This window comes from Mobula birostris, chromosome 5, assembly GCF_030028105.1.
Source record: "Mobula birostris isolate sMobBir1 chromosome 5, sMobBir1.hap1, whole genome shotgun sequence".
Taxonomy (NCBI): Eukaryota; Metazoa; Chordata; class Chondrichthyes; order Myliobatiformes; family Myliobatidae; genus Mobula; species Mobula birostris.
In genome coordinates this window covers 112,395,777-112,684,134 of record NC_092374.1, presented here as the reverse complement: position 1 = coordinate 112,684,134, position 288,358 = coordinate 112,395,777, and the positions used below count along the sequence as shown (strand labels likewise).

The following is a 288,358-nucleotide window of genomic DNA, read 5'->3' as shown; positions in this document are numbered from 1 at the left end:
ATTTTTTCTTTGTTGTGGAGACCAAAACTGTTCACAATACTAAAGATGAGGCCTCACCAGTGCCTTATAAATCCTCAACATCCCATCCCTGCTCTTGTATTCTAGACCTCTTGAAATGAATTCTAACATTACATTTGCGTTCCTCAACACTGACTCAAACTGTAAGGTATCTTTTAGGGTGTTCTGCACAAGGACTCCCAAGTACCTTTGCATCTCAGATTTTTGGATTTTCTCCCTGTTTAGAAAATAGTCTACACATTTATTTCTACTACCAAAGTGCATTGTCATGCATTTTCCAAAATTATATTTCATTTCCCACTATCTTGTCCATTCTCCTAATCCATCTAAGTCCTTCTGCATCCTACCTGTTTCCTAAACATTACCTGCCCCACCGCCAAGTTTTATATCATCTGCAAACTTGGTAACAAAGCCATCTATTCCATCATCTGAATCATTGATATACAGCATATAAAGAATTGGTCCCAACACTGACCCCTGTGGAACACCACTAGTTACTGGCAGCCAAACAGAAGAGGATCCTTTTATTCCCACTGCTGCCTCCTACCAATTAGCCAATGCTCTAACCATGCCAGTAACCTCACTTGGTAAGACGCCTCATGTGTGGCATCTTGTCAAAGGCCTTCTGAAAGTCCAAATGTACAACATCCACTGCATCCCCTTCATCTATCCTACTTATAATCTTCTTAAAGAATTCCAATAGGTTCATCAGGCAAGATTTTCCCTGAAGGAAACCATGCTGACTTTGTCCTATCTTGTCCTGTGTCACCAAGTACTCCATTACCTCATCCTTAACAATTGACTCCAACATCTTCACAACAACTGAGGTCAGGCTAACTGGTCTAGAATTTCCTTTGTGCTGCTTTCCTCCTTTCTTAAAGAGTGGAGTGACATTTACAGTTTTCCAGTGCTCTGGCACCATGCCAGAGTCCAATGATTTTTGGAAGATCATTACTAATGCCTCCACGATCTCCACCTCTACATTGTGCAGTTCATCTGGTCTGGGTTACGTATGTACCCCTAGGTCTTTCAGCTTTTTGAGCACCATCTCCCAAGTAATAGTAACTGCACTCACTTCTCTTCCCTCACACCCTTCAACACCTGGCACATTACTAGTGTCTTCCACTGTGAAGACTGATGCAAAATACTAATTTACTTCATCTGCCATCTACTTGTCCCCCGTTATTATTTCTCTGACCTCATTTTCTAGCAGTCGTATATCCACTTCATTTCTCTTTTATTTTTTATATACTTTTACTATCCACTTTGATATTATTTGCTAGCTTGCTTTCATATTTCATCTTTTCCCTCTTCGTGATTAACGTAGGATTTTGTGAATAAAACATGGGAGAATTATTTTTGTGCTTAACAAAAGCCATGACACTTTGCTTCTATTACCAACAAACGAAAAGGAGTAGCCCTACACTTACCAGAGGAGACTGCCAACTCACTGAAAGACCCCCACCTCAGCCCTACATCTGCTGGTCAAGAAAGGTAACAGGGATAGCCTTGGGAATTTAGACCAGTGATTCTTACGTTGGTGGTGGGCAAGCTAATGGTGAGGATTCTTAGGGATGGGATTTGGAGAAGCAGTCTGGTTAGCAATAGTCAGCATGGTCTTGTGAGGGGCAGGTCATGCTTCATCAGCCTGGCCACGTTTTCTGAGGAGGTGATAAATCAAATTGAAGGTGGAGTGGCTGATATGGTATACATAGATTTGGTAAGATGTTTGGTAAGTTTTCCCATGGTAAAGCCATCCAGAAAGCCATGAGCCATTGGAACTAGTGAAATTTGGTAGTGTAGATTCAGAACAGGTTTTCCCACAGAAGGAAGAGGCTATAGTAGTATAGTCATAGTCATAGTCATAGTCATACTTTATTGATCCCGGGGGAAATTGGTTTTCATTCCAGTTGCACCATAAATAATTAAATAGTAATAAAAACATAACTAGTTAAATAGTATTATGTAAATTACACCAGGAAATAAGTCCAGCACCAGCCTATTGGCTCAGGGTGTCTGACCCTCCAAGGGAGGAGTTGTGAAGTTTGATGGCCACAGGCAGGAATGACTTCCTATGACACTCAGTGCTGCATCTCGGTGGAATGAGTCTCTGGCTGAATGTACTCCTGTGCCCACCCAGTACATTATGTAGTGGATGGGAGACATTGTCCAAGATGGCATGCAACTTGGACAGCATCCTCTTTTCAGACACCACCATCAGAGAGTCCAGTTCCATCCCCACAACATCACTGGCCTTACAAATGAGTTTGTTGATTCTGTTGGTGCCTGCCACCCTCAGCCTGCTGCCCCAGCACACAACAGCAACCATGATCACACTGGCCACCACAGACTCGTAGAACATCCTCAGCATTGTCCAGCAGACGGTAAAGGACTTCAGTCTCCTCAGGAAATAGAGACGGCTCTGACCCTTCTTGTAGACAGCCTCAGTGTTCTTTGACCAGTCCAGTTTATTGTCAATTCGTAGCCCCAGGTATTTGTAATCCTCCACCATGTCCACACCGACCCCCTGGATGGAAACAGGGGTCACTGGTACCTTAGCTCTCTTCAGGTCTATCACCAGCTTCTTAGTCTTTTTCACATTAAGCTGCAGATAATTCTGCTCACACCATGTGACAAAGTTTCATGGTTTTATTGAGGACATTTTACCCGGAGGTTGGTGACTAGTAGTGTTCAGCAGAGATTTGTCCTATTAATCTACTCCTTGTGATTTTTATAACTGACTTGGATGAAGAATGGGATGGGAAAGGATAGTTAGTAAGTTTACACATGACATAAAGGTTGGTGGTGTTGTGGATCAATTAGAACAGCGGTCCCCAACCACCAGGCCGCAGACCGGTACTGGGTCACAAAGCATGTGCTACCGGCCCGCGAGGAAACGATATGAGTCAGCTGTACCTTTCCTCATTCCCTGTCACGCACTGTTGAACTTGAACATAGCGTTGCCAACTGTCCCGTATTTGCCGGGACATCCCATTTATTGAGCTAAATTGGTTTGTCCCATATTTCCCCCACTAAGGTAGAGTGTTCCTATGAAACCGTTCGTGCCGAAATGACGTAAAGCGAAGAAGCAATTACCATTAATTTATATGGGAAAAATTTTTGAGCGTTCCCAGACCCAAAAAATAACCTAACAAATCATACCAAGTAACGCATAAAACTGAAAATAAATAACACTAACATATAATAAAAGCAGGAATGATATGATAAATACACAGCCTATATAAAGTAGAAATAATATATAGTTGGGAAGATGAAAGCAAAAACCGATTTGTGGGGAAAAAAATTGGCATGTGCGCGTATGCGCACTTCACATGTGCAGGTCACGCATGTGCACACAGGTGCATGGTCATGGTAGTCTTTCCTGGGGTAAAGTGTCCTGGGATTTGACTGCTACTTATTTGGGAGTGAGAAAGTTGGCAACCCTAACTGTAAAAGACATGTTGAGGTGAGTTCAACCCTACTTGAACATTACTGCCACCACCCCCCCCCCACCCACCCACCAGTCAACCTGGTCCACAAGAATATTGTCAATATTAAACCGGTCCGCGGTGCAAAAACGGTTGGGGACCTCTGAATTAGAATATGGTCATAGGTTACAATGGGATGCAGAGCTGGGCTGAGAATTGCCAAATGGAGTTCAATCCAGAAACATGTGAAGTGAAACAGTTTGGAAGGCCAACTTGAAGCCAGAGTACAAGGTAAATGGCAGGATGGTCAGCAGGGGGTAGGAACAGAGGATTTTGGGGTCCAAGTCCATAGACCTCTCAAAGGTTCCATGTTTTGGGATTTAAGAATGGTGTGTATAGTGTGTTGGCCTTTATTAGTCAGACGATGGGGTTCACCAGCCACAAGGTAATATTGCATTTCTATAAAACCCTGGTTAGATATAACACTTGGAATATTGTGTTCAGCTCTGGTTGCCTCAATATAGAAGGATATGGAAGCTTTAGAGATGGTGCAGAGGAAATTTACCAGGATGCTGCCTGGATTAGAGAGCATTTCGTATGTGGAACAGCAAGGCAACCAAGGCCTATTCTCTTTGGAATGAAGAAGGATAAAAGGTCACTTGACTCAGGTGTAAAAGATGATAAGAAGCGTAGTTTGAGTCAACAACCATTGCCTTTTTCCCAGGTCGGAAATGAGGAGGCAACATTTGTCACTTAGAGCATTGTGCTCAGTTTTCTCTTCTGTTCTCCCCCTCATATCGGGCAGGAGTCACAAAAGCCTGAAAGCATGTTCCGCCAGGATCAAAGACAGCTTCTGTCCCTCTGTTATTATCTCACAGATGTTACAAAAGCCAGTGATTAGCGGTGTTCCGCAGGGGTCAGTGTTGGGACAGCTTCTTTTTACACTGTATATCAATGATTTAGATGATGGAGTAGATGGCTTTGTTACCAGTTTGAAAATGATATGAAGATTGGCGGAGGGGCAGGTAGTGTTCAGGTAGGATGCAGAAGGACTTAGAGAGATTAGAAGAACGGGCAAGATAGTGGGAAATGAAATATAATTTTGGAAAGTGCCTGGCCATGCACTTTGGTGGTAGAAATAAATGTGTGGACTATTTTCTAAACAGGGAGAGAATCCAAAAATCTGAGATGCAAAGGGACTTGGGAGTCCTTGTGCAAAACCTCCTAAAAGTTAACTTTCAGTTTGAGTCAGTGTTGAGGGAAGCAAACGTAATGTCAGCATTCATTTCAAGAGATCCAGAATACAAGAGCAGGGATGTGATGCTGAGGCTTTATAAGGCACTGGTGAGGCCTCACCTTGAGTATTGTGAACAGTCTTGGTCTCCTTATCTTAGAAAAGATGTGCTGGCATTGGAGAGGGTCCAGCTGAGGTTCACAAGGGTGATTCCGGGAATGAAAGGGTTATCATATGAGGAACATTTGTCTGTATTCACTGGAATTCAGAAGGATGAAGGGAATCCCACTGAAACCTTCCAAATGTTGAAAGGCCTAGACTGAGTAGATGTGGAAAGAATGTTTCCCATGGTGGAAGAGTCTAGGACAAGAGGGTACAGCCTCAAGATAGAGGGACGCCCTTTCAAAACAGAGATGTGGAGAAATTTGTTTAGCCAAAGGGTGGTGAATTTGTGGAATTTGTTGCCACACGCAGCTGTGGAGGCCAGGTCATTGAGTGTATTTAAGGCAGAGATTGATAGGTTCTTGATTGGACATGGCATCAAAGGTTACGTGGAGACGGCCGGAAAATAGGGTTGAGGAGGAGAAAAAGAAAAGATCAGCCATGATTGAATGGTAGAGCAGACTCGATGGGCCAGGTGGCCTAATTCTGCTCCTATGTCTTACGGTCTTATGGTCTGATGGCTATCAGACACTTGAATGAACCTCTCGTACAATAAGATGGTCTCTAGGCATCACAATCTACCTGGTTATAATCATAGCATTTACCTGCGCTACACTTTTTTAGTAAGTTTTAAACATTCTAATGCATTGTTATTGTTTTACCTTTTTCTAGCCCAATACATTGTGTACAAACATGCAAGGCAAGCTTTTCACTGTACCTTGGTATAGAAATATACCAAAGGGAGGAGGAGGAGAAGATGGTGGCATGACGCAACGCGCGTGGCCTCTCCGGTGAATGATATCTGTAATCTGTCAAGTAGAGGACCGTGCACAATTCTGATTTGATGGAGACAGACGTGAGAGTATGGAGGAACGTCTGGAGAAACTTCTGAAATGCCCGCTTCGCTGCCGCTGCTACTGTGTGGTCCAGAATCACCGGAGGAGAAGGCCCTGAATCCTCGGCTTTGCTTGTTTTGGCAGCCGGGGTGATGTCGAAGGTGCTTGGCAGAGGATGGCACTCGGGAGGCTGTATCGGAGGGGCTGGTGGGAGGCTCGAAGTTTTTGGATGGACGGACTCAGTGTCAGCTGTGATCGGGTGCTTCCAATGCATCGGCAGTTGTCGGTGCCTGGAGGTTTATGGCAGGGAGTTTCTCCCTTTTGCCGCCTGCTATCGGGGACTCGGGAGTCGATCGGGACTTGAGACTATTTTTACAGTGCCCATGGTCTGTTCTTTATCAAATTATTGTATTGCTTTGCACTGCTGTAACTATACGTTATAATTATGTGGTTCTGTCAGTGTTAGTCTTTGGTTTGTCCTGTTTTTCTGTGATATCACTCTGGCGGAACATTGTATCAGTTCTTAATGCATGTATGCATTTCTAAATGACAATAAACAAGGCCTGAGTGTTCTCATTATCTAAATATAGAAACATAGAAAACCTACAGCAGAATACAGGCCCTTTGGCCCACAAACCTGTGCCGAACATGTCCTTAGCTTAGAACTACCTAAGCTTACCCATAGCCCTCTATTTTTCTAAGTTCCATGTACCTATCCAGGAATCTCTTAAAAGACCCTATCGTTTCCGCCACCACCGCCACTGCCAGCAGCCCATTCCACGCACTCACCACTCTCTGCGTGAAAAACTTACCCCTGACATCTCCCCTGTACCTACTTCCAAGCACCTTAAAACTATGCCCTCTCATGCTAGCCATTTCAGCCCTGGAAAAAAGCCTATGACTATCCACAGGATCAATGTCTCTCATTATCTTGTACACCCCTATCAGGTCACCTCTCATTCTCAGTCGCTCCAAGGAGAAAAGGCTGAGTTCACTCAACCTATTCTCAGAAGGCATGCTCCCCAATCCAGGCAACATTCTTGTAAATCTCATCTGCACCCTTTCTATGGTTTCCACCCCCTTCCTGTAGTGAGGCAACTAGAACTGAACACAGTACTCCAAGTGGGGTCTGACCAGGGTCCTGTATAGCTGTATCATTACCTCTCAACTCCTAAACTCAATTCCACGATTGATGAAGGCCAATGCACCGTATGCACTCTTAACCACAGAGTAAACCTGCGCAGCAACTTTGAGTGTCCTATGGACTCGAACTCCAAGATCCCTCTGATCCTCCACACTGCCAAGAGTCTTACCATTAAAGCTATATTCTGCCATCATATTTGACCTTCCAAAATGAATCACCTCACACTTATCTGGGTTGAACTCCATCTGCCACTTCTCAGCCCAGTTTTGCATTCTATCAATGTCCCGCTGTAACCTCTGACGGCCCTCAACACTATCCACAACACCTCCAACCTTTGTGTCATCAGCAAATTTACTAACCCATCCCTCCACTTCCTCATCCAGGTCATTTATAAAAATCACGAAGAGCAGGGGTCCCAGAACAGATCCCTGAGGCACACCGCTGGTCACTGACCTCCATGCAGAATATGACCCATCTACAACCACTCTTTGCCTTCTGTGGGCAAGCCAGTTCTGGATCCACAAAGTAATGTCCCCTTGGATCCCATGCCTCCTTACTTTCTCAATAAGCCTTGCATGGGGTACCTTATCAAATGCCTAGCTGACATCCATATACACTACATCTGCTGCTCTTCCTTCATCAATGTGTTTAGTCACATCCTCAAAAAATTCAGTCAGGCTTCTAAGGCACATCCTGCCCTTGACAAAGCCATGCTGACTATTCCTAATTATATCATGCCTCTCCAAATGTTCATAAATCCTGCCTCTCAGGATCTTCTCCATCAACTTACCAACCACTGAAGTAAGACTCACCGGTCTGTAATTCCCTCCTCCCTTTCTTGAATAATGGAACAACATCTGCAACCCTCCAATCCTCCAGAACCTCTCCCGTCCCCATTGATGATGCAAAGATCATCGCCAGAGGCTCAGCAACCTCCTCTCTTGCCTCCCACAGTAGCCTGGGGTATAACTCATCCGGTCCCGGTGACTTATCCAACTTGATGCTTTCCAGAAGCTCCAGCACATCCTCTTCCTTAATATCTACATGCTCAAGCTTTTCAGTCCGCTGTAAGACATCCCTACAATTGCCAAGATCCTTTTCCGTAGTGAATACTGAAGCAAAGTATTCAATAAGTATCTCTGCTATCTCCTCTGGTTCCATACACACTTTTCCACTGTCACACTTGATTGGTCCTATTCTCTCGCGCCTTATCCTCTTCCTCTTCACGTAGTTGTAGAATGCCTTGGGGTTTTCCTTAAACTTGTCCACCAAGGCCTTCTCATGGCCCCTTCTGGCTCTCCTAATTTCATTCTTAAGCTCCTTCCTGTTAGCCTTATCATCTTCTAGATCTCTATCATTAACTAGTTTTTTGAACCTTTCCTACGCTCTTCTTTTCTTCTTGACTTGATTTCCAACAGTGTTTGTACACCATAGTTCCTGTACCCTACCATCCTTTCCCTGTCTCATTGGAATGTATCTGCGCAGAACCCCATGCAAATATCCCCTGAACAATTGCCACATTTCTGCAGTATGTTTCCCTGAGAACATCTGTTTCCAATTTATGCTTCCAAGTTTCTGCCTGATAGCCTCATATTTCCCCTTACTCCAATTAAACGTTTCCCTAACTTGTCTGTTCCTATCCCTCTCCAACGTTATGGTAAAGGAGATAGAATTGTGATCATTATCTCCAAAATGCTCTCCTGCCGAGAGACCTGACACCTGACCAGGTTCATTTCCCAATACCAGATCAAGTACAGCCTCTCCTCTTGCAGGCTTATCTACATATTGTGTCAAGAAACCTTTCTGAACACACCTAACAAACTCCACCCCATCTAAACCCCTAAGCTCTAGGGAGATACCAATCAATATTTGGGAAATTAAGATCTCTCACCACAACAACCTCGTTATTATTACACCTTTGCGGAATCTGTCCCCCTATCTGCTCCTCGATGTCCCTGTTACTATTGGGTAGTTGATTTTTTTAAAAAAAACACCCAGTAGAGTTATTGACCCCTTCCTGTTCCTAATTTCCACCCACAGAGACTCCATAGACAACCCCTCCCTGACTTCTTCCTTTTCTGCAGCCGTGACACTATCTCTGATCAATAGTGCCATGCCCTCACCTCTTTTGCCTCCCTCCCTGTCCTTTCTGAAACATCTAAAGACTGGCACTCGAAGTAACCATTCCTGCAGCTGAGCCATCCAAGTCTCTGTAATGGCCACCACATCATAGCTCCAAGTGCGGATCCACGTTCTCAGCTCATCCACTTTGTTCACAATACTCGTTGCATTAATATAGATGCATCTCAAACCATCAGTCTGAGCGTGTCCCTTCTCTATCACCTGCCTATCCTCCCTCTCGCACTGTCTCCAAGCTTTCTCTATTTGTGAGCCAACCACCTCTTCCTCCATCTCTTCAGTTTGGTTCCCACCCCCCCAGCAATTCTAGTTTAAATTCTCCTCAAAAACCTTAGCAAACCTCCTCACCAGGATATTGGTCCCCCTGAGATTCAAGTGCAACCCATCCTTTTTTGTACAGGTCATGCCTGCCCCAAAAGAGGTCCCAATGATCCAGAAATCTGAATCCCTGCCCCCTGCTCCAATCCCTCAGCCACGCATTTATCCTCCACCTCATTCTATTCCTATGCTCACCATCACATGGCACAGGCAGTAATCCTGTGATTACTACCTTTGTGGTCCTGCTTCTCAACTTCCTTCCTAACTCCCTGTATTCTGTTTTCAGGACTTCCTCCCTTTTCCTACCTATGTCATTGGTACCAATATGTACCACGACCTCTGGCTGTTCTCCTTCCCACTTCAGGGTATCGTGGATGCGATCAGAAACATCTCGGACCCTGGCACCTGGGAGGCAAACTACCATCCGTGCTTCTTTCCTGCATCCACCTGTCTGACCCCCTAACTATAGAGTCCCCTATCACTGCTGCCATCCTCTTCCTTTCCCTACCCTTCTGAGCCACAGGGCCAGACTCTGTGACAGAGACAAAGCCACTGTTGCTTCCCCCAGGTAGGCCATCCCCCCCCAACAGTACTCAAACAGGAGTACTTATTGTTAAGGGGGACAGTCACAGGGGTACTCTCTAGTATCTAACTCCTGACCTTCCCTCTCTTGATTGTGACCCACTTATCTGTCTCCCTAGGCCCCGGTGTGACTACCTGCCTATAACTCCTCTCTATGTAACAATAATTAACCAATACCAAAGTACCAATGTAAGTTATACATAAATTGTACAAGATGGTGCAGAAAAAGATAGATATTAGTTGCAAAGCGTAATTAGAAACAAGAGGCTGGATGTGCATGAAGTGGTCTGCTGCGTTTCACTGCTGAGATACTGTTCAGGTTGGTCCAGCTGAAGAAGCTGTTGACTGTAGGGAAGTACCTGTTCCTGACCTGGTCGTGTGGTGTGGGATTCCTATACATTCTGCCTGATGGTAGCAGTGAGAAGATGGCATTTGCAGAACCGTGGGGATCCTTGTTGATCGATGCCTTCAACCATTCCTCAGTGCAGCACTCTTCTGCGAAGGGAATAGTAATGCCATTGGCCTCTGTATTTATATAGTCAGAGATACAGGGCCTTTTGGCCCATCGAGCCCGTACTGCTCAACTACACCATGTGACCAATTAACCTACTAAACCGAATGTCTTTGATACATGGGTGGAAACCAGAGCACCTGAAGGAAACCCACACAGTCTTGGGGTGAATAAATAAGCAGTGGCGGGAATCGAACCCTGGCTGGTGGTCGCTAGCGCTGTAATGCCATTCTGCTAACTGCTTCATTACAATGCTGAGGACACCTCGAGGCTATAAGCTCGATTAAATGTGAATACCCTAGCTGCACTGAGAGGCATTGAAGAGGGACAAATGTGCTCACTGAGTGTTGATATCTCCGTATAAATCACCCCAGGCATATGGATGTTCTGCACAGAGAGGGGAGCACAATGGTGTAGTTACATGAGTTCGTAGAGGACTCTGCTGCTGAGGTTTATTTTTGGGAGGTCTCCATTACACTGTGAGTAGTAGGGCCTTAAGAAGTACTGAGGAAGAGAGAGTCCTTGGTGTACGAGTGCACAGACCCCTAAAGGCGGCAGCTGACGTTGAAACGTGATGATTAACTGAAATGGAGAATGTAAGATCATAGAATTCATGGTACCACTTTACAACTTTATTAGAACATAGAGTTCACAGTACTACTTTATAACACTTTGGTTATCGCAATGAACTTGTGTGTACACATCCCCTCTTCTTGTTAATACCAAGAGGAGGTACAGAAGCCTGAAGAGCCACACTCAACAGTTTCTTTCCCTCTGCCATCAGATTTCTAATCCCTCCAGGAACACTACCTCACTTTTTTCTCTATATACTTATCTTACAATTTATAGTAATTTTATGTACTGCTGCTGGAAAACCACCAATTTCACATCATACAACTGCCAAGAAGTGCGGCCTTTTTTTTATCTTCAATCGCAGACCTTTGTGAAGTTGCTGTTGCTTCTCGTGTTTCTGTTCACTATTTGGGTGCAGTTCAAACTCCCAAGCAAAGTCAGGCTGATGATGGGATGAGTTGCAATGTAAAAGGGGGACAAAATTGAAAAGGGTGAAGGTGTTGTATTTGAATGCATGCACTATATGGAATAAGGTAGATGAGCTTATAGCATAGTAACAGATTGGCATAATTGACGTTGTGGACATCACTGAATTGTGGCTGAAAGAAGATTATAGCTGGGAACGTAACACCCAAGAATAAATACTGTATTGAAAGGACAGGTAGGTCGACAGAGCAAGTGGCATGACTCTGCCGGTAAAAATTGAAATTAAATCATTAGAAAGAGGTGGCATAGGATTGGAAGGTGTTGAATCATTGTGGGTAGAGCTAAGAAACTTCAAGGATAAAAAGACCCTGATGGGAGTTATATAAAGGCCTCCCTCCAAAGAGTAACAAAGATGTGGGCTACATATTACAATAGGAGATTGAAAATGCATGCCAAAAGAGCAATGTTACAATAGTCATGGAGGATTTCAATATGTGGGTAGATTGGGAAAAGCAGGTTGGTGTTCCACGTCGAGAGGGGAATTTGTAGAATGCCTTCAAGATGGCTTTTTGGAGCAGCTCATGGTTGAGTCCACAAGGGGATCAGTTAGATTGGGTGCTGTGCAATGAACTGGAATTGATTAGAGAGCTTAAGGTAAAGGAGCCTTTAGGAGGCAGTGATCATAATATGATAGAATTCACCCTGAAATTTGAGAAGGAGAGCTAAAGTCAGATGTAAGTCAGATGGAGTTACAGAGACATGACAGAGGAGCTGGCAAAAATTTATTGGAAAGGACACTGGCAGGAATGATAGCAGAATAGCAATGATTGGAGTTTCTGGAAGCAATTCAGAAGGCGCATGATGGATACATTCAAAAGAAGAAGTATACTAGAGGCGGGATAATGCAAACATGGCTGATAGGGGAAGCAAAAACCAACATAAAAGCCAAAAAGACGACATATGATAGGACAAAAATTAATGGAAAGTTAGAGGATTGTGAAGCTTTTAAAAACCAACAGAAGGCAAATAAAAAGTCACAAAGAAGGAAAAATGGAATATGAAAGTAAGCTAGCCAATAATATGGAAGAGGATATCAGAAGTTTCTTCAGATATAGAAAGTGTAAAAGAGAGGGGAGTGTAGATATCAGACCGCTGGAAAATGATGTTGGAGAGGTAGTAATAGGGAACAAGGATATGGAGGATGAACCGAATAAGTATTTTGTACCAGTCTTCACTGTGGAAAACACTAGTAGTTTGCCTCAAGCCTGAGAGTGTCAGGGAGCAGAAGTGAGTGAGGTTACCATTGTTAGGAAGAAGTGGCTTGGGAAATTGAAAGGTCTGAAGGTAGATAAAGCAGCTGGACCAGATGGTCTATAACTCAGAGTTCTGAAAGTGGTGCCTGAAGAGATTGTGGAGGCACTAGCAATGATCTCTAAAGAATCAAAAGACATTGGCATGATTCTGGAGGAATGGAAAATTGCAAATGTCACTCCACTCTTCAAGAAGGGAGAGAGGCAAAAGCAAGAAAATTCTAGGCCTAGGCCATTTAGTTGGACCTCAGTGGTTGGGAAGATGTTGGAGTCAATTGTTAAAGATATGGCTTCGGGGTACTTGGAGGCACATGATAAAATAGGCCAAAGTCAGCATGGTTTCTTCAAGAGAAAATCTTGCCTGACAAGTCTGTTGGAATTCTTTGAAGAAATAACAAGCAGAAGAGACAAAGGAGAATTGGTGATGTCATGTACTTGGATCTTCAGAAGGCCTTTGACAGCGTGCTGCACATGAGGTTGCTTAGCAAGTCAAAAGCCCCAGGGTATTACAGAAAAGATACCAGCATGGCTAGAGCATTGGCTGATTGGCAAGAGTGGGAATAACTGGAGGCTTTTGTAGTTAGCTGCTGGTGGCTAGTGGTATTCCACAAGGGTCTGTGTTGGGGCCACTTCTTTTTTACATTCTATGTCAACGATTTGGATGACAGAATTGATGTCTTTGTGTGCAAATTTGTGGATTATATAGGTGGTGGGGCAGGAGGTGTTGAAGAAGCAGAGAGGCCACAGAAGGATTTAGACAGATTAGGAGAATAGGCAAAGAAGTGGCAGAGGAATACAGTTTTGGGAAGTGTATGGTCATGCACTTTGGTAGAAGAACTAAAAGTGTGGACTATTTTCTAAATGGAGAATAAATTAATAATTCTGAGGTGCAAATGGATTTGGGATTCCTTGTGCAGGATTCTGTAAATATTAATTTGCAGGTTGAGTCTGTGGTGAGGAAGGCAAATGTAATGTTAGCATTCATTTCAAGAGGACTAGAAAATAAAAACAAGGATGTCATGTTGAGGCTTTATAAGGCACAAGTGAGGCCTCACTTGGAGTATTGAGAGCAGGCTTGGCGCCATTCACTAAGAAAAGTTGTGCAGATATAGGAGAGTGTTCAGAGGACATTCAGGTTCTGGGATTGAAAGGCTTATCAAATGATGAGTTTTAGATGGTTCTGGGCCTGTATTCACTGGAATTCAGAAGAATAAGTGGGGGGGTGGGGGTTCTCATTGAAACCTATCAAATGTTAAAAAGACTTGACCGAGTGGATCTGGAGAAGTTGTTTCCTATGGTGAGAGTGTCTAAGACCAGAAAAACCAGTCTCAGGATAGAGTGGTGTCTATTCAGAACAGAGATGAGGAGGAATTTCTTTAGCCAGAGAGTGGTGAATCTTTGGAATTCATTGCCACAGGCAGCTGTGGAGGCCAAGTCATTGGGTATAATTAAGGCGGAGTGTGATAAATTCTTGATTAGTCAAGGCATGAAGGGTTACAGTGTAGACTTTCACAAATTAAAAAAGGCAGAGGTGTTTTACATTTAAGAAAACTGTAACAACTCATTTATTGCACTCCAAACACTGAACACAAGGCACAGTAAAAACTTTATGTGATTACATCATCACGTCAGACCTGCCCCTTAGAGTGAAACCTCAACTCAATGTCTGTGGTTGTGAATTATGTACATTTCCACCAATTATGTTACCCTACACAGGTCACTGCTCCCCCCTCAGATTTCACTAAAGCTGGCACTGTGATCCTGTCTGGAGCCTGGACGAACAGTCCAGCTCGGGTCCTACGTTCATTGGGGTGGAGGAACAGCAGGTGCCTGTGGCTTGTCAGATATGTCGTGACATGCTCATGGTCCTGTGTGATGCCAGGGGCATGGTGGTAAGAACCCAAATCCTGGTGGGCTGGTTTAAGGTGATCTACCGAAATACATTCACGTTTACCCCTCTTGTCTATGATAGAAGTCTTTTCTCTCTGTTCCAAAATGCAGAACGAGCCATCGTAAGGGGGCTCAAGGGGAAAGTTGGACGAAAACAAATGAGGTGGATTGTAGGAACCCAAGAGTGCTGTATGCCATGATGGGAGGTAGGAATAGGTGAAAAGGAATTGAATTTACTGAGGAGGATGGAACGCTGTTGAGAGGCCAACCAGGTAGTCATAACATCAGGAGTTAAATCACTGATCGTTATGGGACCTGGTAACAATCAGGGGTGGTGGCCTCATTAACTGTTGATAATCACCACATGGGTGGCAACTGAGGGACCATATGGAGAGGCAAAGTCCAGGGTCTATTTGATTGGCTTCCAATGCCAAGTCTTTCCATGTTGGCAAACTCAGCCTTCGCAGTTGCCAGCTTTTCTGAGTCTAGTCTATGTGCACAGGCATGGACTGGTGTGCCATTTCTGGGAATGTGGTGCTTGGCCCCATGTTTTGTGATCGTAGTGGAGAATGTGGACTTGGTGAGGTTTGGGAATTCGCCCAGCAGTCAAGTAAACTCACACATGGTGGTGCATGCGCTTGACAGGGTTGTTGCAGGGAAGCTTCAGGGAGAGTAGGGTAACAATCCAAAGTCTTGACATCCACAAACCTGCAGTTTATAAGGTCGACTAACAGTCCTTGAGTATACAGGAAACCTGCACCGAGCAGAGGTCTGGCCACTTTAGCCAGAACGAAGTTCCATGTGTAACATCACCTGCTGAAGCAGAGCATCACCCATCGTGTCCCATAGGTCTGGATCCTGTTGCAGTTGGCGGCCTCCAGCGAGGTTTGCATTCTCATCAGTAGGCAGCACACTCACTTGAGCACCCGGGTCACACAGGAAGTGTTGCCCTGAAAGGGTGTCCGTAATGAACAGTAGACAACCCTGGCGCTGGAACCCATGGTATTCACAGACCTCTGATGTCCCAATCTGTTGGCACTGTTGAAGCTGCAGTGCGGACAGAACTTCCCAACATTCGTACCAAAGTGAGCGTGGTGAAAACACAGAGCCAGCGTTGTCTGTTCAGAGACCTTGCTGACTGGGCTTATTGAGACAGGGAAAGGAGGGGGAATTACATACCTCTGACTGGCTGAGTGTAGACTAACAGCCATTTTAGTAAACTCCCTGTAGTCCTTCACGGTGCATTTCCAGGGGCTATGTGAACTTGATCAGGCATTTGCTGCATGAAGAGTTCTTTAAAAATAAAACCAGGATGGTGACTTTCCAGGAGAGATGGCACGTGGTCCACTAGCTCCAATAGTTTAGCGTCGCTGAGGCCAGGCAAGGAGAGCATCTGTTTGGTGTTCTCAGACTTTGATAGTCCAAAAGCCTATAAAAGGGGAGTTTTCAGCGATCGGTATTTATCGTGTTCAGCTGGGTGTTCTAGCAGCCTCACCTCTCACAGCCATGGAATTGCTGAGCGACACTACCACATATAAATATTCGATGTTGTCGGTGGTGATTTCTCGCAGCCTGAACTGGGCCTCAGCTTCTACAAAGCAAGCAATGGTATTTTGCTCCCAAAACTCTGGCAGTTTCAAAGTGACTGCGTTGGCTGACATGTTCAATAACTCTGGAATTGTCCCGGTACATCGGGATCACCAATGTAGGTTTTCACAAATAAATACAGTAGAGGCGTTTCTATTTAAGAAAAGCCATAACAACTCATTTATTGAACTCCAAACACTAAACACAAAGCACAGTAAAAACTGAACATAAGTACCTCATCATGTCAAACCTGCCTCTGAGCGTGAATCCCAACTCAATGTCAGTGTCTGAGAATTATGTACTTTTCTTCCAATTACATTACCCTACAACAGGGGGAAAAGTAGAGATTGAGGGTTGAAAGGGACATGGAACAGTCATGGTGAAGTGCTGGAGCAGACTCGATGGGCCAAATGGCCTAATTCTGCTCCTATATCTATGGCCTTTTATAAGACCGTGATTCTAATGCAGCAATGGTTACCTGACTGTGGGAGGGTGCAGTTCACCAGGATGGAATCTTTCTTTTGGAGGTTGGGCTTGTTTTCCCTTGGAGCACATGAAACTGAGGGTGTGAAGGGCTATGGATAGTTTGGATAGTGAGAAACCTTAGCCCATAGAGAAGACATCTGAAACCAGAGGACATTGATTTAACATAACAAATACAAGTTTCAGGGGGATTTGAGGAAAAACATTTTTTAGCCATTATACTGTGAAGGGTGGCTCACTGTATACACAAACAAATTCAGTGTTGATTAACAGAAAAGAGGATAATTGTCACTGTGTTCAATGGCAAAATAGTTCACCTGGACCCTCTCTTTATCATATTCCAAGGTTCAATACACAGAGCCAGCCTTATCTGTGTGAGAACGGTGCTGAATTTCTCAGCATTTCAAAATGTTATAGTAGCACCCTGACTGTTTAGAAAACATCATGTGTAGTCACAGTACCCAAGAAGGGCCAATGAAAACTCTTGATTGACTACTGTCCAGTGGTCCTGAGCTCACACATCATGAAGAGCCTAGAGAGGTTGGTCCTGGCTCACCTCTGACCCCTGGTCAGATCAACTGTCGATCCCCTGCAGTTTGCCTACCAGGAGCACATTGGAGTCGACGAAGCTGTCATCCCCCTGCTGAATGGAGCCTACTCCCATTTGGATAAGCAGGACAGCACTGTGAGGATCATGTTTTTTGATTTCTCAAGTGCCTTCAATACCATACAGCCCTGATTGCTGGGGGGAAAGCTCCATTCAATACGGGTTGACACTTCCATTGTATCCTGGATAATGGACTACCTGACTGGCAGACCACAGTTTGTGCAGCTTCAGAGCTGTGTATCAGACATGGCTATGAGCAGCACTGGGGCCCCACAGGGGACTGTATTGGCTCCCTTCCTGTTTACCCTGTATACCTCAGACATTCAGAAACACTGAATGATGTCATCTGCAGAAGTTCTCTGATGACTCATCAATAGTAAGTGTATAAAGGGAGGATGGGAGAATGAAAACTGGGCCCTGGTGGAGGACTGTGTCAAATGGTGCAAGCTGAATCATCTGCAGCTCAACATCAGTAAGACAAAGGAGATAGTGATGGACTTTAGGAAGACTAAGCCTCCACTGCTTCCTATACTATTAATAGTGCAGATGTGGATGTGGTGACGACTAAAAGTACTTGGGGGTGCACCTGGCTAACAGATTTGAGTGGAGCACCAACACAGAGGATGTGTATGTCATCTGCTGGGAGCAGACCCAAATGCAAGACACAGACACTGAAGTACTAGCAACCGGACTTGACCAGAGAGCTGGGATAAGAACACAGACTTGGGCTAGGACATTGGCTAGGCAAGGGGGACCAGGACCAGGAACTGGGAACTAGGATCCTGGGCTTGTACTCCGAGCCGAAGACTGGACAAGGACCCAGAACCTGGGTCTTGACTCAGGCTCGGATCTCGGAACTAGGCGAGGACATGACATGGCTACAGGACTGGACATGGCTTGGGTTCCTTGAGGCGAGGACATGACGAGGCTTGGTTTCTTCAAGGCGAGGACATGACGAGGCTTGGGTTCAAACTCCGAGCCAGCCAGAGACTGGACAAGGACCCAGAACCTAGGTCTTGACTCGGGCTCAGACCCCGGAACTAGGCGAAGACATAATGTGGTCTTGGGAGACAGGACAGGAACACAGAGCCTTGGTCTAGAGCACGGGAACACGGAGCCTTGGACTTGAAAGACAGGAACACAGGGTCACAGAACACAGAGCCGGGACCCCTCCTTGGGAGCAGGACGTGGGGCCGAGACTCGTTCACAGAACATAGAGCCAGGACCCCTCCTTGGGAACAAGATTTGGGGCCGGGGCTCTGCACAGAATGCTGAACACGACGGGACAGTTCCCAACACTAGGTAGCAGTAAACAGCCAGACCTACCTAGCGAAGGAGTGGACACAGAGTCAGTTCCCAACACTAGGTAGCGGCAAACGGCCAGACCTACCTAGTGAAGGCATGGACACAGAGACAGTTCCCAACACTAGGTAGCGGCAAATGGCCAGACCTACCTAGCAAAGGCGTGGATACAGAGACAGTTCAAAGCAACAATAGACAGTTCCTTATCTAGACGCAGCAATGCTCCAGTCTTGCTCCAGTGGTAGAACTTGACAAGGTTGCAGGCAAGGCTCCAGACACAGGTTGCAGGCAAGACTCTAGAAGGAGGGGGAAGGGAAGGGAACAGTCCAGCCTCAGGGTAACGGCAAAGACGGCCTGGTTTACCCAACAGAGGCAAGGACAGGAAGGGACAGATCCAACTGCAGGGTAACGACAAAGGCAGCCTGACTTACCCCACAGAGGCCAGGACAAAATACTGACAAGACAAACCAGCAACCACACTTGAACCCAGGGCCACTTATTTTCCCAGCCCCAAGACGAGCATCAGGTGCCTATGATTAAGCCCAACTGAAACAGGGGACAGCCAGAAGACCTGGAGTCCGGAGTACGGAGTCCGCGGACCGAACCGTGAACCGGAACGCGGACTTTACGGACCGAATCATGACAGTATACAAGAAGAGCCAGAGTTGCCTCTATTTCCTGAGGAGACTGAGGTCCTTTGGGGCATGCAGTCCTTCTCTTCACATGTTCTACCAGTCTGTTGTCACCAGTACAATCTTCTATGCAGTGGTGTGATGGGGTAATGGCATCAACACAGGTGATGCCAACAGGCTCAATAAACTGATTAGAAAGGCTGGCTCTGTTATAGGAGGCAAACTGGACACACTGGAGGCTGTGGTAGAACAAAGGACCCTGTGGAAAATCCTGGCAATTCTGGACAATATTTCTCACCCTTTACTTGCCATCCTGGCAGAGCAGAGGAGCACTTTTAATAATAGACTAAGACAACTGCGCTGCTCCAAAGAATAAGGTCATTCTTACCCTTGGCCATTGGGCTCTATAATGAGTCAACCTCTAGCCAAGGAAGTGACGACCTCCTCCTGTTAGACTGTTTGACGTAACACTTTTTACTCTTTCTTACTTCTAATATTTATATATCTGTGCGCTTTTGATTCTATTGTGGCACTGTAATTTCCTTTGGGATCAATAAAGTATCTATCCATCTATTTATCTACCAATGCCAAGTCTGAAATCAAATGCTCCTCAGTATTGATGGATCCCACACTTGCCTCTCACTATAGTCACGATGAGAGTTTTAAATTAGTCCAATCAACACTGCCCTGTTGTCTGTGTGCTTGACACCAGAAATGAAAGGATTAATGTGTGACCTGCTGAGTTCCTCCAGCATTTTGTACGTGTTGTCAAGAATTCCAGCACTTACTGTGTTCAGGGTTAATGTAGAGTATGAGGCGTGTTTGATGGCTCTGGGCCTGTACTTGCTGGAGATTAAAAGAATGGGGGCAGGGTGTCTCAATGAAACCTATCAAATATTGAAAGTGGATGTGGAGAGGATGTCTTCCGTAGTGGGTGAAGCTAGGACCAGAGGACACAGTCTCAGAATACAGGGACATCCCTTTAGAACAGAGATGAAGTGGTAAATCTGTGGAATTCATTGCAACAGATGGTTATTGAGGACAAGTCATTGTGTACATTTCAAACAGAGGTCGATTGGCTCTTGTGACAAAGGTTTTGAGGAGAAGGAAGAACAATGAAGTTGAGTGGGTAATGAATAAACACTATGACAACATCAGCGACCTGGGTTCTATTCTCACCGTTGTCAGTAAGGAGTTTGTATATTCTCTCCATAAACGGGGGCTCCTATTTCCTCCCACCTTCCAAAGACATTCAGGTTGGTCGGTTAACTGATCACATGGGGGAAATTGGGCTGCTTGTAAGCTACATTCAGAAGCAGTTTGAAGGCTGCTGGGTATTACTGAAATCAATAGTTACTATACCACACCCACTTTATTAGTTACACCAGTACACCAGCTCGTTAATGCAAATATCTAATCAGCCAATCATGTGACAGCAACTCAATGCATAAAGGCATGCAGACATGGTCAAGAGGTTCAGTTGTTCAGACCAAACATCAGAATGGAGAAGAAATATGATCTAAGTGACTTTGACCATGCAATGATTGTTGGTGCTAGACAGGGTGGTTTGAATATCTAAGCAACTGTTGATCTCCTGTGATTTTCACACACAACAGTCTCTAGAGTTTACAGAGAATGGTGTGAAAAACAAAAAACATCCAGAGAGTGACAGTTCTGAGGGCAAAAATGCCCTGTTAATGAGAGAGGTCAGAGGAGGATGGCCAGACTGGTTCAAGCTGACAGGAAGGCTACAGTAACTCAAAAGACCCATCTCTGAATGCATAACTTGAAGTGGATGGGCTACAGCAGCAGAAGACCGTGAACATGCACTCAGTGGCCACTTTATTAGGTGAGGGGTACTTGATAAAATAGGCATTGAGTATTCGGCCACACCACTGGTACTTGTGAGTAACAACGGCTGTAGCAACTGTTGGGAACTGCAACACTCCTTCTTGAGTGGGAGATTTTTCCTGGCTGCCTCTCATGTGAGGATGTCGACAGCACTGCCTGTGTATAAAGTGCAATGTTCCTGACTCATCCTGAGGCTTTCACACATTAGTGGACACAATTATTGCCAATTCATAGAAGCAGAAAGAGATGACTGAATCGCACTCAAGCAAGTGTCAGATTGAAGTATCGAGGCTAAATCCGATTCAGCACTTGAGCTGGGCAAAGAATGGGCAGAATTTGCCTCCAGTCTTTAAGCTCTTGTTAAAAGCTCACACAAGCAGCATGGGTCTTTTACAGTAATCTCTTGAATGGCCTCACCCAGGATGGAAATAGAAAGGATTTTCTTGCTTTGGGATGTTGGATGTGAGGTGCTGTAACAAAGGTGTTTACAATACAGCATGATGCATTTGCAAGGCCTACAGAGGATTTCTGTCTGCTCAGTTCTTTATAGGCAGCTGAGACATAAGAAAGAAGATTTGGATTTACTTTCTTCTATCCCTTAATTGCTTCCTTCTTTTTTGTCCCTTCCACATCACCTATCCCCTGCCAGCTTGCACCCCTTCCTCTCCGCCCCACCCTCTTCTTCTGGCTTCTGCCCCCTTCCTTTCCAGTCCTGATGAAGGGTCTTGGCCCAAAACGTTGACTGTTCATTAGATGCTGCCCGACCTGCACAGCACTTCGTGTGTGGTTTTCCTTAACAACTCTTTCTAATTTGTAACCCATTAATGAATTTTGTGTAGCAGTAATTGCTACTTTTCCATAGAATCTGGCAACAGCACAGAAGGAAGATAATTGGCCCATCATGTCTGTGCCAGCCTGTTCAAGCGTTTAACTTAGGTTCTTGGCATTTCTCCACAAGAATGCAACCAGTTCTTTTTGTGAAGCACAATTGATTGTGTTTGCTTGGAAACAATCTGCAGGAAGAACTCACATCAAAGTTGCTGGTGAATGCAGCAGGCCAGGCAGCATCTCTAGGAAGAGGTGCAGTCGACGTTTCGGACCGAGACCCTTCGTCAGGACTAACTGAAGGAAGAGTGAGTAAGGGATTTGAAAGTGGGAAGGGGAGGGGGAGATCCAAAATGATAGGAGAAGACAGGAGGGGGAGGGATGGAGCCAAGAGCTGGACAGGTCACCGATGACCTCTTCTCCCGTCTTCAATCCTCCTCCTCTTCATGGACACCCCGCTCTGGTCTTCTGCCTGCTCTGGATCTCTTTATTGCTAACTGCCGACAGGATATCAACCATCTCGACTTCACCGCACCTTGTTCCCATTCCAACCTTACTCCTTCCGAACACTCTGCTCTCCACTCCATCCGCACTAATCCTAACCTTACTATTAAACCCACCAATAAGGGGCGTGCTTTTGTAGTCTGGCATTCTGACTTCTACCTTGCCGAGGCAAAGTGACAACTCGCGGATACCTCCTTCTATTTACCCCGCAATCGTGACCCCACTAAGGAGCACCAGGCCATTGTCTCCCACACCATCACCGACTTTATCACCTCAGGGGATCTCCCATCCACTGCTACCAACCTTATAGTTCCCACACCTCGCACTTCCTGTTTCTACCTCCTACCCAAAATCTACAAACCTGCCTGTCCTGGCAGACTTATTGTCTCAACTTGCTCCTGCCCCACCGAACTCATTTCTGCATACCTTGACATGGTTTTATCCCTCCTTGTTCAATCCCTTCCTACCTATGTTCGTGACACTTCTCACGCTCTTAAACTTTTCGATGATTTTAAGGTCCCTGGCCCCCACTGCTTTATTTTCACCATGGATGTCCAGTCCCTATATACTTCCATCCCCCATCAAGAAGGTCTCAAAGCTCTCCGCTTCTTTTTGGATTCCAGACCTAATCAGTTCCCCTCTACCACCACTCTGCTCCGTCTAGCGGAATTAGTCCTTACTCTTAATAATTTCTCCTTTGGCTCCTCCCACTTCCTCCAAACTAAAGGTGTAGCTATGGGCACCCGTATGGGTCCTAGCTATGCCTGCCTTTTTGTTGGCTTTGTGAAACAATCTATGTTCCAAATCTATTCTGGTATCCACCCCCCACTTTTCCTTCGCTACATCGATGACTGCATTGGCGCTGCTTCCTGCACGCATGCTGAGCTCGTTGACTTCATTAACTTTGCCTCCAACTTTCACCCTGCCCTCAAGTATACCTGGTCCATTTCTGACACCTCCCTCCCCTTTCTAGATCTTTCTGTCTCTATCTCTGGAGACGGCTTATCCACTGATGTCTACTATAAGCCTACTGACTCTCACAGCTATCTGGACAATTCCTCTTCTCACCCTGTCTCTTGCAAAAATGCCATCCCCTTCTCGCAATTCCTCCGTCTCCGCTGCATCTGCTCTCAGGATGAGGCTTTTCATTCCAGGACGAGGGAGATGTCTTCATTTTTTAAAGGAAGGGGCTTCCCTTCCTCCACCATCAACTTTGCTGTCAAACACATCTCCCCCATTTCACGCATATCTGCTCTCACTCCATCCTCTTGTCACCCCACTAGGAATAGGATTCCCCTGGTCCTCACCTACCACCCCACCAGCCTCTGGGTCCAACATATTATTCTCCGTAACTTCCGCCACCTCCAACGGGATCCCACCGCTAAGCACATCTTTCCCTCCCCTGCTCTCTCTGCTTTCCGCAGGGATCGCTCCCTATGTGACTCCCTTGTCCATTCGTCCCCCCCATCCCTCCCCACTGATCTCCCTCCTGGCACTTATCCTTGTAAGCAGAACAAGTGCTACACATGCCCTTACACTTCCTCCCTTACCACCATTCAGGGCCCCAAACAGTCCTTCCAGGTGAGGCGACACTTCACCTGTGAGTCGGCTGGGATGATATACTGTGTCCGATGTGGCCTTCTATATGTTGGCGAGACCCGACACAGACTGGGAGATCGTTTTGCTGAACACCTACGCTCTGTCCGCTACAGAAAGCAGGATCTCCCAGTAGCCACACATTTTAATTCCACATCCCATTCCCATTCTGATATGTCTATCCACGGCCTCCTCTACTGTAAAGATGAAGCCACACTCAGGTTGGAGGAACAACACCTTATATTCCATCTGGGTAGCCTCCAACCTGATGGCATGAACATTAACTTCTCTAACTTCCGCTAATGCCCCACCTCCCCCTTGTACCCCATCCGTTATTTATTTATATACACACATTCTTTCTCTCTCTCTCTCTCTCCTTTTGCTCCTTCTGTCCCTCGGACTATACCCCTTGCCCGTCCTCTGGGTTTTTTCCCCCCCTCCCCCTTTTCCTTCTCCCTGGGCCTCCTGTCCCGTGATCCTCTCATATCCCTTTTGCCAATCACCTGTCCAGCTCTTGGCTCCATCCCTCCCCCTCCTGTCTTCTTCTATCATTTTGGATCTCCCCCTCCCCCTCCCACTTCCAAATCTCTTACTAGCTCTTCCTTCAGTTAGTCCTGAGCAAGGGTCTCGGCCCGAAATGTCGACTGTACCTCTTCCTAGAGATACTGTCTGGCCTGCTGCGTTCACCAGCAACTTTTATGTATCTGCAGATTTCTTTGTGTTTATGCAGGAATAACTCAGGGGGTTGAGGAACATCCGTGGGGAGAAACGTTAAAACCCTGATGCAGATTGTCTGTTACAAAGACGGGGGTGATGGTTCAATCATCTTTCCCCAGATTCATAAAGCATGAAGAAATTGTATTTATGTGGCGTCACAGGTAGACAGGAATAATATAGAGAGTTCTAGGGACATTAGCATTCATAAGTCAAAATATTTAGTACAGGGGCTGGGATGTTATGTTGAAGTTACTGAGGCAAAATTTGGAATACCATGTGCAGTTCTGGTTACCTATGTACAAGGTTGAAAGAGTGCAGGAAAAATTTACAAGGATGCTGTCAGGACTGGGGGACCTGAGGTATAGGGAAAAACTGACCAGGTTAGGACTATATCTCTTGGAGCGTAGGAGAATGAGGGGAGATTTGATAGATGTAGATACAAAATCATGAGTGGGATTGATAGGATAAGTGTCAGCAGGATTTTCCCACTAAGGTTGGGTGAGTTTACAGCTAGAGGTCATGGGTTAAGGGTGAAAGGTGAAAGTTTAAGGGGAACACAAGGGAGAACTTCTTCACTCAGAGTGTGTGAGTGTGTGGAACGAGCTGCCAGAGGAAATGGTGGATGTGAGTTCAGCTGAAAATATTTCAAAGAAGTTTGCACAGGTACATGGATGGGGGTGGGGTATGGAAGGCTGTGGTCCAGGTGTAGGTCCATGGGACCAGGCAGAATAATTGATTGTTTAAACTTACCCACTGTTACCATTGTTGAAAATCTTTTGCCACTCACTTGAAATCTCTATCCTTTTATATAATGTCAGGCACAGAAAGAAAAATCTATTTACTTACTCCATTTACCTCTTACTGATCATCAATACTTCTCTCAAAGTTTACTTGACCACTCACTTCAAACACGAATCCGAACATGTCTTATGAGAAAAAGGCTGAGCCAGTTTGGGAATTTCTCTTCAGAGCGAAGGAGGGTGAGAATTGACTTGATAGAGGTGTACAAGATGATAAGAGGCATGGATAGAATGGACAGCCCAAGCACTTTTCCCCATGGTTAGATATGATTAGTACCAGAGGGCATCCTTTTAAGGTGAATGGAGGAAGTTTTGGGTTGATGTTTCGGGTAGGATTTTTACACAGAGATGTGCTGCACAGGACTGAAGTAATAGAGGCATCTAGAGGCTGCTCTGCGGTTCAATAAGATCATGGTCGATCCTTTATGTTGGATTGGGTTGTGGAATTGTTATTTCAATTGTTGTTGAACTTTCTTATGTTTATTTGTATTTTATATAATTACCTATTTACAATAAATTGTTCAGTGAGTTTCCAATGGCTACAGTTGCCTCTGTCTTTTTCTGGAAATGTCTTAGTTTCAATGACGGATAACTACTTGACTCTGACTATTGGATTGGTTAACTGTTATTTATTGGAACTTCAATGAAATTTTCAGGTTCTGTAGTCTTGTATTAGAAGTCAATGAAGGAAATGGTGTTGGATAGACTGTTGGGGCTGAAGGCTGATAAGTCCCCGGGACCTGATGGTTTGCATCCCAGGGTACTTAAGGAGGTGGCTTTAGAAATCGTGGACGCATTGGTAATCATTTTCCAATGTTCTATAGATTCAGGATCAGTTCCTGTGGATTGGAGGGTGGCTAATGTTGTCCCTCTCTTCAAGAAGGGAGGAAGAGAGAAAACAGGGAATTATAGACCAGTTAGCCTGACGTCGGTGGTGGGAAAGATGCTGGAGTCAATTATAAAAGATGAAATTACGACGCATCTGGATAGCAGTAACAGGATTGGTCCGAGTCAGCATGGATTTACGAAGGGGAAATCGTGTTTGACTAATCTTCTGGAATTTTTTGAGGATGTAACTGTGAAAATGGACAAGGGAGAGCCAGTGGATGTAGTGTACCTGGACTTTCAGAAAACCTTTGATAAAGTCCCACATAGGAGATTAGTGGGCAAAGTTAGGGCACATGGTTATTGGAGGCAGAGTACTGACATGGACTGAAAATTGGCTGGCTGACAGAAAACAAAGAGTAGTGATTAATGGGTCCCTTTCAGAATGGCAGGCGGTGACCAGTGGGGTACCGCAGGGTTCAGCGCTGGGACCGCAGCTGTTTACAATATATATTAATGATTTAGATGACAGAATTAAAAGTAACATTAGCAAATTTGCCGATGACACAAAGCTGGGTGGCAGTGTGAAATGTGAGGAGGATGTTAGGAGAATGCAGGGTGACTTGGACAGGCTGGGTGAGTGGGCAGATGCATGGCAGATGCAGTTTAATGTGGATAAATATGAGGTTATCCACTTTGGTGGTAAGAACAGGAAGGCAGATTATTATCTAAATGGAGTCAAGTTAGGAAAAGGGGAAGTACAACGAGATCTAGGTGTTCTTGTACGTCAGTCACTGAAAGCAAGCAGGTTGTGAAGAAAGCTAATGGCATGCTGGCCTTCATAACAAGGGGAATTGAGTACAAGAGCAGAGAGGTCCTTCTTCAGCTGTACAGGGCCCTGGTGAGACCATACCTGGAGTACTGTGTGCAGTTTTGGTCTCCAAATTTGAGAAAGGACATTCTTGCTATTGAGGGAGTGCATCGTAGATTCACAAGGTTAATTCCCGGGATGGCGGGACTGTCATATGTCTAAAGATTGGAGTGACTGGGCTTGTATACTCTGGAATTTAGAAGGCTGAGAGGGGATCTTATTGAAACATATAAGATTATTAAGGGATTGGACACGCTGAAGGCAGGAAACATGTTCCCGCTGATGGGTGAGTCCAGAACCAGAGGCCACAGTTTAGGAATAAGGGGTAGGCCATTTAGAACGGAGTTGAGGAAAAATTTTTTCACCCAGAGAGTGGTGGATGTATGGAATGCTCTGCCCCAGAAGGCTGTGGAGGCCAAGTCTCTGGATGCTTTCAAGAAAGAGATGGATCGAGCTCTTAAATATAGCAGAATCAAAGGTTATGGGGATAAGACAGGAACTGGATACTGATTGTGGATGATCAGCCATGATCACAGTGAATGGCGGTGCTGGCTCGAAGGGAATGGCCTACTCCTGCACCTATTGTCTGTTGTCTATTGTCTAACCAGCTTTGTCTTTCTCTTTTACCCCAGGCTCTCTTCCCCATTGTTCTCTCTTTCTTTGTTCTCTCTCCTCTTGCTCCTTCTCCCTTTGTCTTCTTTGTTCTTGTAACATTCAATAAAAGGATCATAAGCAATGAGTTTTATGCCTCATTTTTGACTTCTGAGGAACTTTTGGCTTGTAGAAGCATCAGGATCCGTTATTTTCCTCAGCACATTTTCAAATTCAGCTTTAATTGTCATTCAACCATACACGTACACAGCTAAATGAAGCGGGGTTCCTCGGTTGCCAAGGTGGCAATCTCAGTGCATACACTCACACACAGCACATATAGTTACTATAGCACGTACTGTACATTCACCTGAGTGGCATACTCTGAATACTGATGGCATAGGGTTTTGTCCTGGAGCCATGTTTCTGCAAGAACAAGTACGCAGCAGTTCCTCATCAAGTTCTGGTTCAACAGACGAAGGTAAGTCAGCTTGTCTTGGTCTGGGTCAGTGTCAGGCTGTTACAAGATGCTCCCAACCTTGCCAACTTCTGGGGTTTAGACCCTCTAACTCCCTGGAGTACAGATACCTGGCATTGCCCCTTTAAGGGCTCAGGACCGTCCTGCTAATCGGCTAAGAATTGAGTATTTAAAGAAACACCTGAACTGAGGTTCGGTGCTCAGTTTTAAGTCCTACTAGTGTAATAGTCTAGCGTTTGTTTTATGCTCAGTTCTTGATCCAGTTAGATACTGTGTCTCGACCTTTGCTTCAGATACCCGGAATCTGGGACCAAACTATCATTGTCAAGCACTCTCGTCACAGTACCAGTATGGACCCGGTAGGGAATTGGAGTCTTTCACCAGCTGTGGCCAGCCTCAGCAGGAAAATTTCAGGGCCTGGAGATACACAACCTCCAGGTCGCTATGTGTCACCAAAGTCGCTTGGGTGAGAATGTAGGTCGCTCTCCGGAGCCAGTCCATCTTCCAACCTCGGAGAGACTTAACGGTAACCTAGGTTCTTGTTGTGACTTCCTCGCCCGATGCTCATCAATATTTGAACTCCAACTGTCCTGGTTCCCTTCAGAGCATGGAAAGATGGCCTTCATTATCTCTCTTCTGACTGGAAGAGCCTTGGCCTGGGCCACCGTGCATTGGGGACACAGGTCAGAGATCTGTGTGGATTCGGAGGAATTCATGGCTATCATAAACTAAATGAGTATTGTGTGTCAGTCTTCACTCTGGAAGACACTAGCATTATTCCTGATGTTGTAGTGCGTGAAGGAAGAGAAGTGTGTGCGATTCTTTGAGTAGATTACAAGTAGGATAGGTAAAGGGGATTTAGTGGATCTTGTATATTTGGACCTTCAGAGGACCTTTGACAAGATGCCACACATGAGGCTGCTTACCAAGTTAAGAGCCCATGATATTATAGGAAAGTTACTAAAATGGTTAGAGCATTGGCTGATTGGTAAGAGGCAGTGAGTGGGAATAAAAGGATGCTCTTCTGGTTGGCTGCCAGTGGCTAGTGGTGTTCTGCAGGGGTCTGTGTTGGGACCACTTCTTTTCATGCTGTATATAAATGATTTTGATGAGGGAATAAATGGCTTTTATTGCAAGTTTGCAGATGATATAAAGATTGGTGGAGGGGCATACAGTGTTGAGGAAACAGATAGGCTGCAGAAAGACTTAATCAGATAAGGAAATTGGGCAAGAACGTGGTAAATGAAATGCAATGTTGGAAAATGTATGGCCATCCACTTTAGTAGTAGAGATAAATGTGCAGACTATTTTCTAAATGGGGAGATAATCCAAAAACTTGAGATGCAGAGGGACTAGGGAGTCCTTGTGCAGAACACCTCGAAGGTTAACTTGTAGGTTGAGTCGATGGTAAGGAAGACAAATGCCATATCACCATTCATTTCAAGAGGTCTAGAATACAAGAGCAAGGATGTGATGCTGAGGCTTTATAAGGCACGGTGAGACCTCACCTTGAGTATTGTGAACAGTTTTGGGCCCTTCCTCTTAGAAAAAATGTGCCGGCATTGGAGAGGGTCTGGAGGAGGTTCACAAGGATGATTCCAGGAATGAAAGGGTTATCATAAGGAATGTTTGATGGCTCTGGGTCTGTACTTGCTGGAATTCAGAAGAATGAGGGGGAATCTCATTGAAACCTCTTGAATGTTGAAAGGCCTAGACAGAGTAGATGTGGAAAGGATGTTTCCCATCGGGGGAGAGTCTAGGACAAGAGGGCACAGCCACAGGATAGAGGGGCACCCTTTGAAAATAGAGATGCAGAGAAATTTCTTTAGCCAAAGGTGGTGAATCTATGGAATTTGTTGCCATATGCAGCTGTGGAGGCCAGGTTGTAGGATGTATTAAGTCAGAGATTGATAGGTTCTTGATTGGACATGGCATCAAAGGTTACGGGGAGAAGGCCTGGAACTGGGGTTGAGGAGGAGGTAAAAAAAGGATCAGCCATGATTGAATAGTGGAGCAGACTCAATGGGCCAGATGGCCTAATTCTGCTCCTATGTGTTATGGTCTTATGATGGAGGTGTTTCATCAACCCGCCAGAGCCAGTCGAACCTCAGACCACCTGAAGAAGATTCAAAGGGGACTGACTATGCAATTGAATTTTGGACCTTGGCCCAGGAGAGATTGAGAAGGCCCTGGCCACTCTATACCACCACGGACTCCGAGATGAACTGAAGGATGCCCTTATCTTGGGAGAGGCAGCAGGCGACTTATAGGTCCTGGTTGACCAGTCCACCTGCCTTGATAAAGAGTGAAAGTGGGACCACTTCAGGTTGACAAGGGCCGGTCCGAGCCCGGTACCTATGCATCAATGTTCCACTCCTCAACCTCAGGCCATGACGAGCCCATCGCCTGCTCATGATCCAGTTGAACTCATGCAGGTCGGTTGCACTCGAGACTAGACTCTCCACCGATGAGAGTCAAGGTTGCTGTTTTTACTGTGGGGAAGCAGGTCATCTGTGGGCCAAATGTCTGAAGCTGCAGCCACCTGGGGAACTGCTAAGACTGTCCAATATCGGGACGACTGTGCTAGTAGTGGCCACTACTCCCAATCCCATGGATTCTGGTTTCGTGCTGAAGGTGGAGTTCACCTGGGGTAAGAACTTGAGATAGGTGAAGGCTTTTGTGGCAGTGGGTAATTTTCTGGTATTAGGAACCACCTCTTGGTTCGACATACTGCTGTGAGAGTTAAGCCAGTCCTTGCCTGAAACTGTCCTGGATGGCTGCCTGTCAGGTTCCGGGCAGATCCAGAATCAGAATCAGGTTTATTATCACCAGCATGTGACGTGAAATTTGTTAACTTAGCAGCAGCAGTTCAATGCAATACATAATCTAGCAGAAAGAGAAAAATATAATAAATAAAATAAAAATAATAATATATAAACAAGTAAATCAATTACATATGTTGAATAGATTTAAAAAGCGTGCAAAAACAGAAATACTGTATATTAAAAAATAAGTGAGGTAGTGTCCAAAGATTCAATGTCCATTTAGGAATCAGATGGCAGAGGGGAAGAAGCTACTCCTGAATCATTGAGTGTGTGCCTTCAGGCTTCTGTACCTCCTGCCTGATGGTAACAGTGAGATAAGGACATGCCCTGGGTGCTGGGGGTCCTTAATAATGGATGCTGCCTTTCTGAGACATCGCTCCCTGAAGATGTCCTGGGTACTTTGTAGGCTAGTACCCAAGATAGAGCTGACTAGATTTACAACCTTCTGCAGCAAAATATGTTGCAATTGTTGATGAAGATAGGGTATCATGTGGAAGACATTAGTTTCTACATTATTGACTTTCCACTCGTACCCCTGATCCACAGGTACATAGAACATAGAACATAGAATAGTACAGCACAGTACAGGCCCTTCGGCCCACAATGTTGGGCCGACCCTCAAACCCTGCCTCCCATATAAGCCCCCACTTTAGATTCCTCCATATACCTGTCTAGTAGTCTCTTAAACTTCACTAGTGTATCTGCCTCCACAACCGACTCAGGCAGTGCATTCCACGCACCAACCACTCTCTGAGTAAAAAACTTTCCTCTAATATCTCCCGTGAACTTCCCACTCCTTAGCTTAAAGCCATATCCTCTTGTATTGAGCAGTGGTGCCCTGGGGAAGAGGCGCTGGCTATCCACTCTATCTATTCCTCTTATTATCTTGTACACCTCTATCATGTCTCCTCTCATCCTCCTTCTCTCCAAACAGTAAAGCCCTAGCTCCCTTAATCTCTGATCATAATCCATACTCTCTAAACCAGACAGCATCCTGGTAAATCTCCTCTGTACCCTTTCCAATGCTTCCACATCCTTCCTATAGTGAGGTGACCAGAACTGGACACAATACTCCAAGTGTGGCCTAACCAGAGTTTTATAGAGCTGCATCATTACATCGCGACTCTTAAACTCTATCCCTGGATTTATGAAAGCTAACACCCCATAAGCTTTCTTAACCACCCTATCCACCTGTGAGGCAACTTTCAGGGATCTGTGGACATGTACCCCGAGATCCCTCTGCTCCTCCACACTACCAAGTATCCTGCCATTTACTTTGTACTCTGCCTTGGAGTTTGTCCTTCCAAAGTGTACCACCTCACACTTCTCTGGGTTGAACTCCATCTGCCACTTCTCAGCCCACTTCTGCATCCTATCAATGTCTCTCTCCAATCTTTGACAATCCTCTACACTATCTACAACACCACCAACCTTTGTGTCGTCTGCAAACTTGCCAACCTACCCTTCTACCCCCACATCCAGGTTGTTAATAAAAATCACGAAAAGTAGAGGTCCCAGAACAGATCCTTGTGGGACACCACTAGTCACAATCTTCCAATCTGAATGTACTCCCTCCACCACCACCCTTTGCCTTCTGCAGGCAAGCCAATTCTGAATCCACCTGGCCAAACTCCCCTGGATCCCATGCCTTCTAACTTTCTGAATAAGCCTACCGTGTGGAACCTTGTCAAATGCCTTACTAAAATCCATATAGATCACATCCACTGCACTACCCTCATCTATATGCCTGGTCACCTCCTCAAAGAACTCTATCAGGCTTGTTAGACACGATCTGCCCTTCACAAAGCCATGCTGACTGTCCCTGATCAGACCATGATTCTCTAAATGCCTATAGATCCTATCTCTAAGAATCTTTTCCAACAGCTTTCCCACCACAGACGTAAGGCTCACTGGTCTATAATTATCCGGACTATCCCTACTACCTTTTTTGAACAAGGGAACAACATTCGCCTCCCTCCAATCCTCCGGTACCATTCCCGTGGACAACGAGGACATAAAAATCCTAGCCAGAGGCTCAACAATCTCTTCTCTCGCCTCGTGGAGCAGCCTGGGGAATATTCCGTCAGGCCCCTGGGACTTATCTGTCCTAATGTATTTTAACAACTCCAACACCTCCTCTCCCTTAATATCAGCATGCTCCAGAACATCAACCTCACTCATATTGTCTTCACCATCATCAAGTTCCCTCTCATTGGTGAATACTGAAGAGAAGTATTCATTGAGGACCTCGCTCACTTCCACAGCCTCCAGGCACATCTTCCCACCTTTATCTCCAATCGGTCCTACCTTCACTCCTGTCATCCTTTTTTTCTTCACATAATTGAAGAATGCCTTGGGGTTTTCCTTTACCCTACTCGCCAAGGCCTTCTTATGCCCCCTTCTTGCTCTTCTCAGCCCCTTCTTAAGCTCCTTTCTTGCTTCCCTATATTCCTCAATAGACCCATCTGATCCTTGCTTCCTAAACCTCATGTATGATGCCTTCTTCCACCTGATTAGATTTTCCACCTCACTTGTTACCCATGGTTCCTTCACACTACCATTCTTTATCTTCCTCACCGGGACAAATTTATCCCTTACATCCCGCAAGAGATCACTAAACATCGACCACATGTCTATAGTACATTTCCCTGCAAAAACATCATCCCAATTCACATCCACAAGTTCTAGCCTTTTAGCCTCATGATTTGCCTTTCCCCAATTAAAAATTTTCCTGTCCTCTTTGATTCTATCCTTTTCCATGATAATTATAAAGGCCAGGGAGCGGTGGTCACCTTCCCCCAGATGCTCACCCACTGAGAGATCTGTGACCTGACCCGGTTCATTACCTAGTACTAGATCTAGTATGGCATTCCCCCTGGTCGGCCTGTCCACATACTGTGACAGGAATCCATCCTGGACACACTTAACAAATTCTGCCCCATCTAAACCCTTGGCTGTCCCAGCATCACCATCCATGAATTAGAGGGAGGGGAAAATCATTGCTTGATCCAGTCATTGTAAGAGGGTTTGTTTGCAAAATGGTGTTCCAGCACCCAGACTCTCCTGTGACTAATGACCAAAATGGAGACAGCTGTCAGTGTGAGGGAATCTAGAACCTTCTGGAGACCTAGTCCTGCCTCTCAAGCAGACAAGCTGGTTCTGGCCAACGGGACAGTGTGAGCCCCAACCCAGTTTAGTCAGGATCCCACAGGAACTAGAGAGAGGGAAGCCATAGTTCAGGAGAGGTCCAAGAAGATGCCTGAGCTGTCTGGGAAACTTGCCTCTAAGCTTAAGGCTTGTAGCCACCAGATCTCAAGGAAGGGAAAAACTCCTGTATGTTGATCCTTGAAGCCTATTCCCGGGGAGGGGGGGGGGGCGCAAGAACCTCGGTGATGCCTCAGTACCATTGCCTAGGGTACAGACAGGGATAACCTTTGCTGTCTTCTCTAATCAAGAACCTAACAACCTCTGCTTTAAATATACCTAATGACATGTCCTTTACTGCCATCCGTGGCAATGAATTTCAGAGATTCATCACCCTTTTGAAAAAGAAATTACTCCTCATCTCTATTCTAAAAGGAGGTCCCTCTATTCTGAGGCTGTGCCCCTGATCGTAGACTCCCCCACTATTGGAAGCATCAGCTCCACATTGACTCTATCTGGTCTTTTCAATATTCAATAGGTTTCAATGAGATTCTCTCCCTCCATTCTTCTAAACTTCAGGTGAATATAGGTCTAGAGCCATCAAATGCTCCTCGTACATTACCCCTTTAATTTCTGGGATCATTCTCGTGAACCTCCTCTGGACCGTATATTATTTCCCAGTCCAGAAATATTGTGCCATCCAATCCCTCTGAATTTGTGCAACGTGATCTTCGGAGATCTCTTCCCTCGTCGGCTTCTGTTCCTGTACCCTGACTTTAAACTCGTCTCCAATGTTGGCCCAGTTTCCAGACACAGCTTTATTATCGCTGGCATATGTGTGAAATAGGTTGTTCTTTGGCTGAGGTAAAGTACAAGACAAAAAATACTGTCACTTTCAAAAATAAGCTCCAGCTGTAGATTCCTCCCCACTAACCTCCTTATTTCTCTACTCCTCTTTGAATCAATGATTAATGCTTGTCTCCGAAGTTTTTCCTAACACCCCCTGGTATGGGAAAGGCGTCTTCTCCTCTGCCAACGTTTTTAATGTGCCAGTCATTGAATTGTGCACAATTTAGTAAATGACCAAAGGGCAGAGTTTCCTATTCGTGGTGAAATTACTTCAGGCTGAGAGATTAGAGTGACCTTGGCATGACAGCTGGCAGACACAAGGATCCCCATTGCTACATAATCCTCACGAACTGAATCCTGTGAAAACTATCACTGTCGTGGGGTCATAGAACACTGCACAACAGAAATAGGTCCATCAGTCCATCTACTAAATGCTGAAGTATTATTCTGCCTCGTTTCATTGACCTGTACCATAGACCTCCATACCCGTCCCATCCCTCTACCTCTCCAAATTGTTCAAATTAAGTCTGCATCCACCACTTCCACTGTCAGCTCATTCCACACTCTGAGTGACAAGGTCCCCCTCATGTTCCCTTTAAACATTTCATCGTTCACTCTTAACCCATGATCTCTCTCAACCTCAGTAGAAAAAGCCTGCTCTCATGTACCCTGTCTTTACCTCTCAAAATTCTGTATGCCTCATCTCCCATGCTTCAGGAAATAAAGTTGTAAGCTATTCAACAACGCCTCAAACTAGGCCTCACCAATGTTTAATCAAATTCAACATAACATCCCAACCCCTGTACTTAAATTCTGATTTACAATATAAGTGCTGTCTGTGCACCTCTTAATGTGGGACATGGAACAGGAAACAAAGAGGAGGCACTGTAGTATAGTGGTTAGGGTAACATTATTCCTATACAACAATCCTAGTTCGATTCTGCTGCTCTCTGTAAGGAGTTTGTAGTCCTCCCAGTGAGCGTGTAGGTTTCCTCCAGTGACTTGGCTTCCTCCCACATTCGAAAGGCTTACGGGTTAGTAGGTTAATTGGTCACATGGGTGTAATTAGGCAGAGTGGGCTCTTTGAGCGGAAGGGCCTGCTATCGTGGTGCATCTTTAAATAGAATGTGGACCATCAACCAGTAAAGCGCAAGAGCCCACGATGTCTGCACAGACCATGATGCCAGTTGAGAGAAATGCCATCTGCTTGCACAAGACCTTGTGCCTGCATTCCCTGTCTGTTCCCGGTGCCTGTCTAAACGTTTCTTAAACATTGTTATTCTGTCTGCCTCTGTCATCTCCAATCATAGTGCATTCCAGGCAGCTACTGCTTCCTGTGTAAAAACAACTTGTCTGCGAAAGCTCCATCAAGCATTTGCTTTCCTGTCTTAAACCTGCGTCCTCTGCTATTTGACATTTTCATCCTGGGAAACAGACTTTGACCATCTATCCAAACATAATTTTATTTCATGTACTTCTATCAGATGTTCCCTCAGACCCTGGTAATCCAGAGGAAACAGTCCAATTTAAGTAGCATCCTGGTGAAACCTCTTCTGCATCATCGCCAAAGACTCCGCATCCTTTCTGTAATGTAGTGACCAGAATAAGGCACAATTCTGATCATGTGGCCAAAACAAAGTTTTATGCAACTGTATAAAACAGCACCTGGTCAGACCACACGTGGAGTATTGTGAATAGATGTGCTGACATTGGAGAGGGTTCAGAGGAGATTGGTCCTGGGAATGAAAAGGTTTATGTAAGGTGGTAACGTGAAGAGGGCATGTCCCAGGTGGTGACAGTACTTTGTGATGGATTCTGTCTTCTTGAGACACTCTCTGTTGAAGATGTCTTCAGTGGTGGGGAGGGTATTGCCACTGATGGAACTGCCTGGGTCTACAAGCCTCTGCAATTTCCTGCGATCCCATTTGTTTGAGGCTCCACACCAGGCATTGGTACAGTGTAACCTGTCAGAATACTCTCCTCTGTAAACATCACCAATAGCTTGCCCTAGTCCAACCCATGTAGCCTGCTAAGGCCAAGAAAGCACACCAGCACCCCACTTTCTCAGAAGGTGAACAAAATTTGGGATGTTAACATTGACCCTCACCAATTTTTATAGAAACATCACAAAGCATCCCGTCCAGACTCATCACAGCTTGGTGCGGAAACTGCTCTGCTCAAAACTGCAAGAGTTGTGGGCATAGTTCCCTCTAAGCTGTGTGTGTGTGTGCACGCACACAAGGTTTTCAACCAGCGCACAAAGGAAACTAATGTGCGCACAAAAGGTTAGTTACCTAAAATAATGTAGTAGTTAGTAATTATACTTATTGAAAATAATCTTTTAGCTAACTGCTTCTGTTAACTAGTTAGTCGGTTTTCCAAATACCACAATGCACGTCACTAATTTACGTCACCTCACCTTTCCTGTTCCAGTTTATACAGCTGCATCACGGCGGCAGCCATGTTTGGCGGACGGTGTTCATATTGTAAAGTTTACAAAGATCTGTTTCAAATCCTGTAGATAGCCTGCTAAGTTTTTATTAAAAAAGTATTTATTCACTATGTCAAATTCAAAAGAAGCGAAGGGCGTGAAGCGCAAAAGAACTGCAAATTTATTTAAAGTTGAATGGCTTATCAAGATAGTAGAAACTGTTACACCGAAAGCTCATGAGTTCATGAACGTTCAGCTATAAGAAATATTTATGTATGATTTGGAAACTGGAGTTATCTGCTTGTATTGTCGTGATGCGAAAGTTGCTGGAGAATTTGCTAGCTGAAAGAAGTGGGATGATAATTGGAAACTTGACTATTTGAAGTGTCATTTGGCAAGTAAATCACACTTGGATGGCGTACAAAAACTCAGGCAATAGAATCCGTCATTACCCGTTACAGGAGTGTGACGCATGTTACACTTGAGTGCAGATGAGCGAGAGCGAAAACGATCAAACCCAGAGGAGATCAAAGTTGAGGTCCAAGAATGGTCAGCTTTTGATTTCTCCGCAATTGCAGATTGTGACTTCACACTTGGCAATGAACAAGTTAATGCCTTATGTCTAAATATCATGATTTTCTAGCTGAAAATATTGTAATAGTTAGACAGTTCAATAATTTCAAATTTTCCGTGCAAGAAAAAATTAAATCCAAACCGATTTCAAACTTTGCTCAAATGGTGGCATTTGTACTTCAAAATGAACAGTTTTGCAACCTTGCACAGTTGATCGACATTGGGGGAACCTTTCTTGTGTCTAGTGTGGACTGTAAGCGAGGTTTTAGCCTAATGAATCAACTCAAAAACAAGCTGAGAAACCGTTTAGGTGAATGTTATTTGGATATGTTAATGAGAATCAAAAGCTATCAGTGGGATAGAAGTTCTATTAGTTGAGATAGAGTTTACAAAGAATGGGTAGAGAGAGAAAAAATAACTGAGTGACTTAAATATCATAAAAATTAAGTATCTCCAACCTGATGGCATGAGCATTGACTTCTCTAACTTCCGTTAATGCCCCTCCTCCCCTTCTTCTGTACCTCTTCCTATAGATGCTGCCTGGCCTGCTGTGTTCACCAGCATTTTTTGTGTGTGTGATTTAAATATGTATGTTATTTTGTTGTTATTCTGCGCAGTTTTATGTCAAGTATTTTGTAAACCTACATAGACTGTCCCATGTGTGCATTCAGTGCGCACATACTTTTGTCACAGGAAAAAAATTTGCACAACATAAGATTTTTGCACACACTGACTACTCAAAATTAGAGGGAACATTGGTTGTGGGCACAACTCAGTCCTTCACTAAAGCAGCCTTCTCTCCATGGGCTCTGTCTACACTTCTTGCTTCCTCAGTGTAGCAGCCAGCATAGTTAATGACCCCTCCCGCTCTGCACATCCGCTCTCCACCCTCTCCCATTGGGCAGAAGATAGAGAAGTCTGAAAACACATGCCACTAACGTCAAGAAGCAGCTTCTATCCTGTTTCTGTAGGACTATAGAACCATGCAATGGATTCTTGATCCACTATCTTTCCATGGACCTTGCTCCTTATTTTTCTACCTGCACTACACCTTCTCTGTTCCCGTAATTGTAATAGTGTATCTGTTGTTTCTTTCTCCTTTGTATAAGTTTTGAAATGATTTAGAACATAAACCACTACAGCACAGTAGGAACATCCAGCCCATGATGATTAACCTCCTCTAATCAATCTAACCCTTCTCTCAGACACAGCCCTCCATTTGTCTATTGTCCATGTGCCTATCTAAGAGTCTCTGAAATGCCCCTAATACCAACATGACCTGCGACCCGGTGTTGAGTATGGCTTTAGCAGAAATACCCTCTGCACACTGGAGTATGGACCCACTAAGCCTTCAGGAATAGGGTCTTTTGCTTTTGGGAGTTCCTTGGTACATTGCTGGGAACGTGTTCCCCCAGAGACACCAGCTGTTCCCTCACTGGGTCTCCTCTAACTTTTCCCAATGACTCTCCCTGCTGAGGTACCCAGGGGCTCACTCTCCTTCTGGCGTGACACCTGCTGCCTGCAGCCCTCCATATTGTTCGTGCCCTTGGGGAATCCACACCCCGCATCAACTCCATCACATGGGGGGGGGGGTCACACCCGCTGATAACAGCCAACATATCTCCATTCTCAACTCTGCCACAATCTCCTCTACCGCTCCCCGGGGTAGGCTATCTGTGGTCACTTCACCGCAGGGGACCACTACCGAGGACTGTACCCTGCTGACAGAGTCCTCATGTGCCTCCGACGCATTCTTCTCTTCCCGTACCGCTCTGATCAGCTCAACAAAAGATGGAGGGGGTACGTCTTATGAGACTGTCAGAGTCCCCAAGCAATCAGGTCATAGGACTGAGAGCCCCTGGCTATCTGGTCCATTCTTAACTGATCCACCTCAGCCACCTGAATGACCCCTCTGTGCTGCAAGCCATTTAGCTGCCTCTCTAGCTGAAAAAAAGAAACAGAAAGCTTTTCCCGCTTCTCCTGACACATGTTCTGAAACCCCACCATGAGCTCCATTGGGCTCACTGTCAGGCCAAAAGCACTGTCCAGTGCTTGTATGTAATTGACATCTGTCGATACAGGATACCGCACCCTGACAGCTCTCACAACGTCAGCAGCCCGCCTATTCAAACTTTCAACCAATTTCTGTCACCTTACGTCATCAGAGCACTGCCACTCATTTAACCACTGCTCCGCCCAAGTCTCATACACCTCCTCCCCTTTAAGGGTGGGCGTTATTCCAGAGAAAAAGCAGAGCCTGCCAGAGCTGGGACTTTGAATCTGATTTTTCCATTTATTCGCCAGAGAGGTAAAAGGGCGGATACTAACTCAGAATTCTCACTCTTCACCGCGGGACGTGGACTAATTGGACATTCCAAATCTGACCACTCCTTCTCCTGACTCCTCAGAAACCATAGAACCCTGTCTTTGAAAAGTCCACCCATATCTACCGTTACGTCAGTGCTGGTCTTCATTAGAGCTGCGCCCGCCGTTTTATCAAACCTCCATCCCGCAATTGCAACTTTAACAGTACTTAACAGTACTTAACAGGCGAATTAACAATTCATCCGGAGTACGAATATCTACCCCACTGGTTCAATGCTCAGGATAATCACACAGCATCCAACAATATCAATCCCAAATGATACCCACACAATTCTAACTGTCACTTTGGCTAGCGGCTTAATCTAGGGGATGATAGCCACCCCCCACTGGCCCTGGCCAAACTTAAGAAATTTCATTTGGGTGGATGCTGCGCGATGTGTCCCCTGCTACAAATCAATAACCTGAAACAATAAACAGTACACAATATGCGATTAAACAATTGAGCTTTATAATTTTTAATTTGGCTATATGGTTAGTAAAGAAATGAAAAAAGGGGCCATTCTCACGAAACAGCCTAATGCGCACGTTGGAGCTCACTGATAAGGCTGTTCGTCCACCATCGACCTCCTCTGATCATCACTGACCATGAAATCGCTGCTCCCAGACACAGAAGAAAGAACAACATCCCGATCATTGGCTAACATGCCCCGTTATCTTTAGTCATAACCCAAACATTGCTGTTACAGAGAAACCATTACCTTAGCAGTGGAACAGTACAGAGAGGCCATTACATTAGCAGTGAAACCTTACAGTGCATTACACTATTAAGCAAGGATCCGTGAACCCTTGATCTGAGACACTATCTTGGCATGGGTTGCTAAGTGTCAAATAACTGTGTCAGAACAGTCTTTGGAAAAGAGCATTTCCAACAAATGTAACTTTCTTTAGATGACATTCCCATCGATGAATCATATTTCATCAATGTCTTAGGAGCCGCTGGTGAAAATAAACTTCATCCAACCAATCATAGAAATATTGTAGCTACAATTGCACATAAGAGGCCTGGGGTTTTCTGCAGCAAGTGACTCACCTCTACTTGCCTTCCACAGCGACCAGGAGTAAGTCAGGAGAGTGAGTGAGCAACTCTCTACTTGCCTGGATAAGGGAGAACTCTCTACTGACCTCGATGAGTGCTAGAGCAACTCTGCTTGCCTCAATAAGTGAAAGAGCAAGTCCCTACTTGCCTCGATGACAGATTGAGCAGCCTCTGCTTGCCCTAATGAGTGATTATGCAACTCTCTGCTTGCCTTGATGAGAGATTGAGCAACTGTCTGATTGTCTCGTTGAGTGACCGATCAACTCTCCACATGCCTAGGTGAGTAATAGACCAACTGTCTACATGCCTCGATCAGTGATTGAGCTAAACTCAATCTGCTTCGATGAGTGTTTGAGCAACTGTCTACATACCTTGATGAGTGTTGGAGCAAATCTCTACTGAACTCCATGAGTGATTGAGCAACTGTCTATTTCTCTCGATGATTGATAGGAGTGATTGAGCTACTGTCTGCATGCCTCGATGTGTGTTGGAGCAAATGTCTACTTGACTTGAGGAGTGATTGAGCAACTCTCTGCTTGCTCTGTGACTACTTAGGTACTCTCTAGTTGCCTCGATAGTGAAAGAGCAACTCTCAACTTGCCTTGATGAGTGATTGTGGAACTCATTACTTGCCTCAATGTGTGATTGTGGAACTCACTACTTGCCTCGATGTGTGATTGTGGAACTCACTACTTGCCTCGATGAGTGATAGATCAAACCTTTACTTGCCTCGATGAGTGATAGATCAACTCTCTACTTGCCTCGATGAGTGATTGTAGAACTCACTACTTGCCTCGATGAGTGATAGATCAACTCATTACTTGCCTCGATGTGTGATATATCAACTCTCTACTTGCCTTGATGAGTGATAGATCAACTCTCTACCTGCCTCGATGAGTGATTGGGCAACTCCCTACATGCCTAGATGAGAAATAGATCAACTGTCCACATGCCTCGATCAGTGATTGAGCCAAACTCTACTTGTCCCGAGGAGTGATAGATCAACTCCCTACTTGCCTTGATGAGTGATTGTGGAACTCACTACTTGCTTCGATGAGTGATTGAGCAACTGTCTACTTGCCCTGATGAGTGACAGATCAACTCACTGTCAGGTGGGAGGAGAAGATGGCGGCGCGACACCACGCGCGCAGCCTCTCCGGTGAAATGATATTGTATTTGTTAAATAAGGTACCGTGCACAATTCTGATTTGATAGAGACAGACGTGAGAAGGCACAGAGGAACATTTGGAAATTTCTGAAATGCCAGGTTTGCTGCCGCTGCTACTTGTGATCGAGAATCTCCCGAGGGAAGGCCCCAAAATCTCCAGCTTTGCCTGCTGCTGGCGACCGAGGCTGAGGTCGAAGCGTTCGACAGAGATGGCACTTGGTAGTCAGTGTCAGAGGGCTGATTGGAGCTTGAAGTTTTTGGACGACACAGAGTCGGACTGTGGTCGGGCATGGTAGGGAAATTTTTCTTCCTTCTCCCGTCTGCGTGAGATGAGGGACCTTCAAGAGACTTTAAATTTTTTTACTGTGCCAAGGCCAGTTCTTCATCAAGTTATGGTATTGTGGCACTGCTGTAGCTAAATGTTATAATTATGTAGTTTTTGTTAGTTTTTCAGTCTTGGTCTGTCCTGTGTTTCTGTGGTATCACACCGGAGGAATATTGTATCATTTCTTAATGCATGCATTACTAAATGACAATAAAAGAGGACTGTGTGCCCTCATAATCTAATTTGCCTGGCTGAGTGATAAATCAACTCATTACTTGCATCAATGAGTGATAGATCAACTCATTAGTTGCCTTCATGTATGAAAGATGAACTCTCTACTTGCCTCCATGAGTGATAGGTTAACTCTCTACCTGCCTCGATGAGTGATTGGGCAACTCCCCAAATGCCAAGATGGGAAATAGATCAACTGTCCACATGCCTCGATCAGTGATTGTGCCAAACTCTACTTGTCCCGAGGAGTGATAGATCAACTCCCTAATTGCCGTGATGAATGATTGTGGAACTCACTCTTGCCTCGATGAGTGAATGAGCAACTATCTACTTGCCCTGATGAGTGACAGATCAACTCTCTACTTGCTTCAATGAGTGATTGAGCAACTCTCTACTTGCCTTGATGACTGGTCGAGCACTCTCTATTTGTCTTGATAGCGACAGAGTAACTTTCTGCTTGCCCCCATGATTGAAAGAGCACCCCCTACTTGCCTCGATGAGTGACTGAGCAACTGACTACATGCCTTGATGAGTGTTGGAGCAAATCTCTACTTAACTCCATGAGTGATCGAGCAACTGTCTATTTGTCTCGATGAGTGATAGGGCAACTCTCTACATGTCTTTACGAGGTAATAAACCAACTGTCCATATGCCAATCAGTGAATGAGCCAAACTCTACTTGTCCCGAGGAGTGAAAGAGCTACTCTCTACTTGCATTGATGAGGGAAATAGGAACACTCTACTGGCCTCAATGAGTGTTAGAGGAACTCGCTGCTGGCCTTGAGGAGTGATTGAGCAACTGTTTATCTGCCTCGGTGTGTGTTGGAGCAAATCTCTACTTGACTCGATGAGTGATTGAGCAACTCCCTGTTTGCCCCTGACTAGTTAAGTACTCCTTAGATGCCTCAATAGTGAAAGAGCAACTCTCATCTTACCTTGATGAGTAATTGTGGAACTCACTGCTTGTCTCGATGAGTGATAGATCAACTCTCTGCATGCCTCGATGAGTGATTGGCAACTCCCTACATGCCTAGATGAGAAATAGATCAACTGTCCACATGCCTCGATCAGTGATTGTGCCAAACTCTACTTGTTCCGAGGAGTGATAGATCAACTCTCTACTTGTCCTGATGAGTGATTGTAGAACTCACTCCTTGCCTCAATGAGTGATTGATCAACTGTCTACTTGCCCTGATAAGTGATAGATCAGCTCACTTTCTGTTTCGATGAGTGATAGATCAATTCATTATTTGCCTCGATGAGTAACAGATCAAATCTTTACTTGCCTCGGAGTGGTAGATGAACTCATTACTTGCCTCGATGACTGATAGATCAACTCATTACTTGCCTTGATGCACCATAGATGAAGTCATTACTTGCCTTGATGAGTGATAGATCAACTCATTACTTGCCTTGATGAGTGATAGATCAACTCTCTACATGCCTTGATGAGTGATTGGACAACTCCCTACATGCCTAGATGAGAAATCGATCAACTGTCCATATGCCTCTATCACTGTTTGTGCAAAGTCTACTTGTCCCAGGAGTGATAGATCAACTCCCTACTTGCCCCAATGACTGATTGTGCAACTTATTACTTGCATCGATAAGTGATTGAGGAACTGTCTACTTGCCCTGATAAGTGATATATCATCTCACTCTTTGCCTCCATGAGTGATAGATTAACTCTTTACTTGCTTCGATGAGTGATTGGGCAACTCCCTAAATGCCCAGATGTAAAATAGATCAACTGTCCACATGTCTCGATTTGTGATTGTGCCAAACTTTACTTGTCCCGAGGAGTGATAGATCAACTCCCTAATTGTCCTGATGCGTGATTATGGAACTCACTACTTGCTTCGATGAGTGATTGAGCAACTGTCGACTTGCCCTGATGTGTGATAGATCATCTCATTACTTGCATCGATGAGTGATTGAGCAACTCTCTACTTGCCTTGATGAGTGATTGCGGAACTCACTACTTGCCTCGATGAGTGATTGATCAATTCTCTACTTGCCTCGATGAGTGATAGATCAATTCTCTACTTGCCTCATGAGTGATAGATCAATTCTCTACTTGCCTCGATGAGTAATAGTGGAAGTCAATACTTGCCTCGATGAGTGATAGATCAAATCTTTACTTGCCTCGATGAGTGATTGAGCAACTGTGTATTTGCCCTGATGGGTGATAGGACAACTCACTATTTGCCTTGATGAGTGATAGATCAGCTCTCTACTTGCCTCGATCAGTGATTGTGGAACTCACTACTTGCCTCAATGAGTGGTAGATCAACTCATTACTTGCCTAGATGAATGATAGATCAATTCATTACTTGCCTCGATGAGTGATAGGTGCACTCATTACTTGTCTTGATGCGTGATAGATGAACTCATTACTTGCCTCGATGAGTGGTAGATCAACTCATTACTTGCCTCGATGGGTGATTGAGCAACTGTCTACTTGACCTGATGAGTGATAGAACAACTCACTATTTGCCTTGATCTGTGATAGATCAGCTCATTACTAGCCTCGATGAGTGATAGATCAGCTCTCTACTTGCCTCGATGAGTGATAGATCAACTCTCTGCTTGTCTCGATGAGTGATTGGGCAATTCCCAACATGCCTAGATGAGAAATAGATCAACTATCCACATGCCTCGATTAGTGATTGTGCAAAACTCTCTTGTACCGAGGAGTGATAGATCAACTCCCTACTTGCCCCGATGAGTGATTGTGGAACTCACTACTTGCCTTGATGAGTGATTGAGCAACGGTCTACTTGCCTTGATGTGTGATAGATCAACTCATTACTTGCCTCGATGAGTGATTGTGGAACTCACTACTTGCCTCGATGTGTGATAGCTCAACTGTCTACTTGCCTCGATGAGTGATTGTGGAATTCACTACTTGCCTTGAAACGTGATAGATCAAATCTTTACTTGCCTCAATGAATGATAGATCAACTCATTACTTGCCTCGATGAGTGATTGAGCAACTGTGTACTTGCCCTGATGAGTGATGGATAAACTCACTATTTGCCTCGATGAGTGATAGATAAACTCTCTACTTGCCTCGATAAGTGACAGATCAACTATCTACTTGCCTTGATGAGTGATTGGGCAACTCCCTACATGCCTAGATGAGAAGTAGATCAAATGTTCACATGCCTCGATCAGTGATTGTGCCAAACTCTACTTGTCCCGAGGAGTGATAGATCAACTCTCTACTTGCCTCGATGAGTGATTGTGGAACTGTTTACTTGCCCTGATGAGTGATAGATCAACTGAGTATTTGCCTCGATCAGTGATAGATCAACTCATTACTTGCTTCGATGAGTGATTGAGCAACTCTCTACTTGGCTTGATGAGTGACTGTCGAACTCACTACTTGCCTCAATGTGTGATTGTGGAACTACTTGCCTCGATGAGTGATAGATCAACTCTCTACTTGCCACGATGAGTGATTGTGGAACTCACTACTTGCCTCGATGAATGATAGATCAAATCTTTACTTGCCTTGATGAGTGACAGATCAACTCATTACTTGCGTCAATGAGTGATAGATCAACTTATTACTTGCCTCAATGAGTGATAGATCAACTCAGTACTTGCCTCGATGAGTGATAGATGAACTCTTTACTTGCCTTGATGATACATTTTGGAACTCACTACTTGTCACAATGTGAGACTGTGGAACTCACTAATTGCTTCGATGAATGATAGATCAATTGTCTACTTGCCTCGATGGGTGATTGTGGTACTTGCCTCGATGATTGATAGATCAAATCTTTACTTGCCTCGATGAGTGATAGATCAAATATTTACTTGGCTCAATGGGTGGTAGATCAACTCATTATATGCCTCGATGAGTGATCTATCAGCTCATTACTTGCCGTGATGTGTGATAGATCAACTCATTACTTGCCTTCAGTCATGATAGATCAACTCTCTGCTTGTCTTGATGAGTGATAGATCAACTCTCTGCTTGTCTCGATGAGTGATTGGGCAACTCCCTACATGCTAAGATGAGAAATAGATCAAATGTCCACATGCCTCGATCAGTGATTGTGCCAAACTCTACTTGTCCCGAGGAGTGATAGATCAACTCCCTACTTGCCCTGATGAGTGATTGTTGAACTCAATACATGCCTCGCTGAGTGATTGAGCAACTGTCTACTTGCCCTGATGAGTGATAGATCAGCTCTTTACTTGCTTCAATGAGTGATTGAGCAACTCTATACTTGCCTTGATGACTGGTTGAGCACTCTCTATTTGTTTTGAAAGTGACAGAGCAACTTTCTGCTTGCCTCCATGATTGAAAGAGCACCCCTACTTGCCTCGATGAGTGACTGAGCAACTGTCTACATGCGTTAATGAGTGTTGGAGCAAATCTCTACTTAACTCCATGAGTAATTGAGCAACTGTCTATTTGTCTTGACGAGTGATAGGGCAACTCTCTAGATGTCTATACGGGGTAATAGACCAACTGTCCAATTGCCTCGATCAGTGGTTGACACAAACTCTACTTGTCTCGAGGAGTGAAAGAGCTACTCTGTACTTGCGTTGATGAGGGAAATAGGAACTCTCTGCTTGCCTCAATGAGTGATAAGGGAACTCTCTGCTGGCCTTGAGGAGTGATTGAGCAACTAACTACATGCCTCAGTGTGTGGGAGCAAATCTTTACTTGCCTCGATGAGTGATAGATCAACTCAATACTTGCCTCGATGTGTGATAGATCAACTCAATACTTGCCTCGATGTGTGATAGATCAACTCTCTGCTTGTCTCAATGAGTGATTGGGCAAATCCCTACATGCTGAGATGAGAAATAGATCAAATGTCCACATGCCTCGATCAGTGATTGTGCCAAACTCTACTTGCCCCGATGAGTGATCGTGGAACTCAATACATGCCTTGCTGAGTGATTCAGCAACTGTCTACTTGCCCTGATGAGTGATAGATCAAGTCTTTACTTGCCTCGATGAGTGACAGATCAACTCTTTACTTGCCTCGATGAGTGATAGATTAACGCACTACTTGCCTCGATGAGTGATAGATCAACTCTCTACTTGCCTCGATGAGTGATAGATCAAATCTTTACTTGCCTCGATGAGTGATAGATCAACTCTTTACTTGCCTCGATGAGTGATAGATCAACTCTCTACTTGCCTCGATGAGTGATAGATCAAATCTTTACTTGCCTCAATGAGTGGTAGATCAACTCTCTACTTGCTTCGATAAGTGTTTGTGGAACTCACACCTTGCCTCAATATATGATTATGGAACTCACTAGCTGCCTCGATGAGCGAGATATCAACACTCTATTTGCCTTGATGAGTGATTGTGGAACTCACTACTTGCCTCGTTGAATGATAAATGAAAGCTTTACATGCCTTGATGAGTGGTAGATCAACTCATTGCATTCCTTGGTGAGTGATAGATCAACTCATTACTTGCCTTGATGAGTGATTGTGGAACTCACAGCCTGCCTCGATGAGTGATAGATCAACACTCTATTTGTCTCGATGAGTGATTGTGGAACTCACTACCTGACTCGATGAATGATACACGAAAGCTTTACTTGTCTTGATGAGTGGTAGATAAACTCGTTACTTCCCTCGATGAGTGATAGATCAACATATTACTTGCCTCGATGAGTATTAGATCAACTCATTACTTGCCTTGATGAGTGATAGATGAACTTGTTAATTGCTTCGATGAGTGATAGATCAACACTCTACTTGCCTCGATGAATGATACATCAAAGCTTTACTTGCCTCGATGAGTGGTAGATCAACTCATTACATGCCTGGCTGAGTGATAGATCAACTCATTACTTGCCTCAATCAGTGATAAATCAACTCTCTATTTGCCTCGATGAGTGATAGATCAACTCTCTGCTTGTCTCGATGAGTGATTGGGCAATTCCCTACATGCCTGGATGAGAAATAGATCAACTGTCCACATGCCTCGATCAGTGTTTGTGCCCAACTCTACTTGTCCCGAGCAGTCAATGATCAACTCCATACTTGCCCCAATGAGTTATTGTGGAACTCGATACATGCCTCGCTGAGTGATTGAGCAACTGTCTACTTGCCCTGATGAGTGATAGATCAACTCATTACTTGCCTCGATGAGTGATAGATCAACTCTTTACTTGCTTCAATGAGTGATTGAGCAACTCTCTACTTGCCTTGATGACTGGTCGAGCACTCTCTATTTGTTTTGATAGTGACAGAGCAACTTTCTGCTTGCCTCCATGATTGAAAGAGCATCCCCTACTTGCCTCGATGAGTGACTGAGCAACTGTCTACATGTGTTAATGAGTGTTGGAGCAAATCTCTACTTAACTCCATGAGTGATTGAACGACTGTCTATTTGTCTCGACGAGTGATAGGGCAACTCTCTAGATGTCTATACGGGGTAATAGACCAACTGTCCAATTGCCTCGATCAGTGGTTGACACAAACTCTACTTGTCTCGAGGAGTGAAAAAGCTACTCTGTACTTGCGTTGATGAGGGAAATAGGAACTCTCTGCTTGCCTCAATGAGTGATAGAGGAACTCTCTGCTGGCCTTGAGGAGTGATTGAGCAACTAACTACATGCCTCAGTGTGTGGGAGCAAATCTTTACTTGACTCGATGAGTGATTGAACAACTCCCTGCTTACTTCTGTGACTAGTTAAGTACTCTTTAGTTGCCTCGATAGTGAAAGAGAAACACTCAACTTGCATTGACCAGTGATTGTGGAACTCAGTACTTGCCTTGATGAGTGATAGTTCAACTGTCTACTTGCCTCGATGAGTGATTGTGGAACTCACTATTTGCCTCAATGAGTGATAGATCAAATCTTTACTTGCCTCGATTAGTGGTAGATCAACTCATTAGTTGCCACGATGAGTGATGGATCAACTGATTACTTGCCTTGATGAGTGATAGATGAACCCATTACTTGCCTCAATGAGTGATAGATGAACTCTCTACTTGCCTCGATGAGTGATAGATCAACTCTCTACTTGCCTCGATCAGTGATTGGGCAACTTCCTACATGCCCAGATGAGTAACAGTTCAACAGTCCACATGCCTTGATCAGTCATTGTGCCAAATTCCACTTGCCCCGAGGAGTGATAGATCAACTCCCTACTTGCCCTGATGAGTGATTGTGGAACTCATGACTTCCCTCGATGAGTGATAGATTCTCTCTCTACTTGCTTCGATGAGTGATTGAACAACTCTCTACTTGCCTTGATGAGTGAGTGTAGAACTCACTAATTGCCTCTGAGTGATAGATCAAATCTTTACTTGCCTCGATGAGTGGTAGATCAATTCATTACTTGCCTCGATGAGTGATAGATCAACTCTCTACTTGCTTCAATGAGTGATTGTGGAACTCACTAACCGCCTCGATGAGTGAGATATCAACACTCTATTTGCGTCGATGAGTGATTGTGGAACTCACTACTTGCCTCGATGAATGATAAATGAAAGCTTTACTTGCCTTGATGAGTGGTAGATCAACTCATTACTTGCCTTAATGAGTGGTAGATGAACTCATTACTTGCCTCATTGAGTGATAGATCATCTGACTACTTGCCTCGATAAGTGATTGGGCAACACCCTGGATGCCTAGATGAGAAATACATCAATTGTCCACATGCCTCGATCAGTGATTGTGCTGAACCGTACTTGTCCCACGGAGTGATAGATCAACTCACCATTTCCCTCGATGAGTGATAGATAAACTCAGTACTTGCTTCGATGACTGACTGAGTAACTCTCTACTTGCTTTAATGAGTGATTGTGGAATTCATTATGTCTCAATTTGTGATGGTGGAACTCACTACTTGCCTGGATGAGTGATAAATGAAAGCTGTATATGTTTTGATGAGTGGTAGATCAACTCATTACTTGCCTTGATGCATGACAGATGAACTCACTACTTGCCTCAATGTGTGTCAGTTGAACTCTCTACTTGCCTCGATGAGTGATAGATCTAACCTTTACTTGTCTCGAGGAGTGGTATTTCAACTCACTACTTGCCTCAATGAATGATAAATGAAAGCTATAATGAGTGGTAGAACAACTCATTGCTTGCCTCGATGAGTGGTTAATCAACTCATTAGTTGCCTCGATGAGTGATAGATCAACTCATTACTTGCCTTGATGAGTGATAGATCAACTGTCTACATGCCTCAATGAGTGATTGTGGAACTCACTATTTGCCTTGATGCGTGATAGATCAAATCTTTACTTGCCTCGATTAGTGGTAGATCAACTCTCTACTTGCCTCGATGAGTGATAGATCAACTCTCTACTTGCCTCGATGAGTGATAGATCAAATCTTTACTTGCCTCAATGAGTGGTAGATCAACTCTCTACTTGCTTCGATAAGTGTTTGTGGAACTCACACCTTGCCTCAATATATGATTATGGAACTCACTAGCTGCCTCGATGAGCGAGATATCAACACTCTATTTGCCTTGATGAGTGATTGTGGAACTCACTACTTGCCTCGTTGAATGATAAATGAAAGCTTTACATGCCTTGATGAGTGGTAGATCAACTCATTGCATTCCTCGGTAACTGATAGATCAACTCATTACTTGCCTTGACGAGTGATAGATGAACTCGTTACTTCCCTCGATGAGTGATAGATCAATACTCTACTTGCCTCTGAGTGATTGTGGAACTCACTACTTGCATTGATGGATGATACATCAAAGCTTTACTTGCCTTGGTGAGTGGTAGATCAATTATCTACTTGCATCGATGAGTGATTGATCAACTCTCTACTTGCCTTGATAAGTGATTGTGGAACTCACTGCCTGCCTCGATGAGTGATAGATCGACACTCTACTTGTATTGATGAGTGATTGTGGAACTCACTACCTGACTGGATGAATGATACATGAAAGCTTTACTTGCCTTGATGAGTGGTAGATAAACTCGTTACTTCCCTCGATGAGTGAAAGATCAACTTATTAATGCCTCAATGAGTATTAGATCAACTCATTACTTGCCTTGATGAGTGATAGATGAACTCGTTAATTGCTTCGTTGAGTGATAGATCAACACTCTACTTGCCTCGATGAATGATACATCAAAGCTTTACTTGCCTCGATGAGTGGTAGATCAACTCATCACGCCTTGCTGAGTGATAATCAACTCATTACTTGCCTCGATGAGTGATAAATCAACTCTCTACTTGCCTCCATGAGTGATAGATCAATTCTCTGCTTGTCTCAATGAGTGATTGGGCAACTCCCTACATGCCTGGATGAGAAATAGATCAACTGTCCACATGCCTCGATCAGTGTTTCTGCCAAACTCTACTTGTCCCGAGGAGTCAATGATCAACTCCCTACTTGCCCCAATGAGTTATTGTGGAACTCACTACTTGCCTCGCTGAGTGAATGAGCAACTATCTACTTGCCCTGATGAGTGACAGATCAACTCATTACATGCCTCGATGTGTGATAGGTCAACTGTCTACTTGCTTCGATGAGTGATTGAGCAAGTCTCTACTTGCCCTGATGATTGATTGTGGAACTCTCTACTTGCCTCAATGTGTGATAGTGGAACTCACTACTTGCCTCAATGAGTGATCGATCAAATCTTTTCTTGCCCTGATGAGTGATAGATGAATTCATTACTTGCCTCGATGAGTGATAGATCAACTCTCTACTTGCTTCGATGAGTGATTGAGCAACTCTCTACTTGCCTTGATGACTGGTCGAGCACTCTCTATTTGTCTTGATAGTGACAGAGCAACTTTCTGCTTGCCTCCATGATTGAAAGAGCATCCCCTACTTGCCTCGATGAGTGACTGAGCAACTGTCTACATGCCTTGATGAGTGTTGGAGCAAATCTCTACTTAACTCCATGAGTGATTGAACAACTGTCTATTTGCCTCGATGATTGATAGGGCAACTCTCTAGATGTCTATACGGGGTAGTAGACCAACTGTCCACATTCCTCCATCAGTGATTGAACCAAACTCTACTTGTCCCGAGAGTGATAGAGCAACTCTCTGCTTGCATTGATGAGGGAAATAGGAACTCTCCACTTGCCTCAATGAGTGATAGAGGAACTCTCTGCTTGCCTCGAAGAGTGATTGAGCAACTCCCTGCTTGCCCCTGTGACTAGTTAAGTACTCTTTAGTTGTCTCGATAGTGAAAGAGCAACTCTCAACTTGCCTTGATGAGTGATTGTTTATCTCACTACTTGCCTCAATGTGTGATTGTGGAACGCACTACTTGCCTTGATGAGTGATTGTGGAACTTACTACTTGCCTCGATGAGTGATAGATCAAATCCTTACTTGCCTCGATGAGTGGTTAATCAACTCATTAGTTGCCTCGATGAGTGATAGATCAACTCATTACTTGCCTCAATGAGTGATAGATCAACTCATTACTTGCCTTGATGAGTGATAGATCAACTCATTAGTTGCCTCGATGAATGCTATATCAACTCTCTACTTGCTTCGATGAGTGATATATCAACTCTCTACTTGCCATGATGAGCAATTGGGCAACTCCCTACATGCCTAGATGAGAGAACTGTCCACATGCCTCGATAAGTGATTGAACCAAACTCTACGTGTCCCGAGGAGTGATAGAGCAACTCTCTACTTGCGTCGATGAGTGCTTGATCAAATTTCCCCATGTCTCAATGTTTAATTGAACAGCTCTTTACTTGCCTCAACAAGTGATAAAGCAACTCTCCACTCGCCTCCGTGACTGGTTAAGCACTCTCTATTTGCCTCGATAGTGAAAGAGCAACCCTCTGCTTGCCTCAATGACTGAAAAAGCTGCTCCCCACTTGCCTTGATGACTGGTTGAGCAGTCTCTTCTTGTTTCAATGAGTGATTGAGCAGCTTTCTGCTTGCTTCGATGAGTGATTGTGCAACTCACTACTAGCCTTGAGGAATGATTGTTCAACTGTCTACATACCTTGATGAGTGTTGGAGCAACTCTCTGCTTGCCTCAATGACTAAAAGAGCTACTCCCTACTTGCCTCGATGACTGGTTGAGCAGTCTCTGTTTGCCTTGATGAGTGACTGTGTAAGTCTATGTGCCTCGTTGAGTGATAGATCGACTCTCCACTTGCCATCAATGAGTGACTGAATAACTTTCTACTTGCCTCGTTGAGTGGCAGAGGAAGTCTCTGCATGCCTCCATGAGTGACTGAGCAACTCTCAACCTGCCTCAATGAGTGATAGAGCAAATCTCTACGTGCCTCTTTGAATGGTTCAGCAACTCTCTACTTGCCTCGATGAAGGAAAGAGAAACTCTCTACTTGCCTAATTGAGCGCTGTTCCAACAATTCTTAAAGAAATTTGACCTAATCCACTATCTGTATATTCACTTCTTCCATCACTGGAGCACAGTGTCAGTGACGTGCACCATCTTGAAAGAGTGCAGGGAAAGTTTGTAATAATGTTGCTGGGTCTTGAGCACCTGAGCTATATGTTAGGACTGCATCCCCCGGATCACATGGGAATGAGTGGTGATCTTACAGAAGTATACAAAATGATGAAACATATAGATGGGTATAATGCATTGAGGCTTTACCTTGGCTGAGACGAGAACTAGAGGTCATGGGTCAAGTGTCAATGGCGCTGTATTTAAGGGGAACGTGAGGGTGAACTTCTTCACTCACAGGGTGGTGTGAGTGTGACATGAGCTATCAGTGGATGTGCTTTCAATTGTAACATGTAAGAGGGGTCCGGATAGATGCATGGTTGAGAAGGGTATGCAGGTAGATGGGGATAGGCAGAAAATCAAGCTGGCACGGACTAGATGGGCTGAAGGGCTTGCTTCTGTGTTGTTTTAACATAGAAACATAGAAAATAGGTGCAGGAGTAGGCCATTCGGCCCTTCGAGCCTGCACCGCCATTTATTATGATCATGGCTGATCATCCAACTCAGAACCCCACCCCAGCCTTCCCTCCATACCCCCTGACCCCCGTAGCCACAAGGGCCATATCTAACTCCCTCTTAAATATAGCCAATGAACTGGCCACAACTGTTTCCTGTGGCAGAGAATTCCACAGATTCACCACTCTCTGTGTGAAGAAGTTTTTCCTAATCTCGGTCCTAAAAGGCTTCCCCTCTATCCTCAAACTGTGACCCCTCGTTCTGGACTTCCCCAACATCGGGAACAATCTTCCTGCATCTAGCCTGTCCAATCCCTTTAGGATCTTATACGTTTCAATCAGATCCCCCCTCAATCTTCTAAATTCCAACGAGTACAAGCCCAGTTCATCCAGTCTTTCTTCATATGAAAGTCCTGCCATCCCAAGAATCAATCTGGTGAACCTTCTTTATACTCCCTCTATGGCAAGGATGTCTTTCCTCAGATTAGGGGACCAAAACTGCACACAATACTCCAGGTGTGTTCTCACCAAGGCCTTGTACAACTGCAGTAGTATCTCCCTGCTCCTGTACTCCAATCCTCTCGCTATAAATGCCAACATACCATTCGCCTTTTTCACCGCCTGCTGTACCTGCATGCCCACTTTCAATGACTGGTGTATAATGACACCCAGGTCTCGTTGCACCTCCCCTTTTCCTAATCGGCCACCATTCAGATAATAATCTGTTTTCCTATTTTTGCCACCAAAGTGGATAACTTCACATTTATCCACATTAAATTGCATCTGCCATGAATTTGCCCACTCACCCAACCTATCCAAGTCACCCTGCATCCTCTTAGCATCCTCCTCACAGCTAACACTGCCACCCAGCTTCGTGCCATCCGCAAACTTGGAGATGCTGCATTTAATTCCCTCATCCAAGTCATTAATATATATTGTAAACAACTGGGATCCCAGCACTGAGCCTTGCGGTACCCCACTAGTCACCGCCTGCCATTCTGAAAAGGTCCCGTTTATTCCCACTCTTTGCTTCCTGTCTGCTAACCAACTCTCCACCCACACCAATACCTTACCCCCAATACCGTGTGCTTTAAGTTTGCACACTAATCTCCTGTGTGGGACCTTGTCAAAAGCCTTCTGAAAATCCAAATATACCACATCCACTGGTTCTCCCCTATCCACTCTACTAGTTACATCCTCAAAAAATTCTATGAGATTCGTCAGACATGATTTTCCTTTCACAAATCCATGCTGACTTTGTCCGATCATTTCACCGCTTTCCAAATGTGCTGTTATCACATCCTTGATAACTGACTCCAGCAGTTTCCCCACCACCGACGTTAGGCTAACCGGTCTATAATTCCCCGGTTTCTCTCTCCCTCCTTTTTTAAAAAGTGGAGTTACATTAGCCACCCTCCAATCCTCAGGAACTAGTCCAGAATCTAATGAGTTTTGAAAAATTATCACTAATGCATCCACTATTTCTTGGGCTACTTCCTTAAGCACCCTGGGATGCAGACCATCTGGCCCCGGGGATTTATCTGCCTTCAATTTTGCTCTGTAACACTCTGGATAAGTCCATGGACGGGAAGGGAATGGAGGGCTATCACCAGGGAGGGGCTAGATGGGCCAAAGCACCTGTTTTTGTGCTGTAACCCTATTTACAAAATGTATAGCCATTACTCCCCCAGGCTACTCTGAAACCATATCCCAATTTCAACATGAGCTGCAGCTGCGGGGCAACATCACTCTCCAAGTGGCAGACCACCTCAACTAGTTTACCAGTGTCACCATCATCGCTGGGTCGCAATCCTCAAGCTGCACTCCGGAAGGGCCTTTACAAGAAGACATCCTAGAAGACAGTTTATGCTGCTTTTTCAATCACTGTTAGGGACGGGTAACAAACGCCGGCATTGCCAGTAATTCCCAGATCCCAAAAACATAATGAATTAGTAAAAACTAAACAAGGAGTTAAAAAGAATTAGTCACAAGGAATAGAGTTATTGTTTGAAGTCACTAATCTTTGGTTAGCACACTGCAGAGTGATTGATTAAAACACCACTGAATATCTCCATGATCTCGATCTCTACTCTTGGAATTACCTCGTCACTCTAAGTGATGCCTCTTAATTCTATGAATCTGTTAAGTCCTCCACTATTGAGTGACATTGTTGAGTACTCCAGTAAGTTTCCACAGCCTCATAATCTCTGGCCCACTTAGATGTCACTGGTTGCTCTAAGCATAGATTCATACACCACCACAGCCCTGAAGCAGGCTGTTCGGCCCATCTACCTTGACTCTTCCTCAGATTTGACCTTTTTCTTTTCAATATTTTTATTAGCTTCTACATAGAAGAGTAACAGAGTACAAGAAAGTATATATAAAAGGTAAAAAAGATTTTAAAAACTAATAATTACATTATATCTATTCATAATAACAATCTCATTACCCCGTATTCAAGTAAGTTAGGCAATAGTTATATTGAAATATACTAATTTATTACAAAAAAAGAGAATCTAACCCCTACCAAGACCGAAGCTGTTTATTAAGTAGAAAAAAAGGTAAAATACCTTCTCATATCATAAAAAATAATAATAGCCAACATCTGAATTTAAACAATGACTTGAAGGTTTTGAAAATAATTCAGAAAAGGTCCCCACAATGTTTGAAAGTCTTGAGGAGATTCAGAAATCGAACAACGAATTTTCTCTAAATCTAAGCAAGATATAACGTAGCATAACCATTGAGCATGAGTAGGAGGAGAAACATCTTTCCATTTAAACAAAAGTGCCCTCCTAGCTATAAGAGAGCCAAAGACCAAAATATGTAAATCAATGTCTTCAGCTTGATATCTTGTCCTGCAACAATACCAAGTAGGGTCGTCAGAGGATTATACTTAAAATTGACTTTAAAAAGTAAAGAAAAAGTTTGAAAAACTTCCTTCCAATATTTTTCAAGACTCAGACAAGTCCAAAACACATGAGTTAATGAAGCTTATCCATTATTACATCTGTCACAGTAGGGAGAAATATCCGAATAAAAACGAGATAGCTTATCCTTAGTCATATGAGCTCTATGTATCACCTTAAATTGTATGAGGGAATGGCGAGCACATAGCGATGAAGTATTAACCAGTTTAAAAATTTCTCTCCAAATTTCCTCAGATATTGATGTCTGTAAATCTTGTTCCCAGAAATTCTTAATTTTGTCTGAAGGGACATTCCTCGTCTCCAGTAACATACTAGATATTAGATACTAGATATTGAACCATTATAAAACGGTGTTAAATTAAAAATCACATCGAGTAAGTTCTTATCTGAGCTCATAGGAAATGTGCATAATTGAGATCTTAGAAAGTCTCTGATTTGTAAATATCTAAAGAAGTGAGTTTTGGGTAAGCTATATTGGGCTGACAATTGCTCAGATGAAAACAGATTTCTTCCAACAAACAGATCCCAAAAACATTCAATACCCAACCTGTCCCATTCTTTAAAAACTAAATCAGTCATGGAGGGTTTAGAAAAGAAAGTTAGAATAAGTGGGACTTGAAAGGGAAAATCTCAATAGACCAAAGTGTTTTTTAAATTGTATCCAGATCCTCAGAGTATGTTTAACTATTAAATTATCAGTTAGTTTACTTATAAATAAAGGAAGTGAGGATCCAAGAAGAGAAATAATAGAAAATTTATTTACAGAGTTAGCTTCTAAAGAAACCCATACCGGACAGTCGACACGATTAATATAATATAGCCAAAATGTAAGATATTGTATACTAACTGCCCAGTAATAAAACCTAAAATTAGGTAAGGCTAAACCTCCAGACTTTTTAGATTTTTGAAGATAAACTTTATTTAATGGAGGACGTTTATTTTTCCATATACAAGAGTATAAAATAGAATCAAGAGAGTCAAAAAAGGATTTAGGAATAAAAATGGGTAAAGCCTGAAAAAGATAAATACATTTAGGTAGAATATTCATTTTAATAGAATTAATTCGTCCAATCAACGATATTGAAAGAGGTGACCAATTTAATAATATCTTTTTTACATGGTTCAATAAAGTAAGAAAGTTTTCTCTAAACAGGTGTTTGTAATTCTTAGTGACTGTTACACCCAAATAAGTAAATTGATTCCTTACAATTTTAAAAGAGAGATTAGGATTAATTGACACCAAATTATTTAAAGGAAATAATTCACTCTTGTGTAGGTTCAATTTATATCCTGAACACTGGCTAAAATGGGCGAGTAAAGAAAGTACACAATGTAGTGAGGTCTTAACATTGGAGATAAAAAGCAATATATCATCAGCATAAAGTGAGATCTTGTGAGTAATACCTCTCCTTAAAATACCACAGATATCATTAGATTCTTGAAAAGCAATAGCTATAGGTTCTAAAGCTAGATCAAAGAGCAAAGGGCTCAACGGACAACCTTGACTAGTTCCATGGTGAAGTTTAAATGGTTTGGAATTTTGAAAATTAGCAAGAACCCGAGCAGAAGGAGATATATAAAGTAATTTAATCCATTGAATAAAATCTGGTCCAAAATTAAATTTTTCTAAGGTTTTAAATAAATAATTCCATTCAACCCGATCAAAGGCCTTCTCAGCATCTAAGGATATCACACATTCTGATATCTCCTGAGAAGGAGTGCAAATAACATTTAATACATGGCGTATATTAAAATGGGAATGTCATTTTTTAATAAATCCAGTCTGATCATCAGAAATAATAGAAGGTAAAATATTTTCAATCCTAAGAGCCAGAACGTTAGGAAGGATTTTACTATCAACATTGAATAATGAAATTGGTCTATATGAGCAGCATTCAGTTGGGTCCTTGTACTTTTTTTTAGGATAAGTGAAATAGAAGCTTCATAGAAAGTTTGAGCAAACTATCCAATTCGAAAGAATCCAAAAAGACTGTGTAACTGTAGTATACGTTGTCCTGGTGTCTGAGTCTACTAAGCAAGTGGTGCTGCTGGAGCTGCAGTCCCATGGGAAGATAGCTTGGAGGAGGCCTTTGAAAGGAAGCTCTCCAAGTACGCAGGACTGGTCAGCAACTGTCAGCAGGCTGGATGGAGAGCGAGGTGTCTCCCAGTGGAGGTTAGTTGTAGGGGATTCATGGCCCGTTCTTTAGTTAGGGCCTTCAGCATTTTGGGCATCGAGGGAGAGAGGAAGAGGAGAGCCATCCGCAGTACCACCGATGCGGCAGAGAGGGCCTGAAGATGGCTGTGGCTCAAAAGAGGGGAGCCATGGAGCATAAGTAGCTAGCCATCTGGACACAAGCTGGGGTCTGATCAACCCCGGCTGGGTCACCTGGAGGAGGTTGTATGGTGTTGAAAGATCCGAAACACCTGATGATTCCAAGAACATCACTGAAGATGTGTCCAGAAGCATCAATAGATGTATGTACACAGCAATGAGGAAAAAGCTGTATAAAATTCTCCAGAAAATCCATCTGGACTCGGAGCCTTCCCCGAGTATAATGAATGTATAGCCTTGGCAATTTCCTCATAAGAAATGGGTTGATACATCTGTTTGCAATTATCTGCAGCAAGTACAGGGATATTTAATTGATCTAGAAAATTATTCATTACAGTACTATCTATAGGGGAATCAGAACTATAAAGTTTAAGATAGAATTCCCTAAAGGTATCATTTATTTCAGAGTGATCAGTTGTCCTATCACTATTAGTTTTACAAATTTCTTTAATTTGTCGTTTGACTACATAAGTTTTTAATTGGTTGGCCAATACTTTGCCTGATTTATCTCCATGAATGTAAAATTGAGTTTTATCTTTAAGAAGTTGAGTTTCAATTAGATATGTTAACAGAAGATCATATTTAGTTTTAACTTCAAGACGTCTTTTATATAAAACAGTATCTGGAGCTTTAGCATATTTTTTGATCTAATTGTTTCAATTGATTGGCTAATTCAGTTCTTTCTTTATTAGTTTTATTCTTAACACTCACAGTATAAGAAATAATTTGTTCTCTAATATAGGCCTTGAAAGTATCCCATACAATAAGATTAGAAGTCTCTTCCTTTTTATTCTCTTCAAAAAACAAAATAATATGCCTCTCTAGAAATTTTTAAAATTCCTTATCAGATAACAAAGTTGCATTAAAATGCCAAAACTGATTGTTTGAGGAAGACCAGGGAGATTTAAAGATAGAAAAACAGGAGCATGATCTGAGACAGCAATCTCTTTATATTCACAGGAACGAACTAATGAAATCATTTGACTATCAATAAAAAAAAATCAATCCTGGAATACGTATGATGAACATGGGAAAAAACGAGTACTCCCTATCTAAAGGAAGTAAAAAAAACGCCAAACATCAACAATACCACACTTCAATAAAAAAGATTGAATAAACAAAGCTGATTTCAAAGATGATTGGTCTAAAATATGGTCTAGCCAACAGTTAAAATCTCTTCCCATCACCAGAGAAGGGTTTGACCTTTTAAGTGGTTTTCCAGTTGTTTTACCCTGCTCGCTATATACTGACAGTTTAAAGGGCGATGCTGTGTTTTATCTTGCCTCATCTCAGGTGCATTGTTTTCATTTTAATCCAGGTCCATTTATTTTGCGCGCACCCCTTGTGCACTATCCTTTAAAAAGCAGACAAGATTCTTTTGCTTTGTTCATGCACTGCTCCCTTCAAGAAGTGGTCCAGTTTTTTTGCCGTGTTCTTAAGGGATGCTCCATGTTTTATTTTGCCCTACCTGGTGTGCATGAACTCTTTGGGGTTATATAGGTATAACTACCGAGGAACTTGGGGTGCGGGGGGGGGGGGGTTTGTTAGTACTTCTGGAGGGAAATGGTTTTTGGTCCAGATTAAGGTTTTAACCTGAGACGTCAACTATTCCGCACTCCCCCATATAAATGCTGCCTGGAGTGCTGTGTCCCCAAGAATCTTATTTCTTACGACTCCTTTAAGAGCTGCTCCAGGTTTTAATTTGCCTTATCCTGTGCACATCATCCCTTTAATGGCTGCTCCTGAGTTTAGTTTACCCTGCTTCGCATATGCCACCCCTTTAAAGGCTGCGCTCGGTTCCCCTGGGAATCTTGCACAACACCCACTAAATGCCGAGGGAACTCAGCATCCGTGGAGGAGAAGAAAACAGTCAGGACTTAACAGGCCATGATGAGCGTCTTGGTTCGAGACACCAACTCTTGCTCCCCTCGATAGATGCTGCCTGACTTGCGGAGTTCTTACTTCGCCCAGTGCTGCTCTAAGTTTGATTTTGCCCTGCCTCTTGCGCAGCATCACTTTAATGATTGCTCCAGGTTTTAGTTCACCCGGCCTTGTGTACATAAAATCCTTTACGAGTTGCTCCGAGATAGCCGGCTCGTCCCCACGTGCAAACCCCTTCAGTGCAGCGACCGGCTCCAGCGACCCGCCCCTCGGCGCAGTCCCATTAAACGCGCGCGCCCGCTCCCCGACGTCCCATTGAGCCCCGCCCCCTCGGCGCAGTCCTATTAACCGCGCGCCCCCGCTCCCTGACGTCCCATTGAGCCCCGCCCCTCGGCGCAGTCCCATTAAACGCGCGCGCCCGCTCCCCGACGTCCCATTGAGCCCCGCCCCTCGCCGCAGTCCCATTTAAAGCGCGCGCCCGCTCCCCGACGTCCCATTGAGCCCCGCCCCTCGGCGCAGTCCCATTAAACGCGCGCGCCCGCTCCCCGACGTCCCATTGAGCCCCGCCCCTCGCCGCAGTCCCTTTAATAGCGCGCGCCTGCGCCCCGCCCCCTCCCGGTGAATCTCCGCAGCAACATGGCCGATTCCGCCAAGGGGGTGAGCGCCGGCTTCATCGCCAAGAACGTCCAGAAGAAGATCAACCGGGCGCAGGAGAAGGTGCGGCTGTTGCAGCGGGTGGTGGGTGGGGCGGTGTGGCTCCGGGAGCCGGGAGGGGGTCGGGGGCTGATGTAGGTCTCGGAGGCCGCCGGGGAGGGGTGAGAACCTTTATTCCGGAGCCGGCGTTTAAGGGTCTGGAGGTTTCGGTCGCCTTGGAGGGGCATCTTAGGGAAGCCGTGAATTAGCGGTTTAGTCCGTCGGGGACCAAAGGAAGACCGGGAACCTTGGGTCCGGCGAGCTGGGCAGCGGCTCAAGCGCCGGCGACCGGCCTTCTGGAGGAGTGCGCCGGTCGCAGAGCCCTCAGCCTGTGGGTCTGGCGCTCGGGACGATCCCGGACTGACACTTGGAACGATTCCAGCCTGGACTCCCGTTGGCTTTCGCAGGGACCTGGACAGAGCGGTGGGTGTAGCCGACTGTGTACTAATCGGTAAATGGGTCAGCAGCTAGGAAGCATCGGGTCAAACTCTTCGGCCCACCAGTGTCTGTGCTGGTCATTATTTCTCAACACGTGATTGCAGTTCATCTGCGTTAGAGCGGAGACCAGTGCAGCACGGCAGCGAGTTCTTTGACCTGGATCTGTCCGTCTGCACATAATCCGTAACCCTTCATTTCCTGGCGCATTCATGTCTGTCTGAATTTTCTTTTTGTACGTGTCCACTGATCGTAGGTGTGTTCTGGTCACCTACCATTCACTTTGCACATCTCCTTTAACTCTTTCTCTCCCCGCCCTTGCCTTGAACTTGTATCCTTGAGAGTTGTTCCCCGATTGAAAAGGATTAATACTTTTCATAATTTTGTTAGTCTCTTTTGAGACTCCTCTGCCTCTGGTGCGGCAGAAACAATTGAAGTTAGCCTAACTTCTAAAGCTAGTGCTTGCTAGTCCTCGTACCGGTAGGATGTGGGGCCTTGAGAGATTGCAGAAGAGAATCATTAGATTAGATTCAACTTTATTGTCATTGTGCCAAGTACAAATACAAAGCCAATGAAATGCAGTTGGCATCTAACCAGAAATGCAAAGAATAGTGTTATTTACAAAATAACTGTGAATAAAAAGTAAGTGCTACAGCACACAAATATAAAAGTACTGAGACGGTACAATATGGGTGCAATACTGCTTAGCACTGCGATGTGAGGTTCAACAGGGTCACAGCCTCAGGGAAGAAGCTCTTCCTGTGCCTGCTGGTGTGGGAGTGGAGACTCCTGTAGTGCCTACTGGATGGGAGGAGAGTAAAAAGTCCATGGTTAGGGTGAGATGCATCCTTGATAATGCTTTTCATCCTGCCCAGGCAGCGTTTATGGTAGATGTTCTCAATGGTGGGCAATTGGGTGCTGATAAGACATGGGATCAAAAAAATTAGGCCACACACACAAAATGCTGGAGGAACTCAGCAGGCAGCATCTGTGGGAAAAAAGTACAATTGCTGTTTTGGATGCTTCAGCAGGATGCTGCCTGGCCTGTTCTGCCATTTGATTGTGGCTGATTAATTCCTCAATCAAAGGGCAAGCGGAAGGCTGTAGCCCATTGCTTTTTTGCACGTTGGTGTTTCAGGCACTTCTGTAGATGCTCCTTCACTGTTGTCAGTGCTGTCTCCATCACCTCAGTGTTCTGAGTTCTAATTAAATCTGTCTGGGGGAGCAGAGTGTCAGAAGAGAATGTCATTTTAATACCTACCTCTTGCTTAAATCTGTCCTCTTCTGCATCCTCACCTGAGGAAAAATATAGTCTGTGCCTCTCATAATTTTGTCAGCCTTGGCTGGCCTCTTTCATTCAATGTAATGCAAGCTAGTCTCTTGCTATAACTGTAATACTCCAATCCCAGTGAATCCACTCCAGTGTAACCACACCCTTCCTACAGGGACTTCTGTAGCATGGCCTCCACCATGATTACAAACCAGTTATGTGGCCTTTTGCTGTGTGATGTAACTCCAGGCATGTTGTGTGAAACTTTCACCTACTTCTGTTCATCCTCACTGTGCAGTGTAATCCAGTGACCAGAAGGCACGAAAACATTCAGCGGGTTGGGCAGCATCTATACGATCAGAGACAGGGAGAATGTTTCAAGTTGCATGTGTGGAGAGAAATTTGGAAAGGTGCGGCATTAGCGTAGCAGTTTGTGTAATGTTAATACAGTGACTGGGGTTCAGTTTCACCTGTCTGTAAGGAGTTTGTACGTTCTCCCTGGAATTACATGGGTTTCCTCCGGATACTCCAGTTTCCAAAGATGTCCAGGTTAGTATGTGAATTGGGTGTAATTGGTGATGTAGCCTCATTGGGCGAGAAGGCCTGTTACCATGCTGTGTATCAAATAAAAATGAAATGTATGCATTGCAGATGGTACACACTGCAGCCAGGCCATTGTTGCCCTCTGACAGTAGTACAATGATTATTGAGTTGCAGTAGCAGTGCAAGAGTTCACGGGCCATTCGGAAATCTGGTAGAGAGGACAAACTTGGGCCCAGAACAATGCGCACGAGTCTTTAGGTTTCGGTTCCACCACCCTGTCAGATGTATTGTTTCATTTTTACTTGACAGTACAGCACAGAGTAGACCCAGCACTCCTTCAGTAACCCTCCCCTAATCAAAGGACAGTTCGTAATGAGGAATGAGCTTGCAAACCCTGGGAGAAAACCCACGCTCTCCATGGGAAGGACGTGCAGCCCGTGCCGGAATTGAACTCTGGAATGGCCTGAGCTGTCAACCAGATTAATGGCAAAGGAGGTTTGAGGAACCTCAGCTTAAACTTCTGTGCATGTGCTGTGTGGAGTTTGAGAAATTATTAGTTTTGTTTTGATTCATCTTGTGTAGTTTTTTCTTCTGTCAGATGTTGGCTGTCTTAGAACAGCACTGTGCCAAAGATAAATTGATGTATCGTAAACGGATTAAAATCATGCTGGAGTATCTGTCTGCTGTAGATTGCATTGAAAATTAGTGTAATTAGTTCCAATTAAACATCTGCAATCTGTGTCTCCATTAAAATATCACTTAACATTAAAGTTCTGAATTTTTTATTCCTGAAGAATTATATAGGTGGTATTTTGTATTTACTAAATAATTTTGAGATCTTTTGAGGTGCTGTGCTCAGCAACAGTATGTCTCCAGTATGGAAGTTTGCTACTCTCTAAAGGAAGTAAGCAGTTGAGTTTGTGCCTGAATACTTATTTTAGTGTCTTGGTCGAGCTAAGATAACTGCTGCTATTTCAAATCCAAAGCCTTTTTATCTCTTTGAATTACAGCTATTAAATTTAGATTGAACAAATACTGCTGCAGAGAACACCAAATCTACTTTAGATTTGATTCTGTTTGGATACACTGGCTTGGGTTTAAGATTGTGGAAGTGAATCATGTGCTATCATATCATTGTTGATCTGGTTTTGGCACGTTCAGGGGTGCCTTTGCCTTTGGTTAGTTTGGCCAAGGGTTTACAGTACTGTGCAAAAGTCTTGGGGAGAGATATATCTAGGGTGTCTGCATAGCACTGTAGTAATTTTGTATATTGCACTGTACTGCAGAAATAAGTTCCGTGACATGAGTGATGAAACTTGTTCTGATCTAGGTCTCTATTGTGGAATGAGAGTGGGAATAAGGCAGGAAGAGGGGAATCATGGCTGGGAAAAGGGGGAGGGAGGGAGTGGGAAATACCAGAGAGAGAATCTGTGATGATCAATAAACCAGTTGTTTGGAATCAAATGACCTTGCCTGATGTGTCGGGGCTGGATGTGTCTCCATCCACCCCAGCACCCCTCTGTCACCCCTCCCGTGGCGCTCCACCCTTGCCATTAGAATCGAAAGCATAGGTCAAAAGAAATAAATGGTTTGAGAGAATAATCTGCAGGCATGGAGGGAAATGAAGCAAGGAGACTTAGGAGCCTGCCAGCATCAGAAGGTTGAAATTGCTGTCTCCGTGTTAGAGAATAGTAGCGATATCTTTCAGTTGGTATGTCCCCATTTGGTACTAGTTAGTGGAAGCTAGGGTGGTGGTGGGGGGGTTTGTTTGTTGAAGCTATTCTGCTAGAATTGGAGTGTGGGATCAGCTGCAAGTCTTCATAAACTTGGGAGTGTTTATACCTCCTATTTTGTAAATTATAGCTATTACAAAATTGGATTTGATTTAACTTGGATCACTAATTATCGTAGGTAATTACTCTTAACAGGAGGACTTGTTTGTCTCTAAGGCAGACTGCGGAGTTTGACCAAGTGTATAGTAACAGTGAAACTGGGAATCAGGTTTATTACTATTTCATATGATGTAGAATAGTAATAAACCTGATTTTGTAGCAGACATGCGAAGACATAATTTTACTAAAAATTGCGAAAAAAAAAAAGTTAGCATTCGACAGTCAGAAATCTGACAGGGATTAAAGCTGTTCCTGAGTCAGTGTGGTTCTTCAGGGTACTGTCCTCCATGATGGTAGTAATGAAAAGAGAGTGCCTCCCAGATGAGGGGGGCCTTAATGATGATCTTGAGGTACTACCTCTTGAAGATATCTTTGGTGGTGAGGGTTATGCCTGTGGTGAAGGTGGTTAAGTTTACAACTCTCTGCAGCCTCCTAACCAAGCAGTGATATGACCAGTCAGAATGCTGCCTGTTGCACATGCATGACAGTTTACAGGAGTCCTTGCCAGCATATCAAATCTCCTCAAACTCCGAGTGATGGCACACCTTCGTGATTGCATCAGGACAGATCTGAGATATTGACACCCAGGAATTAAAGCTCTTTTCCACTATTGCCCTCTCAACGAGGACCCAACATCCCCTTTCTGAAGTTCTCAGTTCCTCGGTCTTGCTGTGTTGAGAGAGAGTTCGCTGCAATGTCACTCAACCAGTTGATCTAACTCACTCCTGTATGCCTCCATTGCCATCTGAGATTTTAATAACAGTGGTGTTATCTGCAGACTTATAAATTGCATTTGAGCTGCACTTAGCCACACAGACATAAGTGTAAAGATTAGAGCAATGGGCTAAGCACTCAGTATGGTGTACCTGTGATTGTCAGGGAGGAAGTGATTGTTACTGGTCTGCTGATGAGAAAGTTGAGGATCTGGTTGCAGAGAGGTCCAAGAAGCCTCCATTAATAAACTAAATATATTGAGATGATGAAGTTCCTTGGGCATGAAAGTTTGGATAGTTCTGGCAGCATACAAGCTGAAGCAGAGGTGTATGTTATGGTGGGTGTCATTTGAGACTAAATCAGTGTTATACCTTGGTCAAATGTCATAAGTGAAAGCGACTCAGGTCAGGCAGCATCTGTGAGTGGTAAGGGATGAGAGAAAGTTTACTTGGAGAACCATTCATGAGAACTCAGTACTTAATCCATGTGTGATCCTGTGGCTTCATTGAATGGTGGTACAGGCTGGTAAGTCTGTATGAATGACTAGTTTCTGATGTACTCGCAGAGAAATGGAAAGCAGTCAGGGTGGGAACAGGAGGACGATGTGAGATCAGTGATTTGACCAATGTGTTGCAGTTGGATGGTCTATTTTAAGTAACCTTCTGAATCTTACCAAATAGAGAAGTTGTGACTTTTGAGTTTACTCGGTAATCTAGTTTGATTGCACCCAGTTCTGTCGGTTATCTTCTGATTCCTTAGCTTCGGTGAGTGTATACCTGGTGACATCGCATCTACAGCCTGATTATTCTGAGAATGCCCTTGGGTGAAGAAGAATTTCCTCATCTTGGGCTGATCCCCTAGACCTGGATTTCAGCCAGGGAAAAATCCTTCAGCAGCTATCCTGTTGTGCTTTGGTTATAATTCTTCATGCTTTCACTTTTTGTCCTTCTCAATACAGAAAAAAGGATCCTTCAGCTTTGTAAAAGTGAGATTTTTCCACCAATTTTGTAGGCAATGAATTGCGGGATATCTATTTCTCCAAGTTGCTTCCGATCCTTTCACTTTCTTTCCATGGCTCTGCAGTAATTTCTTTTTAGCCTAGTCCCTCACTTTTGTACACACAGATTAAATCTTCCTCCATTTCATTTTCCAAGGAAAATAACCTCATCCTACCCCACCCTAGGAACCGTTTCCATATAATTAACACTCAGTTGTCTGACCAAAGTATTGCAGTTATTGCATGAGAGGAAGCAATTCAACCCATCAGACACATACCATTCAAATCCTGCAGCCCCTTTGCCTTACCCTTTCTCCAGAGTTTTGTAAATTCTTGATTATTTGTCTAGCTCCATTTGGTCTCTATGGTTGAATGTGCTTTCACTTTGGCATTTGATTTGTGACGCCAACCACCATGTGGATGTCTCTCAGGTTAAAACATGCGAGCAGTTTTTCTGGTCAATAATCTTGTCCTCAATGTTTCCATCCTCCAAAAAAGTGTGAAGTTTCACCTTCTGTTTATACCAATGATTTTCTGATTATCTTGACTACTGACGCTTCATATACCTTCTGTGGCATCTCCATTGCCTTTGTAAAATGTGATAGTTCACTTATGATAGTTCATTTGTATGGTTTATATGCTTCCTCATGAGCCCATGCCCTAACAAATTGCAGTACTTTGTACATGTACGATAAATCTCACTCGATCATTCCACCATCTTGAAGTTTACTGCTATGCTTGTAGTCCGCCAGTTCTGAGTTGGTGATCAGCATGTTTTGAAATGACCTTCTGTACTCAAGTTGTGTAACAGAAGCAATCGTTCTACTGACCTTGGGAGGAGGGACAGGAAACAACTCTGCACATCTTTCTCTCGTTAAATAAAAACAGCTTTCTCTGGACTATTTTACTTTTACCCTTGCAGTCCTGGTCTCTCTTGTAGCATCTCATTTTCAAGCCAGTTATGTTATGCTTTCAGTAGATTTTTGTAATTTTGGTGAAGCTTGCATTTTGCTTCTGTGCACTTTCCGAAATGTCCTGAGTTGTAACTGTTCATAGTAAATTTATTAGCAAAGTATATCACTCTATACTACCTTGAGATTGTTTTATTTGTAGGCATTTACAGGAAAAGAAATAATATGAAAACTACAGTACAGTAAAATTTTGTAAAGTGAAGATGCTTTCAAAAATTTTGAAATGAAGTATTGAAATCAAATATTCCTATAAAGAGCAGTAAACAGTTTTTAAAAAGAACTAAATCAAATCAATATTTTGTGTGACCAGCCTTTGCTTTTAAAGCTGCATCAAATCTCCTGGGTACACTGTCGTGCAGTTTTAGAAGAAAATCAGCTGGTAGGTTGTTCCAAGCATATTGAAGAACTTGCCACAGTTCTTCTGCAGACCTTGGCTGTCTCACTTGCTTCTGTCTCTCCAGATAATCCCAGACAGTTTTGATGATGTTGAGATTAGGGCTCTGTGGAGGCCACACCATCTGTTACAGAATTCCAGCTTTTTGCTGAGGATAGTTCTTTATGACCTTGGCCATGTGTTTGGGATCATTGTCGTGCTGCAGAATGAAGTTGGGATCGATCAGATTCCTCTCTGATGGTATTGTGTGATGGATGATAATCTGCTTGTATTCCTCAGCATTGAGGATTCCAGTAATTCTGACCAGATCACCAACTCCATTTGCTAAATGCAGCCCCAAACCTGCAAGGACTGTCCACCATGCTTCAATATCATGTGCAGACACTTGTTTGTGTAGCACTCTCCAGCTCTTCTATGGACAAACTGCCTCCTGCTTGAGCCAGAAATTGTGAATTTTGACTCGTTGGTCACTGCCATTGCTCAGCACCCCAGTCCTTGTGGTTTTTGTACATAGGTGAAAATCTTCGCTTTGTTCCCACTTTGGAGGAATGACTTTTTAGTATCAAATCTGTGAAGTAAGCTTCTGGCAAGACTTCTCTGGACTGAAAAGGGGGTGTACTTGGGTTCCAGTGATTTGAGTTCAGAGCTGATAGCAGCACTGGACTAAAAAGGGGCATCCGTTTGATCTCTGGTCTGCTGCACTCAGCTTCTGTGGCTGACCACTCATTTCTGGTCCTTGACCTTTGCGTTTCTTCAGAAGAGCTTGGACAGCACATTTTATAACTCCTGTCTTCTGCCTGGGAGAGATCTTGCTGGTGCAGGCTGCCCACGTTGTGTCTTGTTGCTTTGCTCACTTTGCCATGTTGTAAGTAATTGATATGAAGGTTAAACTGTCACACCCTCATCTTTTAGTTTGACTGTCCTTCACCCAGCTTGATTCCTTCTAAACCTGTTTGTGTTTCAGTTTATCAGCTTAGTTTATTCAATTCATTGATCATTAGCATCGTGTTTGTTATTTTTGTTTAATCATGCACTGGGCTATACACTTAGGAAGTAATCAAGTTTTTATTTGAAAAGTGGTCTCTTAATGTTACTTTAATGAAATAACATTTCTCTAACATTTAATCTTTTGGAAAATGAATTTGAAATCTAATTTGCTCTTTTCTACTCACTAATGCAGAAGACAAAATAAGCGCGTCAAACAAAATTTGTATAAAAAAACCAAAGGGCTTAAGACTTTTGCGTAGTGCTGTACATTATGACTGACAGACAAACAGCCAATGTGTAGGAGAGGGCAAACTATGCAAATAAACAATAAATAATACCAAGAGCATAGGTTGTAGAGTCTTTGAAAGTGAGTGTAGGTTGTGGAATGTGGTGAGTGATATCATCAATGCTGGTTCAGGTGTCTGGTTGCAGAGTTATGGCTGTACTTGAATGTGCTGGTGAGAGTCCTGAGGGTCCTTTGCCTCTTGCCTGATGGTAGCAGTGAAAAGAAAACATGGCCTGAATGGATAGTGGGAGGTCTTTGAGGATGGATGTACTTTGCTTTCTTGTCGGAGCACTCCTTATAGATGTGCGCAGTGGTGGGGAGGGTTTGACTCATGGATGGATGGGCTGGGCAGTATCCACTAGTTTTTGGAGGATTTTCTGTTCAAGGGCATTGGTGCTTCTGTACCAGTCAGGATACACTCCACTGTGCATTGAGACACCTTAAATATACTACACAGCAAATGAAATATGATCACTGGTGTCAAGATGCTTTTTAACAAGCCTACTGTTGACTGTGGTAACACAAGAACTCCAGACGAAATGTATTTGAGCGAACTTTCAACTGAATCTGATCTTTGTGGTGGTGAGGTGGTGTCGTTTCTGGCTTTTGTTCTGTTGATTAGCAGATATAAAATGTTTTGCTGATTGTTACGTAGGTACAACTTGGCAACAACTTGCAATAAGATGTATTCAGTGGCCACTTTATTAGGTGTCTAAGGCAAAATGTGATCTAAGTGACTTTAACCCTGGAATGATTGCTGGTGTCAGATGGGGTAGTTTGAGTATCTCAGAAATTGCTGATCTCCTGGGATTTTTACACACAACAGACTTTGGAGTTTACAGAGAATGGTGTGAAAAATAAACAAAAAAAATTTAGTGAGCAACAGTTCTGTGGGTGAAAACACCTTGTTAATGATAGAGGCCTAACTAGTTCAAACTGACAGGAAGGTGACAGTAACTCAAATAACCATGCATTGCAACAGTGGCATGTAGAATTGCTTCTCTGAATGTACAACACTTCGAACCTTGAAGCCGATGGGCTACAGCAGCAGAAGACCATGAACATAATCAGTGGCCACTTTATTGCATACCTAACAGTGGCCAGTGTATATTTTAAAGCAAGTTGCTTCGGATGTCTATCCTTGAAATATTAGTGGGATGTAGTCAGAAAGTAATGTGTTTAGAACAAAAGTGGCAATGGTGGAGGTGAGTGGGAATTCTAAATATGAATTGAAGGAGCTTGTAGGCCACAAGGTGAAAGCATGAGAAAATCTGCAAATGCTGGAAATCCAAGTAACACGCACAAAACGCTGTAGGATCTCAGCAGGTCAGGCAGCATCTATGGAAAAGAGTAAACAGTTGGCGTTTCAGGCAGAGTCCCTTCACATTTCCTCTTATTTTCTACTACCATCTTTAAACCTTTCTGATCAGATTTAAATGTGGCAGCCTCATTTGTGGGAAGATCTGTCTAATAGATTGCTACATGTTTAACTTCTCCAGAATGTAATTTGGGTACTGTCCTTGTGCGCTTTTTTCACAATTAATATTAGGACTTGGTGTATGGAAGGTGTTGTAATAGTTGAAATAATGGAGAGCTTTGCAAATGGTATACAGTTAGTAGTCTATTTGCTTTTGGTCTGGCTTTCATTAAGCTTGTCTATTAAAAGTGAGTCAAAACTCAATAGCCCACAACGTGTTTAATCCAAAATTAGGTAAGCTGTGTAGAATGGATGGTGGTCTTGTATCTTACCAGAGGGGTCATGATTTAAAACACCGTAGATGTAATACATTAAAAGTGAGCTAGGGAAATGACCTTCTGTAAATGGTGGTAGGGTCTGGCATTTGCTGCATGTTAGAGTAGAGGCCAAATCATGTATCAAATTTGGCAACTGAATACCTTATACCAACATCTACAGGGTTGTTGACTAGCACTAGGAAATGGCATTAGAATTAACCAGACTCTGCCCTTATCTTAATGAGTAAATAGCCCCACTGGCTTGTGGGCAGTCTCGTGAGAGACGAAGGCCATGGGAGTAAACCCAGACAGCAAATCTAGAATGGAGCCCCGCAGGCGGCTGGGCGTCATTGAGCATCCTTCCAGCAGCTCCTTCACCCCAGCTGGTCACAACCTTTCCTTTGACTACACTGGTGAGGCCAAGAGGAGGTTCTTGACAACTGGGCATCTCAGGATCTCCATACCTTCTGCCCAGGCTTATGATGATAATCACCTTTTAGCCTTCGAGACAGACTGATACCAACCAACCATTTTAATGCAGGTAAATCTAGCAGCCAGATTTTAGTTTTGGTAAATAGTGTTGAGAAGCATGGCCTAACCATAATTTTGCTGCCTTCATTCTATGATCTGCCTATGGGGTGCAAGCATCCCATTTGTAGTTTTCACCCTATTTTCTTGTGCAGCCATTTACAGCTATCTTTAACACTTGTACACCAGCATCCTTTTACTTGGTTCCCACTAGGGCTCTACCATATTTCATACTGATCAGAAATAAATATCATTGCTATTGCCATGATAAAACTTCAGCTGTTAATTCTCAGGAAAGATTCCACACGTTTCAGAGACTCAGTGTAATTCTTGTGCATTCCTGAGGGAGCACTGACTCATTATAACCTCGGCTGTGATATTAAAAGGGCGCTTGTTTTAATGGATGCACATCAACTATCTGATTTGGAAGTAGCAGAGGTCTGCTGTTCTGATTTGCCTTGACTAATCAAAAAGATTGGCATCTTTGAAAGTTGCATGCAATTTATTTAGCTCTAAATGCCCAGCTCCAAAATCTACATGAGCTGGCCTAACTTGTGTACCCCATGAAATGCTCCAATTTCCACATTTTGGAAGATTTTTTCCAAACATTGCTTTGAACTTCTCTGCTACATCTAAAGGCCCCTGATGTAATCTCATATTTTCATAAACTGCCTCAACTTTCACCTGTGGGGAAAAAAATACTCAAAGCCGTCTACATTACTGGTATCTGCTATGACTTTGAGTCCAACAGAAACCAGAGCTATGAGTGTACTCTGGTACATCTGTACTTTGTTAATACATATCTGATAATATGGCAGCAGTTCAATGCACAAAAGCTTGTAGAGATGGTCAGGAGGTACAGTTGTTCAGACCAAACATCACAATTGGGAAGAAGTGTGACCTAAGTGACTTTCACCATGGAATATTTGGTGCCAGACGGGGTGGTTTGAGTATCTCAAACTGCTGATCTCCTGGGATTTTTACACACCACAATCTAGAGATTACTGTGAACGGTGCTATATATAAAATGCATCCTGAGTGGCATTTCTGAGTGAAAATGCCTTGTTAAGAGGTCAGAGGAGATTGGTCAGACTATTTCAAGCTGACAAGAAAGTGACAGTATCTTGGAGAACCTCAAATAATGACAGTGATGTGCAAGAAGTGTATCTCTGAACTTACAACGTATTGAACCTTGGATGGTCCACAGCCTCAGAACACCAGAAACATAGTGGCTACTTTATTAGGTACATCATAATACTAGTGTAAGGGGGTTTCGACTTTTATGTTACTGCGGAGGCTAAATAAAATGGTGTTTTTGTTATGTTAATCTGGGGAATGCGGCTTTGTTGTGTTAAACGCTGAGAAAGTTTGCACTAGCAGTTTATTGTGGTTTAGAGGGTGATAAGAGGGTGCTATTAACCAATTGGGATAGTTGTTATGGTTTTGGTGTATTTGAAGATACTGTTTGCGAGGGGGTTTGGGGGCAGAAGGCGGGAGAGCGAGACAGAGGATGGACGAGGTGCTGTGAGTCCGCTAATGGGGTCGGAACCCGAGCGGGATGTTCGGCGAGGAGACGGAGACGGATTCGTGTAGAGCGTCTGGTCGACCACCGTTGTTGGTCCCAGGCGGCCGGTCGAGGTGGTCCGAGGGGGTCACAGGGTGAAGAAGAAGGTCCTTGAGCTCCAACGGTTTTTGTGCATGAAGAGATTGGACTTTGATAAGTGTGGCGCCTTTTATTTTCCTTTTATATTTTATTCTCTTTTAGTTATATAGTTCCAGTAATATCTATAAACTGTAAATCATTTAATTGCATCTGGTGTCATGTCTGTTATTTGGGCGGGGTGGGGTACCTCACACAGCATCCACACAAACGAATTACCCAGTTTGCCGGGGCCGAGGCTGTTTCCCTAGACGACAGTGAGCCGAGCGACCCTGAGGGTGGCCAGGGGGGCTACACTAAGTTGGCCACTGTAGAATTTTAAGAAGAACAAAGATAAATTTGGTGTTTGAATACAATAAGATGGATTGTTTCAATATTTAGTGTAGATATTAGTTCTGTTAGTGACTTTCAGTGGGAGCACATCTCAGCTGGATCACTCGTGATCACAGTAGGATCATTTGAACTCTGACTATTCAAGGACCTTTGGGCAAGGAAAAACTTAAGATATTCAGAATTAGTATTGAGGGCTGACTTTAGGTCCACAAATACATTATTATTTGAACAAATATGGTGATCACCATGTGTTCTAATATGAAGTAATTGTTTTGGAACTTGATAAGTTACAATAGTGTAAAATAACTTGGCTAAAGATATGATACATAGCTTGATATGATACATAGCTTGATATGCCAATTAACATCCTGTCTCAGGGCACTGCAGATGTGATATATTGGCACCAGAATGTGTGGTGACACCTGCAGGCTACCCCAAGCACATCCTTGAGTTGTGTTGGATCTGAATGCAAACGATTCATTTCACTGTATGCTTTGAACTCGTAATCGATAAAATGAATCTGAGTAATACAAACTATATGAGCTCCCAAATTCCTCATTCATAATCAGATGTGGGGAGTGAAATGCTCTCTTCAGTCTCAAAGTAGAGGTGTTGATACAAGGCTTGCTAGAAGAGTAATTTGTAGGCTAGATATTCCACAGTGAATATTCTTTAACCTTGAGTTGTGGTCTTTTTTACACCTACAATAGAATGGAATGCTTTCCTATTGCCTGTGTTTTCAATTTCGCCCATTAAATTGGACATCGCCCAGTCTATGACATGTTGTTCTGTATGTTAATTTCCTCAATATTGCTGTGTTCCTTTGTAAAATATTCTAGTTATTTGCCAGGTCACCTCAAATCTGCTATCCAGGAAGGCAGTAGTAAGTAGATGAAAGTATCCTGGTTCTTTTTCAAAGTTTCATAGCTTCAAGAATTAAAAATAAAATTTGCAGGTATTGGAAATCAAACATGAGCATTGCTGGCAACTCACCAGGTCAGGCAAGATGTGTGGAAGGAAAAACTTGATATTTCAGGTCCATAAGCCTTCAGTCATATTTTTATCTAAGACTTGGAAATTCGAAGAGGTGCTTCCCCAGCACTTGAATATCTTAAAGGTCATATCACTGGTGAATCTGATCTTTATTGCAGGCCCTATGTGTTCAGCACAAGACACGTTGATTTAGATCATAAAACATAGGAACACAATTAGGCTATTAGGCCTATCAAGTGCTTCACCATTCTGTCATGGCTACTTTGTTATACCTTTCAGTTCCATTCTCCAAGAACTTGTGATGCCCTGAGTAATCAAACTTGTCAACCTCCACTTTAAATGTACCCAATGACTTGGCCTCAGATGTGCGGCAATGAATTCCACAGATTCACCACACTCTAGCTAAAGACAATGGATTATTTAGACCAAATGGAATTAGTGGTGCAGATAATGATCTGATGTCTTGCAAATACTCATTGAAAATTCTGAATAGAATTATAATCTGATCCAGCAGGTTCCATGTGCTTGTGGACCCTTTTTCAGATTGGTTCATCTGTAATAATCTACTAAATATTAAGCATGCTTCATCTTTAAAGGAGTATTGTTTTTTCCCCCACTGGGAGCATGAAATGCCTCAATTTATCTATCATCTATCTGGTTTACTTCAAGGATTTCACAGTTGCTTATACTTTAAAATTAGTCGCAACTGTTGTCTCCCAAAAATTGGAGATGCTGATGCTTATTGCTTTTTGAGGATTATTTGTTCTGAGATATTCCAGTTGACTCCTTGTATTGAAGCTGCATCACAGCCATTGGAGCAAGTGGCTTGTCTCATGGCATGTAATTTAATCCACAATGGCTATCGAGACTGGGGAAAGGAATTGAATGAATGTCAGGGGCAGGATAGCTTGTGGCTCTATGGAATTTGAAATTCCAGATTGACATGGACGGGTGGTGGGTGCCGTTTCTATATTTGACATCTATTTGAGGGATGAGGTGGATGCTCAAAATTCTAGTGGGGATATAGGATAAACATAACAAGAAATAAATCTGATTTTAATCTTTTATTCCACTTTATTTAGAATGCCTAGTTTGGTCTTTGAAGAGCAGCTCTAAATTGAGATAAGATTTGAGGTTATATGCAGCTGTCCTAAAGTGCATCTGTTGTTGGGCTGTGCCCCTAATCCTCTGAGATCATGTTGTCATTTTCAGTGATGCTTGTAGTGAGTGCCATTTGGACCAAGCACGCCACGGTTGTTTCTTGGTCATTGTCTAAAAGAGGCAATCCTAAATTGGTTCCTACTCGGCATGGGTTCAAGTCACTGTACTTGTCCTTGGGTTTCCCTGTTCTATTTAGGGAAAATGGTGTCTTGGTTTCTTAAAGTAAGGTACTAGCTTTGTCAGCTATTATTATACCTTGGCACGTTGGGTATGGGGTTCCAATACCCGACATTAGATTGGGGTTTATTATTGTCACGTGTACTGAGATAGTGAAAAGCTTTTGTTTTGCATACCATACAGTTAATCTCAGGAATTCCTCCAACAGCTTCAGATTCCAGCACCTGCAGTCTCCTTTGTTTCCAAGCCCAGTTATTGATTCCCTCCACTCATCTACCACGTCCTCCACCTCTAAGCCTCCATCTTTCACTCCAGAATATTGAAATCATATACTCAGTGCTCACTTTATTAGGTACCCCTGTTAATCCAAATATCTAGTCAACCAACGAAGCGATACATAAAAGCATGCAGGAGGTCAAGAGATTCAATTGTTCAGATCAAACATCAGAATGAGGAAGAAATGTGATGTAAGAGACTGACTGTGGAATGATTGTTAGTGCTAAATGGATGGTTTGATTACCTCAAACTGTTGATCCCTTGGGGTTTTCATGCACTTGGGGTTTCTCTATAGTTTATAGAGAATTGGATGAGGAACAAAAAAAAATCCAGTGTGTGGCAGTTCATTGGGTGAAAATGCCTTCTTAATAAGAGAGGTCAGAGGAAAATGTCCAAACTGGTTCAAGCTGACAGGAACATAGAACATCGAAATTTACAGCACATTACAGACCCTTCAGCCCACAATGTTGCGCCGACCATGTAATCTACTCTGAAGCTGCCTAGAATTTCCCTAGCACATAGCCCTCTGTTTTTGTAAGCATGTCCCTATTGATGAGGCTCTTAAAAGACCCTATTGTATCTGCTTCCACAGCCACCGGCACTGCATTCCTCACACCCACCACTCTCTGTGTAGGGGGAAAACTTGCCCCTGATATTCCCTTGGTGCCTATTTCCAAGCACCTTAACACTATGCCCCCTCGTGTTGGCCATTCAGCCCTGTGGAAAAAGCCTCTGGCTATCCACATGATCAGTGCCCCTCATTTTGCACTCCTCTAGCAGGATCTTGTATAACCATGTGTTACAACAGTGGTTTGCAGAAGGCATCGCAAGTTGAAGCTTGAAGTGGATGGGCTTCAGCAACAGAAGACATGAGCGTACTCAGTGGCCACTTTATTAGGTACAGGAGGCATCTAATAAAGTGGTCACCGAGTGTAATTGCATGAAGGTAGTAAAAAAAATTACAAAATTTAATAGTGCAGGTAGTCAAAAATACAAGTTACAGTGAGGTAGGTTGAGTGATCCCATTAATCCTGTTTGGAGGTTTACTGGAACAGAGCTTCAGTAAATTTAATTCTAGTAGGAAGTCTGGTGCACAACCGTATGACAGTATTGGTGGGTGATAATGGTGGAGTGAAAGGTTTTCTTTTCTTTTTCAATATTTTTATTACTTGCATAGACAAATACAAAATACATTGTGATATTATGGAAACAAACAAGATTGAAATGTCCCATAACTATGGTAAATTAACCATAATATTGAAAAGGTATATTTTATTCCAATCTAAAGCAAAATCAAAACCCCATAACAAAACACACAAAAAGAGAAAAAAAAACAGCTGTTTGGTTAAAAGAAATGGAAAAAAATCTCTGACACAGAGTCATGAATTCATAGACCATAAGACAAAGGAGCAGAAGTAGGCCATTCGGCCCATCGAGTCTGCTCCGCCATTTTATCATGAGCTGATCCATTTTAGAAACATAGAAACATAGAAAATAGGTGCAGGAGTAGGCCATTCGGCCCTTTGAGCCTGCACAGCCATTCATTATGATCATGACTGATCATTCAACTCAGAACCCCGCCCCAGCCTTCCCTCCATACCCCCTGACCCCCGTAGCCACAAGGGCCATATCTAACTCCCTCTTAAATATAGCCAATGAACTGGCCTCAACTGTTTCCTGTGGCAGAGAATTCCACAGATTCACCACTCTCTGTGTGAAGAAGTTTTTCCTAATCTCGGTCCTAAAAGGCTTCCCCTCTATCCTCAAACTGTGGCCCCTCGTTCTGGACTTCCCCAACATCGGGAATAATCTTCCTGCATCTAGCCTGTCCAATCCCTTTAGGATCTTATACGTTTCAATCAGATCCCCCCTCAATCTTCTAAATTCCAACGAGTACAAGCCCAGTTCATCCAGTCTTTCTTCATATGAAATTCCTGCCATCCCAGGAATCAATCTGGTGAACCTTCTTTATACTCCCTCTATGGCAAGGATGTCTTTCCTCAGATTAGGGGACCAAAACTGCACACAATACTCCAGGTTGGTCTCACCAAGGCCTTGTACAACTGCAGTAGTACCTCCCTGCTCCTGTACTTGAATCCTCTCGCTATAAATGCCAGCATACCATTCGCCTTTTTCACCGCCTGCTGTACCTGCATGCCCACTTTCAATGACTGGTGTATAATGACACCCAGGTCTCGTTGCACCTCCCCTTTTCCTCATCGGCCACCATTCAGATAATAATCTGTTTTCCTATTTTTGCCACCAAAGTGGATAACTTCACATTTATCCACATTAAATTGCATCTGCCATGAACTTGCCCACTCACCCAACCTATCCAAGTCACCCTGCATCCTCCTCACAGCTAACACTGCCACCCAGCTTCGTGTCATCCGCAAACTTGGAGATGCTGCATTTAATTCCCTCATCCAAGTCATTAATATATATTGTAAACAACTGGGGTCCCAGCACTGAGCCTTGCGGTACCCCACTAGTCACCGCCTGCCATTCTGAAAAGGTCCCGTTTATTCCCACTCTTTGCTTCCTGTCTGCTAACCAATTCTCCACCCACACCAATACCTTACCCCCAATACCGTGTGCTTTAAGTTTGCACACTAATCTCCTGTGTGGGACCTTGTCAAAAGCCTTTTGAAAATCCAAATATACCACATCCACTGGTTCTCCCCTATCCACTCTACGAGTTACATCCTCAAAAAATTCTATGAGATTCGTCAGACATGATTTTCCTTTCACAAATCCATGCTGACTTTGTCCGATCATTTCACCGCTTTCCAAATGTGCTGTTATCACATCCTTGAAAACTGACTCCAGCAGTTTCCCCACTACCGACGTTAGGCTAACCGGTCTATAATTCCCTGGTTTCTCTCTCCCTCCTTTTTTAAAAAGTGGAGTTACATTAGCCACCCTCCAATCCTCAGGAACTGGTCCAGAATCTAACGAGTTTTGAAAAATTATCACTAATGCATCCACTATTTCTTGGGCTACTTCCTTAAGCACTCTGGGATGCAGACCATCTGGCCCTGGGGATTTATCTGCCTTCAATCCCTTCAATTTACCTAACACCACTTCCCTACTAACATGTATTTCGCTCAGTTCCTCCATCTCACTGGACCCTCTGTCCCCTACTATTTCTGGAAGATTATTTATGTCCTCCTTAGTGAAGACAGGACCAAAGTAATTATTCAATTGGTCTGCCATGTCCTTGCTCCCCATAATCAATTCACCCGTTTCTGTCTGCAGGGGACCTACATTTGTCTTTACCAGTCTTTTCCTTTTTACATATCTATAAAAACTTTTACAGTCAGTTTTTATGTTCCCTGCTAGTTTTCTCTCATAATCTTTTTTCCCCTTCCTAATTGAGCCCTTTGTCCTCCTCTGCTGAACTCTGAATTTCTCCCAGTCCTCAGGTGAGCCACTTTCTCTGGTTAATTTGTATGCTTCTTCCTTGGAATTGATACTATCCCTAATTTCTCTTGTCAGCCACGGGTGCACTACCTTCCTTGATTTATTCTTTTGCCAAACTGGGATGAACAATTTTTGTAGTTCATCCATGCAACCTTTAAATGCTTGCCATTGCATATCCACCATCAATCCTTTAAGTGTCATTTGCCAGTCTATCTTAGCTAATTCACGTCTCATACCTTCAAAGTTACCCCTCTTTAAGTTCAGAACCTTTGTTTCTGAATTAACTATGTCACTCTCCATCTTAATGAAGAATTCCACCATATTATGGTCACTCTTACCCAAGGGGCCTCTCATGACAAGATTGCTAATTAACCCTTCCTCATTGCTCAAAACCCAGTCCAGAATAGCCTGCTCTCTAGTTGGTTCCTCGACATGTTGGTTCAAAAAACCATCCTGCATACATTCCAAGAAATCCTCTTCCTCAGCACCTTTACCAATTTGGTTCACCCAATCTACCTGTAGATTGAAGTCACCCATTATAACTGCTGTTATAATGTTATAAATGCACACATTTCTAATTTCCTGTTTAATACCATCTCCAACCTCACTACTACTGTTAGGTGGCCTGTACACAACTCCCACCAGCGTCTTCTTCCCCTTAGTGTTACGCAGCTCTACCCATATCGATTCCACATCTTCCCGGCTTATGTCCTTCCTTTCTATTGTGTTAATATCTTCTTTAACCAGCAACGCCACCCCACCTCCCCTTCCTTCATGTCTATCCCTCCTGAATATTGAATATCCCTGAACATTGAGCTCCCATCCCTGGTCACCCTGGAGCCATGTCTCTGTGATCCCAACTATATCATAATCATTAATAACAATCTGCACTTTCAATTCATCCACCTTATTACGAATGCTCCTTGCATTGACACACAAAGCCTTCAGGCGCTCTTTTACAACTCTCTTAGCCCTTATACAATTATGCTGAAAAGTGGCCCTTTTTAATGCTTGCCCTGGATTTGTCGGCCTGCCACTTTTACTTTTCTCCTTAGTACTTGTTGCTTCTACCCTCACTTTACACCCCTCTGTCTCTCTGCACTGGCTCCCATCCCCCTGTTGTGAACTAACCTCCTCACGCCTAGCCTCTTTAATTTGATTCCCACCCCCCAACCATTCTAGTTTAAAGTCACCTCAGTAGCCCCCGCTAATCTCCCTGCCAGGATATTGGTCCCCCTAGGATTCAAGTGTAACCCGTCCTTTTTGTACAGGTCACGCCTGCGCCAAAAGAGGTCCCAATGATCCAAAAACTTGAATCCCTGCCCCCTGCTCCAATTCCTCAGCCACGCATTTATCCTCCAGCTCATCGCATTCCTACTCTCACTGTTGCGTGGCACAGGCAGTAATCCCGAGATTACTACCTTTGCGGTCCTTTTTCTCAACTCCCTTCCTAGCTCCCTATATTCTCCTTTCAGGACCTCATCCCTTTTCCTACCTATTTTATCCTATTTAGTCCCACTGCCCTGCCTTCTCACCATAACCTTTGATGCCCTGGCTACTCAGATACCTATCAATCTCTGCCTTAAATACACCCAATGACTTGGCCTCCACTGCTGCCCATGGCAACAAATTCCATAGATTCACCACCCTCTGACTAAAAAATTTTTTTCGCATTTCTGTTCTGAAAGGGCGCCCTTCAATCCTGAAGTCATTCAAACATATAATAGCCATCATTGTTGCTAAACAAATCGAAAATTGTGAAAGTATTTCTAAAAAGGTCCCCATAATGTGAAAAAAATCTTGTCTAGAGAAAGAAATAGAACACCTAATCTTCTCTAGATTTAAACATGACATAACATCAACCAATGGGCGGGAAGTTTTTTTTAAACGACATTGAAAGAAGGATGTGGTAGCAAGGACACACTGAAAATCATTAGCTGCATTCTGAGCTTAATAGAGAAGTATCTGGTAAAGTGGAAATGGGAAACCAGTTTACTTGCCCCACTTTATTCTGACTTCTGCTCTCTTCATTTCCAGTCCTGATGAAGGGTCTCAACTCGACGTTGACTCCTTATCCCTACATGACCTGCTCAGTTCATCCAGCATTGTGCTGCTCTCTCTGGATTTCCAGCATCTGCAGTCTTTTCTCTTGTGTTTATAACCAGTTTACTCAAATATTTTGACGAGCTGAGCTTATTACCCAAGAATATTGTTTGGTTTAGCAGAAAATGATGGAAAATTTACCAGACCAGTTTTTAGACAGGCTTTGAACTAATGGATTTGTGCTGACTCCTTGTCTAATTCTTGACTAATAGAGGATAGTGTGATTGTTGCTGATAAAGGAAAGTGAGTTGTGAGTATGAATGGGTTTGAGCAGGCAAGTACATGGAAGAGAAGTCAGTTTATGCCATTTTGCTAGGAAAATAGAAAAGCAGAGTAATGTTGGTCTTAAGAATTTAAGCCACTTTGTATTTGGTCATGTATTCAAAGGATCAAGTGTGAATTGCAGTGAAGGAACACTGGGCTAATTCCTGAACTGGAGCAGTGTCTAACAAAAGCCTGCTTCAAATTAAGAATCGAAGTCTAATCCTCATTGATGAAGTCTCACTGAAATACAATATTACAAAGTAACACTCAGTGCTGGAGGAACTAGGCAGTCAGTCAGCATCTGTGGAGGGAGAAAAACAGTTTAGGAGTGGACGCTTGACTGTTCAGCTGGAGAGTCTTGAACCTGGGATCTTTGGATAAGCAGTTGCTGTTTGCTGGGCTGTGAGAATAGATCAGGGTAAGTTGGACAGAATTGTTGTTCCACGAACCAAATGGGCTTTTGTGAAGTTTTATCATATGGAGAGCTGCAATACAAAACCAATAGCAGCAGCAACATCACAGGCACAAGTTCACAAGCAGGGCATACTGTAAACCTGCAAGAAAATAGTTGGAGCAGTACCCCATTGGCGTTTAAAGGAGACAGTTTTGTTATATTGAGGTTGTGATTAAGGTTGTGCAAGAACCAAATACCTGAAGGGAAGTAGCTGTCCTTAAGCCTGCTGATGTGGACAGGGTGTGTGTGCTTCCTGCCTGATTGCCGATTGTTGAGATCTTTGATAAATGTTGCCTTGTGTCGAAAACACATGCTGGGGAGGGATGTGTCCGTGGGCTGAGTTCACCATTCTGCAGCTTCTGTTTCTATGTATTTGAATTGTAGTATGTGACCACGATGTAACCAGACACCTTCATGTATCTTGTGAAATGCTGAACCTCCTTGACATTCTAAGAAATTAAATGTGCTACTGTGGCTTCCTTTTCATTGTCTTTACCGATTCTATGAAAGCCCAAATCTTTGGTGCACTAAGGGTTATTTGTTTTTTTTTCCCTAGCTTAAATCTGAGAGCTGGATATAGTCATTGCCTTGTGTAAATGTGAGTATACTTAATATTTTCTAACCTGTTTGGTACAGATATCCTCTGGGACCTGCAGATTAAATATTCTGCCCACTCGATGTACTGCAAGCTTTAGCTTTTTTAAATGTGGTGACATGAATAGGGATACTGCTGACAGGGCCACTTGTATTTATCAGCTTTGCAGTGTGATGGGTTGCCTTGATTCTTCTAAAGAAGAAACGCATGGCCAGGGAAAGTATCAAAAATTGAAAATGATACTGGGGAACTACTTGATGTGCTGAACAGAATAAGTGTTAATGTGTTCAGGGAGTTGAACTTTCATTATGTATGATAAATAATAATTCCCAAATACTCCATTGGTTTGGGGTAAATGTACAATGTGGGTTGGGGTGGTTATAGACTGAAACATCAACCAGAAGTAAATATATTATGTTGAATGTACGGGAAAAGAACTCTTTTGCACCCTTTCTATTTGTTGTAATTTATTGTAATATGCACACTTGGCTGCTGCCAAAAATCAACAAATTTCAGACATGTCAGTGACAGTAAACCTGATTTTCATTATTGAACTATGGCGAGAGGAAGGAGAGAATACTAGGGGACAGTTTAATCTGTTTGATGCTGTGGCATTGAGCATTAATGATGGCTGTTACATTGTGCATGAACACGTTAACATTTTGTCTTTGCTAAAGTTGTCATGGCTTGAAGTTAATCCATTTCAGAGGTTGTACCATGAATGTGAGCCAGTAAAATCTGAGTTTAATTTAGTCTGAGTGCTAGTTCACAAATCAACATTTGAGCCATCTCTTCTGCAATTGACATCGGAGCCTTTGCTATTGTTCTATAAAACAATACCAGAGTTCTTCCCTGAAGTTTATCTCACCAATATCAGTTTATTGTGGGATTGTGCAATGTGTAAATTGCCTGTCAGATTTTTAACATTACACTACAATTGCTTCAGAAACTGCTCATTATAAAACACTTTATGCCAAGTGTTTCCATCTGTGTGTGGAGACAATCTGTAGAGTCATTAATTAAATAGTCTGACTGATCTCTACCCCAGGACAGATCTTTGAAGGCTTAATATACAAAACATTGCTATTAAACTTTTAATTAATATTTCTAGAATACTCGTTGAGTGGGAAGTCTGGTGCTGCAGCTGTTGGAGGGGGATTCAGAACAAATCAGAGGTTTATCGGATATGTAATTTCAGGAGCATCCTTTGTTAGAACTTGTGAGAATTTAGCCTGACCCTTTTTTTGTAGAGGACAATTGCCATTTTCAGCTGTGCTTAACCACTTAAACCCTCTGGCTTTACCAGCCACTGACAGTTTATGCCCTCTAGGGTTTTGTGCTTCTCACTGTGGCTTTGTCATGGTCAAAATACAGAAACACTCTTTTAGCCCAGCTTCTCGTGCTAAACAAGTATCTCTACAGATACCATTGCCATCTCTTGGTTCATGGCCTTGTGTGCCTTGATTCAAATTATCATCCAGTACTGGTTTCTATTTAGTCCTTATGCTTACAGGAGTGCTTTAACCTTTAACTCTTCTGTTCTGTTAGTATTTACATTGTTCAATGAACTGCTTTGATCAATAAACCAGTGACAATAAACTTGCCACTTGTTCCAGAATCTTTCAAGAGTCTTAATTTTTTTTTCCCCTCTGTGCCCATTGCATTGCCTAATTTGATTATGAAGGATGCAAGTTGCTATAGTACCTGTGGTGTGTGGTAAGCGTAGTTCTCATGATCAAACAGCCAGTGTAGTTGTGAAAGGGAAGGAGCAGAAGTTGGACTGCCATTGAAGCCTTTTGGCTTTCTTTGAGGTGGTTTCATTGTGTGAAGGTCTTTGCCTGTGGACAACAAAGATTGTGCTTGAATACTTTTGGTGTGTCTTGAGGAGTTTAGGCCTATGCTGTTGAAAATCCCATGAAATTTCCCTATCCTGCACACTTTTTGAAATTGGCTTGGATTAGCAATTTGAAATAACAAATAGGGAGTTATGTTGCCCACGATATAAGCTGGGTATGCTTGGGCAGGGCAGATGCTGCATGGCAGGACAGGTTTTAGAAAGGCTATAAAAGCATCACACACCATTCTGTGCATTGTTTACATGTTATAGGTTTGAGATCACATTGATGTGCATGCTCTATGTGCATAACATTGTGTACTCATTATAATAAAGTAATCATCTTTGTGATAGCAAAATGTCTTGCCAGTGTTTTAACAGCCATGATACTATCTGATATATTTATGGCAATTATACACTTAAATCGCAAAGACAAGAGCATGACTCTTATTAATAAAGCCTAATAGCTCTACTTTGGGTGTAAAATTAGTGACCAAGGCAAAGCCTGGGCTCCTCACATTTGTTGTGCAGTGTGGGCTGTCGATCTTGGAGCTTGGCTCAGAGGTACTCTGAAGTCAATGCCATTCGCTGTTCCAATGATATGGCGAGAGCAGAAGGATCATTTGACAGTCTGCTACTTCTGTCTGACCAGTATGTCGGGTTTCTCTGCTAAATACAAGAAATTCATTGAATACCCCAATCTGCCTCTGGCCATGAGACCTGTGCCACGTGACGATAATCTTCCAGTACCAAAGCCACCAGAGACATGGAGTCTAGAGGAGGCAGATGAAGACGCCATGATGCATGAGCCAGGAATGGAAAATGAGACTGATGCTGATACTGATTTTGAACCCTTTGAGGGTCATCAGATAACTCAATCTGAGTTAAATGACCTGGTCAGAGACTTAGGTTTGTCAAAGGAAGAACACCATACTACATGCAGCTGGTGGACAGACTTCAAGCATACAAAACCATGAGGTGCAATGGTTCACTAAATATTCATTAAGACTACTTCCTTGCCAGTGACGAACATGGTCAGAGGTTTCACCAGGACATTGTGGTCATGGAGAAATGGAATTGGGGCAATTAGAATCCATCAATGCTGCCTGATTATTGTTGGACACTTAAGCGACAAGCATCAGCACCGTTGTGCAATAAAACACATTATATTCAAAAATTGACTTGTTTCTCAATTCCTGTGATACAAGTAGTCTGAAATTATATTTATGTTCAGCTAAAAGCAGTGTATTGTAATCAAAAAAAAATTCCTGAGGAAGTAACACTTACAAAAAAATTTGCTGTCCAGTACATTTCAGCAAGGTCTAATCACAAACAATAGAAAATCTGCAGATGCTGGAGGAACTCAGCAGGCCAGGTAGCATCAATTGACATTTTGGGCTGAGACCCTTAGGCAGGACTGGAGTATATTTGAGTAAAGATGAGTAGATTTAAAAGGTGGGGGAGGAGAGACAAACACAAGGTGGTAGGTGAAACTGGGAGGGGGAGGGATGAAGTAAAGAGCTGGGAAGTTGATTGCTGAAAGATACAGGGCTGACTGATTTATCCCGCTCAACCCCATTCATTCTCTTGCCTTCTCCTGTAACCTTTTGAATCAAGAACCTATCAACCTCAGCTTTAAATATACCCAGTGTCTTGCCCTCCACAGCCTTCTGTGGTAATTCCACAGATTCAACACCTTCTGGCTGTTTTTTTAAACTAGGTCATAAACTGCACATCTATTGAAGGGAATTGACTTGATTGGAGCAGAGTTCAATTCGCCGAGCTAATCAGTGAGGGATAACGTTGCTGATAGAAACTGAAGTTTAATGGATATAAAACTTCTTGCATTCCACAAAACAAATTTTTGACGTGCTGCGGAAAATGATTGTTGCCATGGTCCCCTAGTCCAGCTCATCATGCAAGGGTATCAAGAATGTTAGCTTCACTAAGCTTTTCCATCTTGTTTGCTCCTTCAAACCTTTTAAAAGGAAAGACATTTAATGCATCCATGGTACCATTTGTCTCAGTTGCTCCTTCAGTCTTAGACATATGTTCGTTTAACTGTGCTGCTTCTCGGATTGTAATCTGCCTGTGTCTGGTGATGAATCATAGTGCTGTCAATAGCAGCTGGTACGTGGGCAGTAATGAAGCAGATATTATAGTCAAGATTTGTCAGCAACCAGACGAGACACGTTTTAGTTGGCTGGATGTTGATTATTTTCCCATGTGGATTCAGATGAAGGGAGCAGTTCTATTTCCAGAGATTACTAATACATGGGGGAAAACAAAAGTCATACCTTTGTGGTTAAGGGTGAAAGGTGAAATATTTAAGAACGTGGGGGTGGGTTTGGAATGAATTGTCTTTGGAAGTGGTGGCTGAGGGTGTGAATGCAACATTTAAGAGAAGTTTGGGTAAATGCATGGATGGGAGGGGTATGGAGGTTATGTTCCATGTGCGGGTGGATGGGACTAAGCAGAATAACAGTTCAGCTGAAAGGCCTATTTCTGTGGTCTATTGAAAGAGGGAAGAGCTTTAGAAGGCAATGTACAGGATGAGACCAAAGTGATAACAATGTGGTGTATTACGTACCCCGTAACTGGGTTGCCAAACCAGCAGAAATGGATCACTCAGTTGGAGTCTGGATTACTAGAACTAAGAAAGTTTTATTAAAGAAACAAGCAACACAGTAATCGAAAGGATAATAAATACAACAGTTCAGCAATGATAAACACACATGTGCACAGAATTAAGATAACAGCATCAATCAAGCTCTATCGTTATCTAGGGGTAAATGACCAAATTTCAAAGTGACATAAAAGTTCAGTCCAATTTAGTTCAGTTCGCAGTAATCGTTGCCATGGCGATGGACAACGTGGGGGGGAGGGAGAGAGAGAACAGGAACGACTGATCATTCAGAACGGCTTCCACACACAGACCTGCGATATTGCTCACAAGCAGCTTCCGGGTGGGTCCTTTGTGATGTCACCTGAGGTCACCGACTGTGACCCCTCCTCCAGATGCGGTCGATCCTCTGCAGTGAACCCGGCACCCAAGCGAGGGTGGACACGCACCAGGTTCCCGCTGATCGTACCTTTCCACCCTGTGCGTCTATGGCCCGGTACTTCCCACCGACTCGTGAGAGGCGCACCGCTTCCAGGGTCTCGTTACCTCGGGTGTCGTGTGTGTCGCCTTAGCGAACCTGTCCCTTTTTATCCCCCTGCTGGGGTATCGCCTGTCCATCACTTCAAACAGTTCAGGGTTCAAAGGGGGAGCTGCTCCAGACAGCTCTCTCTCCCGTCCCTTCATTGCACATCTCCAGATCGCCTGTCCATCACTTCAAACAGTTCAGGATTCAAAGGGGGAGCCGCTCCAGACACTGCTTCATTGTTCCTTATCTCTCCTTCCCCTGAGGACAGGTGGCAGACCAACTGCTGATCTCACAGGACAGCTAACATCTATGTGTATTCTCGTCACACTTCCCCCCTTTAAGGATTTTTACCAGGAGATAAAAATTACTAACATGAATACATTATTTGATACACACAAACATACATCGTTATCAGCTATTTGGCTAACACAGCGAGTTTGAAGTTGTCAACACCTTGACAGACAGTCATCACATTTTCTGTTCCTTTTATATGTGTTACTAATAATCCCTTAGACCAGGCTCCAACTCAGCAAACTTCATAGTGGCCAAAAACACTGATGAATTTCGATCAATGTAACCTCTCATTTGGTTTTGTCCCGGACCACAATAACAAGGGTCGTCCCATTCCGACTTAGTTTTCTCTCGCAAGGGCTTAGTAGGAGGGGGAGGGGTAGTGACCGCAGAGTTATTGCAAAACTTCCTACAGTACCCCACCATCTCCAAGAGCCTTCTGAGGGCCCTCTTGTCTGTCAGGGTTGGGAGGTCAGCGATAGCCTGCACTGTAGCTTGCATCGCTGCCAGCTGCCCCTGTGTCACCACAATTCCCAGGTAAGTGACCTTCGCGTGGCCAAATTCATTTTTTTCAAGGTTCACTATCAAGCTGGCTTCAGACAGCCGTATTAAATTGCCAATACACACCTCTGTGTTCATCAGCCCTTTAGTCACTGAATTACTCATTATATATGGATGTTGTTTACTAGGCTGGCCTATTGTAACAGACATCACCCAACGTCCCAGTTCTTTGCATCGCCTCGGGGCAATCAAGCACACGGGTGCGAATCATTTAATTACTTCTGCTAAAGATTCGCTTTGTTCGGGGATTAAGGGAGAGACCTTATCAGTAGACCTGGCCAAAACAATAGCCTTCTCCCATCTGATTGATCCCATACTAATCTTTTCAAAATGTTTTTTTTCTCTTATCAGGGGGCCCCTAGCTTCATTGATTTCCACGCTAACACCGACTAGGTTTGTTAGCATATCAAAAGCCGGTGACCGTCTCAGTTCGCGTCGGTCATGATCAATAACATTCTTCCCCCTGGGCAGCCGGTAAATCTCTTTCATGATTCCACCAACTGTTTCCTCCAGCACCGCAAAATGTCCACCGGGGGGTACCTCGTGGGCCATGTTAAAAACCTTATCCCCATAACTCTTTTGCACCACCCCCCACTCCTCATCTGCGGGTACTGTACTTGATTTCCCTTTTTTCCTTAGCACTTCCTCCTCCTCACAATAGCCTACTAGTTCCCTTGTTAAAGCTGTGTCAGAGAGAGCTGTCTCTGCCAAAACCATCAGCCCCTCGTCTCGCTCCTGCGTCTGCACAAATTCTTTCCTGGCTACTGCTACGTCTGTCCCAGCTCCCTCACTACCTCTTGTCTCACTACACTCCTTCTTTTCATTTTCTACCCCCGTCTCGTACAAGTCTGGCAGAAACGTTTCAGCTAAATTCACTACCGCAGCCCCATGATGAGCCTGTGAGTCCATGGGCGGGGCCTCACTGCTGGCAGGCTGACCCGTCAATCTCACGACTGGGAACACGATTCCCCCGGCGAGGTCATTACCGAGCAAGACTTCCACGCCTTTCATCGGTAATTCGGACCTCACCCCGATCGTAACTAGTCCAGAGACCAGGTTGCTTTGTAAGTGTATCTGGTGCAAAGGGACTGACTCTGTCCCTTCCCCAACACCTTTGACCCTTACCTCCCCAGTCTGGGTCTCTGAGCTAAACTCTAATACCCTCTTCAGTATTAGTGACTGACACGCTCCCGTGTCTCTCCAGATCCGCACTGGAACTGGTTTTAACCCCTCCTTCACTGACACCAATCCGGCCGAGATAAACCTCTCGCGCCCTTCCTGAACTTTGGCAGACCTGATCGTCCCTAGCGGTTCGCTTAACAGCTCGATACAGCCATTCAGAACCCCCGTTTTTCCTTTCCCCGTCTCCTTCCTTGGGGCAAAGCACCTGGACGCAAAGTGTCTGACTTTCCCATAATTGTAACAGACGACCCCAGGAGACTTCCTACCAGACTGCTCCCGGTCTACCTTATCCTTTTCACTAGTCCCCGGCTTACTTTCTGACTTTTCCGGCGGACTCTCCCCGCCGTCCTGACTACCCTTTTGGTAGCCTTTACTCGGGGCAAACTTCATTTTATGTCTCAACGCATACTCATCTGCTAACTTAGCAGTTGCGGCTAACGTGGCTGCCTCTTTCTCATCGAGGTAGGGTCTCATACCCTCAGGGACACAACCTTTAAACTGCTCAATCAGGATCAGTTGTAGCAGTCTGTCATAATCCCCCTCTACCCCCTTTGAGGCGCACTAACGCTCACAATATGTCTGCATCTCACGGGCAAACTCCAAATACGTGCGGTCCCACTGCTTCCTTGCATTCCGGAACCTCTGCCGGTATGCCTCCGGGACCAACTCATAAATCCTGAGGATGGCCTCTTTCACCACCTCATACCTTTGGGTATCTTCTGCGGACAAAGCGGAGTAAGCTTCTTGGGCTTTCCCTTTCAGTACACTCTGAAGTAAAACAACCCACTTATCCCTCGGCCAGTCCTGACTTATAGCCACTTTTTTGAAGTGGAGAAAGTACCGATCCACGTCGGTATCGTCAAATGGGGGAACCAACCTAACCTCCTGGGTCGCCCGGAACCCTCCACCTTGGTTCGGCATGAGCCCCTGCTCTGCCCTTAACCTTAACTTCTCCAATTCGAATTCCCTTTCACTCTGTTTCTCCTCTCTCTCCAACTGTCTGTCCCTCTCTTTCTCTTCTCTCTCCAACTGTCTCTCTCTCTCTTCTCTCTCCAACTGTCTCTCTCTCTCTTTCTCTTCTCTCTCCAACTGTCTCTTTCTCTTCTCTCTCCAACTGTCTCTCTCTCTCCTCTCTCCAACTGTCTCTCTCTCTCTCTTGCCTTTCTACCTCTCTTTCCTTCTCTTCTCGCTCCAACTGTCGTACCCGGAACTCGTGCTCGAGTCTCAGTTTTTCAAGCTGCACCTGTACCGCGTCTCCGGCAGGTTTTTCAATAGACACCACCCCCAGCTCGCCTTGGGGATACACCTTTAGATACATAGTGCTCTACGATAGCTCTGTGTATCTCCTCTCTCCTCATTGTCGACTTCCCCTTAGCAAGATTCAACTGTTTGGCCACAGCTACCAATTCCGATTTCCTGGCATCCTCTAATGCCTCCAAGGTCGGCGCCTTTATAAATTCCTCAACCTCCATTTCTGCTGTTTGTCTTTTCTTTCTTTCGGGAATTTTAACCTAATCAATTTACTCTGTCCCAAATTTAGCGTTCAAAATTGCGGAAGAGAACCCCAGTTATGTTACGTACCCCGTAACTGGGTTGCCAAACCAGTAGAAATGGATCACTCAGTTGGAGTCTGGATTACTAGAACTGAGAAAGTTTTATTAAAGAAACAAGCAACACAGTAATGGAAGGATAATAAATGCAACAGTTCAGCAATGATAAACACACACGTGCACAGAATTAAGATAACAGCATCAATCAAGCTCTATGGTTGTCTAGGGGTAAATGACCAAATTTCAAAGTGACACAAAAGTTCAGTCCAATTTAGTTCAGTTCGCAGTAATTGTTGCCACGACGATGGACAATGTGGGGGGAGGGAGAGAGAGAGAACGGGAACGACTGATCATTCAGAACGGCTTCCACTCACAGACCGGCGATATTGCTCACAAGCAGCTTCCGGGCGGGTCCTTTGTGATGTCACCTTAGGTCACCGACTGTGACCCCTCCTCCAGATGCGGTCGATCCTCTGCAGTGAACCCGGCACCCAAGCGAGGGTGGACACACACCAGGTTCCCGCTGATCGTACCTTTCCACCCTGTGCGTTTAAGGTCCAGTGCTTCCCACCGACTCGTGAGAGGCGCACCGCTTCCAGGGTCTCGTTACCTTGGGTGTCGTGTGTGGCGCCTTAGCGAACCTGTCCCTTTTTATCCCCCTGCTGGAGTATCGCCTGTCCATCACTTCAAACAGTTCAGGGTTCAAAGGGGGAGCCGCTCCAGACAGCTCTCTCTCCCGTCCCTTCATTACACATCTCCGGATCGCCTGTCCGTCACTTCAAACAGTTCAGGGTTCAAAGGGGGAGCCGCTCCAGACACTGCTTCATTGTTCCTTATCTCTCCTTCCCCTGAGGACAGGTGGCAGACCAACTGCTGATCTCACAGGACAGCTAACATCTATGTGTATTCTTGTCACAGGTGTAATAGGGGAGGTTGTGAGTGTGAACTTTCTATTTGTGCCAATGTTTCAAGCAAAATTGTGCTGGTTCATGAAAGAAATTTGGTAGGTTAGAATGAGAGATGAGATGTTGCTTTAAAAGTAAGCTAGCTGTGAAGTGCTTTGAGAGCTTGAATCAGTGTGTGCTCTAGAATGTACTTGCAGTTAGTGTCATTTAGACAAGAATTAATCCAAGGTTGGGGAAGATTGGATTGGTTTGTTTTGTTAAAAAAAACGATTTGGAAGAATAGACATTGAAGTGTTTTGAGATGGTATCAATGAAGGTATTCCTCTAGGTGGTATAGGATTAGATGGTCTTTGGAAGCTTGGCATTTGGGATTAAGATGAAGAGCTGTTTCTTTACACAGTAGGTTGACTGCTTGCCATTCTAAATGGGTGTAGATGTCCAGTCGCTGACTATATTTAAGGTTGTAAACTGAGACTGAGGCAATTTGTCATGAATTTAGTTACGGGCAGAACAGATTTACAAAGCATTGTGGCCTGCTCACTAATGTTAGTCATAATTCACTTTAGGGAAGAACATTTTAACTGGTTTTAACTCCAGTCCCATACTAACATGCCAGCTTGCCTTATCCGGTAGATGTGTTGATTAACTGGTGATTTAGCACTGAGATGGATTAAAGAATTTCATGGTGATGACATTCAAAGCCAAGGATAAGAATTGCTGCCAAAGTTAGCTTTTTGAACAATGTTATGCTGAGGCCTGATCTGGAGCTGTGACTTCAAATTTCAAATGATTTAATAAATAGGAATTTGAAATGAAATAGGTTGATTGTTTTAAAAAAAAAACAAATTTTACTCCTATCCTCAACAGATTAATGTGTCGAGAGTGGAGGACAAGCCTGTTGAGCTCACATTTTGGTGTCTGTCAAGATCCACCACCTGATCCTGTCCCATCTGCCCAGTTTGACCCATCTACCCCTCTTTCTGCACCATTGGGCTGGTGGTGCTGGAATCTTGGGTCCATGTTGCCAGGTTTGGGAACAGTTGCTGCCCTGTAGCCGTCGGGCGACTGACTGGCTTCATTCCCCTCAGCACTGAACTGGCTCCCTGACTGAGTCACTCTCGGGGACTCTGCCGTTCATGTTCTGTGTTATTTGTTTACTTCTGTTGTTTGCAAAAGTTGTTGGTTCGCATAGTGGATGTTTGTCAGTCTGTGTCGTTTTTCGTGAATTCTGTTTGTTTTGTGGCTGCCTGCAAGAAGAATCTCAGGATTGTTTAGTATGCATTTATTTATAGAGATACAGTGTGGAACAGATCGTTCTCGTCTAATCATGGGATAATTTCCAGTGGTCCACTGTGAATTTATCATTGTGAAGTTTGTCAAAGTTTTAGATGACAACTTGAACCTGTGCAAACTTCTAAGAGTAGAGGCGCTGCCTTTTCCCCTTGAGAAATGACACTTGTGTGTTGTTCCCAGAACAGATCTTCTGGAAGTGATTATGTCAAGGAATTTAAAGTCACTGACTCTCCACCTCCGATTACCTAGTGAGAGCTCGCTCATGGACCTCTGGGTTCCTCCTCCTGTATTCAATCATCATTGCTTTATGTTTTGCTGATGTGTGAAAGGTTGTTGTGCTGGCATGATTTGACCAGATTTTTAATCCCCATCGTACGTGCTGATTCATCACCAGCTTTGATTTGGCCAACAGTGATGTCATCAGCAAACATGAATATAACTATAGCCAGTCATAAGTATAAAGTGACTAGACCAGGAGGCTATGCACACAGCCTTGTGGTGCACTCGGTGCAGTTGTGTCACAACAACAATCTTGATGAGATCATAACTATCTTAAGACCGCTTCTCAGCCTTTTGGCTAAGATCAAGTGTAGTATCTGTTCTTATCAGATTGCAAGGCGGAGGAGAAGATTTTGCGCTGATGCAGGGGTTGATCCTAATGCTGATTGGTTTCCAATCTAACACCCCATACCAGTGACAACAGCGGTGAGGAAGATGGCGGCAGAGACCAGCGCATCGGCTCGAGGTTTGGGAATCAGGAGCACTGTCAGGTTGACAGTGCGAGACCGGAACGGGAGCACCGGATTCACCCGAGAGACCTTCATCCGGAAGGTCTTGATGGACTGCTGTGGATTTATGCCCGAGGACATCTACTGCGTGCAAGATTTCGCCGGCTTCTTCGATGTCACCTTCCGGCAGGCTGCAGAGTGACAGAAGCTGTACCAGCAGTTTCAGCTGAAGGGGAGAGAGGTGCCGCTGTCGCTGCTGAAAGCACAGGCCCTCTTTGTGACTGCCACCCAGCAGGAACGGACAATCATGGTCCAGATGTTTAACCTGTACGTGCCAGTGGCGGACGTCCTTACATTCCTTGATCAGTATGTGGACAACCTAGGAGCTCCAGTGGACATGAAGGACGGACTGGGGATCTGGACCAGCAAGCAGCAGGTCAAAGTGAAGCTGAGGTTGGACTCCCAACAGCGGCATCATCCACCCCCCCCCCCCCCCCCGGTCTTCGCCATCGGAGGGAACTGAGGCTTCCTGGTGTATGCGAGGCAACCCAGGGTGTGCCGAAACTGCGGCAAGGCGGGGCACATCGCAGCCCAGTGCAGGGTGGTGATGTGCAAGAACTGTAAAATGGAGGGCCACCTGAACAAAGATTGCACGCAGTCCAAGTCCTGCAACCTCTGCGGACAGGCTGGCCACCTGTACAGAGCCTGCCCGAGATGTGGGGGCACCTATGCACACACGACCAGGGGAGGTGCTGACACAGAAAGGGCCCCGGCAGGTTCGGACGTACCCTCCAGCGCTGCAGACGAGGCACCTGACAAGATGGACGACGACACCAGGGAGGAAGGTGCAAGCACCCCAAAGCCCGGCACCCCCTTGCAGACCCCCCAGGACCCGCCAAAAGACGAGAAGGAGTCCATGGAGGAGGGAAGAGCCGAGGTGGAAAGCAGATGGAGCATCGTGGCCAAACGGAAAAAGGCCCAAAAGGCGGCGGCCAAATGACAGAAGGTGGAGAAACTAAAGAAAAGGGCAGGGAACCACACAGCCTCCGGTACCCTGTCCTCTTCAGAGGAGGAAGGAGTTGGGGGAGGCCAGCAGCCCCGGCGGAGGAGGCAGCTGGCAGAATAGGCGGAGAGGAGGAGAGAGAGTGGAGAAAGTTTGCTGGCCCCCCCCCCCCCAAGTACAGGAGGCGGAGTGCAGCAGAGACCCCCAGCTCCGGGAATCTGGGAGCAGAGCCACGGCTGGCACCCAGCAGCCCAGGAAGTCAACAACCCCCCAGGCTCAGAACCAGAACTGCCACACCCAGGGGAGTATTACCTGCAGTACCTGAGCCCGCAGGAGGTGGAAGACTTCACAGAGGCGGTGGGCATGAAGGCTTGGGACTGCAAAGGTGAGGATGGCGAGCAGCTGAAATAATGGGCTTTAAATGATGGCAGACCTTAAATTGGCGTGCTTGAACGTGCGCAGTTTGAAGCGTACTGGGTGATGTGTCAGCGCGCTCCAGTACTTGGATGCTGTAAAGGCCGACGTGACCTTCCTCCAGGAGTGCAGACTACCACATCTCTGTAACTACTGGAGGTGGTCACGGTGGTGGACCAAGGGTTTGTCTCTGTGGTCGGGGGGGGCAACGATTGTCGCGCTTCCGGCCTGGGGATTCTGCTACGGGGAGGCAACTTCTCAATCACCCAAGTTAAAGAGGTGGTTGCGGGGCGCCTCCTGGTAGCAGACGTCAAATACCGGGGCACTCCGCTCTGGCTGATCAACGTGTACGCCTCCCCTGTGCGGAGCGAGCGGCTGGCCGTCTTCGAGCAGCTCCCACAGCTGCTGGTGACGTCCCAGCCGGTCATTCTGGCCGGAGACTTCAACTGCACCATTGTTGCGGCTGGACAATCCGGCAGTGCTGACAGCAGGCTGGACGGTACCTCCAGACTCCTGATGGAAACGGTGAAGACAGCCAAGCTGCGTGATGCCTTTGGCACCCCCACAGGTGGAGCACAGCCTCAAGCCACCTGGATACGATCGGACGGCACAGCCCGCTCCCGGATCGACGACTTCTTCCTGTCAGAGTCCCTTACGGTCAGGTCCATCGACGTCACGCCAGTGTTCCTCTCTGACCACTGCCTTCTGCGAGCCACCTGTCTCTTACCAGATGACCGGAAGGCAGGCAGGGGGACTTGGAAGCTGAATGTAAAGCGCTGACCCAGAGAACATAGAGGAACTAGAGAAGGAGTACACAGGTTGGAGAACCTTGAAAGCCTTCTTTGATTCCCCTGTTCACTGGTGGGAAGCCACCAAGGAGAACATCAAGAGGTTCTTCATTCGCAAGGGTATCCAGAAAGCAAGGCAGGAGCAGAGGGAACTGCGTAAACTCCAGACAGAGTTGCAGCAACTTTTCCTTCTGTAGTCAAAGGGGGTGGATGTCAGGGAGGAATTGCGAGAGGTGAAGGGCCGGCAAGCCCAGCACCTCACCGCCAAATCCTCCAAGGTCATCTTCCGATCAAGGGTCCAAACCGTAGAGCGGGACGAGACGTGCTCACGCTTCTTCTTCCAAAGGGTGCACAGGGGGAGCTCTGTGATCAACAACCTTAAGGAAGAGGGCGGCTCAGTCGCGTCCTCGCAGACAGACATACTGAGGTTCTGCAGGTCCTTCTATGCCGGTCTGTATGACAGAAAGGCTACAGAATCCACAGCCTCCCGCAACTTCCAGTCATCTATCACGCAGGTCTTAGACGACGGCAAGCGGGAGAGTCTGGATCAACCACTGACCCTCGACGAGCTGACAGGCTCCATCCGTTCCCTTGAGTCCAGTAAGACTCCCGGAAGCGACGGCTTACCGGCTGGGTTGTATTCAGCTCTGTGGAACTGGATAGGCCCAGACCTGCTGGAAGTGTACAATGCTATGCTTCTGGCCGGCAGCATGTCAGAGTCCATGAGGAAGGGCATCATCACTGTCATCGACAAGCAGATGGGAGAAAGAGAGGACATTAGAAATTGGAGGCCCATCTCTCTCCTGAATGTGGACTACAAGATCCTGTCCAAGGCTATCGCCAACAGGGTCAAGTCTGCTCTGGGACAAGTGATCTACCCGGACTAAACCTGTGCTGTGCCGGGCAGGATGATCTCCGACAGCCTCGCGCTGCTGAGGGACACCATCGCCTACGTGCAGGACAGGGGGGTTAATGCCTGCCTGGTCAGCTTGGACCAGGAGAAAGCCTTTGACAGGATATCACACACGTACATGGTGGACATGCTCTCCAAAATGGGATTTGGGGAGGGAATCCGGAAGTGGATCGGACTGCTCCACACAGACATCCATAGTGCAGTCCAGATCAACGGGTGGGAAACAGACAGCTTCCTCATCAAGTCTGGAGTCAGGCAGGGCTATCCCCTCTCCCCTGTCTTGTTTGCTGCATAGAACCCTTTGCGGAAGCCATCAGGATGGATGAGGGCATAAGAGGGGTGACACTGCCAGGCAGTGGAGGGACCCAAGTGAAAACCTCCCTGTACATGGACGACGTCACCGTCTTCTGCTCTGATCCGAGGTCAGTTCGCAGGTTGATTGGCATCTGCGAACAGTTCGAGCTAGCGTCAGGGGCCAGGGCCAACCGCACGAAGAGCGAAGCCACGCTCTTTGGCAACTGGCCCGACTGATTCAGTGTCCCCTTCACCATCAGGTCTGACCACGTGAAGGTGTTGGGGATCTGGTTCGGAGGGGCCGAGGCGTGCAACAAGAACTGGCATGAGCAGACTGCCAAGGTGAGACAGAAACTGGGACTGTGGGGAGGGCGCTCCCTATCGATGACGGGCAAGAACCTGGTCATCAGGTGTGAGGTGCTCTCAGGGCTGCTGTACTTGGAGCAAGTGTGGCCTGTTCCCCGCTCCTGCAGCTCGGAAATCACCCAAGCTGTCTTCAGATTCGTCTGGGGATCCAAGATGGAGCGGGTCAGATGGACCGTCATACAGAAATCCGTGGACAATGGGGGCAAGAACTCCCCAGTGTCGCCGTAACCCTGATGGCCAGCTTCGTATGTGGCTGCATCAGGTTGTGTGTAGAACCCAGGTATGTGGGCACCAAGTACCACTACGTGCCCAGGTTCTACCTGTCGCCCTGGCTACGAAGGATGGGTCTGGCCCCTCACCTGCGCAACGCCCCAGTCAGCTGGTCGTTGCCGCATTACCTGTGCTTTGTAGAAAAGTTCTGCCAGGAGAACGCCTTTGACCACAGGACCATCGGGCAGTGGTGGGCACGTAATGTCCTGCAGGCACTGCAGGAGAAGGACGTGATGGACACAGTGGGGTGGTTCCCTGAGCAGACTGTCCAGTTCATCTGGCAAAATGCCTCATCGCCAGCTGTCACCAACAGGCACCAGGACCTCGCCTGGCTGGCGGTGAGAGGGGCCCTCCCAGTCAGATCCCTCCTGTATGCCTGGAACGTCGTCTCCACACCCCACTGCCCACAGGAGAACTGCAGTGAAGAGGAGTCTGTGACCCACCTCTTTGCACACTGTCAGTTCGCAGAGAGAGTGTGGAAGAGATGGACGGGCTACTGTCACATTTTATCCCCAGCAGCTGCGTAACAGAGGACTCTCTGATCTATGGGCTGTTCCCGGGGACGCACACGGAGACCAACATCCGGTGCTGCTGGCAGATCATCAACTCGATGAAAGACGCTCTTTGGTCGGCCCGAAACTTGATGATCCACCAGCACATGGAGAGGTCTGTGGGAGAATGCTGCCGACTGGCACTTTCTCGGCTGCAGGAGTACGTGCTGAGGGACGCACTGAAACTCAGTGCAGCCACCACAAGGGCCCGGTGGGGAAGAACCACAGTATAGGTTTCTTCACCCGTGGGAGTGGGAGGGGTTGGGTGGCGGGGAGTTTACCCCTCAACAATGATGTGGTAAGGTGAACAACTGGAGTGCCACGTGGGTGGCCACAAGTATGGATATGTACAGACTATTATGGAAACATATGTAAAGGATGGAAAGTTACTGAATGGTTTATTGTATATAATTTTATTTTTGAATAAAGTATATTTTGAAATAAAAAAAACTATCTTAAAATGAGAGTGTAATCTTCCTCCAGCATTAGAGCTAATGCATTTTAAGTAACTGATTAATCATTGCATTTTGTTTATACTTACTGAAGTGTCTGCATAATGTAGATGGAACTTTTAATTGGCATGAGTCCAGGTTGAAGTGAACTTGGATGCAGTTGTCTCCATCTAATCAAACCTCTGCACAAGTGAGTTACTTCATAGTATGTTCTAGTTTTGTATCTGATTTGAAGTTGTCATTGGGGTGTTAGTTTTGGTACATTTAGTGTAATGTGTGCCATTTTCACAAAACTGCGACAGTAGGAAGGCTTTGGCACAACAGGGCTTCAAGAACAGATGGAGGCAAGGTATGTTCGTTCCTCATTTCTTACCCAACTCTAGAGAGAATAGGGGGTATGTCTGCAGAGCCAGTGTTCTGTTCTGGGTGTCAGTTGTGGGATTTCTAGGGGCCTTCTAGCCTCTCCAGTGGCCACATCTACACCAGGTGCATCGAGATGCAGCTCCTTAGAGTCCATGTTTGGGAACTAAAACTGCAGCTCGATGTCCTTCGGCTTGTTAGGGAAGGTGAAGCAGTGATAGGAGCTACAGGGAGGTAGTCACCTCAAGGCTACACGAGACAGATAAATGAGTGACTGTCAAGAGAGGGAGGGGAGAACGTCAAATAGTGGAGAGCAACCAAGTGGCTGTCCGCCTCAACAATGAGTACTGTTGGGGACCTACCTAGGGGAAGTAACAGTGGCCGTGTCTCTGGCACTGGGTCTGGCCCTGTGGTTCAGAAGGGCAAAGAAATGAAGAGGATAGCAGCAGTAATAGGGGACTGTATAGTCAGGGGAACAGACAGGTTATTCTGTGGACGCGAAAAGGAAACATGGATGGAAGTTTGCCTCCCAGGTGCCAGGGTCTGAAGTTTCTGAACGTGTCCACAATATCCTGAAAAGGGAGGGTGAGCAGCCAGAAGCTGTGGTACATATTGGTACCAATGACATGGGTAGAAAAAGGGAGGAGGTCTTGGAAACAGAATACAAGGAGTTAGAAAGGAAGTTGAGAAGCAGGACCTCAATGGTAGTAATCTCGGGATTGCTGCCTGTGCCATGCGACAGTGAAGATAGGAATAGAATAAGGTGGCAGGTATGTGCGTGGGTGAAGAAATGGAGCGGGGGCAGGGATTCAGTTTTCTTGATAATGGGGACCTCTGCTGCGGCAGGTGGGACCTGTACAAAAGGGATGGGTTGCACTTGAATCCGAGGGGGACCAATATTCTGCGGGCAGGTTTATTGGAGGTGTTGGGAGTGGTTTAAACGAATATGGCATGGAGATGGGAACCAGTCTGATAGAGCTGAGGATGAGCCAGCAAGTTTATAAGTAGATGATGGATGTAACATGAATGTAAGGAAGGACAAGCTAATGATTTGGTACGAATGCAGACAGAACAGAGATAAATTGTACCACAGACGCAAAATTCAAAAGGCTGAAGAATACAGGACTGAGGTGCTGTATTTAAATATGTGTAGGGATCGGACTAAGGTGGACGAACTCATGGAACATTTAGAGATTGGTCGATATGACATTATGGGCATCACTGAGTTGTGGCTGAAGGAAGGCCATAGTTGGGAGCTTCTACTTTGTGGCGAAAGGACAGGCAGGAAGGCATAGGCACTGGTGTGGCTATTAGATTGGGTGTTGTGTAATAACCCAGATCTTAATAGGGAGCGTAATGTGAAGGAACCTTTGAGAGGCAGTTATCATAATATGATTGAATTCATACTGCAATTTGAGAGGGAGAGCATAACTCAATGTATCCATATCACAATTGAAGAAGGGGAATTAGAGGCATGAGAGGGGAACTTGCCCAGGTGGATTGGAGGAGTATACTGGAAGGGATGACGGCAAAGCAGAGATGGCTGAAGCTTCTGGGAATAGTTCACAAGGTGCAGGATAGATGTGTCCCAGAGAGGATGAAGTTCTCAAATGGCAAGGGGAGGCAACCGTAGCCGACAAGGACTGCATAGAAGCCACGGAAAGGGCATATAAGGTAGCAAAAGTGAGTGGGAAGTTGGATGAATGAGAAGCTTATAAAATTCAATAAAAGGCGAGGAAAAAGATGAAGTATGAGGGCAAGCTAGCCAATAATATGAAGCAGGATACCAGAAGTTTTTTTCCAGTTACGTAAAGAGTAAAAGAGAGTGAGAGTTGATATTGAACCACTGGAAAATGATGCTGGTGCGGTACTAATAGGGGTCAAAAAAAATGTCATGAACTTAATGGATACTTTGCATTTCTCTTCTCTGTGGAAGTCACTAGCAGTGTACCAGAGGTCTGTGAATGTCAGGGAGTAGGAGTGAGTGCCATTGCTATTACAAAGCAGAAAGTGCTAGGCAAGCTGAAAGCTCTTAAGGTGGATAAGTCACCTGGGCCAGATGGACTACATCCCAGAGTCCTGAGAGAGGTTGCTGAAGGGATAATGGATACATTGGTCATGATCTTTCAAGAATCACTTGATTCTGGCAAGGTCCCAGAGACTGGAAGATGGCAAATGTCATTCCACTCTTTAAGAAGGGAGGAAGGCAATAGAAAAGAAATTAAAGCCAGTTAGCCTAACCTCAGTGATTGAGAAAGTGTTGGAGCCAGTTATTAAGGATGAGGTTTTGGGGTACTTGGAGATTAATGATAAGTCAAAGTCCGCATGGTTTCTGTGTTGGGAGATCTTGCCTGACAAATCTGTTAGTGTTCTTGGAGGAAGTAACAAGCAGAGTGGACAAAGGAGAGGCAGTGGATGTCATTTACTTGGATTTTCAGAAGGCATTTGATAAGGTGCCACACGTGAACCTGCTTAACAAGATAAAATCCTATGGCATTACAGGAAAGCTACTGGCATGGATAGAGGAATGGCTGACAGGCAGGAGGCGGTGAGTGGGAATATACCAGTGACTAGTGGCGTTCCTCAGGGGTCAGTCTTGGGTCTGCTGCTTTTCACATTGTTCGTCAACGATTTAGATAATGGGACTGATGGCTTTGTAGCCAAGTTTGCGGCTAATACAAAGATAGGTGGAGGGGTAGGTATTGCTGAGGAAGCAAAGTGATTGCAGCAGGATTTGGACAAATTGGAAGAATCAGCAAAAACGGGCAGATGGAATACAGTCTTGGGAAATGTATAGTAATGCATTTTGGTAAAAGGAACAATCGTGGACTGTTTTTCTAGCCAGAGAGTAGTGAATCTGTGGAATGCTCTGCCACAGACTGTGGTGGAGGCCAAGACTGGATATATTTGAGGCAGAAGTTGATCGTTTCCTGATGAATCAGGGCATAAAATCCTGTAACGCCATAGAATTTTAACTTATTAAGCAGCCTCATGTGGCGCCTTATCAAGTGCCTTCTGAAAATCCAAGTAAATGACATTCACTACCCCTCCTTTTGTCCACTCTGCTTGTTGCTTCCTCAAGCCACTCTAACAGATTTGCCAGGCAAGGTTTTCCTTGACAGAAATCATGTTGACTTTGTCTTATTTTATCATTAGTCTCCAAGTACCCCAAAACCTCATCACTTTCCCAACCACTGAGGTAAGGCTAACTGGTCTATAATTTCCTTTCTTTTACCTTCCTCCCTTGAAGAGTGGAGTGACATTTGCAATCTTCCAGTTGTCTGGGAGCATGCCAGAAACAAGTGATTCTTGAAAGGACATGACCAATGTATCTGCTTTCTTCAGGAACCTCTTTCAGAACTCTGGGATGTAGTCCATCTGGTCCAGGTGACTTATCCACTTTAAGACCCAGTAGTTTGCCTAGTAGTTTTTCCCTTTGTAATAGCAATGGCACTCATTTCTCTCCCTGATACTCACAGATGCAAAATACTTATTAAGTTAATTTGCCATTTCTTTGTGCCCCATTATTACCGCACCAGCATCATTTTCCAGTGGTTCAATATCAACTCACCTCTCTTTTACTCTTTATGTAACTAGAAAAAAGACTTTTGGTATCCTGCTTTATATTATTGGCTAGCTTGCCCTTGTATTTCATCTTTTCCCTTTTGGATTTTAAAGCTTCCCAATCATCCAACTTCCCATTGACATTTTGCTGCTTATATGCCCTTTCCTTGGCTTTTATGCAGCCCTTAACTTCCCTCGTCAGCTACGGTTGCCTGCCCTTGCTGTTTGAGAACAACTTCTGTTCTGGGATATTCTGTCCTGCACCTTGTGAACTATTCCCAGAAATTTCATTCCCCTCTGTTTTGCTGTCATCCCTACCAGTATCCTTCTCCAGTTCACCTGGGCAAGCTCTTTCCTCGTGCCTTTGTAATTCCCCTTATTCAATTGTGATATGGAGACATATGATTTGTGCTTCTCCCTCTCCAATTGCACTATGAATTCAATATATTATGATCAAGGTCTCCTAAGGGTTCCTTTACATTAAGCTCCCTCATAAGATCTGTGTTATTACACAACACCCACTTTAATAGCAGTCCCCGAGTAGGGTCAGGCACAAGCTGCTCTAAAAAGCCATCTCGTAGGCACTGAACAAATTCCTTCTTGCGATCCAACACCAACCAGATTTTCCCAATCCTCTTGCATATTTAAGTCCCTTATTGTTACACTACACTTATTACATGCCTTTTCCACCTCTCTTTGCAATCTGAACCCCATATCTTGGTTACAATTTGGAGGCCCATATTGGATTCCCATGATGGTTTCTTTACCTTTGCAATTTCTTAACTCCACCCACAAAGATTCAATATTCCCTGATCCTATGTCACCTCTTTCTAAAGATTTAATTCCATCTTCTACCAACAGAACCACACCACCACCTATGCCTTCCTGTGTATCCTTTCAATACAAAGTATATCCTTTTGTTAAGCTCCCAACTATGGCTGCCTTTCAGCCACGACTTGGTGATGCTCACAAGATTATACCGACCAATCTCCAATTGTGCTTCAAGTTCATCCACCTTATTCTAAATGCTACGCACATTTAAATATAGCACTTTTAGTCCTACGTCCTTCGCCCTTTAAAATTTTGCCTCTGGTACAATTTAACTGCTGCTCTGTCTGCAGTTGTACCCAGTCGTTGGCTTGTCCATCCTTGCATCCATATTCTACTTGTGAACATTCTGGCTTGTCCACAGCTCTGTCATACTGGTTCCCAACCCCTGCCATATTATTTTAAACCACTCACTACAGCTCTAGTAAACCCGCCTACAAGAATATTGGTCCCCTCAGATCCAAGTGCAACTCATCCCTTTTGTACAGGTTACGCCTGCCCCAGAAGAGGTCCCAATAATCCAGAAATCTGAATCCTGTCCCCTGCTCCAATCCTTTAGCCACACATCTCTTTCAATTCCTATCCTCACTGTTGCGTGGCATAGGCAGCAATCCCAAAATCACTACCCTTTTTGAAGTCCTGCTTCTCAGCTTCCTTCCTAACTCCCTGTATCCTTTCTCCCTTTTTCTTCCTATGTTATTGGCACCAATATGTACCACAACTTCTGGCTTATCAGGATGTTGTGGATGCATCCAGAAACGTCTCACACCCTGGCACCTGGGAGGCAAACTACCATCGTGTTGCTGTAAACATAAATTTGCTGGATCAAATAACGACAGTACAAAAAGATCATTCCTTATCTTTTCACCCGTTTATTTCTTCCAGCTCAGCCAGCGAGTGAACTTGGACCCGACATCAGGGAGGGAAACGTTCTCATCTCCCTGGTGGTTCTACAAGTTCACTGCCCGATGTCAGAATTGTTAGAAGTTATAAAGCCACCAATACAAAAGAACAATCAGTTTGATAAGCATTCCAGTCAAGTCAGTGGACTATTGATACACAAGAACAATCAGTTTGATAGACACTCCAGCCACCTTTATTAAAGGAAGGTTTGTTGGAGCCACAACTTAATTACAAAGATAAGAACATCCGTCAAATTTATGCTTTAATTAAGAAAGGAATGTTCTGTCTAATTTCCATCAGGTACTGCCTTTTGTCAAAATCAAAAGGTGTGAAAAGCCCAGAGACATCTTATGTGAATCTGGGTGAACTTTAACCCTTATCTTGCTCCAAAGAAAGCAGCTGTGAGACATTATTCAAACACACTGCAGTCACCCACAAAATACACAGACATAGTCGGTACTCAACCCATTGTTTACAGGAATCTGAGAATCCCTCATTCCCTTAAACTTTATCATTGCCTTTTCCTGTCCACAGAATGACCTGTCTGTCCCCCTGACTGCACCGATGATGACCACACTGCTGTCCTGTCTGGTGTCTGTCAACTTTGCCAATACTTCTGTGGAAAGTCACAGTTTGAATTGCATTCCAGGTGGTAGAACAATTTGAAAACTTGGTAGTGGTACAGACAGAGGAAGGGAAGAATTCTGAACACTAGTTTGTTTGTGATGGTTTCATTCAATCCTGCCATTGCAATAAATTAGTTTGAGACTTTGTAGGAGTATTTGTGAAGCAACTGTTTCAAGATGCACAATGCTGGCGGAACTGAGCAGGTCAGGCAACATCTACGGAGGGGAATGAACTGATGTTTTCCGCTGAGACACTTCATCAGGGCATAATTATGTTTTTTAAAAAAAGGAAGGCTTTGATTGAGGTAGTTCTTTACAAGTTGAAGTGCCTGTTCAAATGCTTTGATAGCACAACCATTCTTCAATATATTTTAGCAGATACTGGTGCCACGTCATTTTCTTGTATATTTCATAGGCTCATTGGGTAACAGAAACACGATCAGAAGGGACAGCAACCTTGACTGGAAAAGCCTTTCACAGCAGCTTGTGCTTTGAGCTTCAGGATTTCTTGTGGAAAATTTTCTTCAACTTGTGGGTATGTGGGCCACAATCTGCATTTACTCTAAGCTGCAGGCCTGTCATGTAGGTGCAATTCACAGCATAGCACTGCAGTGACAACCTAGAACAAATATTCATAGAACAGAATCAAAATAAAAAACAATGCTTGTGTGTAGCTTTTCAGTAATTCTATTTTTGCTCTACTGTCAATGCCTGCAAGAAAGTGAATCTCAAGGTAGTGACCTTATGTCCTTTGATAAATTTGAGGACAGTGTTGTTGGACCAGTATGAAGAGGCTAGACTGATGAACCCCAGGTAGGAGTTTGAATGCTTGGTCAGCTGAGTAATTTAAATGCAAGTACTTGTTGCTTTAAAAAGAAATGGTCATTCATGTTCATGAAAGGAAATGCTTTCCCTTTGCCTTGCTGATCTCTTGTGCCTACTCATGACTCCATTATCTGTACCTCCAGATCCACAATTTTATAAACAGTTAACTGCCCTCAAATGGTAACACATTTTGGACAACTGACTAACATTTCCAGTATCCTCTCAAACGAACTTTTTGAAAAGGAAAGCAATTGTTGAGCCTAAATTGACTCCGTGGAATAAAAATTTTCTTCAACTTGTGGGTATATGGGCTTACAGGGAAGGTGTGGGAATGTTTCCCTGGCTGGAGTGTCAACCAGGGTTAAGTCTCAAGGCTATATGGACCATTCTGGTTAGAAGTAATTATTTCGCCTACAGAATGATGGAATTCTGTGACAGCTCATTACCAATATATTTAAATTAGAATCTAGAAAAATGGTAGAGTAGGCACAAAGAGCTGAATGACCTTGACTTTATCAAGTCAGCCCCTTCTTTTAATTATGAAAGCCTAATCTGCAGTTACTTGCAAAATCTGTTCTCGTATCTTGTGTGTAAATCCCCTTCTCTGTTTGCAAAAGAGTACATGGTTAATGTGGTCACCATTACTATTTTTAAATGGCCATTGACCTGCTTACTTAGAGCCTTTAAACAGCTCCTCTTCACCCTACTGCTCTCTTGTGCCTACTCATGACTTAAAGTTTCCTTGCATCTGTCCTGTGATTAAAATAGTTTTTGTCTGTTGTTCAGGTTCCTGTTTTGATCTAATGCAGCTGCCAGAGCGAGATTTAAGGAAGCCGCCACCTTGGAAAGTGTGATCTTGGGATTGCTGGCAAGGGCAGCAATTATTGCCCTAGCAGGTCATGTTAGATAGTTCATTAATCTTCCTCATTATTGCTCTTGTGAAGGTTCTCCCACGGCATTTTAAGGTTCTATGATTTAGACCCAGCAATTAAACAAGTTCAATATATTCAAGTTGGGATGGTGGGCTACTTGGAAGGGAACATTCAAATGAAGCCCCTGAACCTAAAGTCATTTTGAGCTTTGGATGTGTGTAGGGACTCCTTAATTTCATTAGGCACAATCGGCCCTGTCTGCTAAAGGTTCAGTTTGCTGTGTATGTTATGTATTATGTTATGTTATATGTTATGTTTTGGAGGCAGTTTTTTTTGATATATATATAAGATATCATTTGTTTGGGAGGCAAAAAATGATGTACCTCAGAAGTGATTACAGTCTGATATTGCTGGGAAAAATAAGATGTTTCTTATTTAATATTAATATTAAATAAATATTACAGCTCTGCGTACTTCAGGAGGAAGAAACTATAGGTCCATGAGCCAGTCCTGATCTGGGAAAGGGTCAGCAACTTAAATTCCTCGGTGTTATTTCAGAGGATCTGTCCTGGGCCCAGCATGCAAGTTCCATTGTGAAGAAATCACAGCACCTCTATTTCCTGGGAAGCTTGTGAAGATTTGGCATGACATCTAAAAATGTGACCGACTTTTATGGATGTCTAGTGAAGTGTATTGACTCTTTGAATCACAGCCTGGTATGGAAAACCACGAATGCTCTTGACAGAAAATCCGACAAAAAACAGTGGATGTAGAACAGTCCATCGTGGGTAAAGTTCTCCCCACCATTGAGCACATGAGTTCTGTTGCATCCATCAAGGACCCCCACCATCCAGGCCATACTCTGCCCTCGCTGCTGCCATCAGGAGCCTCATGTGGGTCAAGTCTCCCCCTCCATCATCAGGGGGTATAACTTCACTCACTCCATCACTGATCTGTTCCCACAACCTATTGGCTCACTTCCAAGGACTTTTTATCTCGTGTTCTCAATATTTATTGCTCATTTATTTCTTTTTGTATTTGCACTTATTTTTTGCACATTGGTGGTGTCCATCCTATTGGGTATGATCTTTCATTATTATTTTTGCTTAATATGAATGCCTGCAAGAAAATGAATCTCAGGATTTTATATGGTGACATGCACTTTGATAATTTGATGCATTGTCAAGGAAAAGTTGGTTTGGGGTTCTGCAGGGCAGGCAGGATCTATGGAAAAGGGTAAACAGTCGACAGTGTGGGCTGGGATCCTTCATCAGGACTGGAAAAAAGATGAAGTTAGACCAAGAAGGTGGGGGAGTGGAAGAAGTAGTACAAGGTGGTAGGTGAAACTGGGTTGGGTGAAGTAAAGAGCTGTAAAGATGATGGGTGAGATAAAGGGCTGGAGATCACACTGATTCTCACAGCTACCTGAACTATACCTCTTCCCATCCTGTCATTTGTTTAAAAAAAAATGCTCTGCCTCTACTGCATCTGCTCTCAGGATTAGACCTTTTCATTCCGGACCTAATGAAATGTTCTTTTCAAAGAAAGGGGCTTTCCTTCCTTCGTTAATGCTGCCCTCACCTGATCCTCCTGCCACCCCACCAGGGCTAGGGATCCTCTGTCCTCACCTACTACTCCAGTAGCCTTTGGACCAGCACATAATTCTCTAACTTCAGCCATTTCCAATGAGATCCCACCACCAAGCACATTTTTCCCTCTTTGCCCCACCGCCCAACTGTCTGCTTTCTGTAGGAATCACTCCCTAAGTGATTCCCTTGTCCATTCATCCCTCCCTGCTGACCTCCCTCCTGGTACTTGTTTCGCTTGGAAGGATAAGAGTTGCACCTGCCTCTACACCTTCTCCCTCACTACCATTCAGGGCCCCAGGACACTTCACCTGAGAGTCTGTTCAGGTCATCTACTGTATCCGGTGCTCTCGGTGTGGCCTCTCAGTGCGCTTGATGTAGATTGGGAGATTGCTTCAAGCATCTGTGCTTCGTCGGCCAGAAAAAGTGGGATCTCCCAGTGGCTACCCATTTCACTTCTACTTCCCATTCTGTCATACCAGTCTACAACCTCTATTGCTGCAATAAGGTCGCATTCATTTTGGAGCAACACCTTGTATTCTGTCTGAGTAGCCTCAACCTGATGGCATGAACATCAATTTCTCAAACTTCTGGTAATTCCACTTGCCCACCCCTCCTTTTCCCTGTCTCACCATATCTCCTTACCTGCCCATCACCTCCCTCTATGCTCCTCCTCCTTCCTTTCATCGTTGGTCTGCTACCTTCTATCAGAATCCCTCTTCTCCAGCCCTTTATCTTTTTCACCTATTAGCTTCCCAGCTCTTTATTTCACCTCTCCCCCTCTCCTGTTTTCACATATCACCTACCATCTTGTTCTATTCCCTCCCCTCCCCTCCTCTCCCATCTTGCTCTACTTGACTTTTTTCCAAGTCCTGATCCGAAACGTCAACTGTACTGTTTTCCATAGATGGCTGCCTGGCCTGCTGAGTTCCTCCAGCATTTTGTGTGTTGGTTGGATTACCTGCAGCTGCAGATTTTGTCTTTAGGTAGGAATTCTGCTAGTTTATGTAATGAAATCAGATTAATTTATCATATGTACAGTATCATAATGCCTCATCGTACATCGCATCGAAACAGTGAAATGTGTCATTTGTTGCCATTTGCTTGGATGAGTTTGTTTCATCTTCTGAAACAGAGACCTGCTTCATGGGCATCACATCTACCAGCATCATCCTGGACATTTTCCATCACTGGTACACTATGCTGGCCTTGCAGCCTATTTACAAAGTCGCCTAGTATCATCAAACCATTACTCTATGCTTTTTGTGAAAAAAAATATTAGTAAGTTATACAGCTTTCTGTTAAAACAGTGCATAATCCTCTCTTGGAAACGGCATTATTTTATCAGTCAATCTGAATCCTAGAAGTGCTAGAACATTGAATGCACTTTTTGAGATAAATGTAGTAATTCAGGAAGATGGCTTCCTTCCACTGCTTCTTGAGGGCGTTTAGAGTTATCTATTTAAAAACTGGTTGTTTGGTATTAAATTTTGTAAAATATTGGATAATGTTTGAACAGGTCAAAATGACAATTTTGTGAGCTTGTAGAATGTAGTGTGTCTGTACAAGATAAACTGTAGGTTTGTTCACGTAAGGTATTTGCTGATAGTAGCTGCTTTCTTTCTTGGACTCGGGCACCATTAACGCGAGGATGTCTGTTGGTCACTTTGAGAGCTAGATTGACAGATTCTTTTGGTGTCTGTCAAATTGGCTTGATGAATTCATTTTTAGATTCAGGCTCATCTTGTATGTAATGTTAATGTTCTTTTGTAACTCAAGGAATATTGAGGCCAAAATACTGGTGCTTAAGGAGTGACCATTAAAGTGTCTAATTGATTTATAAGGTTCTGCTGAACACGAGTTCTTTGAATTAAAGAAACCAGGCTGAGTTAAATGCATGAGTACAAAATGATGGAAGTTTGTGTCTCTCTACGCTTGTGCAACTTGTGCTTATTGGGGTACCTTGCATGGTTCTTTGGGCTAGGGAATCATGATCGGTACCTCGGTCCCAGGGTGGTTTCACAAGTGAGTCGGAAGTTGGAATTTCCCCTGACAACAGCGACAATCAAGTGGTGACTAAGAATCATGAACTCTGAAAGCTTTGTAACTTACTACAAAATATTTAGTGTGGTTTATTTGTGCTTTGTAATTTATGATAAATTACTTTATTGTCCTTGTCCAGATCTCCTGGGCATTTGAATTGTTTAGGTCTGATTAACCCAGCCGGTTGGGTCATCTGGTGGTGTAGTGGTGTAGTGACAGCACGAGACTTTGAGGCAAACAGTCATGAGTTCGTATCCGACCAGGTTTGAATCCCAACCTGGACAGCAGCAAGAAGAGAGGCCTAGCAAACTACTTCCATATTTTCAAACGAAAACCCTATGGGTCCATCATGAGTCAACAGCGACTTGACAGCACTCAACAACAGCAACATCGCCCATTTTCCTGATGTTACAAATAATGATCAAATTCCGTATGGAGTTTTTCTGGGGAGACGAAGCAGTCCTGGACTCTTGTGTATTCATACTAGCCATCTGAATTCAGATTTATTTATCTCGCACGTTGAAACATTTAGTGAGATATAACAATCAACTCAACCCAAGGATGTGATGAGAGTAGCCTGCCAGTGTCTGCATACATTCTGGCGTCAACATAGAATGTCCACAATAAGTAGAATAACACAAGCAGTAATAACAAAACTACAAATTGCGCCTCTTTTCCATCCCTCTCATCTACTCGAACTCAGACAGCTTCCAACACCCCAGTTTGGAATCACCAGAAATTTTCCTGCAGGTTAAATTTCGGTTGGGGCGGGGGGAAGAATAGATTTTGAGAAGGTTTGATTTGAGGATGCTTTTTTTTTTACAGTGATGCAAATTCTTCAATTTGATGAGCAAAGTCTAAAGATTCATGAAGCTGCAGCTGTGGATAGGCAACGTGTTCATACACAACCATCTCCATATTTTGCCCCCACATGTGGAAAGATTCTCTGGAATGGATCCAGAGAAGTGGCAACAGTTAAGATTTTGTGGGTTGGAGAAACTGAATCGGAAGCTGAGATGTTTGGAGATGTTCAAAATCAGAGCATCTAGAGCACAAGGAGAAACTCAGTTGAAGGGTCAACAAACGAAGGGTATAAAATCACATGGTTAGCAGAAACTGTTATACAGTAAATGGTTCGGGTTTAGTATATCCGACCAAAGGGATAGAGCTAATTCATTTTTAGAACTATGGTGCAAAGGTAGTGAAGTGCTGGGTTGCTCTGCTGATTTGACATACTTTCTGAATGTAAGCCTCCTGTGCTGTACACATGATTTTGGGGTGTCTGTAAACGCCAATAGAAATGATTTGAATTAAACTGTAAAATTTGTGGACATTGAGTAGAAAACTGAAATTAACTTATAGAAAACTCCATGCAAGCTGAGCATATTGGACACCAGGCATGCACATGAAATAGGATGTGGTGATGCAGCATTTAGTGAAGTATCTGCAGTGGTTTGTAGGGTGCTGCACACATCCCTTTTCGCTACATACCTTGCATAAGGTGAGCTGCATTCAAAGTACAGCTGAATAATAAGTGATTAAGTTAGTATTCAACAAATGTTCGGCCAGAAGGGCCTGTTCCTTGTAAAAATAATTAAAAAACAATATTTCAAACTGTCTTTACTAAAATGGATAAACACTAGATAACTGGGTGGCACAAATAGAAGAGCTGCTGCCTATGGTTCCACTGATCCTGACCATCAGTGATCTGGAATTGTCATGTTCTTCCTGGAATAACACAATGGTCAGGTGCTGAATGTTAATAAACGTGTCTGGGTAGGCATTTAAGTTTAATTCACTGAATGTGACAACATGAGTAGATGGGAATAGCATGTTTGCTTTCATGGATTGAGGCATAACATCTAAAGGTTGAGATTTTTTTGCAAGACTGCTGCTGCTTTCGGAGTATTGTGCAGTTCTAGTCATCACAAAGGAGTTGTGTGCTTGGGGATTGGAGGACTAGTTCTAGGGACAGCTTGGATAAGATGGGTTGGTTTCTTTGGAGTGAAGGAAGCTGAGAGATGACCTGAAGTGTATAAAATTGACGTATAGATAGGATGAATCTTTTTGCCCCATGGTAAGCCTATCAAAAACAAGAGGGCATGTTTTAAAGTGGGAAGATGTTTTAGAGGAAAACAATTCTTGGTGGACAATATCTGGAACTTGTTCCTAGAGAAAGTAACGGAATGTAATTACTACTTGAGCTCCAAGGCATAGAGGGGGAGCAATAGACAGCGCGAGTAATTGGTACAAGTACAGATTAATAAAGGTCAAATGGTGAGCCAAAGGGTCTATTCAGTGCTTTACAACTGACTCCGTATGCTGGTGTTCCATCTGCTTTTCATTCTCAACAGTAATAATCATGAGTTTTAAAGAAACCTCAGTAAATGTGCATTATTCAGAGAAGCTCAAATTCAAGATTCTGCAGATGGGGGATATTTGCAGAATCTCAGTCCTAATGAAGAGTCTTAGCCTAAAATGTTAACTATTTATTCCTCTCCATAGATGTTGTTTGAGCTGCTTGGTTCCTCCAGCATTTGGTGTTATTCAGTGAAACTGTAGCCATGGTACACTGATAATGGCAGGAGCTGGCTTGTTGCTCCTCTAGCCAGGTTGCCATTGAAAGAAAAATCAGCAGGATTGATCTGATTCTTGCAGATTGTTCTCATGCACTGCATTATTTGTGCTGCATGTGCCACTTGCCATGTACAGATGCCCATTTGCCCATCACACCTGTCCCATGAAAGAAGGTGGTGGAATTGAAGGACAGAACGGTCATTGCAGGAAACGAGGTCAAATAATGCTGGAAATGCCCAACAAATTAGGCAGCACTTGTGGCGAGAAGCAGGTTTGATTTGTCTAAGCTTGCATTAGAACTGGTCAGTCTTGATGTAAGTGGGATGCCTGAAGTTAAAGGAAGTTACTCACAGAAGGGATATGTTGTCAGATGGTAAAATCATTGAGGGTGGAAAGCTATGGATCTGCTGAATAAGGAAGGTGAGGATGAGGGAGAATCCTATCCTTTCCAGAGGAGCAAAGCTGAATTGCAGGAAATGGAAAGAACTCTTGAGCATGGAAGCCATAGTTAAGGAAAAGGCACTGGTGTGGAAAAACTTGGGAGAAATGGAGAGAATAGTATTTTAGAACAGTAGAGCATTGGAACAGGACCTTTGGCCTACAATGTTGTGCTGAACCAGCTAAAAGTAAATCAAAACCCCCCAAAAACTAATCCCTCCTACCTACAAAGTCCATATGCCTTCATTTTCCTTGTATTCATGAACCTATTTAAATGTCTTTTAAAATCCTCTAATGTTTTCTACCACCACACCAGACAGTGCTTTCCAGGCGTCCACCACTAAGTAAAAAAAAAACTTAGCCGTCACATTTGTTTGAACCTCTTACCTTCAATGCATACTCTCTGGTATTAGCTGTTTCTACTCTGGAGGGGGAAAAAGAGACTCCTTTTCCACTTCTCTATGCCTCTCATAATCTTAAAAACCTCTATCAGATCTCCCCTCAACTTCTGCTGCTCCAGAGAAATCACCCAAGTTTGTCCAGCCTCTTATGATAGCACATGCCTTCCAAACCAGGGAGCATCCTGGTAAACCTCTTCTTCTCTCCAAAGCCTCGACATTCTTCCTATAGTGGGAGGATCAGAACTGTATGCAATGCTCCAGGTGTAGCCTAACCAAATTTTTGTAAAGGTGCAGTATAACCTCTTGACTTTTGAACTCAATAAATCAACTAAGAAAAGCAAGCATTTCATAAACCACCTTAACCACCTTACGGACCTGTGTATCCACTTTCAAGGAGCTATGAACTTGGACTCCAAGATCTCCCTGCTCAGCAATACTAAAGGGTCTTGCCTATAAGTGTACTGTCTCCTTACATTTGCCCTACCAAGGTACAAAATCTCACATTTATCTGGGTTAAACTCCATCTGCCATTTTTCAGCCCATATCGGCAATTGATCTGTATTCTGCTGTATTCTTTGCCAGTCTCCTACACTATCCACAACTCCACCAATCTTGGTATCATCTGTAAATTTACTTAACCCACCCACCTACATTTTCGACCAAGTCATTTATATAAATCACAAACAGAGGTCGCAGCGTAGATTCCTACGGAACACCGCTAATTACCGACCTCCAGCTCAAATAAATCCCTTCAGCACAGATCCCTGCGGAACACCATTAGTTACAGTCTTGAACAAGTCCCTTCAGCCACTACCCCCTGTATTCTATGTGCAAGCCAGTTCTGAATCCAAATAGCCAATTCCCCGTGGACCTCCTGCTCCTAATCTTCTGGATGAGCTTCCCATGAGGGACTTTGTCAAACACCTTACTAAAATCCACTGCTCTACCTTCATCAATTTCTCTCATCGCCTTGTCAAAAAAACTCAATCAAGTTGGTAAGGCATAACCTCCTTGTGCAAAGCCATGCTGCCTCTCCCTAATTAGGCCATGGGTTTCCAAATGCTCATATATCCTATCGCTAAGAATTTTCTCCAGCAGTTTCCCTTCAATGTGTGAGACTTGATCTATAGTTCCCAGGATTTTCCCGTGTTCCCTTTAATAGAGGTACAGCATTAGCCACTTGTCAGGCCTTTGGGCCTGTGCGTAAAGAGGACATGAAGATTCTAGTCAAGGCCCTTGAAATCTTGTCTCTTGCCTCCCTCTAACCTGAGATAAATGGCATCAGGCCCTGGGAACTTAACCACCTTAGTACTCATTTGGATGCCCTCCTTGACCGTGCACAGCTGTCCGGTGAAAAATGATGTCATATCTGTTAAATAGGGGCCGTGGGTAATTCTGATTTGATGGAGAATGGACGTGAAAGCACAGAGGAACATCTGGAGAAATTTCTGAAACGCTCGTCCGCTGCTGTCGTTACTGCGCGGTTGGGAATCTTTCGGAGGGTAGGCCTCAAAATCCCTGGCCTTGCCTGCTTTTGGCAACCGAGAAAGAGGTCGAATCACTCAGACAGAGATAGCGCTCAGTACTCGGTGCCGGAGAGCTGATCAGAGCTCGAATTTTTCGGATGACTCAGAGTCGGATTGTGGTCGGCATGGCAGGGAAAGTTCTTATTTCTCCTGTCTGTGTGAGATGGGGATATTTGAGAAACTTTGAACTTTACTGTGCTCACAGACTTCTTCGTCAAGTTATGGTATTGTTACACTGTTTGTAACTATATGTGATAATTATGTGGTTTTGTCAGTTTTTTTAGTCTTGGTTTGTCCTGTGTTTTGTGATATCACACTGGAGAAATAATATATCATTTCTTAACGCATGCATTACTAAATGACAATAAAAGAGGACTACGTGTCTTCATAATCTAAAAAGCCCTAATGTATGTACAGATCCAACACTGAATTCCTAGTCCTCCATGTCCTTTTCCTTGGTAAATACTGAAGCAAAGTACTTGAGTACCTCACTCACATTCTCTGCATCCAAGCAGTTGTTCCCTTTATCCTTGAGTGGTTCTATCCTCTTGCTCTTGATATGTATATAGAATGCCTTGAGATTCATCTTAATCTTACATGCCAAGAACTTTTCATGGGTCCTCCTGGCTTTCCTAACTTCCTTTGGTTTTCTTGCTTCTTTGTACTTGTTTGATCCTGACTTCCAAAGCTTTACATACTTTTCCTTTTTCTTAACCAAATTTATCACCTCTCTGGACATCCAAGGCTCTCTTATCTTTCCATCCCTGTCCTTCCTAACAGGAACATGTCTTTCCTGTGCACTGTGCAATTGGTCTTTAAATACCCTGCACACATCTGATGTGGACTTGCCAGAAAAAAGATGTTTCTAACCAACTCCTCTTAGTTCCTGCCTAATGCCATTGTAATTTGCTCCAAATAACTCCTGCAAGAACCATACCTATCCTTGTCTATAGTTATCCTGAAAGTTAAGGAGTTGTCACTATTCACCAACTGTTCACCACTGAAATGTCAGATATCTAGCTAGTCTCATTACCCAACAAAAGGCCCAGTATGGCCCCTCCTCTTGTTGGATCATCTAAACATTGTTTTAATAAACCCTCCTGGATCCTCTTAACAAACTCAGATCCATCTAAACCCCTTGTGCTAAGAAGGTCCCAGTTTATATTGTCCCATTTTTCTATTTTCTATTTATGATTTATAATTTAAAATTTTAATATTTACTAATTTTAACTATTTTTAATATCTTTAATATTTAATATTTGTAATCCAGGGAGTGTGAAGCGCAGAATCAAATATCGCTGTGATGATTGCACGTTCTAGTACCAATTGTTTGGTGACAAAGTATAAAGGAAGTTGAGATTCCCCCATGCACAACAACACTATTATTTTTGCACATTTCCTTGATGTGTTTACATATCTGTTCTTCAGCAGTGGCTATTGGGGGATCTGTAGGGCAGAACCAGTGTGGTTGCATCCTTCCTCTTCCCGGGTTCTATCCAAATGGACTCAGTATCTGAACCCTCCATTATGTCTCCTCAGAGTGCAGCTGTGATATTGTCCTGGTTAGGGCAACTAGCCCCCCCCCCCACCTTTTTTAACCTCCTTTTCTGTCTTTTCTAAAACTTTTAAAAACCTGGTATGTTAGTCACCCATTCCTGCCCCCCTCAGCCAAGTTTCTGTAATGGCCACAACATTGTAGTTTCATGTTCAGACCCATGCTGTAAGTTTATCACCTTTACCCACAATACTCCTGGCAATAATTTACACCTGCTTCAAACTATCCAATCCACCATACCTGTTATTTTGGATTTTGCCTTTCAATACTTTCCCTGACATTTTCCTTTCTGTCTGATCTTTCATTTCCTGCCTTGGTGCTCCAGTTTCCAGCCCCCATGCAAAACTATTTACCCTCCCGAGTAGCATCTGCAAACCTCCTGGCTAGAGGAACTCCAAGTCAGGAGCAAAATAAGCAGTCAACATTTTGGACTGAGGCCCTTCATTAGGACTGGCAAGGAATGAGTAGAAGCCAGAATAAGGTAGCGGGAGGGGTAGCAGTACAAGCTGGCGGGTGATGGGGAAGATGAGTGGATGGGAAATGGGATGTGAAGGAAGAAAATAGGAGGGAATAGGTGAAAGAAGTAAAGGGCTGAAGATGGAATCTAATGGAGGGCAGTGGACCATGGAAAAGAAGGGGGCAACCAGAGGGAGGTGACAAAGCTTGTCCTCAGCAATGAGCTGCCTGTAAATGCTACAGACCAATATTGAAAGCGATGCACACAAAATGCTGGAGGAACTCAGCAGACCAGGCAGCATCTGTGGAAAAGGGTACAGTTGACGTTTCAGGCTGAGATTGCAAGCTGTTGGAATGTGTTAAGAGGTGCACTGCATGTTTTTGCAAAGCTTTGTGGGGAAGGACTGTAATCTAAAGTACAAATGTCACTCGACAACTGCATCCAGAGATTTCCTGGTGGTGGCCGATGGAGTAACAGCAATCTGCCATTGCTCCAACTTTAATTATCTTACTATTTCCAACCTGTCTTGAAGCTTCTTTTTTTAAAGTGTGATGTTCTTTCATTATGGCTGGAAGGAGTGCCAGAGGTACTAAAAAGGATGATCTTCCTGCCTGTTTGGATTCTATTATGGAATTGCTGCAAAGTCATACACGAGAAGCCTCTGAGAAGTTTCAACAATTCAGCACTGAATTTAAACAAATAGATGGTAAATTGGACTCTATTCAACACACTCTTAATGAACGCGATAAACGTATTAAAAATAATGAGGAAAATTTGTTGGCTCTGGAAACGGAAGTGGATGAATTGCAGAAGCTTTGTGAAAAGCAATTGAAGATTATCGACCTAGAAAATAGAAGTAGAAGGAACAACCTACGGGTTCTGGGTCTTGAAGAATTAATCGAAGGTAACCATCCTATGGAGTTTTTTGCAAACTTTTTGCAAGAATTATTTCCAGAGATTTTGACGTCTGTGCCTATGATCGATCAAGTTCACAGATCTCCTGCATTTAGATCTCCTAACGCTCAGAAACCAAGATCAGTAATAATCTGCTTTCATGAACTTAAAACAAAGGAACTCTTTATTCGCAAATCTCGTCGAAGAGGCAGGATTGGCTATAATAGTTGCAAGATTAGAATTGTTGAAGATTATTTGCCTGACGTTATGCAGGAACATGTTAAATTCAAAGAAGTTATGTTTGAGCTTTTTAATATGGGTTTCAAGCCTTCCCTTCGCTACCCAGCCCGACTCAGAATCACACCTAAAAACGGTTCTTTCGAATGGTTTCGCTCGACTATTGAAGCACAAAAGTTTTTAAGATCCGAAGGTTAAATCCGAAGGCTAACTGTTTAGTTTCTCCTTACATGAAGGCACAGGATTAAATGAGAAACTTTTAATTTGCAAATCCCGTCAAAGGGGCATGTCTGGTTATAGGGTGGAATATTAAGATTCTTGAAGGTTATTCACTTGAGATTATGCAGGAGTGTGCTAAGTTTAAACAAGCTCTGTTAGATTTTTTATTAAACAAAGGTTTTAACCTGTCCTTTGGCTACCCAGTTTGACTGAGAATCTCATTAAAGATAGATCCTTCCAATGGTTTTGTTTGAATGTTGAAGCACAAAGATTTTTAAAATTTGAAAGCTAATTGCTTAGTCTGTTTTTCCATGAAGATATAAGATAAATGTTCGATGTCTATCTGTATGAATAATTGTATCTTTTACTTTTGGTAAACCTTTGTAACTAATTTCCCTTCGTAGTTTTTAATACTGTATTTTTTTTATATTCGAGAGCTGAATCTCTTGTTTGGGTATTGTTTAGTCTAGGTTGGAATATAAATAACCTTGAAACTAATTGGAGCGATCACCACCAGGTTTTTTGGGGGTTGTCAGTAGTTTGTAGATGCTGACTTTCTATTGGTCAGTTTTCTTTCTTTGGGAGGTGGGCGGGGTTATGGTTTTTTCCCTGGAAGCTGTTTTTGAATTTTTAGCCAACTTGTTGCTTGGTTACCATTTCTCAAGGTCTATGGCTTGGTTTTTAACTTACATTTTAACCCTTCCTTTAAATAATATTAAAAATGGACCAAACTATTAACTTACTCAGTTTTAACATGAAAAGGTTAAATAACCCTGTTAAACATAATAAGATTTTTGCTTGTATTAAGAAATTCAAGGTCTCTATCATTACAAAAAACTCACATACACAAATGTGATAATCTACGATTTTTTAGCCGTTGGAATGGACTTTGTTTTCACTCTTCTTTTCAGGCCAAATCTAGAGGAGTTTTGATACTTATAGATAATACACTTTCCTTTGTCCAACATAAAGTAATGTCTGATACTGATGGATGTTTTGTTTATAGTCTCAGGAAAACTAGATAATAAGTTAATAGTATTTGCCAATGTGTATGCCCAAATGTAGATGACCCAGGATTCTTTGAACACTTTTTGTCGTTTTTACCAGATCTGAATCTTTATTCTTTGGTGATGGAAGGAGATTTTAGCTGTTGGCTAGACCCAATTTTAGACAGATCATCTTCTAAACCAGCGACTCTTAATAAATCAGCTTTATTTATTCAATCTTTTTTATTGAAGTGTGGTATAGTTGATGTTTGGTGTTTCTTACATCCCTTAGAGAATATTCATTTTTTTCCCATGTTCATCACACATATTCCAGGATTGATTATCTCCTTATCGATAGTCAAATGATCTGATCAGTTCATTCTTGTGAATATAAAGAGATAGCTGTTTCAGACCATGCTGCTATATTTTTATCTTTAACACTCCCTGGTCGTCTTCAAACCAACAGATTCTGGCGTTTTAATACAACTTTGTTATCTGATAAGAAATTGTGAAAATTTCTAGAGAAGCATATTATTTTGTTTTTTGAAGAGAATGAAAAGGAAGAGACTTCTAATCTTATTGTATGGGATACTTTGGAGGCTTATATTAGAGGACAAGTTATTTCTTATACTGGGAGTGTTAAGAATAAAGCTAATAAAGAAAGAATTGAATTAGCCAATCAATTAAAACAATTAAATCAAAAATATGCTATATCTCCAGATCCTGTTTTATATAAAAGATGTGTTGAAGTTAAAACTAGATATGATCTTCTGTTAACATAGCCAATTAAAACTCAACAACTTAAAGATAAAACTCAATTTTACATTCACGGAAATAAATCAGGCAAAGTATTGGCCAACCAATTAAAAACCTCTGTAGTTGAATGACAAGTTAAAGAAATCTGCAAAACTAATGGTGATAGGACAAATGATTACTCTGAAATAAATGATACTTTTAGAGAATTCTATCTAAACTTTATAGTTCTAACTCCCCTAAAGATAATACTGTAATGAACAATTTTTTAGATCAATTAAATATCCCTGTACTTTCTGCAGGTAATTGCAAACAGATGGATCAACCCATTTCTTATGAGGAAATTGCCGAGGCTATGCATTCATTATACTCAGGGAAGGCTCCAGGTCCAGATGGATTTTCTGGAGAATTTTATAAGGCTTTTTCTTTAATTATACCGCAATTACACTTAGTCTTTTTGGATTCTTTCAAATTGGGTAGTTTGCCTCAATCTTTTAATGAGCTTCTATTTCGCTTATCCTAAAAAAGAACAAGGATCCAACTGAATGCTCTTCATATAGGCCAATTTCATTACTTAATGTAGATACTAAAGTTCTTGCTAAAGTTCTGGCTTGTAGGATTGAAAATATTTTACCTTCTATTATTTTTGATGATCAGGCTGGATTTATTAAAAGCCGACATTCCCATTTTAATATACGCCATGTATTAAATGTTATTTACTCTCCTTCTCAGGAGATATCCTTAGATGCTGAGAAGACCTTTGATCGGGTTGAATGGAATTATTTATTTAAAACCTTAGAAAAATTTAATTTTGGACCAGATTTTATTCAATGGATTAAATTACTTTATTTATCTCCTGCTTGAGTTCTTACTAATTTTCAAAATTCCAAACCATTTAAACTTCACCGTGGAACTAGACAAGGCTGTCTGTTGAATCCTTTGCTTTTTGATTTGGCTTTAGAACCCCTAGCTATTGCTTTTTGAGAACCTAATGATATCTGTGGTATTTTAAGGAGAGGTATCACCCACAAAATCTTGCTTTATGCTGATGATGTATTGCTTTTTATCTCTAATGTTGAGACTTTGTTACCTTGTTTCTTTACTCTCGCGTTTTAGCCAGTTTTCAGAATATAAATTGAACCTATGTAAGAGTCAATTATTTCCTTTAAATAATTTGGTACCAATTAATACTAATCTTTCTCTTAAAATTGTAAGGGATCAATTTACTTATTTGGGTGTAACAATCACTAAGAATTACAAATACCTGTTTAAAGAAAACTTTCTTATTTTATTGAACCATGTAAAAAAAAGATATTATTAAATTGGTCACCTCTTTCAATATCGTTGATTGGATGAATTAATTCTATTAAAATGAATATTCTACCTAAATGTATTTATCTTTTTCAGGCTTTACCTGTTTCTATTCCTAAATCCTTTCTTGATTCTATTTTATTGACCTATATATGGAAAAATTAATGTGCTCGTTTAAATAAAGTTCATCTTCAAAAACCTAAAAAGTCTGGAGGTTTAGCCTTACCTAATTTTAGCTTTTATTACTGGGCAGTTAATAGATGATATCTTATATTTTGGATATATTATATTAATCGTGTAGACTGTCTGGTGTGGGTTTCTTTAGAAGCTAATTCTGTTAATAAATTTTCTATTATTTCTCTTCTTGGCTCCTCACTTCCTTTATTTGTAAGTAAACTAACTGATAATTTAATAGTTAAACATACTCTGAGGATCTGGATACAATTTAGAAAACATTTTGGTTTATTGAGATTTTCCCTTTCTAGTCCCATTTATTCTATTTTTTTTAACCCTCCATGACTGATTTAGTTTTTAATGAATGGTACAGGTTGGGTATTAAATGTTTTTGGGATCTGTTTGTTGGAGGAAATCTTTTTTCATTTGAACAATTATCAGCTAAATATAGCCTACCCAAAACTCACTTTTTAAAATATCTACAAATTAGAGACTTTCTAAGATCTCAATTATGCACATTTCCTATAAGCTCAGATAAGAACTTACTGATGTAATTTTTAATTTAACACCTTTTTATAATGGTTCAATATCTAATTATATGGTATGTTACTGGAGACGAGGAATGTTCCTTTAGACAAAATTAAGTATCTCTGGGAACAAGACTTACAGACAGCAATATCTGCGGAAATTTGGAATGAAATTTTTAAACTTGATTAATAAGTCATCGCTATGTGCTCGCCATTCCCTCATACAATTTAAGGTGGTACATGAGTCCATACAACTAAAGATAAGCTTTCTTGTTTTTATTTGGATATATCTCCCTACTGTGACAAATGCAATAATGGAGAAGCTTCATTAATTCATATGTTTTGGACTTGTCCATGTCTTGAAAAATATTGGAAGGAAGTTTTTCAAACTTTTTCTTTACTTTTCAAAGTCAATTTTAAGCCTAATCCTCTGACGGGCCTAATTGGTATTGTTGCAGGACAAGATATCAAGTTGAAGACATCAGGTTTACATATTTTGGCCTTTAGCTCTCTTATAGCTAGGAGGGTGCTTTTGTTTAAATGGAAAGATGTTTCTCCTCCTACTCAAGCTCAATAGTTATGCGATGTTATGTCATGCTTAGATTTAGAGAAGATTCGTTGTTCAATTTCTGAATCTCCTCAAGACTTTCAAACATTGTGGGGACCATTCCTGAATTATTTTCAAAACTTTCAAAACCCTTAATCCGTTGTTTAAATTTAGATGTTGGCTACTATTAATTTTTATTATAAGAGAAGGTATTTTACCTTTTTTTCTCTTTAATAAACAGCTTCAGTCTTGGTAGGGGTTAGTTTTTTTGTAATAACTTAGTATATTTCAATATAACTAATGGGTATTAAGATTGTTGTTATGAATAGATATAATGTAACTCTGCTCTCAAACGCATCTCTCCCATTTCACGCACATCTGCTGTGACTCCATCCTCCCGCCACCCCACTAGGAATAGGGTTCCCCTTGTCCTCACCTACCACCCCACCAGCCTCCGGATCCAACATATAATTCTCCGTAACTTTTGCCACCTCGAACAGGATCCCACCACTTAGCACATCTTTCCCTCCCCACCCCCCGGCTTTCCGCAGGGATCGCTCTCTGCGCGACCTCCTTGTCCATTCGCCCCCCCCCCCGCCCATCCCTTCCCACTGATCTCCCTCCCGGCACTTATCCTTGTAAGCAGAACAAGTGCTACACATGCCCTTACACTTCCTCCCCCACCATCATTCAGGGCCCCAGACAGTCCTTCCAGGTGAGGCGACACTTCACCTGTGAGTTGGCTGGGATGATATACTGCGTTCGGTGCTTCTGATGCGGCCTTCCATATATTGGCGAGACCCGACGCAAACTGGGAGATCGTTTCGCTGAACACCTATGCTCTGTCCGCCAGAGAAAGCAGGATCTCCCAGTGACCACACATTTTAATTCCACATCCCATTCCCATTCTGACATGTCTATCCACAGCCTCCTCTACTGTAAAGATAAACCACACTCAGGTTGGAGGAACAACACCTTATATTCCGTCTGGGTAGCCTCCAACTTGGTGGCATAAACATTGACTTCTCTAACTTCAGTTAATGCCCCACCTCCCCTTCTTATCCATCCCTTATTTTTCTATTTATTATTATTATTAGTTTTTTTCTCTCTCTCCTTTTTCTCCCTCTGTCCCTCTCACTGTACTCCTTACCCATCCTCTGGGCTTTCCCCCTCCCCCTTTCTTTCTCCCGAGGCCTCCCATCCCATGATCCTCTCATCCCTTTTGCCAATCAACTTTCCAGCTCTTGGCTCCATCCCTCCCCCTCCTGTCTTCTCATCATTTTGGATCTCCCCCTCCCACTTTCAAATCTCTTACTATCTCTTCTTTCAGTTAGTCCTGATGAAGGGTCTCGGCCCGAAACGTTGACTATACCTCTTCCTGTGGATGCTGCCTGGCCTGCTGCGTTCACCAGCAATTTTTGTGTGTGTTGCTTGAAATTCCAGCATCTGCAGATTTCCTCGTGTTTGTGTAATGTAATTGGTAGTTGCTTTTTTCGACCTCGTATATACTTTCTTGTACTCTGTATTCTTCTATGTAGAAACTAATAAAAATATTGAAAAAAAGACAACTGTTGCCAAAGCAAACTTCTGAAGTATATTGTGCAGACACCACATGAATGGCTTTGCTGCTTTAACAATTGTATACAGGAAATTGAGATTAGTTGCATGGTATAATCCAGCGGTCCCCAACCACCGGGCCGTGGACCGGTACCAGGCCGCAGAGCATGCGCTACCGGGCCGCGAGGAAGCAATATGATTTGGTCAGCTGCACCTTTCCACATTCTCTGTCACAGCCACTGATCAGCCATTACGCATGCGAGGTCATGACCCGCGCGTCATCCGAATCAGGGCGGGAAGGTGATCAACTCCTCGAGCTTGCAAATGACGACGGGCTGAAAAGTATGTTTGACATAACATCTCTGTCGGCATTTTGGATCAAAGTCAAGGCTAAGTATCCTAAGGGTCTCGGCCTGAAACGTCGACTGCACCTCTTCCTACAGATGCTGCCTGGCCTGCTGCATTCACCAGCAACTTTGATTTGTGTTGCTAAGTATCCTGAGATAGCCACGAAAGCACTGAAAACGTTGCTTTCATTTCCAACATTTTTCTGCAATGAATGCAATGCAAACTAAACTGCGGAATAGTCTGGACATCAGGAACCCCCTTCGAGTATTGTCTCCCATCACTCCTCGATAGGACCGTCTTGTTGCAGGGAAACAAGCCCAGGGCTCCCACTGATTCAGCGATATTGGTGTGTTGCAATGATTTTGTATGTTCATACGGGGAAAATATGTGCTGTGCGTTTAATATCCAAATATTACTTAAAATGTTATGATGCTATTGACTTATAAGTGACCTATATAACCATATAACAATTACAGCACGGAAACAGGCCATCTTGGCCCTTCTAGTCCGTGCCGAACGCTACTCTCACCTAGTCCTGCCGACCTGCTCTCAGCCCATACCCCTTCATTCCTTTCCTGTCTATATACCTATCCAATTTTTCTTTAAATGATCATATCGAACCTGCTTCTGCCACTTCTACTGGAAGTTCGTTCAACACTTTAAGCTCCCCTGATAATTGACTTATCATTATATCCATGCGAGGAAAATAGGCGCTGTGTGTTTAATATTAAATTCGTTAGATAAACCCTTTTAGAAACAAAATTGAGTGTATTACCCACTATCACCTATATTCCGGTAGTGATTAACACCCACCCCCACGAACAGAATTGCCAAAAAAGATTTGCTGGGGGGGAAGGGGGGAAATCAGCGGGTCACGATGCGCATGCGCATTGGTGCCCCGCGCAAGGCTTCATGGTTATTGCAGTCTTTTGGGTAAACAACGCATTTGACTGCTACTCTTGTTCGTTAGCAACCCTACCCCCACCCCCCACCCGGTCGGCCGGTCCGCAAGAATATTGTCAATATTAAACCGGTCCGCAGTGCAAAAAAGGTTGGGGACCCCTGGTATAATCTATCAATGTCAGGTTTTGAAAAGTCCTCGAATTATGCGTTTTAGTTTTCAGAGTTTAGATATTGCTGGCAAGGCATTTATTGCTCAACTCTGATCTTGTGGGGTTAGTTGCCACCAGCTGCAGTCCTGGTGAAAGTACTGCTGCAGTTTGAATAGAGAATATCGTGGCTCAGACCAAGCAATGGTAGAATGGTGAGATTTCCATCAGGGTGGTGCATGTGAGTTGAAGGAGAGTCTGGAACTGCTGGTGCAGTCGAGTACCTGCTGCTTTACTGTCCTTGGTGATGGCGTTGTAGTTTCGGACAGTGCTGTTGGAGTAGTCCGGGTGGTTGACTGTAGTGTGTTTTGTAGGTCGTACATATGTAATCATTGTACATCAGTGCAGAAAGAACTCGTGGTTGAGATGCCAATCAGATTGTTTTGGGTGATTATGCTGAGCTGTTTGAGAGCTAGTTTTTAATCTACCTGCAGAAGTAGAGAGAATTTCATTTTTTGTTTCATATCCCCCCCGCCCCCCATCAGAAAGCTTTTGCTTCCAGGAGTTGATTTGCTAGCCACAGAATAGTCGCAGATATTTGCATTAACGAGCAGGTGTCCACTGATAGTAACTAGCCTGCAAGCATTTCTCCAGAGCTGCTAATCTAGCTTCATTTCTTAGCAGTACTTAGGGTGTGGCTGGCAGTTAGAGACAAATATTAGCCTTGCAAACAACAGGAATTCTGCAGATGCTGGAAATTCAAGCAACACACATCAAAGTTGCTGTTGAACGCAGCAGGCCAGGCAGCATCTGCAGGAAGAGGTGCAGTCGACGTTTCAGGCCGAGACCCTTTGTCAGGACTAACTGAAGGAAGAGTGAGTAAGGGATTTGAAAGTTGGAGGGGGAGATCCAAAATGATAGGAGAAGACAGGAGGGGGAGGGATGGAGCCAAGAGCTGGACAGGTGATAGGCAAAAGGGGATACGAGAGGATCATGGGACAGGAGGTCCGGGAAGAAAGACAAGGGGGGGGGACCCAGAGGATGGGCAAGACGTATATCTCGTATCCCCTTTTGCCAATCACCTGTCCAGCTCTTGGCTCCATCCCTCCCCCTCCTGTCTTCTCCTATCATTTTGGATCTCCTCCTCCCCCTCCCACTTTCAAATCTCTTACTAACTCTTCCTTCAGTTAGTCCTGACGAAGGGTCTCGGCCTGAAACGTCGACTGTACCTCTTCCTAGAGATGCTGCCTGGCCTGCCGCGTTCAACAGCAACTTTTATGAATATTAGCCTTGCATTGGTTTTGACAAGAGGTTCCCAATCCTTCATACTGACCTAGCCCTTGCATTCCCTTCAAATTCATCATGATAATTGCACTTGGCAGCTTTGTACAATGTGCTAGTAGCCTTGATATGACACTGAAAATTCCTTTCATCAGCCACAGTGTCGGTCTGGACTTGTGCCGGGCAGGTTGCTGCAGTGGTTTTCTCTGGGAAGCTTTGGCAAGTACTCAGTGGCCACTTCATTAGGTACACCTACTCATTTATGCAAATATATGATCAGCCAATCGTGTGGCAGAAACTCACTGCATGAGCATGTCAACATGGTCAGGAGGGTTAGTTGTTCAGCCCAAACATCAGACTGGGGAAGAAATGACTCAATCTAAGTGACTTGACTACGAAATAATTGTTGGTGCCAGAGAGGGTGGTTTGAGTATCACAAACTGCTGATCTCCTGGTATTTTCATATGTAATAGTCTGTAGACTAGAGTTTACAGAGAATGTTGTGTAAAACCAAACAAAATTCCAGAGAGTGACAGTTCTATGGGCAAAATTGCCCAATTGATGAAAGATCAGAGGAGAAAGGCCAGACTGGTTCAAGCTGACAGGAAGGTGACAGTAACTGAAATAACCACACATTACAGCAGTGGTGTGCAGAGGAGTATCTCTGAACATGCATGTTAAATCTGGAAGTGGATGGGCTACAGTAGCAGAAGACCAAGAATATACACTGTGGCCACTGTACTAGGCATGGGAGGTAACTGAGTGCAGCTTGAGTCTGGCAGCTTAGTTCGTTTCAACAACTTTGTGGTTTTGTGTAATTGAATGCTGCCATGGAGGGTTTCAGTTCAATAAAAAGCAAAGCAAACTGCTGATGCTGGAAGTTGCAATGCAGAAACTTGTAGCATCCTGAGTCTTAAATGTCAGCAGTTAATCTCTTACTTGGCTTGGGTCAGTGTGGAAGTATATTTCTGCATATGTAGATGCAATTGCCAACTTGCAATAGCATTAGGTACACCACAATCACAAGAAAACTATACATTAAAGATACAATTGGAAGAAATATTGTAGTGCGAGGTGGTCATGGTGTTGCTATACTGAGGTGAGATTAAGTTGTGCCAGTATGGTAATAACTATGGTTGAAGGAAGTGGCTGTTCTTCTACATGGTGATAGTGGTGGGGGGCGGGGGGGGGTGGAGGTTTCAGCAATTCCTGCCTCATGGTAGCTACTAGAAGGTGACATGACCAGAGTTGTTTGGATGTTGTCCTGAGGCATGCTACCAATAATGGAGGATGTTCCATGTATTGAGGTGAGTGCACTATTCTCAGCCACTGATTGTGCTTCTGAGCACTTCAGTTGCCATACCAGACCATCACGAGTCAATACTTCCATCTACAGCATTTCAGGCATGTTATTTTCATCTTCCATTCCCTAGTTTACAGTTCAAAATACATAGTAGCATGCTCCTTTGTTCCCACAATTATTAGCTCATAATGCAGTAATTTTTATCTTGAACTGTGGACCTACCTATTGCAGATTAGATTTTGCCTTTTAATCAGCGTTGCTGCAGAATCCATCAAAGATCGCCACCATCTATGACATGCTCTCCTGCTGCTGTCATTGGGCAGGGGCTACAGAAGCCTTGGATCCCACACTACCAGGTGTAGGAACAGTTACTACCCTACAGTCATCAGGCTCATGAAGCAGTGTGGATAGCTCAATTCACTACTACTCTTACTGATTCTCCAACCTACAGACTCGTGTTCAAAGACCGTTTACAACTTGTGTTCTCTCTATCTTATTTGCAGTTTGTCTTTGCACATTGGCTGTTTGTGAGACTGTATTGTAGCGTATACATTGATAAATTTTATTTAGTACTGTGAACTTTGTCTTGGGTCTAGGTACCTTTTGGACAATGTACTACTAACCTTTAATGTCCTACAAAGACTCAAAATTACATTTTAAAAAATAAAAACCAGTGAACATTTCTGAAGGTCATCCAGTTTGGTATATTATCTCTCATTTCCTCCATACATGTTGCTTGACCTGCTGAATACTAACAGCAGTTGAATGTACTTTTGAGAGCCTTAAGATAGGCTTGGAGCTCTTTGCCTCAGGTGCTGCCATGACTCCTTTGCCTTTTCTGGAGCTGATCACCTCAGCATGTCTTAGCATCCACTTACTCTCTGCTTTAACTTTTGCAGGTCCTTCAGAAGCTGGGCAAGGCTGATGAGACAAAAGATGAACACTTTGAGCAATGTGTGCAAAACTTCAACAGACAACTGGTAAGAGAATCTAAGAATCCTAACTTCCTTTCATGTATTGGATGCCCTATGATGCCAGCGTTCTTCAGGAATGTAGCAGTCAATGCCCCTTGCAGCAAATCACTTCAAACATTCACTGCTTTTTAATTGCACTGTGATGGGGATACTTTGTGCATCCTGGATCTTAGTTCAAAGTCAGGGTCAACCATGGTAGCTGTTGGCGTTGTATATGTAACCCTGGGCAGTACGATAAGGAGAGCAAGCTTTTGCCCATGCAGCAGGATCCCCCTCTGAATCTAAAGGAATGGCAGAAATCAATACAGTTTGGCACCAGCAATGTCACAGGAGTTGCTGATCAGCATTGAACTCAACGTAGGACTGTCTTAGGGACTCCAGCTCTTCCTTAGAGTTTACTTCTGAAGCTTTCCACCATGAGTGGGTGTGGTAGTGGAGGTTTGAGATCAGTTTCCCTTCTGCCAGCCAGGGCTGACAAGCCACATACACCTGAAGTGAGTAGTTTTTAAGGCACTGTACCCCACCTTTACCCACTGTCAGTAGAAATGTTTCTGCTAGGCTTAATAGCTAAGCTGCATGTAGAAGCCAGGAGCTGGACTTGGCTATCAGAGGTTATTTGAGACACATACATTTAATAGGAAGTGGGAGCATGTCCCCATTATGCCCCCTCCCCCCGCTATGAAAGCTTAAGGAAACAGGTTCAAAGTTAAGACCAAGAATGGCAGTACTTAAACTGCAGTCAGACCCTTCCATTTTGGAGGAGGAGATTGTGCAATGGAATTTGTCTCCTTGCTACTGAACTTGGGGCTGTTGGTCAGAAGGAAGGAGGCAACTATTTTGATTTGAAGTGTAAAGTTGGCCAAGGATGTACCAGTACTACTTCCACTGCTCCATTTTCTACTTCATTACTGTTGCTGCCTGTTACAACAGGGCTTCAGTAGCCCAGAAGTTCATCTGGCTAACAAGGCTGCTGATTGCATTTAAAGTGAAGGTCTTTCTTTGTGCTTGATTTAGGGAGTTGGTGGCAAGTAGTTGGTCCTATTCATATACTGGCTCATCTTGTTTACTAGTATTATATGAGACCAGAGGAAGTTGTTCGTGTGATGTACCTCAGTCAGGTGTCTATAAATTGCAGGATGTTTGGATAACACCGAGTAATTGTCTTCAGCTAAGTCTAAAACGCAACTTCGTTGCATGGAAAGTAGAGAAGCCTTTTCCTTACCTGCAGTCAGGTCACTTATTAGATTGACCAAAGGCTTTAGGAATACGTGGTCCTGAAATAGTTCAATTGACCCAACTAGTCTGTACTGAACTAGTCCCATTTCCCTCCCATGTACTTACCCATATTTCTTAAATGTTGCAAATGACCTGGACCCACTACCACTACTGTTAGAGTGAATTTTTTTGGGTAGATGATTTGTTTACACTTAAATGACTTTGGCCACCAAACTTCTATTTGACAAAGTACTGTAGATTGAGTCCACAACAATGCGCTTCCTAAAAAGGTGTGAATACCAGATACTTCTGGCGCTGTAGTTTGACCAGATTCTGTAGTTTTGAAGACAGTATTATCTTTACATTATAAATATTAATTGTCTTCTATGTTAGCACGTAAAATGCCGAATAAATGTATTGTAGACTTAACTTACATTCCTAAAGGCTGTGGATACCAACCCAGACATGTTGGCATCGGAAGGAAAGGATGGTGTGATATTTTATACGTAGCTTCAATAGGAAGCATTGTCTATAACTTTTTAAGTAGCGATTGCCTTTGTGTTTAGCATGTAAATATCGAGCCCACATTGAGCTGGCAGACCTTTCTACTGAAAGCGTCTCCGTCCGTATGATGCCTGCTGTACCTTGTGTCGAATAAAGAAGCTGCTTTGTATCTACCAGTAACTCTGTCTCTCTGGTCATCCATGCTACAACACTGCTGGCAGCTTGTTCCACACTCTCACCACCATCTGAATGAAGAATTCATCCCTCGGGCTACCCTAAATATTTGCCTTTCACCCTTAACCTTTGACCTCTAGTTGTACTCTCCCCTACCCTCAGTGGAAAAAGTCTGCTTGCATTTACCTTATCTAAAGCTCTTTGCAACACTATCTACCTGTGATACCACTTACAAGGAGTTGGGGATCTATATTCCCAGATTCCCCTTTTCTACTGCACTCCCCAGTGCCCTGCTATTCACTAAGTTCTACCCTGGTTTGTCCTCCTGAAGTGCAACACCTCGCACTTATCTACATTAAATTCTATCTGATATTTTCAGTCCATTTTTCCAGATGATCCAGATCAGGCTGCAAGTTTTGATGGCCGCCTTTGTTGTCCACTACAGCTCCAATCTCTGTGCCATCAGCAAACTTGCTAATCCAGTTAACATCATTACCCAGATCATTAATATGGACAACAAGCAGCAATGGATGACAAGAACAATAATCGTACGGCCTCTAGAGAGAATTCCAGAATTTGTGGCCTTGACATCATATTTGGAATGATATTTAGCCAGAACTGCAGTGTTCATGAGTTTCAGATGGGAGTATAATGCATCACTAGGGTGAGACAGGAGCATGGATTGGAAAGCAAATTAAAATGGTAGTGTTGGTCAGTAGTGCAACAGTGTGTGTACTAGTATAGTTTTGTATGACCTTCAATCTGGATGGCAAACTAAGGCTGGCCAAGAGACAAATGTAAAGCAAAAAAGTTTGGAATTAAGTGTTGAAAATACTCTGCAAGTTGAAGTCTGTGGAACACAATTTGATGCTGGAAGTCCAGAGTCACCCATACAAACTGTTGGAGGTACTCAGCAGGTCAGGCAGCATCTGTGGAAAGGAATAAATTGTTTATGTTCAATCCAGGTGAAGTCTCAACTGTTTATTCCTTTTCATAAATGCTGCCAGACTTGCTGAGTTTCTACAGCATTGTGTAGGTCTGTGGAAAAATGGTTAACACATCAGAGAGACTTTATAATGCATCGATCTATGAAAACCATTGAATATTGACCAGTGGCCTTTCTTTGTGCAGATTCTTGTATTTAATGAAACCATATATCTGAATGAAAACATCTGTACTCAAGAGTAGAATTCTGGCATTTCCTGTGTTAACCCTTTTTAATTAGCAAGAATGACATTCCTGAGTTCCTCTTTTTGAAAAGTTTAAATAGTATTTGCAGCACCCGTTGGTTCTCTAAAGAGCTATTGGATAGAGTTACTGAGCAATGTGAGATCAGTGTAATTTAAGTTTTATAAATGGGCTGAGACTTATCTGAAGTTTTCACTGGGAAGTCCAGGTTTTGGTGATTAACATTCCAAATGCCTGAGGCCAGAAGTGTAGGAATGCACTGATGTTATTGCCCAGTTTATCTTGTGTTTAACAATTGTTACTGTGCGTGATGAGTTTAGGTAGTTTAAGTTCATGTCCTTCTCTCTTTCTAAGTTGTGTAGAATCACTTGAGTGTGATTTTCTGGATGAAAGTTGAGGGAGGTGAGAATCTTAAATTCCTGTGAACTGAAGTTTGGCCAACTGTTTGCTTATATTGATTACACTAAAATACTACTATAGCATTGGAAAACATTTTAACTATATTAAATTATTTTCATTTAGGCCGAAGGAACAAAACTGCAGAAGGATCTGCGAGCATACCTGACTGCTGTAAAAGGTTAGTGGGCTTGCACTTTGCATCCTTAGTGTTATTTGCACACTTCTTAATGAGAGAAAGATGTGTGGGTCAAATTGTTGGGAGATATGGGTCAAAGGCGGACATTGAGTGGTATCAAAGGTTATGGTCTCTGGGGAAGTGTCTTTGAGTCAGGATGCCGTTCTCCTGTTTGCAACTGGAGCGTCCTAACGTAGCTGTTTAGTCACATGACCAAGTTATGATCTGAACGTTGAAATTGATGCCTGTTAGCTTTAATTAGGTGTTAGGTAGATTTTCCTGTACAGGTGGTCATCTCCACCTTCACAACCTTGCTATAATAATATACTCATTTACTTGGGTTGTACCTTCAAGTTATGATCTTAAAGCCAAGTTCAGTTTCAGTTTGACTGGGAGTATTTATGGCATTTTCTTTACAGAACTACATACAGCATCTGATGAGGTTGTTTAGGGTATTTTTCATGTCTTTATCTGTCCCTTCATATTAAGAGCAGAAATATAGTTAAATTAATATCAGTTAACTTTTGTCTTTTTAAGCTATGCATGAAGCCACCAAGAAGTTGTCGGAATTGCTGGAGGAAATTTACGAGCCAGATTGGGTTGGCAGAGAGGTTGTTCATTCTATTTCAGAGGTTAGTTTTTATACTTTGAGTGTTGCTGGGTTTTTTTTCTGACCCGTTCAGTCCACCAAAATGCAGACTTAGACCTTACCATGATTCACTTGCCTTTTATATTTGTAAGCCCTGCATTCCTGGAACAATACACCAGAACTTGACAAGCCAGTCTGGTTATCTTCCAATAATGGTCTACGTTCTCTGTTAAATCTATACCTCATTTTGAAAGTGTCCAAGCCTTTTAAATGACAGTTGACAATTTTGGGCTTCTCCAGGCAGTAACACTGCTTCCTACGCAAGTTTTAGGGTGTTTGTCATAGCATCTTGGATTTTATTTTGAGGTGATTGCCACTTGTGGAAGTGGGATAGGAGCAAACGCTCGGCTATTATCTTTGTAATTGAAATTGGTTTATTATTGTCACATAACTGAGATAGTGGAAATAATTCTTGCATATTGTTCATACAGATCGGTTGATTATAGTAGTGCAACAGGAAAAATACAAAGAGAAAATGCAGGTAGACATTTAGCTACAAAGTTTTATGGTAGACTGAGGTCAATACTTAATCATACTAGTGAACCATTCAATAGTCTAATAACAGCAAGGCAGAAGCTGACATTGAACCTGGTGGTACGTGCTTTCAGGCTTTTGTATCTTCCCCCTCAAGGGAAGGGGAGAAGATGGATGTCAAGGATGGGTGAGGTCTTTTATGTTGGCTGCTTTACCACAGCAGTGGAGTGTAGACAGCCCATGGAAGGGCTGCTGGTTTCTGTGATATGTTGAACTGTGTCCACAGCTCTGTATCTGCTTGCGATCATGGACAGAGCTGTTGCCAAACCAAGCCACGATGAATCCAAATAGTGTTTCTGGTGTGTGGGTAATAATGGTGAGGGTCAGAGGGGAAATGCAAAATGCCTTTAGTCTCCTGCCGAACTAGAACTTTGTTGACTGGTGCCTATGTTAGGATCAGGACAGGCAACTGGTAATCACTACAAGGAACCCCTTCAGCCTCTGCACTGGTGCAAATGGGAGCATGTGCCTCTGCTCCCTCCGAGAAGTCAATGACCAGCTCTTTAAAATGAGCTGGGACCTTCCATTGTCACTTCAGAACTAGTGGTAAGAGCTTCCATGCTTTCCTTTGGTTAGCCAGTTAGAATTTGGATAATGATGAGTTAAAATGACAGGCCATGAATCTGTGGAATCCACTGCACCAGGGATTATACATTGACTATTTTGAAGACAGAAGCATAGATCAGTAGATTAGTGGAAACTGGTATTGTCATAGACCACTGAGCATTGAACAGCCTTGTGGTTTATTCCTGATTTATATTGTGGTTTGTTATCAGGTAAAAATTTGATCATTTGCTTCTCCTAAAATAACTAATTTTTCTCTTCCAGAGTGGCGACCTTCTCTGGACTGATTATCATCAAAAGCTGGTGGATCAAGCTCTTCTGACGCTAGACACTTATCTAGGCCAATTTCCAGATATCAAAGTATGAATTATCCACTTTGGACTCAGAACTGTTAATTGTTTTGTCCTTTTTAAAATGACTTGTACATCTTGCCTCAACTTCTTGATGAATTCATGGACATTGTTTTTCCTGTGCCTTAAGTCTTTAGTATTGTTGTAAAGTAACTGATGTTACAACGGAAGCTTTTGCCGCACAGATGCTATATTTGAGCCACTAGAGAAGATATTTTGTTGGAAATAAAGTAGATTGGGGCATGAATGGTCGAGACTTAATTGATTATGAAAGGTGAATAGGGGTTGCCTGGGCTTTGAGACGAGGGTCAAAAATGCAGACCCAGTGAAGGCGATTGTATGCTTTGAATGGTCAATGTAGCATAAGGAGAGGCATTGGCGGGTCACATTTGCATGAACCTTTTGGAAAAGAGGGCAGATTTTGTGTTGCAAGTGATGTTGATCACGAGATGTGGCTTGAAATAGTTGAGATTAATATCCTTGGGGTGATGCTTCCATAAGCCGAAGAGATGGGAAGAGTTAGTGGAATGAGGATTAGTGATTATTGATTCTTCAACCTTGGAAAAAGGAGTGATTCTTTCTATTCTTAATGCATTTTTCATTATTCTGTGAGAAACACTACTTGTGTTAATACGTAGTGCATATCGAGTACATTTTGCTGCACACCATTCCTCTTTTCTTACAAAGTTTCCTTGTCTTTGCTATATCCTGTCCATTTTGGCCTCTTCGGCATGAAGCCATTTTGGCACCTGGCAGATAAACTTTGGTCTTCAGAACAAGCTTGTAATCAATCCACAAACTGCTTGAGCTTTCTTGGGTTGGAGTTTTCTATACAGCTCACCACCACCCCCACCCCCCACCCCGGGTGGGTTTTTAATATAATGGTACAGAAATCTCAAGTGTGTGAATTTACAGTACTATGAAAAAGTATTAAGCTTCCACAACTATTTTCACATTTTACTGTTACATTTTCCAAATTTTAAATATATTGAAGTAGGACTTCTTTTTTGTTAATCTGTAAAACACTGCATCATGTCAAATCAAAAGAAAAATTCTAAAACCTGTTAACAATTTACTAAAAAATTTTTAAAAACTCAAATTGAGGCTGAAGTATTCATCCCCTTTGATTTTTTTTAAATCTCTAATGTACACTAACTTTTCTCAGTGGCAATATTACCAACTCACCCAATTTGTGGATGTAGAAAATTGGAGGATCAGCTGTTCTCAATGAATTCATAAGTATTCTGCAAATATCCCCTCTCTGTATGGTCCAATAGCCAATAATATGGTAGATTTTCAACAGACCAAATCAAAATGAAGACAAAAGAGCATTCAAGATAAGTCAAGGAAATGATGACAAGCACAAATTTGGGGAACGGTACAAGACCAACTCAAAGGCACTGAACATACATCAGAACTCAATGCAGTCTTTCATGAAAAAGTGGATTAAAAAATATGAAACCATGGACACACTACCTACGTCAAGCTGCCTTTCTAGACTGAATGGCCAGAGAAGAGTTGTGATGCCAACAATCACTCTGAGTGAGCTGTAGAAGTCAGTAGCTGCAACTGGAAATGAAGTTCATGGCCCTACAATCTAAGGCTTTGAGAAGAAGCCCTAGTTTTAAAAAAGGCATATTTTGTCCATCACTACTTTACAAAGCATCACTTAGAAGGTATTGTAAAGATGTGAAAAATGATCTTGTGGCATCAGACTAAAGTGGAACATTTGGTCTCGATACTAAGTGGTACGTGTAGTGTAAATCTAATACTATGCATCAGCCAGGTAACATCATCTCTACTGTAAATATGATGGAGATGCTTTTCAACAGCAGTAAATGAAAATCTGGTCAGGATTGATGGGAAGATGAATGCCGCTGAATACAGAGATCCTAGATAAAAATCTGCTAGCCTCTACCAGAAAGCTTAAACTGAGGATGAAGTTTGTGGTTCAGCAGGACAGTAACCCAAAGCACACTGCCAGAGCAACCATGGCGTGGTTTCAAATGAAGAAAATTGATATCCTTGAATGGCCCAGTTCAAGTCCTGACCTTAAACTGATTGAACATCTCTGATAAGACCTCAAGATTGCTGTGCACTGCCACTTCCCATTTAACTGGTCACAGCTTGAGCAATTTTGCAAGGCAGAATAGGCAAATCTTGCTCCATCATGCTGTGTAAAGTGGAGATTTATCCAAAAAGACTACTTGGCTGTAATAGCCGCAGGAGGTTGTTCAACTAAGTACTGAGCAAAGGGGATAAATACTTTTGAACTGATGACATTTACAGACATCCCACCCTGCAAAAACTCATTTCAGGGAGGTAGCACCATCAATTTGCGGGAGACTCCCAGAACTTCTGGGAGAGGTGGGATGTCTGCAATAGAGTAGCTCCTTAGTAGCTAGCCAACTGGTTTAAATAACGTTAGCTATGCTAATGAATGAATGACACCTGTTAAACTCACCTCAACATGTCTTTTACAGTCTTAACCCACCGTGGGCACTAGAAAAGTCACTTGCAAACAGTGCAGCGAGCAACACCGTCATTATTTTTGACCCCTATTAGGCAGGGGTACACTTTAGGGTAGTCTGGGGTGACATACGTTTTATAATTTCTTTTATTGGAACACTCTGCCATGGCGCTCTCTCGCGCAAGCTCTCTCTCGCTCTCCTCTCGCGCAAGCTCTCTCTCGCTCTCCTCTCGCGCAAGCTCTCTCTCGCTCTCCTCTCGCGCAAGCTCTCTCTCGCCCTCCTCTTGCGTGCTCTCTCTCGCTCTCAAAAAAATTGATTTCTGGGATATTGTATATAATTTGTGGGCATCAGGGAGCCGCTATTAATATGCGGGAGACTCCCGGAACTTCCGGGAGAGGTGGGATGTCTGCATTTATCTAGCTTTACAAATGTCCCTGTGAAAAAGGAGCATGTGATTCACAAATAGTCTTTATTCTTTCAGTTAAATTAATCAAAATCCCTGGTTGTAATACTATGTAAACAAAGGGTTGGAAGCTGAAAACTTTACAAGGCCCTGTGTTAATCACATTACTTAATTTAAATTGTATAGATTAATTCCCCATGGTTATTGTACTCTTATTTTCCATGTGTTGCTACCACTGTTTAGAGTAGATTGGGGTACTACACCAATTTTCTGTACTGCTGTTTTTGCTCCTGTGGCTCATTTTTAACATTGAAGCTCATGTGCTTCCCATTCTTGTTATATCAAAAAATCCTGGAACATTTCAATTCCCTATTACTTGTCAGTTTTTGCCACCCCTTCCATTCACCCTTTTTGTTCTGGCCATCTGCCCTCTGTTTCTCACATGAATGAACTTCGGACATCTGGCATGGAGAAAGCAATGTTGCCACACTAAGTCTGATCGAGAAGATCGTAAGTGGGGTCAATGATTCACTCTTGATGTCGATTATTCACTGGCATCTAACAATACTCATTCTGGCATCCTGTTGATTGAACCTGTGGCAAGTTTTTATGGTTGATAACTTGAATGGTCTGGTAGATGAGCTGGTAGAATCAAGTTGCGATTTGGATGCCTGAAGGAGAAGATAGAATACAGACTCAATCTGGGCAAATAGGGTTAGTGTAGATGAGTAACAAGATTTGGTATGGATGGGTGGTGATGGATGCTTCTCTGCTGTATACCTCTGATGAGGCTTAATTTAGAGGTTAGCTAGTGGTATGCCCTCCCACTCTGTTTTTCTCATCTCACTTGCACTGGACTTGGTAGTATGGTTCCATATCTCCCATTTGCCATAGTCCGATAATTCCCTCTCCAGGCATTTGCCTGTAACCCTTTGGAACTATGAATTGAATTTGTTTTGGATGTACTCTTGAATAATGAGTTAAGCATCGAATGTTTTTTTTTTATTTTTAAGGCTTTCTTAGAATGGGGTAAATTGTTATTCTGCCCTGTGCGTTTATTCAGTTGTGAGTACAAAACACTTTTCTGGTGAAAGAGGTAAATGTGACGCTTGGGAAGTTCCATCTGATTGTCCACTGTGATGGATCCATATGCCTTAAATTCGAGGGAGCCACAAATGAGCATTTGTGCAAGCCACTATTACTGTTTAGGATATTTTTGAGGAATTTGTCTTAAGATGGGATTGAGACAACCCTGCATTGCCACTTTCCCAAGTAAAATATCTCCACTCTCTTGCAGACTCGTATTGCGAAGCGTGGGAGGAAACTTGTTGATTATGATAGTGCAAGACATCATTACGAATCTCTCCAAGGTGCAAAGAAGAAAGACGATGGGAAAATAGCCAAGGTGATATAACTCATATAAAACCAGACAGTCCAAAAGATGAGCAAAAATGTTTTTTTGCAGCTATTTTGTCAACTCTCCAGTTTTCCTCTTAGAGCAATTTAAGTTTTAATTTAGAAAGGTACCATTAGATCTGATTCTTGTTTTCAGTACCAAACTCTAGGACTTTGCCTCCCTGTTAAGTACTATTGTTTCCTCTTTGCAATTGTTGCCTGTTACCTTGGCAGAAGAGAGTTTATCACCATTTATTCATTACAGTGATAGAAAGTGGAGGATGATACTTAACCAATTTCACAACACAGCAACTTAATCGCAAGCAGTGGTTAACAGATTTCACTGGTGTTTTGTGTGCTTGGAATTAGTTGCTGTACGTCAGTGTGGTTACTACTTTGCAGTTGACCAGCCTAGAGCTGATATTTAAAAAAAATAGAAATGTGTTGTTTGAAACATATGGACAGCCTCATAGAATTGCAATGATTTATTCTAGCTCAACTTTCCAAGATTCCTGGAAAAGGTTGATAGTAACTGGGACAGTAGGGAGGTGGCTTTATTTTTACCTGTGGGGAGCAGAAATTCCCATCAGACAAGTTGCCTGAAAAAGGAGAAAATATACAGGTGGCATTTGAGACCTTTTTTGAGGAATATAAAATTCCAGAGTTGTATCAATCTCCACTTTAGTTATACCCAATGACTTGGCTTCATCAGTGGCAATGAATTCCACAGATTCACCACCCTCTGGCTATTCTAAAAGGAAGCCCTTGTATTCTGAGGCTGTGCGCTCAGGTCCTAGTCTCCCTTTATTGGAGCCTCTCCATACTCCTTCCAGCCACGTACTTTATCCAAACTTCTCAATCGAACCTACATCCCCAACTTGGGGCCCAAAACTGCTAACAATGCTCCAATGTGGTCTGACCAATGCCTTATAAATGTCTCACCATTACATCCTTTTATATTCTAGTCATATCAAGATAAATGCTAGCATTGCATTGGGCTCTGTCCTGCTGAATCTCCTCTGCATTGCATTGCTATTGCATCCTTCCTATATTGCAGCAACCAGAACTATACATGATACTCCACGTATGGTCTGACCGTTTTTGTACAGTTGTAATATTCCTATTTTGCACTCGAATGTCTCTGCTTGTGAGGGAAAGCCTTTTGAATGACTCCTTTGTTACCCGATCTACATTATGTTGGGATTTTCCAAAGCTATGAATTGAGCTCCAATGTACCTCTGTACATTACCACTTCACTGTATTTCCTATTAGTATTTTACATCCAAATTCACACGATGTAAACCAGTTTTTTTAAGTCTCTGCAAAATCTTTGCTAAAACTGATATAAACTAAATTTTGAATTTTGATACATTTCAGTGGTAGGGAACTTAATTGTATGATTAAAAACTGTAGTGTCACCTCAGTTCATTGCCCCACGTTCATTGACAGCATAACAAGCCTGAAACTTGGCAAACTATTAACTAAGTTACGTAAAGTTGTCATGTGACCTTGTGGTCTTGCCTGTTTACTAACAAAGATCCTGTTTTTTATTTCAACAACATTGCTTGACCTTTTCCACTGTGCAACTCCTGGACACAAACTTGTAAAATCCAATCATGTAAACCATTAGTGAACTTGTTGATCAGAGTAGATTTCAGCAGTCTTCTCTGGGGATCATCACTATCATGGTAGAGGCTTGTGAGATCCTGAGAGCGATGCTGTCTGGAATGTAGCCATCTGGTGCTTAGTTCATGGTGGCAAGGTCAAGGAGGAGGTTCCAGACAAAACCTCAATGGTGGAGCTGGAGGAAGATGACGACACATCACAATGACAGAGAGGGTGGAGGAAGGCTGAAGCAGTGAAGGGTTCCCAGATGTCTTGCATTCCATGACACTGGATCCAGACACCGATCTATTGAGGTTCGAGTGGTGACTACCCTTGCACCAGCCTTCCCATGTTAAGATCATGCACAGGTGTTCTCCTTAAAGGGAGTCCATCCTAACATCCCAGTTATGGGGATGCTGGATTGGACTGAACTACCGCCCGAGGTCCCACCAATGGACAATACCTTCGGAGGATATCATACTCGATTGAAATGATCGCATCGCGACTACTACTACAATCAGTTGTGCATTGTTGACCATCTTTAGGTTCTCAGTATGTCTTGTTTGGGTGCACTCATGCCGTGTTATTGATAATTGGTATCTTGCTCTAATTGCTTTTCTGCCTTTTTAACTGTTCTTTGCAGCTGACCTCTTAAATGTTGCTGAGGAAATCCTGGTTTAGCTGTGCTGGTGACTAACAAATGTTCCATTTTGCTCTTGTTCTTTAACCTGCCCTCCACTATCCCCAACTCACCAACCCTTGCTTTAATCTTTCTGTGTGCTTTTATTGTTCCCTCGCCCTAGCCTGTCTCGTTGCTCGAGAAAGCTGCGCCTCAGTGGTGCCAGGGAAAACTGGTGGCACATATCGTCGCCCAGTCAAATCTACTCCGAAACCAGGTGACCACACTGTTCCAACTGTGACGTACGTGATGTGAAATCTTTGTCGCTTGCTTAACTACTCATGTACTTGTGATGTGCTTGAAGCTCAAGTCTCTTGAAACAACTTTTGTTGGCAGAAGTATTTTGTCCTGTTGGTAGTCAGTGGTGGGATATTTTTAATTTCCTATGCTTTTCTCTGGTACATGATTCATTGTTTAGAGGTGGCATAGGATCATTACCTTTGGTATTTTTTTAAACAGTGGCGGTGGTGGAGGAATACATTAGGATGTATAAGAAACTCTTCAATAACCATGTGGGAAAAGGAAAAATGGTGGGTTGTGTAGAAGGGAAGGGATAGATTTTTAGAGTGGGTTAAAAGGTCGGCACAACATTGTAGGTCAAAAGGCCTGTTCTGTGTTGTAATGTTCTATTTCCCCCAAGGTGAGTCCTGGTACTCAGTGCATTGCTAGTAAATATGGATCTTTCCCAATTGGGTTGATTAGGGAGTGAGTGAGGGCAGCTCTCCCACAGCTTTGTGCAACTGAGGCTCCGCATAAGGCATGGTGGGGTCCCAGATCAAGGCAGCTCTCTCATAACAACACACATCAAAGTTGCTGGTGAACGCAGCAGGCCAGGCAGCATCTCTAGGAAGAGGTACAGTCGATGTTTCGTCCTGACGAAGGGTCTCGGCCTGAAATGTCGACTGTACCTCTTCTTAGAGATGCTGCCTGGCCTGCTGCGTTCACCAGCAACTTTGATGTGTGTTACTTGAATTTCCCGCATCCGCAGAATTCCTGTTGTTTGCGTTTTTTTAAAAAAAAAGCTCTTTCATAACCTTTGGCACTCTTTATGGTGGATCCATGTTTGAGGACAAGCTAGAGGCTAAAGTTTATTTTTTCACTAGGGTTGAGCAACCAATGGCAATAGCCAGAGACTGTGAATCTGTGGAATTCATTGCCACAGATAACTGTGGAGACCAAATCGTTGAAAGTGGTGATAAGGTTTTTGATTAGTAGTGGTATCAAAAATTGTGGGGAGATTGCAGTGGGTTTGAAAAGGAAAATAAATCAGCAATGATGAAATGTTGGAACAGACATGGGCTGAATGGCCTAATTCTGCTCTGTGTTTTATTATAATTGGCTTAAGACCAATATGTAGCATCAAGCAGGAAAATTCCCCCTGGAGCCGGTATTTCCAGGCAGTAGGAGGGTGATCAGATTAATTGCTGATTTGTGGCTGGTTGCCATGGAATTTTCTGTATGATGTATTATTTCTGAAAACTTTTGAAGGGAGAACTGTTGGAGTAAATGGCAAGAAGCTTTGCAGTATTGATGTGCGAGACCTTGGGATGTAAATCCATAACTCCCATAAAGTGGTGACACGAGTGCATAGGGGAGTGAGAAGGAATTTGGTAATTCTTGTCTAAGGTTGAGGCATAAGTATAAAGGTTCTGAGTTGTGTTACAGCTGTACAAAACATTGGTTTGATGGTACTTAGATTATTGTACAATGTTCTGGTCACCACACTACATGAAGGATGTGGGAAGAAAAGTATATTAAAAAATTCACTGGGATGTTGCCTGGAATGAAGTTACAGAGAATGGATAGGCTGGCTTTGTTCTCATTATAATGTAGGAGTGATCTTGGAAGTTCATAAGTTACGACGATCAGAATCTTTTCAACGTTGGCAAAGGAGTCTAAAAGTAGAAAAGGAGAAAAATTTAATAGTGGATGGGTAAGCTTTTCTGCAGAGATTGCTAGTTCCCTGGAATCAGCTGTCAGATATGGTAAGAGGCAGATGATGTTCAACTGCCTTTCAAAAGTTGAGAAAGTACTTGAATAGGGAAAGCATAGGGATACAAGCCTAATGCAGGTAAATTAGCTTGGGTAGATATGGCTGGCATACAGAGTTGGGCTGAAAGGCACATATTTCTATGCAGCATGTTTCTGTAGTTGACATCACCTTCTGCACAAGTATCTTGCAATAGAATACTGCTATGTTAAATGACCCTAGGCAGGTTTGCTGTGTAAGCAAGGTCTGGGAAGTAGGAAGGAAAAAATTAACCCTTGGTCAGCTTGAACTTTAGAGTTGTATGACATTATGCAAAAAATGTTGAACGGATTCTTTGTAATACATCAGTTACGTCTGAAAACAGTTGTAAAATGTTGGTCCCCATCTTTACTCTATTAAGTAGATGTTGCAGTGCTGATATTATAGCACTTCAAGTACTGGTTTGTAATCTTAGGTTATTCTTTGCAGTAACTTGGTGCAACTAACTAACTAGGCAGCTGAAGAGGACAGTTAAATTGAGAGAATGTCAGTCTGAAATCCAAGCCATGCTGGAGGTGTTCAGTGGGGTTTCTGAAGAGAACTGGAAGCTAATATTTTTCATTGAGTCTGAAATTTTCCCACCTCAGCTGAGTAATTCCATTGTCCATCTTAGCTCTGTGAAGTTGAACGTGTGTGAGGCAGAAATGTGCAACTGGCTTAGTATTTTGATATTGCGCTGCTCAAGTTAATTCTGCATCTTACACAATAAAGAAAATGCATTTGGGTTTTGACCACCCTAGGCCCACTATCTACCATTTGAAAATGAGTTCAGTGTGAATACCTGTAATGCTTTTAATTCAGTCGCCAAAGCACTTAAATATAGCCAGCCTGAACCGTCAGATGGTCCCTTGGCTAGTTTTGTTTTTCGTCCTGTGACCTAAATCTCAGTCATTAGGCTGTGAACCAGCCCATATTGATAACTGCATTGGCCATGGAGTGTGTGACTAGTTTAATGTGGATTTTTGTGGGAAGGGTGTGGAATGGGCAAGTGTTATCATGGGGCATGTGAACTTGAGGGTTTTCCATTCAGTGTTGCTGGAAGTGAGCATTGGGTTTCAAAAAAAAAGCACAATTAGGAAACATAAGCACATAAGAGATGGTTGAAGCTTTTAAAGTTGTAACAAGCATTGTCACAAAGCAAGAAAAACTGGAAGAAGTGCTTGTCTGGTTAGAATGTTGCATTCATTATTAGAGGGTAATTGAGGGTTAAGCGCAGATGCAGATCTGGATGCCTAATAAGGATTCAGTTGGTCAGTTCTGACTTGGGCTGATGAGTCTGTCTATACTAAGTCTGAGAGTAAGGACAGGGCTAGGAACTGACTTGTAGTGTACAACGAAAGGCATCACAGGTTGTGAAGGTGGCTTTTGGCACACAGGCCAATCAAGCATTGAGTATTGACATTGGGATTTGTTGCCGTTGTAGAAGATATTGGCAAAGCTGTATTTGGAATATTGATCACCCTCTATTGGGAAGTGGCTATTTAAGCTAGAGCAATGCAGAGAAGGTTTGAGGGTGTTGTTGGGTCTTTAACTGAGTTATGGAGGTGAAGCAGGTTGGATTTTATTCACTGGAGCATCAGAGAATGAGGTATGAGCTTAATAGTTGTTAAAGTTAAGGGTTTGGAGTAAATGCACACTCATAGTCTTGGAGAACTGAGCTAGAAAGGCCAAGTTTAATGTGAGACAGATTAAATAGCGCTTGAGGGACAACTTCACTTGGTGTGTGAACAGGTCTACCAGGGGAAGTAGTTGCGGCAGGTATGTGGGTTGTAAAGGTTTGGAAGGATATGGGACAACATGGTAAATGGGACCAGCATAGATGGGCATCTTGGATAGCATGGACAATGCACTAAAACTCAACTAACAATGGTATAGCCCAGTCTTGAGCAAAACCGCCATTTATCTAAACATGCATTTCCTTCCCTGCCCACATCAGTCATTTCTATGATGGAGTTCGGCTCTTCTGCAATTAATTTGGTCTCATCCTCAAACCAAGTACTTAAGACCAGGCTTGTCCAGAGCTTATTGCTGACTAACGAGCCTGCATTTACAGACAGTTTGTGAATCCTCGAAAGGTTCCCATGAGGATGCTGTAACAGTAGGAGGTTGCCTGTATTGGTGATTGGCTACACTCGAACCAGCATTTACCGCCATTCTTCTCTGCCCCAACAGAACTGCCTGTATCCGGCTGCTCTCAGTTTCAAAATGAGCTGTTTTGCATAGCAAGATCCCCAACATGATGACATTCTATGGGATGTCTACTCAGCAGTTTTTTTTCTGCCTACACCTGCTTTAACAAGTGACTAGGCTATTTGGTCTCGCATATTGGCTCCATGACTCTGCAGCAATCCTCCTGCATCGTACTGCTGCACCTGCCCACATCATTCCCCACCACTACCTTATGAGGGTTGGGCAAGTGAAAGGTTTTTGTTGGAGGAGGTGAACAAAGCACGCATCTAGTGTATAGATCTGTGGAGGTGGGATCATAAAATGGAAATGATATGGGAGGGGACCACTCAGCCTCAAGTTCATGGTCTTGCAGTACCATCCTTCTCCCTTGTCCTTTTCCTGTGAGCTCATTAGCAGGATGGAGATTTGAATGATTATACTTGGTTTGTGAAAACTTGGGAGGTCTAAATCTATCTTGGTACGGAGCTTGATCAATTAGCCATGCTTCGACTTTTCAATACTTCAATTATTAATGCTAACTATTCTTTTGTGTTAAAGGCAGAAGAAGAATTTTTAAAAGCCCAGAAGGTATTTGAGGAAATTAATATCGATTTGCAGGAAGAATTACCATCACTATGGAACAGGTGGGTGTCAAGACTGCAATAAGTGGGCTTCCTGTTGTATGGGAAGAAACTAGAAGATGGACTAGAGGTACACTGCAGAATTTACGGAAGAAGGATGCAAGCTAGACATTATACAATGTAGACTTGCTCTTTGCGCTGATGACATTGTTGAGAGGTACAGTGTTATGACTGTGATCAAAGTCACTGAAGCTGGTGATATAGAAGAAGTCTTTATTCACAAGAGTAAGCTTTCTCGTGGGTACACTCAGTGGCTCACTAACCTGAAGTTGCATCACATTTTTATACCCTTAAGATAAGGGTAACAGTAGGTGATTCAATACAATTTGAATAATTACCATGACATTGTTTACTTCAATACTTTGCCTAATGGTTCCTTTGATATGCACACTGGAAGCACATTGCAATTGATAAGACACCACTGAAGGTCCAAATGCTTTTGGAAGAAATTAATTAACATAAGCATTCTAAATCCTTCTGATGACAGAGCCACACACTCAAAAAATTAATGTTGTCAGGGCTTTCTAAGTACAAATACTATTGATTGCCCATACCTGTGACCATGTTTGACCTGCGAAATAACAGCATCCATTTGGTCAGACAGCTTGTATTCAAGTTGCAATGGTGGAAGTATCTTGGCACATTGCCTGGTTTGCTGCAAGCCAATTAACAGAAACCCATTGTTTTAACGTTTGGTTCTTGGTCTGTAGAGCAGCTTGTGCTTTTAGTGCTTAGGATTCAAGTGTATTTATTATCAAAGAATGTATAAATAATACAATCTTGAGATTTGTCTGCTTACAGGCAGTCCCAAAGTAACAAACCCAAAAGAACTCATTAAAAAAAACACCTAATGCAGTGAGAAAGAGAAGAAACACAAATCATGCAAACAATAAAAGCAAGCAACAGTGATCTGATCCAAATTGAGTTCAAAGACCTGAATCCTGGAACAGCCGGAGTAAGTCCATTGCCTTGCTCATATAGTTCATCGTATAGCGGTACAAATTGCCGTGAAGTTCGCAGACACAAAGAGCATAGCAGCCAGAGCAGTTTCACAGCCTCAGCGCCGAAGAGAGCGGAGTGAAACGTTACAGAGCAGAACAGGCTCAACCTTTGCCTCCGGTCCTGCCACCCTGCCTTTTCAGTCCAGTCCATCTGGCCTGGAATTTAAATTGTTCGAGTACCGGGTCGGCCCAGCACTAGGACCTGGGCGCCACCGCAGCAATGCACTCTGGGTCAGTTCCGGCAATACACTCTGGGTTGGTTCCAGCCTGTAACCAACCTTCCCAAATTGGCATGGCTTGGATGGATCAAACCTCGCTCCCCGTTTAGGGGATTTAGGCAATTTACACAAATTGAAGGATAATTGCAAACTTCTGGAACTTGTTTACATTTAAAATAAGAACTGAAGCTTGGTTCTTATTTGAATTAATATCTGCTATATTCACATAACTCCCGAATATTCCCTAACATACAGTATTATGTTCCATGTTGGACCAATGAAAACGTGTTCAAGTTATTTCAATGCTTCAACACCAAGTCATAGAACTTGAGTTGTCTTGCCAGATGCTTGCATTTTTTTCATGCATTCTGTTTTTTCACGCAGTAAATTACAGATCTATGACACTCCTAATGTCATTTTTTTTGCCCCTCATCTGTTTTGTGTTACCTTAATCAATTGATCTATTAGTATCTCCCTTAAGGGCAGCATTTTCTGAACCTAGTTTCATTCTCCAGAAGTTGTTAGCACTGATTATTCTGTTCTCCGAAATAATTCGCTGGTTCTGATAACATCCCATTAATGTTTAAACCCTTGTCTTGACCTGGATGTATGGTGCAAACTGACAGTAAAGGATCTGAGCTATGTTCACTTTGCATTTTGGTAAGACATTTAGTAGAACTTGACACAACTTCACTCAACCAATTTGTACCAAGCAGCTAGTATCTGTGCACGTTACTTCTCTACCTTAATTTTCTCCCAAATGCATATTTGGAGAGGTCCTCCGCCATTCAAAAACTTGCGTTTTTGCTTGCTGACCTCAAAACTGTCCTGGAGAGCTGAGGAATGCATTCAAGAACACCCAGTGGTGTTTCATAGTAAATTTTAGGTACTCTTGCCTTGATGGTTGGTGCACAGAATGATTTTTTTTATGATAATTCTGTAAGATGAATGTATTCTGGGCCTGTGCTCTGTATAAACTTTGTGCGTTGATAAAGTAGTGACTTTGCATTTGTACTGTAATAGTAAAATTCACTACCTTGTCAATAGTGTCCAAGACTGTTCTAGTCTCCAGGTCGTTTACTACTTTGCCGGTGTTCTGACCCCTGTCAATTCCTTTCCCTTTGGGAGTTGGTAGCTTGATTTATCTCTAATCATAAATTTATATTGGAAGAAATTTAAATATTTTGGTGTTTGTCTGGGTAACTTTTCCAAGTTGTGTGAAGATTGCTTAATGATGACTTGAACCCAATTCTTGGATTTTGCCACTCTTCATTTGTTCTCCATTTTATAGCTGTCCAGTTTGAGATTTTGCATAATGAAGAGGAATTTTATTTTCAAGCAAGTATTCGAGAAGTAACAATGTGCACAATGCCTCTCTGTGGAAGCTCACTGCTGCAGCGCTGTTCTCCTATCATAATCTGGATTCACTCAAGTAGTGAGCTATAAGCATTCTTCCCTTCCAATGATCTTGTTTCTTGTAATTTATTTTTTATTGAAGTTCATCATCATCAAGATGTATTTCAGATACTGTACATATATATCATATCATATTTGTCACAAATCTCCACATAATATTTAAAGAACCAAATAGGAGAGGCTGGTCTCCGTCCTGTTCAGCTGCAGTTAAGCTGAGCTACTTGCATGCTAAACAAGCCAGAGTGCTAAGTTCGGTCCCTGATTTCGGAGGTTGGTTGAACAGGACAGAGGCAATAATACAAAAATCAATTTAATTCTAACTAGGGGAGGGTGTGAAAATGAAGCCAAGTTGGATGGATACTACGAAAAATGCAGATTGGACAAGTTGAATGGTGGTTGTGGCTGAATTGTTTACTTCTCTCCCCTTACAACATTAATTGGAATGCATTGGGATCATTTAAGATCTGTCCTTTGGGTTACTTTCATAAATTATTTATTTTGTGGAATATTTATTGAAGTCTTGAAGTCTCTGTACATGTGAGGAAATATCAATGTGAATGCTGACCTCAAAACTGTCCTGGAGAGCTGAGGAATGCCACCATAAGTTATTTCAAGACATGGCAGATGTAATTTTTAAGCGAGCAAAAGATCTGTTAAACAAATTGGGCTTGATTAATAATTCCACAACATAGTTCTACAAGAGCTTGAGTGGGAATTTGAGATAGAAGTTGTCTAGAAGGTGCTGACTGCTTTACTAGAAAAAGTTTTCATGCCTATTTCTGGTTAACTGTTAATTCATTTAAAGCAGTTTAGATTCTGGCTTGATATAACAATGTTGACATGTTGAGTTCAAATACTCAGTTTGCCCTTTTGATTAACAAACTTTTGTTTTCACTTGCAGTCGTGTTGGTTTTTATGTGAACACGTTCCAAAGCATAGCTGGTCTGGAAGAGACATTTCATAAAGAAATGGGCAAGGTATGAGGTGATTATTTGGCTTGCTAAGCAAAGTATCCAAATTTCCCAATGAGAGTGAGGTTGTGAGCTTTGTAAACATTGTGGGTGGAAGCGTTATTACAAAAATCAGTGTGCAAGACTGGCAAATGAATTTCAATCTCTGGTCATGCACTTGGTATCCACAGTTGACAGAAAGACTAGTGTCTAAATTCTGAAAAGCTAAATGTCCATGCCATTAATGTGACTTCCAGAAAATGACTAAATGACCCTTTCAGATCCTATATCAATGTAATTTTAATTTTCAGTGGCTTATCCAGGCACAGTTTACAGAAGTTGATAAACCATTTCAGCAGGCAAAATTGGAAATCAAAAGTATAGGTTAAGTTTTCCGCCTGAATGTTTTTAAATGTATTTGCTGAAGGAATTTTTTGCAGTTGGTACAAGTTATGATAATGAGCACATCAGATTGGGCCATCTATTCATGAGCCCATTTCATGTCAGATTTTAAAAATTTGTTCTTTAAATTGCACTTTCGATGTGGATACCTATTGTACAGAAAGTGAATGGTCAGCAAGTGATGTGAAAGCATTCAAAACTTTTCACCACATCATCCTTTGATTAGGCTGTTCTTGTGCACATATCCCAGAGTAAATCTCATAACTGTGTGGTGTAATGGGTCAATACTGCTGTTTGACGTATTGCTCAATTATCTAATCCTGTAACTTTTATATTCCTTTCTTTGGTTTTAGTTTGCTCTAGGTGCATTAGATAATGTTGCATCTGGCCAGGTTGCAGTGGTAGAATTAGTTCTACTGTTCTCAGATTCATCAATAACTATTAGATGTGTTAGACCTATCCGACTACATGCATCAGTTAAAGATGTTCTATCCTATTTACTCAGCTGATTGTTCCTTTTCTGTTCCTTTGCAGCTAAACCAAAATCTCACCAACACCTTGAATCAGCTCGAGCAGCAACACATAAATAAAGCTTTACCTGTCAAGGGTACACCCAGGTTGGTTTAATAAAAGTAAATGTGAACTTTTCTGGCTTTGGTGAGCCTAAAAAGAGCTCACACAGGTTTAATATCAATGACACATTGTGAAGTTTGTTGTTTAGCAGCAGTACAACACAACACAAAAATACTATATAATAGTAAATTTAAAAATTAACTGTAAAGAAAAAGAAGAAAAAGAAAGTAATGAGGTAATGTTTCATGGGTCTGTTCATTGTTTCAAGAGCCACTCAATTTGGGTAATTGGATTTCTTTCCCTGACAGGTGTGGGGAATTGGGTGGTCTTTGAGTGTCACAATTACTACTTGACTATTTCAAGGCTTGTGAGAAAACTATATCATTGAGTGGGACTTTTGAGATATAGGTAGTCTGAGTGTGCTCAGTGAAGAGCATCCTGATGTATGCGTCTTTGCTGTCCAGATGTTCCAGGGTAAGAGCCAATGAGATGGCATCTGCTGTGGACCTTTTGTACTGCTAGGCAAATTGGAGTGTATCCAAGTCACTTTTCCAACAGGGGTTGATGTGTTTCATCACCAACCTCCCAAAATGCTTCATCACTGTGGACGAAAGTGCTACTGGACTATTTACAAACAAGCCAAAAGTAATGCGTGGCCTGTCTGCAGTGCTTTGCCTCTAGTTGTTGTGGAGATTTATTTGTGTTTAAGAGGAAGCTACATAAACATCTGAAAGGAAGTGGAGTGGACTGGCCTGGCTGTTGGCCATGTTTGTGGTTTTGTTAACATGGGAAGAAAAGGAAATGTTGTTGAGAGACCATTGTCTTTGAGCTCTGCCAGTTCAGATTGTGATGAGATTTGTAAACAATCATTCTAAGGAAATGGTACTTCAGTAAGGATGAATGTGTTCATTGTTCTTCAACCCTGCAGCAATTGAAATAACTATAAAATTTCCAAGACCCACCTCCTTCCTAAGTGGGAATTTGATAGCAGAATTTTGCAGTGTTTTCTGATGACCTGTTTCCTGACTAAGTGCTTTGGGTATAGCCCTGAGATATTAAATCTGTAGTGCTGAATGCAGGTTACTTTTAACTGATGAATTTAAAGAATGTTCTCAATTTGTTATAATGGAATGACCTGGTCTTTGAATGAAAATTGTAGGGTTATGATAGGTGTCACTAGGAGAGGATAGTAAAGACTTCCTGAAAGTGGGGAAACTGGAAGGTTCTGAACAAAACGTCAGGACTGTGTAACCCAATGCACCATAAAAGAACATTGTGCAGAGCCAATTTTTCTAGAATCAATGTTGTTCACCATATACCTGTATACTCGGTGGCCACTGTATTAGGTATACCTTTACAACTGCTTGTTAATGCAAATTTCTAATTAGCCAATCATGTGGCAGCAACTCAGGCATAAAGCATGCAGACGTGGTCAGGAGGGTCAGTTGCTCAGACCAAACATCAGAATGGGGAAGAAGTGTGATCTAAGTGACTTTGACTATGGAATGATTGTTGGTGTCAGAGAGGTTTGAATATCTCAGAAACTGCTAATTGATTGAGATTTTCACACAAATCCCAAGTTTATGGAGAATGGTGCAAAAAGAAAACCCACAAAAATACATTCAGTGAAGTTCTGTGGGTGAAAATGTCTTGTGAATAGTGAGAGGTCAGGGGAGAATGGCCAGACTGGCTCAAGCTGATAGGATAGCGAGAGTAACTCACATAACCGTGAGCTACAGTACTGTGCAAAAGAGTATTTCTGAACTTGCAACACATTGAACCATGAAGGGATTAGACGACAGCAGAAAATCACAAACATGTACTTAGTGGCCACTTTATTAGTTCCTGAAGATGCATATATTAGGAATTTGGAGCATGTTGGCGTGACATGGTACAAAAACGTTCCATTACAAAGAATTGTATAAAAATGTTAGAAGTAGCATCAAATAAAATGTGCATATATTTGCAATATAAACAGCATTATATTATAAATATGGTTTAATTTACAGTACAGTGACAAGGTGATAGATTGGGGCAGGGGGAATGGGGTTGCTAACTAAAATGGGCAGTTTTTTGGGTGGGTGATGTCCACAATGATTTTGCCTGCCCATTTTGCCCTGGACCTGCAGGTTTTGGAGAGTTGCATGATTTTGTGGATGTTTTGACAAGTGTTGTCAATTGCTGACAAGATCCTGCTGCTGTGGAGAAAATGCATGAAACTACATCAGGATTTCATGACTATGAATGTAGAAGTTAATAAGCTGAACTAGGCTGGTTGTAAGGCAGTGTACCACAGCTGATCAGACGCACTTGTGTTCCTTCCTGGGAGAGGACTTAATTGGAGTGAAATGGTGAGGTAATGAATAGCACAATGCTATTACAGTGCCAGTGGTTCGGGCTCAATTTCTGCTACTGTCTGTAAGGAGTCTGTACATTCTCCTTGTGCCCACATGGATTTCCTCCCGGTGCTCTGGTTTCCTCCCACATTCCGAGGACATACAGTAGGTTAATTGATCACATGGTGTAATTTAGTGTTGGCTCATTGGGCCAGAGGGACCTGTTACTGTGCTGTATCTCTAATAAATAAATGTATTTGGGGTACATTTTTAATATTCCCAAACAATTTTTCAGTAAATAACCAATTGCTTAAAGGACTCCAAATAAACTATTGTTCAGTTGGAGTAACTTGTCACCCCTGCTTGTCTTTACCTGGATTGACTGCAACATATAGACCCTTTGAACATTCGGCAATTTCAGAAGTGCATCCGTTTGTTGATCATTACTTCAAACTGTTGTTTAAAGATAACAGCAGTGTGAGATAGTATGTTCTAGAATTGGTGACTTGAAGCTTTTGGCAGCCAAATGGTTTTTAATCTCTTCCTGTCATCTAGTGTTATTTATAGCCATCCTACATGTGTTCCTTTTATCTGAGGAGACTCTGTTGGTTTGTCAGCATTGCCTGACTTCTACTGGTGTCACAAAACGCTGGAGGAATTCAACACGTCAGGCAGCGTCTATGGAAATAAATAAACAATCGACATTTCAGACTGAGACCCTTCTTCAGGACTGGCAAGGAAGGAGGAAGATGGCAGAATAAAAAGGTGGGGGAGAGGAAGAAGAGTAGCTGATAGGTGAAACCAGGTGGGAAGGAAAAGTAAAGAGCAGGAGAGAAAAGAATCTGAGTTGGACCATAGATAAAGGGAAGGAGGAGGGGCACCAGGGGAGGTAATAGGCAGGAGAGGTGAGAACACATCGTCCTCTGCAACTACTGCCATCTCCTAAGGGATCCTACCACCAAACCTATCTTTACTTTCATTCTTCCCCCTCCTAGCACTTAGCCCTGCAAGCAGCCAGAGTGCTGCACCTGCTGTTCACCTCCTCCCTCACTTCCATTTGGGGCCCCAAATGGTCTTCCTAAGTGAGGCACATTTCACCTGTGAATCTGCTGGGGCCATTTATTGCGTCCGGTGCTCCTGCATTGGTGAGATCTGTCATAAATTGAGGGACTGATTCTTAGAACATCTCTGAAGGGAAACATTGCAGTCAGTGGGATGAGTTGAAGTGTAACGGGGGGGGGGGGAACAAAGTTGAAAATGGTGATCAATACAGGACTGAAGGTGTTATAATTGAAAGCACACAATATGGAAAAAGGTAGATGATCTTGCGTTGCGGTTAGAGATTAGCAGATATGTCATTAATGGGCGTCACTGAGATGTGGCTGAAAGAAGATTATAGTTGGAGCTCAACATCCAAGAGGTGACATGGTAGTGTAGTGGTTAGCACAATACTCTACCAGCAACCAGGGTTCAATTACTGCTGTGTACGAGACTGAGTGAGTTTCCTCTGTGTGATGTAGGATCAGAAGGTGTAGGATCTTTGTGGGTAGAGTTAGGAAACAAACGAGGAATTTCATTAGCCGGAGAGTGGTGAGTTTGAAATTCGTTGCCAAGTCATTGAGAATATTTAAAGCTGAGGTTGATGGCTTCTTGGGGTGCCGAAGGTTATGGAGAGAAAGCAGTAGAATGTGGTTGAGAGGGATAAATCAACAATGATAGAATTGTGGAGCAGACTTGATGGACCAATTGGCCTAATTCTGCTCCTTATGAACTCATTACTTAGATATCTGAAATTTGTGTAGGCCGAAAGACTGAGTTCGTCAGTAGCTAGGTGCTACCTAGCATGGGCTAAAGGAGAATCAGTCTCCCTGCATGTGCTTAAATTTGGAGCAGACACCTGCCGGACCATCTGAGACAGTCAAACTGCCTGTGGAAAGGGGAATGTTGTAATCAATGGCTCCTAGAACTTCAGACCCATTGACTCAATATAAATTAAACTCTCATTACATGGGTAATGCTGAATGATACTTCTGAGGTGTGATTGGAAGGAGATGGACATTATCAAATTTCAGTGCTAATATGCCTTTATTACCTTCATCAGTTAGTCTTTTTTGTCTTAAAGCACAAATGAGGCGTGGCATAGTATACGCTCCAGGTTTATTCCATTGTATGTGAATAATCAGTTGAGCTTTAGTTGTCTTTAAAACTACCTGAAGAATTGTTATAATCTGAGCTCTATATTGTAATGGCCGAAGTCTGATATTACTAATTCCTTTTGTTACATTTGTTTCGAGGTGTAGGAATGCATCCATTGATTACAGACCAGTCAGATCAACTTCTGTGGAGTAAGAGCTAGAAATGAAGTGACTTGGGAGTCACCTGGACAAGTGCAGGTGGAGAGAAAACTGATTATGGATTTGTCTAAAGTAAATGATTTGTTTTCAGAGGGATTTTGAAGTAAGTTAAGACATTGGGGCATTCAACCCATTGAGTCTACTGTTATTCCATCATGGCTGATTTACTTTTCCCCTCAACCCCATTCTCCTGCCTTCTCCCTGTAATCATTAGTTTCCTGACCAATCCAGAGCCTATCAACCTCTGATTTAAATATACCACATTGAGTTGCCCTCCACATCCATCTGTGGCAATTAATTTTACACTTCACCACACTCCGGCTAAAAAAATTTCCTCATCTTTTTTGTTCCAAAGTAGGGGTTCCCAACCTGGAGTCCATGGACCCCTCAGTTAATGGTAGGTGTCCTGGCATAAAGGTTGGGCATCCCTGTTCTAAAGGGTCTGTCTTCTGTTCTGATGCTGTACTGTCTGGTCCTAGACTCCACAGGGCCATCAAGCAGTGGTCGGCACGTAGTATCCTGCAGGCACTGCAGGAGAAGGACATGATGGACACAGTGGGGTGGTTCCCTGAGCAGACTGTCTAGTTCATCTGGCAAAATGCCTCATCGCCAGCTGTCACCAACAGGCACCAGGACCTCGCCTGGCTGGCGGTGAGAGGGGCCCTCCCAGTCAGAGCCCTCCTGTACGCCCGGAACGTCGTCTCCGCACCCCACTGCCCACGGGAGGACTCCAGTGAGGAAGAGTCTGTGACCCACCTCTTTGCACACTGCCAGTTCACAGAGAGGGTGTGAAGGAGGATGGACGGGCTAGTGTCACGTTTTATCCCCAGCAGCTGCGTAACAGAGGACTCTCTGATCTACGGGCTGTTCCCGGGGACACACACGGAGACCAACATCCGGTGCTGCTGGCAGATCATCAACTCGGTGAAAGGCTCTTTGGTTGACCCGAAACTTGATGATCTACCAGCACATGGAGATGTCCGTGGGAGAATACTGCCGACTGGCACTTTCTCGGCTGCAGGAGTACGTGCTGAGGGACGCACTGAAACAGGCTTTGTGGTATTTCCTTGATCTTATTACTAAGACATGTTTTGTATTTTTGGCTTGGGGGTACAGGACACATTCTCAACTTGACAAATGACCAAAACTTGAGGCATAGTAAACTGAAAAGTATAGTAACTTTGAAGAAGGTTTTGGCTGGTAGGTATTGGATTCTTGCTACCAATTCTTTCACCAAAAATGTGAAAATATGGCTTTAACTGGAAGGCTCAAATCTAACGTTACAAAAACAGATCTTGGAGTGCATGTTGAATAGCTTGAAAATGGCAGAGCAGAACAGGCAAATGTTTAATTGTTGGGTCAGGCAGAATAGTGGTTAAGGGCTCATCAACAGGCCATTCTTGGTGTATTCTAAACCCATGTGGATTGTGCTGTTGAGAACTTAGTAGGTTTGGAATGTCAGTGTTTTTATAAAGCTTTAACCTGATAATTAGGTTTTGGGTACTTCTGTGGATAGATTGAAGAGCAAACAAAAGAAAATCTGCAGATGGCTAGAAATACAAGCAACGCACACAATGCTGGAAAAACTCAGCAGGCCAGGCAGCATCTATAGAAAAGAGTACAGTTGATATTTCAGGCCGAGACCCTTCATCAGGACTGGAGGGAAAAAAGATGTCAGTAAGAAGGTGGGGATATCAGTGGGGTGGTGGACAAATGGACGTGGAGGTTGCGTAGGGTGCAATTCCTCCGCCTCTGCTGCATTTGATCTCAGGATGAGGCTTTTCCATTCCAGAACTAAGGAGATGTTGTCCTGGTCCTCCTCCTCCTCTTCCTCCCAAGAAAGGGGCTTCCATTCCTCCACCATTAAAGCTGCCTTCAACTGCATTGCTTCCATTTTGTGCATGTCTGCCCTCACCTCATACACCTGCCACCCCACCAGGGATAGGGTTCTTCATGTCCTCACCTACCATCCCACCAGCCTCCACTTTCCAGCGGGATCACACCACCAAGCATATCTTTCCCTTTCTCCCCTGCTCCCCCACTCCCCACTTCCTGCTTTCCGCAGGGATCACTCCCTATGCGACTCCATTGTTCATTCGTCCCTCCTCACTGATCTCCCTCCTGGCACTTATCCTTGCAAGCAGAACAAGTGCTACACCTGCCCCTACACCACCTCCCTCACGAACACTCAGGGCCCCAAAGAGACCTTCCACGTGAGGCGACACTTCACCTGTGAGCCTGTTGCGGTCTTCTACTGTATCCAGTGCTCCCGGTGCAACCTCCCATATATCGTTGAGACATGACATAGATTGGGAGACGGCTTTGCTGAGCATCTACACGCTGTCCGCCAGAAAAAGCAGGATCTCCCAGTGGTCACCCATTTTAATTCCACTTCCCTTTCCCATTCTGATATGTCAGTCCATGGCCTCCTTGATGAGGCTATACTCAGGTTGGAGGAGGAACACCTTGTATTCTGTCTGGGCAGCCTCCAACCTGATGGCATCAACATCGATTTCTCGAACTTCCGGTAATGCACCCTCTTCACCATTTCCCTCTCACTTCATCTCCTTACTTGCCTTTTGCCTCCCTCTAGTGCTGCTCCCCTTTTCTTTCTTCCATGGCCTTCCGTCCTCTATCAGATTCCCCCTTCTCCAGCCCTTTATCTTTTTCACCAAACAGCTTTCCAGCTCTTTACTTCATCCTCCACCTTCTCCCCGCCATTACCTTGTTTCTTCCTGCCCTCCCCTTGATTCATCTTTTTTTTCTCTCTCCAATCCTGATGAAAGGTCTCAGCCTGAAACGCTGACTGTACACTTTTCCATAAATGCTGTCTGAGCTGCTGAGTTCCTCCAGCATTGTGTGTGTGTGTGTGTGTGTGTGTATAGATTGAAGAAGCTGGCTTTGTCCTTGGATCAGAGGGTATTGAGAGAGGAGCTGATGGGGATTTGAAATCTTTGTGAAAGGATTGGGCATAAATGGTTCTTATTGGAAGGATCAAGAACTAGATGGCAGAAGAACAAAATGCTATAAGGCAGGACTTGTACAACAAACGATCAGTGTGTGGAATGCACTACTGGGATTGCTGGTTGAGTTGGGAGATGGGTAATGATCTGAAATGAATCTAGTACTGTAAATCAACCTAAAATGTTAACTGTTCTTTCCACAAAATGTGGCTAACCTTATGAATTTGATCTTTGAGAAAGTGGAATTAATTTGATTGCTTCTGCAGGCCAGATTACTTAATCCTAACTCTAATGCCGCTGGTGTGTATCAGTTCCTAAATCCTTAATATTTGTAGTTAATTTGAAAACAGACTCGGTCATACTTATTCTTTTGTGGGAATACGCATCTAATATCTTCCAGGAATTATGAAGCTACATTAGCTTGGGAAGAGTAGCATCTTCATCATTCATGGCTGCCATTATCAGTTTTTCTGCATACACACTTCTGAATACTGGACATTAAAAGCTGACCTCATCCTTCTTAGGCACTTAAATGCCATGTTGGAAAACCTGATACCCCAAGGTGTATACATTCAGTTGTTTGCCCATAACCGCTAGCCTACCTTTCCAGCATTTGTTGACAGACTAATTTTGAATGGGTTATTCTAGGTTTTCATTAGCTTTACACAATATCATTGGCAATTGCTCAAAGAACTCGATGGGTCTGCAGAAGGTCTGGTGTTGGTCTGAGAAGACTCTCAACCCATGGTCTACATGTTAAGGCTAAATCTGGTGTCTGATTTGTAGAAAGCTCAATGGTGAATTGGAAATGTCCACTATAAAGCATATGTCATTGTCAAGAAACATGTCCACTATAAAGCATATGTCATTGTCAAGAAACATTGCTTTCAGCAGAAAAATGGTTTCATAGCTTGTAAGGGATAATGCTAACAGGCAGACCAGCTCTGTGAAAGGGTCTTTGAAATTAACAATACCTGAGTGTTTTTGTGGGAGTTCATATAGAGTTGGGTTCTTCCAATAAGTATGTGGTAGCTTCCATTTTTGTAGTGTTTAAAGGAAAATCTGAAATACATGTTTTGAAATGGATATTGCCCCTTATCAAGTTCTAATTGAGTCAAGATGCAAATGGTTTTCCATAATATTACCCCTTTCCTGCCCTTGAGCTTGTCCAATACTCCATTTCCAATTGACAGTAAGTCTGGATCATGTGTCCTATATTTGCTGATGGATATTAACTCCAATCACTTGTTATTGAATTTGCATTCTTAGAACCAAACCATAATAAAAGGAGCAGTTCAAAGCTAAGTTTTGATTATCTTGTCTGTTCACTTAGTCCTTCCAGTACGGCCATCCATGCCTTCGACTAGCTTGGCTGTGAGCTCTGTCGTTCTGGAACTTCCTCTTTCCTTTGACATTTTTGTGCACTCTGACCATTTTGGCATTCTTGTAGAATCCTTCAGACATTTTGCTGTTCCACTGGCACTGTGTACACAAAATGTGGTTTTTGACTATGGGGGGGCAACAAAGCTAAATCAAGTTGGTAGTGGTATGGCGGGCTATGTTCTCAGTGCAGGTGGATGGGACTATGCAGCATTATAGTTTTACACAGGCTAGGTGTGCTGTAGTATTCTTTGACTCAAGTAAAATTACCTTTTTACAGACACTGGCAAGAACGTGGAACTTCATGGAATCTTGGCGGTTTGTCCCTTGTTGAAGTTACGGTATCTGCTATGTACTCTGGAGACAATCAGATGGCAACCTCATTGTGTTCATATTGTTTCACTTTGCTCATAACCAGGACTTGATTGGCATTCCCATTGGTGTAAAAGTGCCACATCCTCATTGGCTACTGCAGGCGCTGATTCTGCAGAGCCAGTATTGGGATCTTTGTTCAGGGCACCAATATTGCTTATTAGCAATGTGGTCGAGATTCAAATTGAGATCTTGGTATACCTTTATCTGTTTGTGTAATAAGTTTCCAGTACAACCAGTGAAGAATGTGACCAGCTTCTCAAACCTGAGAAGTGTTTGGTGTTGGGAGCTATTTTGGGTGGCAGTTAGCATAGCGCTATTGCAGCACTCACGACCAGGGTGAAATTCTGCCACTGTCTACACTCCCTGTGACTGTGGGTTTCCACCTACATTCCTAAGATGTGTTTTAGTGGTGTGATTGGTCGGCATGAGCTCATTGGGCCAAAAGGACCCGTTATTGTGCTCTAGTAATGGTGTTTGGCTGTATAGATGAATGACCTACATCCAAGGGGAAACTGGAATGATGTTGAAAGCTATGAAAGAGGTTGCATTTCTTTAAGATTATTCTGAGCATCAATATAAATTTTAAATCTGTTTGTTTATGCCAACAGTACACCTGCACAACCAGAAATTTCCAATGTATCAGCACCGTTGGAAGAGTCTCCTCCTGGTAGTCCCACAGTGAAGAATGACAACCATGTTCCTGTTGCAGTTTCACCCACACCGCACGCTCCTCCTCCTATACCAAAGTCACCATCCCAGGTAACGTAGGCTGATGTCTGGGAAACAGCATTGCTGCCACTTGATTTGTCTTGCAAGAAGACTGCCGCTATTTCTCCTGCACTGCTGTATGTTAACGCTTGTAAGATGCTTGTTGGTTGACAACAGCCCATGAATACTAGAGGTAGAAGGGCTTACTTAGCAGCTGTCTCAAGTGTCTGAGCTGCCCCTGTAAATAGCAGCAGGATGTGCAGCTCCTTGAACTTGACAGCCCATCCTCGGGTTGTGGCTAATCCTTAACCTTGTGTCCATTTTCTGGCATCTTCCTTCCCTCTCCCCAACCCACCCGATCCTTTCTCAGTTCTTTTGGCTTCCCAAGATCTTTACGCATTCTCTAAGCATCCGAAAGAGGATTGAGTATGTTTGGTCTACACTCAATAGACTGGTGTCGTGTTCAGTTCTGGTTGCCTCGTCGCAGGAAGGAAGTGGAAGCTTTAGTGAGGGCGCAGATGAGATTTGCCAGGATGCTGCCTGGATTAGAGAGCATGTCGTATCAGAATACGGTAGGCTGAGTGAGCTGGGGCATTTCCTTTTGGAGTGAAGGAGGATTAGAGGTGATTTGATAGAGATGTACTATGCAAGATGATGAGGTATAGGTCAAGTGGACTTTCCCCAGGTCAGAAGTGGATAATTTTACGGTGATTGAAGGAAAGTACTGGGTGGGGGGTGGGGGAGAATATCACTGTATTTTTTTTACAGTGGTGGGTCCATGGACACACCACCAAGAATGGTAGAAGCAGATATGTTAAGGACATTGAAGAAACTCTTAGCTCTCCATTTTTCTGCCATCTTTGCACCAATCTATGTCAGAGGGAAGAGTTAGATTGATCTTTGAGGTATAAGGTCAGCAGAACATTGCGGGCCAAAGAGCCTGTATTGTGCGGCTGTGTTTGATGTTCGTTTTTCTTTGTTATGATTGAGCTAGGCAAGGTTTTGAACAATGAAAAATTGTTTTGCATTAAATGAAGAAATATGGGGCATAATGCCACAGAGTTTAAAACTCTACATGGGATAAAATCCTTGGCATTCCTTAAATGCAGTCAGGATATAGGTTTTGCTGGCAAATTATGGCACAGGCTCAGGCGTGATCAGACTGAAAGGCAGAGTAAACATGAATTCTTTGGGCATTTTTCTGTAGTTAAAACTGCCATCTGCACTTGGGAACTGTACATGACTGGTGAGTTACCTGCATAGAATGTGGAAGTGCAACCAACATTACCATGTCCAGCATTGTTGGAATACTGCTCTATAATTAACACTAGTCTTAATGGTGGCTAGTAATTTGTGAGTGACTTGAAGTACTCACTGGAGTTCTATAAACTTGTGTGGTAATTGAATGAAGAGCAAGGGCTGGCGTCTGATTTGAGATGTTTGGTCATTGATAAGTCAAATTAGGTGCTTGAGGCCTGAAGCAGGTGGGTGGAAGGATATGCTAGTTATGAGAAAAAGACAAAACTAGGTGGTCCACACAAAACCAGGCATACTATTATCAATAATAGTAATGCATTGAGGTTAGAATGGTGCTTTGTTGTTGGCTAAAGATGCAATGAATGTAAAATGAGAACACGTCCCAGCTGTTGCCATGGCTGAGGTATGAGCAGCTTTAAAAATGGATCTGGAAATGAAATACTCTGGTCTTTAAGTAATGTCTCAGTTTCCTAATTTACTTGCGTGGGAGATGTTCAGATAGCTGTTGAATTTGTATCACATGGTTCCACGGCAGTATTGTGAGGATTAATTTAACAATGAGTGTTAATACTGTTTAAGGGAATTGTTTGGAAATTGAGATTTTTGAATATTTTCTTTGTATCTCTTGCCCACCTGTGCAAGTAAACTGGCTTATTGTGTACATACAATCTGTTTTGCACACTATACATGCAGATCATTTCAGCACATCAGTGCATTGAGATTTTAATGGAAAACAGAATGCAGAATAGTGTTGCAGTTAGAGTGCAGTGCAGGTAGACAGTGCAAAGTCATAAAGTAGAGGTAAGTTCATTTTATCACAAGGAAACTGTTCAATGATCTTTAACAATGAGGTAGTAATGTCCTTGGGGCTAGTAGTGCATGCTTTCAGGTTTTTAGTTTCTTCAGCCTGTCGGGAAAGGGGAAGGAAGAATGTTGAAGTGTGTGGGGTCTGTGATTATGCTGGCTGCTTTACTGAAGTCCATGCAGGGCAGGCTGGTTCCCGTGATGTTCTGAGGTGCGTCCACAACTCTCTCCAGTTTCTTTGTTCTTTGGGTAGTTGCCATACCAAGCCATTCTGAATCCATATGAGAACATCTGCAGCTACTGGAAATCCAGAGTATCACAAAATGCTGGAGGATCTATAGAAAAGAGTAAAGAGTCTGTGACCCTTCACCAAGTCTGTGACCCTTCACCAAGACTGTGTTCCTTCACCGCTTTGTGCTTTATGCATCCAGCTTTTGATGTTGCATCAATAGAAAATAAGGGTCAATGAGGATATGCTAAATTTCTTAAACATATCTTGAAGTAGAGGTGGTAGTAAGCTTGGCTGTGGTTAGACCCAGGACAGGCTACTGGCCATCTTCAAAGTACATTTATAATCCAGGTATGTATACTATGTACAACCTTGTGATTCAGCTTCTTGCAGGCAGCCACAAAACAAATACAATACTCATTAAAGCACACACAACGCAAACACCCAATGTGTGAAAAAGAAGAAATTGTGCAAACACATAACACACACATGGTTATGATTATGAGGACACGCAGTCCCCTTTTATTGTCATTTAGTAATGCATGCATTAAGAAATGATAAAAATGTTTTTCCAGAATGATATCACGAAAACACATGTCAAACCGACTTAAAAACTAACAAAAACCACTAATTATAACATATAGTTACAACAGTGCAAAGCAATACCGTAATTTGATAAGAACAGACCATGGCACAGTAAAAGTCTCAAAGTCTCTCGAAAGTCCCATCATCTTATGCAGGCGGTAAACCTCCATCGCCACCAACTTGCCAATGCAGCATTCCAGAAGCATCCGACCACAATCCGACTCCGAGCCTCTGACCACCTCTTTAACACCGATGCACCGAGCACCATCTCTGCCGAGCGCTTCGACCCCGGCCCCGGCAACAGGCAGTAGGCAAAGCCGAGGATTTGGGGCCTTCGTCTCCGGAGATTCTTGATCGCACAGTAGCAGCGGCAGCGAAGCGGGCATTTCAGAAGTTACTCCAGATGTTCCTCTGCGCTTCTCACGGCTGTCTCCATCAAATCAGGATTGTGCACGGCACCCCTAATTACACATATCGATATTCATTCGGAACGGCCGTCATCTTCTCCTCCCTCCCTAGACGTGAACCGCAGTACATGAAGGTGAGTCCACAGCTGTAGTCAGCTCATCGCCGACACGAGTAAACCTCAGTACTGAGCTGAACACCAGTGCATCCTTTAGCCCATGGCCTTGATGCCTTGATCTGGCTCCACACTTAAATCCCCCAACCATCAGTTTGCTTTTTGCTCTTGGGCTGGGACTCGGGCCTGGGTCCTGCCACTTTGATTCAACAGGAGCTTGAAGCTGTCAACCCTCTTGAGCCCAAGATGCTCCAGAGATGAGTGTAGGGCCAGGTAGATGGGGACCACCGTCGACCTGTTTCAGCAATGGGCAAGCTGCAATGGGTTGGTTGTCTGGGAAGCTGGAGTCACCAGCCTCTTGAGGTACTTCCTGGTGGATGTCAGAGCCACTGGGTGGTAGAGATTAAGGTCACTTTGTTTTTTTTCTTAGTTATCAGGATCAAGTTCAAGTCTATTGTCATCTTACTGTACATGCATACAACCAAACAAAGCAGCATTCCTCTGGACCATGGTGATCCAGAAGGCTTGTATACACATTGCCATAAGTAAGTTAATAAAATTCAAAATGCACATGGTATGCAGCACAGCTGATCAGCACAATAAATAGCTCACTGTCTGAATGATGAAACCTCAGTGGTGGCAGGATATTTATTAATCTCACAGCCTGGGAGAAGCAGCTGTTTCCCAGACTGACATTCCTAATCCTGATGTCCATTTAGAACAGATGAGGAATTTCTTCAGCCAGAGGGTGGTGAATCTGTGGATTTATTGCCACGGATGGCTGTGGAGGCCACGTCATTGGGTATAGTTAAAGAGATTGATGGATTCTTGATTAGTCATGGTGTCAAAGGTGATGGGGTTGGGGAGGAATAATTCAGCCATGATGGAATGGAGGAACTGTCTCGATTGGCTGAATGGCCGAATTCTCTGCTGGCAGTCCTGGTCCTGATACTCCTGTACCACCTTGACAGTAGTGGGTCTGAGACTGTGGTAGGGATGTTCAATAATTCTTCAAGCCCTTTGTCTACAACGCTCCCAGAAAATATCACGGATAAGGGGAAAGGAGACCCCAGTGATCCTCAGTGTTTTTTTTATCCTCTGTAGGGTCTTGAGTTCTGATGCCTTGCAGCTCCTTTCCCACAAAATGTTGCAGCCAGACATATCACTCTTGATGGTGCACCTGTGGAAAGTTGTCAGAATGGGGATGGGGAGACTTGCACACCTCAATCTCCTCGAAGTGTAGACACTGCCTGATGATAGTGGTATTAAAGCAGCTGGGAATGTGAGAATGAAGTGGGGAGGATTTAAAAATGAAAATGTCTGCAGAACCCACAGTAACTGATCTGAGGGCACAACCAGCAACACCATATGGGCCAGATTTCCTGCAGGTGCATCATTCAGGAGACTGATCTTGTATCTGCGGTGGTGACTGTGGGTTCAGGTGTATTGGAGGCTGTCATAGTATTCCAGTCCCTTTCTACTCAAAACAGACACAGAATGTATTCATCTCATCAGCAAGGCATGCACTGTTGTCAGCAATGCTGCCTGGCTGTCTTGTAGCCTGTTAGCATGTCAGCCTTACTGTTGCTGATAGCTGGTCTGGGGTTGTATTTTGTAGTGGTTTTCTCTTGACATCCCTGACAGCTTTAGGGGTCATGCGTCAAATTGGTGTAGAACTGCAGTGTTTTTTCACTCTTTGCTAACAACAATCCCAGACCACCTATGATGCAAACAGTACGTTCTCTCTTCACACAAGACATAGAAGCAGAATTAGGCCATTTGGCCCATCGAGTCTGTTCTGCCCTTCCATCACAGCTGATTTATTATCCCCCTCAATCCCATCTCCTGCCTTTTCCCTGTATGGAGTGCTGTCACGGGAAAGCAGGAACCCTCACAACCCACTCTCTTCTCACTGCTGCCATCAGGAAGAAGGTACAGGAGCCTCAGGACACACACCATCAGGTTCAAGTACAATTACTACCCCTCAACCATCAGATTCAAAACCAGAGGGGATAACTTCACTCAAATTCACTTGCTGCATTACTAAAATAGCCTTTGTATTTATTGCTCTATTTATTATTATTTTTCTCTTTTGTATTTGCACAGTTTTTCTTTTGCACATTGTTTGTCCACCTTGCTGGGTGCAATCTTTCATTGATTCTATTATGATTCTTGAATTTACTGAGTGTGCTCAGAAACTGAATCTCGGGGTTGTATATGATGATATGTACTTTGATAATAAATTTGCTTTGAATTTTGAACCTTTGTCGCCCTTGCTAATCATGAACCTATTCACATCTGTTTCAAAATTATCCAGTGACTTGGCCTTCACAGCTGCCTACGGCAAGGAACTCCACAGATTTGCCCATCTCTGGCTGAAGAAATTCTTCCCTATCTGTTTTCAAGGGATATCGCTCTATTCTAAAACTGTGCCTCAGTCCTAGACCCCTGCACTATAAGAAACATCTGCTCCACGTCCGCTCTATCTCGCCCTTTCAGTATTCGATAGGTTTCAAAGAGATCCTTCCTCAATCTTCTAAACTCCAGCAAGTATAGGTCCAGATCCATCAAATGCTCCTTAGGTTAACCCTTTTATTCCTGGTATAGTGCTCCTCTGAATGGCAGTACATCTTTTTTTAAAGTAAGGAGGCCAAAGCTGCTCACATTTCTGTGTGTGTGGTCTGACCGAATACCTAACAAGCCTCAGCATCACACCTGTGCATTACCGGCAGGAATCAGTGGTGTAAACAAGCTCCTTCACCAATAATTTCTCATCACTTATTTTCTAGAGCTGGTGTCACTGGATAAGGTTGTAAATGTTGCCCTGTCCACATTCTCACCTGTCTAGGTTATGTAGCATAGCCTGTAGGTTGGGTGTGCTGCGTATTTCTACATTGAGACATGGCATAGTCAGACTTCTGAGTTGCACTAGGGTAGATGTCAGTGTAGGTACTCTAGAATTTATGGAAGATCTGGTGATATGCAAGCTTTCCCATAACCATGAAGGGATGAAGGCTACAATTATTTTAAAATTTGTAAGGAAAATTTGAATCGTCATGTGCCTACCACCTGTTCACATCTTTCCTCTACTGAATTTCATGAGTTCTCAACTGTACCCATATATTACAATTACAGTTTGATTGCAGGGCTATGTTGCCTTGGTTGTGGCGAGGACTAGGCCAAGATCATGGGGTCGCCTCTTGCAACCGGTCAGTTGAGGAGATGCTGAGGCAATGTGGGGGAGCTGCTGTGGGGCCAGCTGAAATCCATACTTGGATTAGGAGTTGGGCCTCTCCTGTTGGTGCTGCCCTCCGGTGTTTACTTGGTGCAAGAACCAGCTGGGCCAGGACAACTTCCCATCAATTCTGCAGTCATGCCACTCTGGAAAATGTAACCAGATGTACTATGTGCTATGTGTGCAGTGTGTTAAGGCAATCATAGCTGATGAAGTGGCGTAATTGTGGGAAGTGTTATGGTATTGGTAGATGGCACAATGCAAGAATGAGTAACTACAAAGTAGTATATGAAAGGGAGGGTCAGCTATTTTAGGTAATGGTTCTGTATCTCGGTTTTGGGAGGAAGTTGTTTCTGTCTTGTGAAAATGGTTTTGTGTCGTTCTCAGGAACAGGAACCCTTGGATAATTTGTATTACACTTGCATTGTTGAGTGTGATGCTGCCCCTCCTGTGATGACTCAATTTGCTCTGCTCTTGTGCTACAGGATTCCTCCTGCATGACTAATCAAGGTCAATTGTTTTACTAGGCATGGCAATAAATTGTGTAGCAGCCCAACATGTGGACAGTAAAGTCTTAATGCTATGGTTTAAATGAGTGATTTATTGAATTCCTGCCATATGCACATAGAGTAGGTTCTGCATGCTGCTGTGAATCTAAAATCAATCTAACCTTTCCCTCCTATTTGGTCCTCCATTTTACTATCAGCCTGTCTGAGTTTAAATGTCCATAATATATCTGCCTCTCCCAGCACTCCAGCAGATAGTTTATTAAACCTACCACTCTCTGTATACAAAAATCTGCCTCTGAGATCCCTCTGTTTTCCTCCGGACACCTAATTTTAACTGTTACGTACCCCGTAACTGGGTTGCCAACCCAGCAGAAATGGATCACTGAGTTGGAGTCTGGATTACTAGAACTAAGAAAGTTTTATTAAAGAAACAAGCAACACAGTAGTCGAAAGGATATTAAATGCAACAGTTCAGCAATGATAACCACACGTGCACAGAATTAAGATAACAGCATCAATCAAGCTCTATCGTTGTCTAGGGGTAAATGACCAATTTCAAAGTGACACAAAGTTAGTCCAATTTAGCAGTAATCGTTGCCATGGCGATGGACAACGTGGGGGGAGAGAGAGAGAGAGAATGGGAACGACTGATCATTCAGAAACGGCTTCCACTCACAGACCGGCGATAATTGCTCACAAGCAGCTTTTGGGCAGGTCCTTGGTGATGTCACCTGAGGTCACCGACTGTGACCCCTCCTCCAGATGCGGTCGATCCTCTGCAGTGAACTCGGCACCCAAGCAAGGGCGGACACACACCGGGTTCCCGCTGATCGTACCTTTCCACCCTGTGCGTTGTCCGGTACTTCCCACCGACTCGTGAGAGGTGCACCGCTTCCAGGGTCTCGTTACCTCGGGTGTCATGTGTCCTGCCTTAGCGAACCTGTCCCTTTTTTCCCCCCTGCTGGGGTATCGCCTGTCCATCACTTCAAACAGTTCAGGGTTCAAAGGGGGAGCCGCTCCAGATATATATATATATATATATATATATATATATATATCTCTCTCTCTCTCTCTCTCTCTCTCTCTCTCTCTCTCTCTCTCTCTCTCTCTCTCTCTCGCTCTCTCGCTCTCTCTCGCTCTCTCTCGCTCTCTCTCGCTCTCGCTCTCGCTCTCTCGCTCTCTCGTCCCTTCATTACACATCTTCAGATCGCCTGTCCATCACTTCAAACAGTTCAGGGTTCAAAGGGGGAGCCGATCTTGGCAATACACAGACTGATGGCTCCTTCATTAACATCTCCACATGCTGCTTCATTGTTCCTTATCTCTCCTTCCCCCTGCGGACAGATGGCAGACCAACTGCTGATGCCACTGATGCTAACCCAGGCCAGCAAACATCTTAATTTTATGTGTATTCTCGTCACATAACCATTCCTGAATCCTAGGGGAAAAGGTGCAGGTTGTACACCTCTAAGTCACCTCTCATCCTTCTCCTCCTCCTCTGGTAAGAGACAAGCCCTAGCTCACTCAAAGAGATGCTCTCCAATCCAGGTGCATCTCCTCTGCACCCTCTTGGAAGCTTGCAGGTCCACGAGACCATGAGCAATAAACCTACCACTCTCTGTTCCATGAGACCAGAGCACAACTCTGGAAATATTGTTAGGAGCAATCTGCTGCTTAGTAAAATTAGTCAGCACTTGGGCTATAACTTGTGAAATTTGTGGCCCTTGCTGGGAAGTGGAATGCTAGATGGCTTTCCTCAACCATCCGCGAGCTGTCTAGGCCAAGTGCCTACTTCGTGGTGCAAATTATTGAAAATTCTGTAAAGACGTCATCCCTGATGAAGATGGCAGAGTTTTCTCATCGAAATCTCAGTAATAATCGATATCTGTACCCGGCTGGAAGCCCAAGGAGAGTTTATTTTTAAAGATGCCATTCTTTTAAACAGTAGACAATGAACACAAAAGACACCAAGCTCAAGATTTGATCAACTCTCAATGACCTTGCTATAGCTGACAGGATGTTATTGTGGTACTTGGCAGATAATGAACTCATGATATTCGTAACACCTGCCTATAGATTATCCGTGCTGTGTATTGGAGCAAGCGTGGCTAACTTGGTAATGAAATCTCTCACTGGTACTCATTTCTAAATGTAAGGTTGGTTATAACTTGGCCTCTTTCCTTGGCTCCTGTCATCACTGAGTTCATGCACAATTAATGTTTACTCATAATCTGTCATTTCATTTGGAGTAGATGTTGAGTAGGGTGTTCATTAGCATATCGATATTACTTCGCCAGTGACCTGGGTTCAATTCCAACAGTCTCTGTAAGGAATTTATTTTCATGGATTTCCTTTGGGTGCTCAAGTTTCCTCACGAGTTAGGGTTAAAAAATTGTAGGCATGCTGTGTGGCACTGGAACCATACCAGCACTGGCGGGCTTCCCCCAGCACATCCTCGGACTGTGTTGGTCATTGATGCAATTGATGTATTCCAGTGTTTCAGTATTTTGATGTACATGTGACAAATAAAGCTAATCTTTAACTTTACAGCAAAATCAGTTCCTGCACACAAAAACACAATTAAAATGTCAGATGCTGGCAAGGAATGAAAGGCAGTATCTGTGGAGAGAATGGTTTGTTTCAGACCAGTAGCCTTTCAGAATAAAACAGATTTCCATTGATCTGAAGTTATCACCTTGTTTTCTCCACAGGTGATGGCCAAGCAGAATGTTGTTTCAGATTAAGAATCTTTTTGATCACAGGTTTAAAGCACTGAGTATTTACTTCATGGATTTCTGATGTTCACAGTTACAATACTTTGAAATGTCTGCAGTTCGATAAGCAATTTAAGTTGAGGGAAGGTGGTTTTCTCAGTGGGCTGCATTCTTGATTAAGATCATCTCTAAGATACGATTGAGTTAGACAGGGTTTCTGTAATGGTTGTGGCTCTCCTATCTGATGCGCAGTTGTTGTTTATTTGGTTGGCTGGAAAGTTATACTGTGATTTCCTGTGGAATTTGGTGACTTGAGCCCAGCTGATGTGTTATTGATGTCAAATGGAACAGCTAATCTGGGTGTTGACTTGTTCATTATTTATGCAATTGCTGTAGATGAGTTAGAGAATTTTGTCAGTAACTATTTCACATCTGCAGAAATTTTGAACCAAGCCTATATAAGAAGTATTATATAACTATATGAGCTATTGTCTACATTGATATTGTGCTATCGGTACAATATGGAATTTGCTCATTTATCAACCAACAGGCCTGTCAAGAGAAAACCCTTGTATTCAGCTTTTATCAATTTAATTTTCACAATGTGGTAATTTAGTGGTCTTTTTGTAATGTACATGAAGAGAAGTATGAAAGTATGTGGAGCGTACCTTGTCCATCTGGTTGCAAAAAGTAAGTTGAATGCCTTGTCTCCGCAATGATGAATGAGCTGAAGTTTCCACCACCTAAGTATTAAAGACTGAAGCTATTGGCTGTCCCTCAGCTCCAAGCACACGTGGTTGAACCAGACTTGGAAACTTTGGCCTATTGACCCTAAGTTGGATTTGAACTATAAATTTGCAGTATTGCCCGATTTCTATTTCAATATCTAAATCTACTCAACAAATATGTTCTGCTCTTCACTGTAGCTAATTTGGTAATTATAATTTTAAGTTCTGGCTGTATCTACACTTTACACTAAATTTTGCTTATAATTCTGCTACCCATGTTCCAACTCATCTTCTTTGTCCACTTCCTGTTCGAAAAGAAACAGCACCCGCTGTCCCGATGAAGTGTCTCGCCCTAAAACGTCATCTCTTTATTCCTCTCCATAGATGCTGCCTGACCTGCTGAGCTCCTCAGCATTTTGTGTTACCACCTTTTCACTACCAGTGTGAGACTGTGGTAGCGTTTTTAACCTATTTGAAGTCCTCCAAATCCCTTTCTCAGTGCTCTTTCTGACCCTTCCAAGTCAACTAGTTCTGCTCTTCATGGCTACTATTGATTGGTCTCTGAAGTAATGTTTGTTAAAATGTTCAGTGTATTTTCTTGTTGCTTTTGCTATTGATGTGTCTCTGTGCATGTGCAGCAAAGGAAAGGCCCTCCTGTGCCCCCTCCACCAAAGGTCACACCATCCAAGGACATCAAGCAAGAAAATATCCTCAATCTGTTTGATGACAATTTCATCCCAGAGATAAGTGTGACTACACCTTCACAGGTTAGCTGCATCCACATGTACCCACTTCTGTTGTGATCCTTATCTTAATACTGTTTGCCTTGTTGACCTTTCCGTCTAACCTTTGTGTATAGCTGCACAGAGCATGCCTCGTTAAGTGAACTGTTTGTGTTAGTTACTTAGCAATTAGTGTTTTGTTTCAATTAAACTTGGGCTGCCACTTTGTCGTTATCTTAAATTATGGATTTAGTTGAAAGATTTCTATCAACTAAATGGAGTTGGATCAGAGAGCCTAGTGGTGTTCCTGTTCTTCCCAGGAAAGTATAACCTAGCTGTCAACAGACCTGGCAATGAATACAAAACTGAAAGGGTTCTAGGAGTTTGGGTATGAACACTCTTGTGTATTGTATTTATATATTGGACACAATGATGCAGTGGCAGCCCTGAGAATTGCAGCATGCTTGTCTTGTTTTTGCTTGTATGAGTTACTTATGGAAATCTACCAGAGGTGACAAAATCAAATTAATAACCGTGTGTTTACTTGCTCAGGAGCCATGGCAAGCAAAGTATTGCAAATGTCCAAAGGTTATTTTTTAGGCAGCCTTTCCCTTGACTGCTAACAGTTAATCCAGTAACAGCATAAATTCAGCATGTTGAGATTTCAGCAACTGAATGGATCAGCGAAAGATGGACGCAGAGACTCTATAGGATCAATTTGAATATTTCATTGATCATCTTTGGTAGTTTTGCTTGGTTTGGGTTTGAATGAAGTGTTTTGCTATAATGTGCCTGTAGTTGCTCTGGGTTAAAATTTTGCAATTCTATCTATTTTAAGATTTGGGACTTTATTTTACAGCACCAAAACAGGCCCTTCACCCATCATGTCCACATCAACCAAGCACCAATCTATTTTAATCCATTTATCATCACTTGTACCTTGGTCACTCAAATGCTTGTCTAGATCAGTCATTCTTAATTTTTTTTCTGCTTGTGGCCCACTTGTCACTCCCTCTCTCCACCCCCCCCCACACCCACTTTCTGTTAGTTGCTAAAGTGTTTTGGTCAACTGCACTAATTATTCCAATATCCAGTCAATTAATAGGCATCCATTAGTCTCGTGAGACCATGGATTTGCGCCTTGGAAGGTTTCCAGGGCGCAGGCCTGGGCAAGGTTGTATGGAAGACCAGCAGTTGCCCATGCTGCAAGTCTCCCCTCTCCACGCCACTGATGTTGTTCAAGGGAAGGGCATTAGGACCCATACAGCTTGGCACTGGTGTCGTCGCAGAGCAATGTGTGGTTAAGTGCCTTGCTCAAGGACACAACATGCTGCCTCAGCCAAGGCTCGAACTAGCAACCTTTAGATCACACGAACGCCTTAACCACTTGGCCACGCACCAATCCAGTCAATATTTGTATCTTAGCAGGTCGTGTCACAATTTGTAGGTATTTTAACCCACGCAGTACGTTGGAAGGCAAACAGAACTCGCCTCCTGCTGCGTACTTACTGATTGGTCTTGCTGTAGTTTGAGATTTGGGGGTAGATGTAGGGTGGGGCTCCGTGGACGGTGATTTGTGCATTGTCAAATGGGAGCAGAGATAACAATTGTCATGCCAAGAGACACACCGCATGTGCACACACACGTTTTTGCTGCCTCATTTGCATCATCTAGCATATTTTTATTTCAAATCAAATTGTTTAATATCAGAGAATGTATATAGTGTACAACCTGAAATTATTACTCTTCACAGACATCCACATAACAAAAAACTTCATAGAATGAATAATTTAAAAACATCAGAGCCCTGAAGACCCCCAGCACACAAGCAACAGCAGAGCATCAATCCTCCTGCTCTCCCCACTTACGTCAGCAGAAGCTCTGACCACCCCCCACAATGTGAACTATAGCAAAAGCCCTTAAAGAGACTTCAGCCTAGAGTCAGTCCATAACCCAGCACTCAGACAGGCCCCCTCTCCATTGAGGGAATGAGCGGTCGCTCCTGTAACAATGAGAGCAGAGACCAACAACTCTCTGTTCTAATGTTGGTCTTCTGCATCACACCTCCAAGCCTCCTCTCCCCACCCTATCCCCCACCACAGGCTCTCACTCTCCATAAAAGAGGGAAAGAGGTCTCCTTCTGACAACACACACAGTCTGCTGTCTCAATGTTTCAATCTCCCGCGATGCTTTGAAATTGAGGAATCAGGTTCTCTATGGAACCACTGCCTGAAGGTACAAGCCTAGAGAAAGTGAAATGCCAGGCCGATCAACTTGTCCAAAAACTCACCGCTTGTGAAGAACCGTACCTTGAACTATGGGTCACTGACTCCAACAGAACCTCAACTTTATATATTTTAATAATATTTCATTAAAACAGTAAATTTGTGATGGCTTGTTCAGAAACTCCTGTTGGCCCCCAGTTTTTTTTCTTGTGGACCCTATGAAATCTATGGAATTAGGAAGTGAAGAGAATGGGCCACATTGAAATCACTGGTCTGGATGGTGGTTGAGTCTCTACTTCCACACCCTCAGATTCCAACTCTCAATTCAAGATCTCTTCATCTTTTGCCCCTTATTTTGAAATCCCTCCCCCACCCTGTTTTCTACACCTATCTATCTAATCCATACTAATGTATGCCTTTATCAGATCTCCCCTCAGCCTCAAAGGAAATTCGGCTCAACCTTTCTCATCTGTCCCGTAAGGTGAAACATTCCATCCCAAGCAGTCTGGTGAATCTTCCTGATCCCCCTCTGTCGCTATTACATCCTTCCTATAGATTTTCTGCAGAACTGCGCACTGACCTAATGTAATGAAGTTGTAAAATAACACCCTTCTATACTGATCCCCTGGCTAATGAAGGAAAAATCTCGATGCCTTCACCTGGCCTATTGGTGGTGATTAGGCTTGAACACAAAGGTTCCTCTCGCACAACAATTCCCTGGAGAATGTTGAGAAACAGTGTTAATGTTGAAGGAATTGGATGTACTCTGATCAAAATGATTTGAAAGGTGTCATAAGAGACTACTGCATATGGTTACAACACAAACCAGCTTGAATGAGAGTAGTTGAGTGATTCCTTTGATTAAGCTTGCTGATCATGCTGCTACCATTGAGATTTTCTATTCAATTTGTCTGTAATTATCTTTTACTGGGCACATTTTCCTTCATTTTGTTTTGACTGTTCAGTCTGTTCACTAAATGTACTGTTTGAATCACACTCTGTTCCTTTTCCCCATCCCCTAGTCATTTTGGCTGACTGGCAATATGAAATTAAGAAATTTTGGTTACATTACAGTACAATAACCAATAGGTGATATTACAAAGGTGTATAGGCATTGCGACCTTTGGCCATAGAGTTTGAAGTTCCCATGGTATTCAGACATTCGCAGGTATTTTTGGGGGTGTTGTTAAGGTACTAATTGTGATTATTAGCGACACTGTGAATTGTGTGGAGAAGTTCCTGCAGTCACCAGCGCTTCTAATAATAAGCTGTTGTTTCATGAGTTGTATTTTGTCTGGGGGAAAAATTAGGGTGTAGGAAGGAAGAGCTGTTGGATATGTTGGATCTTGATCCTTTTGTGATCCAGAGGTTCTTCAGCAGTTGAGAATGAGGCATAAAATGGCTGTAAGCAAGAGGAGCAAAGAAGCATGGCAAGAGAAATGAAGAGGACTTAAAAAGTAACTATGGTCTTCTCGTACTAGACCAGAGGTAACAAATTCTGTTCATCAGTTGGCTGATGCAGGCAATATCATACCTGCCACTGAAACCAAGAAGCTTCCGGAAAGAGGTATATGCACTGCAATTACTGGAAATTTTACTGAACAATCACATGTATATAGGTGATAATATAAAATACAAGCAAGCATCGAAAAGGTAAACTACAAGAAAAATAAGAATTCTACACTCCAATCCAACGGATAACTGAAGTTCTTCGGGTGAATTGAGGCTACATCAATTAATCTTTTTTTCTGGAGCAAGAAATTTATTCTGGGCATTTTTTTTAGTGTTTTTTGCAATAAGTAATTTAGTATTGACTAATTGCTAATTTACAAGTAGCTGTTTTTCAACCTTTGCCCCATTTGAATAAATAGGATGCTAATGGAATGACAAGCAGCCTGTCTTACATCAGTTACTGCCCTATACTGTACCCCTTTCGAGGAGGATTTTGTGTACGTATCCAGTCAGTTGAGTGGAATATATTCGAGTCAATAATCATTGAGCACCCTTTGACTTGTTTACTTTTTCTTTGTTTTAAATCATCCCAATTGGAGATTTTAGTTGCACAATGGATCAACTGTCCTTAAAACAAAGACAAGTTAGTAATACCCTTATACCTGCACATTTAAATTCATACTGCTGCCTGCATTTTATTATTTTGGGTCCCTGAGTTACACCAAGAAAACCCACTCATCGCTAGTATGTCTAGCATACAATATTATGGGCATTCAGCTACAGGAAATTTGCCCTTGCAGAATTCCCAGATCACTATCCAAAAATTTGAGACTGAATAAAATTTGATCACAAACTTTTAGGGGGCAGGATATAAATACAATTTTTAAACTGATTTGTGTTGCATGCACAGATGATGGGGTTTCACATTATAGAAAATCACATTTATGGATCATTTTCTAGGAAAGCACACCCCTTCTGTAACATGGTTGATGCCTCTGGAAAGATGACTTCTTTAAATTCAGTATTGAGATGATAAAATTGACAGTAGGGTTATAGCCAATGTTCCCTCTAATTTTGAGTAGTCAGTGTGCGCAAAAATCTTATGATGTGCAGATTTTTTTCCTGTGACAAAAGTATGTGTGCACACATGGGACAGTTTATGTAGGTTTACAAAATATTTTACATAAAACTGCACAGAATAACAACAAAATAACATACATATTTAAGTCACACACACAAAAAATTGCTGGTGAACACAGCAGGCCAGGCAGCATCTCTGGGAAGAGGTCCAGTTGACGTTTCGGGCCGAGACCCTTCGTCAGGACTAACTGAAAGAAGAGATAGTAAGAGATTTGAAAGTGGGAGGGGGGAGGGGAAGATCCGAAATGATAGAAGACAGGAGGGGGAGAGATGGAGCCAAGAGCCAGAAAGTTGATTGGCAAAAGGGATTCGAGGCTGGAGAAGGGTGAGGATCATGGGACGGGAGGCCTAGGGAGAAAGAAAAGGGTGAGGGGAGCCCAGAGGATGGGCAAGGAGTTATGGTGAGAGGGACAGAGGGAGGAAAAAGAGAGGGGAAAAAAGGGGGAAAGAAAAATATCAATAATAATGATAATAATAAATAAATAAGGGATGGGGTAGAAAGGGGAGGAGGGGCATTAACGGAAGTTAGAGAAGTCAATGTTCATGCCATCAGGTTGGAGATACTTAATTTTTATCATATTTAAGTCACTTAGTTATTTTTTCTCTCTCCTGTCATTTATCCATTCTTTGTAAACTCTATCTTGACTAATAGAACTTCCATCCCACTGATAGCTTTTGATTCTCATTAACATATCCAAATGACATTCACCTAAACAGTTTCTCAGCTTGTTTTTGAGTTGATTCATTAGGCTAAAACCTCGCTTACAGTCCGCACTAGACGCAAGAAAGTTTCCCCAATGTCGATCAACCGTGCAAGGTTGCAAAACTGTTCATTTTGAAGTACAAATGCCACCATTTGAGCAAAGTTTGAAATTGGTTTGGATTTAATTTTTTCTTGCACGGAAAATTTGCAATCATTAACTGTCTAACTATAACAATATTTTCAGCTAGAAAGTCATGATATTTTAGACATAAGGCATTAACTTGTTCATTGCCAAGTGTGAAGTCACAATCTGCAATTGCGGAGAAATCAAAAGCTGACCATTCTTGTACCTCAACTTTGATTTCCTCTGGGTTTGATCGTTTTCGCTCTTGCTCATCTGCACTCAACCGTAACATGCGTAGCACTCCTGTAAAGAGTAATGACGGGTTCTTTTGCCTGAGCTTTTGTACACTGTCCAAATGCAATTTACTTGCCAAATGACGCTTCAAAAAGTCAAGTTTCTAAATATCATCCCACTTCTTTCCACTGGCAAGTTCTCCAGCAACTTTCGCATCACAACAATACAAACCGGTAACTCCAGTTTCCGAATCATACATAAATATTTCTCGTAGCTGAACGTTCATGACCTCTGGAACTTTCGGTGTAACAGTGTCTACTATTTTGTTAAGCCATTCAACTTTAAACAAATTTGCAAACACGAGGAATTCTGGAAAGTCAAGCAACACACATCAAAGTTGCTGGTGAACGCAGCAGGCCAGGCAGCATCTCTAGGAAGAGGTATAGTCGACGTTTCGGGCCGAGACCCTTCAGCCTGAAACGTCGACTGTACCTCTTCTTGGAGATGCTGCCTGGCCTGCTGCGTTCACCAGCAGCTTTGATGTGTGTTGCTTAAACAAATTTGCAGTTCTTTTGCGCTTCACGCCCTTCACTTCTTTTGAATTTGACATAGTGAATCAATATTTTTTCCAGTAATAACTTAGTAAGCTATCTACAGGATTTGAAACAGATCTTTGTAAACTTTACGATATGAACACTGTCCGCCAAACATAGCTGCTGCCGTGATGCCGCTGTACAAACCGGAACAGAAAAGGTGAGGTGGCGTAAATTAATGACGTGCATTGTGGTATTTGAAAAACCGACTAACTAGTTAACAGAAAGAGCTAACTAAAAGATTATTTTCAATAAGTATAATGATTAACTACTACACTATTTTAGGTAACTAACCTTTTGCGTGCACATTAATTTCGCTCGTGTGCTAGTTGAAAAACGTGTGTGCACACGCACACAGCTTAGAGGGAACAGTGGTTATAGCTGCATACGGTTATAATCAAAAACCACTGAAGCTTTTTTTAAATTACTGCTCATTCAAGCCCTATCCATGATGCTACAACTTCAGTCATCTCTCCCACTGCTTGTCCTGGAGATCTCAGAGAATCAAATGGCTCAGAATCAGGTTTCATATCACCGGCTTATGTTGTGAAATCTGTTGTGGAGCAGCAATATATTGCAATGCATCACTGTAATTTACAGTACCTAGATATTGCGTTACATGGTGCAAAAAGAGGAAAAGAATATTGTTCATGGGTTCAATGTCCGTTCAGAAATCTGATGGCAAAGAATATGAAGCTATTTGTGAATCGCTTCAGTTGCAGAGGGTGGTGCAAGGTATCATGTCAGTACCTTGGTAGCCAAAGGTGGTAGTTAATTCTCCTGTTTATTTGCAGGATTCTTTCTCTTCCTTTTTGTAGATTTAAAGAAAATTGAATCAGAATAGTGTTTATATTGTATATGTTTACTAAGTTTCTTTTGAACTTCAAGCGCACGGAAGTCAAGGCAAAACTATTAATTTAAATTCAGTCTGAATTCTTGAAAGTTTGCTCATTTTCCTCTGGTATAAATCCTGTTATCTCACTTGCTGCTGTTCTCTGTGCTTTTCCTTATTCTCAGCTTTGTTATTGTGCTTCAATGTATTGCGACTGGTGTGGCAAATGAGTAAACTGTCTCTTGTTCTTTCCTCCCTTGTTACATCCCCCACCTCCACCTCCACTCCCCACCTAGTTTGAGGCTCCTGGGCCTCTGCAGGATGAAGGAAGCCTTTTGGACTTTGACCCTTTGAAGCCAGAAAGTAATACAGTAGCGAGAGCAGCATCTCCAGTCTCACAGGTTTGTTTAGCTCAGCCTTCCCGTTCGGGGTTAATGACCAAGTGGCTCAAGGCATTTCTGTTGGTCTTGTGTAAGAATTACTGGTTGGCTGCGCCAGGCTGTTGTACTCTTGGGAAGAAGTGGTGGGGTATTGATCACTTTGTCGTTTTGATTTCCTTGTACAGTCTGATGCGAGGTAGACAAAGATTTGGAATCAGGATGTATGTCATGAAATTTGTTGCTCTGCGGTTAATCTGTAGATCAGAATTGTAGACTGAGACACTGTAATGGCCAGCAGTGATCATCATTTTTCTGTGTGCACCTATTGCCAACAAATTTTGCTGGAAATTTTCACAAGGGTTCTGGTGAAATGGCAAATGAAAGGCTATCTATGAGTTAGAGCTTCTAGAGAGATGATATTTACTAAACAGAATAGATAATCAAATTCATTCTCATTGAGATAGTTTAGTACTTGCCTTTATTGTAAGATCCTTTGTCATCTTTTTGACTTGAAGTGTTAGTCACCAACCAGCTCTTTTTGGTTACTGCCTTAACTGGCACTTCCACTGAAATTTAGTCAATGATCTGATTATGATTAAGGATGGCCTTTCTCCTGAACAGTTGTCTGGAGTTGTTAGTCTTGCATGCAGTTATCTCCATACTGCTGACCAGGTTATTCATTAACCTGATAGTACAGTATATGCAGATGCATTGTATGACTTTAAACAATAAAATAGGTTTCATTTGCTTCCAAATATGGTCTTCATATGATAAAGGAATCTCAATGGAAAGAGGCCATTCATTGTGCCAATTCTCTCCTACCTCATGCACAGCTCTAACTGAAGTGGCTGAAGTGTAAGCTGCCAGTGTCTTTCCTGCAGCTAAAAGGAGATCTGTGCATGATAGCCATTTCTGCTTGGAACTCATTGTGATACTTGATCCCCATTTATCATTCCATTCAGAACCTTGCTGACTGAATCATGGGTTGGAGGACAGTTCTTAATCTTGGTTCTTGATGGCAGCACAGATGTGGGGGCTTGAGGCCTGTGCATGGATCCTGGTCCATGCTCTTGAGCTTTTTTTTTACCCAGTTTGAGAATCAGATTTCCTTGTGCATCTGCTTTTGTAGTTTCACCTAATTCAAGAGACTGTAGATACTGGAATCTGGAACAACTCAATATTTCCTCCAGCCTTGCCTACCACATTTGATGGTCTCGATGCAACTTCTACATTGAAGAGATCAAACACAGACTGTTTTGCAAAACACCATGCTCAGTCCACAATGTCAATCCTGAGTCCCCATTCCTACATTGATCTGTCCGTCCTTGACCTTCTCTACTACTGGGATGAAGCTCAATGCAAACTGGAAGAGCATCACATTTGTAATTCACTTGGGCAGTCCACAGTCCAGTGCTAGGATATTAGGTTTTGCACTTTTAGCTGAACCTCCCTTTTCCCCAACTTCATCCCTCTCTGTAACCCTCTTCCTTCGAATCCTCTGGTCCTGCCATTGTTCCCTTGCCGGCCTGTTTCCATCCCCCTTCACCACCAAAAATATCTTGTTCCAACTGTTAGTCATCTCTCCCTTTTTAATGATTTCCATTCTCTATGAGCCATGGCAATGCTTTGTATTCCTGCTTGTCTCCTTCCAGCAGATGCTTGTTATAATCACACTCCCCTCTTCCACCTTGCTCCACCTGATTTTCTTTGTCCCAGCTATCATTCACTTGGCAGTCATGCGACTCCACCCCACTCACCTCTCTACCTGACTCCACCTGCCTCTTGTCATGTGACTCCACCCCACTCACCTTTACCTGACACTACCTGCCTCTTGTCATGCGACTCCACCCCACTCACCTCTCTATCTGACGCTACCTGCCTCTTGTCATGCGACTGCACCCCACTCACCTCTACCTGACACTACCTTCCTCTTGTCATGTGACTCCATCCCACTCACCTCTCTACCTGACACTACCTGCCTCTTGTCATGCACCCTTTCTCAGCCTTTCCACTAACTGCCTCAACTGTTTCTTACCACTGCCCTTCTCTGCTGGTCATTGCCATCTAATCCTGATGCATGATTCTGACCCCAAACATCGACTATTCCTTTCCTCCCATTGACCCTGCTCAACCCACAGACATTCGAGAGCAGGTTGTTTCACCTGAGCTATTCATCATTGGGAATGAAAACCTGCCATGTTTTTTGTTAAATCTGATCTCCTCCATTGATCAAAGTTCTGATTTTCCAGAATTTCCTTTCCCTGCGGAAGGGAAATGCAATGTTAGCATTCATTTTGATAAAACTAGAATATAAAAGCAAGGATGTAAAGATGAGAATTATAAGGCATTGGTCAGACCACATTTGGCATATTAAGAGCAAATTGGGGTCCCATATCTAAGAATTAATGTACTGGCATGGGAGATGGTCCAGAGGAGGTTTGAGAATGACTCTGGAAATGAAAGGTTTAATGTATGTGGAGTGTTTGATGGCTCTGGGCCTGTATTGCTGGAGTTTAGAAGAGTAAGGGGGAGCTCATTAAAACTTATTGAATATTGAAAGGACTAGATGGACAGGATGTTTCCAGTACTAGAAGAGTTTAGAACCAGAGATACAACTACAATCCTTTTAGAACAGATGAGGAGGAATTCTTGAGCCAGAGGGTGGTGAATTTATGGAATTCATTGCCACAGATGTCTGTGGAGGCCAAGTCATTGGGTATATTTAAAGTGACGGTTGATAGGTTCTTGATTAGTAAGGGTGTCAAAGGTTATGGGGAGAGGGCAGGAAAATGAGAGGGATAGTAAGTCAGTCATGATGGAATGGTGGAGCAGACTTGATACATTGAATAGCATAATTCTGCTCCTATGTTTTACGGCCTTGATGGACTGGCATTTTCGTGGTAGTAATTGCAAGCTATCGTATGCCGCAGAAGAATGTTCGGGAATATAGCCTGAAGTATAGGCAAGCATTTTGCTGCTGCAGGTTTCCCTCATAGCCTTGCACAACTTTTAGCAGTTGGATCAATAAATACATTTGTAAGGGAACAAAGATAAGTGAATGTTTGATTTGTTAGCAGTAGAAAAAAAATTGCTGGAAACCATTTTGCCACCTATACACAGCACTAGTTTCATGAACTTTGTCATTAGAAGTATTCCAGTAAGGTGAAAAAGTTATTTGTGTAAAGTGTAACTAACTTCATTTTTTATTCAACATGCTAGACTTTACCTTGGGATTTGTGGGAGGTAAGCAATATGAATTAACTCTTAAAACACACCAGCATGCTCAAAGCTTTTACAGTTTGCTTGATGCTGACACCTTTTTTTGCATACAGTTATATATCCACTGCTTTTGAGCAGCACCCTATTGCTTCAGCTTTGGAAGTTTAAATGTTGCCCTTGTCTGTTGTGCTCCTTCATGTAAAATTTCTCTCTCCCTCTTTTCCCAGCCAGGATCTTGAGTTTGTACACCACTGCTTTGCATTTAAGCCAAGTCTCACGTGCATTATTAGATGTCATCCATTTGTATGTCAGTGTTTATGTATTTGAAACTTTGATACTCATTTCATATCATATATGTTGTCTCTTGAGTATATGTTTTAGTTGAATTATGGACAGCTTTTTTTGCTTCAGTGTCAACAAGATTAACTAGCTACCTGAAGCTTCATGGCTCTACAATTTGGGGCTTGAGATGACCTCCTTGGGATTTGCTTTGGGATTCAAGACAGAGAATTAAGTCTCTGAATGGTGATATTTTGTTTTAAAATGCACATGGTTAATTCTTCAGTGATACCAGTGTTAATTCTGGGAATGACATTTGAAATTATTCCTTGGAGCTATTGACAACCTGGTACTAGAAAGCTGTGACTTCACTGCTACTGTTGCACAGCATCCAATGAAGCAGATCTCATTAGATACCTGCTTATTGGATGTACCCTGTTTGCAGGCTAATTGGATGTAGTTGCAGTCCTTTTGAAGCCGTCATTTAAGTGTTGACGGCATTCATTCAATTCTGCAACATACTTGTCAGTCACAAAACTATCTCGTATTTGTTGCAAACACTAGAGGAACTCAGCAGGTCAGGCAGCAGCTATGAAGAGCTGATGCTTTGGACTGAGACCCTTAAGTACTATTCATGTTCTGATAAGGGTCTCTGCCTGAAACCTCAGCACTCTATTCCTCTCCAGAGATCCTGCCTGACATGCTGAGTTCCTCCAGCGTTTTGTGTGTTTCTCTGGATTTTCAGTATCTGTAGAATGTCTCGTTTGCCTTGTATTAGTTGCATTGTTTAAGCTGTTGTCTTGTGTAGATGTGTAAAGTGGGATTTCTTAAACACCGAATATATTGGTTTCTCAGAATGCAACAACCATTGCTTTTCCAAGTTGATGCAACTGTAACTTGATGTGCATTGTTCCATCGTGGGACATGATTTGGTAAATTCATCAGAGCAAATTTAAAATAATAGCCTCTTTTGAAGACTGACCAGTTCTGTAGGTTTAACTATTTATACCCTCCTCCAATAAGTGAATGGGTAAGGCCCACACAGCTTAGCTTGTGCTTGTGAACCCGTCCCCAGTTTACAGCTAATGTTTGAAAAGACCATAAGACTTCGAAGCAGAATTGGGCCGCTTGGCACATTGAGTCTGCTCGTTCATTCCATCAACCCTCAAAATGCTGGAGGAACTCGGCAGGCCAGCCAGCATCTATGGAAAAGAGTACAGTCGACGTTCTAGGCTGAGGCCCTTCAGCAGGATCGATGAAGTGCCTTGGCCCTAAGCATCAACTGTACTCTTCTCCATTGATGCTGCCTGGCTTGCTGAGTTCCACCAGCATTTTGTGTGTGTTGCTTGGATTTCCAGCATTTGCAGATTTCCTCTTGTTTGTGATTGGCCTTCATTCCATCATGACTGATTTTATTATCCCTCCCTCTCAACTCCATTCTATTGTCTTCTTTCGCGAGCTGACTTATCAAAAATCTATCAACCTCTGCTTTAAATATACTTAATGACTTAGCTTCAGCAGCTGTCTATGACAATGAATTCCACAGATTACCACCCTCTGGCTAAAGAAGTTCCTTCCCATCTTTGTTTTAAATGGACGTCCCTCTATTCTGACGCCGTGCCCCCCAGTCCTAGACTCGCCCACTATAGGAAACAATCTCTCCACATCCACTCTGTCTAGCCCTTTTACTATTTGATGGATTTATTGAGATTTCTCCCCCCCCCCCCACTCCCTTCATTCTTAACTCCAACCAGCACAGGCCCAGAGCCATCAATGCTTCTCATGTTAGCCTTTCTTATTGCCAGAATCATTCTCTTGATCTTCCTCTGCACCCTCTCCAATGCCAGCACATCTTTTAGGTGAGGGGCCCAAAACTACTCACAATACTCCAAGTTCTATGTGGCCAAGACCTTATAAAGCCTCGAGGTTACATCCTTGCTCTTGTATTCTAGTCCTCTCAAAATGAATGCTAACATTGCGTTAGCCTTCCTTACCACCAACTCAACCTATTAAGTTAATCTATAGGGAATCCTGCATAAGGACTTCCAAATCCCTTTGCACCTCTGATTTTTGAAGTTTCTCCAAGTTTATAAAAATCTGTGCCTTTATTCCTTCTCCCAAAGTACATGACAATACACTTCCCTACAATATATTCCATCTGCCATATCTTTGTCCATTCTCCAATCAGTCTGCCCTTCTGCAGACTTTCTGCTTCCGTAACACTTCTTGCCCCTACATCGTTCTTTGTATTGTCTACAAACTTCAGCCACAAAGCCACTAATGCCATCACCTAAATTGACATGTAATGTGAAAAGAAACATTCCCAACACTGACCTCTGTGGAACACTAGTAGACACCGGCAGCCAACCAGAAAGGCCCCTTTATTCCAACTCTTGCTAGTCAGCCAATCTTTTATCCATGCTGGTATCTTTTCTGTCATACCATGGGCTCTTATCTTGTTAAGCAGCCTCGCGTGGCACCTTGTCAAAGGCCTTCTGAAAATCCAAGTAAACAACATCCACTGACTCTCCTTTGTCTATCCTGCCTGTTATTTCCTCAAGAATTCCAACGTATTTGTCAGGCAAGATTTCTCTTTAAGGGACTTGGTTTATTTTATCATATGCCTCCAAGTACCCTGAAACCTCATTCTAAATAATGGACTCCAAGATCTTGTGAACCGCTGGAGTCAAGTTAACTGCCCTATAATTACCTTTCTTCTGCCTTCCCCCCTTCTTGAAGAGTGAAGTGATATTTGCAATTTTCCAGTCCTCTGGAACCATTCCAAAATCTTGTGATTCTTGAAAGATCATTACTCTCAGTCTCTTCAGCTACTGTTTTCAGAAACCTGGTTTGTAGTCCATCTGGTCCAGGTGATATATCTATCTTAAGACCCTTCAACTTCCCAAGCATCTTCTCCTTGGTAATAGCAACTACACTCACTTCTGCCCTCGGCACTCTCGAATTTCTGGCGTACTTGTAGTGTCTTCCACAGTGAAGATGTAATGCAAAATACTAATTCAATTCATCCACCATTTCTTTGTCCCCCGTTAGATTAGATTATGAGAACACTCAGTCCTCGTTTATTATCATTTAGAAATGCATACATACATTAAGAAATGATACAATGTTTCTCCGGAGTGATATCACAGAAAACAGGACAAACCAAAGACTAACACTGACAGAACCACATAATTATAATATATAGTTACAGCAGTGCAAAGCAATACCATAATTTGATGAAGAACAAACCATGGGCATGGTAAATAAAGTCTCAAAAGTCCCCGAGTCAATCGACTCCCGAGTCCCCGATAGCAGGCGGCAAAAGGGAGAAACTCCCTGCCATAAACCTCCAGGCACCGTCAACTTGCCGATACCTTGGAAGCAGCTGACCACAGCCAACACTGAGTCCATCCGTCTGAAAACTTTGAGCTTCCGACCAGCCTCTCCAATACAGCCTCCCGAGTGCCATCCTCTGACCTCGCCCCAGCCACTGAAACACACAAAGCTGAGGATTTCGGGGTCTTCTGCTCCGGAGATTCCGGTTACCACACAGTAGCAGCGGCAGTGAAGCGGGCATTTCAGAACTTTTCCAGATGTTCTTCCATACTCTCACGTACGTCTCCATCAAATCAGAATTGTGCATGGTCCCCTACTTGACAAATAACAGACATCACCACCGAAGTGGCCGCACGTGCGGCCGTCGTGCCACCATCTTCTCCTCTTCTCTGTAATTTTCCATTCTCACCTCTTTTGTTCTTTATATATCTGAAAAAACTTTTGGTATCTGCTGATATTGGTTAGCTTGCATTCCTATTTCATCTTTTCTCTCATTGTAGCTTTTTTAGTTGCCTTCTGTTGGTTTTTAAAAAGCTTCCGAACCCTCTGAATTCCCAGTAATTTTTTTGCTGGGAATCTTTTACTTTTAAGCTGTCCTAGACTTCCCTTGTCAGCCTGCGCTTCCCTTGTCAAAAGGGAAGAACCCATTCTAGGTTTAGTTACAGCTGTAATCATTGTCTGTTTGTAATAGGAACAAAGTTTTTTGCATTTAGGCTTGTTTCAGATAGCTAGCACAGTCGATGAATTAAATACATGAGTCATTCCAGTCATACAGATGTTTTTGCAATTAGTAAATCATTGGGTGTTGCACTAGAATTGAAGAGATGCTTCGAAAATGGGTGTAATAATTGTGGCTAAGAAAGTGTGCGTGCAGTTTAAGGACATTTAATTATAGACTCAAGGCAGAGTAATGGGGATATGTCATTGTACATTGCTGCCTTATTTGAAGTGGGGGGGGGGAAAATTGTCCAACATTTGGAAGATCCTTTTATTAGCCTGACTTATAAAACAAAAATTATGAAGTCTACTGGCTACAAAAACAAGAACGTTTAGAGTTTTATTGGAGCAAAAAACTGTTCTTGTGGAGATCCAAGCAAAAAGAACATTGTTGGATGTGCTCCGCTGGTGAAACAGCATCCATGGATCTAAAGTCTCAATTTGGGTCACTTAACTAGAAGGTCAGTGTGAACATTTTAAGGTGTACAGGTGGGGAAGAAGTAATTAACACCTGTGAGTGCAGAACAAGGTATGATTTGGAAGCAAAAGCTAGTAGCCTCCCCCTCTAGCAGTCAAAGGGGGCCATTTTCCACTCTTCCTGCCCCTCAAAAACTTCCAGTAATTTTTCTTGCTTGCTCTTCCCCTCCCCTCTTCCATTTGCCACTCTGACACTCGTTTCACCTCTTCCTCACCTGCCTATCTCCTCCCCCTCCCCCCTCCCCCCACTGGCCCTCCTTCCCTTTTTATCTATGGTCCACTCTCCTGTCCTATCAGATTCCTCCTTTAGCCCTTTCCTACCCATCACCTCCAATTTCTCACTTCATTCCCCCTCCCCAACCTTCCCCTCACCGAGCTACACCTATTACCTTCTAGCTTGTACTCCTCCCCACTTCCCACCACCTGATTTTGGCTTCTTCCCACTTCCTTTCAGTCCTAAATGTTCAGCCTGAAATGTCAACTGATTATTCATTTCCATAGATCTTGCCTGATCTGAGTTCCTCCAGCATTTTGAGAAAGTTGCTCTGGATTTCGAACATCTGTAGAATCTGTTAGTTACCACAACGGTTTCTTCATTCACTCTACCTTCATCTTTTACTTACTTCGTCAGCTATTCTCTCTACACGTTTGTCATTTTCTCAAACGTTGACATTTTTTCTCTACAGAAATGCTCCTTGATTTGCGAACTTTTGGCACTTTTTGCTAGAGCCACCCGATACATGTTTCTCCAGTTTAATGGAATTGTGGCTGATGTGTGACTCAGTGCTGTCTTCATCAGTCTCAGATTTTTAATAAGTTGTCAATCTTGTGGTTCAATTAATTGCTGTTTGCAGAAACCCTCTGCAAGAAGGTCAGAAATTTTAAAACTAGCGCCTCAAACCCAACTCAACTCTTTGTATTCATAATACTGAGTTCCGATTGCTGGCCAAGAGCTAGATATAATTTAAGACCATAAGAGATGGGAGCAGAACTAGGCCATTCAGCCTGTCGAGTCTATTCCGCCATTCCATCATGAGTGATCCTAGATCCCGCTCAGCCCCATATGCCCTCTCGCCATATCCTTTGATGCTCTAATTGATCAGGAAGCTATCAACCTTTGCCTTAAATAAACCCATGGACTTGGCCTCCACCAGTCTGTAGCAGAGCATTCCACAGATTTTTTTCAAAACTTTCAGTCGAGATCTTGAAGCAGTTTCTTAATTAGTCTTTAGAAGTACTGTAAGTCCAGTGCTCTTTGACTCTGTGGGTCTCTTCACTTCACTTGACTGTTTTACTGAGCTTTTTTGTTCTATCTTTCTCCTGCTGCATCCTTCCGTACAGCCTGAAGGGAGTTCAACTAACAGCATGCCTATGGACCATTCTCCAAGCTTGGCTATTGGGGATGGTTTTAGTGAGAGCACTTTTGCAGTAGACTGGTCAGCCCAGCCCATTCTGCTTGAAGAGAAGGAAACTGTTGCTGCTGAAGTAAGTGTAAATAATGGTTGGGTATGTGCTTGCAATTTCTAATTATGTCAACCTGCTGCAAATTGCTTATTTTGGGAGAGTGACTAATTTTCAAAAATGAGACTGCGCATACCCTTGTAATCAGTGGCCACTTTATTAGATACAGGAGTGTGCCTAATAAAGTAGCCAAAGTAGATGTTTATGGTCTTCTGCTGTAGCCCATCCACTTCAAGGTACAAAGTGTTGTACTTACAGAGGTGATCTTTTGCACACCTCTGTAATAGTTATTTGAGTTGGTGTCACCTTCCTGTCAGCTTGAGCCAATTTGGCCATTCTCCTTTGACCTCTCTCATTAACAAAGCATTTTCCCCCAGAGAACTGCTGCTCACTAGATGTTTTTTTGCACCATTCTCTGTAAACTCTTGAGATGACAATTGTGCGTGAAAATCCTAGGAGATCAACAGTTTTTAAGATGCTTAAACCACCCCATCTGGCACCAACAATCATTCCTTGGTCAAAGTCACTTAGTTCACATTTTTTCCCCATCCTGATGTTTGGTCTGAACAACTGAACCTCTTGACCATGTCTGCCTGCTTTTATGCATTGAGTTGCTGCTACATTTTTGGTTGATGAGATATTTGCATTAAGGATCAGGTAGCCATTTCTTATGGCAAATAACTATTCAGTCATTGTGTCCGTTCTGGCTCTTTGAGGAATACAGTAGTCCCCATTTCTCTGCAACAGACTTGCACTTTTCTGGCCTCTCCCCATTCTCATTGCCGTCTTGGGCTAGTGGCAAATGTACAGAAGCCAATTAACCTAACACTAATGACTTAGGGAAAACTGAGGAATGTGTTTCTAGAGAGAAGGTATCTTTAGAAAAAATGAGGAGGAACTTCTATCACCAGGGAATGCTGAATCTGTGGAGTTCATTGACACAGATGGCTGAATTGTGGAGGGTATATTTTAAAGTGGAGGTTGATAGGTTATTGTTTAGTAAGGGCCTCAGGGTTGTGGGGAGAAGGCAGGAGAATGGGTTTGCAAGATAATAAATCAGCCATGTTGGAATAATGGAGCAGACTCATTGGGCCAAGTGGCCTAATCCTGTCTCTATTTTATAGTTATATGATGTAAACTATGGGCACCAAAATTGGGATTGAACTTGGGCTGTTGGAGCTGTCCTGCTGCACCACTGTTCTACCTGAATCTTCTTGTCTCAATTTTAATTTTAAAAAAAAACACATTTTAATACTTGTATTGGATTTTACGTGCCAACTTCAGCAGTGTTAGAATAAGCACTTGCATGGTATAGTTACTGCATTAGTAATCCTGGTGCCTGAATCAGTGTTCAGGGTGCAACAATTTAAATCTCCCTGATATTTGGAGACAGGGCTACCTAAACAAAATTCCAGGATGAAATGTTGGTGCCAATAATGGACAGTGAAGTTATCGAATAGTTTAAAAATCTGAATTACTACTATCCTTAAGGAAATTGGCTCGTCATGACAGTGGTCTAAATTCCAAATCTGCAACTTGGCTGAACAGTAATTGCACCTAAGAATGCCCTAGCGAGCAGCTTGGCTCAGTGACGTTTAGGAACCAACTATGATGGACTCCATCTATGATACAAATGGACTGTATTTCCTTACACTAACATCTTTTGAAGCCCTCAGAATCCAAGTTGGATGTTACTTCCCAGAGGTAGTATTCAGGTTTACTGGAAATGCATTGCAAAATTTGTTTAACGTTTTTGATTTGTATTGCTACTTGGTTGTTTCAGTTTTCTTGTACCAGCAAATCATTTTGGACAAGGCTGCATGTATATGACATTTCTGTAATTTGGAAATTTTGCTTGTAAAAATGTGCTTATTTTATTTTCTTTGAAGTTGGGTTCCTGGTAGTTTAAAAGATATTAACTCATTACACATTGAAAAATTGTTTCACTGACTATAAAACATCTTTGTGCACCATGCAAGGTGTTGAATAAATGCAAGCCTCATTTATAGTTGAAAAGCAACTGGGGAAATCAAATCTTTCTGAAACTTTAATGTTGTCCACAAGTCAGTGCAGCTACACCCAAGTATAAGTAAATTTAGAACAAAGGAAAACTCAAACCTTAGTCATTCTTAACTGGTGTATGACTAACATACACTGGGTAATGCCTCTGTACTGGCTTCCCTTGTCCTTTGACTGTTCTGCAGGCTCCCTTTTTAATCTGTTGATGATCCAACAAGAAAAGCTCTTCACGGTATCATCACCCTACATCAGTGGACAGTTTGATTGTCAAGCCCGTCAGAAATGCCACAGCAGAATAGAATGGCAGAGATTGTAGAACTGTGGCCTTGCAGCTCTACCAACCTAGATTCTTCCCCTGTCCTTTTCCAATTCTGATGAAGGGTCTTGGCGCAAAGCATTGACTCTTAGTCCTCGACATAGATGTTGTCTGTCCTGCTTGCTGAGTTCCTCTGTTACTCTGGATTTCCTGCATCTTGTAGAATCTCGTGTTTTCAGTCTAGATCCAATCCTGTCCTCTGGAGTATGCATGTTCATCCCTCAGTTCTGCTTTTCTCCCTATCTCAAATATGTCAGGGTTGACGGGTTAGTTGATCATTGAGGGTTAAATCTGGAAGAACTGGGATGTGGAATGAATAAAACAATGACTGTAAATAAGTTCTTTACAGTCAATGGCCTGCAGTGTTTGTTTCTCTGCTACATAACTCTGGATAGGAGCTTTTGTATGCATTCTGGTCTTCTGCGGAACATCTTCCAGCCCTGATAATTCTCTGCATGTCAGAAAGAAGTAAATAAAGTGTGAACATTGCAAGCTGTTTTGCATAGACCCAATCCAAACAATCATTAACACCTCAATTTGGGGTTGTTAAAGGAGACCAAATGCATACTTAATAAGTATGCAAACAAACCTGGAAGAGATAGATCATCATCTTGAGTTTAATCAATGATGAAGGGAAAGTAAAATGTTTCCATTTGTAGGAAGGTTGGTAGCTAAAGGGCACAAATTTAAGATGAATGGTTAGAACCTTATGTAATCTGGAATTTCAAGTTGTTTATTTTTGTTTAATTATATACATGTATATAATTAATGCATGTAGAAATGAGACATTTCTCTGAACCAGCGTGTAAAGCTCAGTAGTACACATAAAGACACGATAACATGAAAGTAAGGATAAAATCTACAGATGAATCTCACACAAATAACAAACTGAAGTGCATTAATATTCCATATTGTACTAGAACAGATTAACGTGACACTTCAAATATGTCACAGCAGGGAGTTCAGAAGCCTAATGGTCCGGGTGAAGAAACAGTTTCATCCTGACCGTTGTTTTTAGTGCATTGTAGTCTCCTGCCTGATAGAGGGTGAGAGGATGCTGGATGGTTGTGTGGGATCCTTTATAATACTAGGAGCCCTGCACATGCAGCACCCCTGATGGATAGTGGGGAGACTCCTATGATCCTCTCAGCTGTTCTCACAGTCCTTTGTAGGGACTTCTGGCCCGATGTTTGACTGCTCCCATACCGGATGGAGATGAACTTGTCAGGACACTCTCAGTGGTGCTCCTGTAAAACACAGTTAAGATGGGGTGTGGGGGAGCCTTGCTTACCTCAGTCTTCTTGGGAAATGGAGGTGCTGCTCTGCTGCCTTGTTCAGAGAGGTGATATTAAAGGACCAGGTGAAGTAATCATGATGTGAACCCCAGGAACTTGGAAGCATTTGAAGCAGATTCAGTTGCTTTTGCAAAGGAAATTGAGTTTGTACATGGAAAGAAAGGGCTTTCTAGTTTCCCTGCAAGAAAGGGCTGAGCATGGGTACAATGGTCTGAATAGCCACCTATTATTGCACAGAGGGTGAGACCCTTTTAGAGTCAAGCTGCATTTGATCTATCTCAAACTCAATAAGCAATGTCAGTGTTTTAGTGTACTGAAGTTGTGCCTTCAATGCAACTTGGCATTGCAATAAAGAATACTGATATACTGATGTTATGAGACCGGTGTTTGGAGGCCTGAACGATGAAATGCGACAGAAGTTTTTGGTATTTAGGGAATTGGTCTGAAAAAACGTGGAGTGTGGGTCTTCAGGCTCACTGATGGCAGTAATGAGAGGAGAGCATGTCCTAGGCAGCGATTTAAACAGAGAGAGGAGAAATGGGTTAAAAATTCTATATCTGAATGCACGAAGTGTCAGAGATAAGGCGGATGAGCTTGAAGCTCAGGTGCAAACAGGTAACTATGATGTTGTTGGGATAACGGAGACATGGCTGCAGGGGGATCAGACCTGGGAATTGAATGTACAAGGGTATACGTGCTATCGAAGGGACAGAAAAGTGGGCAGAGGGGGTGGGGTGGCCCTGTTGGTGAGGAATGAGATTCAGCCCCTTGCAAGGGGGGACATAGAATCAGGAGAAGTAGAATCAGTGTGGATAGAACAGAGGAACAGTAAGGGCAAAAAGACCCTAATAGGTGTTATCTACAGGCCCCCAAACAGTAGCATGGATATTGGGTGCAAGTTGCATAGGGAGTTAACAATGGCATGTGGCAAAGGAAATGTCGCAGTAGTTATGGGGTAATTTCAACATGCAGGTGAACTGGGAAAATCAGGTTGGTACTGGACCCCAGGATAGGGAGTTTGTAGAGTGCCTACGGGATGCATTTTTGGAGCAGCTTGTATGAGAGCCGACCAGGGATAAGGCTATTCTGGATTTAATGTTGTGCAATGAACAGGATTTGATAAGTGATCTTGAAGTAAAGGAGCCATTAGGAGGTAGTGACCATAATATGATAAGTTTTTATCTGCAGGTTGAGAGGGATAAGGGCAGATCAGAAGTGTCAGTATTGCAGTTGAACAGAGGAGACTATGGAACCATGAGGGAGGAGCTGGCCAAAGTTGACTGGTCGGATATCCTAGCAGAAAAGACAGTGGAACAGCAATGGCAGGTATTCTTGGGAATAATGCACAAGATGCAAAATCAGTTCATCCCCCGGAGAAGGAAGGATTCAAAGGGGAGAAAGTGGCCACAGTGATTGACAAAGGAAGTCAGAGATAGCATAGCATTAAAAAAGAAGTATAACAGAGCTAAGGTGAGTGGGAAGACGGATGATTGGGAAATTTTTAAGGAGCAACAGAACTTAACTAAAAGGCAATACGGGGAGAAAAAATGAGGCATGAACGCAAGCTAGCTAGGAATATAAAGGAGGATAGCAGAAGTTTTTTTAGGTATGTGAAGAGAAGGAAGATAGTTAAGAACAATGTTGGGCCCTTGAAGAATGAATTGGGAGAAATTGTTATGGGAAACAGAGAAATGGCAGACAAATTTAATAAGTACTTTGGATCTGTCTTCACTAGGGAAGACACAAGCAATCTCCCAGATGTATGGATGGGCCAAGGACATAGGGTAACAGAGGAACTGAAACAGATTGACATTAGGAAGGAAACGGTGATGAGTAGACTGATGGGACTGAAGGCTAACAAATCCCCAGGTCCAGATGGTCTGCATCCTAGGGTACTAAAGGAGGTGGCTCTGGAAATTGCGGATGCATTGGTGATCATTTTCCAATGTTCCTTAGATTCAGGATCAGTTCCTGAGGATTGGCGAATGGCTAATGTTATCCCACTTTTTAAGAAAGGAGGGAGGGAGAAAACAGAGAACTGTTGCCCTGTTAGCCTAACATCAGTAGTGGGGAAGATGCTAGAGTCCATTATTAAAGATGAAATAGCGGCATACCTTGATAGTAGTGATAGGATTGGGCCGAGCCAGCATGGATTTACCAAGGGAAAATCATGCTTGACTAATCTATTGGAGTTTTTCGAGGATGTAACCAGGAAGATAGACGCGGGAGATCCAGTGGATGTGGTGTACCTTGACTTTCAGAAGGCATTCGATAAGGTACCACATAGGAGATTGGTGGGTAAAATCAGAGCTCATGGCTTTGGGGGGAGGATATTGACATGGATAGAAAACTGGTTGGCAGATAGAAAACAAAGGGTAGCAGTGAATGGGTGTTTCTCGGAATGGCAGATGGTGACTAGTGGGGTGCCACAGGGCTCGGTATTGGGACCACAGCTGTTTACGGTTTACGTCAATGATTTAGAGGAAGGCATTGTGAATAACATCAGCAAGTTTGCTGATGATACTAAGCTGGGTGGCAGTGTGACATGTAATGAGGATGTTAGGAGAATTCAAGGCAACTTGGATAGGCTGGGTGAGTGGGCAGAAACTTGGCAGATGGCATTTAATGTGAATAAGTGTGAGGTTATTCACTTTGGGAGCAAGAACAGGAAGGCAGATTATTATCTGAACGGTGTGGAGTTAGGTAAGGGAGTAATACAAAGAGATCTAGGAGTACTTGTTCATCAGTCTCTGAAGGTGAATGAGCAAGTGCAGCAGGCAGTGAAGAAGGCTAATGGAGTGTTGGCCTTTATTACAAAGGGAATTGAGTACAAGAGCAAGGAAATCCTTTTGCATTTATACAGGGCCCTGGTGAGACCACACCTGGAGTATTGTGTGCAGTTTTGGTCTCCAGGGTTAAGGAAGGACATCCTGGCTGTGGAGGAGGTGCAGCGTAGGTTCACTAGGTTAATTCCTGGGATGTCCGGACTGTCTTACACAGAGAGGTTAGAGAGACTGGGCTTGTACACGCTGGAATTAAGGAGATTAAGGGGGGATCTGATTGAGACATGTAAGATTATTAAGGGATTGGACAAGGTAGAGGCAGGAAATACGTTCCAGATGCTGGGAGAGTCCAGTACCAGAGGGCATGGTTTAAGAATAAGGGGTAGGTCATTTAGGACAGAGTTGGAGAGGAACTTCTCCCAGAGAGTTGTGGAGGTGTGGAACGCGCTGCCTCAGAAGGCAGTGGAGGCCAATTCTCTGGATGCTTTCAAGAAGGAGCTAGATAGGTATCTTATGTATAGGGGAATCAAGGGTTATGGGGACAAGGCAGGAACCAGGTATTGATAGTAGATGATCAGCCATGATCTCAGAATGGCGGTACAGGCTCGAAGGGCCGAATGGTCTACTTCTACTATTGAATGGTGGGGGTCATTTTGAAAGCATTTTGTCAGTGTTGTGTCACCTGGACCTTCAACAGTTGATGGCAGTTTTTCATCTTGAAGATGGTAGCAAGGGTTTCACTACAGTATTGAGGTAATGCTCTTCCATGGCCTAGTTTACTGTTAAACTAATTGAAATTGACATGGAGATTTGTATTTGAAGAACAAAGATTCTCAGTGATATCTGAGCAGGTAGCTCAAGCTGGTAATCCCTTAGTATTTCCAAAACCCCCACAAACCCTGCTTCCTTTGTCCACCAAAACAAACATCAGAGGAAGTTGCAATCATCTTTACTGGTATTTTTGTGCAAACTGTCTCCTACCTTCTGTTGTTCTGACATTTCCATTTCAGAGATGTGAATGTTGGGCCAGATAGCAGTCTCTTGCATTTCTAAGATTCTGGGCAGATCTGAGACGGTACTGTGAATGCCTGTTTCCTATAACATGGGTACTGTGCTTCATGATTGTCAGGCTGATTCCTGTTACAGCTGGAAAGCACAAGTTCCTGTAATACAAGCTGAGGATCAGTGGTTCGAACTCCTGCTGAGTCAGAGGATCACGTGCCTAAATCCTCCTCCAGAGACTTCAAACATCCCAGTTGACACTCCCAATGCAGCATCCTTTTATTCCCCCCAAGATGTGTTGTTTTCAGATTTTCAGATGTTAATCTTGTCTGTTCTCAGGCATGCAATTCTACTGAAGAGTAATGCAATAAAAAAGCACATGCTAATAATCTGAAGTAAATGCTGGAAATACTCAGCAGGATGACTAACATCTGTGGAAAGGGGCTAATTTAACATCTGGTATCTGAGGCACTTTGTCAGAAAGATTATGCTGCCTTGTCGAGCTGAATATTGGTCCCTTAAACAAAGCTGTTGGTCGTTATCACCTTCCTGTTTGTGGAACCTGTGGTAAAGTGATGACTGTGCTTTGTAATATTACATCGTTTTTGCCTTTGTTCTGAAATGTTTAGAAAACTGCAGTTTTTTTTGTTTGGAATGATTCCCGATTCTTTTTCCCCAGAAGTAATTGGTCTGCATTTCTTACAATTTGATATTCACTGCCCATCTTTCTCTCCTGGACAGTCAGGAATAACCAGAGTCCATTCAACATTTTAAACCAAGTTCTCTAGTCCACAAAGACCTGGATTTGCAGTAATTGTCCTTGAAGAAAAATTATTTTTTGTATTAGTGATAATCCTACCACTTGATGGTAAGGTGGGTAGGAAGGTGACATGAGGGCTGATGGAATTGAGCACAGTGGTGAAGGTTGTTGAGGGTTACACTGGGTCACTGGTAGGATGGGGAGGCTGATGGAATTGAGCACAGTGTGAAAGTTGTTGAGGGTTACACTGGGTCACTGGTAGGATGGGGAGGCTGATGGAATTGAGCACAGTGGTGAAGGTTGTTGAGGGTTACACTGGGTCACTGGTAGGATGGGGAGGCTGATGGAATTGAGCACAGTGGTGAAGGTTGTTGGGTTGTCACTGATAGGATGGGCTGAGTGGTAGATAGAGTTCAATCTGGAGAAGGTGTGAAGTGATTCATTTTGGAGTGTTAAACTTGAAGGCAGAATACAGTGCATACAGGATAATAAAAGCATAGATTGAGTAGACAGCCAGCACTTTCTCCCCGGAGGGGAAATGGCTGGTGATGGGCCATAATTTTAAGGTGATTGGAGGAAAGTACAGGGACAATGCCAGAGGAAGGGTTTTTAAGAGTGGTGAGTGTGTGAAATATCCTGTCAGGGTGGTGGTAGAGGCAGGTACAGTTGCAAGAAAGTTTGTGACCCCTTTGCAATTACCTGGTTTTCTGCATTAATTATTCAATGTGGTCTGATCTTTATCAAATCATAACAATAGACAAATACAATCTGTCTAAACTAATAACACACAAATAATTGTACCACTTGTCAATACTGAGTACATTTAAACAATCAGGATAGGTTCAAAAAACCTCTGGGGTTCTGCAAAGGCTATTTGGAGTGGGGTGTTTCAATCAATGATGAGATTGGAGGTGTGGGTTGTGAAGGTGCCCTGCCCTATAAAGACACACAAAGGCAGGCTACTGACAGAGCCTGCTCAAGAAAGATATGTTTATGTGCACCATGCCTCAATCAAGACAACTTTCAGAGGACCTTGGAAGGACAATTGTAGAGATGCATGAAGCTGGAAAAGGCTACAAAAGCATTTCTGAAGACCTGAGTGTTCATCAGTCCACAGTAAGAGCAATTGTCTACAAATGGAGGAAACTCAGTACTGTTGCTGTTCTCTCTTGGAGGGGGCAACCTGCAAAGATCACTCCAAGAGCACAACATGCAATACTGAAAGAGGTGAAAAAGAACTCAAGGACAACAGAAAAAGACCTGCAGAAATCTCTAGAAATAACTCTTTTCATATGTCCACTATAAGAAAAACACTGAACAAGAATGGTGTTCATTCAAGGACACCATGGAGGAAGCCACTGCTCTCCCAAAAAAAACGTTTCTGCACATCTTAAGTTTGCAAAAGACCACCTGGATGTTCCAGAATGTTTCTGGGACAATGTTCTATGAAAAAATGAGACAAAGCTTGAACTTCTTGGCAGAAATGCACACCGCTATGTTTGGAGGAAAAAAGGCAAAGCACACCAACACCAAAACCTCATCCCAATTGTGAAGCATAGTGGAAGGCACATCGTGGTTTGGGGCTGCTTTGCTGCCTCAGCGCCTGGACAGCTTGCAATCATTGAGGGAACAATGAATTCAAAATTGTATCAAGTCATTTTACAGGAGGGTGTCAAGGTGGTGGTCAGTCACCTGAAGCTTAATGGAAGTCGGATTAAGCAACAAGACAATGATCAGAAACACAAGGGTAAATCAACAACAGGATGGTTTAAAAAGAAAAATTGTGTTTTGCAATGGCCAAATCAGAGTCCAGACCTTAAGGCTGTGGATGACCTTAAGAGGGCTGTTCATGCAAGGTATCCCAGAAATATCAATGAACTGAAACAGGTTTGAATGGAGGAATGATGTAAAATTCCTCCTCGCCATTGTGCATGTCTAATCAGCAGCTACAGGAAACGTTTAGTGGAGGTTATTGCGAGGTTCTGCCAGGTATTAAATACAAGGGTTCACGTACTTTTTCTAGCCTGGACTGTGAATGATTAAAGAATGTGTTCAATAAAGGCTTGAAAAGTACAATTATTTGTCATTAGTTTAGGCAGATTATTTGACTATTATTGTGACTTAGATGAAGATCAGACCATATCTTGAGTAATTAATGCAGAAAACCAGGTAATTGCCAGGGGTTCACAAACTTAATGCAGCTGTATATCAGAAACATTTAAGAGATTCGTGGACACATGAATGAAGGAAAAATGGGCTATGTAGGAGAGAAGATTAGATTAATCTTGTATTAGGCTAAAAGGTCACAACATCTGGAGCTGAAGAGTCTGTGCTATGGTGTAATGTTCTGTGGTCTCATCATGGTAGAAGGTTTGTGGATTTTACTTCCAGTAGCTTGCTGATCCTTGATGTCATGCCAGAATTAGTGTTTAGGTCCTGGACCTGTTCCCCCTGGTGTAGCATTCTTGAAGACAATGCTGCAGATGCAGAAATCTGGCGTAAAGATCTGCTGGAGGAACTTAGTGGGCAGAATCACATCACTCGTCCATTTTGCATGATGCTGCTCAGCTCTGCTGAGTTCCTCCAACAGATAGTGTGAATCACTGTTATTCAGGATGTTCTCTGCTCTGATTGCAGGCTGCAAGCAGCTCTGATCAGCAAGTAGCAGAGTTCAAAAATAACTGCAGATATCTAATGCAAAGAGGGTAGTACATTGCTATGTACATTGCCCTGTGTTGGATCCAGCACTGTCAATGTTCCCAAAGTTGGTATGGTCTTTAAATGATTCAAATAATGGTTTTATTTGTTCTACGTTGTGTGTAACATTTAAATGGGTGGTTTTTTATGAAATGCATTCATCAGTTTCTGTTCACATGTTCCCCCACCCTTGCTGCTGGGATCAGATTTCTATTTTGGACAATCTGGTAATGCCCAGTATCATCACCTTTAAATGTGCTCTGAGGCAATATCTCGGCTGTATGCCTGAGCCCTGACCTCCCAATGCTAATTGCATCTGTTGCATATTAATCCTAGAGTAAGATTGACACATGCTGTCTCATTTGGGGCTTGGGTCATTTACATTCCCTACCAACCTCCCAGTCAAGTCTCCAAACCTGAAAGTGGACTTCCATTGATGATTGGAGTCAGATTTTGCACATCTTCCGCTTGTTTTCCCCAAGTGAACCATATGCGAACTGAAAGTGGGGAAACTGATTGCGAAAGTTGGGATGTTGGAGGCCCAATGACTGAGAGCCCGGAGACTAGGACTAGAGGCTCATGGATGGCTTGACCCAGGGTTGAAGGTCTCTTTGATCGTGAGGGGTGGCTAGTTGAAGTGTGGCAATGGGCTTGCTTTACTGTTATCGTTGTGTCTGCTTACATTGCTCTGCTGAGCAATACTTGGTGCCCCCAGCACTCGTCTGTTAATACAAACGGTTCATTTGTCTGAACTTGAGGGAAATTGACATTTTTGTTAGGTAGTTTGTTGTGTTGCTGGTCATTACTTTGAGCCAGGTGAGCTGGTTTCTGGTCAGGATCATGACTTCGATGCAATATATTTGCTGTGCAAACTGTAGTTCTGCAAAGAGGCTAGACGTGACTGTGCCCATGTGCAGTTATTTCTGGAGGAAGGTCAACTGCTGGACTAGGTTGTAACTAGATATTGTAAGATGGGGCACCATATTAGCGTAGCAGATAACTCAACACTATTACAGCTCAGGGTGTTGGGAGTTCAATTCCAGTGTCCTCTCTAAGAAAGTTTGTATGTTCTTCCTGTGTGGTTTCCTTCCACAGTCCAAACAGAGAACTTGGGGAAAACCCTCACAAAGGCGTACCAGTTAGTAGTTTAATTGGTTATTGTAAATTGTCCTGTGAGGTTAAATCAATGGGTTGCTGAGTTGCTGGGCTGCACAACCAGTGGGCTGGAAGAACCTGTTTTGTGTTGTATCTCAAAGTACATTCTGATGGGTAGAATAGCTGTTAACATTCCATATTAGTAGCCTGCAGAGGAATGTTACAAGTGCTGGAGGGAAATTTTAATCTACTGGTACTGGGACTGCACTCAACTGGATGCATTTGTAGACAGAGCAACATGGAATAAGTCATGGTATATGTTAGAGCAGCGGTCTCCAACCACCGGGCCGCAAAGCATATGCTGCCCAGCCGCGAGGAAACGATATGATTTGGCGATATGAGTCAGCTGCACTTTTCCTCATTCCCTGTCATGGCCACCGTTGAGCTTGAACGCAGGTGAGGTCAGTACCCACGCGTCGTCTATGTCAGCATGGGAAGAAGATCAACTCCTCGAGCTTGCAAATGACGGCGGGCTGAAAAGTATGTTTGACATAACATCTCTGCCGGCATTCTGGATCAAAATCAAGGCTGAATATCCTAAGATAGCCATGAAAGCACTGAAAACGTTGCTTCCATTTCCAACATATCTCTGCAATGAATGCAATGAAAACTAAATTGTGGAATAGACTGGACATCAGGAACCCCCTTTGAGTATCGCTGGCTCCCCTCACTACTCGATGGGACCATCTTGTTGCAGGAAGAAAAGCCCAAGGCTCCCACTGACTCAGCGATATTGGTGCGTTGGAATGATTTTATATGTTTATATGGGGAAAACATATGCTATTGACTTATTTAACAATTACAGCACGGAAAAAGGCCATTTCTGCCCTTCTAGTCCATGCTGAACACTACTCTCACCTAGTCCCACCGAACTGCACTCAGCCCACAACCCTCCATTCCTTTCCTGTCCATATACCTATACAATTTCTTTTTAAATGATAATATTGAACCTGCCTGTCCCACTTCTACTGGAAGTTCATTCAACACTTACTTCAAGCTCCCCTGTCCTCCCCTGATAATTGACTTATCACTATATTCATGCGAGGAAAATATGCGCTGTGTGTTTAATATTATATTTAGAGAAACCCTTTTAGAAATGAAATTGAGTGTATCAGCCACTTATCACCTATATTCTGGTCGTGATTAACCACCCCACCCCCTGAACAGAATCTCCAAAAACGATGCGTGGAGAAAAAGAAAAATCAGCACATACACGCATGCGCACTGGTGCCCGCGCAAAGCTTCATGGTCATTGTAGTCTTTCTCTGGGTAAACACAACGTATTTGACTACTACTCTTGTCCGTTGACAGCCCTATGCCCCCTCCCCCGCCCCCGGGGTCGGCCGGTCCGCAAGAATATTGTCAATATTAAACCGGTCCGCAGTGCAAAAAAGGTTGGGGAGCACTGTGTTAGAGCTACTTGGATTCTTCAACGCTGGATTTTGTTAAAATTGAATTACTGAAATGTGCAAGTTTGCAATTGAATTTGGGAAAGCAACGCTCGAAACCAGGATATACTGATTATAGTGAGGTAAAGTTTAACAGTGCAGGAAAAGGAGTAGACCACTCTGCATCCAAGCCTCTACTTTTTACTAGGATTGAGGTGTTGGCCTGGAGTGCATATTGGCATAAGAGATTCTGCAGATGCTGGAAATCCATGATTCTGGCTTCTTCCCCCTTCCTTTCCAATCCTGTTGAAGAGGCTCAGCCGAAAATGTCAGCTCTTTATTCCTCTCCGCAGATGCTGCCTGCCCTGCTGAATTCCTCCAGCATCTTGAATGGGTTTGGATTGAGCACTTTTTGCGGGCTCCACACTGCAGCTAAATTCTCAGCATGGGTTGTGCATGCTATGGCCCTTCCTTGATTTCTGTCCTGGGTAATGCTGAGTTCCTTGGCTGGAAATGCCATTTCAACAGTAAGTGGAGAATATTCTAAGCAATGATAACTGGCATCTTGCCAGTTGTGTGCGTAGGTTTGGGGAGTCTGAAAATGAGTTGCTGGAAGTATAAGGAGGGCAGCTAATATTTTACCACTATTTAAGAAGGGTAGCTGGGGACTTCCGGTAGAGCTCATGGAGTGAAGTCGTGTTCTTGACTCGCTCCATTACCTCTGAGTTTTTCTTCTTATGATCAGCTATATTTTAACTAACCATTAAGGCATCGACTTTTACAATACTTTGAAACAAATTGGGCTCTTTGATAATCGGATGCTTTTAAGGTCTGCTATGTCTAAGAATGGAAAAAATGGGAAGGACGGCAAACCTCCGGTTAGACCGAAAGGTACCGATTTTCCTCCGACTGAACCACCGGTGACTTTGAAAGCTATATCGGATCTAATTCAAAGGGAAATTTCAACCTCTATTACGGAGCTGATTCGTGCAGAAATTTCAATTAATTTCCAGAAAATTGCCGATTCAATCGATAAAATACAAACATCTATTACGGAACATCAGTCGGCTATATCTAATCTTCAAAAATCCACGCAACAAAATGAACTCAAGATGGGGAAAATCGAAGAAACAATTAATGTAATGAAGAAGAAACTTGACTTTCTGACCTTTAAAAACTCTGACTTAGAATCCAGAATGCGACAGCAGAATCTTGGAATGATTGGGGTGCATGAAGCTGCTGAATCTGACAACCCAATGAAGTTTTTTTCTCAACTTTTAAAAGATGCATTTCCTACTGTATTTCCTGACCAACCACCGTTATTGGATCGTGTTCACAGAGTTCCATCATACTCGTCTAAGTCAGATAAACCTCGACATGTCATCTTAGTTTTCATTACTTTCAAGACAAGGAGAAACTGTTTCGATTCGTTCGATCTAAAGGTTACATTGATTTTTTGGATCTTCATTTTCAGTTTGTGGAGGATTTCGGTAAACCAATTCGGGATCAACGGGTTCGTTATAGATCTGTGATGTTGGAACTCTGCAAGATGGATTTAAAACCAACGCTGCTTTACCCAGCACGTCTAAGGATTCGTACGTTGGATGGAGCCCTCCGTTTTTTTGAATCTCCATCGGATGCCCGGAGTTATCTGGATCAATTTTCACCTTCAACATCTTAATCGTAATTTTTAACTATCTCCGTTTGATCGGAGGTTGTGAATCTGTCGGCCTTAATTTTTTTGCCTTATATGGGCAGAAAAGTTTATTTTTGATTAATTAATATGGTTGTTAAACTTTCTATCTGCGTCATTCCTTTCTTTTTCCCAGGGGATTCTGGGTGGTTATTCCCTCAGCGTCATTCTACGTATTTCCTTTGAGGCCTTAAATTTTGTAGTTTTTAAATCTTTTTTTTGTAGGTTTTCATAACTAGTTTATGTTAATAATTTCATTTCTTTTTTTGTTTATTCATAGGGTCTGGGGTTGCGGTTTTTTTATATCTTCTGGCTTTTTCTCTGTTATATTAAGTGTTTGTTTTAATTGATTTACTGTTTTTATTCTTTTACTGTTTTATAACTAGCTGATCTTTATTATATTTACACTTTTTAGGGAGCGTCTATTGGAAGTCATGGGGGTAGTTTTAGTGCTTTCTGGCTGGTCTGTTTTAGATTTAGCCTTGGGGTCATGGGGTGGGGGGTGGTGGGAGGGGCTTCACGTTTTAGTTTTTTTCTTCTTGGGCTATGTACACTATTGAAGTATTGGTTGCGTTCTCCTTCCCGATATCTCTTACTTGTTCTGTTCCCTTTCCGGGTTCGTGGGTCGAGCCTATCGTCAATCCTCCTTTTTGCGGGTTGACTTTAGGGTTTATGGAGTCTACTATTAATTTTGTCTCCTGGAATACTAATGGTCTTAACCAAAAGGAAAAAAGTTTTTAAAGTGTTCCGGAGACTTAAAGCACAAATTCTATTTTTACAAGAGACCCATGTGCGGAGGGGGGACAGACTACGTTTCTTTAAATTCTGGAAGGTCTAACAGTTTCATTCGAACTCTAACGCTAAGATTCGAGGCGTCTCTATTTTTATAGACTCCTCAGTTACTTTTATACAACATGATATTATCTCTGATCCGAATGGTAGATTTCTACTGGTTAGTGGTCTACTATTTAATAAAAAGGTAGTTTTGGTTAATGTTTATGCTCCCAGTATGGACTGTCCGGAATTTTATAAATAATTATTCAATCAGTTCCCGAATTTGAATGAGTTTTCATTGATCTGGGGCGGAGATCTTAATACCTGTTTATCTCCAGCTTTGGACCGTTCGGCTCCTCTACGGACCTTACCTAATAAACCTGCAACTTTGATTAATTCATTCCTCACGGATTCTGGGTCGATGGACGTTTGGCGTTTTTTTGCATCCTCGGGAAAAAGATTTTTTTTTCACATGTTCACCATTCCTGTTCAAGAATTGATTATATCTTTATTGACTCTCGTCTTATTTCTTCAGTGATTAAATGTGATTATGACTCTATAACCATTTCGGATCATGCTCCACTTAAGCTTTCTATTAAAATTCAGGCCAATATACAAAATAATAGACAATGGTGTTTTAATTCGCTGTTGCTTCAGCACTCGGACTTTGTTAACTTTATGAATGATCAGATTGATCTTTTTTTTTACAATCAACTATACAGAGGATATTTCTGTGAACATTCTTTGGGATACTTTTAAAGCTTATATTTGTGGTCAGATTATCTCGTATTCTGCTGCTTTGAGGAAGAAGCTGAAGCAGGAGGAGTTGGTAATTGTGGACAAGATTAAGGAAATTGATAAGAAATATGTTACAGCTCCCTCTGAGGAGTTATATAAACAAAGAACTGAACTTCAAATGGAACACAGTTTATTACTTTCGTCCTCGATTGTAAACCAATTAAAGAAAACAAGAAGTGAATTATATGTACACAGTGACAAAATTGGCAAACTGTTGGCTAACCAATTGAAGTCTAATTATGCTAAATCTCAAATTAATCAGATTTATAATCAAAATGATCGACTGATACTTGATCATGCGGGGATTAATCAAACCTTCTTTGATTTTTATTCTTCCTTGTATCAATCAGAGTCTCCTCGAGACTCTAAATATATGAATGATTTTTTAGATAACCTAGACTTCCCTGAGATTTCACAGGATATGTCTTCTATGCTAGATACTCCCATTACCACTGATGAGATTAAGAATGTTATTTCCTCTATGAACCTGGGGAAAGCTCCTGGCCTTGATGGGTTTACTGCAGAATTTTATAAATGTTTTGCATCTTCATTAATCCCTTGGTTCTGTAGGGTTTTCGAGGCTTCATTAAAACTTGGTAAACTTTTTCCCGAATCTTTCAATAGAGCGTCAATCTCTCTAATATTAAAGAAGGATAAAGATCCTGCTCAATGTGCATCTTATAGACCAATATCTTTATTAAATGTTGATTCTAAAATTTTTTCTAAGTTATTAGCAAACAGTTTAGAAAAAGTACTTCCTTTTATTATTTCGGAAGACCAAACGGGTTTTATTAAAGGTCGTTACTCTTTTTATAACATTCGCACACTGTTAAATATTGTTTATACCCCCTCACAAAATGTTCCTGAGTGTGTTATCTCTTTAGATGCTGAGAAAGCTTTTGATAGAGTAGAATGGCCTTACTTATTTAAGGTTCTTGAAATGTTTAATTTTAGCTCAAAATTTATATCCTGGATCAAACTGTTATATCATTCTCCTGTGGCCTCGGTCCGTACTAACTCTCTAAGTTCACCTTTTTTCCCCCTTTTTCGAGGTACTCGACAAGGTTGTCCTCTTAGTCCTTTATTATTTGATATTGCATTAGAACCTCTTGCAATTGCCATTCGAAAATCTCCAAATATTACTGGGATAACTCGGGGCTTAAAGTCCCATAAAATATCACTCTATGCTGATGACTTACTTTTATATATTTCTAATCCTCAAAAATCCATCCCTGCTGTTTGAGTTATTAGCACAATTTAGTCTCTTTTTCAGGTTATAAATTAAATCTTAGTAAGAGTGAACTTTTCCCGATTAATAAACAACTTCCCTTATATCATAACTTTCCGTTTAAATTGATTAATAATTATTTTTCATAGTTTGGGATTAAAATTACTTGTAAGCACAAAGATTTATTTAAGATTAACTTTTTACCCTTAATTGACCATATTATTCAACTTTCATCTAAATGGTTTCCTTTATATTTAACTTTGATTGGTCATATTAATGCAGTTAAGATGTTTTTTCTGCCAAAATTTTTATATATATTTCAGGCATTACCGATTTTTGTTCCAAAATCTTTTTTTGATAAAGTTGACTCAAATTTCTTCATTTATTTGGCAAAATAAAAACCCGAGACTGGGTAAAATACATTTACAGAAAGCTAAGAGAGATGGAGGTTTAGCATTACCTAACTTTAGATTCTATTATTGGGCAAGTAATATTCGACATATGAAATTTTGGTTACTTGACCAGGATATACTATCTATTCCTAAATGGGTAGCATTGGAATTACAATCTATTCAGGGCTATACACTTGGCTCTATTTTAGGTTCCTCTCTTCCTTTTGATTTGAAACGCCTCAAACAGGTATCTAACCCGATAGTTAAATATACCTTACGTATTTGGTTTCAATTCAGAAAATTTTTTGATCTTAACCAATTTGGGCTAGCGATTCCTATTTTAGGTAACATTTTTTCCTCCCTCTTTTATGCATTGTGCTTTTCAAATTTGGAAGACTAAGGGTATTTCACGGTTTTTGGATTTATTTTTAGATGGTTCCCTTATGTCTTTTGAACAATTATCTAATAAATATAATTTATCAAGAATACATTTTTTTAGATATCTACAAGTTAGAAATTTCCTAAATACTATACTTTCTTCCTTTCCAATGCTTCCTCGTACATACATTTTAGATACTATAATTAACCTTAATCCATGTCAGAAAGGTGCATCGGCTATGATTTATAATATTATTATGAAACTTAGGAAAGCTCCATTTGATAAGATTAGGGTAGATTGGGAACAGGAATTGGGGTCTATCATTTCCGTGGATGACTGGGGGCAGATTTTACAATTAGTCAATACTTCCTCTATCTGTGCTAAACATTCCCTAATTCAATTTAAAGTTGTTCATAGAGCACATATGTCCAAAGATAAATTAGCTCGCTTTTATTCTCATATTAATCCTTTTTGTGATAGATGTCTGGGGCAGATAGCCTCTTTAACTCATATGTTTTGGTCTTGTCCTACTCTGGAAACTTTTTGGAGAGACATTTTTAATATTATCTCAAAGGTATTGAATAGAGATATCTTTCCTCACCCTATTACTGCTATCTTTGGACTACCTAAAATTTCCAGTAATCTTTCTCCTTCAGCCCATAGAATGATTGCATTTCTTACTTTAATGGCGAAAAGATGTATCTTACAACATTGGAAAGAGCTTAATGCTCCAACCACCTTTTTTTGGTTTTCTCAGACGATATTATGCTTGAATTTGGAGAAGATTAGAAGCAATCTTTATGATTCCTCACTTAAATTTGTACAGACCTGGAGACCTTTTATTCAATATTTTCATTTAATGTAATTTTTTTTCTTCTCTTTTTTGCTCCATATTTATATACCCTTCTTGTTTTTTTTACTGTTTTTAATGGAGGTCGGGTTTGAGGACGTGATTTTAAGTTTTTTAACTCTACTTGGTTCCAAGTTAGCCCATTGCTTTGCTTTGCTTTTAGTTTAGTTGCACGGTGGGTTTTTTTGGGGGGGGGGGGTTCCTTTTCTCTATTGATATATATATATAAAAATTAGTATACTATTATGTTACCTTAGTATGTTATGTTTAAATTACATTGTTTGTATCACTTTTTTTCTGTATTAGTATCTCCTGTAATTTTATTATATTCTAACAGTGTATTAGTGCCTATATGGCTTACCTTTTTGTATACTTATTCAATAAAAAGATTTAAAAAGAAAAGAAAGAAGGGTAGCTAAGACCAGACAGGGAACTAGTCTGAGTTTGACATCCAGTGGTGGCTATTACTACATGAGAGAGAGGTACAGACACAAAAGCGCAAACTCAACTTTTCAGGAACAGCTTCTTCCCCTCTGTACTGACAATGAACCCATGAACACAACCTCACTTTCTGCTCTTTTTGCACTACAATTTTTAATATGCATGCATTTCCTATTGTGATTTATAGTATATTTTGTCTTGCACTGTACTGTTGCCACAAAACAACAGAGTTCAGCACATGTGTCAGTGATTGTAAGCCTAATTCTAATTCTTTGTTACTGGGGGATCCTGAGGGATAGAATATATCAACAAGGTCTAATTAGGGCATCAGTACAGATTTGGATAAGTGAGGGTTAGGGCAGAACAGACTATACAGACTTAACAAGGTCACACAGACCTAGTGAGTCCAGAATTCTAGACTTGGGGAGAGATATCAAATTGGATATGCAACTGTCTTAATGGTGGGAAGCAAAGTGTGATGGTCAAAGGATGTTTTTCAGACTGGAGGTGTCATTAATGGTGTACACAAGGGTTGGTGCTGGGACATTTTGTTCATTGATTTGGGTGTCCAAGGCATGGTTAGTAAGTTGGAGTGTGATACTAAAATAAGTGGAATCATAGATCGTGAAGGTTATCAAATATTACAGGAGATCTTGATTGGTGCACTTAGCTTAGGGTTGTCAAAAGGCTTTCAATATGTAGTGTAACAGTTAGCACTATGCTTACAACACTTGAAAACACTGATCCGAATCCCTACCCTGTCTGTTAGGAGTTTGTACTTTCTTCTTGTTACCATGAGTTTTCCACAGGTGCCCCAGTTTCCTCCCACGTACCAGACATACTACAGTTCGGATTACTGTGTTGTGGGCATGCTGTGGGGGTGTCAGTTGCACAGACCTTGTCTTTAGTCATTGACACAAAATGATATTTCACTGTTTTGATGTCTCAATGTACATGGGACAAATAAAGAATCTTAAATTCAGATTAGTGCTAAGTGTCGCATGTTGTGGAAATCAAACTGGGGTAGGCCTTGTACAAGGGTATAGAACCCTGGGGAAATGCTTTGTGAAAGAGGGAGCTCAAAGTGAATTTCTTACCAAAGTACATGTGTCACCCTATACAGCCCTGAGATTCCTTTTGTTACGTGCATTCACAGAAAATACAAGAAACACAACAGAATCAATGAAAGACCACACCCAGCAGGACAGGGCAAACAACCACCAATGTGTGGGCAGGGACAAATCACAAATACAAAATAGAAAAAAATAAATGATAATAAATAAGCAATAAATATCTAACCTGAGATGAGACCATGAAAGTGAGTGCAGTTCAGTGAGTGAAGTAGAGTTAACTGAAAACAGTATTACAGGTAGATGGTAGTGAAGATATTTGACACTCTGGCCTTACTGAGTATAGGAATTGGGTCAATATGTTGATGCTGCACAGTCTTGGTTGCCTTTGTACAGGAAAGGTTAAACTGGAAAGAGTGCAACAAGATGAGTATGCTGCCTGGACTTGGACTTGAGTTATAGGGAGAGGATGAACAGGCTAAGTCTTTTCTCCTTGGAACATTGGACACCGATGGATGATTTTATAAGGGTGTGCATGGATAGGGTGGATACACATGGCCTCCCCCCCCGGGAAGTAGAATTTAAAACTAGAGGACATAAGGTTAAGTGGGAGGTGCAAGATTTAAAAAGGGACGTGCGGGGCAGCAATTTCACACAGAAAGTGGTGCATACAGTGTATGGAATGAGCTGTCTGTAGTTGGATAGGCATACTAACAGATTTTAAAGATATTTGGATATGTGGGGTTCGGAGATGTGGGCCAAATGCAGGCAAAAGAGATGTTTGTTGGGCACCATGGTCAGCACAGACAAGTTGGGTGGAAGAGCCAGTTTCTGTGCTGTGTTACTGACTTGGTGCAGAATCCCAGCCTTCTAGACCTGTACTGATAGAAAGAAATGTTTTCAGTACTTCCCACTCCTGTACTCTGGCATACCTGGAATATTGCTAGCATATGAGATTAGATTTATCACATATACATTGAAACGTACAGTTAAATGCAGCATTTGTGTGAATGACCAACACATCAGTGTGTGCCCACAAGTTCACCACATATTCCAGTGCTAACATGGCATGCCTAACAGCAGAACAACAAAAGGGCCCCTTTCCTACCCTCTTTCTAAAATGCTATTGTGTATGAATATGATATGAGATCGTGAACACGGCGCAGCACATCACAGAAACCAATCTTCCGTCTGTGGACTCACTTTACACCACACGCTGTCGGAGAAGTACTGCCAGGATAATTAAGGACACGGCCCATCCAGCCAACAGACTTTTTGTCCCTCTTCCCTCCGGGAGAAGGTTCAGGAGCTTGAAGACTTGTACGGCCAGATTTGGGAACAGCTTCTTTCCAACTGTGATAAGACTGCTGAACGGATCCTGACCCGGATCTGGACCATACCCTCCAAATATCCAGACCTGCTTCTCGGTTTTTTTGCACTACCTTACTTTCCATTTTTCTATTTTCTATTTATGATTTATAATTTAAATTTTTAATATTTACTATTTTTAACTATTTTTAAATATTTTAAATATTTGATATTTGTAATCCAGGGAGTGTGAAGCGCAGATTCAAATATCGCTGTGATGATTGTACGTTCTAGTACTAATTGTTTGGTGACAATGAAGTATAAAGTTTACGATGTCATGAAGAATGACAGAACATAGAGTACTTAGGCCCATGATGTTGTACCTTCTTAACCCACTCCAACATCAACATAACTCATCCCTCCTACACAGCCTCCATTTTATTTCATCCAAGACTTGTAAATCTCCTAATGTATCTGCCTCTATCACCACCCCCTGGCAGTGTTCCACACACCTATTTTAAAAAAACTGACATCCTGCCCCCACCCATACTTTCTTCCAATCACCTTAAAATTGTGCACTCTCCTATTAGCCATTTCCATCTTGGGAAAAGGCACTACCTGCCCCACTCTATCTGTTGGGATCTGATGGAATTGGTTAGCTGAAGGTGTGTGGAATGCATACATGTGAAAGGGCTGAATGGTCCGTGCTGTACGTTTACCACAATGATCTTATTCAAAGTCACAGGAATCAAATCTGAATACTTGTGATTTGTTTCAGTCCACTTACATTTTGTCCTCATGTGGACTTTTTCCCCCCAAATGCGTGAATATCTGTACTGCTGTGTCTAACAAAAGAAATACAAAACTCTGTGGGTGGAGGGAATGCAACTTCTATAACCATTAGTGTGCGGAACTGGCAAGTTTCTAAATGACACCTGGTTTTGAAATGTATGGGAGACTTTAATATCACTTCTGGTCATGATGCAGTTCTGATATTCTGAACAGAATTATTAATTTTTTAAAATTCTTTTTCAGACAATGGGGCAAGAGAACATCAGTGAAGTTGCAGGAAAAGCAGAAGTCAGTGCTGGATCTGCCGCTGTAAGGGTCTGGAATTTGTAATTGATTTAGTACTTGAAGGGTGGAACCTATGCATTTTCAGGGAATACCTTGGTTCAAAGTATAAATGTTTCTTCAATAAAGGAATTAAAATGCTGATACGCAATGGTCACTGAGGTACACGTGCACCTCATTAATGTAACTATCTAATCAGTTAATCACATGGCAGCGGCTCAATGCACAAAAGTATGCAGATATGGTCTAGAGGTTCATTTGTTCAGACTAAACATCAGAATGGGGAAGAAATGTGATCTATGTGACTTTGATTGTTGGTGCCAGTATCTCAAACAGCTGATCTCCTAGGTTTTTCCATGCACAACAGTCTCTACTCTCTAGGGTTTACAGGGAATAGTGCGAGAAACAAACCAAAAAAATCCAGTTCTAAGGATGAAAATGTCCAGTTTGAGGTCAGTGGAGAATAGCTAGACTGGTTCAAACTGACAGGAAGGTGACAGTAACTCAACTAACCATGTGTTACAACAGTGTTGTGCAGAAGAGCATCCTGAATGCACAACATGTTGAACCTTGAAGTGGCTGTGCTACAGAGGCAGAAAGCATTAACCATTTGTAGCTACGTCCCACCCTTGATAATTAACAGCTTCAAAGTAACAGATCTTATAATTAGTTGAAAGTGAGATTAGTTGAAGTAACATTCTTAAAAGCCAGCTTTCAGGAACACCCTGGGTTCCATTCCTGTCCCTAATAAAGTGGCCATTGAGTGTACATGCATGCTCCCCATAGAACGGTGCTTGCTTTTTTGGTAATCCTTGTGTATTTGAGTGAACTTGGAAATTTATTCAGGAAAACTGGCAACACCGGTAGCTTGTATCAAACTTTTGATATTGAGGTTTACCAAGTGGCCAATTAGCTTGCTGCCTTGCTATTCAATAAGATCATAACTGGTTTGATTGGCAACAATAATACATGGAAATTACTGAGGTGATGGGCGTTAGCAAGCTGAGGAAAAATCAAGTGATCATTCTGTGGAGAATCAACTAATCTCACTTTCAACTAATTATATGGTTTATTACTTTTAAGCTGTGAATTATCAGGGGTGGGAGGTAGCTACGAATGGCTAATGTTTTAGAAAGTGCTGAGTTGCTCAAGTTTATTTCTGTTTCTCCCATTTTATTGGTTGTGACTGAGATGTGAGTACCAGGTCACACAATAGGACCCTGCTGTGTAGGAGGCCAACTTTGCCAAATCTACTTGAGCTTGATATTTGAAATTCTTGCTGCGTCCATTTCCAGAAGTCTTTGGGTGAAAGTGGAAATGTTTCCATAGATCATATTATTCCAAAGTACTTAGTATCTCAGTCATGTAGTACCACATCTGTGCTGGCAATCAGTACCAATTAGTATAATGGATATTTGACCTGTAGCGTTGTATCCCTTGGCAATTCAGCTGTTTAGATATTAAATAAAATCTATTCAAGAACATGTGCTCCAAATTCTAGTCAACGAGTGATTTTTTTTTTTCCCCATATCATTTTAAAAACCTCTCGCCCCCTTGCCATAAATCTCTGCTCTATACTTTCTGACATAGGAGCAGAATTAGGTCATTTGGCCCATTGAGTTTGGGCTACCAATCAATCATTGCTGATTTATTATTCCTTTCAACCCATTCTTCTGCCTTCTCCCTGTAACCTTTGGCACTCTTAATAGACAAGAACATACCAATTGCTGATTTAACTACACCCAATAACTTGGCCTACACAGCCATCCATGCTAATGAATTCTACAGATTCACAACCCTCTGGCTAAAGAAATTCCTCCTCATCTTTGTTCTAAAGGGATGTCCTATTCTGAGTCAGCAAAGGCAGGAGGATGGGGTTGAGAGGGGTAATAATTTGGTCATGATGAAATGGCAGAGCAGACTTGATGGCCCCAATGGTCTAATTGTGCTCCTGTCTCATGGTCTAGTGGAGTTTGTGCCCTCGGGTCTGAGACCCTCCCACTGTCCCACTCTTGGAAACGTCTTCTCCACATCCACTTCATCTAGGCCTTTCAATATTCAATAGGCTTTTGACAATTTTGCTATGACAGGAAAGTTTCCAATTATGTATCTTTATGCTTCATTTTTTTTTTACCCCTGTCAGGATCCCTTGAGCCTCTGTAGCTCCAAGAGATATCCAGACTATCCCATCTCTAAACTCAAGTGCTCCAGCCCAGGCTATCCCACGTGCTATCCAGCCTGGTCATGCTCTTGTGGTGCAGTGTCTAGTGCTGTAAACAACACTTAAACTGCGGCCTAACAGTTGTTTTATAAACTGCTCTATAACCTTCCTCTGATTTTTAATGTAGGACAGTGTAGGACTGCTGTAGGGGAAAGAATATTCCAGCTACTCTGGCCACTGTACCCACTCAAAGCAGAAGTATTATAAATGGGAGTGGCATTGTACCATAGTTAGTATCCAGAGGCTGGCTCTGTTCTTGTGATGTTTTATTAGGTTGGCTGACCAAAAGATTCCAGATGCGAACAAAACAAGAAGCCCTATCCAATCTAAGTAGCTATGGTTACCCTCACTAAAGGGAAGTTATACTGTAACTACCTTATCTTCAAAGACTAGTTCATTTCCCTGTTTATCCTGCACAGTGAGTTCAGCTGCCAAAACCCACTATTTGAACAGTTGGACCCCCCCCCCCACCCCCAACCAAGAAGATACTTCCAGCTAACAAAATAGCTTAAACAGTTCTTTTATTTTCAGTGATAGATAGATATACTTTATTAATCCCAAGGGAAATTTGGTTTTGTTACCGTGACACTGTACTTGTTTAAATTCAAACAGCATTCTTAAAACACATTTAAAACTCACAGATGATTTCTATCTTTTAAAAGACTTCCAAATTACAAACCATTTCTAAAACACGAAAGATTTCCGAAATGCGGGTATAATTCCTATGAGCTAAAAAGATGAGTCACAGATGAATTTCTCATCCATTGCAGAAGTCAAAGGCAGAGGAATGGATTCCAGTTATCTTCTTTGTCATTCTTGATGTTCTTGGCTTATTCCTAAAAAGCCTGAACTGCTTTCTACATTATACTGTTTTTCTGCCTCTTGGGTGACTTTGCACATGTGATATTTTTCCAAATACCTAACAATCTAAAAGCTGGAGACGGAGGTCCTGTTACCCACAGTTACTGCTATGAAGATGACTCCATGAATACACAAAGCTTCCAGCCATTAACAGATCAGCTGTTCTAAATGATATTAGCAATCTAGTCTGCAAGCTTCCTTGAACTAAACAACTTGGCCAATGTTGTCTGGTGGGACAAGCCCATTTGAAATGATCCATTGGCTTGTACTGCACCTCTCAAGAAGTCAGTCCAGGTGCTGTGGCCCAACATCTTGCTTTCATTCAATAGTGCATTTGTTTGCAAAGCTGGTCTGTTAACAAATTGGGATGAGCAATAAGTTTAGCCTTGAGAGCACTATTTGTGGAATGAATAAAATACTCAGTACCTCCTGTACCTAAAGTGGCCACTGAGAGCAGCTGTGGCCCATCCACTTCAAGGTTCAACATCTCCGTTCAGAGATGCTCTTTTGTACACCATTGTTTTAACACATGGTTATTTGAGTTATTGTTGCCTACCTGTTAGCTTAAGCTAGTCTGGCCTTTCTCTCATCAACAAGGTGTCTCACGTACAGAACCACCACTCACAAGATGTTGTTTTGTTTTTTGCACCTTTCTCTGAACTCTCGGGATTGTGTGTGAAAATCCCAGGAGATCAACAGTTTGAGATACTCAAAGCACACCATTTTGCACCAGCAATCATTCCGCAGTCAGTCACCTAGATCACATTTCTTCCCCATTCTGCTGTTTGGTCTGAACAACAACTGAATCTCTAGACTAGGTCTGCATGCTCTAATGCATTGAGTTTCTGCCACAAGATTGGCTGATTGGATATTTACATTAACAAGCAAGTATAGTGTACAGATGTACCTAATAAAGTGGCCACATTGTAATTCATAGCATTCCTGCATTTCCTGTCTTTTATAATAAACACATTTGTTGAGCAGAGACTGTATAACGGAACAATTTCCATGCAAAGAAATGTTTACATGGCTGTCAAAAGGATGTCTGGTGATCAAAGTGTTGTTCTTCCTTTCTGTCTGAATTATTGAGCATTTCCTGTTATTTCACGCTTCTACCTGCAGTATGTTTTAGATCTTGATTTGCCTCCAAATCAAGCAAATACCAGACAGCGCATGGGAGCTTCCTGCTCCCTAACCAGCAGCTGTTTGGCACTCTGGTGCTCCTTGAAGAGCTCCAGGGTCTTGTTTCCATATTGTATTTAAAAGATGGCACCTGACTGCAGTGCTATGTAGAACTCTATGGAGCCCAATACAGGCTCTGTGTCGATCCTTCATCTACTCCATCAATGTAACTGTTCCTTTACACGGATTTTCTTTCATCCCTGTGCCTATCTGCTTCCACTGCATTCCCTCCTCCCCACCCCCGTCAGTGCATTCCACAGACCCACCACTCTCTGGGGGGGTGGGGGTGAGGGGTAATGGAATGAACACCTCTGACAACTCCTCCCCTTTCCTCCCAACAGATTAGTTATACTCCTTGTATTAGCAATTTCTGACCCTAGGAAAAGCTCTCCCACTCAACAGGCTTCTCTGGGACATCAGCCACATTTGTTTTCCTTTCTTGGGAGGAGAGATTTGTCTGCAACCAATTTGTCTTCTGGATGCCTGCCTCTCCCTCCACTAACTCTTCGGGGATCTTGAGGCTAGGTAGAGGTTGTTGACAGAGTATTGAGTGACTGTGAAGTCTGACTGCACCTCTACATCTGTTGCCTACATTTTGACCCTAGGTTTAGTGATTGGAGCAGTGAAGAGTGACCAAGAGGAAAACATTTTACAATGTGCTATTAGAATGCTGAGAATTGAAGTATTTTTTAACAGTTTAGAAGCTGCTTTCCTTCTAATGTGTTTTTCCTTTCAGTTGGAGGTACAAGCTGAACCAAAGCATGAAGTTGTGGAGAATGAGAATGAAGCAGGAAGTCCAGCTGTGACGGTGAGGCCTTGTTTTGCTTGTAGACAGTTTAGGAACAGGTCATTAAAGCCTCCGTTACTTTACGGCTGATTCTATACCTTTCCTTTTGAGCAGGGTGGTGGAGCTGTTACTTTCCTGGGGAACGGGTAGAATGAGCTTTTTGATTAGTTTTGTATCTTTTGTTGGTTGGTTCGGTTGTAATGTACATCATTATTTTGTTTGCCTACACGCTGGAATGACTATATTGGATCTCGATAATAATTAAGAACACAGAACATAGACCCTTTGGCCCACAATATTGTGCCGACCTTTTAATCTACTCTCAATCAATTAACCCCTCCATCCTACATAGACCTCTCTTTTTCTCTTATCCATGTGCTTATCTAAGAGTTCCTTAAATGGCCCTAGTGCATTTGTGTCTGCCACCACCCTGTCGCCCTGTGCTCTATTTAAAAAAATATCTACAGTATCTCTGACATGTACTTTCCTCTAATTACCTTAAAATTATGTGCCCTTGTATTAGTCATTTCTGCCCAGCAAAAAAGTTTCTAGCTATCCTCTCGATCTATACCTTCTTAGCGTCTTGTGAGCCTCTATCAAGTCTGATGTATAAGCAAATAGGACGATCAAGCTTAGGTACATATCTTGCTCTCTAGTCAATGCAGTGTGGAGAAACCTTAAGAAATTCTGGAAAGCTGAAAATGCTAGCGATGAACATCATGAAATTTATGCTGCTACATGATTTTTGTTTTTGCATAGGCCTTCCAATACTGTTGTGTAAAGAGATGTAATTGCCTTGTGAAAACTGCACTTGCTCCTACCACTGGCTCCTGGCTGCTCATGTGTCTTCTAGAAGAAAATCTTAAGGTTCCTGTTGCCTCCCACCCCTGTGTTTTCCCTCTGGTGCCTTTGATTCAGAATTTTTATCCCTGTGTCTGGCCCCTGAGCTTGGAGGTCCTTCCACAGAAAGATGTTCTTAAGTTTAAAGCCACAACTATTACGCAGACATTTGTATTGTTAAAGCAAGGTGGAGGTGAGCAGAAAAGAAGGAATGTTGAGGCAAACTTCCATTTCTATTATGTTTTTCTTTTAAGTCTGCAGTATCAAGAGCTTTTTGTAGCCCTGTCCTCACCTTTTCTCTAGTAACTGCTTTGATCAAAACAATTTTTATCCTTGTATATGACACTTTGTCTTCCATCTGTTTAGCCAAAACCTGATGGCATGACCATTGATTTTTTTTTGCTAACTTTTACCTCCCCTTTTCCATTCCCTACTTTGGCTCCCCTCTTACCTCTTTTCTCTTCTCATCATATGCCTTTTACCTCCCTCTGGTGCCCCTCCTTCCCTTTTCTCCCATGGTCCACTCTCCTCTGATTAGATCCTTTACCTGTTCCACCTATCACCTTATAGATTCTTTCTTCATCCGTCTTCCTCCCCCCACCCCCCAAAAAAAACCTGGCTTCACCTATCACCTTCCAAATTTTCTTCATTCATTTTCCCCCTCCTCCAACCTGGCTCCACCTATCACCTTCCAGATTCTTTCTCCATCCGCCCTCCCTCCCTTCCACTTGGCTTCACCTGTCATCTTTTAGCTTGTCAGAATCAAGTTTAATATCACTGGCATATGTTGAGAAATTTGTTGCAGCAGTACAGTGAAATATGCAATGAAAACTATAAATTACAGTAAGTAGATACAAAAATAAAGTAGTGAAAAAGAGTGAGGTAGTGCACATGGGGATCATTGTCTATTCAGAAATCTGATAACAGAGGGGAAGCTGTTCCTGAAACATTTGAGCGTCTCTCTTCAGGCTCCTGTTACACCACCTATTTGGGGTACTCCCTTCTGGAGAAGTCCTGGATACTGGGAGACTAGTGCCCATGAGGGAGCTGGCTGAGGTTATAACCTTCTGATCCTGGATACTGGGAGACTAGTGTATTAATGGAGCTGGCTGAGGTTATAACTCTCTGATCCTGGATACTGGGAGACTAGTGCCCATGAAGGAGCTGGCTGAGGTTATAACCTTCTGATCCTGGATACTGGGAGACTAATGTAATGGTGGAGCTGGCTGAGGTTATAACTTTCTGATCCTGTATGCTGGGAGACTAGTGCCCATGAAGGAGCTGGCTGAGGTTATAACCTTCTGATCTTGGATACTGGGAGACTAAGGTAATGGTGGAGCTGGCTGAGGTTATAACCTTCTGATCCTGGATACTGGGAGACTAGTGCAGTGATGGAGCCGGCTGAAGTTGTAACTTTCTGATCCTGGATACTGGGAGAGTAGTGCCCATGAAGGAGCTGGCTGAGGTTATAACTCTCTGCAGCTTTTACTGATCCTGAGTAGTTTACCTCCATCCTAGACAGTGATGTACCAATCTGTGGAAATTGGTCTGAAATGTTGACTGCTTAACGTTCTGAGTTCCTGAAGCATTGAGTATGTGTTACTTTAGGTGTTCACCCACGTGTTTGTTCATGAACCTTGAACCTTGTCTCTTTGTAACTGCTTCAATCTGTGGAATCTACCAGTTCAGACTCCTGTACCTTCCCCAGTTTCCATTGCTTAGTGCGCTGAGTTGCCAGTGTCTAGAGCTGTGGAGCTGTTTCCACATTGCTAAAAAACCATCTGTGTCCAACAATTGCTGATCCAATATCTCCCTATCATGTTCTGTTAAATGCAAACAACAGGAATTCTGCAGGTGCTGGAAATTCAAGCAACACACATTAAATGTTGCTTTTGGCCCCTTAATGTTTAATTACATTAAAAACACTATAATACTGCAAAAGCAGGTTAATTTTGTCCAATAACACCTTGAATATCAAGCTGCTATTGCGATTTATGAAAATAAACATGAAGATAAATCACAATGTTATTATGGTTTCCAAAACATTAAAGCTTCCCTTTGTTTCTAAGACTGTCATCCCGAATATGGTAGTAGAGACTTCCGCAGAGTCTACGAATGGTGCTGTGTATGACACGGTCCCCACGGAGGAGAGTGAACTGCCACCCGGATTTCAGTTTAAGGTGGGTGAGAACTTCATCAGTTTACCATTTAATGAATTAATTCATTTGTTAGAAACATGTCAGTATGACCAGCATTTCTTGTCCAAAACAGAACTGAAATTAAAAATGCGATGAGCTGAACTAGTATATGAACTGATGAAGGTATTCCTTCAGTGATGGGAAGGAGCTCTGTTGTTTAACCTGCTGCCTGAAGGAATCTGTTTCTGGCTGGGCATGGTGTGCAACTTGAAGGGAGATGTGAAGTAATGTTCTCATGCTCTAGCTGCCCTCCAGTAGTCCAGGTGGTAGTGTAGTCTAATGAGTACCTACACTACAGGAAACTAATGTTGACAGTGCTGCATAAAAATAGTTGCATTACATGAGAATTATTGAAATTGCAGCCAAAGCAAGTGTCATCGCATTAACATTTCTTTCCAATATCTGCAGGATGTGTCAGGAATCGGACTGGACAAAGTTGGGCCAAAGGAATATTTCCACACAGAGTGGTGGAAATGCTTGGTCTTTAAGTCATACAGAACAGTAACAGGCCCTTTGGCCCACTGGTCCATACTAACCAAGCTGGTCCAATTTGCGAGAGTTTACATCATAAGACATAAGAACTGAATTAGGCCATTTGGCCCATTGAGTATGGCCCACCATTCCATCATGGCTGATTCTCAACCCCATTCTCTGGTCTGTTCCTCGTAACCTTTGATGCCCTTATTAATTAAGAATCTGTCGACCTCCACTTTAAATATACCTAATGATTCATCCTCCACAGCCATCTGTGGCAATGAATTCCACAGATTCAACACCCTCAGTATAAAGATGAGGTGGAATTTCTTTAGCCAAAAGGATATCCTTCTGTAGGCTCTGCCTTCTGGTCTCAGATTCGCCCACTATTGGAAATATCCTCTCTATATCCACTGTTGTCTAGGCCTTTCAGTATTTGATAGGTTTCAATGAAATTCTCTTTTCTTCCTCTCCCCCCCCTCCCCCTTCTTAACTCCAACGAGTGCAGGCCCAGAGCCATCATTCACTCCTCATATGCTAACCTTTTCATTCCCAGGATCGTTTTTGTGAATCTCCTCTGGCCCTCCAATGCCAGCACATCCTTTCTTAGATGAGGGTGCCAGAGCTCCTCTCAATACTCCACGTGCAGTCTGACCAGTGCCTTATAAAGCCTTGACATTACATCCTTGCTTTAATGTTATAGTCCCCTTGAAATGAATGCTAACATTGCATTTGCCTTCCTTACCACCAACTCAACCTGCAAGTTAAACTTGGGGAATCCTGCACAAAAACTCCCAAGTCCCCTTTGCACAGCTAATTTTTGTATTTTCTCCTTTTAGAAAAGTCTATCGCCTTTATTCCTTCTACCAAGGTGCATGCCCATGCAATTCCCTCACTGTCCTCCGTCTGCCACTTCTTGGCCCACCTTTCTAATCTAAGACCTTCTGTAGACTCCCTGCTTCCTCAACACTATCTGCCCTTCCACCTATCTATGTATCGTCTGCAAACTTGGGCCACAAAGCCGTTAATTCCTCCTTCCAAATCATTGACATATAATGTGAAAAGAAGTGGAGCCAACACCAACCCTGCAGAGCACCACTAGTCACCGGCAGTCAACCAGAAATGTCCCTTTTATTCCTAACTGTGCCTCATGTTTTATTCATGATACTATTGCATGGATTACTGTGGGCTCTTATCTTTTTAAGCAGCCTCATGTGCAGCACCTTGTCAAAGTCCTTCTGAAAATCCGAGTAAATGACATCTACTAGCCCTCCTTTGTCTATCCTGCCCATTGTTTCCTTGGAGCTCTAACAGATTTATCAGGCAAGATTTCCTCTTAAGGAAACAGTGCTGACTTCACTGGACATAATATTCTGAATGTGGTCTCACCAGCAAAGTTCAAGTACATTTATTATCAAATATGTATACTATCTACAACCTGAGATTTGTCTGCTTGCAGGCAGCCACAGACCAATAGAACCCATTAAAGAAAACTGTCAAATGTCCAATATGCAGAAAAAAATCAAATGGTGTAAACAACAAAAGTAAGCAAATAACATTCAGAACTGAAGTTCACGAAAGTGAGGCCACAGCCGCAAAGTCAGGCTGGTCCAGGAGCCTGTTAGTTGCAGGCCACAGCCGCAGTTCAGTACATAGACAAGTAAGTCTCACAGAGCAGCAAGCTGAACTGACCCTGACACCCTGACCTTTTTAATCTGGTTTTAATCCAAACCTTGGGTCGTTCTTTGCCACCAGATGTGGGCTCTGCCACTTCCGTATGCCCTTGGGGCCTGAGCGCCACCACTTCGATTCAGCTCGTACCCAACCATTTCAATTTGCCCTGGTACTTAGATTTGCCATACCTCGGGTCCTTCCTCACTCTCGGGCCCAGGCCTGGACCCCGCTACCTCAACTCTGCCTCACCTCTGTTTGCCTTGCTTTGGCTCTGCATCGAACGATCGCTCCAGCAATGGCCAAATATTGGCTCGTTCCCTGCTCTTGACCCTAGGTTCTGTCATCTCAGTTAACACAGAAAACCTACAGCACAACACAGGCCCTTCGGCCCACAACGCTGTGCCAAACATGTCCTTACCTTAGAAATTACCTAGGGTTACCCACAGCCCTCTATTTTTCTAAGCTCCATGTACCTATCCAGGAGTCTCCTAAAAGACCCTATCGTATTTGCCTCCACCACCGTCGCTGGCAGCCCATTCCACACACTCACTATCTTCTGCGTTTTTTTAAAAAAAACAACAACTTACCCCAGACATCTCCTCTGTACCAACTTCCAAGCACCTTAAAACTGTGCCCTCTCATGCTAGCCATTACAGCCCTGGGGAAAAGCATCTGACTATCTACACAATCAATGCCTCTCATCACCTTGTACACCTCTATCAGGTCACGTCTCATCCTCCGTCGCTCCAAGGAGAAAAGGCCAAATTCACTCAACCTATTCTCATAAGGCGTGCTCCCCAATCCAGGCAACATCCTTGTAAATCTCCTCTGCACCCTCTCTATGGTTTCCACATCCTTCCTGTAGTGAGACGACCAGAACTGAGCACAGTACTCCAAGTGGGGTCTGACCAGGGTCCTACATAGCTGCAATGTTATCTCTCAGCTCCTAAACGCAATCGCATGATTGATAAAGGCCAATGCACCATATGCTTTCTGAACCACAGAGTCAACCTGCACATCAGCTTTGAGTGTCCTATGGACTCAGACCCCAAGATCCATCTGATCCTCCACACTGCCAAGAGTCTTACCATTAATACTATATTCTGCCATCATATTTGACCTACCAAAATGAACCACCTCACACTTATCTGGGTTGAACTCCATCTGCCACTTCTCAGCCCATTTTTGCATCCTATCAGTGTCCCACACTAACTTCTGACAGCCCTCCACACTATCCACAACTCTCCAACCTTTGTGTCATCAGCAAATTTACTAACCCATCCCTTTACTTCCTCATCCAGGTCATTTATAAAAATCACGAAGTGTAGGGGTCTCAGAACAGATCCCTAAGACACAGCACTGGTCACCGACCTCCACGCAGAATATGACCAGTCTACAACCACTCTTTGCCTTCTGTGGGCATGCTAGTTCTGGATCCACGAAGCAATGTCCCCTTGGATCCCATGCCTCCTTGCTGCAATCCATACACTACATCTACTGCTCTACCTTCATCAATGTGTTTAGTCACATCGTCAAAGGATTCAGTCAGGTTCGTAAGGCATGAGCTGCCTTTCACAAAGCCATGCTGACTATTCCTAATCATATTATGTGTCTCCAAATGTTCATAAACCCTGCCTCTCAGGATCTTCTCCATCAACTTACCAACCATTGAAGTAAGTCTCACAGGTCTATAATTTCCTCGGCTATCTCTACTCCCTTTCTTGAATAAGGGAACAACATCTGCAACCCTCCAATCCTCCGGAACCTCTCCTGTCCCCATTGAAATGCAAAGATCATCGCCAGAGGCTCAGCAATCTCCTTCCTTGCCTCCCACAGTAGCCTGGGGTACATCTCGTCCGGTCCTGGTGACTTATCCAACTTGATGCTTTCCAGAAGCTGCAGCACATCCTCTTCCTTAATATCTACATGCTCAAGCTTTTCAGTCTGCTGTAAGTCATCCCTACAATCGCCAAGGTCCTTTTCCGTAGTGAATACTGAAGCAAAGTATTCATTAAGTACCTCTGCTGTCTCCTCACGTTCCATACACACTTTTCCACTGTCACATTTGATTGATCCTATTCTCTCATGTCTTATCCTCTTGCTCATCACATACTTGTAGAATGCCTTGGGGTTTTCCTACATCCTGTCTGCCAAGGCCTTCTCATAGCCCCTTCTGGCTCTCCTCATTTCATTCTTAAGTTCCTTCTTGCTAGCCTTATCATCTTCTAGATCTCTACCATTACCTAGTTTTTTGAACCTTTCGTAAACTCTTTTCTTCTTGACTAGATATACAACTGCCTTTGTACTCCACGGTTCCTGTACCCTACCATCCTTTCCCTGTCTCATTGGAACGTACCTATACAGAACTTCACGCAAATATCCCCAAACATTTGTCACATTTCTTCTGTACATTTCCCTGAGAATATCTGTTTCCAATTTATGCTTCCAAATTCCTGCCTGATTGCCTCATATTTCCCCTTACTCCAATTAAACACTTTCCTAACTTGTCTGTTCCTATCCCTCTCCACTGTTATGGTAAAGGAGATAGAATTTGTGATCACCATCTCCAAGATGCTCTCCCATTGAGAGATCTGACACCTGACCAGGTTCACTTCCCAATACCAGATCAAGTACAGCCTCTCCTATTGTAGGCTTATCTACATACTGTGTCAAGAAACCTTTCTGAACACAGCTAACAAACTCCACCCCATCTAAACCCCTCACTCTAGGGGCATGCTAATTGATATTTGGGAAGTTAAAATCTCCCACCACAACAACCCTGTTACTTTTACACCTTTCCAGAGTCTGTCTCCTTATCTGCTCCTCGATGTCCCTGTTACTATTGGGTAGTTGATTTTTTTTTTAAAACACCTAGTAGAGTTATTGACCCCTTCCTGTTCCTAACTTCCACCCACGGAGACTCTATGACTTCCTCTTTTTCTGCCACTGTGATACTATCTCTGTTCAACAGTGCCACGCCCCCACCTCTTTTGTCTCCCTCCCTGTCCTTTCTGAAACATCTAAAGCCTGGCACTCGAAGTAACTATTCCTGCCCCTGAGCCATCCAAGACTCTGTAATGGGCACAACATCGTAGCTCCAAGTACTGATCCACGCTCTAAGCTCATCCGTTTTGCTCGTGATGCTTCCTGCATTCAAATAGACACATCTCAAACCATCGGTCTGAGTGCGTCCCTTCTCATATCACCTGCCTATCCTCCCTCTTGCACTGTCTCCAAGCTCTCTCTATTTGTGAGCCAACCGTCTCTTCGGTTCAGTTCCCACCCCCCAGCAATTCTAGTTTAAACTCTCCTCAAAAGCCTTAGCAAACCTCCCCACCAGGATATTGGTCCCCCTGAGATTCAAGTGCAACCCGTCCTTTTTTGTACAGGTCATGCCTGCCCCAAAAGAGGTCCCAATGATCCAGAAATCTGAATCCCTGCCCCCTGCTCCAATCCCTCAGCCACACATTTATCCTCCACCTCATTCTATTCCTATACTCACTGTCACATGGTACAGGCAGTAATCCCGAGATTGCTACCTTTGTGGTCCTGCTTCTCGACTTCCTTCTTAACTCCCTGTAGTCTGCTTTCAGGACCTCTTCCCTTTTCCTGGCTATGTCGTTGGTACCAATATGTACCTCGACCTCTGGCTGTTCTCCTTCCCACTTCAGGATATCATGAACGCGATCAGAAACATCCCGGACCCTAGCACCTGGGAGGCAAACTACCATCCGTGCTTCTTTCCTGCGTCCACAGAATTGCCTGTCTGACCCCCTAACTATAGAGTCCCCTGTCACTGCTGCCATCCTCTCCCTTCTGAGCCACAGGGCCAAACTCTGTGCCAGAGGCACGGCCACTGTTGCTTCCCCCAGGTAGGCTGACTCCCCCCCCCCCCCACCCCCCCTCCAACAGTACTCAAGAAGGAGTACTGATTGTTAAGGGGGACAGTCACTGGGGTACTCCCTAGCCTCTGACTCTTGCCCTTCCCTCTCCTGACTGTTACCCACTTGTCTGTCTCCCCAGGCCCCAGTGTGACTACCTCTCCTCTCTATCACTTCCTCACTCTCCCTGACCAGACGAAGGTCATCGAGCTGCATCTCCAGTTCCCTAATGCGGTTCCTACGGAGCTGCAGCTTGACGCACCTGACGCAGATGTGGCCGTCCGGGAGGCTGGTCGACTCCTGGACTTCCCACATCTGACACCAAGCACAGAACACCAGCCGCACACAAATTCTTTCTGTCTGTATTCTACACAGGCAACCTACCTTGCCTCAACCCATTATCACCCAAGCCCCATTCAGCCAAAGCCTTCCTGCTCTGTCTCCCTCTACTCTGGCACCTGCTCTGTAAAGCTGTCTCCTTTTAAACGCTTCTTGCCGTTCTACCTGGCTGACGTCCACGCACTTGCACAGTCGTGCCCGATCAAACGGCTGAAGAAGTTCAGTCCATGCATGCTGTGATGCAGTCATCTTGCATCTTTGATGCTTCAGTTCACATTGCAAAACAGCAGGCGGTTCCGACAGGGAAGTTACAGGTTATTGATGCCAGTGATTGTATCCAAGAAAAAGTCTGATTAATACAGTAATTTATTGTTGTTTTGTTTGTTACCAGCAAATAGTGGCTGTGCTTCACAAGCCCCATCTTAAACTGGAAGGCTTGTACAATGGTAACATAAACTCTAAGATTTTAATCTTAATACTAGGAAAGCCAGTACACCAAAAGCCACCTTCACAACCCTCCTACCTGTGACTCTACTTTCAGGGAACCACATACCTGAACTTCAAGGTCCCACTGTTCTACAACAGTCCCCACTTCAGGATGTTAGATAATTGGTTTTGCACGATACCCAAACCTTGACTTAAAGACCAGAGTTTTTGCTGGTAGTGTAGTAGAGCTTCTGGTCTATGATGGCCCAGCAAAATTTGCTAATGGTAATACCAGTGAATGTGCAAAGAAAGAATTCTCCAGAAATGTCCCATTGTCCAGGTCCTGTTGCATCCCAGTATGATTTGCTGAGTTGTGAATGGAATTAAAGTTTGTGGTCTATAGTGAATCTCTGCACTGCGGATAATGATGCAGTGAAGATGATTAAAGCAGCTGAAGATAATTGGGCCAAGGTTACAGCCCTGAGGAACTCCTACAATGAAGCCTTTGAGCTGAAATCATTGGCCTCGTGTTCACAAATATCCTTCCTATGCTTAGGTTTGAACCATTGAAGTTTTTCTGTCTTCCAGAAGCTGGTAATTTTTGAAAGATCATTACTAATGCCTCCATGATCTCTTCAGCCACCACTTTCAGAACTCTGGGGTGTACTCCATCTGGTCCAAGTGACTTGATGCCCTTCAGACCTTTCAGTTTCCCAAGAACCTTCTCCCTAGTAATGGTAACTTCACACACTTTATGACCCCTGACACCTAGAATTTCCACCATACTGCAAGTGTCTTCCACAGTGAAGACTGCACAAAATACTTATTCAGTTCATCTGCCATTTCCTGGTCCCTCATTACTACCTCTCCAGTATCATTTCCCAGCGATTCAATATCCACCTTGCCTCTTACATTATGTACCTGAAGAAACGTTTGGTATCCTCTTTAACATTATTGGCTAGCTTACTTTCAAATTCTATCTTTACCTTAATTACTTCTTTAGTTGCCTTCTGTTGGTATTTAAAAGCTTCCCAATCTCCTAGCTCCCGCTTTTTTTTTTTTGCTCTACTATATGCCCTCTTTGGCTTTTATGTTGGCTTTGACTTCACTTGTTTGTCACGGTTGTGTCATCTTGCCTTTAGAATACTTCTTCCTCTTTGGGATGTATATATCCTGTGCCTTTTGAATTGCTTTCAGAAATTCCAGCCATTGCTGCTCTGCCGTCATCCCTGCCAGTGTTCTTTCCCAATCCATTCTGGCAAACTCCTCTCTCATGCCTCTGTAATTCCTTTTACTCCACTGTAATACTGATCCATCTGACTTTAGCTTCTCAAATTTCAGGGTGAATTTGATCATATTATGATCACTTGTCCCTAAGTGTTCGTTTACCTAAACCTCACTAATCAATACCAGTTCATTGCACAACACCCAATCCAGAATGGTTGATCCCCTTGTGGGCTCAATCATGAGCTGCTCTAAAAGGCCGTCTCATAAGCATTCTAGAAATTTCCCCTCTTGTAATCCAGCACCAACCTGATTTTCCCAATCTACCTGCATATTGAAATCCCCCATGACTATTGTAACATAGCCCTTTTGGCATCCATTTTCTCTCTCCCATTGTAACTTGTAGACCACATCCTTACTATTGTTTGGGGATCTGTATATAACTCCCATCAGTGCCTTTTTACCCTTGCAGTTTCTTAGCTCTACCCACAGTGATTCAACACCTTCCAACCCTATGTCACGTCTTTATAATGATTTGATTTGATTTTTTTTACCAAGAGCCACACCACCCCCTTTGTCTTCCTGCCTATCTTTTTGATACAATGTATATCCTTGGCCATTATGCTCCCAGCTATAATCTTTCAGCCATGATTCAGTGATGCCTACAACATCATACCTGCCAATCTGCAACTGTACTACAAGTTCATCTGCCTTACTCTGTATGCTGTGCGCATTCAAATATAATACCTTCAGTCCTGTATTCACCTTTTTGATTTTGTCCACCTGTTATATCACAATTTGGTTGACTGCAGTTTTACCCCATCATCAGCCTCTCCTTGCTAGGAGTCCCACTGCACACTGCCTCTGTAAACCAGCTATCTTATCTCAGCACTATCACTCCAGTTCCCATCCCCCTGCCAAACTAGTTTAAACCGACCTGAACGACTTTAACCAACCTTCCCACAAGGAAATTGGAACCCTTCAGGTTCAGGTGTAAACTGTCCCTTTTGTACAGGTCATACTTCCCCAGAAGAGATCACAATGATCCAGAAATCTGAAACCTTGCCCCCTGCACCAGTTCCTCAACCACTCATTCATCTGCTGTATCATTCTATTCTTGCTTTCACTGACAGAAATCCAGAGGTTACTACCCAGGAGGTCCTGTTTCTCAGTCTTGTAACTAACTCCCTGGAATCTCTGTTCAGGACCACCTCACCTTCTCTACCTATGTAATCGGTGCCAATATGTGCCAAGACTTCCGGCTGCTCACCTTCTCCCTTGAGAATGCCATGGACCCAATCCGAGACGTCCCTGATCTTGGCACCAGAGAGGCAACATACCATCCAGGTGTCTCTATCGATCTAAAGTTGTGTACCTATTACTGAGGGGGATGGCTACAGGTGGACTCTGCACTGACTGTGCATTTAACCTCTTTCTCCTAACAGTCACCCAGTTACCCGTTTCCTGCAAGCTAGGGGTGACTATCTCCCATCACCACCTCGTTCTCCTGTATGAGTTGAAGGTCGTGGAGCTGCAGCTCCAGTTCCTTAAAGCGTTCTCTCAGGAGTTGACTGGAGGTCTCCCAGACTTCTCACATCCCCCACACAGTACAAAACACTGCCCATGGAGCCATTCTCACTGTACTCTGCACTAACAGATGTGGAATGAACAAGTAAGAACAGAGAAAGTAATCTTACAAGATAATCTACCTCACCCAAGCTTGATGAGCCAAAGCCACTCTAAAGACTGGCACATTCAAAAGAATGGCCGCTCTGCTTGCATTTGAATTATTATTATTGGCCAATTCTAATGAATTCCTCTTTCTGATTGGTTGCTTCTCAACTCAGAAAAATACTGTCTTCAAAATCTCAATTGCTGCCCTGATTTTAAAAAGTAGTGCTTTTCATGCACCTCAGGTGTGGATTGTCCAACTTCCAGGGATCCTTAATGCCATACTTGGTCAATCACTGTCTTGATGTTAAAGGCAGTTACCTTCTCCTTGCCTCAGGAATTCAGCTTGGTGATTTTTGGAGTATTTGGTGCAAAAGGATTCTGGTGAAACCCAGACTAGTGACCAAGTTTTAAAGAGACATTAGCTTTATTTGCTGCATGTACATTACATCCTCATTTACGTCAAGGATGTGCTGAAGACAGCCCGCAAGTGTCGCCCTGATTCTGGTGCCCACAACTCACAACACTAACCCGTAGGTAGGTTTTTGGAACGTGGGAGGAAGCAGAAGCACCCTTGGCAAACATAAAAACTATTTCCAGATAGCAGTAGGAGTTGACCCGTAATCATGATCACAGGTACTAACTCCTACACTATTCTGCTGCCCAGAATCCTTCACTAGTGGAGAGTAGCCTGGCTTCCAGCTGTCTGGACCCAAAATCCTGGCATTCCCTCCTGCAACACTCAATTTGAATTATTTTCATTTTTTCCCCATCTCTTTCTCCTGCAATGTCACAAAAACAAAGGAGCCACTTGTGGACTACAGGAGGAATGGAGTCAGGCCAGCCCCGATTGACATTAATGGGTCTGGGGTTGAGAGAGTGAACAGCTTTAAGTGTCTCGGCATATACATCGAGGATCTCCCGTGGTCTGTACATACCGGCTGTGCGGTGAAAAAAGCACAACAGTACCTCTTTCATCTCATTCTGTTGAAGTTTGGCTGAGTCCCCAAATCCTAAGGACTTTCTCCAGAGATACAACTGAGCATCCTGACTGGTGCATTACTGCCTGGTATGGGAACTGCAGGACTCTGCAGAGAGTGATGCAGACAGCCCAGTGCATCTGTAGATGTGAACTTCCCACTATACATGTCATTTGCAAAGACAGGTGTGTAAGAAGGGCCTGAAGGATCAGTAGGAACTCGAGACACCCCAACCACAAACTGCTCCAGCTGCTACCATCCGGGAAACAGTACCGCAGCATAAAAGCCAGGACCAACAGGCTCCGGGACAGCTTCTTCCACCAGGCCATCAGACTGATGAACTCACGCTGATACGATGCAGATTTGCAAATTCAGATCACTGATGACACTTGATGCTGGGTTCAGAAATAAGTTATTGTATCAATGAAGATGTAAACTTTCTGCAGTGAATTTACAATGCACAGTTAAGTTAAAACTCCCATTGATTCTTGTGGCAGGTCCGGGCTCTGCATGATTATAATGCGACAGACACTGATGAACTGAACCTGAAAACTGGTGATGTTGTTCTCGTGGTAACCTATGAAAATCCAGAAGAACAGGTGAGCAAAGTTGTACTTGCTTCAAACAGTTTTAATAGCCACAGGCGCCCTCTTCGTAATTGCATGAGACTTCATTCATGTTGTTTACTTTTTGTGTTCTCTATGCTTGTGTGTTTTTTATTTACTGCATCAGATTTGGGCTAACGATCACTTTGATCTCTTTGACACTCGTGTACTGAGAAATGGCAGTAAACAATCTTGAATAAAACTAGTTAAGCCACAATAGAGTACAGTCGGCCCTCCTTATCCGCGAGTTGCGCATGCACGAATTCAACCAACCACGAATCGAGAAAACCCAGAAGTGCTCTTCCAGCACTTGTTGTTCGAGCATGTACAGACTGTTTTTTCTTGTCATTATTCCCTAAACAATGCAGTATAACAACTATTTACATAGCATTTAGATTGCATTAGGTATTATAGGTAATCTAGAGATGACTTAAAGTATATGGGAGGATGTGAGTAGGTTATCGTGGATCGGGATCGAAAAAAGAAACAGAAGTTCTCTTACTAAGTGAGTCGGAACAGGTACATCTGGTATTATTTAGCGTCAGTTCGTCAAACGTTTGTCTTAGTATATAGTATATATTTTACCTTTCTATGCCTATAAAACACTTAAGAAACGTATGTTTCAGCGCCGGGCTCGGGAACAGAAATTCCCGAGTTCGATCCAGTGACAGACCACTCCCGAGCGCGCTCTCCATCCATGTTGGGTTGATGTGGAGGATCAAAAACCTAAAACCCCAAAACCCAATAATTAAACCACTGTGTTGCTTAGTAATAATTGTAGCTTTCATGGGGCAGGGCCTTTCTCATCTTATCCTTTAAAATTGTTCCGATCATTGACCGACTGTATCCTAATGCTTTTCCAATGACCGATGGTGTTTCACCTCTTACCGATCGCTTTATTATTTCCACTTTATTTTAAATTGCGATTGTGATTATTTTCGTGAACAGAAACACTGTGGAATCAGAGCTCCGCCACCGGGTCCTAATGTCCACTGCACTGAGACAAGTTAAATAAGGTCCAGGGTTCCTCTGGGTCCTAAGGTCCACCGCATTTAGCTAGGTTGAATAAGGGACTTGAGCATCCGCGATTTTTGGTATCCGTGAGGGGTCCCGGAGCCAATCCCCCACGGATAAGGAGGGCCAACTACTGTATTCAATTCGGGTCACCCTATTATAGGAAGGATGTGAAGCTTTAGGAGAGGGTGCATATGCTCTAACGAGATGTGAGTACAAATTTGGGTTGCTTTCTCTGACCCATCAGTGGCTGATAGAAGATTTGATAGAAGTTATGATTGAGTTCTTGGCTGAGCACTTAACTACTATCTTTTTCCCAGAGTTGAAATGTTTGATACTCAAAGGCATGTATTTAAAGTGTGATGGGGACATTCAGAGGAGATGTTTGGGGCAAGTTTTTAGTGCTGGGTGCCTTGTATGCATTGCCAGGAATGTTGTGGAGTTTAATGACTCTTAGGAAGCACATGAATGTGTGGAGAATGGGTGATATGAACTTCGTGTAGGCAGAAAGAGTTAGTGTAGTTAGGTGTTTAATACCATGGGCTGAAGGACTGTATTGTTCAGTTCTTGAATTTCAACAATAGTTGAATGTTCTAAAATGAGAAGGTAAAATGGAAGTTCAAATTTCAAAGTAAATTTATTATCAATATACTAGCTTAATATTCATTGCAGACATTTACAGGAAAATAAATGCACTCAAAAACTTGTCACATCAGATTTGAAACATTTTGCAATGGAGAGTTCATGAAGTCTGTTGGCGGTAAAATATGAAGTCGGGTTAACCCGTGGGAATCCTATATACAGCAATTTGATGTTCTTGTTGATTGAAGGATGAAAGTTTACTGTTAAGGGGTGGCGGAGAAAACGTACTAGCTCTTTGAAAGAACCAAGCTGCATTTTCAACCCAAGAAGGGGATTCATTGTTTCTGCACCTGAACTAGAATGCAGCACCTTTGGAACGGATAGCACTCCTTTAGTACAGCACTGGAAATCGGTTCCATGTGCATTGTTCTGAACTAGGTCTGGCATCTTGTGCCCAAATTTCTTCCTCTTGTAGAGATGTACAAAATTGAGGGTTATAGATAGGGTAGATGCACACAGGCTTTTTCCACTGTGGGTTTGGAGAGATTAGAAGTAGAGGTCATGGTTTAAGAGTGAAAGGTGAAAGGTTTAAGGGAACTGGAGGGAGAACTTCACTCGGAGCAGTGAGAGTGTAGAACGAGCTGCCAGTGGAAGTAATGAATGGGGGTTCGATTTCAACGTCTCAGAAATTTGGGCAGGTACGTGAATAGAGGGGCTACGGTCCAGGTGAAGATCGATGGGACCAGGCAGAATAGTAGTTCAGCATGGACTAGATGGGCTGAAGGGCCTGTTTCCTTGCTGTAGCATTCTATGATGCTATCAACTAATATCAGTTCCTTTAAATAAACAGTTCTGATCACAATGTAGTAACCTCAGACAGTGGAAATCAGAAGTTTCCCACTTTACAGGGCATGGAGGCGTAACATAATGGAAAGCACTACATTGCTTTTCAGTCATTTCTCTGTTGTGTTCCAAATGTAATATCCCTTTTAAGTAAAATATTGTCTGCAATGACTGTCTTTTGCTCACAATCTCTTCACAGGATGAAGGCTGGCTAATGGGCATAAAGGAACTTGACTGGATCCAGAAGAAAGATCTGAAATCCTCGAGGCGAGTTTTCCCAGAAAACTTCACTGAACGAATTCAGTAACTGGATTGTGTGTGGGAGGCCAGCGAGGCTGGAGGAAGCCCTGTGGAAATCCTGCAGCAGAGCAATTCCCCCCAACTCCTTGAAGGAGTACAGAAGTTGCCATCACAAACAATGTTCAGTGTTTACTGATTCTGGTTATGGTACTTCAGCCAGATCCCTATGCTCGTGGACATATCTGATCCCTGGAGTGACCAGGTCTTGTAGTTTAAACTGGCCACTTGCTATTGTTTCCCATTGTTGCATGAAATTCTGTTGTGATCATCTGAGTGTAAAAGAGTCAAATATATCCAAGGATGTCTAAGCTGAAGGTAGGAGAAAATCCAATGGCTGTAAAATAACAGATCTATTGTTGTGTTTTTTTTGAGACAGTGAATTGTTTGGATTACATTGTCCTTTTGGGCAATCACATTCAACCTATAGGAAACGCTCCATTTAAAATGGAATGAGCCAGGATGGGTTTGGGTGAGGGGGAAAAACCAAACTGTGTGGTTATTTTACCCAGTCTGCACTGGATTTACTCTCTGTAGTCCTAACCTCTCCATCATAGTTACGCAGCTGACTTTGAGAAAGGGATGCACTTTTATCCAGTCATCTCATTATCTTTAGTCCTTTTTTTGACAGAAGCAGTAAGTTTATAAATTGAATGATAGTAATTGTGGAGTATGGGAGAACCAGAAGAATATTGAGGGTCTCTATTGTATGTGATGTGGTGATATTTTGGGGAGAAGTATTGAAATTGTGTTCAACTGGTTTCTCCTTGTTCCCTTTCTATTGGCACTTTGTAGATGTCTTGCATTTGCAAGCTCCAATATTGTTAAAACACATTGTTATTGTGTGATTTTTTTTTTTGCTCTCCACTCCTGCCAAGTCATTTACCCAAATATGCAAGCATCATTGATTACCGAATACCTGCTTTTCCAGACAGCTGCAGTTATGATACCTGGCATACAAACTAAATTACAGTTCAATTTGCACATCTATTCAGATTTTATCCTTCAATCTTTTTTTCCTTTTTTGTTGTTCCTCCCCAATACCAAAAACATTTGACTGATGTTTCTGGTTTTCACCCCACATTAACATGTGCACGTTACTTCCTATTTTCATCAGCATCAAAGGCTAATCAGCCCATGAAGGCAATGCCAGTTCTGAGCATATTTCCCCATAGTTTCTGTTCAACTTGCATCAATTCATCATCTTTTTCTCCCAGTACATGGGGAGTGGGGCTGGGGGGGTAACTTGCACAATCCAATTAACCTAAGGCCAGGAAAAACCTGTGGGGACAACATGAAGACTCTGCACAGTACTTGAGATCAAGACTGAACGGGGGTGGTGAGCAGAGGGGCAGTCATACCACTTGCAGAGACTGTTCGAGTAGTAAGGGGTGGGGGACACCGAGCCAAGCCAATCCCATCCCACTCTGGAATTGTTAGTTGCACTCTTCGTTCCATCCCAGACAAATGCCAGCTGCTCTTCTTCACCCTGTATTCTGTGAAATGCAGACCTGCCTCATCAGTGCAAATAGTCAAAGATGTTGATCATCTTTTAGTTTTTTAATGCTGCCCTAGCCTCTGCAGGTTGGTGGTCAATCATATGGATCCCTTGATTACACAGTATTTTAATTACTAAATTATGCAACCATTTATTATTGAGTTGTACAATCAATGGTTTTGTTTAATCCAACTAGCCATGTATTTGTAGTTCTGTATTTGTTTAATGTGAGACATTGCTGCCATCTGTCTGTGTGTGTGTGTATATATAAAGTTCTAATGGTGTGAACATTTTGACATTTTCAGTGTTCATTGCATCTGTCTATAAACGATAAAGGCATTGATACCATTGATAACACATGGCATGATGCTCTCTGGCATCTATTAATTTAAGTATTTTACTTGGTTGCAAGCAGCCAATGTTAGATTCTGTGTGGCATTCCAGAACCCAAAATGACTGGCAGTGCTGTCTGTTGTGAATTTTGAAATGCTACTGTATGTTCATTACCCAACAACAAAGTAATAAAATTGATCCTTTGCTTCCTTGTGGTTCTTATTGCTGAGTGGTTTGGTTGAAGACACCTTGCTTCAGATGTCTTGACTGTGAAGGCAATTGTCATCCTTAACCTCTTCCATTGCCCTGAACTGCTTTGCAACAATCTAGTCAATGTACAAATGACATTTATTCCGCAGCATGGTTAGAGATTTCTTAACCTACTTTGGAAAAGGAAAATGATGAAGATTGGCTTTATGTGTCACATGTCCATCAAAACACAGTGAAATGCATCGTTTTTGTCAAATCAGCGAGGTTTGTGCTGGAGGCAGCCCACAAGTGTTGCTGTGCTCCTGACGCCAATACGGAATGCCCACCGGTCATTCTCTACATCTCTGGAATGTGGAAGGAAAGTTGAGAACCTAGATGGTCATTCAAACTCCTTCCAGACAGCAGTGGGGATCAAACCCAACCTTGCAGATGGTGCTGCAACGTAATGAGCTAACAGCCACACTACTGTGCTGTACCATACTATGCTTAAAGAACAAATATTGGTCAGAACTGATCTGTGAGAACTTTAAATTCACCTTGTCTTTTAATGATTTGGTCTCCCTTAGTGCTGCACTGGGATCTGGGGTTCAAAGTCACCTTAAATATACCTAATGTCTCCACAACCATCTGTGGCAATGAATTCCACAGATTCACCACCCTCTGGCTAAAGAGATTCCTCTTCATCTCTGTTCTAATGGGACATCCTTCCATTTTGAGGCTGTGCCCTCTGGTCCTAGACAAGAGAGGAAACATCCTTTCCACCTCCACTAGAGGCCTTTCAACATCTAGCGGCTTAAGAAGAACACAAGGTCATCTGCTAATCTTAGACAACTGGAGCATGCCACACTGTTTAACAGATGATTGTTGATAATGGCCTTGACACTAACCCCCCTTCCTGCCCACCTTTCAAAAAATGTGCCTAACTTCCAACAATCTAATCGGCCTCAGACTTCAATAACTTCAAATGACAAAGCAGTCACTGGGCGTAGGGAATTCCAAAGGCTGACGACCGCAAGCAAAGAGGTTTGTTTAGTTGAGATGGTAAGCTTCTATCATGAAACAAATGCAGTTGTACCAGAATCTGTAGTCCACCCAAATGGATTCTGCAGATGAGCCTGAAACAGGTGCCCCACCGAGTCAACCCCAGACTGTTGAAATGCAAGAGCTGTAGAAGTTTAGAAGATGGAGGAGCATGGACTCAATGCAGTATCACCTGGGGTAAGAGTGAATGTGTTTAAGATGAGGCTTCCCTGCCCTCCCCCACCCCCCACTCACACATGGAAAGGTGGTTGTCTAGAATGAGGTCCAGAACTCTGGCATTTGCTTGGAAAGGAAAGGTATGGCAGGAAATGCAGCCAGATGGGATTGGCAGAGATGGGCATAATCAGAATGGACGAGGTGGGCTGAAGGGGGCCTGTGCATTGGAGTACGTGTGCAGTGACCTATGTTTATCAAAGTCCATAAGATGTAAGATGTTTGGCCCATTGAGTCTGCTCTGCCATTCCATCATGGCTGATTCATTATCCCTTATGATCCCATTCTCCTTGTAACCTTTGACACCCTTACTAATCAAGATATCGACCTCTGCTTTAAATACAACCAATGCCTTAACCTCTCCAGCTGTCTGCAGCAATGAATTTCACAGGTTGAGTCCTAAGTCATTAGGTTTTTTAAGGCTTATTTCACTCTGTTTGACTCGATTTAATTTGCCACTTCCCTGACCTGCTATGTTCAGCCTCTCACGAGGAAATCTGCAGATGCTGGAATTTCAAGTAACACACATGAAAGTTGCTGGTGAACGCAGCAGGCCAGGCATCGGCCCGAAATGTCGACTGTACCTCTTCCTAGAGATGCTGCCTGGCCTGCTGCGTTCACCAGCAACTTTTATGTTCAGCCTCTGCTTGGATACAAGCGTTCAACTGTCTGACTGGATCGAACAGAGAATTCTGCAGAGTAGCCACCAGGGTGCACCAAAGAGCTGGTGTGCGAAGATGCTTGTGTCTGCATGTAGGGGGTTTTATTGCTATCACGTGTGAACAGGCTGTCCCTAGGTTACAGATACTGTACCTATATCACAGACACCCTTACCCATGAGAGAGCTCCCAAAAATCCCGCCCGCAAAATTTTTGTGATATTTGTATCGGTCTTGTGTGCTTTTGATTCTATTTATTCCTATAGTTTGGAGGCATGGTTAATGTTTTTGCATGGATTTTATGAATTGTCTGACTTGAAGTCACACAGCAAATGGGTGTAATTGGGCAGCGGAAGCTTGTTAGGCCCGAAGCGCCCGTCTAGTGTCCATACAGACAAGTTTCTATGTAGTGTTATTAAAGAAAGTGGCAATAGATTGTAGTTCTGTGCGGCATGGTAGTGTAGAGGTTAGAGTAAGACCAGTACAGTGCCGACAACCCAGGTTCAGTTCTGCCACCGTATATTCATGAAGGAGTTTGTATATTCTCCCTGTGATCATAAAAAAAAATCAGCTACCCCCTCAGCCCACTGCTTCAGACCAAACCAAGATTCCCTTCCAAACTAGTCCTACTTGCACCTTGCCTCGTGTCTGTGCCCAGTTCAGGTTCCTGTCCAAGGCCCTTTTAAATGTGATTATTGTACTTGCTTCAACCACTTCCCCTAGCAGCTTGTTCCGTATCCTCACTCATCTCTGGGTGAAAAAATTTGGTCCTCAGATTCCTATTGAATCTCTCCCCTCTCACCTTAAACCTCTGTCCTCCAGTTCCTGGGCAAATATGAGCATTGCCCCTCGAATCATACACACCTCTACAAGATCACCCTTCATTCTTATGTCATTTATTGGAAGCAGCCCTGTGGTTTTGGCTCGCTTATAACCACTGATGAGACTCGAAGCCAGGAGACAGAGCAAAGCTGGAACTCAAAATAAACCTTTATTCAGAAAACGGTAAGAAGAGCCTGTTGGCTATTGAGACTGCCCTGCCATTCTGTCATGGCTGATTTATTATCCTCTCAATTCCATTCTTGCCTTCTCCCTGTAACCTCTGATGCCCTGACTAAGCAAGAATGTATCAACCTCCACTTTAAATATACTCAATGACTTGACCTCCACAGCCATCTGTAGCAATGAATTCCACGCATTCATCACCCTCTGGCTAAAGAAATTCTGGTTAATCTTTGTTCTAAATAGACATACCTCTATTCTGAGGCTGTGCCCTCTGGCCCTAGACCTCCCCACTATAAGAAACATACTCTCCACATCAACTCTTTAGTTAGGTGTCCACAGTTGAGAGAGATGTATGCCATCAATAGATTGGTATGACACCTTCCTCAACTTTGACCAGCCATCAATGAGTCTTCTAGAGCTACACTGAAGAAAAGGATCTGCAGATGTTTGTGCTCTGATCTTGTTGACCGTGACCAGAAGACCTTCAGCAAAATCCATTACAACCCGGTGGACTTCCGGTTCCATTGAAATTGCAGACACGACTCTGTCTTCATTTTCAGTAACGTGCTGATTCACAAGTCTGGAGAGGGCATCTGCTTGACTAAGTAAGTCCCGGGTTGATGTGTACTTGGTTTCAAAACATAGGCGAATAACTTCCTTGTCCAACTTTGTAGACGTTTAGCTGTACACACCAGGATGCATTTCTTAGTCCTGAAGATGGACTCAATGGTTTGTGATTAGTGAGGAGGGTGAGACGTCTGTCCTAGAGCATCTTGTGGAACTTCTTCAAAGCAAAGACAATTCCCAAGGCTTCTTTCTCAATTTGTCCATCGTTCCTTTCTGCTGTAGTCAGTGATCTGGCTGCATGCATGACAGCTTTTGGGAGGTATCAGAGAAGATATGGGAAATGACAGCTCCTACTCCAAGGCGGGACACATCCATCCTGACAATGATTGGCAACTCTGAGTTAAAGTGCATTGAGAGAAGGTCAGATGATGACATATTTTTCACCTGATCAACAGCCGATTGGCATTGCTTGGATCATTTCTACATGGCACCCTTGTTGAGTGGCTCCCTTAGCCAATACATTGCTGGGAGAAACGCCTAATAGTGACTGATCATAAAGTGCTGATATCTAATGGTGGAGACACCTGTAAGATGGTAGTGATGTTTTCTGGATCTGGGCGATGACCGTGCTCATCCATGATGGATCCCAGATACTTGATAGAAGACATCAGGAGGCTGCAATTTTCTGGCTGAAGCCACAGTCCAAAGTCTTGTAGTTTGTTCAAAACATGGTCCAGATGTTGGCATAGTTCTGTCTGATCCATGCCCATCACCGTGATGCCACCGAGGTAAGTGGTAACACTGTCAGTAACATGCAGCATGGTGTCCATACTTTGTTGAAAAACTGAAGGAGCTGCCTTTACCCCAAAAGGCAGACAGAGGGAGAAAAACAAACCCTCATGTGTCCTAATGGTGAGAAGCTCCTGTGAATATTCCACCACTTCTGCCTGGAGGTAGGCTTCAGCCAAGTCCAATTTCACAAAGTAGCGACCAGCATTCCGTTTTGCAGACATATGCCGGTGCTGGTAATGGGTACTGACGTGTCTGCAACCTCACTGTACTATTGGCTTTCTTGATAATGACTGTTGGAGCTGCTCTATGTGAGAAGTTGACAGCTTTGATCACACCAGCTTGTTACATGCAATCTAGTTCTTGCTCCACAATTGCTGAGGCTGCACGTGGTACTGGTCTTTTGGGCCGGAAGACTGGCCTTACGTCTGAACGGACAGAGACAGAGTTCTGCTTACAGTTTTGTACAGCATCCTAAGCTCCGAAACACTGCTGCCTTTGCCGTTGTTGTATGGTCTCGCATATTGATGGTGGCATGGCATCGATTGACAGCCGATGCACTGAAGGTAGAATGATGATTTGATGTGCCTGCCACGTGCTTTGTGAGAAAATGGTGGGAAATAATGCTGTGCCAGTTTATAACTTGACCTCCTGATTGCTGGTAAATACATTGACGTACCATCTCCTGGGGATGAAGTCAACTTTGAATGTGACCGTTAAATTCCTTGTAGAGTTTAATGGCTTTTGAAACTTTGTGTCCTTGTGTTTCACTTGCCTAGGCAAAGGACAGCAAAAGCCTTATTTGTGACCACGACGTTGGCATTCACTGCAAATGTGTTTCTTGTATTAACACTTTCTTGCGTAATGCCATACACCACAATTCCAACAAGTTGTGTTTGGCCGCTTGGAGACGTGCCGAATGATGATGTCTGGGCCACTCGAGACTGCAATGACATTGTTCTGTTCAACCAGGTTGGAATTGATCAAATGGTGACAGCTTGTAGAATCATAGCAGAGTCTTGCTCCAGTCTGGCCAGGAACTGTTTATGAATGTTCACATCGTGAGCTGACTGAAGTCCACAAATAAAAATCAGACATTTGAACTGTGATTCAGTCATGTTGCCCAGCTTGAGCTTTTCACTTGCGACTGACGACACTGGCAAATGTGATGAAGTCATTGGTATCGTGTTTAGCAAGTGTTTAGCCATGGCAGTAAAGACTGAAGAGAGGTGACTGCTCTCAGTCAGCTGTGTTACGTACCCCGTAACTGGGTTGCCAAACCAGCAGAAATGGATCACTCAGTTGGAGTCTGGATTACTAGAACTAAGAAAGTTTTATTAAAGAAACAAGCAACACAGTACTCTAACAACAGGAATTCTGCAGATGCTGGAAATTCAAGCAACACACATCAAAATTGCTGGTGAACGCAGCAGGCCTGGCAGCATCTGTAGGAAGCGGTACAGTCGACGTTTCAGGCTGAGACCCTTCGTCAGGACTAACTGAAGGAAGAGTGAGTAAGAGATTTGAAAGTGGGAGGGGGAGGGGGAGATCCAAAATGATAGGAGAAGACAGCAGGGGCAGGGATAGAGCCAAGAGCTGGACAGGTGATTGGCAAAAGGGGATACGAGAGGATCATGGGACAGGAGGTCCGGGAAGAAAGACGGGGGGGGGGGTACCCAGAGGATGGGCAAAAGGTATATTCAGAGGGACAGAGGGAGAAAAAGGAGAGTGAGAGAAAGAATGTGTGTATAAAAATGAGTAACAGATGGGGTACGAGGGGGAGGTGGTGTCTTAGTGGAAGTTAGAGAAGTCGATGTTCATGCCATCAGGTTGGAGGCTACCCAGACGGAATATAAGGTGTTGTTCCTCCAACCTGAGTGTGGCTTCATCTTTACAGTAGAGGAGGCCGTGGATAGACATGTCAGAATGGGAATGGGATGTGGAATTAAAATGTGTGGCCACTGGGAGATCCTGCTTTCTCTGGCGGACAGAGCGTAGATGTTCAGCAAAGCGGTCTCCCAGTCTGAGTCGGGTCTCGCCAATATATAAAAGGCCACATCGGGAGCACCGGACGCAGTATATCACCCCAGTCAACTCACAGGTGAAGTGTTGCCTCACCTGGAAGGACTGTTTGGGGACCTGAATGGTGGTAAGGGAGGAAGTGTAAGGGCATGTGTAGCACTTGTTCCACTTACATGGATAAGTGCCAGGAGGGAGATCAGTGGGGAGGGATAGGGGGGACAAATGGACAAGGGAGTTGTGTAGGGAGCGATCCCTGCGGAATGCAGAGAGACGGGAGGGAGGGAAAGATGTGCTTAGTGGTGGGATCCCGTTGGAGGTGGCGGAAGTTACGGAGAATAATATGTTGGACCCGGAGGCTGGTGGGGTGGTAGGTGAGGACCAGGGGAACCCTATTCCTAGTGGGGTGGCGGGAGGATGGAGTGAGAGCAGATGTACGTGAAATGGGGGAGATGCGTTTAAGAGCAGAGTTGATAGTGGAGGAAGGGAAGCCCCTTCCTTTAAAAAAGGAGGACATCTCCCTCGTCCTAGAATGAAAAGCCTCATCCTGAGAGCAGATGTGGCGGAGACGGAGGAATTGCGAGAAGGGGATGGCGTTTTTGCAAGAGACAGGGTGAGAAGAGGAATAGTCCAGATAGCTGTGAGAGTCAGTAGGCTTATAGTAGACATCAGTGGATAAGCTGTCTCCAGAGACAGAGACAGAAAGATCTAGAAAGGGGAGGGAGGTGTCAGAAATGGACCAGGTAAACTTGAGGGCAGGGTGAAGGTTGGAGGCAAAGTTAATAAAGTCAACGAGTTCTGCATGCGTGCAGGAAGCAGCGCCAATGCAGTCATCGATGTAGCGAAGGAAAAGTGGGGGACAGATACCAGAATAGGTTTGGAACATAGATTGTTCCACAAAGCCAACAAAAAGGCAGGCATAGCTAGGACCCATACGGGTGCCCATAGCTACACCTTTAGTTTGGAGGAAGTGGGAGGAGCCAAAGGAGAAATTATTAAGAGTAAGGACTAATTCCGCTAGACGGAGCAGAGTTGTGGTAGAGGGGAACTGATTAGGTCTGGAATCCAAAAAGAAGTGGAGAGCTTTGAGACCTTCCTGATGGGGGATGGAAGTATATAAGGACTGGACATCCATGGTGAAAATAAAGCGGTGGGGGCCAGGGAACTTAAAATCATCGAAAAGTTTAAGAGCGTGAGAAGTGTCACAAACATAGGTCGGAAGGGATTGAACAAGGGAACACAGTACTCTAATCAAAAGAATAATGAATGCAACAGTTCAGCAATGATAAGCATACATGTACACAGAATTCAGGATCAATCAAGCTCTATCGTTGTCTAGCAGTCAGCTGTCGGGCGAATCCTTTGTGATGTCATCTGAGGTCACCGACCGTGACCCCTCCGTTTCCAGATACGATCGTTTCCCTGCGCTGAACCTGGCACCCAGGCAAGGGTGGACACACACCAGGTTCCCGCCAAGCGTGCCTTTCCACCCTGTGCGCTTATGGCTTGATCCCGCGATCAGCCGTCCAAAAGCTTCCCACCGACTCATGAGAGGCGCACCACTTCCAGGGTCTCGTTACCTCAGGTGTCGTGTGTGTCCTGCCTTAGCGAACCTGTCCCTTTTTATCCCCCTGCTGGGGTATCGCCTGTCCATCACTTCAAACAGTTCAGGGTTCAAAGGAGGAGCCACTCCAGACAGCTCTCTCTCCCGTCCCTTCATTACACATCTCCAAATGCTGCTCCATTGTCTTCCTTATCTCTCTCTCTCCCGAAGACAGGTGGCAGACCAACTGCTGATCACACAGGACAGCTAACATCTTATCCATGTGTATTCTCGTCACAGCTGTTGGACTGCTTTGTCAAATGTTTGATCACACGGCTTCTTAATGAAGTTGAACTAACGCTCATGGTTCTGTAGTACCCAATTTTCTGAGCAAAGTGCATGACTTCAATGCATCATCTTTACTGGCGAATTCAACTCGGAATGTATCTTTAAAACAATTATTCCAAAGTGGTGTCGAAATGGATGCAACAAATGACTTGCATGAATTCTGTTCAGTGGTTGACACCAACGTCGTTTGACTCACTGGTTTGAATTAACTTTAGCTGGGCCGCCTCAAATCAAGCTTGTTGCTGTTGTAGAATTGCATGCAAGCCTCCTGCTGAAGTTGCCATGTCGAGATAACACAGCGCCTCTTCGCTAATTGTTGTGTTTGGTTGCCTATAGCTACTGATGAGACCTGAAGCCAGGAGAAAGATCAAAGCCGTAATTTGAAATAATACTTCACTCAATCTCTCAGGTCCTAGCACCATTGTCATAAACCTCCTCTCACTCCTTCCAGCTTAATTACACTTCTCATGTGTGTGTTGTGCATGTTACAGTGGCCCAGTATGCTTGTCTTAACTGGCTAGCAGTACTGTGAAATAACAATGGGACAGCCATTAGGCTCTATAATGAGTCAACCCCCAGCCAGGGAAGTGATGGCCCCCTCCTGTTAGACTGTTTGTGGTATCTTTTTTAAAAATCCTTTCTACTTCTCTTGTAAGATTTGTATATCTGTGCACTTGTAATGCCACTGTAACACTGTAATTTCCTTTGGGATCAATAAAGTATCCATCTATCTATCATTAAGTAAGGATGTAGTGCTGAGGCTTTGTAAGGCATTGGGCAGGCTGCATTTGGAGTATTGTGAGTAGTTTTGGGCCCCTTGTCTGAGAAAAGATGTGCTGGAATGGAGAGGGCCTAGAGGAGGTTTAAGAGAATGATTGCAAGAGTGAAAGGGTTAATATCTGAGGAGTGTTTGACAGCTCTGGGCCTGTACTCTCTGGAGTTTGGAAGAATGGGGGTGGGGATCTTATTGAAACCTAATGAATATTGAAAGGCTGAGATAGAGTGGACATGGAGTGGATGTTTCCCATGTTACGTACCCCGTAACTGGGTTGCCAAACCAGCAGAAATGAATCACTCAGTTGGAGTCTGGATTACTAGAACTAAGAAAGTTTTATTAAAGAAACAAGCAACACAGTAATCGAAAGGATAATAAATGCAACAGTTCAGCAATGATAACCACACATGTGCACAGAATTAAGATAACAGCATCAATCAAGCTCTATCGTTGTCTAGGGGTAAATGACCAAATTTCAAAGTGACACAAAAGTTCAGTCCAATTTAGTTCAGTTCGCAGTAATCGTTGCCATGGTGATGGACAACGTGGGGGGAGGGAGAGAGAGAATGGGAACGACTGATCATTCAGAACGGCTTCCACTCACAGACCGGCGATAATTGCTCACAAGCAGCTTTTGGACAGGTCCTTGGTGATGTCACCTGGGGTCACCGACTGTGACCCCTCCTCCAGATGCGGTCGATCCTCTGCAGTGAACCCGGCACCCAAGCGAGGGTGGACACACACCGGGTTCCCGCTGATCGTACCTTTCCACCCTGTGCGTTTAAGGTCCGGTACTTGCCACCGACTCGTGAGAGGCGCACCGCTTCCAGGGTCTCGTTACCTCGGGTGTCGTGTGTCCTGCCTTAGCAAACTTGTCCCTTTTTATCCCCCTGCTGGGGTATCGCCTGTCCATCACTTCAAACAGTTCAGGGTTCAAAGGGGGAGCCGCTCCAGACAGCTCTCTCTCCCGTCCCTTCATTACACATCTCCAGATCGCCTGTCCATCACTTCAAACAGTTCAGGGTTCAAAGGGGAAGCCGCTCCAGACAGCTCTGTCTCCCGTCCCTTCATTACACATCTCCAGATCGCCTGTCCATCACTTCAAACAGTTCAGGGTTCAAAGGGGGAGTCGCTCCAGACAGCTCCCTCTCTCGTTCCTTCATTACACATCTCCAGACGCTGCTCCATTGTTCCTCATCTCTGCTTCCCCTGAGGACAGGTGGCAGACCAACTGCTGATGCACTGATGTTAGCCCAGGCCAGCAAACATCTTAATTTATGTGTATTCTCGTCACACCCATAATGGGCGAGTCTAAGACCAGAGGACACCGCCTCAGAATAGAAGGGTGTCCCTTTAGCACGGAGATGAGGAGGAACATCATCAGCCAGATGGTGGTGAATTCATTGCCACGGACGGCAAGGGAAGCCAGCTCAGTGGGTATATTTCGAGTGGAGTTTGATAAGTGCTTAATTAGTAAGGGTGTCAAAGGTAATGGGGAGAAGGCAGGAGAATGGGGTTGAGAAGTAAAATAAATGAGCAATGATTGAATGGAGAAGTAGATTTGTGGTCAAATGGCCCAGATCTGCTCCTATGTCTTATAGACTTAATGACATCTTTCCCATAGCAATCTGTCCAAACCTGAACACAATGTTCTAAATTCAGCCTCACCAGTGTCTGAATCAACTGCAACCTCTACGCTCAATGTCCTTATGGACACCAGTGAAAACAGAAGTGGTGTGTTCCCCAGAATGGCCTGCATTACTACAAAACATCACTGATGGCTTTGCAGTGAGAGTTGACGTCTTTGATTGTCCACACCATATAAGAGTATTGAGTCACCCGGTTCAGGATGGGGTTTAGAGCAGTTTGTCGTTGAGTGTTTCTGATGAGACTAGACTCTGTGTGTGTGTGTGTGTGTGTGTTCTAGGTTCTACACCTTCATTGCTGGTGCTGGGAAACACTGGCAGATTCAGTCTCTGATGAGACTAAACTCTGTGTGTGTGTTCTAGGTTCTACACCTTCATAGTTGGTGCTGGCAGATTCAGCTTTTGCATTTTATAGCAATGTGAATTTCTGGGAGGGGAGTCATTCGGTGGAAATCCTGGAGCCAAATGGCATTTCCACTCATTCGTCCACCTCCTGTGCTGACCTTTGGTGTCCAGTATAAACTAATTCTGGGCTTACATTGAAGAATGTAAATAAATCTTAACCCTTAAAGGCTCTTCAAGGTAGTCATAGCCAGGGGATGGGGGATGGGGGGTGGGGGGGTGGTGGGTGCTGGGGATGAGCACCCACTGTCTATTAAATGCTCCCAATAGCATGCATTTCAAATAGCCTCTGACAACCAAGTCCAGCTCTTGGACCTCATATGACACATTACTGGCGCCTCAAAATCAGTCACTCCAAGCAGATTGGGCTCAACAGCTGTGGTTGGCAGCTGATCTAGGAGAAGGAAAACTCTGATCTCATACCCCCGCTGCCTTGCAGCTATACCCACTCATGGGGAAGAGTTTGGAAGTAAATCTAGAGCTGGAGTCACTATGTTGAGTTCAACACTGACTGGCATCTCCTGCGAAACCGATGTCAGTCTGTGTCGGTCTCTGCTGTCCCTTTGGATTCACCAGCTACAAGGAGAGGGGGAGCCTGTTACCTGGGCAACAGCTTGTTCTCCATGCCGTACTGCCCAGGCTTGCGTCCTGGCCTTAGACTGCTAGGATGAGACATCCGCGGTCACCCCCGACCACAGAGGGCCTCAACCCTTCAACAATAAATAGGGAAGTGGCCGGTCCTGTCCTGAGCAAGTTCATCAAAGTAGAAATGCTGGAGTGATGAAGCGTCTCTGTGAAGTGAGGCCACTGTTGTACGTGTGCTGGCTGTTCGCTGTGTGAATGAGACGGAAATGTACTAAATGGCAGTTGCCAGAGTCTGGTGCAACACACAAGAGGGGGAGGAACTCTATGTGTCAGGAGGCATCTGTGCAACAAGATGGACAGTGGATATTTCAAACCAAGATCCTTCAGGTGAAAACACTAATCTCCATGGATGTTACCTGACCCTCAGTGTCCCTCCACACCTTGTGAGATTGAAACTGATCGTTATTCCTATGTACTTAAACATACTATTGTGTGCTTTTTTTCCCTAAAAACCTAAGGTAGCAGATGAGGCCTCAGTTCAAGGTTTCACCCCTGACTGTCTAGCTCCCCGCTCAATACTCCCCTGTTTGTGTCAGCATAGTGGTGTAGTATTGTGAGAGCGTGTGAAGTTAAAAAAAACCTTTGTTGGAGATTCATTGGAAGGTAATCATTGATAAAAGAATTGATCATTTATTGAAATAGCGAACAGCACAGCCCCAGAACAGGCCATTCAGCCCACAGTGTTCTGCTGGACCAATTAAATTTGTAATCAAATGACCAGCTAAAATAATTTCTTCTGCCTACACAATATCCGTTTCCCTGGCGTTCACGTACCTATCTAAATGTCTCCTTAAAGTTTCTGATCTATCTGTTTCTACCACCACTCTGGGCAGCACATTCTGGGCACCCACTACTCTCTCTGTGTAAACAAATCAACTTCCCCTCACAGCTCCTTCGAAATTACCCCTTCTCACCTTAAATACATGCCTTAAACACAGTGTTTGTGTCATAAATCTTTGAAGATGACAAGTTGTGTTGGGAGTGGCTGGAAAACTGTGGGACCCTGAGACTCATCAAGACAGACAGTAAGAAAGTACAGACATTCTTTGAATTCTTTTATAACAAAAAAACCTGCCCTGGTGACACTTCCCAGACAGGACATTAATCTGTGTCCTTTCCAAGAGGGGTAAAGAGACCGGGAAGGCCTAAGGTTATAAAGGACAAGGCATGAATTTAAAACAACACATAAAAAATGCTGGTGAACGCAGCAGGCCAGGCAGCATCTGTAGGAAGAGGTGCAGTCTACGTTTCAGGCCGAGACCCTTTGTCAGGACTAACTGAAGGAAGAGTTAGGAAGAGATTTGAAGTTGGAGGGGGAGGGGGAGATCCAAAATGATAGGAGAAGACAGGAGGGGGAGGGATGGAGCCAAGAGCTGGACAGGTGATTGGCAAAAGGGATATGAGAGGATTGTGGGACAGGAGGTCCAGGGAGAAGAAAAAGGAGGAGGGGGGAAGCCCAGAGGATGGGCAAGGAGTATAGTCAGAGGGACAGAGGGAGAAAAAGGAGAGAGAGAAAAAAATTAACAATAATAATAAATAAATAAGTAACGGATGGGGTATGAGGGGGAGATGGGGCATTAACGGAAGTTTGAGAAGTCAATGTTCATGCCATCAGGTTGGAGGCTACCCAGACGGAATATAAGGTGTTGTTCCCCCAACCTGAGTGTGGCTTCATCTTGACAGTAGAGGAGGCCGTGGATAGACATATCAGAATGGGAATGGGACATGGAATTACCTCATCTGTTATTTATTTATTTATTGATTGATTGATTGTTAATCTCCTGCTGTGAAATCTTGCAGGGCTTTGGGGAAAGATTGAATGATGATGGGAGGAAATTGTTTGAGTCAGGTTACACTGAATGGACAGAACATTCTAAAACCTTAGCGTTTATTAATAGAGGTTCCAACTTTAGGGAGGCTCAGCTTCTCAGCTTACAAGGTCAAAAATAGTTCAGTCCCGATGCAGGGAATTGATCAGAAATAGTTCCCATCCCCTGCCTCTCACATATGTAGCCTGGCCCGCTGAGTTCCTTCAGTAGTTTGTTTTCTGCGACAGATTTACAGTTCCCTGTAAATATCTATTCTGGCCAGATGGGGGCACTAGATAGCTTCCTTCCACACTGTATCAGCCCATGGTGTGATATTAAAACACTGTGCCTATTATTTTAGGGCAATCCAGCGTACCCATGTCTTAAAGAGAAATTAAATTGGGGGATATCTCAATAACCTCTCTCACAATGTGTCTCCAGCTTCCTAAGCTCTGAAATTTCCTTCCTAAATCTCTTCATCACCCAAACTTTCTCCTCTTTATGCTCAGTTAGTCCTGACGAAGGGTCTCGGCCTGAAACGTAGACTGCACCTCTTCCTAGAGATGCTGCCTGGCCTGCTGCGTTCACCAGCAACTTTGATGTGTGTTGCTTGAATTTCCAGCATCTGCAGAATTCCTGTTGTTTCCTCTTTATGCTCGCTGCCTCAGTAAAGCAGCCAGTGTAATCAAAACCCAGCCCACCCTGGGCATTCTCCCATGTCCGCTCTACCATCAGGCAGAAGGCACAAAAGCTTGAAAGTGCATATCATCAGGCTCAAACATAGCTTCTACCCCACTGCTATCAGACTACCGAATAGATCCCCAGAGCAATAAATAGACCCTGACCTCACAATCTACCTTGTTATGTTCTCGCACCCTGCTGTTTGCCTGCACTGCACTCTCTCTGCAGTCTGTCACTCTTCATTCTGCTGGATACTCTCTGTAATTTGTTGATCCAGATGAACATCACACAAGGCAAGCTTTTCACTCTACCTCTTTTCATGTGACAACAGTTGACCAATTCAAATCAGTTTTCTTTATCGCAATCATGGGTCAATTTTGTCTAAAAATATTGCTGCTTGGCCACTTGCATTGCTAAAAGTTAAAATGTGCATTGTTATTGTTGAACCACTTCATTGACACAATAATGAGAAAGCCTGCAGTGATATGAAAGAGTCAGGTGTCAAGGTCTGTAAATGTTAATCCCATTTATCAGCTCTTGGGCTGTGGCCTCCTGTGCCTTCGCGATTCAAGCGCTGATCTAGATACGACCTAATTGTTGTGAGAGTCTCTGCCTCCATTGCCCACTCTTGAGAATTAACTAACCAATGCTGTATAGGGACTGGGCTTTCGTTATGTCTGCTGCAGTCCTGTTCTCTATAGTGTGGGTAAAATGGATATCCAGGAAGGACTGGTTAATCACCTGGGAGGGATGTGGTTGCTTTTGTGACCAAAAAATGAAGGTTTCCCTGCAGACTAACACCGGCCACTTTATCTGAGCAGCAAGTGTTTGAAATGATTGAAGATTTTGCAGATGTTGGAAACAACATACGCAAATTGCTGGAGGAACTCAGCAGGCCAGGCTACATCTGCAGAGAGGAATAAACAGACTAAATTATGAGTAATTTTAATGTTAAATAATGTTGTAACGTCTCTTTTTTTATATATTAACTATGCTGCTGAATTCCGTTATGACTGTGAAAGGGGCAGGGTTGGGCAAGGGGATAGCAACCCTATCCCATATAAACCCCTGAGCTACAGCAGCTTCAGAAACCTCACTCTGGGAGAGGAAGGTTCTTTGAAGATGGGCTACACCTGGGGACAACTTGAAAGCCTGGCCCTGGTGAGCTGCTGTCGGGGGCCCAAGCCCCAGTAGAGGTGATGAGCTTACGAGAGACTCTGCTTCAGCCACAAAACAACAAATTTCCTGGTATTCGCCAGTAATATTAGCCTGATTCTGAAATTCGGTGTCATCTAAGGATGTAAATAAAAATCTGTGCACTGTCTAAATAAAAAAAAGACAAATTGCCCCTGTGGAAAATTTAGGAGATAATTGTTGTAGATCGGAAACACGGGGAACAAGTGAGAGTGGAAATGTGGAGACGGAAATATTCCTGCTTCTTATCCCTATGGAAATCAGCAAATAGCCTAGAAATAATAATTATTGCTATGATGTACCGATACTTTACCTTCAGGTTGCCAAGTAAGGTTTCTAAGGTGCACAAAGCTCAGTGTGTGAAGTAAAGCACATTTATTAGTCAATATATTGTGTGTGTGTGAGTAATTATTATTTGATGTACTTTCAGATTTCCAGCTGCTTCTGCTGCCTCTCCGGATAAACACAAATAATCCCAATTGCCGCTCTTATCGATACGATTGAATTATTAAAAGAAATAGGGGTCTAGCCATCCATAATATTCAACTGTTAATGGCACATTAAATTTAACAGTCATCAAATTGGTGGCTATCCAATTTTCTCATTCGGTATGCTAGTTACCTGAGTAATTAATATTTTCCCAATGGATTCCTGTCATGAATAATCTCTGAAATATTGAGGCAGATAAATTATGCTCCAGTTGTATGGTTTCACCTTTTTTAAATTCCAGTTCTAGACAGATGGAAATTCACTGGAGGTGGGGCAGTGTTGATAAAGGAAGATAAGCCATGCCGCAATTCCCCTGATTTAAGGAAGGATGTACGGTACTGGACTGGACTGGACAGAGGAGGGTCACCAGGTTGATTCCAGAGATGAGGGGGTTAGACTAGAAGGAGAGATTGACTAGCCTGCATCTGTACTTGCTGGAATTGAGAAGAATGAAAGGGGATCATGTAGAAACATATACAATTATGAAAGGGATAGATAAGATAGAGGCAGGAAGTTTGTTTCTAATGACAGGTGACACAAGAACTAGGAAAGCTAGCCTCAAGATTCGGGGATTTAGGATAGAGATGAGGAGAAACTGCTTTTAGAAAATAAGACTGGAAGACATAGGAACAGAATTAAGCCAGCTGGCCCATTGAGTCTGCTCCGTCTTTCAATCATGGCTGATCCTTTTTTCTATCTCCTCCTCAACCCCACTTCCCGTCCTTCTCCCCATAACCTTTGATGCATGTCCAATCAAGAACCTATCAACCTTTGCCTTAAATACACCCAATGACCTGGCCTCCACAGCTGCCTGTGGCAACAAATTCCACAAATTCACCACCCTCTGGCTGAAGAAATCTCTCTGCATTTCTGTTTTGAAAGGGGACCCCTCTATCCTGAGGCTGTGCCCTCATGTCCTGGACTCCTCTACCATGGGAAACACCCTTTCTACACCTACTCTGTCTAGGCCTTTCAACGTTTGAAAGCTTTCAATGAGATCCCCCCTCATCCTTCTGAATTCCAGTGAGTACAGACCCAGAGCCATCAAACATTCCTCATATGATAACCCTTTCATTCCTGAAATCATCCTTGTGAACCTTCTCTGGACCCTCTCCAATACCAGCACATCTTTCCTAAGATGAGGGGCCCAAAACTGTTCACAATACTAAAGATGAGGCCTCACCAGTGCCTTATTAAGCCTCAGCATCACATCCATGCTCTTGTATTCTAGACCTCTTGAAATGAATGCTAACATTGCATTTGGCTTCCTCACCACCATTCAACCTGCAAGTTAACCTTTAGGGTGTTCTGCACAAGGACTCCCAAAGCCCTCTGCATCTCAGATTTTTGAATTTTCTCCCTGTTAGAAAATAGTCCTCACATTTACTTCTACTACAAAAGTGCATGACCATGTATTTTCCAACATTGTATTTCATTTGCCACTTTCTTGCCCATTCTCCTAATCTGTCTAAGCCCTACTTCATCCTACCTGTTTCCTCAACACTACTTGCCGCTCCACCAATCTCCGTATCATCTGCAAACTTGGCAACAAAGCCATCTATTCCATCATCTAAATTATTTATATACAGCATAAAAAGAAGCAATCCCAACACCATCCCCTGCGGAACACCACTAGTCACTGGCAGCCAACCAGAAAAGGATCCTTTTATTCCCACTCACTGCCTCCTACCAATCAGCCAATGCTCTAAACATGTTAGTAACTTTCCTGAAATACCATGGGCTCTTAACTTGGTAAGCAGCCTCATGTGTGGCACCTTGTCAAAGTCATTCTGAAAGTCAAAATATACAACATCCACTGCACCCTCTTTATCTATCCTACTTGTAATCTCTTCAAACAATTCCAACAGGTTCATCAGGCAGGATTTTCCCTGAAGGAAACCATGTTGACTTTGTACCATCTTGTCCTGTGTCACCAAGTACTCCATCACCTCAACCTTAACAATTGACTTCTAACATCTTCCCAACCACTGAAGTCAGGCTAATTGGTCTATAATTTCCTTTCTGCTTCCATGCTCCTTTCTTAAAGAGTGGAGTGACATTTGCAATTTTCCAGTCCTCTGGCACCATGTCAGAGTCCAATAAGTTTTGAAAGATCATTTCTAGTGCCACCACAATCTCTAATGCTACCTCTTTCAGAACCCTAGGGTGTAGTTCATCTGGTCTGGATGACTTATGTACCTTTAGGTCTTTCAGCTTTTTGAGCACCTTCTCCCTTGTAACAGTAACTGCACCCACTTCTCTTCCTTCACACACTACAACATCAGGCACTCTGCTAATGTCTTCCATAGTGAAGACTGATGCAAAATACTCATTTCGTTCATCAGCCATTTCCTTGTCCCCCATTATTATTTCTCCTGCCTCATTTTCTAGTGGTCCTATATCCACTCTCATTTCTCTTTTATTTTTAACATACTTGAAAGAACTTTTACCATTCACTTTGATATTATTTGCTAGCTTGCTTTCATATTTCATCTTTTCCCTTCTAATGATTTTTTTAGTTGCTCTCTGTAGGTTTTTAAAACTTCCCAATCCTCTGTCTTCCCATTAATTTTTGCTTTGTTGTATGCCCTTTCTTTTGCTTTTACAATAGCTTTGACTTCCCTTGTACTAGTTGTAGTTGTAATAGTTGTACTATTTTACCTTTTGAGTATTTCTTCATTTTTGGAATATGTATGTCCTGCACCTTCCTCATTTTTCCCAGAAACACACATCATTGCTGCTCTGCTGACATCCCTGCCAGCAGCTCCTTCCAATTTACCTTGGCCAATTCCTCTCTCATACCATTGCAATTTCCCTTACTCCACTGAAATATTGCTATGTCAGACATTACTTTCTCCCTATCAAATTTCAAGTTGAACACAATCATATTGTGATCACTAGTTCCTAAGGGTTCTTTTACCTTAAGTTCCCTAATCGCTTCCGGTTCATTTCATAACACTGAATCCAGTATAGCTGATCCCATAGTAGGCTCAATGACAAACTGCTCTAAAAAGCCATCTCATAGGCATTCAACAATCTCACTCTCTTGAGAGTCATTACCAACCTGATTTTCCCAATTGATCCGCATGTTAAAATCTCCCATGACTAGCATAACATTGTCCTTTTGACTGGCCTTTTCTATTTCCAGTTGTAACCTGTGGTCCATCTCCCAGCCACTGATGGGAGCCCTGTATATAACTGCCATCAATGTCCTTTTACCCTTGCAGTTTCTTAACTCAACCCACAAGTATTTAACATCTTCTGATCCTATGTCACATCTTTCAACTGATTTGATGCCATTCTTTACCAGTAGAGCCACACCACCCCCTCTGCCTAACTTCCTATCCCTCCAATACAATGTGTAACCTTGGACATTCAGCTCCCAACTACAACCATCCTTCAGCCATGATTCAGTGATGGCCTCAATGTCATATTACAGCATCATCCACCTTATTTCTTATACTACATGCATTTAGATACAACACCTTGAGTAACGTATTTGCTTTCCTTTCTGACTCTACATTCTGAATGATTGATACTTAGCCTGTTGGCTGCGACTATGCCCCTTCACCTGCCTGCCCTTCCTGACAGTCTGACTGCATGCTATCTTTACTTTTTTACAGTACAGTACATCCTATCCTGAGTCTCTTCACTCTGGTTCCCATCCTCCTGCCAAATTAGTTTAAACCCTCCCCAACAGCTCCACCAAATCTGCCCACAAGAATATTGGTCCCCCTTGGGTTCAGGTGCGACCCGTCACTTTTGAACAGGTCACACCTCCCCCAGAAGAGATCTCAATGATCCAAGAACCTGAAGCCCTGACGCCTGCACCAGCTTCTCAGCCACATATTTACCTGCCAAATCATCCTGTTTCTACCCTCACTGGTGCTGGCATGGGTAGCAATTTCTACCTAGCTCTCTAAATTCTTTTTTCAGGACTTATTTGCTTTTCCTGCCTATATCATTGGTACCAATATGTTTCAAGACATCTGGCTGCTCCCCCTTCCTCTCCAAAAAACGTTGTGGACCCAATCTGAGACATCCCTGACCCTGGCACCTAGGAGGCAACACACTATCTGGGTGCCCCGTTCATGTCTACAGAATCTCCTGTTTGTTCCCCTCACTGTTGAGTCCCCTATCACTACTGCTCCCTGCTTCACTGGCTTTTCCTTCTGCACCATGCACGGTGCCTGTAACCCGGTCGCCGTGGCATTCTCCCAGGAGGTCATAGAAACATAGAAGCATAGAAAATAGGTGCAGGAGTAGGCCATTCGGCTCTTCGAGCCTGCACCGCCATTTATTATGATCATGGCTGATCATCCAAGTCAGAACCCCGCCCCAGCCTTCCCTCCATACCCCCTGATCCCCGTAGCCACAAGGGCCATATCTAACTCCCTCTTAAATATAGCCAATGAACTGGCCTCAACTGTTTCCTGTGGCAGAGAATTCCACAGATTCACCACTCTCTGTGTGAAGAAGTTTTTCCTAATCTCGGTCCTAAAAGGCTTCCCCTCTATCCTCAAACTGTGGCCCCTCGTTCTGGACTTCCCCAACATCGGGAACAATCTTCCTGCATCTAGCCTGTCCAATTCCTTTAGGATTTTATACGTTTCAATCAGATCCCTCCTCAATCTTCTAAATTCCAACGAGTACAAGCCCAGTTCATCCAGTCTTTCTTCATATGAAAGTCCTGCCATCCCAGGAATCAATCTGGTGAACCTTCTTTGTACTCCCTCTATGGCAAGGATGTCTTTCCTCAGATTAGGGGACCAAAACTGCACACAATACTCCAGGTGTGGTCTCACCAAGGCCTTGTACAACTGCAGTAGTACCTCCCTGCTCCTGTACTCGAATCCTCTCGCTATAAATGCCAGCATACCATTCGCCTTTTTCACCGCCTGCTGTACCTGCATGCCCACTTTCAATGACTGGTGTATAATGACACCCAGGTCTCGTTGCACCTCCCCTTTTCCTAATCGGCCACCATTCAGATAATAATCTGTTTTCCTATTTTTGCCACCAAAGTGGACAACTTCACATTTATCCACATTAAATTGCATCTGCCATGAATTTGCCCACTCACCCAACCTATCCAAGTCACCCTGCATCCTCTTAGCATCCTCCTCACAGCTAACACTGCCACCCAGCTTCGTGTCATCCGCAAACTTGGAGATGCTGCATTTAATTCCCTCATCTAAGTCATTAATATATATTGTAAACAACTGGGGTCCCAGCACTGAGCCTTGCGGTACCCCACTAGTCACCGCCTGCCATTCTGAAAAGGTCCCGTTTATTCCCACTCTTTGCTTCCTGTCTGCTAACCAATTCTCCACCCACACCAATACCTTACCCCCAATACCGTGTGCTTTAAGTTTGCACACTAATCTCCTGTGTGGGACCTTGTCAAAAGCCTTTTGAAAATCCAAATATACCACATCCACTGGTTCTCCCCTATCCACTCTACTAGTTACATCCTCAAAAAATTCTATGAGATTCGTCAGACATGATTTTCCTTTCACAAATCCATGCTGACTTTGTCCGATCATTTCACCGCTTTCCAAATGTGCTGTTATCACATCCTTGATAACTGACTCTAGCAGTTTCCCCACCACCGACGTTAGGCTAACCGGTCTATAATTCCCCGGTTTCTCTCTCCCTCCTTTTTTAAAAAGTGGAGTTACATTAGCCACCCTCCAAACCTCAGGAACTAGTCCAGAATCTAACGAGTTTTGAAAAATTATCACTAATGCATCCACTATTTCTTGGGCTACTTCCTTAAGCACTCTAGGATGCAGACCATCTGGCCCTGGGGATTTATCTGCCTTCAATCCCTTCAATTTACCTAACACCATTTCCCTACTAACATGTATTTCGCTCAGTTCCTCCATCTCACTGGACCCTCTGTCCCCTACTACTTCTGGAAGATTATTTATGTCCTCCTTAGTGAAGACAGAACCAAAGTAATTATTCAATTAGTCTGCCATGTCCTTGCTCCCCATAACCAATTCACCTGTTTCTGTCTGCAGGGGACCTACATTTGTCTTTACCAGTCTTTTACTTTTTATATATCTATAAAAGCTTTTACAGTCTGTTTTTATGTTCCCTGCCAGTTTTCTCTCATAATCTTTTTTCCCCTTCCTAATTAAACCCTTTGTCCTCCTCTGCTGAACTCTGAATTTCTCCCACAAAAGTATCCCCCACAAAAGTATCCAAAGCGGTATACTTGTTTTTGAGGGGAATGGCCACAGTGGTGCTCTGCTCTAACTGCCTATTTCCATTTCTCCTGACTGTCACCCAGCTACTCACCTCCTGCAACTTCAGGGTGACTACTTTCCTTTAACTTTGATCAATTATATCCTCGTTATCCCAGAGAGCAGTGAATCTATCGAATTCTCTGCCCGGGGAAGTGGTACAGGCTACCTCAGTAAATACATTTAAGATAGAGTTAGATAGATTTTGGTAAAGCAGGGAACAAAGATGTTGTGGAGGAAAAGGCAAGTGGGTGGAGCTGATTCCACTGGCATATTAGCCACGATCTTATTGAATGTCAGAGCAGGCTCGTCAGAATGGTAAGAGAAGCCATTAGCACATGAGATTCTGCAGATGCTGGAAACTCAGAGCAACTCTCACACAAAATGTTAGGGAAATGCAGCAGGTCAGGCAGCACCTGTCAGACCTATACAGACAGACACCTGTCAGACCCTACCCAGCTAACAGAGTTTTCCCGCCCCTCCTCATCACCTGCAGCCTACTTAAACCCAGCTCGCATCCACAGTCCTTGTTCACTCATACAAGCTAGCCAGCATCAAACAGTTGCTCCGAGCCTTCAGTTACATTGCCTTGTCGTGTTCAGTATTTACTCTCTCTTCTTTAGTGGCTCCTCGTGGCATGTTATTTTGCAGTTTATTAAAGTGATTGCTCACCAGTAAATCATCCCCACTTTACATCTGTGTTAAACCTCCTCTACAGTTGCTGACAGGATGAGTGAATCAGTGATTGACCCAGCAGATTATTGTTGTCCAAAGGAAGTTGTCCATCAATATGACCACAGGAGCCAGAAGCAGCAGGAAACCATTGACTAACTGCTTGGCACTCTCTTCCAACTCTTCATCTCGTTACAGTCCCCGCACCAATCAACCTCCTCCCCCAGAGCCCCGCATTCCTGTGCCCGCATGCTTCAGTGCATCCCCAACCCAAACAGCAGGTTCCTGTCCTAGATTGTTTCATACTTTGACCTCCAGCCATCTCTGCATTCTACGATTGAATACAGTAGAATACTGCCCCCTGCCTGGCTGAGCTCCAATGAGGGTTGCCACCAAACGGGAAAATTAAACCACCATTTGCAATTAATAGATTGCGAGCAGTTCGCCACTGCACTGTGCGGGTTTTTGACCATCCGGGAAGTGGAAGGGAGACAGTGGATTGACTGCGTCAAGGCTCGTGCTTGGCGTTGGATCACACAGTGAAATTCACGACCCTCATAGTGGAGGGCTACTGGAATATGGAAAACACTGCTAGCCCATTACCATCACAGCAATTGAAAGATGAGCTGTCTATCCAGGAGATGCTCACCGACATCAAAAGCCTCACCACTCTGGCCCTCTAAATTGATACTGTACATGTCCTTTGAAATTACCCTCCAGGTCACCAGCCAGATCTCCAGTTCCTTTCCCAAAACCATTTCAGACTGCAGGCCCCTCATCATCAACACCTCCAGTACCCATGCAGTATCAAGAAAGGTCTCCCCCAGAGCTCCCCACCAAAACCCTCCATTTCAGTACCATAGCCTGACTCACTCTCTGTCCTGCTCCGCACCCCAGCCGCTCTGTGCACACTGGAGGCCCTGGTGGGTTCCGGCCCAGAAGGGAACTTTCTGGACTGGACACTTTGTGAGCAGCTTGGACTCTCTACCAAGCCTGTCTCTCTCCCCTTCTGCATCAGATGTTGCTTCTGGTCAGAGTGTGCGCACTGCCTGTGTGCTGGAGAGCACCGTGAGTCCACCCAATTCCCCCTGACTGACTCAGCCGACACTCCGCTCATCCCGGGCTTTCTGCTCACGACCTTCACCTTGCCCGGTCACCCCGTTCTCTGCTGAGCTAGGGACCCATCTGCTGCAACCTCAACCGACTTCACCCCGGAAATCTGTGGAGAGAGAGAGAACCCTCCACTTACCAAACTCCAAGGATACCATGACTTAGTCATTGCTTTCATAACACCCACTGACCACTATGAATACTTGGTGATTCCTTTCAGACTTTCCAACAGTCCAGCTATTTTCCAAGTCTTCTTTAATGAGCTCCTCTGAAACCTGCTACATGGGTATGTGTTCGTCTATCTCAATGACATCCGCATCTTCACCAAGGACCCAGAAGACCACATCTGTCACATCCAATCAGTCCTTGAATGTCTCCTCGAAAACCAGCTGTACTGCAAGTCAGGGAAATACCAGTTCCACACTTCTGTCATGTCCTTCCTGGGTTACGTCCTTTCACCCCAAGGTATGTCCATGGACCCAGAGAAACTGCGTGCCATTGTTGAATGGTCTCAACCACGCTCCCACAAGCAGCTACGCCGCTTCTTGGGCTTCCCCAACTTCCACCGATGGTTCATCAGAAACTACAGTCTTCTTACCCCTCTCACCTACTCATCTACCTCAGAGATCTCCTGGTCTACAGCCCCAGGCCAAGAAACGCTTCACCACCACTCCCATTCTCCACCATCTGAACTCCTCTGGACCTTTAGTGGTAGAAATGGATACATCTGATGTGTGCCCAGGGGCCGCCCTGTCCCAGCAATGACCAGGCAGGAAGACACTCTCTTGTGCTTTATCATCAGACGAGTTCAACTCTACACAGCCCCATTATAGGAGACAGGGAGCTACTCACCATCAAATGGACCTTGGAGAATGTAGACATTGGCTGATAGGAAACACCGAGCCCTTGCTGATCGGGACTGACCACCAGAACCTCATGTCCATATAACAGACCTAATAACTCAACCCATGCCAGACTTCTCTGAATAACTCAACTTCATTTCCTACTGACCCGGCTCTAAGAACACCCTGTCATGACAGTTTGACCCAGCTGAGATGGAGATTGACCTTCACCCCACCATTCCATCCTCCCAGGTCCTCACCCCGATCATCTGGTATCTTGAGAACCAGATCCGTCAGGCCCTACAGCACAACCTTGCTCCGGCTGACAAACCTGATAACCTTATCTATGTACTGGCAGCTGTGCAGTGTGGGACACTCCAGTGGGCCCCCTCCTCACCCCTCTCTGGCCATCCAGGTGCATGGCAGACCCTGGATTTGCTACGACACCTGTTCTGATGGCCCACCATAACTGCACATGTATGTCAGTTCGTTGCCGCTTGCCCTCAATATGCTCAGTCCAGTTCCTCCAACCAGAGGCCCTCTGTGCTACTATGGCCCTGACCAATCCCTGATGCCCGTGTTCCCACATCACCATGGGTTTGCCACCTTCCACTGGGACCAAGATGATCAAGACAGTGGTGGACCAGTTCTCCAAGGCAGTTCACTTCATTGGCCTCCTCTACCTTCTGTCTGCCGCTGAGACGCAGAACTGGTTCTTGAACATATAGTTCACCTCCACGGTTCCCCCAGGGCATGGTGTTAGACTGGGGCCCACAATTTGTCTTCCACTTCTGGAATGCCTGCTACTCCTTCCCCTGCACCTCAGCGAGTTTGTCCTCTGGCTTTCAACCACAGACCAAGGGACATCAGGAGCCAATGAGCAACTGGAGGGATGTGATGTCACACTGCCTGTCACACCGCCTCTGATCCCTCCACATCTGGGCTGAACTATCTGCACAGCTCCTCTGTCACCCTGTGAAGTGCTTCATGACTACCAACTTCCATTACTTCCCATGGAGGAGCCAATGGTGGCAGTCCCCTCCACCAGAGCCCTGCACAGGGAGCCATCTCAGCTGCCCACTGTGCCTACTGCTGCCAGGCTACCCGACGGCAGTGCCCAGCCAGACTTCTCCAGCTTGGGTACCATGTCTGGTTGTCAACCCGCGATCTGCCCCTGTGCACCCACTCCCGCAAGCTCTCACCCTCGTTGATTAGTCCCTTGAAAATTACCCATCAGTAATATTGAAAGGACCAGATGAGGAGGGGGGAGGGGGAGGAGTGAGCAGCTGGGGGGGGGTGATATTTCCACCTATCACATTCCCCCTCCCCACCCACCCAACACCCTTCACATCTCTCACCTAGCACCAGTCAGCTTATCCTCCTTCCCCTCCCACCCATATTTTTATTCCCCCTTTCTTTCCAGTCCTGATGAAAGGTCTCGGCCCAAAGCATTGACTGTTGATTCATTTCCATAGATGCTGCCTGACCTGCTGAGTCCTCCCATCATGTTGTCTGTCTTGCTTGGCAAGAGAAACTGTTGAGGGTGAATAAGGGAACAAAGACCTAATCCCATTCCCTCATTCAATCTCTCTAGCATGTTTACACCACTGTAAACAGATCTAAAGTACACAACCGCTCACAGCATTGTGTATCACTGGTAAGAGTTCATTAAATCCAAAAATGTTCAGCAGACTTAGCAGGAGCCACAAAGAGAGTGGAGCGTTCCAGAAGGTGCTGCCTCCTCTGCAGCTTAAAACATACTTCCTTTCTAAATTCTAGGTGTACTAGCACAAGAAAATGGAGGAGGAGAAGATGGCGACGCGACGCAGCGCGCGCGGCCTCTCCAGTGATGAATATCTGTAATCTGTCAAGTAGGATGCCGTGCACAATTCTGATTTGATGGAGACAGGCGTGAGAGCAAGGAAGAAAATCTGGTGAAACTTCTGAAATGCCTGTTTCGCTGCCGCCACTACTGTGTGATCCGAAATTTCCGGTGGGGAAGGCCCCGAATCCTTGGCTTTGTTTGTTGCTCGGCGGTCAGGACGGGGTCGAAGCGCTCGGCAGAGATGGTGCTCGGTGCTCGGTGTCGGAGGGCTGGTCGGAGGCTCGAAGTTTTCGGACGGACTCAAGAGTCGGCTGTGGTTGGATGCGTCCAGGATGCTGCGTCGGCAAGTTTGTGGCGCTGGAAGCTCGTGGCAGGGAGAGTTTCTCCTTTCTACCGTCTGCGTGAGATGTTGGGGCTACCTGGACTTTGAGACTTTTTTTTACCGTGCCCATGGTCTGTTCTTTATCAAATTACGGTATTGCTTTGCACTGTTGTAACTATATGTTATAATTATGTAGTTTCTGTCAGTTTTAGTCTTGGTCTGTCCTGTGTTTCTGTGATATCTTACTGGGGGAACATTGTATCATTTTTAATGCATGCATTTCTAAATGACAATAAAGGAGGACTGAGTGTCCTCATGATCTAATAAAGGGAGGGAGGTTGGAACTTCGGAGTGAATGGAGTGTGAGAGGTGTCCCACACACATGCTGTGGGTTTCGGTGCAGTAAATGGTAGGTGGAATCATAGAATGTGGAATGGAATGACACACTATGCAGTCACGAGGCCATGCCAATCTCACCCAGAACACAGAACACTACAGGCTCTTTGGGCCACAATATGGTGCCAGCCTTTTAACCTACTCTGTTCTCAATCTCATCCTACATAGCCCTCTAGTTTTCTCTCATCCATGTGCCTACCCAAGAGTCCCTAATGAATCAGCCTCTACCACCAGCCCTGGCAGGAAGTTCCATGCACCCAACACGATGTAAAACAAGCTTACCTCTAGCATCTCCACTATACTTTCCTCCAGTCACTGTATAATTATGCGCCCCTCCCTTGTATTAGCTGTTTCTGCCTTGGGAGAAAGTCTCTGTTTATCCATCTTCTCTTTTTGTACACCTCCATTGTAACCTCGTGTCCTCCGTCACTCCAAAGAGAAAAGCCCAATTTCACTCAACCTATCCTCATATGACAGCTCTCTAATCCAGGTGGCATACTGTTAAATCTCCTCTCCACCCTCTCTAAAGCTTCTACATCCTTCCTGTTATGAGGTGACCATTACGGATACAATATGCCAAATGCGCTCTGACCTGGGTTTTATAGAGCAGCAACGTTACCTCGTGACCTTGATGCCAACTTACACTAACTATCCTCTTCCTGTGTGACATCCAAATTCCTCCATTCCCTTTCTACTCATGCAAACTGAATTGACTTTATTACTTACGTCCTTCATATACAAGAGTAAAAACCTTTATGTTATGCAAGGTGCAATTTATAGTAATTTGTAATAAATAGTATGTACAACAGGATAGTCAATATAACATAGAAATATAGTTGTGTCAGCATGAATTAGCAGTCTGATGACCTGATGGAAGAAGCTGTTCCGGAGCCTGTTGGTCCTGGCTTTTATGCTGCGGTACCGTTTTCCAGATGGTAGCAGCTGGAATAGATTGTGGTTGGGGTGACTCAGGTCCCCAATGATCCTTCGGAGCCTTTTTACACACCTGTCTTTGTAATTGTCCTGAATAGTGGGAAGTTCACATCTACAGATGCGCTGGGCTGTCCGCAACAAACTCTGCAGAGTCCTGCGATTGAGGGAAGTATAGTTCCCATTCCAGGCAGTGATGCAATAGTCAGGATGCTCTCAATTGTGCCCCTGTAGAAAGTTCTCAGGATTTGTGGGCCCATACCAAATTTCCTTAAACATCTGAGGAGAAAGAGGTGCTGTTGTGCCTTTTTCACCACACAGCTGGTATGTACAGACCACGTAAGGTCCTCAGTGATGTGGATGCCGAGGAAATTAAAGCTGTTCACCTTCTCAACCCCAGATCCATTGATGTCAATAGGGGTGAGCCTATCTCCATTCTTCCTGTAGTCCACAACCAGCTCCTTTGTTTTTGTAGCATTGAGAGAGAGGTTGTTTTCTTGACACCGCTGTGTCAGGGTGATGATTTCACTGTAGGCTACCTTGTTATTACTTGAGATAAGGCCAATCAATGTAGTGTCATCAGCAAATTTAATTAGCAGATGGGAGCTGTGGGTGGCAACACAGTCATGGGTATGCAGAGAGTAAGGAAAGGAGCTTAGGACACAGCCCTGAGGGGCACTTCTGAGGGGTAGAGATGAGGGAGCCCACTTTTACCATCTTCTGGTGATCTGACGGGAAGTCCAGGATCTAGCTACACAAGGCAGAGTGAAGGCCAAGGTCTCTGAGCTTGTTGCCGAGCCTGGAGGGAATTATGCTGTTGAGTACTGAACTGTAATCCAAGAATGGCATTCTCACCTGAGCACCCCTCTTCTCCAGATGTGTGAGGATGGTGTGTAGAGCTGCGGCTATTGCGTCACCTGTTGATCGGTTGTGTCGGCAGGCGAATTGTGGGGGGTCCAGTGTGGGTGGTAGCATGCTGCAGATGTAGTCCTTGACCAGCCTCTCAAAACATCTGCTTATTATTGAGGTGAGTGTGACAGCACTTTAACAATATTCACCAAGCTGCCTGCTTCCAGTACGACCTCATTCCAGGCACCTAACAAACTTGCCCCTCATGTTGCTCTTAAAACTCCTTCCTTGAAACTTAAAAGTGTTGACTAGAGCCTTGGACCTCTGAACCTGAGGTCAAAGATGAGCAATCTGTCAATGTAGGAATGAAAATGAGAAACTTATTCCAAAAGGAATACTGGAAATGAGAATCACCAATAGCATCTGCAAAAGACATGTGGAGATTTAATTAACTGCAGTTTTGGGAGAGAGAATTTAATTGCATTTACAGAGACAATTTGAAGTCTAATTCATCCACTGACCTGCAGTGAATAGTGCTGTACTAACACAAATTGTGAATGATCGTAAATTCAACCTGCCTGCACAGCCTTTACTAAGAGGGGGCATCTCAAATTTGCAAACTAATTATTGATTTCTTTCCCTGCTTTAACGCCCATCGTTCACCAGGTTGGAAGAGAGCAGAAGTGAGGGATGAGTAATTACTCTCTATCACTCCCTTCTCCCTAATTAACCTTGTGAATTCAAAATGATTATTGTAACATACACTCAGTGGCCACTTTGTTAGGTAGACCTGTATACCTCTTGTTAATGCCAACATCTAATCAGCCAATCATGTGGCAGCAACTCAATGCATAAAAGCATGCAGACATGGTCAAGGTGTTCAGTTGTTGTTCAAACCAAACATCAGAATGGGGAAGAAATGTGATCTAAGTGACTTTGACTGTGGAGTGATTGCTGATACCGGAAGTGGTGGTTTGGGTATCTCGGAAACTGCTGATCTCCTGGGATTTTCTCGCACGGCAATCCCTAGAGTAGAGGTTCCCTATTGGGGTCCACAACCCCTTGCTTAATGGTATTGGTCCTTGGCATAAACAAGGTAGGGAACCCCTGCCCTAGAGTTTACAGAGAATGTTGCATAAAACAAAAGAACATCCAGTGAGAGGCAGTTCTGTGGGTGAAAGCATTTTGTCAATGAGAGAGGTCAGGGGACAATGGTCAGACGGGTTTGAGCTGACAGGAAGGAGGTAGTAACTCGAATAACCATGGGCTACAACAGTGGTGCGCAGAAGGTCATCTCTGAATGCACAAGACGTCGAACGTTGAAGTGGATGAGCTACAGCAGCTGAAGACAATGAACATACACTCAGTGGCCACTTTATTAGGTACAGGGGGTAGGTAATAAAGCAGCCTCTGAGTGTAAAGCTGGTGAATGAGAGCAAGGCAGCTGATAAATTCTCCAATCAGCGTCAGTCACTCTGAGCTACTTGCTCTTCGACAGATTTTAACCTACATTATCAGGCTGTGTAAGATGTTGGTGAGGTCTAAATTGGAATTTTATGTACAGTTCTGGTCACCTATCTACAGGAATTATGTACGTAAGATTAAATGAAAGCAGAGAAAACTCACAAGATGTTGTCTGGACTTGAAGACACGAGTTATAGGGAAAGGTTGAATAGGTTTGGAATTTATTCCCTGAAGTGTAGAAGATTGGGGGACAGATTTGATAGACTTTGCAAAATTATAAAGGGTATAAGGTAAATGTAAACAGGCTTTTTCCACAGGGGTTGTGTGAGACTAACAAGAAGTCATGGGTTAAGGGTGAAAGGTGAAATGTTTAAGGGGAGCATGAGGGAGAACTTCTTCACTCAGAGGGTGGTGAGAATGTGGAATGAGCTGCCAGCAGAAGTGGTGAATATGGGTTTGATTTCAAGGGAAATTTAAGAGAAATTTGCAGGTTGGTAGGATGAGGCAAATTATTAGTTTGCATGGACTAGATGGGCTGAACAGCCTGCCTCAGAGCTGTGGTGTTCCATGACTGTGTGACCCTATGCTGAAGTTACAATCTCTCACTGTCACAACCATTCCAGTGTTCACAAAGATAACTCCAGGTGCAGAGCCATGTTCTTGTACTTCATCCAGTTCAGAACCACTCACGGTGCTTATGAGTTCCTCCTCTGGTACAGTACAGGCCTTGCTGCCCTGGGGAAAAGCCATGGGCTGCTATCCTTTCTATCCCTGGCCTCTCAAAACCTACACACCTCTATCAAGTAGTCTCTTATTCACCTTCACTCCAAAGAGAAAAGCTCATGAGACACAGAGTCATACTGCACTACAACACAGAAACAGGTCTTTTGGCCCCTCTAGTCTATACTGGCCAATTCCAGTGACCTGCACATCCCTCCCATCCACCACTCCTAGATGTTACACCCAAACCTGCATCTGTCATTTCCACTGGAATGCTCCCTAATCCAGACAGCATCCTGGTAAATAATCCTCTCTCAATCTCTAATCACCCTAATCCAGACGGCATCCTCTCTAAATCTTCCACATTTTCCCTTTGGTGAGGTGACCAGGTCTCTTTAGGTTTCATTTCGATTTCTTTAAGGTTTAGGTTTCTCTCTTGTTTCCTTGGACAATGGTATTTTCTTCCACAGTTTTCTTAGATTGTTAAACTGTGATGAATCGCTGACCTCAAACCTTGGCTCAGAACCGACAGCGAGTTGCCAATGTCCAAGCATCTGGACGGAGTCTGGCCAAGCCCAATCTGCAAGGCCGCCGGAAAACCTTTGACAAACAAGCTAGTCGTCGAAACTGGGACGAACGGTGAACGTTTCTGACAGAGAAATACAGTGGTTTCCGGTTAACTGGGGCTGCTGTTTATTTGGGACAACCCTTAAAAAACAAAAATTAAATCAATGAAAATAGCTGGGATGTCCTTTCATTGACTTGGGACACTATGCCACATAACTGGAGCAGGAGACTGTTGCCAAACAGTATCTAACTAGCGTCAGTCACGTGCACTTGTCAGATCAAATCAAGTTTAATCATCGTGCAAACCATACACGGATACAGCTGATCGAGACAGCATTTCTCCGTGGACAAGGTGTGAAATACTCAAAATAGCAAGCAAACATTCAAAAATAGTGAGTAGCATAATTCAAAATAACAAGCAAAGAGCATTACTCAGTTGGAAAAAAAACATATATAGTCCAAGATCCTGAGCGACAATGCCTGGCAATGGATGGTACAGTCCCCCAGCAATGTGCAGACACGCACAATCCAGCGTGTAATTCCACCACATGAACACAGGAAGGCAGCAACAATGGGCAAGGCCAGGCCCCAGTCGAGCTCAGTCACGCTGTAGTGCTTCTGCATCTGTCATCTGCTCCGCAGCAGCAGGCAAGCTCAAGGCTTGAGGCCTAGTTCTCACTATAACCGAGGCTACACAGCTCCCATGCTGTCTGTCTCTTCACCAGACAAGCGTAACAGGCCTGCAGCAACTTACATTATCGCTGTCTGACAGAGTCTTGCTATTGCAAGTGAAATGTCCGAGACAATCTCCCACAGTTATACTGCACCAATTCTGACGCTTCTGAGTAGCGGGCAGCAACATGGCCTGCAGCCTAGTCAGCTCCTCCAAAACCAAACTGACTCCTCCGAAACACCAGCAGGCTCCTGTCTTATCCTGTCTGGCTCCTCCAAAGCACCGGCAGGCTCCTGTGATATCCCCCGGCTCCTTTGACATCCCAGCGAGCTCCCTTGGCGCCTCGGCTGGCTCTGCCACTAACACCAGCCCAGCTACTCCGATCAACGAGCAGTTCACTGATGGAGTAGCTCTGCAGTACCTGATGCTTTTGGAGTTGAATTGTCTTTGCATCGTAAAAAACACATTTTACAAAGAAAAAAACACCTTTGGTTGGCCCCCGAGAAGCCACTGTGTTCCCATGCACCGTTATCTTACCGGAAATGTGGCTGTTAGGTACTACACCATGCTCAGAGTGAACAGTTTTTAAATAGTGTCAGTTGTGTTTCCTTGTGTTCAAAAAGCAGTGATTTTTGTCACTGATAGCTGGTAAGAGATGAGCGTTAAAGCAATTTGGAACCGTTTTGTTCACTGCGGTTTCAAGCATTCAGGCTTGGAGATGCCAGAAACGATCGTGAGTGAAAATGAAATAATTTCACCACACCAATAAGTCAGGAACTACGAGGATATTGACAACTAGTTTGGATGTTGCAATGAAGATGAAGATTTGGAGGATGCAATCGTCAATAGCATTGTATGAAGGCAGTCCATTGTCTACACTAGGTGCCTGCGCTGATTTTGTTCATTTACACTTAATCAAAAGAACACGGCAGATAAATTCCTCTGTCAATAACTATTAGGAACTAGTACACTGTTATAATACTGTAGTAGTATTGGTAGTGTTCTAATTTGCTCTGTATTTTATTTAAATACATAATTTGTTACTCAGTTAAGCAGCAGTTTGTCTTTTTTATACCTTTTAACATTTCCACGGAACTTCAGCCATTTCATTGGGCTAAAACATACTGGTGCTGACGTGCCCCAATTAACCAGAATCCACTGTACTCAGAGCACTAAAAACTTCATGTAACTTCCGAAGTTAAAAGAACTAAAAAATACTAAAAAACTTACACAGACAGTACACAGGAGGTTATTGAGAGAGGCAAAACTCAAGATGGCTGTGGCCTAGACAGAGATATTCGTATCCTCTTTAGACACAGGTGAGGTCCCAGAGCACTGGAGAATAGCCAAGCACAATGGAAACAAACCTAGGAATTGTAGGTGAGCCTTACATTTATGCTAGAAAAGTTATTAGAGAATATTTTTAGGAATAGGTTCTGCTTGCATCTGGAGCGAGCATAGACTTTTAGGATTAGTCAGCTTGGCCTTCTGTGGAGGCAGCTCCTGTCTTGCCAATTTGACTGGGTTTTTGTGGAGGCAACAAAGATGATTGGTAAGGTTTGTAGATTTTTTTTCTACAGAGAATGCTAGGACCTAGAAACACACTGCCAGGTGAAGCAGTGGAATCAGATAGAATTTTTAAAATATTCATTGAAGGGATGTCAGATTTGTAGCTGAGCAAGTTGTCTGTACAGAGTTTGCTTGGGTTTCCTCTGGGTTCTCCAGCTTCCTCCCACATTCCAAAAGACATACTGGTGTGGGTTAGGGAGTTGAGGGCATCCTATGTTGGCACCAGAAGTCCGGCAACAATCGTAGGCTGCCCTGCATAATCCCCGCTGTTTTGATTTGATGCAAATAACGCATTTCACTGTCAGTTTCCATGTACATGTGACAAGTAATCTTTTTAGTTACCCATGCCTCAGTGCCTTTGAGAAGTTGGTGATGAGCTGCTTTCTCGATGCACAGCAGCTTCAAGCTCACCCACAGTACTGCTCGGGAGAGTGCTCAAGGATTTTGACCCAGCGACGGTGAGGGGATGGTTTTTCCATGTTAGGATGGTGTGTGACTTGGAGTGCAGCTTTTGGGTGGTGGTGCTCCTAACCTTTTGCTGTCCTTGTCTTTCCGGTTGGTGGAGGTGGAAGTTGCAGACTAAGGAATCTCCGTGAGTTGCTGTGGTGCTTCCTGTAGATGGTACACACTTCTGCTGCTGTGGACACAAACAATTCTGCAGATGCTGGAAATCCAGAACAACACACACAAAATACTAAAGGAATCCAGTAGGTTGGGCAGCATCTATGGAGGGAAATAGTGCCTTCTCTTATTAGATTTCTTCTTCTTCAGCCCTTTACCTGTTCCACCTATCACCTCCCAGCCCCACTCACACACCATTCCCCTCACTTGGCTTCACCTACCCCTCCCAGTCGGCACTCCTTCCTCTCCCCCCACATTCTTGTTCTGGCTTCTGCCCCCTTGCTGTCCAGTCCTGATGAAACACCGCAGCCCGAAGTGTTAACTGTTTATTCCCACCACTATCCTTGCACTCTCCCTTCCAAGTGCATCACCTCACACTTCTCCAGATTGAACTCTGCCTGCCACTTCTCAGCCAGGCTTAGTGTCCCATCAATGACCCTTTGTAACCTATGACACCCATCCACACTCTCCACAACATCGCCAACCTTCCTGTCATCTGCACGGAGAGGTTATGTGCTCATTGGAGGTACGAAGTACGAGAGGTTTGAACAGAGAGGCAGAATACTCAGAGGTGAAGGTGATGTGCAGGATGCATTTTTACATGGAGGGTGACAGGTGCCTGAGATGGGAGGCTGGTGGAAGAAGCTACAGGGCTGATGTTTTAGAGGTATTTAGACATGGGCATGGACAGGCAGGAAATGGGGGATAAAGATCATGTGTGTGCAGAGGGGATTTGCTTCGATTGGCACCAGACACCAAGGGCTGAGGTGCCTGTTCCTGTGCTGTGCTCGACGCTGTGGGTGTCACGAATTAGCGCAAACGCTTTGCAGCACCAGTAATCACCGACCAGGCTTCGATTCCTGCTGCTGTCGATGAGGAGCTTGTCCGTTCTCCCCGTGACCGTGTGGGTTTCCTCCGGGTGCTCCGGTTTCCTCCCACACTGCAAAGACGTATGGGTCAGAGTTAGGGGGCTGTGGGCATGTCATGTTACGCCAGAAGCGGGTGGGCTTTCCCAGCACAATTCTCACTGATGAGTTCTGATGAGCAGCCTCGGTTCGAAACACCAGCTCTCTGCTCTTCTCCCTAGATGCTGCCTGGCCTGCTGAGTCCCTCCAGCATCTGGTGTGTGTTACTCTGGTTCCCAGCATCTGCAGAATCTCTTATGTTTACAATCTTCGATGATTTGATTTGATGCAAACAACACATTTCACTATATGTCTTGATGTTTCAATGCACATGTAACAAATAAAGGAAATCTTTAATCTTTCACAAACTCAAGAGATTCTGCTGGAAATCCAGGGTAACAGATACAAAATGCTGGAGGAGCTTGGTAGCATCTCATTCATCGTTTCTATGTTCCACAGATGGGCAGGACGGGTCCGGATGGGAGAGCTGGTAGAATGTGAGCTGATGTAGTCCTTTCAACTCTCAGCTAGTGTCTCTGGGAGTTCCCATGGCTTCTAGGCTCTCAATATCATTCTGACTGTTCTACCCCACTTACAGCAGTCTGTGAGCAGGAGATTCCCAAGAGCAAGTGGGGACTTTGAATTTCTTCAGGGATTGTTTACTCTGTCCACCTAGAGACCTCCTCCCACATCATTTCTCGGAACAGACTGTCAGGAGACCGGTGCCTATGATGTAACAGCAGCTAATGCTCCTCCGAATACTTTAAAGTAGCTCTGAGAAATCTGATAAGGTGCCACACAAAAGCAATTCAGAGGAGCATTAAGTTCCATTTCTCTCTCCTCCGCATGGTTAACACACCACGGCAGGATATGGAATGTGGTGTAACGGAGATTAAAGTAACCTTGTTTGAGTTGTAATCAGATCTCTCCTGGGGCACATGTTTACTCCAATTAACATTGAGAACAATAGCCTGACACGACACTTGCAAGCCTGATTATCTAACCACATTCTACATGGGCCAACAAGTCCCCAAGGACAGCGTACACATAATTTATACCTTCTGTTCCAGTAATCTTTGCCTTGTATTTCTACATTACATCACTGGCACAACTTTACCATCCAATTAACTTGTCCTAGATCCTTTAATTTCTCTTCTTCTGGTCATCCAATCCCACACTTCAAGCTTTGTGAGTCTCCCTTTTGTGTCATGTTACATTAGCTAAGTATAGATTAACAAACCTCTGCAGAGTTTGTTAGCGGCTCTAAAGTTTGATTCAAATCTCTCTGGTTCTGTTTACTAATTCCTTAATCAATGCTCAGTCAGGCATGTAATTTGCCATGAATCCTTTTAATCTGTTATCTTCTTCTTGAATTTAATGCTTTACCTCTTTGTGGAAACTCAGCTGGTTGGACACGGATCCGGAGATGGTCTCGGTCAGACACCTGATGGATCAGATCTGCTCCCTCTTCATGGGAGGGATTTTACTCAAACCCAACAACTTCCAGGACAGAAAGGATGAATCAGGGCTAAGGCTGCTAGGATAGAATTCTTATCTCCTCCCCAAGGTAATTAAGATGAACTTCAAGTGACTAACCATTCTTACAACTGATGTTCTTCTTTTGCTCTGTTGCGCCTGGTGGGGTAGATATTGACTTGTTGTGAGCGCATGAATGATTGTGCTATAAACTCTTCTGTTGTCAATCCTTTTGATATCTAAAGAGTGTAGCAGAGTTTCCAGCTGGTGCTCTATTCAGAGATACAGCATGGGAACGAGCCCGTGCTACCTATCTGCTAAGCTGTAAGTCCTTAGACTGTGGGAGAAAACCGGAGGAAACCTACTGTCACAGGGAAATCGCACAAACTCCTTCCAGACAACAGTGGATCCTGGCACTGAAATAACTTTATGATAAGTGCTACGTTACTCTGCCAGCCTTACGCTATTGTGCTATCTCTCTGCAGCACTGAGAAATAGAACTACCACCCCCACCAGCAGATCCACTCACCACCCAGGCGTCCCTAACACTGTCACTCCATTCTGCATCATGCCCAATGCCCAAGAATGGAAAACCCTACAAAAAGCAACACACACAAAATGCTGGAGGAACTCAGCAGGCCAGGCAGCATCTATGGAAGAGAGTACAGTTAATGTTTCGGGCCAAAACCCTCTGGGGTGACTGGAGAAAAAATGCTGAGGAGTACAGTTAAAAGGTGGGGGTGGGGGAGAGGGGGAGGGGAGAGAGAAACACGAGGTGAAAGGTGAAACCTGGCAGGGGAGGGACGGAGCAAAGAGCTGCGAAGTTGATTGGTGAAAGAAATACAGTGCTGGGAAGGGAGAATCTGAGAGGAGAGAATGGAAGGACACAGAAGTAAGAAAAGTTGGGAGGAGCACCAGAGGGAGGTGATGGGCAGGTAAGGAGATAAGGTGAGAGAGGGAAATGGGAATGGGGAATGGTGAAGTGGGGGGGGGGGCATTACCAGAAGTTCGATAAATCGATGTTCATGCCATCAGGTTGGAGGCTACCCAGACAGGATATAAGATGTTGCTCTCCAACCTGAGTGTGGCCTCTTCCCAGCTGTAAAGGAGGTCATTCATGGATAGACATATTGGAATGGGAATATGGAGTGGAATTAACATGGGTGGCCACTGGGAGATCCTGCTTTTTCTGGTAGGTGCTCGGTGAAGTGATTTCCCAATCAGCATCGGGTCTCACCTATATACAAGAGGCCACACCCGGAGCACCAGATACAACAGCTGACCCCTAAAGACTCACAGGTGAAGTGTCACTTCACCTGGCAGACAGTTTGGAGCCCTGAATGGTGGTGAGGAAAGAGGTGTAGGGGCAGGTGTAGCACTTGTTCCACTTACAAGGATAAGTACCAGGAGGGAGATCAGTGGAGAGTGATGAGTGGACAAGGGAGTTGCATAGGGAGAGATCCCTGCAGAAAACAGAAAGTGGGATAGAGGGAAAGATGTGCTTGGTGGTCAGATTCTGTTGGAGATGGCAGAAGTTTTTGGAGATGTGCTGGGCACGGAGGCTGGTGGGGTGGTAGGCGAGGACAAGGGGAACCCTATCCCTGTTAGGGTGGCCAGAGGATAAGGTGAAAGCAGACGCACATGAAAGGGAAGAGATGTGGTTGAGGGCAGCATTGAGGAGGAAGGGAAGCCCCTTTCTTTGAAGAAGGAAAACATCTCCTTCATTCTGGAATGAAAAGCCTCATCCTGAGAGCAGATGCAGCAGAGGTGGAGGAATTGAGAAGTGATTTTGATGATGTGTGGTTCTTGGCTTACACCAAACATAGTGTTTAGTCTGATGGCCGAAAAGCTCAATTTTGATTCCATCAGACCGTAGAACCTAATTCCAGCTGACTTCAATGTCTCCCACATACCTTTTGGCAAACTCTACCCACAATTTCATGTGATTTATTTTTCCCTTTACCACTCTCCCATAATGCTGGTGAAGCACCCAGGCAACAGTTGTTGTATGTGCAGTCGCTCCCATCGCAGCCACTGAAGCTTGTAACTCCTCTAGAACTGTTATCGGCCTCTTGGTGGCCTCCCTCACTAGTCCCCTTCTTGCACAGTCACTCAGTTTTTGAGGATGCCCTGCTCTAGGCAGATTTACTGCTGTGCCATGTTCTTTCCATTTCTTGATGATTTAACTGTACTCCAAGGGGTATTCAGTGACTTGAAAATGTTCTTGTATCCATCTCCTGACTTGTGCTTTTCAATAACCTTTTGCAGAGTTGCTGGGAGTGTTCTTTTGTCTTCATAATGCAGTTTTTACCAGGACTCTGACTCACCAGCAGTTGGACCTTCCAGACACAGGTGTATTTTTACCACAATCAATTGAAACACCTTGACTACACACAGGTGATCTCCATTTAACTAATTACGTGACTTGGAAAGCCAATTGGCTGCACCAGTGATGGCTTGATGTGTCACATTAAAGGGGGTGAATACTTATGCAATCAGTTATTTTGTGTTTTATATTTGCAATTAATTTAGATCACTTTGTAGAGATCTATTTCACTTTGATACAAAAGAATTTTTTCTGTTACTCAGTGTCAAAAAAGGCAAATTAAATTCACTGTGATTCAATGTTGTAAGACAATAAAACATATAACCATATAGAAACATAGAAACATAGAAAATAGGTGCAGGAGTAGGCCAATCGGCCCTTTGAGCCTGCACCGCCATTTATTATGATCATGGCTGATCATCCAACTCAGAACCCTGCACCAGCCTTCCCTCCATACCCCCGATCCCCGTAGCCACAAGGGCCATATCTAACTCCCTCTTAAGTATAGCCAATGTACTGGCCTCAACTGTTTCCTGTGGCAGAGAATTCCACAGATAGACCACGCTCTGTGTGAAGAAGTTTTTCCTAATTTCAGTCCTAAAAGGCTTCCCCTTCATCCTCAAACTGTGACCCCTCGTTCTGGACTTCCCCAACATTGGGAACAATCTTCTTGCATCTAGCCTGTCCAATCCCTTTAGGATTTTATACGTTTCAATCAGATCCCCCCCTCAATCTTCTAAATTCCAACGAGTACAAGCCTAGTTCATCCAGTCTTTCTTCATATGAAAGTCCTGTCATCCCAGGAATCAATCTGGTGAACCTTCTTTGTACTCCCTCTATGGCAAGGATGTCTTTCCTCAGATTAGGGGACCAAAACTGCACACAATACTCCAGGTGTGGTCTCACCAAGGCCTTGTACAACTGCAGTAGTACCTCCCTGCTCCTATACTCGAATCCTCTCGCTATAGATGCCAGCATACCATTCGCCTTTTTCACCGCCTGCTGTACCTGCATGCCCACTTTCAATGACTGGTGTATAATGACACCCAGGTCTCGTTGCACCTCCCCTTTTCCTAATCGGCCACCATTCAGATAATAATCTGTTTTCCTATTTTTGCCACCAAAGTGGATAACTTCACATTTATCCACATTAAATTGCATCTGCCATGAACTTGCCCACTCATCCAACCTATCCAAGTCACCCTGCATCCTCTTAGCATCCTCCTCACAGTTAACACTGCCGCCCAGCTTCGTGTCATCCGCAAACTTGGAGATGCTGCATTTAATTCCCTCATCCAAGTCATTAATATATATTGTAAACAACTGGGGTCCCAGCACTGAGCCTTGCGGTACCCCACTAGTCACCGCCTGCCATTCTGAAAAGGTCCCGTTTATTCCCACTCTTTGCTTCCTGTCTGCTAACCAATTCTCTATCCACATCAATACTTTACCTTCAATACCGTGTGCTTTAAGTTTACACACTAATTTCCTGTGTGGGACCTTGTCAAAAGCCTTTTGAAAATCCAAATATACCACATCCACTGGCTCTCCCCTATCCACTCTACTAGTTACATCCTCAAAAAATTCTATGAGATTCGTCAGACATGATTTTCCTTTCAAAAATCCATGCTGACTTTGTCCGATGATTTCACCGCTTTCCAAATGTGCTGTTATCATATCTTTGATAACTGACTCCAGCAGTTTCCCCACCACCGACGTTAGGCTAACCGGTCTATAATTTCCCAGTTTCTCTCTCCCTCCTTTTTTAAAAAGTGGGGTTACATTAGCCACCCTCCAATCCTCAGGAGTTAGTCCAGAATCTAACGAGTTTTGAAAAATTATCACTAATGCATCCACTAGTTCTTAGGCTACTTCCTTAAGCACTCTGGGATGCAGACCATCTGGCCCTGGGGATTTATCTGCCTTTAATCCCTTCAATTTACCTAACACCACTTCCCTACTAACATGTATTTCGCTCAGTTCCTCCATCTCACTGGACCCTCTGTCCCCTACTATTTCTGGAAGATTATTTATGTCCTTCTTAGTGAAGACAGAACCAAAGTAATTATTCAATTGGTCTGCCATGTCCTTGCTCCCCATAATCAATTCACCTGTTTCTGTCTGTAGGGGACCTACATTTGTCTTTACCAGTCTTTTCCTTTTTACATATCTAGAAAAGCTTTTACAGTCAGTTTTTATGTTCCCTGCCAGTTTTCTCTCATAATCTTTTTCCCCCTTCCTAATTAAGCCCTTTGTCCTCCTCTGCTGAACTCTGAATTTCTCCCAGTCCTCAGGTGAGCCACTTTTTCTGGCTAATTTGTATGCTTCTTCTTTGGAATTGATACTATCCCTAATTTCGCTTGTCAGCCACGGGTGCACTACCTTCCTTGATTTATTCTTTTGCCAAACTGGGATGAACAATTGTTGTAGTTCAACCATGCAATCTTTAAATGCTTGCCATTGCATATCCACCGTCAATCCTTTAAGTGTCATTTGCCAGTCTAGCTTAGCTAATTCACGACTCATACCTTCAAAGTTACCCCTCTTTAAGTTCAGAACCTTTGTTTCTGAATTAACTATGTCACTCTCCATCTTAATGAAGAATTCCACCATATTATGGTCACTCTTACCCAAGGGGCCTCTCACAACAAGATTGCTAATTAACCCTTCCTCATTGCTCAAAACCCAGTCTAGAATAGCCTGCTCTCTAGTTGGTTCCTCGACATGTTGGTTCAAAAAACCATCCTGCATACATTCCAAGAAATCCTCTTCCTCAGCACCTTTGGTTCATATAACCATATAACCATTACAGCACGGAAACAAGCCATCTTGGCCCTTCTAGTCTGTGCTGAACTCTTACTCTCACCTAGTCCCACCAACCTGCACTCAGCCCATAACCTTTCATTCCTTTTCTGTTCATATAGCTGTCCAATTTAACTTTAAACGACAACATCGAACCTGCCTCAACCACTTCTGCTGGAAGCTCGTTCCACACAGCTACCACTCTCTGAGTAAAGTTCCCCCTCATGTTACCCCTGAACTTTTGCCCTTTAACTCTCAACTCATGTCCTCTTGTTTGAATCTCCCCCACTCTCAGTGGAAAAAGCCTATCCACGTCAACTCTAACTATCCCCCTTATAATTTTAAATACCTCTATCAAGTCCCCCTCAACTTTCTACGTTCCAAAGAATAAAGACCCAACTTGTTCACCCTTTCTCTGTAACTCAGGTGATGAAATCCAGGTAACATTCTAGTAAATCTTCTCTGTACTCTCTCTATTTTGTTGACATCTTTCCTATAATTCGGTGACCAGAACTATACACAATACTCCAAATTTGGCCTCACCAATGCCTTGTACAATTTCAACATTACATCCCAACTCCTATACTCAATTGTCTGATTTATAAAGGTCAGCATACCAAAAGCTTTCTTCACCACATGAGATTCCACCTTCAGGGAACTATGCACTATTATTCCCAAATCCCTCTTTTCTACTGCATTCTTCAATGCCCTACCATTTACCATGTATGTCCTATTTTGATTAGTCCTACCAAAATGTAGCACCTCACATTTATCAGCATTAAACTCCATCTGCCATCTTTCAGCCCACTCTTCTAACTGGCCTAAATCTCTCTGCAAGCTTTGAAAACCTACTTCATTATCCACAACTCCACCTATCTTGGTATCATAGAACCATAGAACCATAGAAACTACAGCACAGAACAGGCCTTTTGGCCCTTCTTGGCTGTGCCGAACCATTTTTTGCCTAGTCCCACTGACCTGCACACGGACATATCCCTCCATACACCTCCCATCCATGTATCTGTCCAATTTATTCTTAAATGTTAAAAAAGAACCCGCATTTACCACCTCATCCGGCAGCTCATTCCATACTCCCACCACTCTCTGTGTGAAGAAGCCCCCACCCAATGTTCCCTTTAAACTTTTCCCCCCTCACCCTTAACCCATGTCCTCTGGTTTTTTTCTCCCCTTGCCTCAGTGGAAAAAGCCTGCTTGCATTCACTCTATCTATACCCATCATAATTTTATATACCTCTATCAAATCTCCCCTCATTCTTCTATGCTCCAGGGAATAAAGTCCTAACCTATTCAACCTTTCTCTGTAACTGAGTTTCTCAAGTCCCAGCAACATCCTTGTAAACCTTCTCTGCACTCTTTCAACCTTATTTATATCCTTCCTGTAATTTGGTGACCAAAATTGAACACAATACTCCAGATTCGGCCTCACCAATGCCTTATACAACCTCATCATAACATTCCAGCTCTTATACTCAATACTTTGATTATTAAAGGCCAATGTACCAAAAGCTCTCTTTACGACCCTATCTACCTGTGACGCCACTTTTAGGGAATTTTGTATCTGTATTCCCAGATCCCTCTGTTCTACTGCACTACTCAGTGCCTTACCATTAACCCTGTATGTTCTACGTTTCTCTGTATTAATCTCCATCTGCCATTTTTCAGCCCATTTTTCCAGCTGGTCCAAGCCCCTCTGCAGGCTCTGAAAACCTTCCGCACTGTCTACTACACCTTCAATCTTTGTATCATCAGCAAATTTGCTGATCCAATTTACCACATTATCATCCAGATCATTGATATAGATGACAAATAACAATGGACCCAGGACTGATCCCTGTGGCACACCACTAGTCACAGGCCTCCACTCAGAGAAGCAATTTTCTACTCCCACTCTTTGGCTTCTTCCATTGAGCCAATGTCTAATCCAATTTACCATCTCTCCATGTATACCTAGCGACTGAATTTTCCTAACTAACCTCCCATGCGGGACCTTGTCAAAGGCCTTACTGAAGTCCATGTAGACAATATCCACTGCTTTCCCTTCATCCACTTTCCTGGTAACCTCCTTGAAAAACTCCAATAGATTGGTCAAACATGACCTACCACACACAAAGCCATGTTGACTCTCCCTAATACGTCCCTGTCTATCCAAATGCTCGTAGATTCTGTCTCTTAGTACTCCCTCCAATAACTTACCTACTACCGACGTTAAACTTACTGGCCTATAATTTCCCGGATTACTTTTCGATCCTTTTTTAAACAACAGAACAACATGAGCCACTCTCTAATCCTTCGGCACCTCACCTGTAGACAGCGACATTAGGATCTATTTCAGCCAGGGCCCCTGCAATTTCAACACTAGTCTCCTTCAAGGTTCGAGGGAACACCCTGTCAGGTCCCGGGGATTTATCCACTTTAATTTTCCTCAAGACAGCAAGGACCTCCTTCTTTTCGATCTGTACAGTTTCCATGATCTCACTACTTGTTTCCCTTAATTCCATAGACTTCATGCCAGTTTCCTTAGTAAATACAGACGCAAAAAACCTATTTAAGATCTCCCCCATTTCCTTTGGTTCCGCACATAGCTGACCACTCTGATCTTCAAGAGGACCAATTTTATCCCTTACGATCCTTTTGCTCTTAATATACCTGTAAAAGCTCTTTGGATTATCCTTCACTTTGACTGCCAAGGCAACCTCATGTCTTCTTTTAGCCCTCCTGATTTCTGCATACTTACTCATCCAATTTACAACCCCATTGTCCAGGTCATTAATGTATATGACAAACAACATTGGACCCAGTACAGATCCCTGAGGCACACCGCTAGTCACCGACCTCCAATCTGACAAACAGTTATCCACCACTACTCTCTGGCGTCTCCCATCCAGCCACTGCTGAATCCATTTTACTACTTCAATATCAATACCTAATGATTGAACCTTCCTAACCAACCTTCCATGTGGAACCTTGTCAAAGGCCTCACTGAAGTCCATAGAGACAACATCCACCGCTTTACCCTCGTCAACTTTCCTAGTAACCTCTTCAAAAAATTCAATAAGATTTGTCAAACATGACCTTCCACGCACAAATCCATGTTGACTGTTCCTAATCGGTTCCTGTCTATCCAGATAATTATATATACCATCTCTAAGAATACTTTCCATTAATTTACCCACCACTCTCCTCAAACTCACAGGCCGATAATTGCTATGTTTACTCTTAGAACCCTTTTTAAACAATGGAACAACATGAACAATACGCCAATCCTCCGGCACCATCCCAGTTTTTAATGACATTTGAAATATTTCTGTCAGAGACCCTGCTATTTTCAAACTAACTTCTCTCAAGGTCCTAGGAAATATCCTGTCAGGACCTGGAGACTTATCCACTTTTATATTCCTTAAAAGCTCCAGTACTTCCTCTTCTTTAATCATCATACTTTCCATAACTTCCTGACCTGTTTCCCTTATCTTACACAATTCAATATCCTTCTGGGGGAGGGTGGTGAATACTTTTATAAGCACTGTATAGCAGTGAGACCTGACGTAGATTGGGAGACCGCTTTGTCAAGCACCTACACCCCGTCTGCCAGAAAAAGAGGGATTTCCCAGTGGCCACCTATTTTAATTCCACTTCCCTTCCCATTCCGATATGTCCATACATGGCCTCCTCTACTGTTGCGATGAGGCCACATTCAAGTTGGAGGAGCAAAACCTTAGCTTCCAACTTGATGGCATGAACATCGATTTCTCAAACTTCCAGTAACTCCCACTTCACCACTCCCCATCCCCTTTTCCCTCTCTCACCTTGTCTCCTTACTTGCCCATCACCTCCCTCTGGTGATCCTCAGCATTTTCTTTCTTCCATGGCCTTCTGTCCTTTCCTATCAGATTCCCCCTTCTCCAGCCCTGTATCATTCACCAAACAGCTTCCCAGCTCTTTACTTCACCCCTTCCCCCTTCCAGTTTCACCTATCACCTTGTGTTTCTCCCTGCCCTCTTCCCACCTTCTAACTCTACTCCTCATCTTTTTTCTCCAGTCCTGATGAAGGGTCTCAGCCCGAAACATCGACGGTACTTTTTTCCATAGATGCTGCCTGGCCTACTGTGTTCCTCCAGCATTTTATGTGTGTTGCTCAGATTTCCAGCATCTTCAGGTTTTCTCTTGTTTGTGGTTGAAGCCTACAGAAAGTGCCGGAAACAGCCCAGTCCATCACATAAAAGCCCATCCCAACACTGGAGTAGAATGCTGTCGCAGGAAAACAGCAGCCATCATCAAGGACCCCCACCACCCAGGACATGCTCTCTTCATGCTGCTGCCATCAGGAAGAAGGTAGAGGAGCCTCAGGACCCGGATCACCAGGCTCAGGAGTGGTTATTACCCCTCAACCATCAGGCCCTTGAACCAGTGGGGTTAACTTCACTCATCTCAACATCGAACTGGTTCCACACCTATGGACTTCCTTTCAAGGACTCTTCAACTCTTGTTTTCAGCAGTATTTATTTATTTATTTCTGCATTTACACTTTAGTTGTTTGTCTGCCTTTGTGTTTGGGTAGTTTTTCATTGATTCTGTTGTATTTCTTTGTTTTACTGCAAGAAAGTTTATCTCAGGGTAGTGTTCGATATGGAGACGGTCCTCATGCAGGATTCCCTAAAGGTTTACTTGCAGGTTGAGCCAATAATGAGGAAGGTAAATGCAATGCTAGCATTCATTTCAAGAGGACTATAAGAACAAGGATGTCGTGCTGAGGCTTTATAAGGTATTGAGGAGACCGCAATTAGAATATTATGAGCAGTTTTGGGCTCCTTACTTAAGAAAGCATGTGCTGTTATTGGAGAGGGTTCAAAGGATGCTCATGAAAATGATCCCGAGATTGAAAGGCTTATCATATGAGGAGTGTTAGATGGTTCTAGGCCTATAATCACTGGAATTTAGAAGAGTGGGGGGGGGGGGTGGGGGGTGGAGAGAATCTCACTGAAGTCTATTGAGTGGTGAAAGGCCCAGATAGAATGGATATGGAGAGGATGTTTCCTATGATGGGGGAGTCTAGGACCAGAGGGCACAACCTCAGAATAGATGGACGTCCATTTAGAAAGGGGATGAGGAGGAATTCCTTTAGCCAGAGGGTGGTGAAGCTGTGGAATTATTGGCACAGACGGCTGTGGTGGCCAAGTCGTTGACTGTATTTAAAGTGGAGTCTGATAGATTCTTGATAAGTCAGGGAGTGAAAGGTTACGAGGAGAAGGCAGGAGAACAGGGTTGAGGGAATTGGATGATCCATGACCAAATGGTAGAGTAGACTTGATGGGCCGAATGGCCCAATCCTGCTCCAAAGTCTGATGGTCTATGGTCTATGTATGTCCTTAGACGAAGATTTACTTTGGACTTTGGAATGAAGTTGCTAGGAATATCATCAGCACAACTAAAACCCCTTTTTACTGGCGTTTCTAGAGATGCAACTCGTTAGCCCCTCACTAACAGACACTGGACATAAATCTTTATGGGGGGGGGAGGTTACACAACATTGGCTAGTCTTTATAAGATAAACTAAAATACACTCTTGGCCTTACAATCGACCTTGAACTTTATTGTTTGCCTGAACTGCTCTTTATTTGTAATTGTAACGATTATTCTGCATTCCATTTCTGATGACCCCAAAACTTTGACTCCTCATTTTCCTCCATTGTCAGCAATCTGACTGGCTGCAATGCTGCCCGGTACGGGAACTACACCGACCCTGATCCCTGGGCACTGCAGAGAGTGGTACGGACAGCCCAGAGCATCTGTGGATGTGAACTTCCCTCCACGGGGGACATAGACAGCAGCAGGTGCAGAAAGAAGGCCTGGAAGATCATTGGGGACACCAGTCACCCCAGCCATAAACTGTTTCAGTGGCTTCCGTCTGGCAAACGGTACTGCAGCATTGAAGTCAGGACCAATAGGCTATGGGGCAGCTTCTTT

General features: G+C 43.4%; 1 protein-coding gene and 1 pseudogene across 8 annotated transcripts; both read left to right on the top strand.

The window, feature by feature from the left end:
• The first annotated feature begins 62,827 nt into the window (after positions 1–62,827).
• LOC140197936 (myc box-dependent-interacting protein 1-like) lies at positions 62,828–240,225 on the top strand. Of its 8 annotated transcripts, none has more exons than XM_072258558.1 (19): positions 62,829–62,945; positions 132,302–132,382; positions 135,980–136,034; positions 136,569–136,663; positions 138,043–138,138; positions 142,300–142,407; positions 149,438–149,523; positions 153,057–153,132; positions 154,042–154,124; positions 164,097–164,247; positions 175,416–175,544; positions 183,099–183,203; positions 186,402–186,425; positions 192,552–192,695; positions 216,055–216,120; positions 221,094–221,165; positions 224,054–224,164; positions 235,349–235,450; positions 238,095–240,225. In XM_072258558.1, the coding sequence occupies exons 1-19, from the start codon at positions 62,865–62,867 to the stop codon at positions 238,200–238,202; spliced, it is 1,773 nt and encodes a 590-aa protein (XP_072114659.1). In that variant the 5' UTR covers positions 62,829–62,864; the 3' UTR covers positions 238,203–240,225. The 8 variants fall into 8 exon arrangements, with proteins under 8 accessions (XP_072114662.1, XP_072114659.1, XP_072114660.1 ...); XM_072258560.1 differs by lacking the exon at positions 62,829–62,945 and adding an exon at positions 131,321–131,406; XM_072258561.1 differs by lacking the exon at positions 175,416–175,544 and having other exon boundaries at positions 62,828–62,945.
• On the top strand, positions 96,434–96,565 carry LOC140198532 (U2 spliceosomal RNA; annotated as a pseudogene).
• Positions 240,226–288,358: the final 48,133 nt, after the last annotated feature.

What these genes read in the sequence shown, in the direction of transcription:
- LOC140197936 (XM_072258558.1), top strand. Translation starts at nt 62,865, where the DNA reads ATGGCCGATTCCGCCAAGGGGGTGAGCGCCGGCTTCATCGCCAAGAAC. An exon ending in TACCAAAGTCACCATCCCAG is followed by an intron (nt 164,248 to 175,415) that starts GTAACGTAGGCT and finishes GTGCATGTGCAG; the next exon opens with CAAAGGAAAGGCCCTCCTGT. An exon ending in GTGTGACTACACCTTCACAG is followed by an intron (nt 175,545 to 183,098) that starts GTTAGCTGCATC and finishes CTCCCCACCTAG; the next exon opens with TTTGAGGCTCCTGGGCCTCT.